Genomic DNA, 213,476 nt, shown 5'->3' on the forward strand with positions numbered 1-213,476 from the left:
TGTGAGTGTCGTGATTTTCCTTGCGACGGTTAACGCCGGTGTTTTAGGCGGAAATTTCGAACACAATACATATGATATCGCCCAGGCTATAAATAATTTAGGTGGTGGGCATGGATATTCTTCGGAAGGTGGTCAAAGCAGTTACGGAAGTGGATCTGATTATGGATCTTCAAGTGGTTCTAACGAACAAAGTCACGAAGAAGATTATTACGTAATAAATAATTAATTTGGGAGTAAAGTAAACTTTACAATTCTTTTTTTAGACCCCTCCGAAATACGAATTTAAATACGGAGTGTCCGATCCACACACCGGAGACGAAAAATCTCACCAAGAAGTTCGCGAAGGCGGAGTCGTAAAAGGATCTTATTCTTTGGTAGAACCAGACGGTTCAGTTCGTACGGTTGAGTACACAGCCGATGATCATAATGGATTTAACGCGGTGGTTACGAAAAGTGGCCAATCTTCACATCCAGAAGGAAATTATGACGTTGGTGGTGGATATGACGAATATTATAAACATTAACGACGATTTTATTTACGGGTTAATTATTATATATGTTTGTGATATAAACTTGCGAAATTCAAATATAAAATAAAAAAATAAATTATGTACATAGTTTTCTTGAATTTAAACTGTCAAATGTTGACAATTAGTTCTAGATCTGTCAAATTGACGTTTCATTTGAAGCGCCATTTATTACCCATTTTCAGCAATTCTAGAAATGTTTCTAAAAACGTTTTACAAGTTAACTACCTTACATCTGTATGTACATAGAAGTAAATCATTATGCTTAACAGATTTGCTAAATTTTAATTGAGCTTTAAAGAGTCATTATTGCAACCTGAGTTAACAAGTTTCATTCCTTCATATTAAGTATGTATGTTTGAGCACAAAACCTGCTGATAAATGATGCAATAGGAAGAGATATATGATGGAAAGTCTTCATTAGTGTGATCAACAAACCCATTTAATTGCTAGTGATGGATGGGGCTCCAGCTGTGGTAACGCAAAAGAATTTATTACTATCCCAATAAAAATACGCAATTCAGCAAACGTATGCACATTCCTTGATATCAATTTTTTGCCATTGATAGCTTATCTCGTTGAGAAAATGTTATACTTAAAAACTACTTTTTAAATCATTTCCTTTAAGTAAGATGGTTGAATTCTGCATAGGCACCAATGGTGTATGGTTATAAAATTCTGTGAAATGGTGTCTCGGTTTAGCCACTCTATTTTAGAACACACAACTGGTAAGTCAGATTTTACCATTTTTAGCACTCAAAACTTCATCAAAATTAGCTTAATCACTAACGTCCAGTATGATGGTTGGTGAATAGGAAGCTCTAGATAGCGCAAAAAGGGAACCTGAAGTATTCCATACAATTGTGGAACTACTCGGCGATATTTCCTTGGACATATTTATTTCTGATAATATTTGGAATATTTTGAATTAACTTAAAATTAAGCAAACCTTTACAAAAATTCTTGTAGAAATAGTAAAGTTCTTTAGAAATAAATTGATTCAGATGGTGTTAGTAATCTTGTCTCTGGTTAGGGCCTAATTCAGCTATTTTGCAAAGACATCATTATCTATTTTGCAACACAATCAGTGCAGCTCTATTGATTAAGGTTTTAAATTCCGAAAACATTTTCCCTTCAACCAAGTTATTGTCTTCGCCAAAAGCCAGTTTAGCTTATGTTGAAGGTAACTCTAGATCGGATCTTTTCAGTTATTATTATACTATGTGAGCTACATGCGGTCATAAATAGTGTACAGGTGTCCCAAATTCGTTGTCCGTATAAGCTATCTCCGAAACTAAAAGAGATAGAAAAAAAGTAGCTTACATGTCATGATCTCGTTTTTCGACAAACTGCTAATGCCGACAAGTCCAAACAGCTATCATCCTCTATTTTCATCCTATCGCCAAAAACGGAAAAATTTGCGAAATCGACTAACGCGAATAACCAAACCCAACCCAAAAAAAATAGGTAAACGACCTATTTATAAACTACTTTCATTTTTGATTTCATTGCTTCTTCGCAAAAAAAAACAATCCTAGGAATTATAGTAAGTTCTGAAAGCTCTAAGTTTATCACACCTTAAAACAAATAAGTTAAGAATATTTAAAAAAAAATTGTATATTTTATTTTGTTACTCTATTGAAAGTTCAGACATAATAAAATTAAAATCTAGGTTAGATTTTAAATTTTAGACTTATATAACCATATGTAAATCATTAATTAATTCATAAAAACTTCTAGTTCACATAACTTGCTAATTAAATTACTTACCTCTAATATAACCTTAAATTTATGTCTTAAATTTACATTCTTTATTCTCATTTTATTTACCTTTTTTTCCTCGTATTAGCGGAAATTAAATACAATACAAATTACACAATTCAATTTCTTTACAAAGATGAGATTTCATTCATAAAAGATAAAAGTCATCTCATTCGTATCTCATTCATAATGTTACGCAAAACTTGTAAACCCATTATTAAGTAATTAGCTTGTTAAGCGCGCTGTTGACCTTAAAAAAGATCAAGAAGAAACAAAATACATTAACTATTAAGTGTTTAATTGTTTAATCGTATTAAATATGGTGATTACTTTAATTGGGGTTTTAAACGGATACTTTAAATGTTACTGAGTGCTTGAATATTTTGAAGTGAAATATTTGCCGCGGTAAAATTAGAATAACTTATTGAAATAATTGTGGCGCAAAGAGAACCGGCACACGCACTTTCAAATATATGCAGCCGTAACCGAATTTAATAACGTTTTTATCAATTAATTCTCGCTCGACTGGCATTTAGTGAACGCCCGGTATAAATATCAACTCTGCACAACCGATTCGACAAGTAGTTCGACTGATTTAGTTTGATAAAGAACAAACAGACCTTATAAAAATTTAAACAAATTAAAAATGTTCAAAGTAAGTTTTTTTTATTTTCATTCTTATTTATTCATTATTTATTATTTTAGGTACTAGTATGTTTTTCTATCGTAGCTTACGTTTTAGCTACAGGAGACCAAGATTATTATGTAAGTTTTTTTGTTCATAAAATAATAATTTAAAAAATTTAATTATTTGTTGAAAGCGCCATCTCTTAAGGTTACGTTAAATTTACATAGTTAAGTAAATTGGGTTGCCTAAATTAACGTAAATTTCTTTTTATTTTTACAGGCACCTCCAAAATATGAATTTCAATACGGTGTACAAGACAAACACACTGGGGATAATAAACAACAACAAGAACAACGTCAAGGAGATAAAGTAACCGGTTCGTATTCTTTCCTTGAAGCCGATGGAACGCGCAGAATTGTTCATTACGAAGCTGATGATCATAATGGATTTAATGCACGCGTTGAAAGGGTTGGACACGCGCAACATCCTCAACATTACCGTACAAATGATGGACAATACTTTGGGCAAGGTCACCAATAAAACTAAAGCTAAAAAACAAATTGAAAAATGTTCTTCGTTTCGGTTGATGATTGTTTGATTTTTCTTTGCGTTGCGAATGTACATAGTTAGTAGTTAGTATAATCATCCGTTGTGCGAGATCTAATTGTTGTTGATGGTCTGTTTATGTTTCTTTTTTATGGAAAATAAATTATGTTTTTTATTGTTCGAAACTACCAATTTTAACTAAACTTAAAAAAAAATATTAAAAATCATCCTGAATTTATTTATTCATTTCTTTAACCTTATCATTACTTTCATATAAGAACTTATTTTGGTTTAAATTTTAAGTGGTATGTTATCGCGATACGTGTAAATTGTAATTAATTAAGTTTAATTAGTCCTTCCGTACGTGAGTCGATGTTTATAATGGGTTAGTCGGATTAAAAAGATTAAAATTAAACAGGTAGCACTTTAACGGGGCGTTTTCAACGAGCGCAAAACTCCGTGTTGCGCAAAATCGATAAAAATAATCCGAAACGTATTTACAACGTTCTTCGACCTAAATACCATAACAATTAGACCTGGAGCAAGTTTTAGTTTTCATATTTCTTTCCAAATAAAACATCAAAGTTGATGTTGATTTTATATTTTTTGTATTTATTTTTGTTATTGAATACTATTTAAAAGGATTCTTACGTAATTGAACATATTGGAACGGTCGCCTTCCGTCATCGTTGACATAAATTATGTCGATCCAGTTTTCTTTAAAGTTTAGACTTTTTTTTTTCTTCGTCCCATACTAGATCAATTTAACGGCCGTTATAAATCTTTGAGGAAAAATTAATAAAGCTATTCGGGATTTCTCAACTATAACTAAATGAAATCGATAACCATCTATATCGGGCAAGATTTAAGTGTTACTATTTAATTAATTTATTAAAGCTTTTTCGGTATCGTTAACACAATAGCATATTCATTTCAATTTATGAAAGGTACTTAAATTCTCCATCAAAAAATCTCTAGCAACATTCATTTATCGTTAACGTTACGTAATAGATTATTACATAAAATATATTTCACTCTATTCACAAACTCAAAGCCCATCCGAAATAATTTTTTTATGAACCTAATTTAATTAAAGGAAACCGCCTTTACAGGAGCACTACTAACGACGGTTGATGTAATTCGGAAGCCAAATTGGATGAAAAAACGGTTATAATTTTTTTATCTTTAATCTAATTTGAAATCCGTGATGTTAAGTAATAAAAAATTGTTTGTGAAGTAGTATTTTTTGTTGACCACAGACAATGGTCCTAATGAATAAAATTTTAGCAATTGCTTTAAGCAATCGCTTTTTAGGAAAAGCAATTGCTTCACAAGTAAAAGCTATGGCTAGATTATCACGTGAATAAAATTTTTAAGCAAATGCTGCCGTTCCTACACCTCTATAGCAATTGCTTATTCGAACAGGTCTCAACCTGTAAATTTAGATATGTAGTTCAACTTTTACTACTGTGTTGACGTTAATACAACACCGTGGGTTAAATAACGTTAATAAAACAACATTTTGTGCCATGGCAGATTCTAGTGGAAATGAGGAATTTAACAATGATGAAGAAATTGATAAGCGATTAATATTTGTCCACAAATTGAAGGAACATAAAATTGTTCTTAACAAATCACAGGCTCCTCAAATTAAAATCGAAAAGGAGGCCGCTTTAAACGTGTTAGTGTAACAATATAGAGAAATTTTTAATGTGTCACTTATAACAAAACAATTATCCAAAAAAATTAATATCATGAAAACCGAAATAAAAAAGAAGTTCGACATTAATAAGACAGGCAATAAAGGTACAGTATATAAACCTTGAGAAAAATTATTATTAGACATATTGACATATTATTGCCCGAATCGAAATCTTTTTCTAATTCCGCTAAAACGCCAAAATATTGCGAAGGTACACGAAAATAATACAAAAATGACGTTCTTTAAGCGGTCATAACTCATAAACCATGTACTCGATTATCAAGATCTATAGGTCATTCAATTCGCCATAGTTTCTTCTATCGAAATCACAAAATGCCCTAATGGCATTTAAATGGCTAACGCCCGGTTTCATAATGCGGGACTTAAAGCCACTTTAACTAAAGGCACTTTTAGGTTAAAGCCGGCATTAATATCGATTTTAAAGTTGACGCGTTCCATAATACACTCATACGCCGACTTTAGTAAAAGGCGCTTTATGTTTTTTATTCAAGTTGGTCACACTGAATTCTAGTAAGATTTCATTCGTTACGATTGTAAACACTGCGTTTCCCTGTCACACTGTCATTTTTGAGTATAAACATCGGTGGAATCACGGTGTGTTAACTCAATACGTATAAAAAAAGACAGATATTTAATGGGTACCACGGACGGCTAGATGGCACTGTAAGCACAAATTGCTTAAAGTCCCTAGATTTACAAAGTACCGCGGTTTGCCGCCATTTTGGCCATTTTGAATGTCAAGCGGGAACTTCAAAACTATGTCGTTCTATTGATGACATTACGCCAAAATTCCTTTCATTTTTTCTCGTGGTACTCTGAAGAGTCGAAAGTGCAGGCGTTTTGTTGCAGACAAAACGAAGTGAAAACAAAATTCAAATTTTCACCAGTCAACATGAAAATGGTACCTTTACTGTTATCATTTTCATGTTGACTGGTGGAAGTTTGAAATCAATAATTAATAACCATTAACTGAATAAAAATACTTTTAAATTTCGCGCTTTATTAAAAGTAGTAGGTACCACAGACCACTAGAGGCGTTGAAATCAATTTGACCGAAAAAATAGTGGGGAGTAATGCTTCTATATATATATATATTTATATTTATTTTTCTATGGGTGGAATGTTGAGTATTCGATATTATTTCTAATATGTCTTTAATCAAGAAAAGGGGGTTGAACTTCTCTAAGGAAGAAGAATTGATGTTAGTTGAAGAAGTTGAGAAAGAGCAGGGTGTTATTGAATGTAAGACGACTAACAAACTGTCGACTTGCGAAAAGGTGAGTGACTACATAAAATAATATTGTATAATATTGAAATATGACTTATATTGTGTGTCTCGTGTTGTTATTTGTAGGAGCAGGCATGGGCACGAATAGAGTTGAATTTTAATTCAAAGAGTACACACTGTCGCAGCATCGATCAGCTGAAAGCGAAGTACGATAATCTGAAAACAAAAGCAAAGAAAGCTGTGGCAAGAAATCGGATTAATCTCACTGTAACTGGTGGCGGTCCCGCAAGTAGCACAGATTTTGATCCGGTAGTGGAAGCTGTGTTAAGAATTGTAAATATCAAAACGGTAATTGGCTTAGGAGGGCAATTTGACAGCGATAATGTAATTCTTTGCTTTTCACTATATAACATACATAATATATTACATATAGTACAGTAAAATGATTGCAGTAATATTTTACAGATAGGAGATATTTCAGTAGAATACGTGGAAATTCCACCAACTCCAGCGACAGAAGCAAGTGAGGTTCCGGTGTCGTGTCAGACTATGGTAATGTAAATTACTGTAGGTCATGAAGTTGCTCGTAATAATAAACATGTTTTTTTTAGGAGAGTTGCGTAAGTGAATTGTGCGCTCTTAGAAATGATGTTACCGAGTCAATGAATCCTATAACTGTACAGGTATAAAATATCCATATTTTATTTACTGTTTTTACTAACATCATATTATGTTTTCTAGAGTATAGTCGATACTCCACAGGTGAAAAAGGTATATCTATATGTATCGTCGGCATAATCTGTAAAACCCGTAAGTCTACCTTTTTTATATGTGACTTACGGGTTTTGCGGAATGATTATAGAGACGTTCAAGTTGGAACCAGTACGTGCCCAGTAAATTAAAAGATCCAGTTTCTAAAAAACTAAGGTTAACCATACCAAATCCTCTAGTAGATACAAAGATAATTTATTATGAAGCTAAAACTTTATATCTAACAATAAGAGGGGAAATTGATGCACAACAGCAAAGGGCGGAAAGAGAGAAAAATAAAGAAGAAAGAGAGAAGAAAGAAGAAGAAAGGAGAAATGAAGAATTTAAAATGAGAATACGTTTATTGGAATTGGAAATAGCTCAAAAACAGAAAGATTTGACTAAATAATTAACACATGAAACTGTATACGATATATATATATATATATATATATGAAATATATATTATTTATAAAAAGTTAAAGTCTACCAAAATGTTCATTAATAAGCAACTGCCTCACACCTCGACCCCTACCCTCAACCCTTTCTATGTTATGATCGTCATCCTGTTCAATTTCGTCTTCGTCTGCGTTAAATGGATTGGTCCATTCTCCAGGAATACTCTCATTCATGTCTATGGCCATATTATGTAGTACTGCAGTCGCAACTATCACATTCATTGTTGTTTCTATCTGCAGCCTCTAATAAACTTAAAATTGGAAATCTTCTTTTCCACACTCCATATTGACGTTCAACCACATTCCGTGTTCTGATAATCGATTCATTGTACAAGTTCTCAGCTGGTGTTTGTACTTGTTGTAAAGGTGTCATAAGGTATGGTTCAATTTTATAGCCACTATCTCCAACAAGCATATATCGTCCATACATCCCATTTTGAAAGGCTTCTTTTAAACTACTGTTATTAAATATGGTTTGGTCGTGACACGAACCAGGCCACCTCGCAACAATATTCCGAATTTTTAAACGTGCGTCAGAAACTGTCTGCACATTCAGTGCAAAAAAACCTTTTCTTGAGCGATATATTTCACCGTCTTCTCTTCCTGGTGATTGTATCTTGATAAGTGTACAATCAATAGCACCAATAACTCGTGCGTGGAAATCTTGCAAATCGATAAAACTCTTCCGCAGCCCTATTCATTTCTGCATTCGTAGAATACATTTTTGCGTAGCGAGGTGATAGTGACGCTATAGCACTGGTAACTTTCTTTACTATCCTACATGCTGAGGCTTTCGATACTCCAATAAAATCCGCTACAGAAAGGAGCATATTCCTTGTTGCATAGAACCTTAGGGTTAACAATAGTCTATGCATTGCTGGTATAGAGCCCCCTCTAAAGAAAAATGCAAAGTATAAATATACCGGATATATTTTTATTATATAATATAACTTACTTGGTTGAGGTCAGCGATATTGCGTCTTCAATTAATGCCAATAACGAAACTACCGTATCTTTTGTTAGTCGAAACCTTTCAAAAAATTCAGTTTCATTATATCGATGGAAACAATCCACTCTCTTCTTGTAAACTTTACGTCTTCTAAATACAAGTACAGGTTCATCTTCCGATGATGAACTTGAACTCGTATCCATCAAATTCATTGTATTTTGAGTGAAATGAACAGATATATAATCAGCGGACAAGCACACGCAGTGACACTTATAGGTTATATTACAGCGCTTAAAGCCGCTTTTCCTCGTTAAAGTGAGAGAATCGCGACTTTAAAGTTAAAGCCGGCTTTAGGGTTAAAAATTGATTATGAAACGCGTTTTAAAGATAAAGTGACTTTAAATATTTAAAGCCGCCTTTAATTTTATTATGAAACCGGGCGTAAATGCAGTTGTTGAAATGCCCTATTCGACATATTTAATAATATTTAATCATACACATCAATTATCTCCTTAATTAATTGATCAATTTTAGTCATCAACGTCTCGATCGAAAGCATGATCCACAATGAATGCGAAGCCGGAAATGTCCGATCTCAAAATTTACTAAGTACCTACGTACGGTTATTTAAATGCCTTCACGTATCTCCCGACTGAAAGTCTAGCCCCCAATGCGAAAAATGAGTAGCGTTCAAACGGTTTTTATCTGGCAACATTACACCGTTCAAATCGCGAATTATCTTGATATGTTTCGGTAAATTAATAAAATTGAAAACGACTCACCGAATGGATGTTGTTTCCCTTGGATTTTACTTTGAAGCTCAGCTGGAAAGAAAAGATAAATTATTTATTGTGACAAAAAAAATGCATAAATACGATACCTTTTAACATCCATAAAATAGTAATCCGATGATCTCAACTATATCACTAATATCACCTAACACTTGGAATAAATATAGCACGTATTTTATCACTTCATTCAAGTAATAAGGTTTATTTTTCTAAACTGCTTTATCACCCTTAAATGCCCGCACATAAACTAAAATGCGTTATTGGCGAATCAAGTTCCAAACATCCCCTCCTTAATTTATTGTGTGAAGAAGGAATACTAGAGGTGAATATACAAAAAATGTAAAGACGACGGGACGAAGCGGTTTTAAATCGCAATAAAAAAATTACTCGTTTTCTCGAAACATTTCAAATAAAACTTAATTCATTTTATTATAATAAAACGCACTACCGAATTTTAATGCTTAACACTTCCTGCAAAAGAATCAGGTGTCCAATAAATAATTAAAACAAAGCACCCGACATTGGATTATGGATATGCCTTATTCTTTGTGTCATGAAATATAAATTTTAAAAAAATCGTATCTCAAGAACGAATTGAGATATCATAATGAAATAAAAAACAGTTTAAAGCAAATTTGATGTACCATAAATGATGTCTTATCTTTCGTTATGATTTTTTAAATCCAACTCTGTATATTTGAATGTTATAGATATGAAATATAAATTTTGAAAAGAGCATCTCTTTTTTATGCAAAAAAATCATGAGGTACGTCTCTTAAGACGGCTAAACCCGAAAGTGCTCAACTTTAAGCTTTCATTTAGTATCAAAACCATCTTCATAAATAAACTAGATGTGATTTATTAAAATTTGACAGATTTTATAGAATAAAAATTTTTTGGTTTAATCATTTTGTAAAATTAACTTTTTATTTCTTGCTCGTGCTTTCAATTAGTCGTTGGGAATTGGCGGTGAAAAATGGTTATTGTCAATATTGGTAATGGAAATCGTTAATAATTACCGACACTTAAAGCGCATATTAAAGTGATTTATAGTCGTGTTGCAATCGAGTACAAGATGTTTTCAGTTTTAAGAGTAAGAAGAATTTATTTTTTTTGTTTGTTTTCAGTGAAAGCTAAATATTTCGGGTTTAACGAGAAAATCCAATTTAAACCGTATCATTCTCTATCTCGTCTTGTTTATTTCTTTCTTAATTCCGTTTTAAAATAAAAAAGAAAACGTCCAACGAATGTAACGGATCGACTTTTTAATTCACATTGACGTGATCGTTATAATTTTTAATATGCTAATCTTTAAAACGGTTAAGATAATTATCTTTGTTTGTGTTGACAGGTCGACAAGTTAAAAAAATCCAGATTAAAATCGTTTGTAAGAAAATTGTTCTTAAATTAAAAGTTTTGAACCAACTTATTTTTCCTGACATAAACGCACGTTCTGTGAAATAAGGAGTGTCCGTTTTCAATTCAAACATTTTAAAACGTTCGTTTTTCTTAAATCGTTAAAGTGGCCGTTTTTGCACCGGTTTATTGTCGTCATTTTACATAATCCGACGGCAACGGACATTTGAGGCTCGCAGAATGACAACCGCATTAGATAAGAGAGAACCGAAAGCAAACCCAAGAAAACTGAAAGCTCCTTGATGACTGTATTAACTCGAGAAAACTGAATTATTCATTAAGTGTTTCACTTCCACAACAAATTTATTACTGTATCATAATATGTGCGATTCTTAAAGCTTAAAACTTTTATTTCTTATTTTATCTTTATTCGTTATAGAAAAAGTCAGACTCACGACTCAGGATCTTTGTTGAGTTCGTGTTTTTTGTTTTCATTTTAAATGTTTAAAGGCGTGGTTGTTACACACACAATTTTTACATGTGCGTAACGGTGCGTGAAATATTAGTCGATGGATATATTTATAAATTTACATTCTTTTTTGTTACTCAACATCTAAATTCTTCCTTTAAAAAAATAAGCATTTTACCATTATCTTGGACACCCACGGTGTAACCCAGAAAGTAACACTCTCTAAACAGGCATAGTGTAAAGTACATAAATACGTGTAAAATGGACGGTGTAATAACAATAAAGACTAATTCAATTTCGAACGGCGGAGAACGAGAGCAATTTCGAAACGCCTATTTAGTAATACGATTTTAAAACCTTCCAAGTTTTAAAAGAATTTTTTACGCTCCTTATAAGTAATTCTACACCTTCATTCTTTTTATAGAATTGAATATGAAACATATGGATAATTTTTTGTATTTTTAAATAATCGATGCTATTTGTAATATAAAATTATTTTTTAAGATGGTTCTGATACTAAAAGAAACTTTAAACTGTGCACTTTTAAACGATATATTTTGCTCATAGGTTTGTTTGAAAAACAAGCCAGAATAATTTGTTAACGGTGCACTATAACGTAACAAAACTGCTGTCAAATTTAAAAAAATCATACATAAATGGCTTATTTTTGAAGATTAAGAGATGATTCTGATACTAAAAGAAAGCTTAAAGTTTACACGTTTAAACGATATATAATACTCATAGGTTTGCTTGGTAAATTAGCCAAAATATTTTTTTTATGGTAACTACATATGTCCACTATAATCTAACAAAACCGCTGTTAACTTTAAAAAAACATAAAAAAGCTTATTTTTGAAGATTAATATATGACTTTCATATAAAATTAAAGCTTACATTTTTTTCTATAAAATGATGTCGAACAATCTTTGATTATATATAATATGGATTGAGCCAACGAGAGAGATAGCTTGCGCAAGGTGATCGAATCGAGATAGACATAGAAGCGTACTGACATATAATGGACGTGCGTTAATTTATAAGATAAAAAACTATCAATTAGAAGTAACATTTATAATGCTTACAGGTGATGTGAAACTGTATTATCGCGAACTTTGCACACGAAACAATACATTTTTAAACATAACGGTGTGACTGGCTGTGACACAACAAAACGATAAACGTCAAATGGAAGAGGTTTGACACTTTTGTGCGCATGCGCCCGTCTGTTTAGTACCGTTTTATGTCTATCTTTGTTACACTTTCACATTATCGCTTTCCATCTGCGTCTATTCACCTTGAGCCACATCTACTTTTTGTTAGTAGATATATTCAGTTAGCTCAATCCATATTATATACAGGGTGTCTCAGCGAGACCGGTCATTAGACGTTTCTGGGGTTCTGGCGAAAATAAAAATTTGAGAATTCAGACTTAAGTATTATCAATTATGATCTCTTCGACTAAAATATTTTCAGATTTCTTGCACTTCCGGTTATACCGGAAGTCGCCACCTACTTTATTTTTTTAAATAGAACACCCTGTATATTTTTACATATTTGGATTTGTCTGCTTTCCAGGTTTATAAATAACTTTACTTTTTGCAATTTGATTCATCCATTCTCGAGTTATTCGAATTTTTCTAGAAAAATCTGTTCCAGCAGACATTTGTTCAAAAAATCAGAGAACACTCGATTTTTGGGATATCAATTTAGGATTCAGAATATGCTTAAACAACACGATAGAGTATGCTTTGGTGCCGAGAACGGCTGTCTAGAACGTTTGGTCACTTTACTATGGCACGTTAACTTTTCAAAATTTGGAAGTACCATAACTTCATTTTTTTAAATGGCACCCCCTATATTTTATTACTTAGTCGTCTTCGGTGTCTCATTCTACATCTTTTATATGCCATGTGTCCCATACCTAACATTAATAGTTTGGGAGATAATTAGGGTTTTTTGAAAAATGCACACATATCATAAGAATATTTAGCCTAGTGTGCCATGAAAAACAAACCTTTTCAATGAGTTCTTGTCAAAGACACACTTGTTTACGTCACTTGATGCATGTGAGCTAATAATTATCTGTTAGGTCCCTTAATATTAGTTCTGAAAAGAGTTAAAATCGATAACAATAACGAAAGTAACATTTATACAAATCAAGAAATTCTTAATTTATTTTTTATGCATAAAAAGTGCGACAAAGTTCGTAGTATGATTACCAGATCTTCTTTGGCAGCTCGAATTGAGGTGTTGGGACTGGGCTCGAAATAAGCCAAGGTATTCACCTCTTCCGTTGCATTATCTACTACATTTTTTGGTCAGTTTAATACGTGATTAATTCGTCCAAAATGCAAAAAATTTGCTTCTATTCTTCTAAATTTACCTTTTGTCATCGGAGGTAAATGTGGATAATTTTCATTAAGCATTCTGCAAGTTCTACTAAGAACTTTGTCGCACTTTTCGTGCACAAAAAATAAATTATGGATTTCTTCATTTGTATAAACATTATTTACGTTATTAATATCCATTTTATCTGGTTTCAGACTCACAAGCATCAAACAACGTAAATCAGACTTTGACGTTTGTCAATAAGTCATTAAACATTTGTTTTCCATGGCACACTAGTTTAATATCGATATGATATGTGAGCATTTTTCAAAAAACCCTAATTATTTCTCAAACTATTAATGTTAGGCATAGGACATATGGAGTATAAAAGATGTAAAATGAGACGCCGAAGACGACTAAGTAATAAAATATGGGGGATGCCATTTAAAAAAATGAAGTTATGATAGTTCCAAATTTCGAAAAGTTAACGTGTCAGTGTAAAGTGACCAAACGATCTAGACAGCCGTTCTCGGCACCAAAACATACTCCATCATGTTGTTTAAGCATGTTCTGAATCCTAAATTGATATCTCAAAAATCGAGTGTTCTATGATTTTTTGAACAAATGTCCGCTGGAGCAGATTTTTCTAGAAAAAATCGAATAACTCAAGAACGGCCGAATCAAATTGCAAAAAGTAAAGTTATTTATAAACTTTGAAAACAGACAAATCCAAATATGTAAAAATATACAGGGTGTTCCATTTAAAAAAATAAAGTAGGTGTCAACTTCCGGTATAACCGGAAGTGCTAGAAATCTGAAAATATTTTAGACGAAGAGAACGTAATTGATAATACTTAAGTCTGAATTCTCAATTTTTTATTTTGGCCAGAACCACAGAAACGTCTAATGACCGGTCTCGCTGAGACACCCTGTATAATACTCATAGGTTGCTTGGTAAATTAGCCAAAATAATTTTTTTATGGTATATGACCACTATAATCTAACAAAACCGCTGTCAACTTTAAAAAAACATCAAAAGCTTATTTTTGAAGATTAATATACAGGGTGCCCATTATGTATGGAATATAGTATATATCTTGGTAGGTATCAACTTTATAAAAAAACATTTTATACAAATGTTGTTTAATATTTTATTTGACATAATAAGACAGCATTCAATTGTTTTTATTTCAGAAAACAAATGAGCAACGGATAACACTTGAAGTTTTTTAAATGGCAATGTACCCTTTCGTTAGGCTCATTTGATAGAGATTTTTTTTCTCTTTACGATGACGTAAAATTTTTGAAACAAATGTAATAATTGTTTATTAAGAAAATTTAACTAATAACATTTATCTAGATATCCGAGTCGTCAAGTACCTCGAATTATTGGAGATGTACACTAATTTTTCGTTTATTTGTTTTATTTTGTATGTAAATTTAATTTACAGTAATAATTCGAGGTACTTGACGATCTCGGATATCTAGATTAATGTTATTGATTAATTTTTATTAATAAACAATTTTTCTCAAAAATTTTCTGATGTAAGGATACAAAAATTTTACGCCATCGTAAAGAGAAAAATAATCTCTATCAAATGAGCCTAAAGAAAGAATACATTGCTATTTAAAAAAATTTAAGTATTATTCTTTACTCATTTGTTTTCTGAATTAAAAACAATTGACTGCAGTCTTATTATGGCAAATAAAATATTAAACAAGTTTTGTATAAAATGTTTTTCTATAAAGTTGATACCTACAAAGATATATACTATATTCCATACATAATGGGCACCCTGTATATAAAATTAAAGCTTACATTTTTTTCTATAAAATGATGTGGAACAATAAAGAATTTTAAAATTTCTAAAGATATTATATTGAATTATGTGTGTTACACTAACGGTGTTAAATTATAGAAAATTGTTTTAAAATCTTTTAAGATAAGAAACGTCGTAGAAATATTTATTAACAGGTTGTAAAATCTCTATATTTTTCTTATGACAATCAATCATCTTAAAGTGGCAACGTACAACTGTAACCACTCATTATAACAATATAAAAACGAAAAAATAGATGATAATTTTTTAAATGTATTATATAAGTTAATTGAATTGGTACAGAAAAAAAAAATATATACATATAAAAAACATTAATTATTTTTCACACCGTTTAATATTACAAACGTAATGAATATGCTAATTCGTAGAATTTATATTGTACGTATGCAAATCGAAAGTGTAAAGCAGCGCTCGAGATATCTTTAAGAAGAAAAGAAAATAAAAAAATTAAAAATAAAATAAGCGGCTGCTGCTCTTAATGTAAGTTGTAACAGGCGACCAAAGCTTACGTAATCGAACGCGATTTTACTGGTCTTTTCGAAAAGTACCCAAACGGAAAGTAGATCAGCAACATCTATTTTAAATAAAAATATTTTGTAAATACTATTTTAAACAAATTATGTACCACAGAAAGATTCTATATCTCAATTATATACATTCAGAAAAGAAAAAAAATGCACAATTTAAAAAATAAAATTTGATTTTCAAATTTAAATTGTTTTCGAGTTTAAAACGTTTCGGTTTCGGTCTATTGATTTTCGATGCCAAAGACATTATGAAACCAACGATGCGTTAAAACTACGTACAAGAACCACGATAATGACCTCCTCGACAACGGCATTGGTCAAGTGCACAAGACCATCTTCGAAGACAAGATTAGAAAAGTTGATTTTTTTTTGCCGGATTCCGAAGTTTCAACGTCGCAATATTTTTTTTTCTTAAGAACTGGAAATGCTGGACAACTTGCACTTTTGGAAATTAGAAATAAAGGCGATCCACGTAACATTGTTTTTATCGATCGTTTCCGGTACAATAAAATTTAAATTATTATCAACTTCTAAATTAATAAAAATTTATGTAGTGTAGATAATTTTAAAGTATGCCAAATAGTTTTAGATACATCTCAATCCAAAAATAATCGTGCTGTCTTGAGAGTCTCAACAAACCGCAACAATCAGAATTATAGCTTCTTATCGGTGAAAGTAAAACACCGCTAACATATAGGAGGAATACTTTTGTGAGCTATCCAAGCAGGGCAGAGCTGCCCGGATGTATATAAAAGCCTGTAACATCTGAAACATGTCAGTAGTTTTAGTTTCATAGCGCGAGAAACGTTTTATCGATAGCCCAAGAACACAAACAAAAATTTATTGGGACAAGAAAACATTAAGAACAACAAGAAATGAGGGGATTGGTAAGTTTTTAAAAAATTATTAATAATTATAAAAAATTACATTATTTCTTTTTGATTTATCAGATAGTAATTTTTTTGGCAACAATTTTATCGAAAACAAACTGTTTAGAAGACCCCGATCTTTTGAAACATTGCGGAGATGCAAAAGCTTTAGCCTTAGGATTATCACCATCATCGGGATATTATCAACAACCAATCGTTCAAACATACCAGATAACAGCACCAAAACAAGTACAAATTACAAAAACCATACCATTTTATCCATCATATCAAACAATTTCCCAACAAGATCTTCATTTACCACAAATAACCACAAAAAATGCGCAAAGTTATTCTGTAACGGACGGTTTGTCAACGTATTCCGATAAAATCGCTTTAAACAATTTGATATCAACCCCAAAAATTCAAGAACAAGATGGTTATTTAGATGGATCTGGAAAAGATGGATCTTCTTATGTTGAATATTCTGGGCCAGTTGTTAAAGATTCAACACCGATTTATGTAAAAAGTTATGGATCAAATTATGGATCTGAGTATTCCGCGTTAAATTATCATAAACCCCAATCGATTTCTTTAATCCCAACGAAAGTTGTTGATTTAAATTCAATTGGAACCGATTCTAATCTTTATGGACATGGATATCAAAATTCTAATGATGGGAAATCAAATTCCTACAACATCAATCTTAGAAAATCAAGTGGATTGGTACAAGTTGGAGGATTAGGAAGTTATGGAAATAATTACGGAGGAAATTATGGAGTTGGTTTAGAATATTCTGGAAATGGCAAATCAACATCATACAGCATCTCTAATTTGAAAATTGGAAAATCAAATGGGCTTCAATTGGGAACTGGAGGTCATAATCTTGGCAATACCGGAGGAAATTATGGCGCAAACTATGTAGGAAATTATGGCGGATATTATGGAGGAGGATTAGGTTATACAGTTGATGTTGGAAAAGATTTATCTTCCGGAATTGGTAAAGCAACATCTTACAGCGTTTCAAATTTGAAAATTGAAAAATCTAATCATTTGGGAGGAGGACCACAAAGTTATGGCAGTTATGGAAAAAGTTTTGGAAGTCATTCCGGAGGAAGCCCCATAATAAATAATATAGGAATACTTGGAGGATCTTCTGGATTAAGCACAGGAAGTCATTCTGGGGCGAATTATCTAAGAGCTAATATTGGGACTAATTCTGGTCCTACAGGAGGAAATTACCTAAAAAATCTTGCTGGAGATTATAAATCAAGCTACGGACTCGGGGATTACGCCGAAAACTCAAAATATTTATCTGGCGGAGGAAAAGCAACTTCTTACAGCGTATCTAACTTAAAAATTGAAAAAACTGGATTAAAAGGTATCGGAGGAAGTTACGGATCTGGAAATAATTATTACGAAGGTAATAACGATATTCAGCTACAAAATGGCAGTGGAAAAGGAAAAGTTTTATTAAAAAACAATGGTTACTACGTAAGTAATTTTTTTGATTCTCATAATGAAATGTTAAGCGCCGGATTTCGCACCGTTAACTTTTAACGATCAACAAATTCGGTCGCGGCATAACGAAAAAATTCCATTAAGCCCGTCATGTCAATTTATCGAAGAAGAGAGTAAAGTACGGTAGCCCGAGCGATAAAAAAGTAAAAGTTCGAAACACGTGTGAAATTAACGATTATCTTATTATTTAAGATAACCGCGTTTTAATGAACGCGGGGAAAACGGCTTTTTATAAAACCCTTAATTTACAATTACATCGTTGTATTTCGACGTTTACGATCCATTAAAATAATTTAAGATTTTTTTTGAAATTCCCGCTTTATAATTGAGTTTATTTAGTATCAAGCCTCCGTGGCGCAATTGGTTAGCGCGTTCGGCTGTTAACCGAAAGGTTGGTGGTTCGAGCCCACCCGGGGGCGTTATTTTTTTTTTTTATTTTGAGAAATTATTTTTTTTTAGGATGCCCATCCAAAATATGCATTTGAATATTCCGTTCATGACACCCACACGGGTGATATAAAGGAGCAAAAAGAACAAAGGGATGGCGATGTTGTTAAGGGACAATATTCTCTTGTTGAACCGGATGGAAATGTAAGAACCGTAACTTATCAAGCCGATTGGGAAACTGGATTTCATGCTCAAGTACACAACTCAAAGAAAAATTAATTTTTAAACTTACTTTTTTAATAACATTCTTTTTATCACTAGTCTAAGAATTTTTTACGCTACATTTTTCGGTTGGAAAAAGAATTAACTTTAAATGTGATATGTTGTATATTGTGTTGTATTAAATAAAGCTTTTTTTATTTTTTTAAAATAATAATGGAATTTTTTAATAATCTAATCCAATAAACACCCAAAAGAGTCGGTTAAAGTGAAAGTATCCCGGAGTGGTTCTATTACGAACTGCGATACGTAACTTGTACTAAATAGAAAGTGATCTAGATCGAAAGCACGAAATAATTAATATTTCCTGTTCTCAGAATCGGTTCTATTATGAATTGATCGTTGAAACTGCATTCCACATTAATAAAGTAGGAATTTTAAAAAGCCCGCTTACAATAAAAATGTGCCATCTCACGGTAACTTTAAGAACTAAAAAGTATTGTGTGAATAAAGTTGATTAAAAATTCGGATTTGGTTTTAATTTTATAAATTTTTTGGTGCATAAACATATATTTATAAGAAAAGATTATATTTAAAAATTTACAGTTTATTCCTTTTTTTAATTTAAGTAAGGCTATGTGATTGTCATTAAACTGTCAAATCTAAAAACAGGCATCTGTAACCTCAACTAATATGTAACTAACTGATATCTACGGCCTAAAACCATTAAAATAAATTAACAGTGTTATTATTCAGTTAATTCAGCTAATTAGTTAATTCCATTAATTAAAATTAATGGAATTAGTTAATTAATTATAATAATTAACTAATAAAATTAATTAGTTAATTCCATTAATTAAAATTTAACTTTAAGAACTAAAAAGTATTGTGTGAATAAAGTTGATTAAAAATTCGGATTTGGTTTTAATTTTATAAATTTTTTGGTGCATAAACATATATTTATAAGAAAAGATTATATTTAAAAATTTACAGTTTATTCCTTTTTTTAATTTAAGTAAGGTTATGTGATTGTCATTAAACTGTCAAATCTAAAAACAGGCATCTATAACCTCAACTAATATAAATATAACTAACTGATATCTACGGCCTAAAACCATTAAAATAAATTAACAGTGTTATTAACATAATAATATAATTAATAAAACATATCCCAAATCAAGGACAGTAGAATCTAAAAGGACTGCTACATCCATTGTTGTGACAACCTGCCCGCAAACTACGTCACATCATTTTCCACGCCCAGCTGTTGTTATGGTCTATGCGTTTGCTGTGTTTTTAGAGGTTATATCCTAGACTTATTCATATTATTTTTGAAGTTTTATGTTTTTAGAGGTATTAATGTCTATCATATAACCTCTAAAAACACAGACAGTTACCAGGCGTGGCAAATAGTGTGACGTAGAGTGCGGGCAACCAATCCGTAGTGGACTACAAAAATACAATGGATGTAGCAGTCCTTTTAGATTCTACTGTCCTTGATCCCAAATGGAATTTAAAATATAAATATTGTTAATTACAATTGGAGTTATTGGAGAAATCTGTCTTCCAGTTAATATGAAAAAATCGTCAATTTTTAGGCGACACCTGTGAGCTTCGCCCACAGGCAACCTTGGTTAATGACTTCAATTTTCGGCTTTTGTATTTTCCTTGTTTATAATAATACTTCATAAGTTACTTATGTAATTATTTATTGTATTCCAAAGTTATGAACTATTGTTTGTAAGAACTTGGAAATATATTGGAAGCTTTGATTATATATAATATGGATTGAGCCAACGAGAGAGATAGCTTGCGCAAGGTGATCGAACCGAGATAGACATAGAAGCGTACTGACATATAATGGGCGTGCGTTAATTTTGGCGGTAAATTTAAAACAAAATTAATAAATGAAAAAAGAAAAAAAAATAAAATAAAATAAAATTTCCTTATTATTTATAATACTTACAGGTGATGTGAAACTGTATTATCGCGAACTTTGCACACGAAACAATACATTTTTAAACATAACGGTGTGACTGGCTGTGACACAACAAAACGATACACGTCAAATGGAAGAGGTTTGACACTTTTGTGCGCATGCGCCCGTCTGTTTAGTACCGTTTTATGTCTATCTTTGTTACACTTTCACATTATCGCTTTCCATCTGCGTCTATTCACCTTGAGCCACATTTTTGTTAATAGATACAGGGTGTCCCGTTAAGCGTACGGAGCGGCTGTATCTCTAGAACGGTAAGGCCAAGAGGTTTGGGAAAAAAATCCTTATAAGCAAAGTGTACAAGAGAAATGGCTGGAAATTATTTTGAAGTTCGTAATTCGACCGCTAGGAGGCGTAACTGCCATTGAGAAACATAAAGTTCCCGCTATCTCAGAAACTTAGGCGATGAGCTATAACTTTGACAACATCATTTAATAGCTTGGATAATACCGCATCGCTTTTGTTTTGCGATATTTCTCATATCTGTCATAATAAGGGAGGGGGAGGCCAATGCGTTTTCATATGTTTACATTTTAATATCTCCTAGACCATTCAACCGATTTGAATGTTTTCGGTGTTGTTTGAAAGAGCATTTTATGCTCTTTTTAAAGATATTTTTAGTAAGACCGTCTGCTTTAAAACAAATGAGCTAGAGGACGTTATCTGCAGCGATTACATATTTTTGTGATTTTTGAAGAAAAGTTAAATGGAACGATACTATTTACTTCACAGACCCTTAGTCACCTTCAAATTTGCTAAATTTTAGTGAAAACCGCATCTCGATATCGCCACCCGTTCTCGAGTTATAGAAGAAAATGTTAAAAACTCGAGTGCCATCAATCGGATCCAGTTACCTCATCGAGAAAAACAAATCACGTTACCATGGTAACTGTAAACATGTCATTTACTAACGCAGAAGCGTATGATAGAGCGTATGATGATTTATTTTCAATGTTTCGAATACGATGCAACTGCATGGCAAAAATGTGCAACGCAATTACGACAAAGAAAGACATTTTTCTCTAGAAGTGTTTTTAAGATTGACTTAGCGATTACGGAAAACTAGCAACGTGTAGCCCATTCAGACATCTCTATGAATTCGTAAATCATATCGGTGCGCAATGTGATCCCACATAATCTGGGAACTCCGAAAACAATTGTCCACAAGAGTTCTCAAGAAAATAATATCTCCACCACGTTGTTTTACATCAGGCCTTAACAGATACCGATTATGATAACAGACTGAACTTACCATTGACTTTTAAATATGATTTGTGCAAATCCAAACCTTTTATCACAAATGCTATGGATGCATGAAGCATCTGTCCACAAGCTGATGTAAACTTGCATAATATGCATTCTTGGTTCGAGCAAAACCCACATTGCTTTCACCCCTTTATCTATTGGGTAGACTAAATGACCTGACTTTTCAAGAAAAACCAGTAACCAGGGAAAATATGACAAAACACTAAATACCAGTAAAAACGTGTCCAGGGAAGAGACTTAAGCAGCGCTTTTTTTTCGTCGAAACCAGATTAAATAAATGCATCGAGGTTTATGGAAGGCATTTCGCTCATTAGTGAGTTATTTTTGCCAAAAATTTAAGTTATTCTAAGTGTTTTGGTTTATTTTGTTTTATTATCATTGTTGATGTTTCATTGATCCGTTGGCTTTTCAATACGCCTCAAAAGTAGTTTTGAAGCAGTTCTAAGTTTGGATAAAGTGTGAAGGAAGGTTCTAGAAAATAAAATTTTTGTTCTCTCTTATTTGTTTCCTAAGGTAACTTGATCCGATTAAGATATACGAATTTTTAACATTTTCTTTTATAATTCGAGAATGGATGGATATATCGAGATGCGGTTTTCACTAATATTTAGCAAATTTTATGGTGATTAACGGTCCGTGAAGTAAATAGTACCGTTCCATTTAACTTTTTTTCAAAAATCACAAAAATATGTAACCGCTGCAGATAACGCCCTCTAGCTTATTTGTTTTAAACCAAGCGGTCTTACTGAAAATATCTTTTAAAAGAGCATGAAATGCTCTTTCAAACAAGACCAAAAATATTCAAATCGGTTGAATGGTCCAGGAGATATTAAAATGTAAACATTTGAAAACGCATTGGCCTTCCCCTTCCTTATTATGACAGATATGAAAAATGTTGCAAAACAAAAGCGATGTGGTATTATCCAAGCTACTAAATGATGTTGTCAAAGTTATAGCTCATCGTCTAACTTTTTGAGATAGCGGGAATTTTATGTTTCTCTATGGCAGTTACGCCCCCTAGCGGTCGAATTACGAACTTCAAAATAATTTCCAGCTATTTCTCTTGCCCAATTTGCTTATAAAGATTTTTTTCCCAAACCTCTAGGCCTTACCGTTGTTGAGATACAGCCGCTCCGTACGCTTAACGGGACATCCTGTATATTCAGTTAGCTCAATCCATATTATATATAATCAAAGGCATCCATTTTAAAAGAAATTTCTTTATTATACAACAAATTTAAATTAACAATCATTTTAAAAGGCTTTTTAAAGATATTTTTGATAAAATATCACCACATCGGGCATTAATTTTGTTTAAACACAATTTATCAGCCCTCGTTTCGCCTATATTAACAATAACAATCTCCTTTTTCTCTTCTAACGCTTGTAAAATAATTCTAAACCCTGAGTAAACGAATAAACTCGACCCTAAAACCAAAACTGAATCACTTTCTTTCAAAAAATTATTCACCGTTTCAACTCTTCGTTTCGGTACGTTATCGCCAAAAAATACAATATCCGGTTTTAACAAGCCGTTACAATGCGTACAAGTTGGCATAACAAATTTATTTACGGTTTCCTAAAAACAAATTAAATTATTATTTTGCTTTATTATAAATAAAAGTCATTTACATCTGAAATATCAACATCTCCATCGGGTCGAATCATATTTGATGTGTCTTCGATAAAAGGATTAATTTTTAAAATTTCTTGTTGCAAATCATGTCGAGAATAAATTTTTTCGCAATTTAAACAAAAAACGCGATAAGAAGACCCATGTAGTTCAATTAATTTTTCAGTTCCAGCTTTTGTATGCAAACCGTCGACGTTTTGTGTGACAACGCAAGAAATTTTATCGATTAATTCCAAATCGCGTACCCAAAAATGCGTTGAATTCGGTTTACAATTTGAAAACCTCGGCCATCCAACGAAATTTCTCGCCCAATATCTTTTTCGTATAGATGGAGATGTTAAAAATTGTTGGTGTTGAATCGGTTTGTGATTCGATCGAGCATATAAACCAACTTTTTCCGATCTATAATCAGGTATTCCTTAATTTTCATATTATATTTATTCATCAATTTAAAAAATGTGCCTACCCGATTCAGTTGAAATACCCGCTCCTGTTAAAACTAAGATATTCGTGGATGATTTTAAAAATTCTTTTAAAAATTCCACGTCATTTTCCCTTGTTATTTGATGATTCGGGACGAAGTTATATAAATTCCGTATCAAAACATTTAATTTCATGGTTATTTTTGGATTTATTAAGGCAAAATTACAGCAATGTAACATTTTAACTCCTAAAAATATCAAAAATTAAAAATAGAAACTTTATTTTAAAAAAAAACATTCTCTAAACATAAATTTATAATAGTTCAAAATAATCAACAGGTTTTCTTCCAAATAAATCCTCAATATCAATATTAGCCCCGAATTTTTTAAGAATATCAAACGTGGTTTTTCTTTGTGCCTTTGCGGCAAAGTGAGCAGGTGTTAAACCCAAAACACTCTTTAAATCTAAATTCACCTTTAATTTTACAATAACATATTCAACAACTTCATCAGGACACTTGTATGCCGCCAAATGTAAAATACCTAATCCGGTACTGTTAGTTGTATTAATATCAGCTTTATTTTCGATCAAATATGAAATGATCTCAAAATTTCCGCTTAAAACTGCGTCGTGAATGGGACCGTTACCACAACCATCTTTTAAATTAACATCTATTTTTGAATTTTTTATTAGTTTATCAACAATTTCAAAGTTACCGTGAAGACAAGCTATGTGTAAAGCGGAACGTCCGTTTTTCGTTATTATATTTAAATCTAAATTAAAATTCATTAAAAGTTCTAGAATTTCCAAATTTCCTTCACGTGAAACTAAATGTAACGTTGTCCAACCATCTTTATTTTGAAAATTAACATTAGCCCCATTTTCAACTAATAATCTTATTGTTTCTTTGGCTTCTGTTGTTGTTTTCGTACATGCCAACATTAAAGGCGTCCAATCAGCCCTTTTTAATGCATCCACTTCAATGTTTAAACTCAATAAATATTTTGTGACTTCGTAATGAGAATTATGAGCAGCATCATGTAATGGAGTTTTTCCAATGTAATTTCTAGGTTCAATTACGATTATTTTGAAACTCTCCAAAAGGTATCTAACAGCGTTTAAAGCCCCAATTTTACAAGCAATGTGTAATAAAGTATCCCCAGTTTTTTCGCAAGTTAATTTCGTCCAATGGAAATCCGGATAATCTTGTTTTAATGATTTTAACGTTTCAAACTCACCTTTATTAATTTCTTTTAAGATTTTTTGACGATCTTGTTTTAACCTTTGTTGAAACATTTTTTACAAACCCAACATTTTCTTTTGAGGTTAAGTTATCTAAAACAATATAAAATTTTTGTGATGAAAATAGGAGATTCATAATTCGCTTATACGTAATAATTACGATTTTATTGTCCAAAATGAGAATGTTATCAATTTGTTTGGTTAATTTTTGCAAATTTTTTTTGTTAAGTTGACAGGGTTGACAGATGGTGGTTGTTTTTGCCATCTATGAACAAAATGATCAATGAAGGTATGACTTTCAAGATTTTTTTGGAAATTGGATTAATGTGGTATATTCAAAAAAGATTGTTATAATGTAATAGATGAAGAGAGTCGAAAAGGCAAGCAAGTTAACAAGAAAAATCTGAAAATATTTAAAAACTTAATCTTTGATAATTGTGAAAAGCGCCATCTATTATACTATTGTTTTATTACAAATTTATTTGAGTAATTTCTTTTAAATAAATTTAACTTTAATAAGCTTCCATGAATCATTAAGTTTATTTCACGAAATAAATTTATCTAATCTCAATAATAATAATGATTTAGGAAATCATCTTAATCCGAACCATTGTTTATAGAGTAATCTATTCTCTATAAACAAAGTCTGAACGTGTTTATGTAGTTCTACAAATAAGTAAGAGATGTCACTATTAAATTTAAAATTTTAAAATGATTTTTATTTACACCTCATTTAATAAAAATAATAAATATAAAAATTAAGACAAACATGTCTTTAAATCATGTTATGATACGCGTTATACGGCAAAAATAAATCTTTTGTAATGTATCCAACTGGTTTTGCCAATATAATGGGATTTTTAAGATATTGCGTGGATTAATGTGGTATATTCAAAAAAGATTGTTATAATGTAATAGATGATAGAGAGTCGAAAAGGCAAGCGAGTTAACAACAAAAAAATCTGAAAATATTTAAAAACTTAATCTTTGATAATTGTGAAAAGCACCATCTATTATGCTATTGTTTTATTACAAATTTATTTGAGTAATTTCTTTTAAATAAATTTAACTTTAATAAGCTTCCATGAATCATTAAGTTTATTTCACGAAATAAATTTATCTAATCTCAATAATAATAATGATTTAGGAAATCGTCTTAATCCGAACCATTGTTTATTGTTGTTTATAGAGTATTCTATTTTCTATACAAAGTCCGAACGTATTTATGTAGTTCTACAAATAAGTAAGAGATGTCACTATTAAATTTAAAATTTTAAAATGATTTTTATTTACACCTCATTTAATAAAAATAATAAATATAAAAATTAAGACAAACATGTCTTTAAATCATGTTATGATACGCGTTATACGGCAAAAATAAATCTTTTGTAATGTATCCAACTGGTTTTGCCAATATAATGGGATTTTTAAGATATTGCGGGAATTTTAAATGTCCCATTATAGGTGGTCCTAAAAAATGAAAACGTTTTAGATGTTTTAAACGTTTTTGTTTCTATTACCTGGTGGTCTTCTATAATTAATTACGGCCCTAAAACCTTTTGGTCCAGCGACTTCGTATTCAACAATACGAATTCTTCCATCATGTTCTAAGAGGCTGTAACTTCCCCGAACTAAATCACCGTTTCTTTCCTCGAAATGATGCGTTCGTAAACCAATATTTCCTTGATCGATTGCATATTTGAAAGAATAGACTACCTAAAATGATAAAATTAGAACAAGATAAGTCTAATAATTATTATTATCCTCGATAAAATGGAAAAACAGAAACGTTTTTATAACAAGGTTAACGATTAAAAATAAATACCGTTAAAACGGTTTTATTTAACAATAGCGAAGAAATAAAGTTATTATGCTTTATAAAGATACAAAAAAAGATTGCGATATAATAATAATAATACAATAATTCTCCCATTCATTTTCATAAAGAGGATACCTTGTTATTAAAGTTGCTCAAACTCTGATATTATATTACGATAACTTTGTTTTTAGTTTTAAACCAATAATTTTAAATTTATTAAATAATAAAGTACTTACATCGTTTGGATTCTCGCAAAAATTCCGCTTAACACAAAAAATGATTATTGCTAAAACGATGAGACCCTATAAAAAAATAAATAATTTTAATCAATCTTTCTTTTTATTAAAGCGAATTACGATCGAAATTGATGCCAATCAACTTGTTGCTTTTACATTCCTTAAAAGGGAAGGCAAAAACGATAAAGAGAAAATCGAGACACTCCTAAATTTTTTTTAATTGATGAGTTCTCTATCCAAGAGTGGATCATATCGATCTGTTTCATTTGGAAAATTTAAAATTGAACCGTAATAAGACTAATAAAAACTTATTCACACTTCTTGTGTAACCTTTTTTAATGAGCTTAAAGAAATAAAAAGTGAACCTATTGTTGTGTCTTAATGAACTTTACAATCTATAAAAATAATATTTTATGTAACAAAAAGTATTATGAAAGATAATATTTATAATCAAAATTAACTCACATAAAAATAATGATTGATATTAATTAAACTTACCAATTTATTGAAGGTTTTCAAAAACATTATTGACCTTCGTTATAATAGTCGATGGTAAAATAAATCAATAGGTTACTTTTCCAAGAACTATTAATGTGTAATTAATTGATCGATGAATGTTGTCACGGATCACTTAAGATGTGGTCACGGGACATGTTTGCTATCGTTCGTTAAGAAAACAGGCGTTAGATTGTGGGTAGAATAGGAATCTGGTACATTCTCCGGGTGATTTGAGCTGGTGCGTTGAGGATGCTCTTCTTCTTCTAATACTGGGTGGGAAGGGACTCCTCTCATCGCCGATTGAGAGTGCATTACGTTGTTGTGCAATATGAATGGGACGTAAATCTTAAATAATATTAACTAGAAGTAAAAAAATTTGTTATTGTTAAAAAAATTTTTAAATAGACGAAGAAATTTGTTGTTTGAAGCACGATGAAAATAAAACGACGTGAGTGGTCGAATAGATAAGGATGGGTTTTAAGTTTTAAAAGTAAATGATCACGTGTTATACGTCTCCGAGATGATCTGACTTACTTTCATTCACCTTCAGTTTAACTGATGCTTGAAATCTAGTTTTGCAACATCACGTCACTTTTATCTTGATCCCAGATGAAAATTGGAGCATATATCACTTTCAAAATCCTTCAACTAACGATTTTATTGTTAAATTTTATTTAAATTTGTTCAAATAAAACAATAAATTTTTATTAATTCAAAAATAACTCCTAAAACTTAGGCAACCAATACAACAGTGAATATTTATTATAATCGTTTATATGCTTATTAAAGTTTTTATAAGACACATTTTTAGTGTTTACTACATTTTTTGGGGCAGTAATTCTTAAAGATTAATTAAAATTACTTGATGACCTTGCATGTAGCGAAACACGTTCTCGAAATTACCAAAGAATCTTGTATTATATCCGATTATAGGAGCGCCTTGGAGAAACGATTAAGAATGTCAATAACATCGGGTTTAAGACATCTTTCTAAGCAGTCTTTAAAAGTCATCGTATTATCAACGGTAATAATCGAAATATCTTATATAGAAGCAATAATTCAATAAAAAATACGTTGTCCGATTCAACCTTACATATGACATTGAACATAAAGACTAAAGACATATAAAGTCGTTGATCTGAATTTTAAAAACGATCTTTTAGGTATTTGCATACAAAGGTAAAAAAAATTTGTTAGAATTTGGTTTCATGGTCAAACTTTTTTTAAGACTTCTTAACTTCCTTTTTTGTCAATTTTATCAAGAAAAATTTAAAACACAATAAAAATACAGTAAAACTCTCAATATATCGGACTAATACGGTGAAGGAAATGTCCGTTATAGCCAAGTCACATTTAAATTAACATTAAATAACATTAAACAGTGTGTAGTCGTCTGCAAACAGTACTTAGTCTCCTGCAAGCAGTATTTAATCTAATACAAGTAGACAGCTTTCTGCAAGCAGGGCTAAACTCGAAACTTTTTAGTTCTACGTCTAGTGTTAGTTTTAGACCTAGAACTAGAGAGTTTATCTATAAGCATGTATAATAGAACAACTTTCTTATCAGAAAATAGTTTTAAACACCCGCACTTTATTACAAACACGAAGAAACTTTCTTGTTAATACAAATTTTACAACCTTCGTGTATTAATCAACGACATTTGCGTTTCCTTATCGGTATCAATTAAACTTACATTTCGAAGGGGACTTAAGGATTTAACTTTAATGTGTTAAATTGCAAAAATGGTTACGTCACTGTTGAATAAAGAAAAAAATCTCTGCGTGTGTAGTAGCATCATTGGCTATTATATGTAAATCTAAACTACCCAAGTAATGGTTTATTTATAGGTTATTATGAAACCGAGAAAATCAGATAAAAAGAATAATGTGAAATAAGAATAAAGAAATTTGAAACTAACATAAACAGACCTAATAAATATTGTTATTATTTAGTAAACGGATGAAATAAAGGAAGTGAAAGTAAAAGTAATAATGAAGATGTCTTTTGTTGGTGATGGTAGTTATTATTTAATTATTGATTTCAATCACAGGGAGATAGAGTGTAAATTTTTATTTTTTAGATGTCTTATTAATTTATAAAAAGTTATCAAATATTAACAATCTCTCTTCTCTAATAAGCGAGGAAAAGGATTGGAGAGGTTTAAACAAAAAATAAATTGAAAATAAGATTTGAACAAGAAATCAACTTCCTTTCAATACGAAATAGTTACTTAAAAAAAAATTGTTCAAGTTTTCGCTAGCACCTCTTTTTATTATCACTTCAAAAAAGTTAACAACTTCCACATTGTTGCGATGTAATAACATTTTTTTCTTCTGTTACGTAACCGTTTAAACGTTTGAAATGTGAAGTTTACGTTTCATGATAAAATTGTTGTTCATCAATTTGGATCGAAACTGCGACCAACAGCGCGCGGGTGAAAGTAATAACACATAATGGCATGCAATTTGGTTTGTAGAAGTGCTATCCACGTAAAGAAAAAACGAGAAGCAAAAGTGATTGACGACGAGGAATTTTGTATAAATCGAATCGACAGAATAAATTCCTAAGAGAAGCGTGCTCTTTAAATTAAATTAAATTCTAAAAAAAGAATTAGAACTTTTTTTATCTTTATTTAATAACAATGTAAAAGAGGATACAGGAGTCGTAATAAAGCTTATTAAGCCGTAAGCTTTATTAGGATTCCGGTATTTGTATTACCCTCTCATGTCATACAAATATTTCTGTTGTAGTCTTATTGGACTTCCGTGCCTGCAATGGTGGTCATGGCTCTTTGGTGCAAGTTTTAGCTGTGTCATCGAATGGATGAATTGCAATGTTTACTTGCTTTCGAGGACGCCTCCTAGAGGACGTTGTACGATGGCGCAGATAGCGAAGAAGAAGATGTTACAGCCCAAGGTCTATAGAACATAAGGTTACCCAATACCGATTCTCCTTCTCTGAGAGGCAAGGTGGGTCAGTGACGTACCTGGTTCTATGAACAACACAACACGATGCGAGGTTTAAATATTTTATAAAGACTGTACCACAGTATAGGCACGTATAGGCTATCTTTTATTCTGACTGTATCGAACCAGTGACGTCAATTTGCGGGGTAATAATCGATACTAGAGAGGCATAGGGAATGAGGTAACCTTATGTTCTATAAACCTTGGTTACAGCCATATGAAGAAAATGGGCAAGCAGAGACTACCGCTTATAGCAATGGAGGGAAAATCAGCAGAAAGCCATCCACAAGGAGAACCAACAAAAAGATGGCAAGACATTACATTAACATAAATTACATATCGCGTAGGCGGACCAACGAACATTAATACCTTGCTCGGTGAAAAGTCATTCAGATAATTTGGGAACATAAACTGCGACCCAAAAATCGAGCATCTGATACGATTAACAGCAGGGCAGTGGCATAAAACATGCTCAACCGTCTCCTCGTCCTCCGCACATAGTCGGCATTCAACATCGACGGCTAGAGCAAGTCAATCAAAATTCGAAAACACAATTCAAAATTAGCAGACCGGCAAGTCTAAGAGAAACAAGAAGAAGAAGAAAAATCGTCAGAAAAGAACACCTTTATTTTCCATTGTATGCCAGTTCTTACATGCCAGCAGCGTAGTTGACAAAATCTTACGAAGACTTAACAATAGCTTAACAATGACCAATCATCCAGATAGAGTCATTTTAAAGATTAATTTAAGATATAATTATTTTCTAAACATTCATATACAGGGTGTCTCAGCGAGACCGGTCATTAGACGTTTCTGGGGTTCTGGCGAAAATAAAAATTTGAGAATTCAGACTTAAGTATCATCAATTACGATCTCTTCGTCTAAAATATTTTCAGATTTCTTGCACTTCCGGTTATACCGGAAGCCGCCACCAACTTTATTTTTTTAAATGGAACACCCTGTATATTTTTACATATTTGGATTTGTCTGTCTTCAAGGTTTATAAATAACTTTACTTTTTGCAATTTGATTTGGCCGTTCTCGAGTTATTCGATTTTTTCTAGAAAAATCTGCTCCAGCGGACATTTGTTCAAAAAATCATAGAACACTCGATTTTTGAGATATCAATTTAGGATTCAGGACATGCTTAAACAACATGATGGAGTATGGTTTGGTGCCAAGAACGGCTGTCTAAATCGTTTGGTCACTTTACTATGACACGTTAACTTTTCGAAATTTGGAACTATTATAACTTCATTTTTTTAAATGGCACCCCCCATATTTTATTACTTAGTCGTCTTCGGCGTCTCATTTTACATCTTTTATACTCAATATGTCCTATGCCTAACATTAATAGTTTGAGAAATAATTAAGGTTTTTTGAAAAATGGTCACATATCACATCGATATTAACCTAGTGTGCCATGGAAAACAAATGTTTAATGACTTATTGACAAACGTCAAAGTCTGATTTACGTTGTTTGATGCTTGTGAGTCTGAAACCAGATAAAATGGATATTAATAACGTAAATAATGTTTATACAAATAAAGAAATCCATAATTTATTTTTTGGGCACGAAAAGTGCGACAAAGTTCTTAGTAGAACTTGCAGAATGTTTAATGAAAATTATCCGCATTTACCTCCGATGACAAAAGATAAATTTAGAAGAATAGAAGCAAATTTTTTGCATTTTGGACGAATTAATCACGTGTTAAATTGACCAAAAAATGTAGTAGATAATGCAACGGAAGAGGTGAATGCCTTGGCTTATTTCGAGCCCAGCCCCAACACCTCAATTCGAGCTGCCAAAGAAGATCTAGGAATCATACTACGAACTTTGTCGCGCTTTTTATGCATACAAAATAAATTAAGAATTTCTTGATTTGTGTAAATATTACTTTCGTTATTGTTATCGATTTTAAATCTTTTCAGTACTAATATTAAGGGACATAACAGATAATTATTTGCTCACATGCATCAAGTGTGGTAAACAAGTGAGTCTTTGACAAGAACTCATTGAGAAGGCTTGTTTTTCATGGCACACTAGGCTAAATATCCATATGATATGTGTGCATTTTTCAAAAAACCCTAATTATCTCCCAAACTATTAATGTTAGGTATGGGACATATGGGATATAAAAGATGTAGAATGAGACGCCGAAGACGACTAAGTAATAAAATATGGGGGGTGCCATTTAAAAAAAGTTATGGTACTTTCAAATTTTGAAAAGTTAACGTGCCATAGTAAAGTGACCAAACGTTCTAGACAGCCGTTCTCGGCACCAAAACATACTCCATCATGTTGTTTAAGCATATTCTGAATCCTAAATTGATATCCCAAAAATTGAGTGTTCTCTGATTTTTTGAACAAATGTCTGCTGGAGCAGATTTTTCTAGAAAAATTCGAATAACTCGAGAACGGCCGAATCAAATTGCAAAAAGTAAACTTATTTATAAACCATGAAAACAGACAAATCCAAATATGTAAACATATACAGGATGTTCCATTAAAAAAAATTAAGTAATAAATCTGAAATCTGAAAATATTTTAGTCGAAGAGATCGTAATTGATAATACTTAAGTCTGAATTCTCAAATTTTTATTTTCGCCAGAACCCCAGAAACGTCTAATGACCGGTCTCGCTGAGACACCCTGTATAAATCTATCAGAAATGATTAAGTATACAAATCAAAAGAAAGTGATTAATTTATCTTTAGAATAAAAACCTGTCACGTTCATGTTAAACATAATTACAACAGAAGCAAAGAAATAACATAACCACTCATCTTACCCATTTTAGAATTGCATACACACCTCTTCAATTAGCATATTGATACGAATTTAGCTATTCATCTTCGACTGCTTGCGGGCAGAAAGGTATTATTGCCACATCTGTATACATACGTACGTATAAGTGTAACACTTCGATTAAAGATAAATTACAAAGAAACTCTAGAAGTTTCAACTTAAAATAATGTAAGAATTTATTCTTAGATTTTTTTAAACGATTAAAATGTTTGTTTTTTTTTAAGTCGTGATTGTATTCAAGAAATTTACCGAAGCATACATGATAAACAACCGCAAACAGCAAACATGTCATTATATCACTCAGCGAGAACTCACTCTTTGTATTATTCTGATGTATGAATACAAAGAAGAATCTTAAACAAGGTCTTTTTTAAGAATAATAAATAAGAAGAAAAAAAACGATTACAATTGGATAATTATGATGGCAGAAGGAAATAATTTCCTGCTTTTTCTTAATTTTTAATTTGTTTTTAGTTACATCTCGGTGTGTAACGCACGCGATTTAGTAATCCGTGGCAACAAAGCAATAATTTAATTTTAATACGGGCGTGTCGGGGTATGAAATAACGTTTGTTTAATTTTCTTGCCTCTGCCATTATGAAAGTTCTAGCACAGCGCGGTGAGATTAAGCAAGCGTAACGAAGAGTGTATACGATTTGAAAGTATGATCAAAACCGATTTAATACTAAACGGAAGATTAGATTTGATTTTTTTATATAGATAAACTGCTTAATAATTTAAACTAAATATCTCTTAAAGTATTATTACATCTTTGCAGTAATGCTTAAGAAATATCATTTATTTCCTTAATTAAAATATATTATAGAGGTTTTATTTTAATTAAAAAAACTCATTATATTTAGAATAAGTCGTTTTATTTCTTGACTGATATCGTATATTTACAAAATATTTTAAACATGCAAGTCCATATTTATTTATATTTTTCTAACATAAGATGTTCTTATTGTGTATTGGCACTATTTACAACGACACAAGAATTGTTTCCGATTTTAATTTTTAGTACTAAAAACGTTTATATTAACAATGATATAAACTCTAGTACATACAAAAGAAATTATGATCTATTTTAAATCTTAGTTACAAAAAAAAAAAACATTTTTTTTAATAATTTTTTTGTTGATTATTTTGATAAACCCTGTCATCTTGATACCTAGAATCATCTCTATCATAAACCGAATTGGAGTCTTCTTCACTTCGCGAATAATCGATTTGAGGAATATAATATCTTAACCCGGATGAATAAACGATCCCAATTTGAGGAACAAAGTTTCTTTGATAAGTTTCTTGATTCTGTTGCGTAAAACCCTCATCGTTTCTCCTCAACCCAAAATTATCATTCTTCTTTTCCAATTCATACTCATATTCTTGTTTTTCAAAAACTTGCGGCCCCGTATAACCAGTTCCGAGTGATTTAATTTGTCGCTTCAACTCTTTCCTTCTATCGAATCTCCCTGTATATTTAATATCAACCGGAGTCCCCAATAACAAATTCGGATGCGGTTTATGCGAATAAATTTTTCGTCGATATTGGTGAGGAATTAAAGCTCGATAAGTTGCAGGGTTTGGAATATCATCGGGACGTTCAAAAACCGGAGCTGGAGCTGAATTTGCAACATCTATTCTTGAGGGGGGTGGTCTCAATGTCGTTGAACGTTGAATTGGAATTATCGGGCCTTGATTTGTTCCAAAAGAAACCATTATTGGTTTTGATGAGACGATTATAGCCAAGAAAGGGCACTGAAACAAAAAAATAAAATAAAAAGAATTAATTGAACAATTTTTAGAAATAATTTATGTTTTAATCTTATTTTATAAGGTATTACATAAGAGAAAGGCTTTCAAGTTGTTTATTCTAGTATGTAATCTATCGCGTTACCACGTGATATATGTTCTTCATTAATTTATGTAACAAACCGGAAAATAACGCACTATGAGATGATGTAGAAATGAACGTTTTTATTCTTTGTTTTTGAAATAGAAACGGTTTTTTAAAGCTTTCTAAATTAAGATAGAAGCCAAATATAAGATTATTATTATTTTATTTGGTAATTAAAAAAGTGTTCTTAATTAGTTACTGTTAATGAGTGATATTAAAAATATGAAATTGAATAGAACTTTCTCTGCTTTTGCCCACTTTTACCACCTCTAGATAATGTGGTTGATAACTTTATCTAATGGATAGTGTAAAAAATCGTCTTTTACCAAAACGGTAAAATCTAAGAGTACTACTACATCCAGGGAAGAGGTGTATAGCTCGTCGGCACGTTCGTGACGTCAGTGCTGAATGATAATTAAAACTAGAACTAATACTCGACCTAGAACTAGTAATATTCGGGTTTACTCGTGCGTCTGAAAAGGTATGTTATGTTTTACACATTTTAAACATATGTTTAACTACTCACGGAACACCTAATTGCGAGAGTGAAGGAAATATAAATGGAGACTATGGCTAGGATAAGGCCAGGCGCGCACTAGCGATTTAGTTGCGGCAACTTAAAAATCACCAAAATGAAATACACTGAGTTGGCAACTAAAAAATTACATCTTGCCCTATTTTCAAGGCGACTCAGCTGTTGCCGGGAATAATGCAACGTACACGTTTTAACCTGTACGCGCGCACTGGCGATTATTCGGTCAGTTGCTACCAGTTGCTTTCTTTCATTTCGACTTAAAATTGGTTATTCCACATAGGGTTTCATTTTAGCCAAATACTTTTGAATCAGCCTGTATATTGTATTGCCATTTTTATTTAAATTTTGTCATATTGCCAATGAACAGTTCCCTGAGGAGAGGTGAAATATTTTGCAAAATAGTCTCTAATGTGAATACCTCTAACGGTACCTCTTGTTCCAACGGGATACATGTTATCTAAATGACATTCGTACAAACTATCTTCGAAACAAACTCCATCGTGCTTCCTAATAAAATTGTGGAGAATGCAGCATGCTTTTATAATGATATCGGATAATTCAAGACTGGTATCTAATGGCCTATTCAGTATCCTCAATTTGCCAGCTAATATGCCAAACGAGCACTCCACCATTCTACGGGCTCTTGATCGCCTATAGTTAAAGACACGTTTCGTAACTGACAAATTTTTGCTAGGATATGGACGTAGAATATGTTCTGAAGTAGCAAATGCTTCATCGCCTAAAATTATAAACGGCATGACAGTTCCGGTTTCCTCATTTGGTAGCAGTGTTGGGCCTGGTATATTTAACTGTCCTTTTTCAAGTAAACTACCAAATTTTGATTTCTTAAAAATATTGGAATCACTTGCAGAACCATAGGCTCCAACTTCTATTGAAGTAAAACAGTAGTCGGAATTTGCTACTCCAAGCAACACAGTTGAAAAGAAACACTTATAGTTGAAGAATTCAGATCCACTGGAAGCAGGTTTTTTTATTTTAATATGTTTGCCGTCGATGGCTCCAATGCAGTTAGGAAAATTTGTTCGCTTGTCATCAGTATTTTTTGGTGGCATATATATAGACACTAAACATTCCCAAATAGCGATACATGTATCTCTCACAATTTCTCTTATTGTTGTTTGGCCAAGTAAATATTCAAAATGCAAAGAGGCGAAGCTGTTGCCTGTTGCCAAATATCTGTAAGAAACAATGTTATTATGGTAAACTTCATCTTGAACTGCAGTCAGTAAGATGTTAAAACTCGTATAACTCATTCTATAGTAACTGAAGAATTTCATGGGGTGGTCCTTCAATGTTTCAACAGTTTATAAAATTGACCATTAAACAGTCGCTGACTAATGAGGAGATGAACCCAAAAACGTCTGTTCTTCCTTTTTCTTCTTTTGATAATCAACGCACAGACACATGCTACATCAGTAGCGTCCATGTTGAAATTTAAGACTGCAGCAACTATCTAGTCGATAGTGCGCTGAGCGGAAATCTAATGGCAACTTTTTAATCGAGCGATTTTTAAGTTGGTCAACAATAAAGTCGCGAGTGCGCGCCTGGCCTAAAAGTGGGAGATAAGCTGAGCGACGTGTTTCGGACGACGAAGGGACTGAGGCAGGGATGTCCGCTGAGCCCAATTCTGTTTGCACTGTATACGGCGGACCTGGAGGATAGATTGGGGAAGGGGCAAATGGGAGGGTTGGTGGTGGGAGGTAGAAAGGTGCATATGTTAGCAGACGCGGATGACATCGTGGTCATGGCGAGAGAAGCGGCGGAGATGAAAGATATGATAAAGACATTGGAAAGATATTTTAGGGGGAAGGGGCTGGAAGTAAATGTGGGGAAGACAAGGATGATGAAGTTTTGTAAGGGGGGGGGGAGAAAAAGAACAGAAAACTGGAGATGGGAGGGAAAAGAGATCGAGGAGGTTAGGGAGTATACTTACTTGGGGTAGGTGTTCAGGGAGGACAACAGGGAGGGGTCGCATGTGATAGCTATGGCAAAAAAGGCGAATAAGGTGATGGGACAAGTATGGGGTTGGGGGAAGAGAGTCTTTGGAAGGAATGTGGCAGCGAGGAAGATTATGTTTGAAGGTCTGGTTAGCAGTGTGATGATGTATGGAGCAGAGGTATGGGGATGGAGAGAGCAGGCAATGCTGGAGGACGTGCAAGCTAGATACTGGAGATGGGTGCTTGGGGTGGCGAGAGAAACACCGAGGTATATAGTGAGGGAAGAGGTAAAGGTGGATAAAGTCAGAGTGGAGGGGGGCAGGAGAGCAGTGAAATATGAAGAAAGAATAGAAGGGAGGCCAAACTGCGGGATCTTGGGGGAGTGTTGGAGGGAAATTAGAGAGGGAAAGATTAAATATGGGAAAGGAGACAGAGACAACTATTATAGACGAGCGGGCTACTCGGTAACTGAGATAAATAGTAGACGAAGGGTGGGTAGGGAGATGTGGAGGGAGTTGAGAGATAGAGGGGAGGTATAACGAAAGGTACAGGGACATAATTACGGAGGGGCTACCTAGATACTTGTTATTGGAAGGAGATGAGGAAGGGAAGAAGTTGGTGGCTAGGTTCCGTTGTGGAAACGAGGAGAGAGCGGACAGATACTGGATGGCCGATGAGGAGAGGTAGTGTAGGCTATGCAGGGAGGAATGGGAAACGTTGGAACATATGTTGAATGGGTGCAGTGAGTTGAGGGAGGAGGAGATGGACTGAAGGCAGATCTTAGGAGAGGGGGGAGAGGGGAAACGATGGATGAGAATGGTTGTGGAGGTGAGGAGACAAAGGGATGGATGAGGGGAAGATTGGGCCGAGGAGCCGAGGGTATGGAAATGGTGGAAGAGGGTGGAAATAATATACTAATGACATATATTATATTAGGATGTATTAAGGGGAAAATTGTAATTATCAAAAACAATAAATGCTTATTAATTAACATATGTTTAACTATAATTATATAATATCTAAAGATAAATTCTAAATAAAAATCGTAATAAATCTTTAAATTTCATGTCAATCAATCAACTATTCAAAACTTTAACCTTGCCTCAAGCGGAAAAAACTTTTAATAAATACCTTCTTATGAATACTAATTGAAACGGTTAATTAACAGGATTTATCTTGATCTTCAACGACAACAAAGAAGACTTTAATACTATTTCTTTTACCTTAGGGGGATCCATTAAAGTATTAATCAGGGTGGGTAAAGTGGAATCTAGGTTAAAAAAATACAAAATGCGACATTGAAATATTTTATAATTCAAGGAAGAAACAACGTTCATTTTCAAGCTACTACTACAGCTGTTACCGTTGTTAGTCACCGGTTTCATAGTTAATAGAGATCACGACATTTAGTTAATCGATTGCTCGGGAATGTTTATTATCTCTCGAGCAATGACATTAGCAAAGCAATTTTTCGATTTAGATTGTTACTTTTTATTAAACTCAATATTTTTTATTATTACTTCTTATTTCTTACCCGGAGGCAAGGAATCGTAAATTATTTTGAAATGAAGAACGTTTTCAGTCGTTTTGGCCTTCAGATCGAAGCAGAATTTACGACGACAATCGCCTTTCTTATGTGAGCATTAAAAGATTTATGGGGTTAAAATGAAAACGAAATTCATTTTAAGCATTCTTTTTTTGAATAAAATGAATCAATTAAAATTATGCGTATTCTATAATTAGAATTGCACAAGAATTTTGCGTCATGACCACGAAGAACACTGTTTATGTGCATTCTTCATTTTCCATTGAGTTTAACTCTGCCAGCTCATGCATAACGCGTTTATGAGCAGTCAGCGATCTTAATAACTTTTATTAAGTAACGTGCGTTAAGAAAAGGTCATCATAATTAAAAAGTAATAATTAAAATATGATTGAAATCTGTACTACTTATTTACGTACATATTAGTACTAAACTACATTTAGTAACTTCTTATATACATATATGTATTTTGTGTCATCATAAGAAAACGTTAACAACTCCTTTTACCGCTCCACTTTTCACTTTCGTCCACAAGATTTCTGGCGCCTTAACCTTTACCAAAGTCGTTCTTAAAGATCTTTTTAAAAGTTGGTTTTTATTTGGTTAAAAAAAATGTTACGTATTCAATATGTCAAGGTTAACGATGAAAACACAAGTTTTCGGTTTCAAACATAAACAAAACTAAAAAAGAGACAACTGTAATAATAATTAATGTTTCGTAATTCGTTTTTGTGGTTGCCGTTTCTAATAAACAAGGAAGTAATTTGGAAAACTAAGAATGGAGATCGTGAATCGTAGGTTAAAGGTGAAATTCCCCATCCTTACGCTTTCATCCAGACAATAATAACGGCTTGGGACACGGTTTTCACGGTTTGTTAGGTTTCTTTAAGGCACGAGGGATCTCTTTTCTCTTACGAAAAAAGAAAGATTCGGTTTTCATTCACTTCGTTTGTGGTGTTTAAGATTCAATTTGCGTTTACAATGAATTATTTTATTGATACTTTTCTAGAAAGAAATAATTACTTTATTGACTAAATAGGAGAAGCGATAATTGCTAAATAATTACATTTTAATAATTTTTAATTGATTCCTAAGCAATTATAAAAAAATTGTTACACGTTTGTGAAATAAATAAAATTTATGAAACGAGTTTTGTGTCAAATTAAATGTCAAACGTTCTACTATAAAAATATATTAATTCAAGGGAAAATTAGAAAGAAAATATTAATGTCAGATTTTGAACATAATATGTAGTGTGTAAAAATGCGTAGAGTAAAAATGGTAACACTGCCATGGAGCACTTGGAGTTAGCTCCCAACCTTCTTGTCGCAGTCGAACTAGCTGAAAGTTCTTTAATTTGTACTCCAGCAATTTATAGCATATATCCCAGAGTCCAACCATGTCCAGAGGTATTTTGGCAATTTAACCGAACTCGACTTATAAAGCATGCCTCTATTTACCCTATGTTGGAGCTAGATCATGCATTCGTCCCTTATATTTAAGGAGATGTAATTCTCCAAAGTGCTAAACCACTCTACGCTAGTGGTACTCAACACGAATTGTACAGATACGTTGATGCGAGCACACTCAGCATAAACACATTTAAATACATTTCCTTCTACACATATACAGGGTGTCCCAATTTCGATGTCCGCATAGGCTATCTCCGAAACTAAAAGAGATAGAAAAAAAGTAGCTTACATGTCATGATCTCGTTTTTCGAGAAAATGCTAATGCCAAAAACTCCGAACAGCTATCGTCTTTTGTTTTCGCCCTATCGGCAAAAACTGAAAATTTTGCAAAAACGACAATCGCAAATATTTCACTTATTATCAAAGATGGTGTATTATAAATAAAACATTATATGGACAACTTTTTACGAAGAATTCAGTGGCGTAGGTAGAATTTTTTTCCCATCTTTTATTTTCGAGATTTTAGACGTAACTTTATTTTTTAAAATGGAAACCATAGTTGGCTATGACTTAAAATAATTTGTTATTTTCTTGTGATAACAAATATATATAGTTTGTGGGGTATATTTCTTATAGTTATTGAATAATTAACAAAAATTCATTTTGTTCCATCTAAATCTAATGTATGTATTTAAAAGTTAATGTTGCTATGGTGATAACCATACATACTATGATGGAATATAATGTATCAATTTTTTTTGTTCTTTCTAAAACTATTGTATGTATTTAAAACTTAATGTTGTTATGGTGATAACCATACCATGAGGGAAAGCATTGTTTCCAATTATTGGCAAAGTTTGTAGCAAGGACAGTAGAATCTAACAGGACTGCTACATCCATTGTATTTTTGTAGTCGACTATGGGTTGGTTGCCTGCACTCTACGTCACACTATTTGCCACGCCTGGTAGATAACTGTCTATGTTTTTAGAGGTTATATGATAGACATTAATACCTCTAAAAACATAAAACTTCAAAACTAATATGAATACGTCTAGGATATAACCTCTAAAAACACACAGCAAATGCATAGACGATAACAACAGCTGGGCGTGGAAAATGGTGTGACGTAGTTTGCGGGTAGGCTGTCACAACAATGGATGTAGCAGTCCTGTTAGATTTTATTGTCCTTGAGTTTGTAGTAGTATTTAAAAATTCACTAACAACTCTGGCATTATGTGCTTGTGCTCCGTTATATTGAAAATATATCATTTGAGACATATTTAGTGGCAAATTGTCGACTAAAGGCTCAATGTGCTGCCTTAATATATTGAGGTATTTCCCTGAGTTTAAGTTTTTATGGTAGATACTATATGCCAAAACTCTATTATCTAAAAAGGCACACCATACATTGAACCCCAATCATCTTTGAACACTCAGAGACTTCATCGGTCCAGATGACGTTTTGAACAAACAGCAGATTATTTAATTTTTCTAAATATCATCTACAAAATTCTAATCTTAGATTGACATCTCCGGCACGTAAATAATGAGTTAGCCCCGCTTTGTATGGTTTATACTTATTTTTCTTTCATATTCGGGAGCAGCGTCTTTTGGGTCAGACGTCTTGTTACAATTTCTCTTGCAGGTCATTTTGGTATGTTTTTGTATGTGGTTTGGGGAAGGACCAAATATCCATTAAATTTTCTGCTAACCGGCTGAAGGTTCGTACGTGCGGTTGTCTTCTTTCTGGATATCTTGTGAAATAAAATTCCGCGGCTAACGTCGCATTGTTATCTGATAACATATAGCATTCCATCATGTTACATTTTTCATAATTTTCGAAATTCATTGTAAAGTTTTATTCAGTTTTGTTATACTTTGACACTTAACACGCTGGTGCATAATGCCAGCACATAATGCCAGAGTTGATATCGAATTTTTAAATACAAACTTTGGCAATTATTTGATACATTATGTTCCATCATAGTATGTATGGTTATCACCATAGCAACATTAACTTTTAAATACATACATTAGATTTAGACGGAACAAAATGAATTTTTGTTAATTATTCAATAATTTTTCGTAAAAAGTAGCCCATATAATGTTTTATTTATAATACTCCATCTTTCATAATAAGTGAGATATTTGCGAATGTCGTTTTCGCAAAATTTTCAGTTTTTGCCGATAGGGCGAAAACAAAAGACGATAGCTGTTCGGAGTTTTCGGCATTAGCATTTTCTCGAAAAACGAGATCATGACATGTAAGCTACTTTTTTTCTATCTCTTTTAGTTTCGGTGATAGCCTATGCGGACGTCGAAATTGGGACACCCTGTACATTTTCCGTCTAGCTTCAATCTTCTACAGTTTGGTTTTATTGCTTCTGGTTCAAGTTGACTTATTTCTTGATTCTGGATTTAGTTTTGCATCTTTGTGGCATTTTCTACATTCTGTATTGTAACAAAGTTCTACAATCTGTCTTCATCGATGTTTTAGTTTCATTGTGCTTTCTTTCTTTCTGACTTTAGTTCGCCTCTATCTGACATGTTCTCGCCTGTTTCCTGGTTCTTTCCATCATTTCTAATTTCTACTGCTTTCTTCAATTTTTGATTTCCTAGTATCCAGCCTCCATTTTCTTTCTGAATTCGTCATAATTTTTTCTGGGTCCTTCCTTTCTTCTTCTTCTGTTTATTCCCAACAAGCGAATTCTAACTTAATGTATCCTCTAGAATTCCTTTTAGGAATAAGATAACGTCTTAATCTGATGTCATTTTCCATTTCTTAAATTTGAATAAACTAATAGAACAAGGTAAACAATCTCGTAATTAGTTTCAAGATTAATACTGAAATTGAGAAATAGACAAGAAATGAAAATGTTCTATTTCAATTTTCAATAAATGAACTAATAAATCATATCTGATAAATGTGGAATTAAAAAATTCTAAAATCTTGCGAGATCATCTGGAATGTAGATAGAGGCCTATTAATTTGTTTACGCAACCGGTTTGGAATAAATAAAAGAACCTGAAATGCGCTCGCAATTCCATATTCGACGTTGTCTTCATTAATCTGAAACATCTAATAAATGCAAATAGTTTCGGGGCATTATTACAAATTGCTTTTCTCTTCTTCTAATACTCTCTTGTTGGCTCCGGTTAACCACCGCAAAGCTATTAATTTACTGTTGCGTCTCTACAATAGGAAAAATTCGAACGTAATGCTACCTTAAAGATCGACAAAGATGGGTTTCGAAACGATTAGAAAACTCAATAGAACGAACAATAAACTTCTCTCTTTCATAAAACAACAAAATTAACTAATATTTAAATTAATGTCTGTAATGATAATTAATTTATTATATGGATTAAATAAAATTAAAAAAATATATTACTTAACTTGTTTGTAACAACAAAACCGTTACATGTACAAATTGGCGAGAAATCGTGTAATAAACGTTTACAATGTATCTGAAAAGTGAAAGATGCCCCATATTTTTTTTTCTTTCGATTTTAACGTTTTAACGTTATGATGTTAGTTTAATCGGTATTAAAGTCCGTATACAGTTTGTAAAAGTGGTTTATGGCAAACTCGTGCGAAAGAATCGGAAAAATTTAGAAAGAATTAGAACGTAGGTGGAATTACATCACGAAAAGATGTTTTGTTTAAAAATTTTGTTTAATTGAATTCAATTTATTTTAAAAGAATTAAATGAACTAATTTGAATGATTTCGAAAGAATCATTTTGATTATCTGATGAAAGTATAGAAACTAAAAAGGAAACAAAACGATTTGTTGTTGGGCATCTAAGTAACACGAATGCTCAGAGAGGTGTAACAATTGAGTAGTCCAGGAAATTAATTAACTTACATAACATTAAACGTCTGTCAATAATTACACCATTTATAAACTTTACCTTTCTTCGCAAGCGACATCTTTTTCATTCCTCCAAGTACAAAGTCATTTTTACTTGGAATCTGCTTTCACGTCAACCATGACCTCGACAATGTTTCGTTTACCGTCGCCAAAAGAAAGAAACAGGAAATAAACTCGTCCGTACAAACGAAGAAATCGGAAGAAGGAATCAAGATTTATGCGGATGTTATGGTTTAGTAGCGCACGGAGAAAGTTCTTTCATTTGATTAAAACATGCTAGAACTCAACGGTTACGTCAACGATTAATGCAATTATTTAATTTTTTTATATGGGATGAAATCTAAATTAAATCTTAATAACTAATCTTGATAATTAATAAAAATGCACATTTTTGATTGATGAGAAAAGCTTAAGAAAACGATTCGTCACACATAGCTTGGGAACAATCAAATAAACACATTGAGGACAACACCTACGTGAAAATTAGTTTCAAATAGGAGTTGTTATCCTTGTTGACGAATTATGTTTGCCAAACCTTAATAATTACGATACAAAATTTTATAACTCCAAAATGACTTTTTCTATTTCAAGAAGATACTAAGTAAGTTGGTAAGGAATGTCATCGGTTTGAAACAAAAAGAAATTACACTAATTAAAATCTTATCGATAATGATCGGTGTGAGTTAATTTTATGAATCAATTTTTCCTTTTTCTCACGTACACGAATAACGGTACATAAAACGGAAAATTGTCAAGAAACCCACTCGAACAACGCACGAACAAGTAAAGAAATAATGGAATGCGATTAGAGAATCGTTACAGTTATTTAATGGATGCATTGTTCTTGCGCAAGAGGAAAGGTCGAGAATAAGAAAATTTCTTGAATCGTTTGGCCAAGAAGGCAATCGAAGGTTCCGTGTCAGGGATAAATGTACTAAATCGGACGTGATTTATTTTTCGCCTCATTTAGAATCATTTTTCTTCTACATTTGTATTAAAATTTATTACGAAAGTACTTTCTTCATGTTTTCATTTTCAAACCGCAATTCGATCTTGAAGTCAAACCGTTCTCCGCCTTCAATTAACGTTTTTCCAATGAAGGTGAAATTGACTGACAGCAATCGGAGTTTAATTACCGCTCTTTTTTCTCTTTTCTTCAGGAAATCTACTAAGTAATATAGGAAATCGTGCGGTAACTCGTTTAACCAATAACTTAAATAACATCATCGGTTTTATACTACAGTAAAACTTCGATATAACGGAAAATTTTAAAATTGCACAAACTGTTTGAAGGAATATTTTTAATGCACACAAATTCGAACAGCTATCCACAACGTTGTTATTGGTCTAGAACTAGAAACTTTTGCTTTAGCCGTCTTAAGAAACGAAAATTAGATGAAATCGTGGTTTTACATCTTGTTGGTGGAGCTCGGATTTAAAAAAAAAAGTTTTTGTATAAATTCTAGCAAACTTTATTCTTAACAATGTTGCTGTTTTACTGTGTATAAAATGAAAAGAAATTAATAACAATTTTTTATTTAATCTATTTTTATACGATTGTGTAAAATAAACAATTAATTTATTTGCAAATCACGTATTTGTCGTTACATAAAAACCTTTTCACACAAATAAACATACAACGACCGTCAACTAAACGTAAAAGCTTCAATGTGAATACATACCATCATACAAGAGAGTGAACATCGTTGTCAAGGTAAAAATAGAAATCTGCACGATGGAACACGTGCAAAATGTTTAATCGGTTGTTTTCTTTTGTAATGATTCGACAATTAATTTATATATATATATATATATATATATATATATATTAATATATATTAATTAATATAACGACAAATTTGAAAAAGATTTTTATATCAAAATAAAGCATAAAAAAAATTTAAACTTACCAAAATCAAACTGATAATAACTATTCTACACATTTTTCAAAAAAATTAATCCTTTAATATTCAAAACAACGGAGATAAACAAAAGTGAAATCAAAAAACAAAATTAATCCCAAAGCACACTATATCAAAAATAACAAAAACACTTTCAATCACGATTATTCTTTTAATTGTCATTCAAAAATTGTCTTTTTTTTTTGAACGATTCCGATATTTTTCTTGAAACTTTAAAGATAGATGTCGCGCGTTCGCGTATATATAAATATTTTAATTTGAAAATTTGACGATTTAATTGTTTGTGGAAGCTGTATTCATCGGTGTTCTTGTAGTGGTGTGCGCATCGCGACTGGCGATTGCCAAATAACCTATCTTCTCGACGGTGGCTAACTCTTCATTATTTTGCAACCAACGAGCAGATAGCACGGCAGCCAACGCTCGTCGTCGTCGGCGGCGATCACAAGAACTATAAGTGGAACGATTGTTATTATCGTTACAATTGTTATTGCGGTTGTTAACGACTAAATAATGCGAACTAAAAAATAAATTAAAAAAAAAATAAGTGGATTTATTATCTTTGTTTTTTTTTTCTTAATTTTTATGATTGATTTATTATGATTTATAAAGTTAAAAAGGATTTTTTTGGTGTTTTTATTTTAAACTTCGCCCAGTTAGTGACAAAACTGGTTTATCAATGGTGATTTTTTTTTAAATGTCACAAACCCAAAACAAGATCTGGACACTGGATGACCTAGAAAGGATTTTCGTTCTTTTAGACCACATGTTCCTGAAAATTATAATTAATCTTTGTTTTGGGTAATTTTAATTTTCATATATTATTTCGAAATCAAATTTAAAATTTCTAAAGTTTATCGATTTCATTGATATTAAACAAAAACTTCGGTTTTGAAAGTTTAGACTCGATACATTTCGTGGAATTAGGGAAACACATAGTTAATTAAGTACATGTATAGTATTTTGATTATAACAAGAGAATGCGAAAGTGAAACTGCTCGATTCAAAATCTCTTTCAAATTCTCCTAAAACACCAAGATATACGAAAGGAAGATACACGAAAATAACACAAAAATTACACTTTTTTTTAGGTGGTCATAACTGGTAAACGCTGTACAGGGTGGTTCAAATTCGATGTCCGAATAGGCTAACTCGGAAACTATAAGAGTTAGAAAAAAAGTAGCTTACATGTCATGATCTCGTTTTTCGAGAAACTGCTAATGCCGAAAACCTTATAGCGCTACCGTCTTTTGTTTTTCCCCTAGAGACCAAAATTGAAAATATCGTAAAACCAATAAGTGCAATTATCTTGGTTATTATTATAGGTGGAGTATTATAACTACGACATTATATGGACACTTTTTTACAGAGAATTTCATGACGTAGTCAAAAAAAATTTTTCGGTTTTAGATTTTGAGATATCATGAGAATTTTCGTTTTTTTAAATGGAAACAACCACTGATTATTCGCTTATTAAATTAGTTATTTTTTTCTGATTACAAAAATATAGGGTTCGATAGGTCTATTTCTTATTATTTTAGAATAAAGCTAAAAATAAACTTTTTTATAAAATTTCCATCTAGTGTCGGCGAGGAAATTAAATTTACAGTTTCCTGTAAGTTGCGGGGCGGTAGGTAAAATCTAAAAAGTTAACAATTAAATACGAAGATAACTTCTGGTATTTAAAAACAAATAATTTTTTAATATGTAACATTCTAACATGTCAAACTTTTCAAAATTTACGTAATTGATCTTAAAAACAGGATTTTTAAAGTGACACTTCAGAAAATTTTTGAATACAAACAAATGTTGCTATGTTTATTTGAATTAAAAAAAAAACATGAGCGCCATCTATCGATAATTTATTAAGTAATTTAAAAATAATATTAAATCGTAATAAAAAATGTGAAATAATGCAATCTATTCCAATTTTTGTGTAAAACATATATAAATTAAACAGTTCAACAAATATATTTGTTTCAAATATCAGAAATATGTTTTTTTAATTTTTAGTTATAGAACCGTAATTTACAGGAAACTGTAAATTTAATTTCTTCGATGACACTAAAAGAAAAGTTTATTTTTAGTTTTATTCTAAAACAATAAGAAATAGACCTGTCAAACCCTATATTTTTGTAATCAGAAAAAAATAACGAATTTATTAAGCGAATAATCAGTGGTTGTTTCCATTTAAAAAAACGAAAATTGTGATAATATCTCAAAATCTAAAACCGACAAAATTTTTTTGACTACGTCATCAAATTCTCTGTAAAAAAGTGTCCATATAATGTCTTAGTTATAATACTCCACCTATAATAATAACCAAGATAATTACATTTCCGGGTTTTACGATATTTTCAATTTTGGCCTCTAGCGGAAAAACAAAAGACGATAGCGCTATGAGGTTTTCGGCATTAGCAGTTTCTCGAAAAACGAGATCATGACATGTCAGCTACTTTTCTTCTAACTCTTATAGTTTTCGAGTTAGCCTATTCGGACATCGAATTTGAACCATCCTGTACAGGTGTCCCAATTTCGATGTCCGCATAGGCTATCTCCGAAACTAAAAGAGATAGAAAAAAAGTAGCTTACATATCATGATCTCGTTTTTCGAGAAAATGTTAATGCCGAAAACTCCGAACAGCTATCGTCTTTTGTTTTCGCCCTATCGGCAAAAACTGAAAATTTTGCGAAAACGACATTCGCAAATATCTCACTTATTATCAAAGGTGGAGTATTATAAATAAAACATTATATGGGCTACTTTTTACGAAGAATTCAGTGGCGTAGGTAGAATTTTTTTCCCATCTTTTATTTTCGAGATTTTAGACGTAACTTTATTTTTTTAAATGGAAACCATAGTTGGCTATGACTTAAAATAATTTGTTATTTTCTTCTGATAACAAATATATATAGTTTGTGGGGTATATTTCTTATAGTTATTGAATAATTAACAAAAATTCATTTTGTTCCATCTAAATCTAATGTATGTATTTAAAAGTTAATGTTGCTATGGTGATAACCATACATACTATGATGGAACATAATGTATCAAATAATTGCCAAAGTTTGTATTTAAAAATTCGATATCAACTCTGGCATTATGTGCTGGCATTATGCACCAGCGTGTTAAGTGTCAAAGTATTACAAAACTGAATAAAACTTTATAATGAATTTCGAAAATTATGAAAAATGTAACATGATGGAATGCTATATGTTATCAGATAAGAATGCGACGTTAGCCGCGGAATTTTATTTCACAAGATATCCAGAAAGAAGACAACCGCACGTAAGAACCTTCAGCCGGTTAGCAGAAAATTTTATGGATATTTGGTCCTTCCCCAAACCACATACAAAAACATACCAAAATGACCTGCAAGAGAAATTGCAACAAGACGTCTCACCCAAAAGCCGCTGCTCCCGAATATGAAAGAAAAATAAGTATAAACCATACAAAGCGGGGCTAACTCATTATTTACGTGCCGGAGATGTCAATCTAAGATTAAAATGTTGTAGATGATATTTAGAAAAATTAAATAATCTGCTGTTTGTTCAAAACGTCATCTGGACCGATGAAGTCTCTGAGTGTTCAAAGAAGATTGGGGTTCAATGTATGGTGTGCCCTTTTAGATAATAGAGTTTTGGCATATAGTATCTACCATAAAAACTTAAACTCAGGGAAATACCTCAATATATTAAGGCAGCACATTGAGCCTTTAGTCGACAATTTGCCACTAAATATGTCTCAAATGATATATTTTCAATATAACGGAGCACAAGCACATAATGCCAGAGTTGTTAGTGAATTTTTAAATACTACTACAAACTCAAGGACAATAAAATCTAACAGGACTGCTACATCCATTGTTGTGACAGCCTACCCGCAAACTACGTCACACCATTTTCCACGCCCAGCTGTTGTTATGGTCTATGCGTTTGCTGTGTGTTTTTAGAGGTTATATCCTAGACGTATTCATATTAGTTTTGAAGTTTTATGTTTTTAGAGGTATTAATGTCTATCATATAACCTCTAAAAACATAGACAGTTATCTACCAGGCGTGGCAAATAGTGTGACGTAGAGTGCAGGCAACCAACCCATAGTCGACTACAAAAATACAATGGATGTAGCAGTCCTGTTAGATTCTACTGTCCTTGCTACAAACTTTGCCAATAATTGGAAACAATGCTTTCCCTCATGGTATGGTTATCACCATAACAACATTAAGTTTTAAATACATACAATAGTTTTAGAAAAAACAAAAAAAATTGATACATTATATTCCATCATAGTTTGTATGGTTATCACCATAGCAACGTTAACTTTTAAATACATACATTAGATTTAGATGGAACAAAATGAATTTTTGTTAATTATTCAATAACTATAAGAAATATACCCCACAAACTATGTATATTTGTTATCACAAGAAAATAACAAATTATTTTAAGTCATAGCCAACTATGGTTTCCATTTAAAAAAATAAAGTTACGTCTAAAATCTCGAAAATAAAAGATGGGAAAAAAATTCTACCTACGCCACTGAATTCTTCGTAAAAAGTTGCCCATATAATGTTTTATTTATAATACTCCATCTTTGATAATAAGTGAGATATTCGCGATTGTCGTTTTCGCAAAATTTTCAGGTTTTGCCGATAGGGCGAAAACAAAAGACGATAGCTGTTCGGAGTTTTCGGCATTAGCATTTTCTCGAAAAACGAGATCATGACAAGTAAGCTACTTTTTATCTATCTCTTTTAGTTTCGGAGATAGCCTATGCGGACATCGAAATTGGGACACCCTGTACTCGATTATCACGATCTATTCGTCATAGTTTCTCCTATGCCCAATCTCAATTCTTTCCCGTTAACCTCGTATAGCCCTTAAAATGACACCATGACCCATGACAAGAAAAAATTAATTTGGTTAATCTAAGAACGGCATATCAGAAAAAAAATTTTAAAATAAAAGTTATAGCAAACTTTATTCTTAACAATATTGGTCTTTTACACTTTTACTCTCAGATGCATAAATTTCGAGAAAAATTCGAAAAGGTGAAAATTTGCTGAAATCGTCGTTTTACATATTGTTTTTGGTACAGCATGGGATCCGTAACGTTTTAGAAAAAAAGCTTTAGTATAAAAGTTGTAGCTAACCGTATTCTTAACAATATTGCTCTTTTACACTTTTGCTCTCAGATGCATAAATATGGAGAAAACCAGGATTTTGTACCGCAACTCCGTAAATGTATCGTAGATAGAATTTCGCAATAATGCAATGTTTTATTTGAAAATCCTTGATTATATCTTCTTCAAACGAATAAAAAGTTATAAACAATATATAACTTTGTGAATCATCTTCATAAAAATAGATGCCATCTTTGTTCTTGTGTTATACAGGATGTTTTAAATGTAAAAATGACATTGAATAAGTCATGGTCAATTGAAAGTTAAATTATTATTATGTTTTTTTTTTTATAATTTATAATAATGATAAATAAGGAAATCTTAAATAACCGGAACAAAATAATTTTTTAATCTTGTTTAATTTAATAAAATATATTGAAATTTTCCTGGTAATAATAAGACATTTTTTAAACATCTCAAGACAATTATTAATTGCACATTCAAAGCGAGTTAATTAACCTTCGCGTGGTGTAAAGAACAATACATAGGAAATTATTAATTAACTTCCGTTCTTGTTTTCCAATTTAAACATTAAAATTAATATATTTATGAATAATAAATATAAAGTTTTATTGACACGGTAATAAGAGTTTTACAAGATGAAATTATTTGCAATTTGATTTCATACCATAGAGTTTAACTCGTCTTCGATATTGAAATGTCAAGTTTATGAAATTTTACCCGATTTAATCTGTTGGCATTTGAATGGTAATCGTGACGCCTTCAGGACTCGAATTAGAAATTAGAAGAAGCATCTTTGGGGCGCGGACAATTTTTTTAATCATCTAATTTCGATTACTTGCCCGACACGATTCATAAATTAAATATGAAACACAAAAATAATCGAACGAATACCTTACAAAAACTGTTACATGACTCTTGTATAAATGAGGATACGTTGAATTATTTATTATAGAAAGTTTATTTTCGGCAACGCGGCGAAAATTGCATCAAGTTCCAAGAACTGTATTCAAGTACAATTTATTATTTACAGTGTCACTGACAAGATGATATTCGAACAATTTCATTCGTATCGATTCGTTACGAACAATTTCACTCCAATTACGCAATTTTTTTTTTTTCGAGTCATTCAATTGATGCGGATTAATTTCAATCACAACAATTTCGAGTTGAGTATATTTCCAGAGAGATAGTCAACGCTATTTAGACCTATCTAATAATTGAAAAGTAATGAGCAATTAATTCAAAACCATTTGGGGACCTCATGATGTGTAATACCATCTTATCAATTTTACTTTCACTACATCCTGTTCCGCAAGGTAATAACGATTATGGTATATGGTGATTCTTTAGGTATCATTGTTATTTATTATGAATGAAACGTAATCAATATTTGGAATAATTAAAGAATAAATTGTTCTCTAATTATAGTCGATTTAGTTTAAATTAAAAATTAATTAATAGCACGAGCGTTCACACGTGCATAAACAACGAGCCGAAGACGGTGTCATTCCGAGGGCTGTATAAACTTAGCGGGAGAGAATTGAAATCGAGCATTTTGTGATTTCGATAGAAGACACTATGACGAATCGAGTGACGTATAGATTTTGATCATCGGGTACATCGTTTACGAGTTATCACCACTTAAAGAAGGTCAATTTTGTGTTATTTTCGTGTATCTTCGCATTATTTTGACGTTTTAGCGAAATTCGAAAGAGTTTTCAAATCGGGCATTTCCACTTTCGTATTGGCCAAAGATTAAGCTTTCGAATGAGACATTGTTTATCGAAATCGGTTCACTGGTTCTCATGTTATAATTAAAATACTATACATGTAAAATTCTGTTTAATTGGGGGCTAACTTCACATAGGTGTCATTATGAATAATTGAAGGGGTCGGGAGAAAAAAGTGCCAAGCATCATGTTTGTTGTTTTGAGATATAGCAAGTTGAAAGTTTGGCTAAATCCATAAATAACATTTTAGTGCAGACAACAAACCAAAGTTTTTTAATACAAAGGTCATGTATCTATATACCGTTAAAAGTGAAGATGTAGGTAAAAAAAACGCTATTATAAGATAAAAATGGTTGTATAGAAAAATATGCACTGAATAATGTTGCTTGGCATTTTTTCCCCAAAAATAAAAGACATTAGGTTTGTTTGTACTTTTATTAAAACACACACTGTCATCGACAAAAAATACTCTTAACCAAAAAGGTACTTTTCAAATAGGTCTATATTACCACAACATCTTCCTTTTGGTCGTCTACTTCAGCGGAAGACTGTAGGCCATTGTAATATCCATGGTAGATGGGAGGAATGTATTGCATCAAGGATTTGACATCATCTAATTTTTTTTTATTGATTTTGTTGGGCGCATTTCTTTTTAAATGTAGTGCTACTCCTTCCACGTTTCTTTAGGTTCAACACTAAAAACTCTTCGTTCATCAAGTGTTTGAGTTTCATTTGAAAAGGTTCTTCGCTGTCAAATTTAAAGCAAATAGCTTTGGAAAATCGTGGAGGAGTAACACCATCTGTACAAAACTTGCTTTTTGTGTTAAAGTAGGTCTCTTGCACCCTAGACAAATCGAGGAAATCCTCACTCATCATGCATGTTACAATGAAGTTCAGTGTTTTGTTCCACACTTTGCTACTATCTCTCTCCATTGCCCAGGACTGTACACATTTTGGCAGTGCTTGGTATGATACTTTTCTATTTTTGAAAAAAAGTCACGGTCTGATGGAAGATAAGTATGACCAGTTATCAGGAAGTAATGTTCTATTGTTTCAAAACGTTTACTAGCTACAAGGTGTGACCAAAGCGACATTATGTTCCAATTTTTATTTTGTCCTCCGCAGTTGTCGGTAAATATTACCAACTTCTTTGCGTGGACATTTGCTACTAATAAGTACTTTACAATACAGCTTCCTATTTCATCACTACCCTTTTTTCCAACTGATTCATCCCACATGAACATAAAACCTTGTCCAGAAGTGCAGTTATGGATACCTACGTTATAGGTCTACAGTTTCCTGCAGTAAAATGCAGGTCCACATGACAGTTTTGGTGTAGGGAGGGTTCGTTGCTAAATAATTGGGATCGCTGTCACTATCATCAAATTCTTCATACAAGTCTTCTAGGTTTTCATAATAATCTTTAAGATTTCTAACACATTTCCTCTTTCCCTCCATTTCTCATGGGGAGCTTGACACTGTCTTCCCCAAAACTTTGCAAACAACCAGTTGAGGTAATAAAATGCAATGCAAATACAGAGCAATCTAACGGCAATCATTGAAATCTAAACAGTGCTGCTTGTAATTTGTTCAATTTACTCATAGACAGCACTGCTAAATTCGGTTAGGCCAAAATGATGCTTGGCACTTTTTTCTCCTGACCCCTACAATTATGTTGTAATCTCAACAAGTTTAGTGAAAATAACTTTTTATTTAGTGCGTGGGTATAAATTAAACAATTTGAGATTAGGATTTAATACGAGAAAATACATGGTTAACATTGCTTGTGTTGTCAGTTGTAATTGTCATTTGATTAAATACACAGTTTGTTGCTATCGTCACACGGGCTATTTAGATTATTTTTATTTTGTAACCATGTCTTTTTTAATAACTATTTTAATTTAACTAAACTACTATTAAATAAGCTACTATACTTATTTATCATTTATATTTACAACATAAAGATTGCAAAGAGCTTTCAGTCATTTGACAGATCAATTGATACACAATCCATTAACACAAAGTCTATTAATACACATTTGGTAGAAACAATTCTATCTAACGCCATTTAATTGTCGTTCTGCATCGATAGCCTAAGAAACAAGGTTTTCATCCGAAAATATGTTGTAATCTCAACAAGTTTAGTGAAAATAACTTTTTATTTTGTGCGTGGGTATAAATTAAACAATTTGAGGTTAGGATTTAATACGAGAAAATACATGGTTAACATTGCTTGTGTTGTCAGTTGTAATTGTCATTTGGTTAAATACACAGTTTGTTGCTATCGTCACACGGGCTATTTAGATTATTTTTATTTTGTAACCATGTCTCTTTTAATAACTATTTTAATTTAACTAAACTACTATTAAATAAGCTACTATACTTATTTATCATTTATATTTACAACATAAAGATTGCAAAGAGCTTTCAGTCATTTGACAGATCAATTGATACACAATCCATTAACACCATTGAGGTCTTATATATAATCTAGAGTGCGTATGCTGTGGCCCCCACCACGCCTAAAATGAAGCCAGAAAGGTCGCCATGTTAGATGTACCAACTTAGCGGGAGATTCGAAATTCTTATATATACTTATGCAAGAATTTACATTATTATAAACTGGAAGACAGAAAATGATAACCAAAACAAAACATTAATTTTTTATTGATAAATAATTATTATAGTAGAAACCACGAGAGCTGGCAGTGACAGATCGCTTAAAAATGGTATGGATCAAGATATGGACGTACGACTTAGATTATTTCATCACATACATTTAAATGTAGGTTATGTTAGTAATGGAGGTTATATGTCAAACAATGTCAAAGATATTATTTAATGATTTTCCTTTCAAAGAAAACATTTTCGGCTTGTGAAAACACTAACAGATTCATGACAACGCTCACAAGACGTTTCAATTTGAGGTTATAATTATAGAGTTACATCCCTTATAAGAACAGACGTACTTTTTCGACGTGGCCATTTGAATTGTACAGCAGACATATTAATCTAATGCTATCTCTTTCTAACACACATTACTCTCTAGCGACTTGTGAACTACGTATGGCATTTGTAAGTCGGAAAATGATGATTTACTGCCAGCTCTCGTGGCGTCTACTATAATTATATAATATTTTAAAAGAACTTAATAATTTTTAGCCATAACCCTTATACTTAACATAAACTAAGAAGAAAATATTTAAAGCAATTCCGATTGATCACGTTAACCTTTGCTTATAAATAATTGAGAGTTTATTTAAAAAAAACTGAACAGTCCTTAATAATAAACTTTACTTGAACTTCAATTGAAGACCTCGGTGCAAGAAGGGAGTAGCTCCATTTAACAAGAGAAGGAGTTGTCCCCTTCTTATACCGAGGTCTTCAATTGTTATTCCAAGTCAAGTAACCAGAAACATTTTATGGACTGTTGTAAATAATCGTCCAACCTACCAAATTATAAAAAACATATGTGAAACGAAAAGAATTTGAAAACTTTCATCAAAAATCAAATTTTAATAAAAATAATAATATGTTTATGAGAATTGTGAGGTTATAATTGTAGGTACAATAGAGACTTGAAACTATAGCTAAGTTCAGGTCGGTACATCCAACATGTCTGACTTTCTGATTACCCCCACCACCACCACATACGCTCTCTAGATTATATATAAGACCTCAATGATTAACACAAAGTCTATTAATACACATTTGGTAGAAACAATTCTATCTAACGCCATTTAATTGTCGTTCTGCATCGATAGCCTAAGAAACAAGGTTTTCATCCGAAAATATGTTGTAATTTCAACAAGTTTAGTGAAAATAACTTTTTATTTTGTGCGTGGGTATAAATTAAACAATTTGAGGTTAGGATTTAATACGAGAAAATACATGGTTAACATTGCTTGTGTTGTCAGTTGTAATTGTCATTTGGTTAAATGCACAGTTTGTTGCTATCGTCACACGGGTTATTTATTTATTTTTATTTTGTAACCATGTCTTTTTTAATAACTATTTTAATTTAAGCAAACTATTATTAAATAAGCTACTATACTTATGTATTTATCATTAATATTTACAATTTAAAGATATTTTAGTCGTTTGACAGATCAATTGATACACAATCTATTAACATAAAGTCTATTAACACACATTTGGTAGAAACAATTCTATCTAACGCTATTTAATTGTCGTTCTGCATCGATAGCCTAAGAAACAAGGTTTTCATCCGTAAATATGTTGTAATCTCAATAAGTTTAGTGAAAATAACTTTTTATTTTGTGCGTGGGTATAAATTAAACAATTTCAGGTTAGAATTTAATACGAAAATGCAATTTTAACATTGCTTTTAACTTCCAAAAAGAAACGTCAAATCGCAACTTTAAAGTGATTTTTCGGTAAGTACTACATTTTTCCGCACTTTTTTTTATCATTAACACATCTTTTGAGTCATTTCCTACCGATTAAAAAAGAAATCATCGATTTTTAAGAGGGACAGCTAATCTTAATATATTCCCAATATTTTGAATCAAATTATCTTGTGACAAAATTGTCATAATTGTTAAAATCTAAAAATAATCTCGAAACTATTCCAAAAGAATCAATAAAATGGCATCACGCCCTATAAAATACATCTCGCAATCATCGATTTCTTTTGCATCCGCTTTATCGGACAAAGTAAAAAGCACGTTTTCCATACATTTACATTTAAAAGCATATAGAAGATTATTTTACCTTGTTGCTGAACCAGTTTGGTACATCAGTATCCTTTTGTTTAATTATCTGGCCATTATTGCTATAATTTTCGCCTCATTAAATGGAAAGTGTATTCATGACGAAGATTATAGAAAATACAATATTAATCGTAAGAAGTATTTTTTATGTATTAAAATATAAGTTTAAAACAATTTTTATTGTAGTTGTTATGTATATTTTGGATTTAGTTTATTTGTTGGATATGATATTGGTGATTGGTTGTAAACTTTTACCAAGTTTTGACTTAATTGATGTCGATGTTGTTCTTCGTCCTTATTACATAATCAGTTTGGAATTAATTTCTATAATACCTGTTGAATTTTGTATACCAACAAGTTCAACATTGGGAGCAAGGGTGTTTTGCCTTGTAAAATTAGTGAAAGTTTTAAGGTTTGCAAGAATTTTACATTTCTTTGTAACCCATCGAAATTTAATTGGCAGTAATCTTTTTACGCGGATTATCGCTTTGATAGCAATGGAAATGGTTGTTATAATGCTAATGTACACGGTTTATTGTAATATAAATTGTGCAACCGGATTTTGCGAAGACAATAATTGTAATTCTCCAAGAATTATTGTTTTAATGAGCTCCGTTGTGATGTCGTCTGGTCTTTCAAATTTCGCTTACCATTTCAGTTGGAGTTTAATAAGCATTTTTGGCATGTTAATAAGTTATTATTTGATTTTTATTTTAACATTAAGCGAGATTGCTTTTGAATTTTTTCAAAAACACATTCAAGGCGTTTCTTTCGCAAACACTTACAATAACGTTATTGTTAAACAAAAAAAATGGAAATCTCCGAGACATTTGCAACAAGCGACTCGAGTGTACTTTAGAAATGTTTGGAAGGATCGTCGGGGTTATCCCGAAACGAATTTTGCGGATGAAAATTTACCTTATTCGTTTAAAAGTGAGATGATGATTGATGTTTCTTGGCTCGCATTTCAACATTCGCATCTTTTCAATAAACAACCTTTGCCGTTTTTAAGGGAAATTTCGAAATATATTAAACAAGAATTTAAATTACCCGGTGAAATGATTTATAAACGAGGTCAATGGAAAGATAAAATGATTTACATCGTTTCAGGAACTCTTCAATTATTATCGGAGGAAGATGGAGAATCGCCGATTTTATCATTAACCAGTGGTTCTTGTTTTGGAGATTCTTGCATGATTCGAATGTATCCATCAAGAAATAATGTTCGTTGTAAAGGATTCGTTGAACTTTATACATTAAAAACGTGTGATCTTATTCGGTTGTATAAAAAATTTTCTGAAGATCTTTCAGTTTGTAAAATTGATATCAAATGGAGATACAAGCAGGCAATGAATTTACACGGAATGGTTTTGGAAAGTAAACGGAGAATGCATGGAACTCCGCGACATTTAGACATTTACAATTTGTTGTGGACGAAGAATACTTTACACAAACACATGTCAAAAACTAGAGAATCAATGCGAAGACATCGCTTCCAAAATATTTATTTAATAAACGAAACGAATCCGCGCGATTTTAAACAGATGCATTTCACCGCTTACTTTTTGGACACCCTGGCGATTACTGAAAGATTAGAAATTGAAACCGATACGGTTTTTTTGAAACATTCGTGTCCTTGTATTTTGCAACCGGATTCTGTCATCGTTTATTTTTGGGAGTTTTTTGTTATCGTCGTTACCCTTTTTGTGGCATTTTTAATACCTCAGAAAGCTTTTATAAGAAACGTCGATGTTAGCTGGTTACCGCTCATTATGTTTATATGCACTTTTATTTTTTGTTTTGATATTTATGTGCAGTTTTCTATTGGAATTATTTCGAAGGATGGCACAAAAGGTAAAACAATTAAACAGTTTCATAATACTACTCAATTACATTAACAATTAAACATTTTAATAATACTCAGAACAATAATACATCTCAGCACGTATTACAAAATTAGTTACCCGTGTGAAGTTACCCATAAATTCCATCCATAAAAAAAACTTTTTTGTTTGTGTATCGATTTTAATGATTAATAGCTCATTAGGAAGATCTCGTAGAGTAGAGCCTAACACAGTTTTGGCGGCGCAGATTTTGGGCGGGAACACCTTAAATTCCGCGAAAACAGTGAATTATAAACTGACCGGCAAAGAAAACCGGCCACTATAAATTTGCCGCAACTTCAAAGCTGGCTTTCTCGCGAAACGCGCATTCGATTTTGATGATTCTTTTTTTGATGGAAAAATTGATTCTTCTGTAATAATCCTGCGATAGAAATTTTCGTTCAGATTTGAATTTGGGCATATACGGGGTGAGAAAAATGAGAAAAACTTTTATTCTCGAAATTTGTAACTCCCTGTGTGGTGCAGCTGCTACAGCAGAGGGTATTACCTGGAATCAAACAGTAGCCCAATCCTTTCTGAGCATTTTCTTTTTTTATTCACTCTATTATCTCTGTTACTAACGAAGATGCAGTATTTTAAAGCGATCGCCTGTGAAAACAAGATCAGTGACAATAGTAGCTGATGACCGTTTTATTGTTCTAAGCAATCGTAGAACGACAGCTGTAGAGCCTCGGCATCATCTTCAAATGGTGCGTGTTGTTGATGTCAGTGAGAGAACCATTCGCTGAAAACTTGCTAGAACTGGTCTGGCTACAAGAAGGCTGCCAAAGGGCCGAGGCTGCTTCCTAGATATCGACATGCGCGCTTACATGTGAATTGGGAGATGGAGCAATGGAGGAATGAGTCCGTCCTTTTTACGGATGAGTAGTGGTTTTGTCTACTATCACCCGATAGTCAGGAGCGAATATGAAGATGTTGAAATGAAAGATTTGTGGACTATGTCTGGTTCTGTAATGGTGTGGCCGGGAATTTCCAAAGAAGCCTATACAGATTTTTAATCATTGTTAAAAGTGGCGCCTTAAATCACTGACCTTGAAAACTAAAACTGGGCACCCGAAACAGTTTTGCAGAAGCACTTACATTTCTTAGAATTACAGAATTGCAGACGTCCTTCATTATTGTAAACATCTGTTCTCAGTTCTAATATGCGGTAAAAACAAAGACAAATAAACAAGAAAACAAATTTAATTTAATGTAATAATTAATAATAACACGAAAGTTAAAAGCGTGTGTGCCCCCCACGAGCCAAAATAACGTCATGTAATCGACGCGGCATCGAACTGATTAAGTTCGTAATTGATTCCTGAGGCATTGCGGTAAACTCTTCGTCAAGAGCAATTCGTAACTCCTGAAGGTTGTCCGGTAGGACAGGACGACGACGAATGCGTCTCTGAAGTTGGTCCCAAAGATGTTCGATAGGGTTAAGGTCCGGACTGCACGCTGGCCACTCTATCCGTTCAATACCCACCTCATCAAGATATTCGCTAACCACACGTGCTACGTGCGGTCGCGCATTGTCATGCATTAGCATGAATCCGTCACCAATAAAATGGGAATAGCGCACGACAGCTTCTTGCAGTATATCTTGGATATAACGGTGGGCATTTAGCGTGCCATTTTCAACACAGATGAGCGTCGAAATACCGAACCTCCATGGAAAGGTACTCTTTCCGAAATTGTGCAGGTCGCAAACCTTTCATTACGACGTCTCTACACTGGTTCTCGACCATCAGGTGACCGGAGACAAAATCGGGACTCGTCAGTGAAGAGCACCTTACCCCATTGTTCCATTTCCCAATTCGTATGTAGGCGCCCATATTGAAGACGTTCTCGCCGATGTCTCTGGAGCAGCCGCTGTCTTTTGGCAGGTCTTCTTGCAGTTAGATCACTTTCAGCAAGTCTTCGACGAATGGTTCTTACGTCAACCCCACGCACCATTAGAAGACGATGCCGAGTTTCTACAGCAATCGTTCTACGATTCTTCAAAGTGTTTAGCACAATAAATCGATCATCAACTGCTGTTGTTACTCGTCTTCTAGGCATCCTGAACTGTTGTTCGGGGTATACCCAACGTATGGGTAACGTACCGCTGACTTTTGCCATCTTCAATTAAACTAATAATACGCGCAACATCAGTTATTGACAACGGCATCTTTGACAACTGTCAATTTACTATTCGAAACAACTGACATACGCTACCTAGCGCGCCACCTTAGATTTTGTATGCTTGTTTGTCCTGTTTTCACAGGCGTTCGCTTTAAAACACTGCATCTTCGTTAGTAACAGAGATAATAGAGTGAATAAAAAAACAAAATGTTCAGAAAAGATTGGGTTACCGTTTGATTCCAGTTAACACCCTCTACTGTGGTATCTGCACCCCACAGGGTATTACAAATTTCGAGAAAAAATGCTTTTCTCATTCTTGCACCCCGTATATGCTCAAATTAATATCCGAATAAAAATTTCTTTCGTAGGATTATTACAGAAGAATCAACCTTTCGATCAAAAAAGGAATCATCAAAATCGAATGAGTGGTTCGCGAGAAACCCAGCTTTGAAATTATGGCAAAATTTTAGTGGCCGGTTTTTTTGCCGGTCAGTTTATAAAAAAAATCTCTAAATTTAGAGTCCCAAAAATTGAAAAGTAATTAACATAATATCAGGTATGATTATCAAATCAGAATGCGTATACTGTCTTCTACACAAAAGTGAATTTTGGTCGTCGCTAAATCATATCGGTAATTAGAAAAGTGCAACAAAGCACGAACCTGTTTCCAGACGTACGTGACGCTAGGCGGTTCTTTGAAAAGCAAAATCATCTCCATAAGTATAACTGTTTTGTTAATTGTCCGATTTTAATATGTGATACCTTTTTGGAAAGGGCTCGTCCTGTAGATCATGTCATAGTAATGGCGGCGCGAAATTCTAACAATAATTGGGTGATTAAACGATTAAAACCGTTATAAATAATTATATTCTTAGTCCTTTAAACATTGTTAGTAACTGTCCCACTTTTAAAATAAGTAAAAACACAGTATATTAATAAAATACTATAATTCATTATTATTAACGACAAGTCAACTGTATATTATATAATTTTTCTGTAAAGATAATAAGTATCTAAAACAATTATTTACAAAATGAGATCAATTAAACAAAATTGTATAAGTAATCAACTACTAAAATCTAATTTAATTGTAGTTACATTTAGTTGCTACATTAAATTGTATATAAAAATTGATGGCACGTTTTTATTGTACCGTATAGGGCCGTTACCCTCAATCAAATAGAAAGATAGTCATTCAAAAAATCAATAAAGTATGTAAAAATAGAAGGATTGGTAACATTTTCAGATCCTAAAAATGTTTCATTTTTGCAATAATTAATATTAAAATTCAAAATCCCCTGTATAACAGCTTTGGTGACGTTTGCGAGGTTTTCACTTACGATCAAGAAGATCAGACAAAACGTGAATCGTTCGGATCTCTTCTTCTAGCGCATAAGATTCTCGTGGCATCTCGGTCATGCACCTTTTATTGATTTTTATTTCAACCAACCGCGTGCGAAACGACGGTGACGTATCCAAAGTTTTTTCAAATTTTCATTATTTTTTTTTTTTTGAAAAACTAAGGCCCAGTTTGAAAAATAAAAAGTTAAAAGAAGTCTTCAATTTTGCTAAACTATCGAATAAGCCAATAGAAAAAAGAATGTGTAACATGGTATCATGGGCCATCTAAGAGCATTGCTTGCATTTGAATTCATTATGAACCTCTTCAGCGAAATAGAGACATTTTTCCTTTAATGAGTCGGAGTTTTTTTTAATAAAGTTTCAATAATGATGTTTCTGTATGAATCTGCATTTAAGGATTTAAATGGTTTATTTGATAACATACAGTCAATCAAATGACAGACAAGAACTCCACAATTGTATCAATCTGCTTGTAAAGGATAATCTAGTTTTGGAAATTTGTTTTAAACGTTCCTGGCTGTTGTTAAAGGTCGTATTTTCATACTGTGAATTGTATGGTAATGGATCGCATTTCGCTCAACTCTCCTCTGGCACTTTGTTTAACTTTTCGTTTATTACACATCTCGTAGTAAGTTATATTTATTAGTTATTAGTTAGTTACAGACAATTAACAAAAACGTTATATTTATGGATATGATTGTTTATAACCTTTTTAATCGTTTAAATACCGTTATTGTTAGAATTTTGCGCCGCCATTACTATGATATGATCTACAGAGATCCAAATCCACGAGATCTTTCTAATGAGCTATTAATCATTAAAATCGATACACAAACAAAAAAGTTTTTTTTATGGATGGAATTTATGGGTAACTTCACACTGGTAAATTAGTTTTTGATTTAAAATTGATATTATTTTAAATAATTAATTATTTATTTTTAATTTTAGGAACATTTAAGATTATAGCAAAAGAAAAAATGAATACATGGGGATTTTGGGCAGACTTAATGTCATGTTTCCCCATGGAAGTATTAAAATGTATCGTATACGAAGACAAAAACGATACTCGAGCGACCGTTCTATACATAAACCGTTTAATAAAACTATGGCGTATCGAAAAATGCTTATTAAACCTCGAAAAAAGATTTAACACCAACATATTTATCATACAATTTTTCCGTTACCTTTGGACATTAATTTACGCAATTTATTTCTCATATTGTTACTTACACATGGCGGTTAACGTCGAAGAGATCGAAGACATCCCCAAATACGAGATATTATTTACAGCCGTTCAGATTATAACCTTAACGGGGATTAACGCCGGACGTCAATATGATTCGATAATCTTTTTTTATTTGAACATAATTTCGTTGATTATAACGATATTGATGCAAGCACATTTTATAGCAGCTTGTACTTTGAGTAATTTAAAACATATTCAAATTCAGTATTACGTGAGAACGATTTATGAGATTTTCAAATCAAAACCGAAATACATTAAGAGGATGCGAAATTATTTTAATACCCAATGGGAAGATAACCGATGCGAAAATATATTAAAAAGCGTTAATTTAATTTATGAGTTACCGAAACATTTACGAGACGATATGTTTTTATACGTTTCAAAAGATAGAGTCGGAAATTTAAAATTATTCCAATATTTACCAAAATCGATTGTTCACGAAATGTGTTCGAGCGTTTTAAAATATAACATTTACTCCCCGAATCAATTTTTAATCAAATCGGGGGATATTTCGAGGATGGTTATTTTAGTTTATGGCGGAATAACTGAAATTGTCGATTCTTTTGGAGTTCTTCACGAATTAGATTCTCGACCTTACGCTGTTAATTTCGTTGAGGCCGCTTTAAGGGCACCATCGGCGGGGACGATAATTACGTCGACTAACGTAAAGGTGTTTTATTTTTATATCGATGAATACGAGGATGTTTTAAAGAAACATTACGATTTATGGAAAGATTATGAGGTGGCGATTAAGAAATGTGCCGATTTAAGAGGAAAGTGTCGCGAGATTTGCGACGAAGAGAGAGATATTAACGTTATTTTTAAAGAAAAAGTGAATGAGGGAAAATCTTGGCATAAATTTCCTCATAATATAGTTAAAGATTCTTATTTGGAATACGACTTTTTTATCCCCTACGATAAATTATACCCGTTTCACGGGTTAAGATATTTTTTGTTACGAACGACTTTTTTACCCGAAGGGAAATTTTTGTTTTATTGGGAATGTTTTCGGTGTTTATTTGCGTTTATTGCTTGTATAATATTTTTTTCAACTCCATTCATTACGCGGTATGGAAATTTAACGATTTTTTTGGATTTAACGTGTTTGGCCGATATTTATGTTAGATTGCACGTTTGTTATTACAACGAATATGGTGTTTTAATTTATCACCCGGTTAAGACATCGAAATATTATTTAACTCACAGTTTTGTTATTGATTGCTTAGGTTCTTTGCCGTTTGGATATTTTTCAACGTTCGACGCATTCGGGTATTTCACGTTAAATTTTCCGAGGTTGTTTCAATTGTATCGCTACATCGGGTTTATGAAGTATTTGAGGAAAGATCCGACGAAATCATCGTATAAATTGATTGGATTTCTTTATATCCCTTTATGCTTGGTTATAATAAATTTATTGGGCGCTTTTATGGTTACGGTTACTTGTGTGAGAGAAATTGGTACGCAAATGTGTTTAGAATCGATAATGATCGCATGCCCGAATAGAAAATGGTTTAACGACGTGTTTATTTATGTCTCTGGTATTTACGTTACAGCAACATCTTTTATGAATTTCGGAATGGGCGTTTTCGATTTGCGAAAACGCTTTCATTATTATTGTATTGCAATTATTTGCGTGGTGGGGTTGTTTTATAAAGTTATTACAGTTTCAAAACTTCTACCGTTATATTCGTTTCGCCAACAACGCCTTCTTAAGTACCAAGAAGAAATGAAATCGCTAAAATTCTTTTTAAAAACAATCAACACGCATTTTATCCTCAAAAAGGCGATTTTCGATTTGTACAAATTAAAATGGGATTTTAATCGGAACCGCGATATTCATAAATTAACCGAAATCATAATCGGAACATTACGCACCGATTTAATTTACACATATTATGGTGATACTCTCTATCAAAATTGCATTTTTGATTACACAAAGAAGCGATCTTTTTACCGCAACTTTCTAAATTTGGCCAAATACGAGTGTTACCCACAAGATGGTTATATCTTAACAATAAACGATGTTTCCGACTCAATTTATGTTTTATACACGGGATCCGTTGATGTTATAGCGGCCGATGGCTCAATTATGGCTCATTTAAAGCCGGGGGGTTTTTTCGGAAATCTAAATCAAATTAATTTCGAACGAATTAAAGTTAGCGTTATTGCGATAAAACCAACAGAAATTATGTGCGTACGCACAGAACAATTTTATAACCTTTTAAATCAATACCAAAAAATAAAATCGCAATTTGACGAGTTACGCTTAAAATACATTTGTTACATCCCATCGAATAAACAAGACGTTTTAAACATAGTTTCAACAACGAACGTTAAGGCGAAATGGAAAAAATTAAAATCGAATAAATTTATTGATAAAATAATAACTTGGAGGTTATTATCGTTGTTTTATTGTTGTTATTTCGCGATTATTTTGGATTTGTATCAATTCGGCGCTTTAGATTATACAATTCCCATATTAACGCTTCAATATATTTCTGATTTAATTTATATCACGCGGGTTATAACGATAGGCATGTTAATTTATTTGAAAGATTTTATTATTGGAAGTTTAAAGGGGAAATTAAAAGAGAAATTAATCGAATTGAAAAATAAAATTTTCCAAAAAAAGAATACAAGCGTGATAATTTCAATGATTAGTTTAATTCCAATTGATTTATTAATTTTGTATACGATGAACAAAGAATCGCTTTTAATGCACATTCTTTTTAGTACGTTTCGATTAAACCGTTTACTTAGATTATTAAATTTGCGCGATTTTTTCCGCAAAATCAAAGCGACGGTAAACACGAATGTAAGTTTAGTGAGAATTTGTTATATCATGTCTTGGTTATCTTTGGTGTGGATGCTTTTAACATCAACTATTTCGTTAGCATCTTGTGCTGTACCATTTAGTATTTTACCTCCACTTCCGGTTTGCTCTTATCTACTTAAAATATCATCCTGGGAGCGTTTTGAGTTATACATAAAATATTTTAGTTTAGTTTCAGATATCTTAACTTTCACAGGACAACATAATTACACCCCACAACACGCAGCGCTTTTGGCTGTGTTTATTATTGCGAAATTAATTAGTTTGTTTTTGTTGGCGATTTGTTGTTCGCAAATTTTTTGTATTGTTAAAGATTGTAGTCAAAGGAGAATTTCTTATCGAAATTTTGGTAAACGTATACAAACGTTTTTGCGTCTCGAAAATGTTTCTATCGCGCTCGTTGATCGCACGATGAGATATATTGAGTTGCTTTGGATGAGAAGTAAAGGATGTAATTATCCGGAATTGTTAAAATCGGCCCCTTTATATCTTCAAGATGCGATTTTAAACGATGCTTATCATAAATTAATCGGATTACATCCGATTTTTATTCATTGCCATAGAGATTTTATTCGACAAGTTATTCAAAAAACAAAGACTAATATTTATTTCAACGATGATTACATCCAATTTAAAGGATCAATTTCGACGAGTATGTACTTTATTTATAAAGGAAATGTAAAGGTTTTTGAAGAAACCCCAACGCACGATGTTAAGATAAAAACTTTGAACGCCGGGGAATCTTTTGGAATCGTCGAGGGGCTTTATGGAAAAAAGAAGCATTCGTATACTTTTCAAGCGGATGGAACCGTTATTGTTGTTAGCTTGGAATTTGAAAAGTGGGGATTTCTTTTGGATTTTTTTCCTGCTAGTAAAGTTCGATTGTATAGTATGGCTATGGATTATATTCCGAATGAAAAAGTGTAATTTAACAATAAAATAGTAATTTGAAAATCAAGAAATTTAAGAATTAGAATCGTTATGTTATATTAAGAAATGTTTTCTTTTAAATCAATACCAACAAATTAAATAAATTAAATTAATTTTTTAGTTTATTTTTGTTACTAATTTGTTGTATGATAATTTGAACATTGTTGTGACCATGTTAGATTTATAGAAAATTTTCCGCTCTATACAGTGGTATATAACAATAAAAGATCGGATTGTTGGTATTATTGGAGCAGCTGTGGGGTAAAAACACTGAGCAAGGGGTTGGGATAGGCTGGCATGACTTCAAGAATGAGGCCAGAATATTGTTCAAGACGGGCAGAAGGGAAAAGGGGGTGGTAAATTATGTCATGGAAGTGTCAGGGAGAGTGAGAAGGGAGATTACAAGGTTTGGGAGGGTATTGACGATTTCATAGACGTGAAGAGGTGCTACAGATGCCAGGGTTTCGGACATCTTCAACGTTTCTGCAAATCGGAAATGGTATGTGGGCATTGTGCGGAAAAGGGCCACGAGTTTAAGAACTGTGGGAATAGGGAGAGAGAGGCGGTATGTGCAAACTGCAAAGCCAGGGGGAAGGAGGACAGACACGAAACGAGGGATAGAAACTGTGGGGAATACCAGATAGCGGCGGAGTTGGTAAAGAGAAGTATTAATTATGACGACATGAAGAAAGGGCAGCAAGGGATTTTATCAAAAAACTAGACGGGGGAGGGGAGAAGCCGGAGAAGAGCGAGGGGTTGAAAATGGTATTCTGGAATGTAGCGGGGATTACGAATAAGGGAGGGCAGTTCTGGGAATATCTGAAGAGATTTGAGGTGATTTGTATGGTGGAGACCTGGGTTGATGAAGGAGGGTGGGCAAAGATGGAGGGAAAGTTGCCAGAAGGGTATAGATGGGATTACGTGTTTGCAGAGAGGAGAAGTAAGAGGGGAAGAGCGTGCGGGGGTATTATAACAGGAATAGCGAGAAGAATTACGGAGGAGAGTAAGACGGAGGGGAGATGGAGGCAGAAGGGAATGGTAAAAAGGCAGATCAGCTGGGGGAGAGAGACGGTGCAGATAGTTACGGTGTATAGCAAGTCAATGAAAGAGACGAGAAAGCAATGGAATGAGATGGCGGGGAGATTTTAATGCTAGAGTGGGCGAGAAGGGGGGAAGGGTGGAGATATGGGGAGAGGAGGGACAACGGCGGTCGAAGGATACTGTGCGGAATGGAGAAGGAACAGAAATGCTGAGATGAGTGGAGGAGAACGGATGGGAGATACTGAATGGAAATAAAGAGGAAGGAGAAGAAGGGGAGTATACGTACATCGGGGCGAGGGGGACATCTGTGATTGATTATGTACTGGTGGATCAGGAAATGTGGTAGAGGGTGGAAAGGTTTAAAGTGGGAAAAGCGGTAGAGTCGGATCACCAACCGTTGGAGGTGGAGGTAAAGGGGGTGGACGGCAGAAGACGAGCGGAACTGGGGAGCAAGTTCATCAGGACAGACTGGTCGGAAGAAGGGGTAGCATTCTACAGGGGAAACCTCGATACGTGGCAACAGAAGATACAATAGATCAATGGTTGGGAAGAACTTATTCAGGTAGTGCGGGAGGCAACACTGAAAAGGGAGTGTGTACGTAGGGGCGGCAGAGTAGGGAGGAACGACTGGTATGATGGCGAGTGTAGGAAGGCGAAGAGGGAGGCGAGAAGGAGGTTGAGGCAGTGGAGACGGGGTAAGATAGGGGTGGATAGATATAGGGAGGCCAGGAGAGGATACAGAGAGTTATGCAGTAGAAAGAAAACAGAACTGAGGGAGAAGGAGGCGGCAGAGATTAGAAGAATAACAAGGGAAGGGGAGGTCTGGAGGTATCTGAAAAAGAGAAAGAATGGTAGGGAGAGGATAACTAGCGAAATACACATGACAGTTTGGAAGAGTTACTTTATGGGATTATTGGGAGGGGTTGAAACGAGGCTAACGGGTTTGGGAGGCTATGACGGAGATGGGGGAGAGGAGATAGCAGAAGAGGAGATGGAAGCAGTGCTTAGGGGATTGAAGAAGGGAAAGGCGCCAGGGGAAGATGGGATCCAGAACGAGGCATGGTTGGAAGCATCAAGGGTGGTGAGAGTGAAGTTGTTGGAGGGGATGAATAGCGTATGGAGAGGGGGTGGGTTTCCGGAGGGATGGAAAGAGGGGGTAATTTACCCAGTATATAAAAAGGGTAATAAGGGAAGGGTAGAGAGCTACAGAGGAATTAACCTACTAGACTCGGCATACAAGGTATACACGAAGATACTGCTGAGAAGACTGGAGGAGGGGATGGAGTTGGGGGGAATTTTGCCGGATGGGCAAAATTCCTTTCGGAAGGGAAGGGGAGCAATCGACAACGTGTACGTGTTGAAGCATCTGGCAGATAGAGAGCTGGATAAGAAGGGAGGGAAATTGTACGCCCTATTTATAGATTTGAAGGCGGCTTTTGATAAGGTGGATAGGGGAAAGTTGTGGGAGGAGATGGGGAGGACGGGGATCACGGAACACCTAATTGCGAGAGTGAAGGAAATATACATGGAGACTATGGCTAGGATAAAAGTGGGAGATATGCTGAGCGACGGGTTCTGGACGACGAAGGGACTGAGACAGGGATGTCCGCTGAGCCCAAGTCTGTTTGCACTGTATACGGCGGACCTGGAGGATAGATTGGGGAAGGGGCAAATGGGAGGGTTGGTGGTGGGAGGTAGAAAGGTGCATATGTTAGCATACGCGGATGACATCGTGGTCATGGCGAGAGAAGCGGCGGAGATGAAAGATATGATAAAGACATTGGAAAGATATTTTAGGGGGAAGGGGCTGGAAGTGAATGTGGGGAAGACAAGGATGATGAAGTTTTGTAAGGGTGGCAGAAAAAGAATAGAAAACTGGAGATGGGAGGGAAAAGAAATCGAGGAGGTTAGGGAGTATGTGTTCAGGGAGGACAACAGGGAAGGGTCGCATGTGATAGCTATGGCAAAAAAGGCGAATAAGATGATGGGACAAGTATGGGGTTGGGGGAAGAGAGTTTTTGGAAGGAATGTGGCAGCGAGGAAGATTATGTTTGAAGGCCTGGTTAGCAGTGTGATGATGTATGGGGCAGAGGTATAGGGATGGAGAGAGCAGGCAATGCTGGAGGACGTGCAAGCTAGATACTGGAGATGGGTGCTTGGGGTGACGAGAGAAACACCGGGGTATATAGTGAGGGAAGAGGTAAAGGTGGATAAGGTCAGAGTGGATGCGGGCAGGAAAGCAGTGAAATATGAAGAAAGAATAGAAGGGAGGCCAAACTGCGGGATCTTGGGGGAGTGTTGGAGGGAAATTAGAGAGGGAAAGATCAGATATGGGAAAGGAGACAGAGACAACTATTATAGACGAGCGGGCTACTCGGTAACTGAGATAAATAGTAGACGAAGGGTGGGTAGGGAGATGTGGAGGGAGTTGAGAGATAGGGACCGAGATGTGCAGAGACAGGAAAGAAGGACACAAATAAAAGAGGGGAGGTATAACGAAAGGTACAGGGACATAATAACGGAGGGGCTGCCTAGATACTTGTTATTGGAAGGAGATGAGGAAGGGAAGAAGTTGGTGGCTAGGTTCCGTTGTGGAAACGAGGAGAGAGCTAACAGATACTGGATGGCCGATGAGGAGATATGGTGTAGGCTATGCAGGGAGGAATGGGAAACGTTGGAACATATGTTGAATGGGTGCAGTGAGTTGAGGGAGGAGGAGTTGGACCGAGGGCAGATCTTAGGAGAGGGGGGAGATGGGAAACGATGGATGAGAATGGTTGTGGGGGTAAGGAGACAAAGGGAAGGATGAGGGGATGATTGGGCCGAGGAGCCGAGGGTATGGAAATGGCGGAAGAGGGTAGAGAGTGAAAATAATATACTAATAATATATATATTAGAATGTATTAAGGGGATAAAACTTGTAAATACTAAAAACAATAAAATGCTTATTATTATTAAGATCGGATTGTTGCACAAGCATTTTTCTCCCAAAAAACTGTACAAACCACGTATAATTACCGTATGTAAATGTTTACAGTGTCATAACTTTCTTATATGATATGAACAAATCTCCGTGACCGCATTGAATCTATGGGAAATTTTCCGCTGTATGCTATGGTATATAACTTTAGTATATCACATGGTTGCACAAGCATATATCCCCCAAAAATTGCAAAAATCGCGTATAATTTATATCACTTAACATCATGGTTTGCCGATTAATATTAAAAAGATGAAAAAATTATTTTGAAACTAAAATAGTAATTTGAAAATAAAAAAAATATGTTAGAATGAGGATCGTTACGGTTGTGTTATGAAATGTTTTGAAAGAAAGTGAGAAGAGGAGAGGAGATTCTATGACCTGAGGACTCGAGGTTCACATGCCATTTACTTCGAAAGTTCATTCCTTATAAATACTTACCTGATGCCTATAAATACTTAGGACTTGGTTGATTTATTTAGTAAATGTTACAAATCTTCCATAAAAAACGTTTTTAATTTAAAGCATTTATGAATTAATTAACTTTCAAAATGACAATAGATTTTAATACCGTAACAAACGATTATATAATTTTGTTCCATTGAAAATTTGACATTCAATCAACCATTATTCATTCAAAAAAAAAATAATTTATGACTTTAACCATAATACCTGGAGAATTTATTATTGTAATTAATATAAATGAGGAATTAAGCAAAGATAATTATTTAACGGCTCTTTCAATAAACAATAAAAATGTAATATTATGATACAGTTTTCTCGGGCTCCGTCGTATAATGTTACAGGACGGTTATATAACCGACACGGTGTTAACTCTTGGTATTTGTAATTTATCAAGAACATTACCTTCAATCGATGACAGATTGGAACACATTAAATCTTGAGCTTAACGTATTAATTTTATGTAAAAAATGCAATGACAAAGGTGGAAAAACATTTATGATTTAATTTTTCTGATTTATACTTTCTTAACTTACGCAGTTTATAACTGAAAAATTACTAGAAATTAAATTACTACTTCGTTCTTGACATTTCTCCTCTTTTAATAATCAATAATGTTCAAAGTAACCGTGAAGATCCGGGATTGCAGTCGAATAAACTCCACCATCGTAATCCGAGAAATACGCCTTATCATATCCGCCTAAAAGATTAATAAAAAAAATTATTATAATAAAAGAAGTTATTTGATTTAAAAAGTTTTCTTTTTTAACCGAAAAGGTTAAATTAAAAAAAAATCTTGAATTTGTTGAACCAGTTTAAAAAAAAATCTTAAACCATTTAAAAAGCAACTAACCTTTTAGAAATTATTTGTTCCTGATTATTTGGAACACCACTTTAAAATAATGTGCAGTAGCTGACATTTTAGAACGGAAAAAAAATTTTATTTTGGTTATAGTCATTTTTCATTTTAAAAGCGAATCAAAGTTCAAATTAAAAAAAAAAAAACAAGTTGTAGTTTGTAGAACAAAGGTGTGAGTCTTTAAAAGGATAAAAGTGAAATTGTTCGGGTTACATGTTAAATAAATTCTTGCATCAAACGATTGTAATCTATTCGTGTCAAAGAGTGAAGAAAATACCCGTGCTACTTGTTAATTTGTGAGATGAATTTCAATTTAAAAAGGAAAGGAAATGAAATTTTGAATAAAATGAAATATTTTTTACATAATGTCTTAAATAAAAACGAAAGAAATTTTTTGTTAATAAATTCATTAAACCAAGTATCTATTAGTTCCGTTTATTATTATTATTATTAAATTACTAACCGTAATACAATGAAATTACAGGAACTCATTACTTTGTACTTTCATCAATTTTGTGGGAAATACACTTTCATTAATTACATTAAACTTTATATTTTCCCATACATTCTTTTTGCAGCGATAAACTTAACAGATAAATTTATAAAAGTATTATTTATTCTTATTCAAATCTAAAGTAATTAATACAGAAAAACATATCATTGAATTTCTCATACGGTGAATTTCACTTAAGATGCAATATACAAGAATATATTTTTATAGAAACCACCTACTTACTTTGCCCCACATAAAATGCAACATGTCAATATCATTTGATGTTATAGTAAAACCTCGACATATTATAGCTTAACAAAAATATACAACAATCTAGCGCTGAATAGCAACTAAAACTAGAACCAACACTAGCAGTAGACCTAGAACTAGAAACATTCTGGTTTAGCCAGTGTTGTTAAATACCCGGGTATTTATTTTCAAGGGTAAATTTCCTGGATATATACCTGGGGGTATTTACTCAAGATGGGTATTTAGAGGTATTTATAAAATTTAATTTAAATTGAGTTGATGGCAATTTGGCAAGCACTTCAAGAATGCAGAGTCGATTATCGATATACCAAACTTATTTATAACATCTACAAGAATACTACAATGACGGTAAAATTGCATAAAAGTACTGAAGAGAGTAAAAGTAGTAAAATACTGATTGTGAGTAAAACAAGGCGAGACACTGTTAAACCCAAATTGTTCCTCACAGTCCTCAGAGTGCATTTAAACAACTGGATTGTACCCAAAAAGACATAAACATTGATTGCAAATGTTTAAGTAATTTGCGCTACGGGGACGATATAGTTTTTATATCAAATAGCCTTGGAGAGATCAAACTAATTTTGAACGACTTAAGGAGATGTGTGCAAGAGTCGGGTTAAATATCAATGAGGAGAAATCAAAATTTATGATAAATCTTGTTTCCAACTCTAACATCAACAAATAATGAGATTGAGAGGGTTGACAGTTATGAATATCTTGGCTATGAGGTTCGTTTATCGAGAGATAATCAAACAAGCGAACTAAACAGAAGGATCACACTCGTATGGACAGCCTACAGGAAACTTAGAGACATCTTCAAGAGAAAAGGCTTTCAATCAATGCGTGTTTCCGGTTATGACATAAGGCTCCGAAACTTTAACATTAACGGTAGCCACTGCCAGGAGGGTCCAAGGTAGCGCAAAGATAAATGGAGAGGTCGATCCTGGGTCTAACTCTGAGGGACTACATACGAAATGAATACCTATGAAGAAGAAGTGGCGTAAATGATGTGGTCAACATTATGACAAAGCTTAAGTGAAACTGGTCATGTCGAGCGAATGAAGAATGAGCAGTGGACAAAAAGGTTGCTTGAGTGGAGACCGCGAGTGATCAAAAGAATGACCAACAATTGGATTCAGACAGCACAGAATGCAATCGAATGGAATAGAATAGGGGAGGTCTATGTCCAACATTGGACGCAGAGGGTGTTTGATGACAATAATCATAATAACTTGATCTAATCTAAATTACGACAGATTTGTCTAATAATAATACGTCTTTGATTGTTGACAATTCCTCGTCTTCAACGTCCTCATCATCTTCCTCTTCATTTTTTTTTGAATCTGATATATTTTTACTGGTATACAGTGGGTATTCTTATATATATACTTTATACCCACTGTTTGGGTATTTACTCTGGGCCGGGGTAAATACCCATTTTAGAAATACCTACCTGCCGGGTATTTACCCAGCGCCCATCACTGGGTTTAGCCGTGTTAACAGGCGGACGACTCTTAACACAGTGACAGTGTTAGTGTAAAACTAGAACTAACACTAGACCTACAACTAGAAAGTATCGGCTTTAGCGTCTGATGACGCACGGCTAAAGTAATACTATAAAGTTGACTTATTAAGCTCGGAACTTGAAGGTACGAGTCCATGTGCCGAGTGTTCCTCGCCTGCCAAAAATAACTTTCCAGACTTTGATGTAAATATAGCTATAGTTTTTAAATAAATAAACGCTTTTCTATATGAACTCAGTGAAAATAACTTTTTTTTGCTGCATAATGTAATTTATACCATTTTCTTCCAATGTCCCAATAGTTACACAACAGTTTTACATTTAGTCTAAAACCATAAAATCAATAGAATACGAAAAACAAGAAGAACTCAAATTTAACTTTCACCAAAGCTATTAAATTTTATTTAGCAATAGAAGCCAATAAAACTTAATATGTGGAAGTTCATAACAAATCCATACATGGACGTCAGAGGCTAAAAATTTTTAATTATTACTTATCGGAAAAAGATAAAGCAAATTTTCTTGGAATTTATGCGAAACTATGTAAGACATCATTGCAAAATTGATCATTTGCATCTTTTCTTGATGAACACTCAGTTATCGTAAACCTGAGTTACATCTCAAAACTTGTTTGGCCGAAATAAGCTACTGCTGAAAAAATCAGTCCTCTTCACAAAGGTTTTGTATAAAATAAAATTCTTTAGTATGTAAATATGCGAATGCTTTATTTTCTGAAACAATTTGGATTTTCCTGAACTAAAGAAATTTTAGTTTGAAATCCTAAGAATTCTTCTTAGATCGTACAATTTTTGACAATGATGTTTTTACCAACTAAAAATAGAGACACCATAATATTTCTGTAACGCATCAACGTTTTTACACTGTTGGAAATAATTCACGAGCACACCCTGTATAACCTGAACGCGTGTGTCTAGCGCAATAAAATTTGGTATGGAAGTAGTACTAAAGTAGTGTAACTTACTCTCACATGGAGAGCGGCACAACTCTGCTGGGAGGAGAAACATCAATAGCGAGAGTATCCCCCGTGAGCTTCGCGTACCATCGCTACACGACGTGGCATGGAGTCTATAAGTCGCTGTATTGTAGCGAGAGGGATGGCCAACCATGCCACCTCAACTCGTCTCCATAGCTCCTCAACGTTAGCCGGAGGAAGCCGGATAACGTAGAAGTCTTCGACCAGTCATGTCCCAAACATGTTCGATCGGATTCAGATACGGAAACCGAGCTAGCCATGGAAGCATTCGTATACGGTGCTCTTCCACAAAGGTCTGTACAACACGCCCGATGTGCTGTCGTAGATTGTCGTGCATGTATAGCAGACCTGGGAGCCGCCGAACGTAGGGAAGCACAACGGACCGTAGCACCTCATCTACGTATCGTTGACCCGTCATGGTCTGTTATACAGGCAGCAGACGTGTACGTCCACCATATGTAATCGCATCCCATACCATAATGTTCGGTTGTCGGTGGATAGGGTGTTCTTGCACACACTGCTCGAATAGACGATCACCACGGCTCCGATGAACTAAAATTCGCGCATCACCGGTGCTCAATTCGAATCTTGATTCGTCGGAAAACAAAATGTCCCTCTACTCGGCAACCTACTAATGCCTAGTATCGACCCACACGTGACGTATGCTGCGGTGCTCGGGTGTTACTGGAATCCGCTGTATCGCACGACGCGCGCGCAGTTACTATCAGATCACTATCTACCAAACACCGCAGTACAGTTCGCGTAGTGAGTGCGCCTTCCCCTGCCGGTGGCCAAACAGCTCAAAGTTACCTTGAGGAGGACACACACGACGCTAAAGCGCTGAGCACAAGAGTGCGATCCTCGTGTGTTGGGAACGCGGCTGAAGGTACCTATGTCCTACCTCAGACCATTCTCGCCATGCCCGTTGCACTGCCGATAACGACCGCTCGAGAGGACGCGCAATTTCACAGAACGATACACCCTCAATGTGCATACCCACAAACATTCCTCGCTCAAACTCGCTTAAGTAACGCGATCGCCTATCCATTGCGCACAGAGTACGATAACAACGTGGTCCATCACACCACACTAAAAACGACTGGTATTTTCCATCCACTTCGGTCTCCATAGCGACGGAATGTTCCACTTGGAAAGACGGCTCAGTCAACAATGCCGCGACGGAACAACTCGAAACTCCCTGAATAAACTCGTCTACAGTAAACCTTCGTGCCCCGCAAATATTATGGATTTATCTTCACGCGTTCAGATTATATAGGGTGTGCTCGTGAATTATTTCCAACAGTGTATTTTCTTAGAACCTAGCTGCAGATGTCAGTTACTACTTTTTGGACATAAACGAAAGTATTTTCTGCATTGCTTGTTCTCAATCGTCTCTGTACTTGCTCTTTTAAAATAACATCAACCATAACAGTAAGGTAACAGTAAAGTAACAGTACACTATTGGAAGGAGGATGAGGAGAGGGGTGCAGACTATATGGGGAGAGCTGAAAATCTATAGATCATCTGCTGGTGGAGTATAATGAGTTGAGGGAGTAGATGATGAACTGGAGGCAGGTGCTGGAGAGAAGGCTGATAGGAAGAGATTGAGAAACTAATTAAAACCTTAGTTCCACCCGAGTTCTTCTGCTATATTTATACATCTGAGAGCAAAAGTGAAAGACAGCAATATTGTTAAAAATAAAATTTTGTGCTAAAAGTTTTTCTGTAATATGTCCAAATCCCGTGTTTTACCATTAACAACTAATAAATTCATTTAATTATCGCAATGTATTCCTATACCACAACCTAATTATTTTTTTTTTAAGTATATCACGTTTGCTTTCTTGATTTTGAAAACTAACGAGCCTGTTACGTACACATGTAAACGACGTCCCGAAGGTAGATTCGACCAGATTTACAAATGTCAGAAATAATTGGACCCGGTACGATATCTTTGCAAAATTAAAATTAAAGAACACAGTAAGCGAAACCCAATTTGGCTCAGTTTGGTCAGTTCCTCTGACTGTAAATGGATTTCAATGGTAGACAGTTTAAAAGAAAAGGTAGAAACGACTCGACATTACGAAATAATTCTTAACCCATTTATGTAGGTATAAAAAAAAACGTATTGGAATCAATAAGTCTAGGAATAAGAATTGAAATTGAGAAAGATTTGTTTTGTAGAAACGAAAATTTAAATAAAAATAATAAAAATTGGAATGTGAAACGTTATGTAACAATCATCCTTTTCAAAATCCGTGTGTATAATACGCATAATAAGCGGTTTTTGCGTTAAGCCTCAATTAAAATACACTCATGGCAATAAATAAACTATCCCGGATTTGAGAAACCATAAAATCGAAAGTGTTAAAACATTAATTTTATATTTTTTTATTAGCCTTACGCACAAATATTTATTAAATTTCGAAGTTTATATTAATGTTTTAAATCAATTTATTTTGTTATTTATGTTTAGATTAATTTCTGGAAAATTATTTTTTTAGATTACTTACTTATTGATGGAAACACCGCATGAACTTTTACTTCTTTTGGAAAAACGTGCTCAATTGCGATAGGTGCCACCTTTCGAACAATAGCAGGAACTACTTCTTGAACATGAATCGGTTCCTGGTGATGATGATGAACAGTTGGTCCACTTTTCGAAACAACAGCGTTAAAACCATTTACAGGATCCGCTGTATAATCGACGGTTCGAACAGAACCATCTGGTTCTAAAAGAGAATATTGTCCTTTAACAACTCCACCTTCTCTAGTTTCCTGTTGACTTTTAACATCGCCTGTGTGGGGATCTGCTACTCCGTATTTAAAAGCATATCTTGGATGAGACTTAGAATTTAAAAAAAATAATTTAATTAATTAAAAAGATTAATTATTAAATTACTTACGTGGTAATCTATATCGTGGTGATTTGATATTTCGTTTTCTGCATAACCCGGATAGGCGAAACCACACGATATTATCGTTGTAAATATAAGCTAAAATTAAGATATTGTGAAGATAATTTCAATAAAATTACATGATGATTTAAGTACCTCTAGAAACATGGTTAAATTTTAGTTATAATGAAAGCTGAAAATGTGGTGAATTACTAAGGCGAAAGAACTGGCTCGTTTGGTTTTTATACGAAAGTTTCGTATGACAATGTGCCATTGTTTGATGAACTCCCAAAGAAATTTCGAAATTTTTCACCCACAATTCTTCGTCAAGGACGTAAAAACAAAACTCTTTAAAAAATGACATCAAAAAGAGTAATTAAAAAAAATTAATTCAATCACAAACGATGAGGAAACTTTATAACATTTAGTGAAGAAGTATCATGAACTGAGAAAGGCGATTACAAAGCAGATACCGAGTAATGTGTTTATTAGTACAAACATGAACTCGACTAGAATGCAAAATCTTTCGGCTGATTCAAACATACTTTTAGGATATGCATTACCAAGATTAGGAGTCTCTCTTAAAAATCGATGATTTTTTTTTAATCGATAGGAAATGAGTCAAAAGAGGCGTAAATGATAAAAAAAGTGCGGAAAAGTGTAGTACTTACCGAAAAATCACTTTAAAGTTGCGATTTGACGTTTCTTTTTGGAAGTTCAAAGCAATGTTAAAATTGCATTTTCGTATTAAATCCTAACCTGAAATTGTTTAATTTATACTCACGCACAAAATAAAAAGTTATTTTCACTAAACTTGTTGAGATTACAACATATTTTCGGATGAAAACCTTGTTTCTTAGGCTATCGATGCAGAACGACAATTAAATGTCGTTAGATAGAATTGTTTCTACCAAATGTGTATTAATAGACTTTGTGTTAATACATTGTGTATCAATTGATCTGTCAAATGACTGAAAGCTGAAATATCTTTATGTTGTAAATATAAATGATAAATAAGTATAGTAGGTTATTTAATAGTAGTTTAGTTAAATTAAAATAGTTATTAAAAAAGACATGCTTACAAAATAAAAATAAATAAATAATCCGTGTGACGATAGCAACAAACTGTGTATTTAACCCTACCAAATGACAATTACAACTGACAACACAAGCAATGTTAACCATGTATTTTCTCGTATTAAATCCTAACCTCAAATTGTTTAATTTATTTACCCACGCACAAAATAAAAAGTTATTTTCACTAAACTTGTTGAGATTGCAACATAATTATTCATAATGATACCTACGTGAAGTTAGCCCCCAATTAAACAGAATTTTACATGTATAGTATTTTAATTATAACATGAGAACCAGTGAACCGATTTCGATAAACAATGTCTCATTCGAAAGCTTAATCCTTGGCCAATACGAAAGTGGAAATGCCCGATTGACGATAGCAACAAACCTTCCAACAACAAACTTTTATCCGCAATTTCCTATCTATTTTATTAGCTGATATCTTTCGTATTATTAGATATAGCAGAACACTAAATGCACCATATGAAAGCTTGAGTCTTTCTTTATGAAATCGTCGGTCCTCGTTTGCCGATATGTTAATATTAAAATCAATAAAAGATGAAGAACACCGCTCTGTACGTAAAATAGCTTAATATTACCAAACTTCAAGCCCTTGTGCAATTGTTATCAAACCGAATTTTAAAAAACAGAAAAGAACAGTTTGAAGTTTAAAGAACAGTTTGACGGATTTTAATGTTTTATATCTCAATCGAAAGTTTGTGTCTGGCTGAATGCTGTTGTCGAAATGCCCGATTCGAAATATTTAAGGATTTTGATTAAAACACAACAAACGAATTAATTAAACACATCAATTATCTTCGTAACTAATTGACCAATTTTAGTCATCAAAATCTCGGTCGAAAGTATGATCTGCAATGAATGCGAAGGTGGAAATGCCCGATTTCAAAATTTAGTAATTATGTGCGTACGAGAGATTTCGAGTCGGGCATTTCCACTTTCGTATTGGCCAAAGATTAAGCTTTCGAATGAGATTTTGATTATCGAAATCGGTTGACTGGTTTTCTTGTTATAATCAAAATACTATACATGTAAAATCCTATCTAATTGGGAGCTAGAAAAATTTGGAGCTAACTTCGCATAGGTCATAATGATTAAGTGCCTGTTGTTACATAGACTGTGTGTCTATTAACTATGTACAAGAGCGTCGCCAGATAGGAGCAAAGATAGATTCGAAAAAAGAAATTGAATAGAATATAAGATACAAATAGATTCTAAAAATCTATTTGTATCTATATATAGAGTAGATAAGTAGCTATCGCTGCTTGGTTATAGAGTTGTTTCCTGGTGATATAAGAAAGTTATTGATCCCAACAATGTTTAAAAGTAGCTAAAACGTGTGAATTTGGTAATTTTTTGACCAAAAACGTCCTTGTGTAAGTCTATAACTTCATGATATACTTCTATAGTTTTCCTCATATCAAATAAGAAAGTTGTTTAGAGGTAGAGCAATTAAACGTTTCTGTATATAGAGATGTATATTAAAAGTGATTTAACCATGATGCTAATAGATATTGACCGACAAAAACCCGGATTAAGATATTTGAAGAAGCGTTCTTTCTGATTGTGAACACAGTTTTTTAAAATTCGGTTTGATAACAATTGCACAAGAGCTTGAAGTTTGGTAATATTAAGCTATTTTACGTACAGAGCGGTGTTCTTCATCTTTTATTGATTTTAATATTAACATATCGGCAAACGAGGACCGACGATTTCATAAAGAAAGACTCAAGCTTTCATATGGTGCATTTAGTGTTCTGCTATATCTAATAATACGAAAGATATCAGCTAATAAAATAGATAGGAAATTGCGGATAAAAGTTTGTTGTTGGAAGGTTTGTTGCTATCGTCAATCGGGCATTTCCACTTTCGTATTGGCCAAGGATTAACCTTTCGAATGAGACATTGTTTATCGAAATCGGTTCACTGGTTCTCATGTTATAATTAAAATACTATACATGTAAAATTCTGTTTAATTGGGGGCTAACTTCACATAGGTATCATTATGAATAATTATGTTGCAATCTCAACAAGTTTAGTGAAAATAACTTTTTATTTAGTGCGTGGGTATAAATTAAACAATTTGAGGTTAGGATTTAATACGAGAAAATACATGGTTAACATTGCTTGTGTTGTCAGTTGTAATTGTCATTTGGTTAAATACACAGTTTGTTGCTATCGTCACACGGATTATTTATTTATTTTTATTTTGTAACCATGTCTTTTTTAATAACTATTTTAATTTAACTAAACTACTATTAAATAAGCTACTATACTTATTTATCATTTATATTTACAACATAAAGATTACAAAGAGCTTTCAGTCATTTGACAGATCAATTGATACACAATCCATTAACACAAAGTCTATTAACACACATTTGGTAGAAACAATTCTATCTAACGCCATTTAATTGTCGTTCTGCATCGATAGCCTAAGAAACAAGGTTTTCATCCGAAAATATGTTGTAATCTCAACAAGTTTAGTGAAAATAACTTTTTATTTTGTGCGTGGGTATAAATTAAACAATTTCAGGTTAGAATTTAATACGAAAATGCAATTTTAACATTGCTTTTAACTTCCAAAAAGAAACGTCAAATCGCAACTTTAAAGTGATTTTTCGGTAAGTACTACACTTTTCCGCACTTTTTTTTTATCATTTACGCCTCTTTTGACTCATTTCCTATCGATTAAAAAAAAATCATCGATTTTTAAGAGAGACTCCTAATCTTGATATATGCCCGCTATTCGTCTACACATCATTTTAATAATAAACTTTGCCTTGTTATATTAATTCTGTTATAGAATGCGTATGTCATTAGTAGAAATTTAATTTTGACAGCTGTCGAGATATCTAAAAAAACTCAATCTAAATCGTAAAAATAAGTTCGATTAAAAACTTATAAATCAAAAAAAAATGTTAAAAACACCAACGGTAAGTTTTTCTTCAATAAATATATTTAGAAGATAGACCAAAAAAATTCTTCTAAATTTGTTTAAATTTTTAGACCTCTTTAGGTAAACATGTATGCACAGTAACATTTATCCCAGATGACCTACTAATGTTCAAACGTTCAACCAACATCATGGTAAGATTTAAAAGATTTTTAACCCGCTCAAGAATGGCCTCGCAAACACACCCAAGAGGAAAATCGATTTTAGACAGCTATTATTGTTACGTTTTGGAGCACAGAAAACAATTATTACACATTTGCGTCATACATCCTTTCAGTAACTTTTAGTAATCAACATAAAAACGTTACAATTCTTTTATTAAATTATATATTTTCTAGTTTAATTTGGCAAGGAATTATGACAGTCGTATTTTACGCCCAATTCTTAATAATCCCATTAGAAGTATCCTTATTCGAATATCATTATCAACAAAGTGAAACGCAGAAACGTATGGATTTTACGATTCGGTTCGTTTTGGATATGACTTGTCTTATGGATGTTATTTTACGGTTTCGTGTTGGTTATATTGATCAAAATAAACAAGAAGTTGTTTTAGTACCAAAAAGAATTGCTTTGTGAGTTTCAATCAAGAAAGAATCTGTTGAATCTAAGAGGACTAAATACATCCCGGGAATAGGTGTACAGGGGCTGTTATTATAGGCTATCTCAGAAACTATAAGAGATACGAAAAAAGTAGGTGCCATGTCCCGGTCTCTTTTTTCGAGACTAACCCAATCCCGCAAACACCAAACCTCTATCTTCTTTTGTTTTTTAGTTATAGCCAAAAAGTCAAATTTTCGTGATTTCAAAAAATGCTCATATTTCGTTTATTTTTGAAATTAGAGGAATGAGGTTGATATGTTCTTAAGACACTTTTTTAAGTAGAATATACTGCCGTTGAAAAATTTTAAAAATATTTGATTATTTTTGAGATACAACACAAAGTTGTATTTTTTTAAATACAAACTATAGTAAATTATGGTGTTACTGAAAAGAGCATATTTTTAGCTTTCCAATGATGTATTGCACGCATGGTGTATTTGGGGAAAATAAGCGTTATTTTTTCCCTGTTGGGTGAAATCATGGATTTGGCGAAGAGCTGGGTGTCAACAAATATCAACATTCGTTGTCAAATTGTTAGTTATTTGGCATACTGGATTCACAAAAAAGTGAACTCGATTGCTTTAATGGCACTTATAAATGCAAACTATAAGTTTATTGTCGTACACGTGATAGCTTAATAGTGGCTTGGCAGTATTTTGGAAAATTATTAGAAAATATAAACTTAAACGCCTCAATTGCTGTAAGAGACTAGATATTGCTGGCAGAAGACTAAGTACTACTAATGAAAGACTAGATGTTGCAAATGAAGCAGATTCTTCTTACAGAAGACTGCACACTACTACCAGAAGACGAAATACTGTTGGTAGAAGACTAGATATTGCTGCAAAAGATTAGATATTGCTGGCAAAAGACTAAGTATTGCTAGTGAAAAACTAGATATTGCAAATGAAGCACATCCTTCTTACAGAAGACTACACACTACTACTAAAAATCAAATACTTTTAGCAGAAGACTTAATTTTACTGTCAGAACACCAAAATATGTTGTCAGAAGTTACTATTACTAATGGTACAAATCCCGTTTAAATTTCTGTCCAATACTTGTTAAAATTGCATCCTTCGCTTCCCGATTTCTATGTTCATTAGATGTGATATTCCAAAGAATTGAATTTTCTTCATACACTTCAATTAATTCAAATATTTCTTCTTGGGACTATTTTCTTTTAGGTGTTATCTTTAAACGTGTTATATTGAGAAAACTCGCAGGAAAATTCGAACCTTGTTTGGTTTTTGACAGTTACTCTCACGATAGATAAATTGTGCGTGTCCACTTGAGTACAAATCTCAACGTGTTTACTCTCCGAAAGTTTGTGGGGACTCTCTGATAGTTACTCTCAGATGCGTGTCCACCAGAAAATATACTCTCGATAGCTTCTCTGGAGAGCATTTCTCGCAAGTGGACACTTAGCTTAATGGTACAAGACCAACTTTCTGTCATATTCGTGCAATTAGGTAGTAATTACTGTCCGAACCCGCCTACTATAATCAAAATTTTGAACTTTAGCGCTTACTATTTTGGAATTGAAAATTAACGCTTATTTTCCGCAAATGCACCATACATGCGATACATCATTGGAAAGCTAAAAATATGCTCTTTTCATTAACATCATAATCAAGTATAGTTTGTATTTAAAAAAATACAACTTTGTGTTGTATCTCAAAAATTATCAAATATTTTTAAAATTTTTCAACGGCAGTATATTCTACTTAAAAAAGTGTCTTAAGAACGTATCAACCTCATTTCTCTAATTTCAAAAATAAACGAAATATGAGCATCTTTTGAAATCACGAAAATTTGACTTTTTGGCTATAATTTAAAAAGAAAAGAAGATAGAGGTTGGTGTTTGCGGGATTGGGTTAGTCTCGAAAAAAGAAACCGGGACATGGCACCTACTTTTTTCGTATCTCTTATAGTTTCTGAGATAGCCTATAATAACACCCAAATTTGCCCACAGGGTGTCCCAATTTCGATGTCCGCATAGGCTATCTCCGAAACTAAAAGAGATAGAAAAAAAGTAGCTTATTTGTCATGATCTCGTTTTTCGAGAAAATGCTAATGCCGAAAACTCCGAACAGCTATCGTCTTTTGTTTTCGCCTTATCGGCAAAAACTGAAAATTTTGCGAAAACGACAATCGCGAATATCTCACTTATTATCAAAGATGGAGTATTATAAATAAAACATTATATGGGTAACTTTTTAAGAAGAATTCAGTGGCGTAGGTAGAATTTTTTTCCCATCTTTTATTTTCGAGATTTTAGACGTAACTTTTTTTTTTTAAATGGAAACCATAGTTGGCTATGACTTAAAATAATTTGTTATTTTCTTCTGATAACAAATATATATAGTTTGTGGGGTATATTTCTTATAGTTATTGAATAATTAACAAAAATTCATTTTGTTCCATCTAAATCTAATGTATGTATTTAAAAGTTAACGTTGCTATGGTGATAACTATACATACTATGATGGAATATAATGTATCAATTTTTTTTGTTCTTTCTAAAACTATTGTATGTATTTAAAACTTAATGTTGTTATGGTGATAACCATACCATGAGGGAAAACATTGTTTCCAATTATTGGCAAAGTTTGTAGCAAGGACAGTAGAATCTAACAGGACTGCTACATCCATTGTATTTTTGTAGTCGACTATGGGTTGGTTGCCTGCACTCTACGTCACACTATTTGCCACGCCTGGTAGATAACTGTCTATGTTTTTAGAGGTTATATGATAGACATTAATACCTCTAAAAACATAAAACTTCAAAACTAATATGAATACGTCTAGGATATAACCTCTAAAAACACACAGCAAACGCATAGACCATAACAACAGCTGGGCGTGGAAAATGGTGTGACGTAGTTTGCGGGTAGGCTGTCACAACAATGGATGTAGCAGTCCTGTTAGATTTTATTGTCCTTGAGTTTGTAGTAGTATTTAAAAATTCACTAACAACTCTGGCATTATGTGCTGGTGCTCCGTTATATTGAAAATATATCATTTGAGACATATTTAGTGGCAAATTGTCGACTAAAGGCTCAATGTGCTGCCTTAATATATTGAGGTATTTCCCTGAGTTTAAGTTTTTATGGTAGATACTATATGCCAAAACTCTATTATCTAAAAGGGCACACCATACAATGAACCCCAATCTTCTTTGAACACTCAGAGACTTCATCGGTCCAGATGACGTTTTGAACAAACAGCAGATTATTTAATTTTTCTAAATATCATCTACACAATTTTAATCTTAGATTGACATCTCCGGCACGTAAATAATGAGTTAGCCCCGCTTTGTATGGTTTATACTTATTTTTCTTTCATATTCGGGAGCAGCGGCTTTTGGGTGAGACGTCTTGTTGCAATTTCTCTTGCAGGTCATTTTGGTATGTTTTTGTATGTAGTTTGGGGAAGGACCAAATATCCATTAAATTTTCTGCTAACCGGCTGAAGGTTCTTACGTGTGGTTGTCTTCTTTCTGGATATCTTGTGAAATAAAATTCCGCGGCTAACGTCGCATTCTTATCTGATAACATCATGTTACATTTTTCATAATTTTCGAAATTCATTGTAAAGTTTTATTCAGTTTTGTTATACTTTGACACTTAACACGCTGGTGCATAATGCCAGCACATAATGCCAGAGTTGATATCGAATTTTTAAATACAAACTTTGGCAATTATTTGATACATTATGTTCCATCATAGTATGTATGGTTATCACCATAGCAATAGGGCGAAAACAAAAGACGATAGCTGTTCGGAGTTTTCGGCATTAGCATTTTCTCGAAAAACGAGATCATGACATGTAAGCTACTTTTTTTCTATCTCTTTTAGTTTCGGAGATAGCCTATGCGGACATCGAAATTTGCCCACCCTGTACAGTTGACTGAGTCATTTTCTATAGATTCTCAACATCTCTCTTCTGTAGATTCAGTCCTTTTAGATTCCACCGTCCTTTTGTTTAAATTATAAAATATTAATTTGTTTAAATTTTTTTAATTTTAGAAAATACGCTTGTGGATTATTTATTTTTGATTTAATCTCATCATTTACCTTCGTACCACATTTAATATCAATTCATGATAAATTACGTCAACGCATAAAATATCTTGGATTATTTAAATTATTTCGCGTCTTTACATTTGCAACTTATTGTAAATACATTGGCCAATTTTTCAAAGTATCCTTTATGACACACGGCCTCTTCATGTTAATCAGCGTCTATTTACTTTTCGTGCACGTTGTAACCTGTTTAAACATCTACGTGAATACGATCAACGAAAACAAAGAACACGAACTTTACTATTGGCGTTTAGAGGAAGTGTACGATGATTATATCACGAATTACGGAAGAAGTGTTTATGCGACGTTGAAAATGATTAATTATTTAGATTATGGTTTTCATGATTTGAACAATTTTAATCGGACTTATATGATTATCGTTTGGATTATTTGTAAAATTGTTTATGTTTGGTTGATTTCTTACATTATGAAGTTTGTGATTAATCGAAAAACTTCAAGTGTTATGTACATGCAGTTATTAAGGGAATTAAAAGAGTATATGAGACATAAACAACTTCCCGCTCGATTACAAAACCGTTTGATGTCTTATTACGAATTTCATTTCCAAAAATGTTATTTCCGCGAAAGTGATATTCTACCGTCGATGACCAAATCTTTACGCGATGAAATTAATCGTCATAAATGTATGAAACTCGTTGAGAATGTGGTACTCTTTCGCGGAATGCCTTCCGGGTTATTAATCGAGATCGCATCATGTTTGCGTCCCCAAGTTTATATGATAAATGATGTTATATTTAAATACGGTTCTAAAGGAGATTGTATGTATATTATTGCAACTGGTTGCGTTGCTGTTTATGGTCAAAAGGGTAACGAAGTTTGTCATTTAAAAGATGGACAATTTTTTGGTGAAGTTGGATTAATGGCGCGGGGAATTAGATATGCATCGATTGTTGCCGTTGAAGTGACGGAATTGTATGAATTATATCATAAAGATTTTAGAACAGCTTTAGAACCTTATCCGGCAATTTACGATCAAATGGTTAATATGGCTGAAGAAAGGAAAGAAGCGATGAAGATTATACAAATGAAAAATCTTATTAAAAAAGTTTAAAAAAATTAATTTCTCTTTATTGTATGAAGATTTTTTATTATTGATCTGATACGCAGAGGAAAAAAATGTGGCATTGTTCCTCGGAAACGTTTCGTTCTTTTAAGTCGAGGTCCAACCTCCAAAGAGGATGTTACGCAAGAACATAAACAATAGTCCAAACAATAGTAAGATAATTTTCCGACAAATGAGCAAGGTTTAGTTTCGAAAACACCCATTAACTTCTATAACACCTTTTTTTCTCAAAAATAAAACTCAAAAAGTAAAGTTTTAACTCGTTTTAATTAAAAAAAAATGCAATATATATTTCTTAAAAATCATTTATCATCATCATTTCCTCATAAACATTTTTCTTCCCCCTTCACCTTTCTCAAAATTTTTCTTCTTATTAATAATGATGGGCGCTAGGTCGAGTAACCAGGCGAGGAATTCCACTTCCATAAGGACTCAATCCCGGTCCATAAGGATAAGCTGGAGCGGCATAAGAAACGGGGGCATGACCCAAAACATTACTCGAAGTGGGTGCTGCACCCGGAGGAGCATGAACGTTAGGACCAACTTTTTTTACAACCGCATTAAATCCGTTTGCATCATCCGCTGCGTATTCAACAACTCGCAATGAACCATCTGGTTCCACTAAAGAGTACATTCCACGAACTGCGTCACCATCACGAATTTCTTGCTGAACTTTTGTATCTCCGGTTACCCCATCAGATACACCATAATTATAAGCATATTTTGGATGGGCCTAAAAGTTAAATAAAAAAATTAGAAACAAACTTTATCGTAAAAATCATTTAATAATTACATAATAATCAACTTCTTCAGCTGGTCGTGTTAAAACTTTTCTTGGGTAATTTGGTAATGAATAAGAAATTGGAGAAACTGGGCTCGGACCTACTTGCCCAATTGCCGATGAAATCGGAGCGTACGTTCTTGAAGGTGCGGGAAAAGTAAGTTTTCCAAATCCTAGAGGATCGTGTTGTCCAAAAGCGTAATTGAAAGGGGACACTTCAGCTTTGGAGTAGGTAATTAAAAATGTGACAAGAAGGAACATCTTAAATTAAAAAAAAATAATTTTATCAAAACTAAATTATTTAAGAAAGCTTTATTTGAAGTGATTTAATTAAAAAAATGTTGGATATAAATAACACGTAAGAACTCTCGTGATATACCATAAAGTTTGAACGGCATTTACGTCTTTTATGGATAAAGGCCAAGTGCCATCCGATTGCACAGTTCCAATTCATTCACAACGCAGAAACGCTTCTTTTATTTATTACCAAACTAATTAGAATATATCGTAATAAGAATAACACATTTTTCTTTTTCAAAGTTAAATAATTAAAAAAAATTAATTTAATAATAAAAATTTACACTTACATTAAACAATCCCATTGTTAATAGTATGTAACCACTATCGATACTGATCCCATCCGTGTCATTATCTCTAGTATTTATACTGGACCAGACCGGCAAAAGATCAATTCACCGGGACTGGGCATCAAGGTCCCATCCTCTCGTAGCTTGTATGTTAGATATTTTTTTTAACGTTCCGTATTCCTACTTAGTACTTACCATTCTTGAGATCGGCGCTGAGAGTTTGCTAATAGTTATATTGAGAGAAGTTACGCTCGTGGGACCGTTTTAATCCGCGAGATAAACGTTTCTAATTTGAATTTTGACCAAGACAATTTCACACTTAACTGAGCGGAAACAACACATTTTGTCGGGGTTTTTATAATCGCCGTAATAAAGGAAAAAAATACAACATTTATAAAATTTTTCGTTAACATCGAAATAAATTAGATTTTTGTAATAATCAGAAAATTTTAACCTAATTTGATGTATCACACTCTATATCTATCATAAAATTCACTTTTAAAAATAAATGTCATGTATAATTAGTGTTTTGTTTTCGGCCATCTTGATTTTATAAAAATCATTATATCTTAGGTGTCATTATTCTTAGATATGTCGAGTTTGGGCTCATTTCAATTGTTTTTTAATTATCTATGTTAATATTTACGGATCAACTGTTTTGGGCCATCTTGGATTTTATAAAATTTTAGTTAAAATTTAGTTATTTTCTCGCTTAAAGATTGGTACTAATCAGTGAAAACGTTGGGATTCACCGTGTTGACATAAAAGAATCAGTCACGTATACTAGAGTCGCGTTAAAGTTGTTATCACAAATTGTTCGTTGAAGTTGATAAATCATCGCGTGATGCATAATTATAAATATATATAAATATATAGTTAATATAATTAAATTAATTAAATAATACAACAATGCCCATATTAAAAAAGTAGACCAATATGAGTCGTTTCAATTCATATTTCACAAAAATTTAATGTGTTTGTGATTTAACTAGTTGTCATTTTGGCGCCAAAGATGTGAGACAACAAAATAAAAGAATACCATAATTTACACTTGCCAAGTAAGTAAATCATTTAGTTATTCTTATCTGTATGTTAACATAGGAGATAAAAGCGCTAAATCAGGTCACGTTCTCTTAAAACTTTTTTAAGACGTTCACAGGAACAATAATACAAATATTATGATGGGTATTGTTATAGATACTTCATATCATAATTATTGTTCTTATAGTAAGAATAAATAATCAGTGATCAAAATAGATTCATGGAAAAATGAATAATCTATTGTTTTAAAACTTTTACTATTTCCGATGAACAAGGACGTACGAATTAATAGGAAACAAAAAAATAAAAACTAAATTCTCATAATGTGACCTTTAGCCTGAAAAAGAATCGAGGAAATTAAAATTGTTCTGCGTTAAATGTTACTGTAACGTACACACAGATACAATCACGTATCAAATTAGTACGCAGTATCTTTACTTTACAACACTTACGTAAGCATTTAGTAATGGTAATAATAATAATAAATACAAGATGTGGGGAAGAGGTGAACTTTTAGAACGATCCCGTTTCAAAGAAAATAAATGGCCTTTTTAATTGTTATTAATTGTAATTAGTGAAAAATTTAAAAACTTTTCTTTTACCTAATAGGTTATCGTTGTATAACGAGATATATATATATATATATATATATAATATTTTGAAACATACATATACAGCTGTCCCGTTAAGCGTACGAAGCGGCTGTATCTCTAGAACGGTAAGGCTTAGAGGTTTGGGAAAAAATCCTTATAAGCAAAGTGACCAAGAGAAATAGCTGGAAATTATTTTGAAGTTCGTAATTCGTCCGCTAGGGGGCGTAACTGCCATTGAGAAACATAAAGTTCCCGCTATCTCAGAAACTTAGACGATGAGCTATAACTTTGACAACATCATTTAATAGCTTGGATAACACCGCATCACTTTTGTTTAGCGATATTTCTCATATCTGTCATAATAAGGGAGGGGGAGGCCAATGCGTTTTCATATGTTTACATTTTAATATCTCCTAGACCATTCAACCGATTTGAATGTTTTCGGTGTTGTTTGAAAGAGCATTTTATACTCTTTTTAAAGATATTTTCAGTAAGGCCGTCTGCCTTAAAACAAATGAGCTAGAGGACGTTATTTGCAGCGATTACATATTTTTGTGATTTTTGAAGAAAAGTTAAATGGAACGATACTATTTACTTCACAGACCCTTAGTCACCTTAAAATTTGCAAAATTTTAGTGAAAACCGCATCTCGATATCGCCACCCATTCTCGAGTTATAGAAGAAAATCCAGTTACCTCATCGAGAAAAACAAATCACATAACCATGGTAACTGTAAACATGTCATTTACTAACGCAGCAGCGTATGATAGAGCATATGATGATTTATTTTCAATGTTTCGAATACGATGCAACTGCATGGTAAAAATGTGCAATGCAATTATGACAAAGAAAGGCATTTTTCTCTAAACGTGTTTTTAAGATTGACTTAGCGATTACGGAAAACTGGCAACGTGTAGCCCATTCAGACATCTCTATGAATTCGTAAATCACATTGGTGCGCAATGTGATCCCACATAATCTGGGAACTCCGAAAACAATTGTCCACAAGAGTTTTCAAGAGAATAATATCTCCACCACGTTGTTTTACATCATGCCTTAACAGATACCAATTATGATAATAGACTGAACTATTACCATTGACTTTTAAATATGATTTGGGCAAATCCAAACCTTTTATCACAAATGCTATGGATGCATGAAGCACCTGTCCACAAGCTGATATAAACTTGCATAATATGCATTCTTGGTTCGAGCAAAACCCACATTGCTTTCACCCCTTTATCTATTGGGTAGACTAAACGACCTGACTTTTCAAGAAAAACCAATAACCAGGGAAAATATGACAAAACACTAAATACTAGTAAAAACGTGTCCAGGGCCGAGACTTAAGCAGCGCTTTTTTTTCGTCCAAACTAGATTAAATAAATGCATCGAGGTTTATGGAAGGCATTTCGCTCATTAGTGAGTTATTTTTGCCAAAAATTTAAGTTATACTAAGTGTTTTGGTTTATCTTGTTTTATTATCATTGTTGATGTTTCATTGATCCGTTGGCTTTTCAACACGCCTCAAAAGTAGTTTTGAAGCAGTTCTAAATTTGGATAAAGTGTGAAGGAAGGTTCTAGATAATAAAATTTTTGTTCTCTCTTATTTGTTTCCTAAGGTAACTTGATCCGATTAAGATATACGAATTTCTAACATTTTCTTTCATAATTCGAGAATGGATGGAGATATCGAGATGCGGTTTTCACTAATATTTAGCAAATTTTATGGTGATTAACGGTCTGTGAAGTAAATAGTACCGTTCCATTTAACTTTTATTCAAAAATCACAAAAATATGTAACCGCTGCAGATAACGCCCTCTAGCTTATTTGTTTTAAACCAAGCGGTCTTACTGAAAATATCTTTTAAAAGAGCATGAAATGCTCTTTCAAACAAGACCAAAAATATTCAAATCGGTTGAATGGTCCAGGAGATATTAAAATGTAAACATTTGAAAACGCATTGGCCTCCCCCTCCCTTATTATGACAGATATGAGAAATATCGCAAAACAAAAGCGATGCGGTATTATCCAAGCTACTAAATGATGTTGTCAACATTATAGCTCATCGTCTAAGTTTCTGAGATAGCAGGAATTTTATGTTTCTCTATGGCAGTTACGCCCCCTAGCGGTCGAATTACGAACTTCAAACTAATTTCCAGCTATTTCTCTTGCCCACTTTGCTTATAAGGATTTTTTTCCCAAACCTCTAGGCCTTACCGTTGTTGAGATACAGCCGCTCCGTACGCTTAACAGGACACCTGTATATCCTAACACCATATTAATATAATTCGATAATGCAACCAACATAACGCTGGTGTAATTTCAGTTGCCTAAATTTTAAATATGTTATTATAAATTATATTTTTTGTAATTCGCTACGGTAATGGAAGCTATAACAGTACTCAAACGGGTGCTGTAATGAGACTCCTTACAGCATCCGATGCTGTAATGAGATTTTAGTAACATTTTATGGAACCAGTTCAAGTTGGTGACATTGGGTCATTAATTTTTCTAGTTGTCAATGTGACAATTTTTGTCTATGGATGTTTAAACACGTTCTTAGCATCGAATACAAGGTCCACAATGATGAGGACATTGACTCTGAGCAATTTCTCTTATTTTGGAAGGTGTACATCAAACATTTTTTTCAGGTGAATATATTTTGTGTTTTGACAGTTTCTAATTGTCAATTCAAAGTTTCTATTTTCAAGTGTTCCGGTGGTACCACCTGCTACATACCTATTTCCCTACATTGCCAAAATTGACTTTATTTTTGTTAAAAAAAAAGTATAAAAACGCGAATTACAAAATCCGAATGGCTTCGCCACTCGTTTTTCAAATTGAATTCGTGCATTTCAAGCGTGTCTTGTTTTTTAATATACTATAATCACATTATAATGGCTTGTTTAATAAAAAAAAACGAGATATTATATACAAAGAAATTTGTTTTTTATTTTGGAAATATAAATAACATCACTGCAACTATTACAGTAATAATTACAATAAGAAATATGTACAAATCGTTTTAATAACAATTGTTTATCTCACACACACTCAATGTTTTTTAATATTTAATACACTCGCTTTAATTGGTATCAGTTCATTTTTTTTAACCACATCTAAATGCGTCAACGCTTTGAAAATATTCAAATTAATAAAAAAATCTTCCTTATAAAAAGTGAAATATCACGTTTCGTTCCAATCGCTTCGTAAATAATAAATGTTGTTATAACTTGTGATAAAAGTTGATCAATTAAAATGAAACCTAAACTGAAATGGACTTCCTTGAAACGAATGGAAATTGTGGAAATTATTGAAATTTGGCATCCCGCTTTTTCCCGATTCAGGATCTAATGGATCTTCGCCGTTATCAAACTGTCTTCGTTTCTCTTCGTCTGTTAAAACTTCTTTAGCGGCTGCAATATCAATGAATTTTTTTTCTGCAACCTTTTTCATTTTTTCATCATTTTGATAATTATCCGGATGCCATTTTTGTGCTTGTTTTCGATAAGCTTTTACAATTTCTTTTTTCGATGCGGTTCTTTTCACTTCCAAAATTTTATAGTAATCCCTTCTTTCAGCTTGTTGTTGTAATTTTTGTGCTTTCTGTTGACCTTCTTTAGCCCGCTCGTAATTTTGATCGACTTCTAAGGCCGATTTAAAATCTTTAATAGCATCATCATACAATTCCGATTGCAAATAAGCATCGGCACGATCACAATAAACTCCAGCATCTAAATTTGTATTTAAAGCATCCGTACAATGTTTAATTGCCTCGTTTATTTGTTCATCTTTCGAATAACAAGCGCAAAGCAACCGATTCCCTTCATAAATAATCATCGAAATATCGCGTTCATTTTTCAATACCTTCAAAGCTGACGCAATACATTCACCATAATTTTTTTCCTCCAAATATTGTTCAGCCTCCGTTAAAAATTTTTCAATTTTTTTTAATTTCTTGTACAACGGAAAACAATCTTTATGTTCAGGATCTAATTTTAAACATTCCCGAATATATTTTAAAGCGTCCGTAGCGTGACCAAGTTGATATAACAAATTTGAAAGTTTAAAATATCCATCTACATTATCGGATTGAAGTTTCGAAGCTGTTTTTATATCACTAACAGCGGCTAAAATATCGTTATTTTCCATTAAAATTTCCGATCTTAATTCGTAAAGGTGTGAAGCCCATGGACTTATTTCAATTACTTCGGTTAATAGTTGAATGGCACTGTTGTAATCGTTATTACCGTAATAGTAATCTGCTAAGCGTTTCTTTTCGGTTGCTGGTTCGATTTTTTGAATTAATTCGTTAGCCTCAGGGTTGTAGGGATCTGCTTGTAACTAAAAGAATATACAGGGTGATTTATAACATACGGAGGAGACTAAATGGGTAGGTACTTGAGGTCAAACTGAAGAGATTTTCTTAATAATGTTTTGTTAAAATCTTAATAGTTACATAGATACGCATGTTAATTTTTTAAATAAGTTACCGTCAACTTTTGGGAACCGCTGATATTCACTAAAGAACAATTAAAATACTTGTCAACGCCATCCTCATTTTTGAAGGAGCTGTCAAAGTAGACAATTTAATTGTTTAGTTTTAATACGTAATTTATGAAAAGAAATAATAGATGTTAATTTATGAAACAGATAATAATAATGTTTTAAATGCAAAATTACAAAATCTCTAAAACAAGAAAATAACATAATAATAATAATAATAATAATCTCGTTATAACATATGTTCAAAGTGCTGTCCTTGCATTTCGACGCACAACTGCGCACGACGAATCCAATTTAACGATAATCGTGGAAATCGTGGACGTATGTCCTCTATAGCGGCAGTGATGCGATGTCGTAGTTCGTCGATTGTATTAACCTCGGTGGCATATACTCTATCCTTCATGAATCCCCTTAAAAAAAAGTCCAATGGGTTAAGATCGGGACTACGTGGTGGCCATGGAATAGGTCCACCTCGACCAATCCATTTTTGCCGAAAAGCATTATCGAGGAAATCTCGTACATTACGACTAAAATGTGCAGGACAACCGTCGTGCATAAACCACATCTCACGTCGCATAAGTAGCGGAATATCTTCCAGGAGTACTGGTAGATTTTCTTGTAAAAACTGTAAATAAGAAGTTCCATTAAGAGTTCCTGGTAATTCGAAAGGTCCTATTAACGTATTGTTCACAATTCCCGCCCATAGATTCACTCTGAATCGTTGTTGAAAAGAGCCTTGACGAATAACGTGTGGATTTTCGTCCGACCACACATGGGAATTGTGAACATTTAGAACACCATTTCTGGTAAAACAGCATTCATCCGTTACCAGTATACTGTCCGCAAAATCTGCTTCTCTGTTGGTACGATTTAGTAGCCACTCGCAAAATTGCAACCGCAAAGGATAGTCAGCGGAAGTCAGTCCTTGCACTTTTTGAAAATGATAGGGGTGTAAACCGTTACTTTTCAACGTACGCCAAACAAAATTCTGGGATACCTCGAGTTGGTGAGAAATTTGACGAGTACTCGTGCTTCGATCCGCTTCCACAATTTCTAGAATTTCTTCTTCCACATTCACTCCATGTCAGTTTAGTCTACCGCCACCAAGACCTTTCTTAGGTTGCAAATTTCCTGTCTCTTTTCCCCGTTGGATTAACCGAAGAAAAGTGTTTTCAGAAGGGATCTGTCGATTTGGATATCGTTCTAAATACAGACGTCTTGCGTGTGCAGCGTTTTCTCCAGTAGCTCCATAAATAATAAGCATATCTACGTATTCTTCGTTACTGTACATTACCATTGTATTTTTTGATTAGTAAAAATTCTAATTTTGACGTTAAATGACATTGATTATTAAAATTAAATGACATGTCCGTTGCTAGGTAACCAAGTCAACTGGATTGACAGCAATAAAAACATGGTATCAGCGGTTCTCAAAAAACAAACACCAGTTTTTGAGTGATTTAACAAATTTTTAAATAGCCGTAACTGCCATATTACAAAGATTTTATTATTGGTGCAATCAGGCATTGCTTAAGTAACCCCGAAATATAATAGAATTTAAACGTAGTGTAATACCGTATATCGTAAGAAATGCTGGGCAATTAATTCAACTTTAATGCTCTATATCTTTGTGATTATTACGTTGTAGTCAAAACATTATTAAGAAAATATCTTCAGTTTGGCCCCTAGTACTTGCTCTTTTAATCTGCTCCGTATGTTATAAATCACCCTGTATATGTTAGAATTATATTTTGTAGATATAACGGGAATTTCATATAATTCGCAATATATGAATGCAGTAACCATAGTTACGAAATTACTATGGTCCCACATAAAATGCAACATAGCTTAATAGTAACGCAACTTAATAGTTATGTTAGTTTTAGTGACAGTGATAGTGCAAAACTAGAACTAACACTAGACCTATAACTAGAAACATTCGAACTTAGTCGCACGTCTTGTAAGATGGCTAAACCCGAATGATTTTAGTTCTAGCTCTTGTGTTAGTTCTGGTATCGAAAATATGCAACATAGTGATATTTTACGCTAACTAGCGCTTCCTACCACTTACCAGCCGTCTTAAAAGAGGTACGGCTAAACGAAATGTTTCTAATTGTAGGTGTAGTGTTAGTTTTAGTGCTAACGTTAGTCTAGTTTTATTTGTTATTCAGCAATAGATTATTGTATATTTTTATTGAGCTATAACAGACACTGCCTTCCCTGTATTAATCCGTTATATTGAGGTTTTACTGTAATGTCATATTATATGGACAGATTGCATTCTATGTGGGACAAAGTAAGTAAGTAATCTTAAGTGTAATTCACTAAAAAATGTAAAAATTATTTAAATTTCTGAAGATTCTGATGTTGGTCAAAAGATGGCGCTCACAATTTAAGTCATTTCAAAAATTAACCGAAATTGTTTAACAAATTATTAAATTTAAGTACAAATTTTTAGTACGTATATTAAGAATTATGATTTACAGCTTTTAACAAGTTTTCTTTCTAAAAATCAATTAATTCTTTTTGGCTAAAGCGCCATCTCTGAAACATGTCCAAAACTTTAAACAGTTAACATAACCTAATAAAATGTATTATTTATATTAAATGAATAAAATTAAGATTTAAAAACTTACTGTGTTATAAAAGTCTAATTGTGCTAAATCGTAATTGGCTAATTTTAAATGCACGTTTCCTCTACTAATACGTGCAGCTGTAAAATCGGGTTTTAACTCGATAACTTTATCTAAATCACTAAGAGCGTTCTTTGCTTTTCCTAAGGCGAGGTAGACAGTTCCACGTTTAAAATATGTAAGGTAATTTCTTGGGTCACCTTCAACGGCGGCGTGATAATGTGATAGAGCATCTGATAGTTGCCCTTTTGCTAAAAATTGTTTTCCTAGTTCCAAATGATTGTTGATCTCTGCTTGAGACGCAGCTTCGCTAACTACAAAATTTTACATTTGCAATTCAATTATGATTTAAATTGAGGTTATGATCAACGTCGAGGTTATGTTTATACAAAATCTTACCGTCTAAAAGAAATTCCAGGATTAAAAGTGCTAAGTATGGTGTTAATTTGGTCCATATTTCACGTTGCATTTTACTACTATTTGGTTGATTAGACATCTTCTCGGTTTAAACTTTTGTGGTGTTTATTCCAACATTTTTTAGATTAGATAGAAAATATACTACTGTCAGCAAAGACTGATTTTCGTGGGTTAATGTCATTGGTCCAGCACAGTCGGTTACGTTTTTACGCATGCGTTTTGTAACATTTATTTCAAAATTTTTTTATAACCCGCCAATTTAATAATATAATAAAAATAATTACTTCTAATTTAATATTTTTTTGACAGTAAAAATTTTTAAATTTGACACAATAACCTCACTTTATTATTTTATAATTAAAAAATTAAATTTTTGTGTAAATAATGTTTGAATGTTTATAATTATATTAAATTAATCAAAATTACTTTTATAATAATTATCTTAATCTTTTTATTAGTTACTTTGACGTTTAAGTTATCAACATAACCTCAATTTATCCAAGAATAAATCGCAAGTTTTTGGATTTTACCCAAAATATGTCGAATTTAATCTAAAAATACTTGTAAAAAATAGATTTTATTTATAACCATTGAAATAAAACTGGATTTTATTAGGTTGGATCATTTATTTATAATTTTATTCTTACAAATAATAGGAATATAATCTAATAGTGTTTTCGGCTGGTTGCACTTGAGTACAAAAAAGAGCATTTTAAGTGTAGAAAGGTGAATCCAGCTGGAAACTCTATAAATAATATTGATAATAATCAATAATCACAGCAAATCTATAGAAAATAAAACAAGATAAACTATCAATTATAAAAAGAAAATCTTTTCGCAAAAAAACAATAAATTATGAAAAAAAAAACTATTATGTAATTAATTTATCTTTATGAGTATAATTAAACCGTTGCAACTCCCTTTTAAAATACTCCACGGTTTTTCGGAGACCCACATTTAAAGAAACTTTTGGTTCCCATCCTAAAACAGTCTTGGCCCTTGTTATATCGGGTCGTCTTCTTTGCGGGTCATCCTCAACTTCTGCTAAATGAACTATTTTACTTTTACCACCGACTAGATCCTTTATTATCGTTGCAAATTCTAAAAATAAATAATTTACAAATAAGATCAAAAAATATATCTTTTTACCATTTATAGTATGTTCAACAGGATTTCCTATATTTACAGGTTGTGAATAATTTGAGTGCATAAGAGCTACCAATCCATCGACTAAATCGGAAATGTATTGAAATGAACGAGTTTGTTCCCCAGGGCCATAAATCTACGAGAAAAGTATTGATACAAGTTTTGAAAATGACAAATTTTTAAAATTACTGTTATAACATCTTCTTTGAGTGCTTGTAAGATAAAATTTGAAACAACTCGACCATCATTCATATGCATTCTAGGCCCAAATGTATTAAAAATTCTTGCTACCCGCACTTCCATTTTTTCTTGTTTTGAATATGCGTAAGTTAACGTTTCCGCAACGCGCTTACCTTCATCATAACACGCTCTGGGACCTATAACAAACGATTTATACAATTAAAATACAAAAAATAATTTAATTTAATTTTCAAAGCTAGCACAAAAGCTTATCTATAGTTTTTTATGTAAAAATATTTCTAATATTTTTCTCAAGTTCATTATCAGTTCTTATCAATTTGACGTAAGTATTTTTTGCTTAAGTAACTTTAACTTAATAACAGGTGGGACTTAACCTTGACAAATTATAACACTAAAAAAATTGTATGTAACAATTAACTATTATTAAACAATAATTTTTTAATTATTCAATTTCAAAATTATTAATTGAATGTGTTATGTAACATTACCTATTGGATTAACATGTCCCCAATAAGTTTCAGGTTGTGGATGAATATCGGGATCCCCATACACCTCAGAAGTACTCGCTATTAATACTTTGGCATTTACTCTACGTGCTAGACCTATTTAGAAACGTAACATTAAAAATTATTTTAAATTAAATTAATTAAATCTAACCTAGTATATTAATAGTTCCTAAAGTATTTGTTTTAATGGTTTTAACAGGGTTGTGCATATAATGAGGGGGGCTAGCAGGACTAGCCAAATGATAAATTTCATCCACCTCTATAAATAAAGGATTCACAATGTCATGATGTATTAACTCAAAATTTTCATGTCCGATCCAATGTTCTACATTTCTTTTTCGTCCGGTAAAGAAATTATCTACTACGATTACTTCGTGCCCATCATACATTAATTTATCCACTAAATGTGAACCAACAAACCCAGCTCCACCAGTTATCTAAAATTTCATTAAACAAATTAATTCAATAATTAATTCATCCAAAATTTCTTACCAAAATTCTTTTCCTCGCAATATAATTCAAAGATTTTACTTGGGGATACTTTTTCGGTACCCTCGACTCAAATCGATCAAGCCTAGCCTCAAGTTCTTGTATACGATCGTTAGCTTTATCCAGCGCTTTCGTAAGCAATTCATTCTGCTCGATAATTCCAGACTGTCGCTTGTGACCGCGATATTGCGGCTCGTCCGGTGAAAGTAAAAAGTAACTAACAAATAATATAAAACCTAAAATGAGAAAAAAAAACATTTTATCCTTCTAAAACTGTTTTTTTAACTTACATAACGCTGAGCACAATAAAAGTGCGGCTCTATGTTTTAATTTTCGCACCGCCGAATGTAACATTTTTAAACCACATCGTCATCTAGAGGTCGTAAAATCATTTTATCGCTTTAAATAAACAATACTTAAACGTACATAACCAAAATCATATTGTTTTGACGTTTCTATGATTAATCATGAAGTTAGTTATTTTTTAATCAATACTTTTACGATATGTATTATTTCTGGAAGACGTGTTTGGCGGTGGTGGGGGTACAAGCAACTTAGAAGTTAGATAATCTTTAAATATTTAAAGACAATAATAATATATAATAATAATATGCTACCAGAAAAGTAAATTTTGATATATTAATAAGATATGAATTAATATTAATTGGGTTTTAAGTTGTTACTTTAATATGGCTCCCTTTTTAATTTATATTTTGTGAAGAGGTGGGGATAATATATATCGTTATCAGATTAGAATTTTTTTAAACGTTAGTTAGGGTGATATTGTATTTAAATATTTCTTGGTATTAATCTATATTAAATAAAATAAATTCTATAATAAAATAATTCGACCTTGCAAAATTATTTCTACACGTGATAAACGTCAAAAGTGACAAATTGGTGACTAACTTCAATTCTGTTTCATTATTTGCGATGTTTATTAAAAGGGTTATTGTACAATTTGCGATTACGATCATTGTTTGAGGTCGTTTTTAAAGCCAGAAAACTTGTTTTGAACCAGCTTTAAACGATCTCGAAGCATATTTTAGGCGTCTACCGCAACGTCACTCTCGAAAACTCAGGTTATTACTTTTATTAATTTTTGTTACTAATTGACAGCAAGCTTATTATTATTATTAGTCATAAATAATTAAATTTAATTTTAATAATAAAAAAACCACAGTTTATCAATCGAGTAAATCGTTTATTAAAAAAATCGTCCTGGAAAAGATAATTTTATTAAATATTTTAGGTTATGTCAAACTGGGTCTTTAATTTTTCGCAAAAATAAACCTTGTAACACAAAATAAATAATATTTTCCAATTCTTTTTAGGTTGTAGTCATAAATTTACATCTGTTTTCATTAAAAAGTTATGTGATTTAATAATTAGGATAAAATGTTAAAAAGTCAGAGCCCCATATTCGTGTTATTCATTGTTTATTTATCGAGCAGAGTGGTGTTTGGAGACATAATCGTTTATGATATCGTAAGTTTTAAAAAAATAATTTCTTAAATTTGTGTATTATTTAAAATTATTTTAGGCCGAACATGTTGCTTATAACGTTCTTAAAGATATGCCATCAACATTTGGAGAATCAATACCTTTCGATGGTAAAATTGATCCTTTTTTATTAAACTTGTCATAATTTTATTGTTTTAAGGTCTGGAAGCGATGTTAACGATAGCAAATCCGGTGGATGCTTGTGAAGCAATTGAGCCACCCCCAACAATACACAATTTTCGTGGAAAATGGGTCGCTTTAATAGCTCGCCACAATTGTACATACGAACGAAAAGTACGAATGGCCCAAAACGCGAAATTTCATGGCGTAATTGTACATAACATAGATTCGGATAATTTGATAGCAATGACGGCCACCAATACAACGGGTATTTATATTCCCTCGGTTTTTATTGGGGCTTACGACGCTAATTATTTAAAAGAATTAAGTAGTAGACGCGAATTTTATATTATTATTACACCAGATGCTCCTTTTAATATCAATACACATTTGTTGTTGCCATTTGCGATTGTTGTTGGAATACTTTTTATCGTAATGGTTATATTTATGGTAAGTTTTGTTGTTTGTGATGTTTCTTTTATTATTTTCTATTCCACTTAGGTGGTAAAATGTATAAAAGATCGTCGAAGAGCACGTCGACATAGATTACCAGCTTCCGCTTTAAATAAAATGGTATTACACAAATTCATTAAAGGTGATCCATATGAGACTTGTGCGATTTGTTTGGATGATTTTATTGAAGGGGAAAAGCTTCGAGTTCTACCCTGCGCTCATGGTAATAAACATTCTATGTTTTTTCATTTTGACAGTCTATTTTATGATACTATCTCCTATATCGCTGACTCCCTATCTAAGCAATGAGTGGCGAGCGTTTCCATCAAAAGCAGACGGAATGATATATGTTTTGTCTTTGTCGTGCCCCCATGTCGCGAAGGCGCTTGCGCGAATCGTAAATTTTAAAGAGTTTGAAGTGTTTCGCGCGTATTTTATGCAGCTTTGAAATGCAATTATTGTAGATAGTTGACTTTAATTATAAATTATCGTAGATGCATCAAATAAATTAGAATATATGTACTTTTGTGTGAAATTGACGTTGAATATTGCTTTAAATATCAACTTTATGTAGGTTGTTCATTAAACATTATATTCTTTACTTTTAACAAATTTTCTTCACTTTCTTAACAAATAATAATTACATTTTAAATTGCTTAGTCCTAAAATATGTTAATAATTATGTTATTATAAACATGAAACCTATAATATACATAACTAAATATTTAGATTTTAGGTTATGTTTATGTCAAACATTTATTTGGTGTTTTACAAGGTCTATAGAACATAAGGTTACCCAATACCCAAGGTTTATAGAACATAAGGTTACCTCATTCCCTATGCCTCTGTAGTATCGATTATTACCCCGCAAATTGACGTCACTGGTTCGATACAGTCAGAATAAAAGATAGATACGTGCCAACGTGCCTATACTGTGGTACAGTCTATATAAAATATTTAAACCTCGCATCGTGTTGTCCTTGTTTATAGATATATCTATAAACAAGGGCGTTGTGTTGTTGGGCAAGGTCTATAGAACATAAGGTTACCCAATACCGATTCTCCTCCTCTGAGAGGCAAGGTGGGTCAGTGACGTAGCTGGTTCTATGAACAACACGATGCGAGGTTTAAATATTTTATATAGACTGTACCACAGTATAGGCACATGTATAGGCTATCTTTTATTCTGACTGTATCGAACCAGTGACGTCAATTTGCGGGGTAATAATCGATACTACAGAGGCATAGGGAATGAGGTAACCTTATGTTCTATAAACCTTGGGTGTTTTATAAACATCAAGGTCATCAGCTGCTATTAATTTTTAATTCACCGTCCAATAAGATAAAAGCGTACTCACCACGTGTTCACGCATGTCTCTTGTGTAGACGGGGGCACGACAGAGACAGATATATATATATCTGCACTCTAGTGTTTACACCCTTTTGCTGCCTTAGTCAGCGATATAGGAGATAGTATACAGGTGTCTCAGCGAGACCGGTCATTAGACGTTTCTGGGATTCTGGCCAAACAAAAAATTTGAGAATGCAGACTTAAGTATTATCAATTACGTTCTCTTCATCTAAAATATTTTCAGATTTCTAGCACTTCCGGTTATACCGGAAATCGCCACCTACTTTATTTTTTTAAATGGAACAGCCTGTATATTTTTACATATTTAGATTTGTCTGTTTTGAAGGTTTATAAATAACTTTCCTTTTTGCAATTTGAACCAGCAATTCTCGAGTTATTCGAATTTTTCTAGAAAAATTTGCTCCAGCGGACATTTGTTCAAAAAGTCATAGAACACTCAATTTTTGAGATATCAATTTAGGATTCAGAACATGTTTAAACAACATGATGGAGTATGTTTTGGTGCCGAGAACGGCTGTCTAGATCGTTTGGTCACTTTACTATGATACGTTAACTTTTCGAAATTTGGAAGCACCATAACTTCATTTTTTTTAAATGGCACCCCCCATATTTTATTACTTAGTCGTCTTCGGCGACTCATTTTACATCTTTTATATTCCATAAGTCCTATGCCTAACATTAATAGTTTGAGAAATAATTAGGGTTTTTTGAAAAATGCTCACATATCATATGGATATTATTAACCTAATGTGCCATGGAAAACAAATGTTTAATGACTTATTGATAAACGTCAAAGTCTAATTTAGGTTGTTTGATGCTTGTGAGTCTAAAACCAGTTAAAATGGATATTAATAACGTAAATAATGTTTATACAAATGAAGAAATCCATAATTTATTTTTTGTGCACGAAAAGTGCGACAAAGTTCTTAGTAGAACTTGCAGAATGTTTAATGAAAATTATCCACATTTATCTCCGATGACAAAAGGTAAATTTAGAGGAATAGAAGCAAATTTTTGCATTTTGGACGAATTAATCACGTGTTAAACTGACCAAAAAATGTAGTAGATAATGCAACGGAAGAGGTGAATACCTTGGCTTATTTCGAGCCCAGTCCCAACACCTCAATTCGAGCTGCCAAAGAAGATCTGGGAATCATACTACGAACTTTGTCGTGCTTTTCATGCAAAAAAAATGAATTAAGAATTTCTTGATTTGTGTAAAATTACTTTCGTTATTGTTATCGATTTTAACTCGTTTCAGTACTAATATTAAGGGACATAACAGATAATTATTAGCTCACATGCATCAAGTGACGTAAAGAAGTGAGTCTTTGATAAGAACTCATTGAGAAGGCTTGTTTTTCATGGCACACTAGGCTAAATATCCATATGATATGTGTGCATTTTTCAAAAAACCCTAATTATCTCCCAAACTATTAATATTAGGTATGGGCCATATGGGATATAAAAGATGTAGAATGAGACACCGAAGACGACTAAAAAATAAAATATGGGGGGTGCCATTTAAAAAAATGAAGTTATGGTACTTCCAAATTTTGAAAAGTTAACGTGTCATAGTAAAGTGATCAAACGTTCTAGACCGCAGTTCTTGGCACCAAAACATACTCCATCATGTTGCTTAAGCATGTTCTCAATCCTAAATTGATATCCCAAAAATTGAGTGTTTTCTGATTTTTTGAACAAATGTCTGCTGGAGCAGATTTTTCTAGAAAAATTCGAATAACTCGAGAACGACCGAATCAAATTGCAAAAAGTAAAGTTATTTATAAACCTTGAAAACAGACAAATCCAAATATGTAAAAATATACAGGGTGTTCCATTTAAAAAAATAAAGTTGGTGGCGACTTCCGGTGTAACCGGAAGTGCTAGAAATATGAAAATATTTTAGATGAAGAGAACGTAATTGATAATACTTAAGTCTGCATTCTCCAATTTTTTGTTTGGCCAGAACCCCAGAAACGTCTAATGACCGGTCTCTCTGAGACACCCTGTATATATGATTTTAACACTATGCCGTCCGGCGACACCACAGTGGTGTCGCTCGAAGAATATTGCTCAACGGCCGGCGTCACCACATTGGTGTCGCCCGCTTACGTATGGATCTACAATCCGTGCAAAAAGTCAAGGCCCCTCAATTTAGAGATCGATATCTTCGCAACCGATCGATGAAAAAAATTGCGACAAAGTTTGTTGTAATCACTGAACATTTCTACGTAACATATGTTAATTTGAAAATTTTCGGATCCGCGATTTTCTTTTTATCGGGAGTTAAATGAAAAAAGTACCCGATTTTAGAGTGTGCCGGCAAACTTTGTCAACTTTGCGATTTTTTTTCTCGAAAACTATTTGACGAAAAAATTTCTAATTTAAACTGGTTGTAAACCGATGTGTTCTTAATGTGGGGCATATTTTATTTTTTCGATATTCCATATACTTTCGCGGAAAATCGCGGTTTAGTAGGATGCAGTTATTTCGAAAACGACCTCGCGGATTTCAAGGCGGTTTTTACCAAAATATGTCAAATAATGTCGGTTGTCGGATTCCGTTATTAGTTTTTTGTAATTCGCGACGGTAATGAAAGCTACAACAGTACTCAAACGGGTGCTGTAATGAGACTCCTTACAGCATCCGATGCTGTAATGAGATTTTAGTAACATTTTATGGAACCAGTTCATGTTGGTGACATTGGGTCATTAATTTTTCTAGTTGTCAATGTGACAATGTTTGTCCATGGATCTTTAAATACGTTCTTAGCATCGAATACAAGGTCCACAATGATGAGGACATTGAACTCTGAGCAATTTCTCTTATTTTGGGAGGTGTACATGAAACATGTTTGTCAGGTGAATACATTTTGTGTTTTGACAGTTTCTAATTGTCAATTCAAATTTCTTTTTTCAAGTGTTACGGTGTTACCAACTGCTACATACCTATTTTCCTACTTTGTCAAAATTTATTTTATTTTTGAGAAAAAAAAGGATAGAAACGCGAATTACAAAAAATAGCATAAAAAACACGTTTCATAAGACTTAAAGCACTCATTCATTAAAAAACTCGTGGCTTCGCCACTCGTTTTTCAACTTGAATTCGTGCATTTCAAACGTGTCTTACGAAACTTGTTTTTTAATATACTATTTCAAAATTAAAGCTCCTTAATTTTTTTAAGAGCGATTTATAGCTTATTTCTGTTTCTCTTTAATTTGTAATTCCATTAAATCGCTCTTAAAAAATTAGGGAGCCCCAATTTTGAAAAACTGATAACGGAATCTGACAACTGACATTATTTTACATATTTTGGTAAAAACCGCCTTGAAATCCGCGAGGTCGTTTTCGAAATAACCGCATCCTACTAAACCGCGATTTTCCGCGAAACTATATGGAATATCAAAAAAATAAAATATGCCCCACATTAAGAACACATCGGTTTACCACGAGTTCAAATTTCAAATTTTTTCGTCAAATAGTTTTCGAGAAAAAAAATCGCATATTTGACAAAGTTGCCGGCACACTCAACTTTGTCGCAATTTTTTTCATCGATCGGTTGCGAAGATATCGATCTCTAAAGTGAGGGGCCTTGACTTTTTGCACGGATAAGTAGTCTGAATTTTCTGCCGGCGCCAAGCGAAGAAATTTTTGCGAAACTTGCGGACGTCAAAGTGTTAAAAGTTATTTTCAACAAATATTTGTTTTAAAACTAAATTTTCTTAATTGAAATATATTTTAGCCTATCATTCAAAATGCATTGATCCATGGCTAACAAATAATCGTAGAGTGTGTCCCATTTGTAAACGAAAAGTGTTCGCACAAAACGAAGAACCATGTTCTTCAGATAGTGACACTGATGATGATACAACTCCGTTAATAAATGCGTCAACGAATCAAAATCAATCGACGACTGGTGGTGGAACGTTTACGGTTACAAATGAAATGGAACGAGCCCGATTATTATTACGAGCACGAATTTTGCAACAGATGGCTGAAGAGCAAAACTTTTTTATGTTTCCTAATTCAACGATTATAAATGGTGACAGTAGTTCAGATTCTTCTGATGCAGTTTCACACGCGTCTAGAACCGATGACGTTTACGTTGATACAAGGTCCCAAAATACCTCAAATGGTAATAATTCAGATCATGATGTAGTTATTTAAGTGAGTTTTAATAAGTAAAAGAATAGGGAAAAGTCTCGTTATATTTTTCTTTTTGTTAATTTTTTTTATGGTGCTAAAAAAATACCAAATAAAGGTTTTATTAAAAAAATAACTTTAAGCAAGAATTAAAAAAAAATAATAATAAAGAAATCTCGTTTTTGTGTTTCTTTTCGTTAGGTTTTAGCAGTTAAAAAAGTATATGGAGAAAATCGAAGATTTTTCTTTCTATTCTAATCCGATTTGATGATTTTATTTTGTAATTATAGTGATAGTTAAGGTAAAAAGGAAACGATTATTGTTGATGACGTTTTTATTTGTGATTTAACTTTTAAGATAGCGCGCTTTAGGAACTATATTGATTAATTAATCGAACAAAAAATGTGTAGTATTTTTACAGTTGACTATATAAATGTAAATAAGTAAATAAAAATGGTTTATGCCAATTCATAATTTAACCTAAATTTAATTAAGAGGAGAAATACATTTAGAACCTGAAAAATACTCAAAAACATTTTTTTTCATAGTATTTCCATTAATTCTTTGGCAATATAGTTATGAACCGAAACACAAGCTTAGAAGGAAAGGAAAATTGACAGATGGTCTAGTAAGAAAATGATGTCATAGTATGGCTGGCTATTCCTGAATCAAGTTTCGTTCCGTAGATGACACCTTTGTGATCTGGCACCATGGAAGAGAACGTCTCCAGAAGTTCCTAAACCACTTGGGGCCGATTGTACAATATACCGATAAATCTACCTGATAACTATCTGGCCGATAAATTTATCGGGAGGATAAAGATATTCGCTGTTGTACAAACGGTTTTTGTCGGTAGGATTGCTATCGACGAAATAAGGGTCGGTTGGTAGTAGTTTTTCCTCATATCCAGTGATTTGTGCCGTAGGTTGGTAACGCTAACGTCTTTCTTTGAAGTTTGAATTATGATTTTGACAATAATAACAATTGTTTAAAAATTTTTCACGACAGACAACTGACATAACTGAATACCTCACCGAATATAAGTTATCCTGCCGATAATCTCACCGACAAAAATATCTGTACATTATAATACAGTACGAACTAACTTATCGGCCAGATATCACTGTCGGGAAGTTCATCGGTTTATTGTACAACCGGTCCTTAAACTCGCAAATCCCATGATCAAATTTACCATGGAAACGAGAGATGTTAAACAGTAACCTTTCCTGGATGTTTTGGTTACTACGAAGACAGAACTTAGCCATACGTCTCTTAAAACGCCTAAACTCATTTGTTTCTAGTTCTAGCACTAGACCTAGAAACGTTTGGGTCACGATATCCCAATAAATACTCTACCAATCTTCCTAAAATTTGTTACAAATCTAAACAGTAATCTTGTTTTCTATTTGAACCTAAAACATAAATTATTAAAAAAAAATTGCTCTTTTTTTTTGAATAATTCATCAAAATTTTCTTAACAATTAGGAACATTTTTTTAAAAACATTGTATTATTTTCAATTATTAATTTTCTGCACATTTTTAGGTCCACATAGAAGATATGAATGTTAGGAACAACTTAAATGTATTTCCAAGTAATTATAACCATTGTAACGAATCCTAGAATGTCCAAAGCGAAGCAACTCGCAACCTTCCCTAAGACGATTACTATTTGCCGACCACTTTGAAAAGTTTGGAAATAGTGAGTACATATTTTTATAGTATAAAGTATGAGTTTATTATTAAACTGAGTTTTGTAGTAAGAGATGGCGCCATACGCCATATAGAAACTTAAAATTAATAAGTAACCGTTCAGATAAAAGATGGCACCATACTTTTCAATAAATTAAAAAATTCCTTTTTATTATCACCTAATTAAGTAAATGATTTAAAAACGTTCTAATATGATTAAATCAATTAACACGGCCGTTTTTAATTGTTTCGGTGTTAATAAAACAGCGTGTTAAGCGGGTTTAATGAAAAGATCCCCTCGGTGGCAATAAGTTTTAATAATGGGTTGCGTCAACACGATCAACCAACCCCTTCTTTGGGAAGTTCGCGTATAATCTCGTTACTAGTACGACGGTTTTGGGGGAGTCCTCGCAAAAGCAGATTCATCGAGTCAACAGGATAATCGCATTTAAAATGTTTACGAATTATTTATTGTCTTGTAAAGTTTGCGGATGCTTAATGATTCTAGAAAATTGATCGAAATAAGTTTTTAATGTTATTGTAAATGATAATAAGGTTCTTTCATGGTTTAAAATCGTTTTTGAGAGAATTTCCAAGAAACGTGTATCATTAAAAGAAAAAAAATTCGGCGCCATTGTGTCTGGTGAAAAAACTGTGGCAGATTGAGATCGGTTCGCCCCCACGCGCGCCCCTTTTGTCCGAACGACGTTGCGTTTCTGGACAAAACAATCCGGTCTCCTTCGAATATCCACCTGTGTGAACCACGGACGAAGAAGAAAAACGACGGTCCGTTTAAAACAATTTATCACCGAGAATGAAATATGGAATGGATGGGATTCATTTCTTTACCTGCGCGAAAAAGAGCAGAAACCGCGACGGCACGGCAGTTCTCGGATCCACAAATGGATCGAGAGGCCCTGTATAACAACAACAACAAGTGGAAATACGCGGCACCTGTCCGTTTGAAGAAAAGAGTAGGAAGGACGTTGTCGGAATTGGTATCATTCGAAGCACTCGGAGGAAGAATTAAAATGGAATCAGCCGGCACAAGCGGTCAATAAAAACGCGGGGGCTCCCCGACAATGGCGGCCTGCTTTTAATGGACCTCGGCCATTGTGGCGGCCCGATACCGACAAATGAGAATCGATATTGAAATTCTTACAATTCGGCCCGCCAAAGGCGAACCGTGTCATTAATTAACAGATTAATGTGAGATTGCGTCTCTCAATAGAAGAGATGAAGAAAAAGTAGTAGGAGAATCTTGTGTATCACTCTTTCTATCTCTTTTTCAATGATTTGAAATGACGATTGTAAATAAAATCATTGTATTATTAACGCTTATGGATAGCTAGTCACACATGCCTATAGCATCAAGTGTAAAGAAAGTGTGTTAAGATTCGCAGTCTACGTGGATTTATATTTATATCAAGGACGGTGAATCTAAGAGGATTGCTACCTACTTCAAATTCGATGTACTAATAGGCTAACTCGGAAACTATAAGAGTTAGAAAAAAGTAGTTTACATGTCATGATCTCGTTTTTCGAGAAACTGCTAATGCCGAAAACCTCAAAGCGCTATCGTCTTTTGTTTTTCCTCTAGAGGCCAAAATTGAAAATGTCGTAAAACAAACAAGTGTAATTATCTTGGTACTTTTTTCTAACTCTTATAGTTTCCGAGATAGCCTATTGAACCACCCTGTACAGCTCGAAGGCCCGTTCGTGACGTCACACATAAACACTGACACTAGACCTAGAACTAGAAACATTCGGGTTGGCTTGGGAAAATTTATCCGAAATATAAGCCCAGCTGTTAGATAATGCGTCCCTGTCAGCGTAACCACCAAAGTCTAAATTGAGGGTTGGTAGATAAAAACAATATTATCATAAAAGTGAGAACTGAAATAGCTATGGACAGAAAGAAACAAGGTGAGATGAACACTGAAACACTTACAGATAAGTGAATCACAGAAGACATTCTAGTTACTTTTCATTAGAGTGTTATTAATCAAAGCCGTGGAAAATTTGCGATGGAATGTGATCCCGGACTGTTTATCTAACCTCCTAGATGTTCTAGAACTCATTAAGTATTCACTAGAATAGCGGTTATGTACAGAAATCATAACTTGACACACGTTACGCTCATTATATCAGAAGACATTAAGATAGTACTAGTGAGATACTAAAACAATTTGAACAAGATTCAGAAAATAGCTTTCTTTTTCATAACATCTTCGACAAGAAAAAATTATTACTATGATTATAAAGCACAATGCAGCAAAAATTTATTATAAAACTTGTTATTTCTAGTCTTATTTCTAATTGATGATCTCGAAACTCCAAAATAACTGTATTTGTCAGAAATGTGAAAAAATTAAACCACGTGTAAACGATTTACTCGAAGGGAGAGCAAATAATCAGTTGTCTCAAGTGCTATTCCAGGACAAACTCCGTTGATTACCAAATAGACCCACGTAAGTACTTACTATAACCGAAACGGTGATTGCGTTTTTGTCCCTTCTCCCTTTTGTGAATAGATCATCAGGACACGTGTCGTCGAATCCGCAAAACCAGGACTTGGTGTAATTCTCAAGAGATGATTATTTTTAAGTTTGTAAGGAATCGAAAGTTATTTGAAAAATTATTTTTTATAAACGACGATCGTTGAAAAAATTATTTAAAATTATTCGAAACTCGGCGCCACCACAAAAGAGGTCCGGAAAGGGACTCAAAAGCGGGAGAGAATAGGCAATAGGCGTCGCAGGTGAATTATGAAAACGAAAAATAAAAAGATATACAAGAAAAAAGAAGAGAAATGTAGGGAGAAGATATGACGGCCGTTTTTATGTTCTTTGTTATAATATTTTCGAAATATATCACCGTGGAGGTTTTTCTGATCTTAGATAACGGCGCCCGAACCGACCAACAACGCATGGATATGGGTCTTTTTGGGGCGGAGAAACTTTTTATTCTTATATACCACTTAACATGTACACGATTTTAACGCCCCAAACAGAAACTCTTTTTGTTATTTAAATTTTATTTTTATATTTTACCTAAAATAATTTAGTTCCAATTCCATTTCAACCAGAAATTTTTTCGAAGCTTCCCCACCGACCCCACAAAATAAATCAATTTAACATCATTACCATTTTATTACGCAAGTCGTTCCTCTTATTTATATTCATTCCCCGTTGAGTGAAAAAAAATTCGAGTCCCCCGCGTTAATAATAACTCTTTAAACGAAGAACGATCTATCACCGACACGCGACACACGAAATAGAAAAGGGGGGGTGCCCGAAATCGTCGACGCGTCGTTCGCAAATCCGCAAATCCCAAAGCTAACAAACACGTCCGGCCCGGAATAATTTAATTAAACCAGGGTCTCTGGTTTTTAATTTTGACCCCGTAAACAGGGGTTGATTATCGGGACGGCTGCGGATTACCAGCCGGGATTACCGTCGTCGGAACGTCGCCTGAGTCACTCTTTACTACCACTATACTACAAAATTAAGAGGACCTTCGTTCCTGATCGATGGACGCGTTTTATCAGATTTCCGGGCGATTAAATTCAATGTAATTGGCTCACAATGGACGTGTGACAGAATAGGATTCTACGTTTTGATCTTTGGTTAGATAAGAGATGCGTATCACATCACCAGGTATATATATATATGGTTCGTTTTCTACCTACTTTAGGGGCGTGACTTTGAAGTGTCCTAATCTGTGTTTGTTATTTCGACTATTTCTTTGTTATTAACCGCCACTGATATTAATCGAATCTAAACAAAATATTTCATAACAACTTATAATGCCATAAAAGATTTTAAACATAAGAAACGGATATAAAAGAACTAGATGTCGATTTTGCCAAAATGAAACATCACGTACAGAAAATGTTATCTAAAACCTTTGTCAAGAAGTCACCATATGAGACTGATCCTTTAATTGATATTCGCAGAGCAATTGGTAATCTCGTTGAGAGCAGACGAATTTCGCCATATTGATAGTATAATGGATAGTAAACTAAGTGATGTTGTTATTTAGAACCACAGGATGTTATTTAAGGATTAATCGATTATTTTGGCACAAGCAAAAATGATAGGAAGCTTAACTTGAAACTTTTTGAATTCGTTACTCATGATGGGACTTTCTGAAAGATGTTTTTCTCGAAACAGAATTCTGCACAACGTTTGCTAATACGATTGTCCTAAATCTATGTAGGCATCTTTAAATGGTAAAGAAAGCATAGCTTCATATGCCCAAGAGATACGAGATTTTATTATTATACAGGTGTCCCGTTAAGCGTACGGAGCGGCTGTATCTCTAGAACGGTAAGGCCTAGAGGTTTGGGAAAAAAATCCTTATAAGCAAAGTGACCAAGAGAAATAGCTGGAAATTATTTTGAAGTTCGACCGCTAGGGGGCGTAACTGCCATTGAGAAACATAAAGTTCCCACTATCTCAGAAACTTAGACGATGAGCTATAACTTTGACAACATCATTTAATAGCTTGGATAATACCGCATCGCTTTTGTTTTGCGATATTTCTCATATCTGTCATAATAAGGGAGGGGGAGGCCAATGCGTTTTCATATGTTTACATTTTAATATCTCCTAGACCATTCAACCGATTTGAATATTTTCGGTGTTGTTTGAAAGAGCATTTTATGCTCTTTTCAAAGATATTTTCAGTAAGACCGTCTGCTTTAAAACAAATGAGCTAGAGGACGTTATCTGCAGCGATTACATATTTTAGTGATTTTTGAAGAAAAGTTAAATGGAACGATACTATTTACTTCACAGACCCTTAGTCACCTTAAAATTTGCTAAATTTAAGTGAAAACCGCATCTCGATATCGCCACCCGTTCTGGAGTTATAGAAGAAAATGTTAAAAACTCGAGTGCCATCAATCGGATCCAGTTACCTCATTGAGAAAAACAAATCACATAACCATGGTAACTGTAAACATGCCATTTACTAACGCAGAAGCGTATGATAGAGCGTATGATGATTTATTTTCATGTTTCGAATACGATGCAACTGCATGGCAAAAATGTGCAATGTAATTACGACAAAGAAAGACATTTTTCTCTAGAAGTGTTTTTAAGATTGACTTAGCGATTACGGAAAACTGGCAACGTGTAGCCCATTCAGACATCTCTATGAATTCGTAAATCACATTGGTGCGCAATGTGATCCCACCTAATCTGGGAACTCCGAAAACAATTGTCCACAAGAGTTCTCAAGAGAATAATATCTCCACCACGTTGTTTTACATCAGGCCTTAACAGATACCGATTATGATAACAGACTGAACTATTACCATTGACTTTTAAATATGATTTGGGCAAATCCAAACCTTTTATCACAAATGCTATGGATGCATGAAGCATCTGTCCACAAGCTGATGTAAACTTGCATAATCTGCATTCTTGGTTCGAGCAAAACCCACATTGCTTTCACCCCTTTATCTATTGGGTAGACTAAACGACCTGACTTTTCAAGAAAAACCAATAACCAGGGAAAATATGACAAAACACTAAATACCAGTAGAAACGTGTCCAGAGCCGAGACATAAGCAGCGCTTTTTTTTCGTCGAGACTAGATTAAATAAATGCATCGAGGTTTATGGAAGGCATTTCGCACATTAGTGAGTTATTTTTGCCAAAAATTTAAGTTATTCTAAGTGTTTTGGTTTATTTTGTTTTATTATCATTGTTGACGTTTCATTGATTCGTTGGCTTTTCAACACCCCTCAAAAGTAGTTTTGAAGCAGTTCTAAGCTTGGATAAAGTGTGAAGGAAGGTTCTAGATAATAAAATTTTTGTTCTCTCTTATTTGTTTCCTAAGGTAACTTGATCCGATTAAGATATACGAATTTTTAACATTTTCTTTTATAATTCGAGAATGGATGGAGATATCGAGATGCGGTTTTCACTAATATTTAGCAAATTTTATGGTGATTAACGGTCTGTGAAGTAAATAGTACCGTTCAATTTAACTTTTTTTCAAAAATCACAAAAATATGTAACCGCTGCAGATAACGCTCTCTAGCTTATTTGTTTTAAACCAAGCGGTCTTACTGAAAACATCTTTTAAAAGAGCATGAAATGCTCTTTCAAACAAGACCAAAAATATTCAAATCGGTTGAATGGTCTAGGAGATATTAAAATGTAAACATTTGAAAACGCATTGGCCTCCCCCTCCCTTATTATGACAGATATGAGAAATATCGCAAAACAAAAGCGATGCGGTATTATCCAAGCTACTAAATGATGTTGTGAACGTTATAGCTCATCGTCTAACTTTCTGAGATAGCGGGAATTTTATGTTTCTCAATGGAAGTTACGCCCCCTAGCGGTCGAATTACGAACTTCAAACTAATTTGCAGCTATTTCTCTTGCTCACTTTGCTTATAAGGATTTTTTTCCCAAACCTCTAAGCCTTACCATTGTTGAGATACAGCCGCTCCGTACGCTTAACGGGACATCCTGTATATACCGGAAATTTCATATAACTCGCAATATATGAATGGGTAGATTTGCAAAAGAAAAGTTTTGCTTGGAAAAGGTGACGTCCTTATGACAACTCTGAGTTTCCGTCTTATGTAACGCACGGCTAAACCCGAATGGTTTATATCAGCAACCAAATCTATGTTCACCTGTAAACATTTGCGAGACTAGTTCTGCACTCAATAATAGTTCAGCGGAACCAGACGTAAATTGAGATTCAAAAATAATTGCTACAACAAATATACTGACTGAAGCTACTCTAAAACACCGTCCAGAGTCCGTCCTACTTTAGTGAACTACTCAAGCACTTACATACCACCGGATTACGTTAATAAAGATAACAAATAAAAGACAGATATAATGAAAATCCGGCTCAAAGGGCTAAAATTGCAGTTATGCAACCAAACATACATGGTATTTATATTTTTGTAAATTTTTGATAAAGCTACTTTGACAAATTGTATATAAAGTGTGTTTTGTTTAAAATGTGAGTATTATGATGGTACCGGAAATGTAGTTAATAATATGGCAGATCACCCCCGCAGACAAACCCCCTTTTGGGCAGATGTTTCCAAAGCGGACATTGTTGTTACACAGCAGGATACTATTGTTATATCCCGGAGGAGTGCGCCTTTTTGCGCCACCACCGAGCGACCTCTGTCTTTTGCTCCTTCAACTAAGAAAAAGAATTAAGAAACGAAACGAAAAAAAAACAAATCGATTACGATCTTGTAGCTATAAAAAAAGAATCAATTTAGAAGAAAAAGTCGATTAATTTTTAATTAGGAAGGTCGAGTTGGTTGATTTTTTTAAAGAAAAAACAACTAGAAGCAGAAGAAGTTTAATAAAAGTTTGAAGAAGCTCGTAGTTCGTCGATAAATCGTAGACGGCGCGGATGGAATTCGCTTCATGCCGCCGCCATGTTGTTTCTCGCGTGTCCCGTCGCACTAAATAATAGCGGGCGGCCTGGAGAGGATCCGGGGCTTCCCGTGCGCTCCGGCGACGCCCGATTTTTACCGACCACGCGGGATCCCATTCAGACCCGATAAATAAACCAATCGTAATTTAAATTTAAATAAATATTTTTGACAGACCTAAGGATATTCGCTTGTTCTCATATATTTACGGCCACGCTTTATAACCAACCTTATGCAAAACCCCTATCTTTAGTTTATTTATTTATTTACTTTTAAAATTCACCACCCGTATTTTCATTTTTTATCATCTTTTCTCTCTTTTGATCCTTCTCTATCCAATAATTATAATTAAATAATTATTTAAAATTAGTGTTAAATTAGAATCAAATTACGTCAACGCCAACTGTAATTTCGAACAATACCAACTTCCCAGGTGGTAAATTCGATTCAAATTAAATTACATTCATCCTACAAAAGAATGATACATATAATAAGCAAGAAATTATCTTTATCGAAAGGATCTTTTAAAGAATAAGAAACATTCAAACAACTTTTTGTTTTGTTAGTTATTTTAGTTTGGTAATTAAAACAAGCTCCACACATCATGGTGGCCGCGTTAAGACAAAAGAGAACGGCCAATGAGGACGTGCCATCGAGGATAGCCCCAGGCTTGCCAATCAGGCGCGGTCACTTCACACCTGTTTCATCGCGTCAGGATTGCCAACAGAAAGTATACTATGAGAAGGAAAAAAGGATGGATATATAATGAGTTATGTGGCGTGTAATCGCCTTCCATTACTTGAGAATATTCAGAAATTGTAGTGCTACCATCAACAGGAATTATGAGGATTACACACGATATGAACTCGAAGCGAAATTTTTATTTTTTAAATTTTGTTTATAAAAAAAAGTTTTCGATTAAAAAATTAGAAACGAATATTTGGTCTGGTGGTGGTTGTTGGGTGCGAGTAACATTGTTGCCACGTCGGGTCTGTTGAGTCTTTTGTTCGGGCCGGAGGCCGGCTTAATTGGATTATAAATTATATCGGCCGCCCTTTTTCTCTTTTCTTGTTGGTGCGCTGGTACGCTCGTCGCGTTCTCTTTTCCGTTGTGGCTGACCCTTTTCTCCTCTCTCCGCCGTCTCGGAAGATCGGCCGCAATTTATGGCAGTCGTATTTATTTATTGGATTAATACATGTAACATATTGCCAACACACGAGGCACATAAATAATCCGCGAGAGGACGTCGGTGCTGTATTAATTTTCCCGTGTCCCGCGCGCTCCCTTCTTTTCTTCTTCTCCACCTCTTGAGCTTTCAAAAAAATACCCTGATCAACTGGTGATCTCGTTTTTATAGATATCCTTCCTATTTAAGTCTTATCAAAATCTAACATCATTAGTATCTTTAATCCATCAGTTGTCGCGATACTGGTTTAGGGGATTTTAGGATTTAACCTATATCATTTAGTGCGAAAAGTATATTAGCTGTGTTTGACGATATTGTTTATAGTGGTGTGTTTTATTTCGTCTAAACAAGTTAATGAAGATACATTAGAATACAAGGTTGGCTAGCTTTTCATATTATAACTAGACGCCAATATAATTTAGAGGTTGTATGCGTAACCATGGCAACCGTAGCCATCGAATTTTGACACTTGGAAAAATCAAATCAAAACAATTGGTTGCCATGGTTACGTATGGCTACAGCGATTTTTCCATGTACTGTTTTTAATGGTTTTAATGAATTTATCCATTACGTTTGGGAAATATTGTATGTAGATAAGCATATTTAATGGGAAACTTGAGGTTGGTTTGGCAGCACTCAGTAATTTAAAATTTGGTACATGTATGCATGCTTCATTTCATGTCTAAACTCATACAAACCTCTAAGAACTTTACTCCGAAGCAGCCATTGAACTTCAATATGGAAAATTAGAGTTTTATGAATACTACGCATTTCTTGACACAGTGATGAGAATAGCCTTGATTTCGTGTAGTGAGATTGGACGTAATTGACCACTTCCAAAACGTCTTTCATGCCATTGAGAAGATGCAACAATTTGTCACATTCGAAGCGATCAGAATTCATAATAACAATGGGACAGAAATTTGCCACCGTCTGTACTTACACCACAGTTCTCTCACACCTTGTTCCTGTTTCGGTAAATCAATGGCATGAAAAATATCTGTACCTGTGTTCGTTTAGATACATATAGAAGATGAATTAATTAATTTGAATGAAAAAAATACCTCCTGTTATTGATTTCTTTTATCATTTACCGCAACTTCTTCTCAGCTACACTGACGCAGAGAAATGGACAAATTATAACCAACCCGGTGACTAACTCTGAGGTTATGTCAGTGTTGTTTATTGCCATAAAATTCACTTAAAAACCCGGGACAGATGAAATGTGTCAATCTACCACACAAGACAAAAAACATTTAATACACATTTACACATTACAAAGCCGAATCCACAAGTGTATACTCAGCGAAAAAAATTTTATTGCAAAAAATTCATTATTTCGATTTTTCATAAAGAAATATAATTTGGATTACAAATTGTTACAACTAGTGGTTACAACAGCTTTTTCGCAGTATCTAGTCCACCATTATATCTTTTTTTCCGGGTATCTCCTCAGACCATTTCGAACCATAGGTTGAGAAACGCCGAATTAGACATTTTCAGAAACGTCAAAATTTCTTCAAAGTATCTCTATTTTGTTCAATTTAATAAGTTGTGTTTAGTTAAAAATTGCATTAAGCTGCTTTAATGATAAAAAAAAAACACTTTAATATTTTTCAAATATTTCCCTACACCTATTTCTTCTCTCCTGTTTTGTTCACAGCTGCATTGTGATGTTTTGTTATTTGAAAAATGAGTGGTAGAGGCTAGTGGGAGCGTTATTAATATATCGATGAGGCCAATAGATTGTCTGTCAGAAAGAGGCCAGTCACGCTAATGGAAAATTGCTATTACCCCGGGACAAAGAATGACGTCATTATTCGGATTAGTACCTCACTTTTCTTCTCTTCATGTCATCTAATTTCTCAACCACAAAAATGTCCTCCTTTTTCACCTCGTAAAAATTCCGATTTTTTTTTCTTCCTCATTAATTAATTTAGTTACATGCATAATAACCTCTTGAGACGGACTGAAGAAGATGATCGGTCGTCATCGTTATAGGTCGTCATCATCATTGTCTTGAAAATTGAATAGCCGAGCGCAGTAACACATCGATAATGATAAATTGGAAAAGATATTGGTTCACCAACAACACAAAGGCCGATTGAAGAAGGAGAGAAGTTCAAAACCAAAACGAATAACAACGGACGGGTTTAAAAGGCGCGCCCACGTTTTGTAGGAGAAGAACAACCTGATGCGACCACGATTTGGTACCGATTTTGAAACCTGAGGTTCCGTTGTAATTGTGCGATTTAAAACTTATTTTCATTTATCAATCACGAAGCATCACAAATCACAGGATCGTAATAAATCAAACAAAAATCTTTCGTTAACAATTAACATATTTAAAATATTTTTTTTATATCTCAACTTAAGTACTGACCTGCGCACAAACTTTTATCTTAGAACATAATACCACGTTACGACCGATATACACCATCATAATAGAGCGTATTGTTCCAACATAACAGCCATTTTAAACCATCGGATCATTAGAATTATTGATGAACGAAGGGACGGCCGATGATTGATTGATGATCACCGACGGTGACGTCACCAATACATTCCCCCAATAGATCCTCATCTCTTCAAAATCGGTCCTTCAAATGACCAAAGAAATAAGAAATAAACATACAAAGACAAAATGAACCAAACAAAATCATGAACAAATGGAACTAAAAACAACCGAGAAGGTTCAATTGTTTTCTTCTTTTCGATCGTTGAACAAGAATCGATACATTGAGTAAGTTCGAAGACAATACTCGATTAATCCCAACGAATCTCTTCGCTCATTAATCATAACAAAAACTTTTTTTTGTTGAAAAATTATTTTAATTTGGCGTTCAAGTTTTATTTAACCATTAAGTTTTAACTTAAGCTTTCTGCAAAGTTTCTAGAAGTTCCATTTCTGGATGGTTACCGGAAAAAGGGAGCGATCCTTCGCGTGTCCTTTGATAGTTGACGGTGACGACGGCGACAATATCGATTGCCACGCCTCCTGCTGCGATCTGTCGCCATGGAGACCGCGACACTGTTGTGGGGGACCGCACTCCGCCACTATGGTGACGAGGAAATAATGTATACCTAGTAGATGTTGTAGTACAATATCAACATTACATTTTAACACTACAAAATACATTAATAAGTATTTGTGTGAGTATAATTTTTTTGTATATTTTTTATTGAACTAGAACTAACACTAGACCTAGAACTAGAAAGTTTCGGGTTTAGCCGTGCGTCTTCAGACGACAAACACAAAAATGATCTTAGCTATGAAATCCTCGACGACAAAAATATTGTTACCTTAGGAAAGTATCTGGATATGAGGAAAGGATCAAGACGGCAGTAAAAGTGAAGAAGATTTTGCAGACGACAACTGTCATGACAGTTCTTCACATGCTGGAAATACTATAAACATTTTCCTCATTCCAGTTTTTTACAAAATATTTAAGCAGTTCTGTCTTGAATGCTAAGTCTGCGTTCATCGTATAGCATACTACTGCGGACCTGGTTTGTGGTAAATATTTCTGTAACCTTATCCAAGTTGAGTTGGGATTGTATAATACTAAACTTTGTTGCTGTTCTTTTCATATTGAATTCTCTAATTTGTATTCTTCATTAATGGTCTCATCTGATTATGTGGAAATTATAAAACATAGAACACTTCCACACTGCAATTTTTTGCATTTTTGATAAATATTTCTTGATTGCTTCATCTGCATACTTGTATGGCTCAGCAAAGAAAGTGACATCTGCAATGTATTTCCAATGTACTGCCATCTTGATTGGAATTGTAGAATACAGAACATTTATACAGTCAAGCTTTATGCAGAACAATGTTGGCGATCTATTTACATTGAACAGTTCTGCAGTGTTAACCAAGAAGGCTATTATTATTATTATTATTATTATTGCTGCCGGGCTGAGGAGGGCGGCCCCTCTCGTTACCGCGACCTATAAGATCTATTGTAACTTTAGCCCTCCAAAGGTTTAGGGCAAATGTAGGTCCTTAATGAACCTTAGTATTGTCCTGAGGTCTTGAACCTTTATGTCGGTAGGTAACAGGGGAGTTTTACCGAAGACGTTGTGGCTTAGACGTCCTCTGGCGACGCAATTGCACAGTATGTGTTCAGCAGTTTCTGACTCGTCGTTGCATAGTCGACAAGTTTGATCCTCAACTTGTCCAATGTGGAAGAGGTGGTATTTTAGGGGCACATGGCCGGTTAGGTAGCCTGAGAGCGTTCTTAGATCCCCTTTGCTGAGGCATAAAACCTCTTTGGTTTTGTTTTGCGACGGAGTTATCATACTCTTCGCTTATCTGTGACCTGGAAGTTCTTTCCAGCGTAAGGCTATCTTTGAAGCCTTCCAGTTGTTGATTATTTGTTTTAGGTGGCTTTTTTGTAGTCCACATCCAGGTTGGGGTCCAATAAAGGGCGTGTTTGCTGCCTCTTTGGCCAGCTTGTCGGCCTTCTCATTGCCCTCAATGTTGCTGTGACCTGGAACCCACCATAGGGTAACATCATTGCCCCTAGCGAGTTCTCTCAGGTTGTTGGTGCACTCTCTGATCAGTGCGGAGCCACACGTGTAGGCCTGAATTGCCTTTAAGGCGGCCCGACTGTCTGTGAAAATGTTTATGGATGCACCTTTTTGTCCCTTCTGTAGGTTCAAAGCGGTGCAGAAGTTTATAGCAAGAACTTCTGCTTGGAAAATTGTTAAGTCCGAGCTGAGGGGCAATTTGATGTGGCTATTTGGTCCACTGATGCCCATGCCTACTCCAGATCTTACTGTCTTTGAAGCATCGGTGTACCAGGCTAGGGCTCCTCTTTTTAGTTGAGGCCCAATCATCCCTGCTACTAAATATGACCTTATACGGTTGGTTGAAATTGTATTCCGTCGGTATAAGGTCCGTTTTAATTTCAATCAGGTGATTTAGACATGGGTCTTTGAGGATCTCGAGGTGTCCTCTGAGATTACCCTGCATCAACTTGAGTGAAGAAACTGTTTTCAGTGATAAGGCACTTAAGGCTGCCTCCCTTTGTATATATATGTGGAGCGGTGTGAGACCGAGTAGGGCTTCCAAAGCAGCCGTCGGACAGGATCTCATTGCACCCGTTATGTTAAGACATGCTAACCGCTGGATTTGTGCCAGCTGTTGTTGAGCTGTCTTATGTTTTGTTTTTGGCCACCAAACCAATGAGGCGTAGGCGACCATGGGTCTGATTATTGCTACGTAGGCCCAATGAGCCATTCGTGGTTTGAGACCTCAGTTCCTTCCTAGGAGCCTGCGGCAGATCAACCACCAAGAATCAACCAAGAAGGCTAACGTAATTATGTTGGGTTTCTTAATTCGCAGTAAACATTTACCAGCTTTAATCAGAACACTATAAGTTCATACTGGATATTCTTGTCTTCACCAAAAAGCTTTTATAATTTCAGCCTATTTCCCATATGTAGCGATGTACAGTAACACTCCAGTGTTGCTTCATGGTACATATACAGTGTGTTAATTAATTATTATCGTACCCGACGTCATCATTTTAAGTATGCAACCAATATCACAGTATTTTTATTGCAATACGCGATTTGCGTATGATGCGTATTGTACTGTGATACGTAGACCACGTTTCATGTATTTAGGAGGAAAACCTTTTCGTCTCGTACTGCTGTTGTAATATTTCTGAAGATATAGTTCATAAACCTGCCAACACATTATGTCGTTTTAAATAGAGGAAAACGTTTGTTAATTTTGTAAAGACAAAGAAACACCGTAAATCGCAATGTTCACCCCTGCTAATATTACCGGCAACCCACACACACACACACATACAAAACTCATCGAGGTATCTCGTATACATGTCCGGGGTTGGCCCGAAACCGACGACAATCGAGCCGTGACCTCCGACCTCGGGCCCATAATGACCCGTTGACGGCCGCCGAACCGAAAGCCTCCGCCCCATCTCTCACGTCGTAATTCGTAATTTACGGTGTGCAGATCGGGCGCGTCCTCTACAAATAAGTCATTAGAGACGATCATTTTGGTTCCTTTCAATCTTTCTTTTTCGTTTTGTTTTCTCTTTCTTTTAAGAGAGGGTTCGACTAATTGCACCTTCGTTTCGGCATTTCTGGAATGCGCCCGAGGGAAGTTTTTTGGTTTATGATCGACGACGGTGTGGGAATCGATCCTTGGGTTCAGGTTCTATTGGTGACGATTTTATTTATGTGATATGTTTTCTTTTTTCAGGTTACATCATCGCTGGTAATTTATTAACAACACCTCACGCCCATGAAGATATTCTTATTTCAACCATTTATGATCACGTGTGTATTTAGCCAAGTTTGAGTTATAAAGTTTTGCTAGGAAGTTTGTCTTGTGGTAGGGTTCGAAGGGAGGGTATATACAAAGCAGCGTGGAGTGGCGTTGATCGGGCGCCGTCAGAGTCAGAAAGGCAAGAGTAATGCGTATAAAACCCTTCATTAGGGCCCCACGTACAGCAGCACTTCACCGGCAGACGGCACGTGCCGTTCCTGCGGAAGACAGCGAGTCCACGTTGTCGTCCGCCCATCTCGTTTCCTCTCTGATGATGATGATGATGATACGCCCTCGCAATCAATGGACTAAAGCTTTAATTATTATCTCTAAACCATACAAGTTTGTAACAAAAATTAGACCTTATTTTAAGCGCCTTAAAAAAAATGAAACTCTTTTATGTGAACTGAAAGTGAAGAATATTCTTAAAGCATTGAGAATGTATCTTCACGAACTGTGAATTTATCATCGCCAGGTGCAATAATAATCCTCCATGAGTTCAAGTCCGCCCCTGCTCCCCCGGTAATAAATAGTGTACATTTTCGGTCGGAAATTAGGTCCTCCATCTTTATTGCCTGCCAACGGAACGGATAAAAAACCGATATGAGTCGAGGACGCATTGTCCCGAGCGGGATCCCCGCTGCGTTTTCGTCGCGGGGCCCCCCGTTTTTTTTCGGGGGGGCTCTCGGCCCTTGGTCCGAACCTGTCTCTTGAACGAATATTTACTGATTTATTGTTTCATTTGTGGCGGAGGAAACGGGAGAAAATAACCATAACAATTATATTGGGCCACAATCTTAGGAAACTTATTGATATGCGAAGAAAAAAAAATTCTCTTGAAATCACGCCACCATCGCCATTTTTGTACCATGCTCGAGAATATAGTGGGCCTATTACGCGGTTCATTAAGCGAAGCTCTCCCGGCGCTGCCACGAAAGACCATATGTTACAAGAAGCTCATATCGGGGGCTACTCTTTTCCCTCCTTGGTGAAGAGAGATTCAAAAAGAGAGAAGAGACGGAGGAGGATGAGAACCGGGGGAAGGACGATTTATCGGCCAATTTCTCCGGCTCCGAGTCGGACACGCAATCACCGCCACCACAACACGCGGCGCTACAAGTGGGACAGCCCCAAAGCGAAAACGAAGACAAGAAGAGAGCAAAAAAGTTTAAGGATTGATCCATACTAGAATTGCACGCAAAGAAAATTGTCTAAAACATTTAATACGATAAATTCTTGAAACACACCACCCTCAACCGTAATTAGTGAAATATGTTAATATCGAACCACATTCCATGAATTGTTACCGAAGTTTTTCCGTGATCCTTCCTCGTGCGAGCGTTATTTATTGGCCGAGATGGTCCTCGGAGGTGCTTTACGATGGTTCTTGGATGATTTATGGTGGCCAGACGAACGAATTTGGACAGCTAAACGGTTCGGGATGTAAATTTACGTCGTAATAGGACGAGTCTATCCCATGGCAATAAGGTTGAGAACTATAAGAATGCGTCTGTAACTATTATTTATCTTTTTTTCATGTTATGTTAACAATCAAAGAAAATTTATTTATTCTTACAATTAAATAATCTTACGCTTAACATTGAAGTTAGAATCCAATTATTATTAGTATTCAATATAAAAAATTGATTTTCCAAAACGATCCATCACGAACTGTTTTAAAAGGTTCTGGAGAAAAATAACAAACAGCAATTATCTGGAAGGTATATAATTACTATAATCTAATAAGTATCCCGGTTATTAGCCGGGCTTCCACACGCCCACAGTCCCGCAGGGCTGCCGACGCTGAGGTCTCGGATAAATTGAAACGCCACGGGCGCCATAAATAATCTGCGGAATTTAAAACTACACATTTCATGCCTGATTATAATGGGCGGCCGGTGAGACGAGGGCCCCTGAAGCTCGTCGAGCCGCCCCCGACGTCTAATTAAGCATTTACGGTGTGATTTTGGACCAACCCATTACCACACTTACAAGGAATGAATTCTCAAATATAGAAAAATTTTGAAATTTGATATAAACATAAAGGGTATCGAATTACTTACTTTAAAGAGATGAAACAATCCTTTATACAGGGTGATTCTCAACCTATACGCATAAAGTTGGGGATTTATTCATCATGACAAGTAATGACTAATAGGCGATACGAATCTATCGCTAAAGATAAAATGTATTTGGATAAGAATGGTTTATCCACTGTTCAGAAACCTACAAAAATCTTGGCTTCAACTGGACGAAAACAAGTTGGATCCTTGACTAGTGCTAACCGTGGTCAATATGTATCTGTTTGATAAAGCACCTCCCGAATCCTTGGGTATGTATCAAGAGTAATTTTTATAAGCATGCACATTCAATGCTTTCCAGAGAAAGAAGTTCTTCTGCTATGTCATAACACTGTGTCGATAACATGACAAGCTGTGTCATAACATCATTCTTGTGTGTTTTCCTGCAAATTGTATACACAGGAAGCAACCGCTTGATGTCAACTATTTTGGACCTCTTAAAACTATAATAAAGCTTGCGCCACCTGGTTCAAAGATTCAATTTATTTTCTTGAACTGTACCAAATACTGTAAGATTTACTTTTTCCAATTTTCTCGCATATTAGTTGTAACAAAAGCATCGGTCACATTTCTCCCTGATCCTAAACCCTTTATTATATCCAAGACAACACGCTACCCATGACTGCATTCTTGTCTCACATGTATGTTTAGTAATTATATACCAGGAGTGTAATAATAATAATAATAATAATTCACTTTATTGCCCAACAAAGATCAATTACAGGACATAAGAAATAACACATGCCATAAAACAAATATAATTCACATAAACACTCTTACACTATTATTGATTGTTAGTTAGTTTACACATCCTCTGCACCGGGGAGTTGGCTAAAACATTGGATCTGCAATTCCTCAAATAAAACTGATTTGTACTACGTGTTGCACGCGTAGGCACCGCGAAAATGATCCGCGACAACAACCAACCACAATCCAATTCACCTTGCACTAACTTCTGCAAAAACTTGATGCACTGGTCATCTCTTCTTACGTCTAGTGCAGAAAAATTGTGATGCCGCAGCAGGGATGCGTAATCCATTCCACGATCCGGGTATGATCCGTCCAGGCGTAGAGACAAATATTTGAGAAATCTCCTCTGAATTCTCTCCAATATAAGTCTATGACACACATAATGTGGCGACCAAATTACAGAGCCATATTCCAATTTGGACAATACAAAGGTCGAAAATAGGGTCTTGTACACACCGATATCAGAAAAAGCACGCGAGGTGCGCAAAACGAAACCAAGCATCCTCGCTGCAGAAGATGCAATATTTTCGATGTGAGGTACAAAAGACAATTTGCGGTCAAAAGTTTCTCCCAGATCCTTGATTGTAGATAATTTCTCAAAAAGAACACCTTCTATATAATAAGAAGATGGAAGAGGAGACAGCTTGCGTGTAAAACTAACTGCACCGCACTTATTGGCATTAATCTTTAGCTGATAACGGTTACACCATTCCACCAAGACGTCCAAATCCGACTGAAGACTGACAACATCACGGTCCGCAAAAATAGGTCGGAATAGTTTCAGATCATCCGCATAAGCTAGTACGCTTGATGAAAATTTGTCTAGAAGGTCATTCAAGAAGATAACAAATAGTAGATTTGAGCCCTGAGGAACACCAGACCTAGCCGTAAACTCCATAGACGCATAACCGTTGTAGTACACATAATTTATACGACCCGATAGGTAAGAGGCAAATAGTTTCATAAACTTAGGAGATAAGCCAAAAGCACTAAGTTTATACAAGAGGACGTCATGATGAATTATGTCGAATGCTTTAGAAAAATCAGTGTATACCACATCTACCTGACCGCCCCTATCCAAAGATTCACAAATTACCTCAGTAACCACCGCGAGGTTGGTAATGGTCGAACGACGCTTGATAAACCCATGCTGATATGGTGACACAAATGACTGAACCTGTGGATAAATCATCTTGTAAATAATCCGTTCAAATACCTTAGCGAAATTGGACAATAACGATATTGGTCGATAATCAGTAATGCAAAAGCATTAACTATTTTTTCAGGATCAGTGTAGGTGGACTTATCACGCATCATTTTTCCAGGAAGTCGAGAGGTCGTTGTTTTCTGTCTTATATAATTCCAAAAGTTACGGGGATCAGAACTAAGCGATTGTTCAGCACTAATAGTAAAGGAAGTATACGTATCAGAGATTTTCTGTTTAGTCAAACATCTTAGTCTTTTATATTCCGCTGAATAGAAAGCACTATTGCTTCTCCTCCACTTCCTCCTATAATACTCTTTCAACTTTAATAGCCGCTTAATTTCTGGGGTGTACCAAATAGGGTATGAGGATCCCCGACTCAATCTCTTAGGAACAAATACATCCAAAATCTCATACAACTTCTTATAAAAAGCTCGCAAAACATCATCCGCATTAACCTCCACATTTAGAAAAGACCAATCCGTGTAAAGTAGTTTATCATACATGCCAGGAAAGTTGGCTCTTCGTAAATTATATCGACCACCCAAAGACGGAAAGTTCGGCAAACCATCATTTGCCGTCAGTAAATTCATTGTAATATCTAAGGCAGGATGGTACTGATCCTCGTAGACGAAGGGACAATCATCATGAACAAGATCAAACTGATTTGTCAGAACCAAATCCAATAGACGATTGTCACAGTTCAGTACATGATTGAGTTGGCGAAGGTCCAGAAAATCACAAAAGTTACGAAATAACTCCGTTTTTCCACATTTGGTTGACATACCAGGCGCCTTAATATATTCAGGCAAATTAAAATCACCAAGGATAAGGACAGGATAATTCAAAACTTTATGTTCTAGGGCGTAATGTTAGAAGAAATATAGTAGCGTCCTGCAATAATTTCAACTCACCCTGTATATTAATTCTTTTATCTGGATAAGTGTAATTATTATTAACCAAGAACCGATTTATTGTCAATTCACTTTTTTGACACTCAATCAAGATAAACACGTAAAAATATTTATATTATTGCCATCTTTTCGGGGGAGTTGTTTGGAATCCTTTTCTCTCTTTCTCGATCACGAAACCACAAGAGCATTGTGTGGAGAGAGAACGTAATTCCCAATCCCCCTGATCGGATCGCCGAATCGTCTTCGGTTCTTCTCTTATCTTTTTGAACATCGTCCACGGTCAAAGTTTCATTCCTGCAGCGTCATTTGACATCTGTTTATTTGGAGATACAAAACCACATAGCTCTCCCGGTATCAAAAAAACTTCAAAATAAGATTAAAGTTTTAATATTGTATGAAATTTAAATATAAAATATGATGGAAATGGATTGTGGATAGAAAAAAAGTGGGGATAATGATAAAAATGATGGTCGTGCGGTCGTTCTTCTTATGCTGTAGTTGAAGGCTGCATGCACGGCGTGATTTAAATCAAACACGGGCCGACACGGCGTAAAGGGACAGAAATTGAAATGCGCCACGGCCGACCGACCGTGGAAGTCGTGTATACGGTTTTCCGCCACAGCTACACTACGGAGGAGAGAAGGCAACCTCATGAATAATTTGTCCACGGGAACCGTCTCTCCGACAAATGACAGACTAATTCGATGCGTTCCAACTTTGTTATTAATCGAAATAGAACCGTTTTAAAACAAAAAAATTATTTAAATTCATATTAATAATTTTGATATTGATTTGTGCAAATCCCATCTTACTAGAAAATCCCTAAATTCTTTAAAATGTGAAGTTATCATGTTTAAAATAGTAGATTTCGATCTTGAAACACGGGCTACGCCGTAAACACGTGTAAACGTGAATAAGGCGAAGATGAGAAAGAAAGAAGGGAAAGAAGAAAGATTGAGGCGCGTAGGAACCGCATTCTTGGGACGTCCTTTTTTATATCCCGCGGGTTCGGTGGAGAGATGTCGTCCCCCGAGGGCTAAGAAAGAAGTAGAAGAAGAAGAACCGTGGTTTCCTTGGTCGCCGCGCGCTGCTCGTTCGTGCCGTATTAATTCGATTGTATTTTATTATGACGTCGTCCGATAAATTTGGACGCGGGTCACCCGAAAAATTCCGTGGCTCCGGTGAATAGACGGCGCCAGGGAGGCCCCGGACCGGCGCCAAAACTCCCGATGGGGCTGTCAACTCATGAAAACGAGAAAAAGAAAAAAGAAGTAAAACGAAAATCCGGTTTTTCTAATTGCGCCAGCCTCACACTACACACACACACATGTTACAATAAGAAGAAAAAGGAGGCCCGTAAAAACGGAACTGGATGCGACGAAATTTTGAGAACGAAAAACGACCGATTACTTTTGACTCTAATTGTCCACAAATTGAATTTAAGATGAAATAAATTATTCTAGTTTATATCGAACAGATATGAACTGAAAAAGATGTCAAGAAAAAATAACACTAATAATATTTTTTGTTCTTCTTGAACGTTATATTACAACAATTAGTTTTACTAGTTTAGCCGTCTTAAGAAAAATATATAACAATCTAACGATAAATAACAACTAAAACTAACACCAGCATTAGAACAAACAGTAGACCTAGAACTAGAAACATTTGGGTTTAGCCTCACGTCTCTTAAGAGGACTATACCCGAATGTTTCTGATTTAGGTCTAGTATTAGTTACCCGTGCGACGATAGCAACAAACTTTTACCCGTAATTTCCTATCTACTTTCTTAATTGATATCTTCCTTTTAATTACGGATAGCGAAAAACTAAATGCACCACTTGAAAGCTTGAATCTTTCTCTATCTAAAACCGGGTTTTCGTCTGCCGATAAGTTGATATTAAGATCAACAAAAAATGAAGAACTCATATAAGAAAGTTATCGACCCCAACAGGGTTTAAGAATGGCTAAAACGTGTGAATTTTGCAGTTTTTGACCAAAAATGTACGTGTACAAGCGCGTGATCGCCGCGTGTTATACATCACTAGAAAGAGCAGGAAATTTCCGATAAGATAGATATGGATCTAGAGTTTTCTCCTGCTCATATAAGAAAGTTGTTTAGAGGAAGAGTATTTAAGCGTTTCTGCGTGTAGGGATGGACATTAAGGGTGATTTAAGCATGACGCCGATAGATATTGACCGACGAAAACCCGGATTAAGATAGCTGAAGGAGCGCCCTTTCTGACTGTGATAACAGTTTTGTAAAATTCGGTTTCGTAACAATTGCACAAGGCCTTGAAGTTTGGTAATTTTGAGCTATTTTAAGTACAGGGTGTCCCAATTTCGATGTCCGCATAGGCTATCTCCGAAACTAAAAGAGATAGAAAAAAAGTAGCTTACTTCTCATGATCTCGTTTTTCGAGAAAATGCTAATGCCGAAAACTCCGAACAGCTATCGTCTTTTGTTTTCGCCCTATCGGCAAAAACTGAAAATTTTGCGAAAACGACAATCGCGAATATCTCACTTATTATCAAAGATGGAGTATTATAAATAAAACATTATATGGGTAACTTTTTAAAAAGAATTCAGTGGCGTAGGTAGAATTTTTTTCCCATCTTTTATTTTCGAGATTTTAGACGTAACTTTATTTTTTAAAATAGAAACCATAGTTGGCTATGACTTAAAATAATTTGTTATTTTCTTCTGATAACAAATATATATAGTTTGTGGGGTATATTTCTTATAGTTATTGAATAATTAACAAAAATTCATTTTGTTCCATCTAAATCTAATGTATGTATTTAAAAGTTAACGTTGCTATGGTGATAACCATACATACTATGATGGAATATAATGTATCCATTTTTTTTGTTCTTTCTAAAACTATTGTATGTATTTAAAACTTAATGTTGTTATGGTGATAACCATACCATGAGGGAAAGCATTGTTTCCAATTATTGGCAAAATTTGTAGCAAGGACAGTAGAATCTAACAGGACTGCTACATCCATTGTATTTTTGTAGTCGACTTCGAGTTGGTTGCCTGCACTCTACGTCACACTATTTGCCACGCCTGGTAGATAACTGTCTATGTTTTTAGAGGTTATATGATAGACATTAATACCTCTAAAAACATAAAACTTCAAGACTAATATGAATACGTCTAGGATATAACCTCTAAAAACACACAGCAAACGCATAGACCATAACAACAGCTGGGCGTGGAACAATGGATGTAGCAGTCCTGTTAGATTTTATTGTCCTTGAGTTTGTAGTAGTATTTAAAAATTCATTAACAACTCTGGCATTATGTGCTGGTGCTCCGTTATATTGAAAATATATCATTTGAGACATATTTAGTGGCAAATTGTCGACCAAAGGCTCAATGTGCTGACTTAATATATTGAGGTATTTCCCTGAGTTTAAGTTTTTATGGTAGATACTATATGCCAAAACTCTATTATCTAAAAGGGCACACCATACATTGAACCCCAATCTTCTTTGAACACTTAGAGACTTCATCGGTCCAGATGACATTTTGAACAAACAGCAGATTATTTAATTTTTCTAAATATCATCTACACAATTTTAATCTTAGATTGACATCTCCGGCACGTAAATAATGAGTTAGCCCCGCTTTGTATGGTTTATACTTATTTTTCTTTCATATTCGGGAGCAGCGGCTTTTGGGTGAGACGTCTTGTTGCAATTTCTCTTGCAGGTCATTTTGGTATGTTTTTGTATGTGGTTTGGGGAAGGACCAAATATCCATTAAATTTTCTGCTAACCGGCTGAAGGTTCTTACGTGCGGTTGTCTTCTTTCTGGATATCTTGTGAAATAAAATTCCGCGGCTAACGTCGCATTCTTATCTGATAACATATAGCATTCCATCATGTTACATTTTTCATAATTTTCGAAATTCATTGTAAAGTTTTATTCAGTTTTGTTATACTTTGACACTTAACATGCTGGTGCATCGTACCAGCACATAATGCCAGAGTTGTTATCGAATTTTTAAATACAAACTTTGGCAATTATTTGATACATTATGTTCCATCATAGTATGTATGGTTATCACCATAGCAACATTAACTTTTAAATACATACATTAGTTTTAGACAGAACAAAATGAATTTTTGTTAATTATTCAATAACCATAGAAATATACCCCACAAACTATATATATTTGTTATCAGAAGAAAATAACAAATTATTTTAAGTCATAGCCAACTATGGTTTCTATTTAAAAAAATAAAGTTACGTCTAAAATCTCGAAAATAAATGATGGGAAAAAAATTCTACCTACGCCACTGAATTCTTCGTAAAAAGTTGCCCATATAATGTTTTATTTATAATACTCCATCTATGATAATAAGTGAGATATTCGCGATTGTCGTTTTTGCAAAATTTTCAGTTTTTGCCGATAGGGCGAAAACAAAAGACGATAGCTGTTCGGAGTTTTCGGCATTAGCATTTTCTCGAAAAACGAGATCATGACATGTAAGCTACTTTTTTTCTATCTCTTTTAGTTTCGGAGATAGCCTATGCGGACATCGAAATTGGGACACCCTGTACAGCGCGGTGTTCTTCATTTTTTATTGATCTTAATATCAACTTATCGGCAGACGAAAACCCGATTTTAGATAGAGAAAGATTCAAGCTTTCAAATGGTGCATTTAGTTTTTCGCTATCCCTAATTATAAGGAAGATATCAGCTAAGAAAGTAAATAGGAAATTACGGGTAAAAGTTTGTTGCTGGGAGGTTTGTTGCTATCGTTGCACGGATGTATTAGTTCTAGTACTAGTGTTACCTTTAGTTTTAGTTGTTATTCAGCGCTAGATTGTTGTATATTGTCAAATTTCCAAATAACTTTCTCTGGTGATCAAAAACCCAAGAGTAGCAAGAATAAATGTATAAACCAAAATATAATATCTCCATAGATGCTAAGAAGATATTTAGTAAGAAAGATTGTTTTTGGTTTTGCAAAGTAATTTCCATGAATAAATTCTGAAAGTGAATCAATTTAGGTCATATTTAGGGACCGGATGTCTACTTCGTTATAGAGTACCTACAAAAACCCGTCAGAATCTCAAACTAAACGGGACACAAAGCAGAAACGGCGTTGTAATACCGAAATTGAGCAGAACGAGCACGTGTCCGCCGCTTCATCTCGATCGTTTATTTTCTTACGTGCCCGGGGAATTTCGGTCTCTCCATTTAGTTTACGTTTTATACATCAAACGCCTCTTTCTACGGCGCACTGTTGAGTTTCAAACCGTACTGTACCTTTCCCAAAAGGTTTTATAAGGCGAATTAAATTTGAAAGTGTAAAGTTTTGCGAAAAAATCTTTTTAAGTTAATTAAGTCGGTGATTTTCTGGAATGTTTGGTCTAGACCAGGTGTGGTCGAAACCACGTGGCCTGTGCGCAGATTGCTATCTTTTCGGTTTGATCCAATCTAAAAACTGTTGGGTAACAAAAGGGATCCTTAGAAAACGATACCTCGGTGATGTCAAAAAGATGTCAAAAGAACTAAAAACCATTAATTATTATATTCTTTTTGCCATTTAAAACTTTTTTTTTAATATTTCTTTTTTGTACATTATCGGGAAAAAATATTGTTGACGGAAAATGGTTTTTCTAATATGGGTTGTGGAAAATTAAGTCGGTTCCCTTCACTTCTCTTTGATCTCGAAACACACTTAGTGCCCGCTGCGAAACGTAGAGAGGGCGCTTATTGCTGGGAAAGACGCGTGTACGGGATAATGTGTCCCGGGAAAGTAAGTGGAAGGGAATAAATAATATCGTTCTCTTGTATTTATAAAGGAAAGATTTTATGTGCCCACTGTATCGGCCGCCCCCACAGATTTTTCCATCCGGTAGTAGATACACCCCTCCACTTTATTACCCCGATGCCGACGTAACTTGCAAGATACAAAAAAAAATGGTATGCTATTGACAGCAGGAAATGAAAATCAAACTTAAGTAGAAAGATTTTTTTCCAACCTCTTAAAAAAAATAAAATAAAAAGTAAAACTAAAATAAAATCATTTAAAAGGTAGAGTTATGAGGATCCCACGAACATACCGCAATAACTCAACTGGTTATCTTTCATTTCCATCGGTATCAGATAATATTTCGACGGCATGAATGACAAACCGGCCGAGTACACTTTTTCTCGTTTCAATTCTTCTGAATGGTCAAACTACATTCATTCAACTTTAAATTTTCATTATAACAGTTTTGTCGGAAGTAATTAACAATTCCAACTAAAGACAACAACTAAACGGTTTAGCGAACATGTAAATTCTTGTTCACCATCGAATGATTAATTAACTGGTCGCTGCCTGAAACGTACTATGTAATTAATCGAAAAGCTACCTACGCGTGACGATAGTGATCACTGTAGTGTATATGTAGTGAAAGTGCAGTTTAAAGTTCCTTTTCTTCAAGAAAAAAATCTTGTGCGAATTCGTCGAGTCGATGTTTACACGCGAAAACCGACGGGTTTCAAATGATTTATATTTATAGGTACCTTCCGAGCTGGGATGAATGATGGACGTGCCGTTTTAGAACTCTTAACTCTTTTCTTTTTGGTTCCTTCTTCTTTCTCTCGGTGGGTTTTAACAACAACAACGACGGTGAAGCTATAAACCATTCTAATTGTTTATTGGATGCAATTTGTAATGGACATGCGATGAAAACATTAACGTCTATAATAAATTCTTTGATATCCAATGACATCACTACTACTACTAGCGTTTTATTATTACCTTTGTTGAATATATTTTGAAAAATCCCACTAAATGTGTTCATTCGAATTAAGAAAATAGTGATCTATCAAATAATATAATAATCTATATGTTGTATGTATGAAATTTTGAGATATATTGCAATTTATCGAGAATTTTCTGATGAGTTTACAGGATATTGTGCTATATTGAACTGTCATTGAACGCATATACAGGGTGATTTATAACATACAGAGCAGACTAAAAGGGTAGGTACTAGGAGCCAAATTGAAGATATTTTTCTAATAAAATTTTGACCACAACTTAATAATCACAAAGATATAGAACGTTAAAGTTGAAGTACACCTCCCAAAATAAGAGAAATTGCTCAGAGTTCATTGTCCTTATCATTGTGGACCTTGTATCATAGAAAAATTTATATATATTATGTAAACTGACCTGCAAAAAAAACCGGCCACTATAAATTAGCCACAACTTCAAAGCTGGCTTTCTCGCGAACCACGGATTCGATTTTGATGATTCTTTTTTTAATGGAAAGGTTGATTCTTTTGTAATAATCCTGCGATAGAATTTTCATTCAGATTTTAATTTGAACATATACGGGGTGAGAAAAATGAGAAAAACTTTTTTTCTCGAATTTTATAACACCCTGTGGGGTGCAGCTGCTGCAGTAGAGGGTATTACCTGGAATCAAAGAGTAGCCCAATCTTTTCTGAACATTATCTTTTTTTATTCACTCTATTATCTCTGTTACTAACGAAGATACAGTATTTTAAAGCGATCGCCAGTGTAAACAAGATGAGTGACAATAGCAGCTGATGACCGCTTTATTGTTCTAAGCAATCGTAGAACGACAGCTATAGAAGCTCGGCGTCGTCTTTAAATGGTGCACGTTGTTGATGTCAGTGAGAGAACCATTTATTGAAAACTTGCTAGAAGTAGTCTGGCTGCAAGAAGGCTGCCAAAGGACCAGGCTGCTTCCAAGATATCGACGAGCCCGTCTTCAATCTGCGCGCTTACATGTCAATTGGGAAACCGAGCAATGGAGGAAAGTCCTTTTTACGGATGAGTAGTGGTTTTGTCTACTATCAATAATAAAATGGGAGTAGGACACGACAGCTTCTTGCAGAATATCTTGCATATAACGGTGGGCATTTAGCGTGCCATTTTCAACAAAGATGAGCGCTGTATGCGCTTCCGTCGAAACACGCGCCCATACCATGACCGAACCTCCATGGAAAGGTACTCTTTCCGAAATTGTGCAGGTCGCAAAGCTTTCATTACGACATCTCCACACTCATTCTCGACCTTCATTGATGACCTCAGGTGAACGTCATCAGTGAAGAGCACTTTACCCCATTGTTCCATTCCCCAATTCGTATGTACGCACCCAAATTAGAGTGCCCCAGAGTAGGCGCTGTGTTTTGGCAGGTCTTCTTGCAGTCAGGTCACTTTCAGCAAGTCTTCGACGAATGGTTCTTTCACTTACATCAACCCCACGCACCATTTGAAGACGATGCCGAGTTTCTACAACTGTCGTTCTACGATTTCTCAGAGTGTTTAGATCTTCTACCGGAACCTTGCCGCCTAGTAAAATTTCCTGTTTCCACATATCGGTTCCAGGTATCCTCAACTGTTGTTCGTGGTATACCCAACGTATGGGCAACGTACCGCTGACTTTTGCCATCCTCAATTAAAATAACAATACGGGCAACATCAGTTACTGACAATGGCATCTTTAACAACTGTCAATTTACTATTCGAAACAACTCTCATACGCTACCTAGCGCTCCACCTTAGATTTGTTATGCTTGTTTGTTTTGTTTTCACAGGCGTTCGCTCTAAAACACTGCATCTTCGTTAGTAATAGAGATAATAAAGTGAATAAAAAAACAAACTGTTCAGAAAAGATTGGGCTACCGTTTGATTCGAGTTAACACCGTCTGCTGTAGTATCTGCACCTCACAGGGTATTACAAATTTCGAGAAAAAAAAAAATTATTCTCATTCTTGCACCCCGTATATGCTCAATTTAATGTCCGAATAAAAATCGAGAATCAACCTTTCGATCAAAAAAAGAATCATCAAAATCGAATAAGTGGTTCGCGAGTAACCCAGCTTTGAAATTGTGGCTAAATTTTAGTGGCCGGTTTTTTTTGCCGGTCAGTGTATATAGAAGGTCATCTCCCCACTATTTTTTGGTACAAACGCTCCCAAGGGGATTGTGAGGGAACTAATTAGGTTAAAGCGCGAAATTTAAATATAGGTTTATACCGGTTTATACCATTACTTTATTTTGAAGAGGTCAAGTGCATTTTCCAAATAAATAGGAAAAAACAAGTTTTTCCAAGATAATATTCATAATTTTTAACGTATATTGCTCTCATTGGCAAAAAGCGCCAATTTATCTATTGGATAAACTTATCAAGAGGTGGTAAAAGTGGCCCTAACTTATTTAAATACTTAACAAAAGGATATAAAACACTAAACCAAAAGAACGTAAGGAAGAAAATTTGCTTATACAACGGGGTTATCACCAATTATTACACTAAACGACAAAACAAAAATGTGACGTTTGCTTTCACCTCTGAGTTTGACGTTATACATAAATTTTTCTATGGTTACAAGCGCTTTGTTTGTGTAGATAATGCAGATTGCTGCAAATTCAGTTTACAACGTCATCCAGTGGATTGTGAGGGTACTAAATCTCGGTCTACATTTTTATAGTAGTAAGATTGCACACCATGCCTTGTATTCGATGCTAAGAACGCGTTTAACATCTATAGACAAACATTGTAACATTGACAACTAGAAAAATTAATGACCCAATGTCACCAACTTGAACTGGTTCCATAAAATGTTACTAAAATCTCATTACAGCATCGGATGCTGTAAGGAGTCTCATTACAGCACCCGTTTGAGTACTGTTATAGCTTTCATTACCATCGCGAATTACAAAATAGTATATTAAAAAACAAGTTTCGTAAGACACGCTTGAAATGCACGAATTCAAGTTGAAAAACGAGTGGCAAAGCCACGAGTTTTTTAATGAATGAGTGCTAACAGTTGGAATTTAATTCAAGAAAGTGGTATTCTCTTAGTATATTTCCATTAGTGAATGAAAATAGATCATTTCATTGGCACATTGTAGACAAATTGTAGGCGAAGAGGTAATTTACAAAAGCAGTGATTTCTTTAATAGAGATTTACCTTCTCCATTTAATAGATTCCAACATTTAAAGTTAAAATCTTCACAACAAACAAGTCATAAAATGGAAGATTGTTCCGCTCAAAGCGTACTGAAGAGACAAAGATTAAAGTCAAAAGAGACAAAGTTTCATGCAGTGTTAAGCTTTCATCTAACTTCATCCACTTGTTGTAAGATACCATTGATCTCATACTCGAATGTAACGACTTCCTTTACTAAATAGGAGAATTGAAGCCGAAACAGAAATAGTTACCTATTTTGCAAAATTGTTAATTTAAAATTGCATTTTTAGCAAAACATTACTCAACGAAAAGCAATCTCTTTTAACTTTTGTGTTTCAACATTACAACCTTGGTCTCAAGTTATCTTGGATGGCAAAAAGACGGCAGATGAGCTAGTACGAGTTATTACAATATTTAAGGGATTAGAACACACAATTGATGACCAAAAATACCTACGTACATGGTAGAACGAGGAAAGACTGCGTCTGCTATGAAGCAATTCTCCAAGAACTCTGTTGCAGCCAATCTATTCCTAACTTTAATATATAATAATATTAAAACAAGACTGTGGCAACATCAAGGTTGTAATGGGAGTCTTTAGAGAGTATTGCCTCAACACGCATATTAACTCATTTGGTTTATCTTGATGTTATCTGACTATACACGAATGTCGTAGATAATCGACGATAGAATTGGTTGCTATTTTTTGTAATTCGCGTTTTTATACTTTTATTTAACAAAAATAAAGTAAATTTTGGCAATGTAGGGAAATAGGTATGTAGCAGTTGGTAACACCGGAACACTTGAAAATAGAAACTTTGAATTGACAATTAGAAACTGTCAAAACACAAAATATATTCACCTGAAAAAAATGTTTGATGTACACCTCCCAAAATAAGAGAAATTGCTCAGAGTCAATGTCCTCATCATTGTGGACCTTGTATTCGATGCTAAGAACGTGTTTAAACATCCATAGACAAAAATTGTCACATTGACAACTAGAAAAATTAATGACCCAATGTCACCAACTTGAACTGGTTCCATAAAATGTTACTAAAATCTCATTACAGCATCGGATGCTGTAAGGAGTCTCATTACAGCACCCGTTTGAGTACTGTTATAGCTTCCATTACCGTAGCGAATTACAAAAAATTATTTAAAACATTAACATGCGATATCTATGTAACTATTAAGTTTTTAACAAAACATTATTAAGAAAATCTCTTCAGTTTTACCTCCAGTACCTACTCTTTTAGTCTGTTCCGTATGTTATAAACCACCCTGTATAAATAATGAACTGTTGATTGTAAGAAAAGCCTTCAAAATCATTTAAAAGTAAACCAGACAAATTTAAAAATATGAAAAAAGTAACCAATGCAATGATTATTATAGTTTGATGTAAATTTAATAAATTCTTTTCTTTAGGTTGCTTCAAGCAAAAGAAGACAAAGAAATCGTTTTAGTTTCTTCACACTCATCCAAATCTAGAGCAGTTCAAACACGAACAGCTTTAAAATTTTATTATCACACCTTGAAAAGCTTTCCAAAAAAGAGATTCCATTCTTGGTTGTCGTTGGAACGTCGTTCTCGCGACTGTTAACCGTTTTTTCGTTGAAGGATTTTCTTTCGCTGTCCTGCTTTGGTTTATGAAATATTAAAGCCGCCGCTCGAATCGCGAGCCCATTAAGGGCGCGTTTAACACCGTTCACGACGCATGTTCGGGCGGGCGAATTCAATTTTATCGCGGCCGTTAATTCCGCGCGCGTCAACGAGACGCGGCGCCCGGAAAGCAACCAACGAAAAAAAGGAGTACGCTTTTACGGTTTACGACGTTACTCGCGGGGTCTCTATCCCCTTAAACGGACCCGATCGCCGCCTTTTCCGTCAATTATCATACGTTACGTCGTAGTCGGTGAGAAAAGACCGCGCCCCAGACTTCTTGACGAAGCCTTTTTGCTTTGACGAAGGCGAACGAATTATTTTTATCGGCCGCCCCGTACGTGTAAACCCGTGTCTTGGACCGTGCTTACAACCTGGACGGTTTTTTCTGCTACTTCTCGCCGAGCTTCTGGAACCGCTAATAACCTACAAGAGGTTGTTGATATTGCCGTATTGGTGACCATGAGAAAATGTTCGGTTCCAGCAAATATATTTTAATAAAAAAACTTGTAACTAAAATAATTCGAATGACGCGTGTCGTTCTTGATTAGTGGCGCCGAAGTCACGTAGGGGGTGAATAGGGGGTAATGATTCGGAAGGAAAATCGGGTGACGCCTATAAACGCATTCACAATCGCACGGTTCTTGACTTCTCCCGCACCACCCAATAATTCATGTGGGTAAAGCGACAAACGATTAACCCCAAGGGGCTGTTTATATAACTCTCTGCAATAAGGGGACATCATCCTCATCTCTTCGAGGGTGAATCACAAAAAAATATTTCGATTTAACTTGGTGTTATTGTTTTTACAAATAATTTTTGGGGTGGGGATGATTGGAACGAAAAGGATGTTTGAAAGTGAAGAAGAAGGATGAAGAAGGTTGAAGATTATGAAGAAGAAGAGGGGAAGAAGAGGATTGATGGGGCGCGATGTGTCCGAGATGTGGCATAAATTATTGGGCAGGCCGAAGAGACGCCGTTGGGAGAGGTCAGGTCAGGGCAGGAATGCAACTCATTACCATTAGCATTTCATTAAACAATCCAATCATTTATAATGCTGTCACTCGCGCGCTCTGCCTTCGAATGGGCCGGACTCCATTGTCCGATCGACCAGAACAAATCCCATAATCGAACCCCTCTCGCTTCTATTTCTTAAGAGACCTCTGCAATAATAATAAAAGGAACCTTCGATCCTCAATATCTAGATTTACCCGTGCGACAATAGCAACAAACTTTTACCCGTAATTTCCTATCTACTTTCTTAGCTGATATCTTCCTTATAATTAGGGATAGCGAAAAACTAAATGCACCACTTGAAAGCTTGAATCTTTCTCTATCTAAAAAATTCTTTTCGTCGATAAGTTGATATTAAGATCAATAAAAAATGAAGAACACCGCGCTGTACTTAAAATAGCTCAAAATTATCAAACTTCAAGGCCTTGTGCAATTGTTACGAAACCGAATTTTAAAAAACTGTTATCACAGTCAGAAAGGGCGCTCCTTCAGCTATCTCAATCCGGGTTTTCGTCGGTCAATATCTATCGGCGTCATGCTTAAATCACCCTTAATGTCCATCCCTACACGCAGAAACGCTTAAATACTCTTCCTCTAAACAACCTTCTTATTTGATAGGGAGAAAACTATAGAAACATATCTATCTTATTGAAAATTTTCTGCTCTTTCTAGTGGTGTATAACACGCGGCTATCACGCGCTTGCACACGTACATTTTTTGCTAAAAACTGCTAAATTCACACGTTTTAGCCATTCTTAAACCTTGTTCGGGTCGATAACTTTCTTATATGAGCAGGAAAAAACTCTAGAACCATGTCTATCTTATTGAAATTTTTCTGCTCTTTCTAATGGTGTCATTTAATAACAATTATACACTTTAATTTAACAACAATTATTAATTAAAGTTATACGGGATGGTCAGAAATGTGCGTCAAATTTCCGTATCTCAAAGAGTTTATTTTTTTAAATGGCAACTCTACTTTTTTCCCTCACCACCGTATTATATGCTGAAAAATCAGGAGACTTTGTGATTACATCCCATACTAGTAGAGTTACTAGTAAACATACTAGTAGACTTTAAATTTAGTTACTTTACTGTAGACATTAAAATGCGCACACCCAATATCCGCAAAAGATTTGAGGAAACCTTAACTGGAAAGACATGTTTAAATTTTTGAAAACTGTGTTATTCCTTCCATCCCGCTAATTTTGACCCAACTCAATTCCAACGGCAGTTATTCCAACAAGATGGCGCGCCACCACACCTCAAGAAGCTACTAAATCAGTTTTTGACAAACAGGGAATTGTTAAAAATTATTGGTTACCATAGTTACTCATGGCTACTGCTATTTTTATCATTTATATAAATTTGAAATAATTAAAGTTTAAACTAATTTTTCTCGAAAACTTTCTTATGTAACCAATATTAATATTGAATGTACTATACTCTGTTTTTAAACCAGGAGGAGTATTTTAAATTTGTCACCAGATTGACCTTGCACGTGATTGGTTGAATGCGAGGAAGGTTCACACATAGGCAATTTTGAATTTTGAATAATTATTAATTTAAATTTACCGCCAAAATATCTAGTGATATTTTTTGGTGATTTTTTCCAGTGTAAATCTGACTTTCGCGTTTACTCCTCCTGGTTTAAAAACAGAGTATAGTTCTAGTGCAAGTGTTAGTTCTAGTTTTAATTGTTATTCAGCGCTAAGTTGTATATTTTTAAGTTTCGGGTTTAGCCCTGTGTCTTCAGACGCTGAATGTTAGGTAAGGTTAGTTTTGTTTACAAACATTAATTATACCATGAAGTTTTCTTTGGCAATTGGTAATGGCAATTATAGCGTGAAGTTTTCTTTTGTAATGTCAATTATAGCGTGAAGGAATGTGAGGTAAGGTTAGTTTTGTTTACAAACATTAATTATACCATGAAGTTTTCTTTGGCAATTAGTAATGGCAATTATAGCGTGAAGTTTTCTTTTGTAATGTCAATTATAGCGTGAAGGAATGTGAGGTAAGGTTAGTTTTGTTTACAAACATTAATTATACCATGAAGTTTTCTTTGGCAATTAGTAATGGCAATTATAGCGTGAAGTTTTCTTTTGTAATGTCAATTATAGCGTGAAGGAATGTGAGGTAAGGTTAGTTTTGTTTACAAACATTAATTATACCATGAAGTTTTCTTTGGCAATTAGTAATGGCAATTATAGCGTGAAGTTTTCTTTTGTAATGTCAATTATAGCGTGAAGGAATGTGAGGTAAGGTTAGTTTTGTTTACAAACATTAATTATACCATGAAGTTTTCTTTGACAATTAGTAATGGCAATTATAGCGTGAAGTTTTCTTTTGTAATGTCAATTATAGCGTGAAGGAATGTGAGGTAAGGTTAGTTTTGTTTACAAACATTAATTATACCATGAAGTTTTCTTTGACAATTAGTAATGGCAATTATAGCGTGAAGTTTTCTTTTGTAATGTCAATTATAGCGTGAAGGAATGTTACGTAAGGTTAGTTTTGTTTACAAACATTAATTATACCATGAAGTATTCTTTGGCAATTAGTAATGGCAATTATAGCGTGAAGTTTTCTTTTGTAATGTCAATTATAGCGTGAAGGAATGTGAGGTAAGGTTAGTTTTGTTTACAAACATTAATTATACCATGAAGTTTTCTTTGGCAATTAGTAATGGCAATTATAGCGTGAAGTTTTCTTTTGTAATGTCAATTATAGCGTGAAGGAATGTGAGGTAAGGTTAGTTTTGTTTACAAACATTAATTATACCATGAAGTTTTCTTTGGCAATTAGTAATGGCAATTATAGCGTGAAGTTTTCTTTTGTAATGTCAATTATAGCGTGAAGGAATGTGAGGTAAGGTTAGTTTTGTTTACAAACATTAATTATACCATGAAGTTTTCTTTGGCAATTAGTAATGGCAATTATAGCGTGAAGTTTTCTTTTGTAATGTCAATTATAGCGTGAAGGAATGTGAGGTAAGGTTAGTTTTGTTTACAAACATTAATTATACCATGAAGTTTTCTTTGGCAATTAGTAATGGCAATTATAGCGTGAAGTTTTCTTTTGTAATGTCAATTATAGCGTGAAGGAATGTGAGGTAAGGTTAGTTTTGTTTACAAACATTAATTATACCATGAAGTTTTCTTTGGCAATTAGTAATGGCAATTATAGCGTGAAGTTTTCTTTTGTAATGTCAATTATAGCGTGAAGGAATGTGAGGTAAGGTTAGTTTTGTTTACAAACATTAATTATACCATGAAGTTTTCTTTGGCAATTCGTAATGGCAATTATAGCGTGAAGTTTTCTTTTGTAATGTCAATTATAGCGTGAAGGAATGTGAGGTAAGGTTAGTTTTGTTTACAAACATTAATTATACCATGAAGTATTCTTTGGCAATTAGTAATGACGTTTAGTGTTGACGATAACAAACGAAAATGAATACAAAATAAGTAAATAAATAAATAATAATAATTATTAATTTAAATTTACCGCCAAAATATCTAGTGATATTTTCTGGTGATTTTTCCTAGTGTAAATCTGACTTTCGCGTTTACTCCTCCTGGTTTAAAAACAGAGTATAGATTCAGAAAAAAATCTTCTTTAGTTATGGTAATGCAACTATTTGACCTTATTGACAAGTGGTCTCTATAAAAGCCGCTAACCGTTAAAGGGTTAAAAATGAGGGAACAATTTTGAAATCTATACCAAAAAATTGCACAAAAGTTAAATCTTTAGACCGATTTCAGGGATTTTTCCATAAATCGTTTATAATGATTTTCACTCAGGTCGTCGTGACAGACTCTGTCACAAATGGGAGTTAACTAGAAACAGAAAAATCCACAACGTTAGTAGTTTTTGGCACAAACCGTGTTTGTTCTCATATAAGCTCATATAAGAAAGTTGTTTAGAGGAAGAGTACTTAAGCGTTTCTGCGTGTAGGGATGGAAATTAAGGGTGATTTAAGCATGACGCCGATAGATATTGACCGACGAAAACCCGGATTAAGATAGCTGAAGGAGCGCCCTTTCTGACTGTGATAACAGTTTTTTAAAATTCGGTTTCGTAACAATTGCACAAGGCCTTGAAGTTTGGTAATTTTGAGCTATTTTAAGTACAGCGCGGTGTTCTTCATTTTTTATTGATCTTAATATCAACTTATCGGCAGACGAAAACCCGATTTTAGATAGAGAAAGATTCAAGCTTTTAAGTGGTGCATTTAGTTTTTCGCTATCCCTAATTATAAGCAAGATATCAGCTAAGAAAGTAAATAGGAAATTACGGGTAAAAGTTTGTTGCTGGGAGGTTTGTTGCTATCGTCGCACGGGTTCTAGATTTCAAATTAAAGTCAGATCGAAAAATGCGCACTAAAGTATAAATACAAACACGTAGATATTTACGTCCAAGTACGATAATAATAATTTATCGTGTCACTGACAAATAAAAACGTTGTAGTAAATTCCGTTTGGGTCGTTTTTCAATTCGGGAAAAATGGTCGGATCGTCGAAGAGATTATCGTCCAATCGGCGTCGCATCAGCTGGACAATGGCATTATAAAGAGGGCCCACTATGCGGGCCTAACCTTCGCCAATCTGATTGTTTTCCTACTATACGAACGCAGTACGAAGAGCCTCGCGCCGCCAAAACCGATCTTATCGCACCTTATTTATTTGTTGTTCTACCCTCCGCGTGCAAAAGAAAATCTCAACTCTTGCATCTTGGCTCCATATCGTCATGACTGGAGTAAACACATTTATGTAACACAACGACTACGTCACACGAATTAATTTTCTTCATACAGTAAAACATCGATATAACTTTTTGATTTAATGCTAGTGTTAGTTCTAGTTTTAGTTCAATGAAAAATATGCAACACTCTAACGCTAAATAACAACTAAAACTAGAACTAGGAAAAGTAGACCTAGGACAAGAAACATTGGGGTTTAGCCATCCGTTTCTTAAGACGATTAAACCCAAATGTTTTTTTGAATTAAAATTTCTCTTAATATACTGTTTGATGTTGTTTTATTTTAATTGTCCTAATCGATTTCGACCACTTGGTCGTCCTCAGAAGACGTCTACATAACGTACAATTAAATTAAAATTAAATAGAATACAATAATACAAATAAACTTACGTCAGAAACGGTACACATAAATTAAAAAATTCTCCAACATGAATATTTTTTAGGTATTATCTGTATTTTCACGTGTTATAACTTATAACACAGCGCGGTTGGAGGGTTGGAGTTATAGCGAGGTTATGTTAAAGTTGATAAACAGAACTTTGAGAGGTTGACCTTGATAATAATACAATATTAATTCAATGTAAAAAATCACATTTCACACAAACGAACTCAACTATCATCGATTTTAGTTTTTGAATTTCTCGTTTGTAAGATAGGGGTGTATATTGAGGTGTTATTTGATCGTTTAAGATCGTTTTGTTTGGGTGTTTATGTATGAACTTATTTATTTCATATAATTCCATAATCTCCATAAAATTTCCCTTATCTAGTCGGTGTAAAATTTTACTATTTTTGTCTTCGTCGAAATCATGGTTTTGGAACATTAGGTGTCTTCCAAAATTTGAGTTCTCTTTTGTTTTGTGTTCTCGAATCCGTTGACTAAGATCTCTTCCTGTCTCTTCTATATAGATTGCTCCGCAAGTGTTACAATCTAACTGATATATACCGCTTTTCTGCAAATGATTTGTGTGGTCTTTGTTAATTATTAGAATATTTCTTAGAGTATTTTTTGTTTTAAAAGATAAACATATATCGTATTGTTTAAATACGTTTTTAATTTTGTGGGAAATTTTTCCAGGAAATGATATTGATCTATATGTTGTATCGTTTACTTTTTGTCATTGGTTAGAGTAGTGATATTAGATAAATTGGTTTTGTGTTGTATTTTGTTTATTAGTTTGTGTATTCTATGTCGCGGAAAATCATTTTTCATTGCGATCTGCTGTATGATTAGAAGTAGAAGAACTTCTCCCAATAATAATATCCCTATATATAGCTAGCTACAGCTTTAGCTATATACCCACTCTATGGAGGAAAGTAAAGGTGGTCTTCATACCCAAAGGTGGTAGGCGTTCAAACGCGGACCCCAAGGCGTACAGACCAATTAGCCTAACTTCATTTCTCCTCAAAGGGATGGAAAAGGTAATCGATCAATACCTAAGGAACGGAGTGCTTCTCACAAATCCACTCCACCCTAGCCAACATGCCTACCAGAAAGCAAAATCAACAATTACCGCTCTCCATGCTTTGACTAGCACCTTAGAGGAGGCAATTGCAACCAAAGAGATAACCCTTTGTGCTTTCATAGATATAGAGGGTGCGTTTGATAACACCTCATATGAATCCATAGAGAAGGCTTTAAACGCAAAAGACATACATCCGTCGACAATCAAGTGGTGTATAGCCATGTTGAAAAGTCGGCAGATCACAGCCAGTCTGGGAGGCGAGTCGCTGACTATAAAGGCGCTAAGAGGATGTCCCCAAGGGGGAGTGCTATCACCTCTATTATGGTGCCTGGTAGTTGATGACTTGATGAACATCCTAACTAAAAACGGATTTAAGATACAAGGGTATGCTGATGACCTGGTAATCACAATCGGAGGTAAATATGATTCAATCATAACTCAGCTAATGCAGAAAGCCCTACTACTCACCAGTACTTGGTGCAGAAGCAATGGGCTCAGCATCAATCCCAATAAAATCGAAATAGTTCCTTTTACTCGGAGAAGGAAGCTACAAATAAAAGCACCCTCCATTGAAAGCAGAACTATTAACCTCAAAACAGAAACTAAATACCTAGGGGTAATACTTGATAGTAAACTAAACTGGAACTCACACTTAGACAAGGTGAGGAAAAAGGCCATCATGGCAAACCAGATCTGCCGCAGGCTCCTAGGAAGGAACTGGGGTCTCAAACCACGAATGGCTCATTGGGCCTACGTAGCAATAATCAGACCCATGGTCGCCTACGCCTCATTGGTTTGGTGGCCAAAAACAAAACATAAGACAGCTCAACAACAGCTGGCACAAATCCAGCGGTTAGCATGTCTTAACATAACGGGTGCAATGAGATCCTGTCCGACGGCTGCTTTGGAAGCCCTACTTGGTCTCACACCGCTCCACATATATATACAAAAGGAGGCAGCCTTAAGTGCCTTATCACTGAAAACAGTTTCTTCACTCAAGTTGATGCAGGGTAATCTCAGAGGACACCTCGAGATCCTCAAAGACCCATGTCTAAATCACCTGATTGAAATTAAAACGGACCTTATACCGACGGAATACAATTTCAACCAACCGTATAAGGTCATATTTAGTAGCAGGGATGATTGGGCGAAAGGAGGGCCTCAACTAAAAAGAGGAGCCCTAGCCTGGTACACCGATGCTTCAAAGACAGTAAGATCTGGAGTAGGCATGGGCATCAGTGGACCAAACAGCCACATCAAATTGCCCCTCAGCTCGGACTTAACAATTTTCCAAGCAGAAGTTCTTGCTATAAACTTCTGCACCGCTTTGAACCTACAGAAGGGACAAAAAGGTGCATCCATAAACATTTTCACAGACAGTCGGGCCGCCTTAAAGGCAATTCAGGCCTACACGTGTGGCTCCGCACTGATCAGAGAGTGCACCAACAACCTGAAAGAACTCGCCAGGGGCAATGATGTTACCTTATGGTGGGTTCCAGGTCACAGCAACATTGAGGGCAATGAGAAGGCCGACAAGCTGGCCAAAGAGGCAGCAAACACGCCCTTCATTGGACCCCAACCTGGATGTGGACTACAAAAAAGCCACCTAAAACAAATAATCAATAACTGGGAGGCTTCAAAGATAGCCTTACGCTGGAAAGAACTTCCAGGTCACAGACAAGCGAAGAGTATGATAACTCCGTCGCAAAACAAAACCAAAGAGGTTTTATGCCTCAGCAAAGGGGATCTAAGAACGCTCTCAGGCTACCTAACCGGCCATGTGCCCCTAAAATACCACCTCTTCCACATTGGACAAGCTGAGGATCAAACTTGTCGACTATGCAACGACGAGTCAGAAACTGCTGAACATATACTGTGCAATTGCGTCGCCAGAGGACGTCTAAGGCACAACGTCTTCGGTAAAACTACCCTGTTACCTACCGACATAAAGGTTCAAGACCTTAGGACAATACTAAGGTTCATTAAGGACCTACATTTGCCCTAAACCATTGGAGGGCTAAAGTTACAATAGATCTTATAGGTCGCGGTAACGAGAGGGGCCGCCCTCCTCAGCCCGGCAGCAATAATAATAATAATAATAATGATTAGAAGTTCTTTTTCTGTTTCTGCTGCTTTTAGGCTTGAGTTTAATGCTCTCCAAATGTACGCTCTCCAAATTTATACAGCTATTTTCTTCTATTTCTATGGTGAAGTTAAGATTTTTATGTAATTTGTTGATGTAATTATGTAGGTCATTTATATGTTTTTCGTCTTCTATTATTACCAAAATGTCATCAACATATCTTCGCCATAGTTTTATGTATTTTCGGAAAGGATTGCGGTCGCTCATTATTTTTTCAGTTTCGATCTTATTTAGAAAAATGTCACTCAGAATTCCACTCAAAGGAGAACCCATTGGTAATCCATCTTCAAAACTATAAATGATATTGAATTGACAGAAATTCTGTTTAACACATTGTTTAAACAATAATTGTGTATTTTTAATATCTTCATAATCATTTAATGAGTCTTGAATGATTTCTTTAATTATTTCAGTGGTCTCCAAAACAGGTACATTTGTATACAGGTTAGAGATGTCAAATGAAATTATTTTGTAGTTGTCTTCCATTTTTATGTCCTTAAGTAGCGAAATTAGTTGGTTTCTATTATTTATTGTATATTCTGGTTTGAATTTAATGTCATTTTTAAGGAAATTAACCAACCTTTTAGACAAATTGTATGTGCTGGAATTAACGCTGCTGATTATAGGTCGAATCGGTTGGCCTTCTTTATGCAATTTCAATAAACTGTATAGTTTAGGGGTTTGAGGGTTCATTGGAAGGTTATATTTATAATTACCTATGATTTTTTTAATTGTGTTTTCACATGTTTTTACTAGTTGTTTAGTTTCTTTGTGGAATGCCTTTGTAGGATCTTTCTTAAGTTCTTTAAATTTATTGTCCTGAAGAAATTTTTCTGTTTTATCTATATATTCTTCTTTTCGCATCATTATCATCCCGGCATTTTTATCACCCGGGGTCACAATCAGATTATTGGTTTTTATCTTCTGTCTTATGTCCTTGATTATCTTCATTGTCCTCTTCTCCTCTCTTTCTTCGTTCTTACCGCTATGTCTTCTATTTCTTTCTTCTTTTATAAGTATATGTTGAATGTCTTTCTTTATTTTATTACCTTCTTTGTGTCCTATCACTGCTGCCTGGATTTCTATTGCGGTGTATGGTAGTGTCGTTGTCGTTTTTGGAGCAAATTTCATTCCCTTGTCCAATATTTTTTGTTCTTCTAAGTTAAAATTAACATCAGTTAAATTAGTAAATCCAGGGTAAAAGCTATGTATGGTATTCATTCTCTCTTCTTTTTTTGTTCTTCTTAGTTTTTGTTCTTTCAGTTTCCTTAGTTTTTTGATTTTCTTCATCTTTATCTGTTTCAACAAAATATTATCATGTATCTTTGCTTCTTTTATCATGCATTCTATCTCAATGTAGTGTAAATTATTGTTTAATGTTTGGTAGATATTATATAACTTTATGTTAAGTAAGTTAATCTTTCTGTAATGATCGTTGATACTCTTCTTAATGTATTTTGTCTTTAACTGTTTTATTTCATCTTCTCGAATGTATCCAGGGTATTTTTTGTTTACAAAAGGTGGAAAAATCTCTTCTTTCAAACAAATTTTAAGTCAATTTTTAGTCTATATGTTGTACGTTTGTAGAGTAGGACGTTTTTTGTTGTAGGTCTAGTTAGTTCCAGTTATAGTTCAATGAAAAACTTACTCTATTATGATATTGACATAATAACGATTCAAAATGTCCAAAGCAGATACTTAGAAATGATGTGTTCAATCGCTAACAGATATTGATTATTAACTATGTAACAATTTAATATGAATTTGATAGTTTAAAAAATGAGTAATATTTCCTTGTGGAACATATTGAGTAGGATTGAAATGGTGGGGGTTGAAGGGCGGAGAAGAAAGGGCGTCGTGGCGCTCACGTCATCAGCAGACTCGGCTTCTTTCAATCGCGTAATTACTGTCCCGACCTGCAACTGAAGCGGATGAGATGGTCCCTTTATAATTTCACTTTTCGAAAGAGAAAGAAAGAAGAGGGGTAAATCTTAATAACCTCATTTCGATATTTTTATTACAATAATTTTTTGTAATTTCGTTTTAGATAACTGATAACCAATTGACTTATCGTATATCCCATGAACGAAAACCCCATATATATGCCATCTTCGCAGCGATATATCGTCAGGAGATTCCCACTCCGATTGCTAGTACCCATCCGGTCCAGTCCACTGCTGCTGCTGCAATAGTGGGCAGCCGTGGTTGAGATGGCAGATTTGTGTCTCCAGACTCTCTGGCTTTCTTTCTTTCTATCCGACCATATCCGTGGTTCTCTTTTCGTGGTTGCGCGCAGCACCGGGGACGAGATCATATTTTACTGCGTTTTCATATTCGCCGGACGACGCAATCTGCCCCGACGATCAAGACGTCGCCGAGTTCGAGAAGCCCAAAGAAGAACAACTCAAAGACGAGAGGATCTCTCGAAGGAAAACTTGAACCTTCGAAGCATGAAAGAGACTACTCGATCGTGGCCGGACCTCAACGGATTGCAGATAAAACCGTGAATAACTCCGGCAATAGGTGGTTTATGTTCGTAACCGTCTCCTGAACTGCGCGTACACGTGTTTTGTCACTTTCCATATCTTTAGATGAAACCGTGGGATTTCCATATAATTCTTCAAATTACACTCGAATATTAATTTTAACGAAATTTTTAAATTTATTTGTAATTCTTTGAAGACGTCTTTTAAATCTATAGGTATTTTCGAGTCTATTGTAGTTGGTAAAGGATGAGAACAACGACGTTCAGAGAGAACAAAACGGAGGTCGGGTTCTTCTCTTGCAAACGACAGACTGTAAATGATATATTGTCCGAGGACGGTGAATTTTTGGTGACTCGTCACGGTTTGTTAGCTGGGTGGTCGGTACCCCGCCCTACACTGATTGACACCTGACATTTTCCGAGGCGCCCCAATCCAACAAAATGAATCAAAAGAACACATTTTTAACCATTTTTACTAAAAGGATTCCTTTTCTCTTAAATTTCTTTATAACATATTCGATATTTTTATCTCTTAAAGTAAAGTGTAAAAAAAAGCATTAAATATGTTCGTGAAGTGGAGGCAACTAGAATAGTGAGTAAAAAAATGCAGTATCGAATACTAAACAGATTTGAAACTTTTTTTATAGGTGGTGAGAATAAGCTTTTTGCTTCAGTTCCTGGAAGCTCGTTCCAGGAAAATGTATGTTAAGAGGAATTGTTTATAGTCATACATAAAGCTCGTCTTGCAACTGATCATGAGGGCAGAACTAGAATACTGAAAGAGACTAATTACAAATACAAAAATATAACTGTTTGTTCTTTTGGGAATCTTGCCAAAGAAAAGAAAAAAAAGATTTTTTGGAAAAACGAATTTTAAGTGGTGAAATGAACTCCAAGTGCAAGATATCAAGACCATCTTACCAAAATTGTTATTCTATGTCCTCTGTATTTCAAACGAACTGAAGAAATAGCTCAATATTTGACAAATTCTTTTTATTGGAGCACTTAATTTGGAAAATCTGTTATACTAGAACTTAATTCCTTGTAGAGGGACATCAATATTGTCCATGTCAAATCTCGAAATAAGCAATGAAGAATTAATGAAATGTACTAATTCAAAACAACCACAATTTGGATGAAAAGTAGTAAGAACCACACGAGGCAGTATTTGTGTGTTCAGAAAATGGGTCTAGCTAGTTTAAAACTACTACTAAATATACTTAAGAGCTTCGGAAGAAAAGATTTTTTGGGGCGCGTATTATCAAACAACATCAATCGTATTATGAATAAAATCGTATCTGACTAGTAAATTATCTTAAGATAGATCTTCATAAATTGTCAATACATGTTTTTGTACATCTGGATGAAGTGGTAGAAGATGCTTCCTTGGATGGATAAGGGGTCTAAAAGGAAAGAGGGGGAAATCGTTGGGTTGGTTTTCGTTGAGAAGAAGACTCGAAATATCTCGTCCCCCAATAAATATTCAAATTTGACCCGCAATAAATTTGGACACGGAGTTATGTGCCGTTTAAAAAAGACAACATATTAATTCGACAAATATATTTTTAATGTCTTTTGTTGGTTGGTCGCGCGCGGGTGGACCACGGTCCGGCAAAGTTTACTTTACGACTGAACGAACGCACGGTCCCCCAGTTTTATTACCATCTCTTCTTCTCAGCTATTGTAACCCCAAAGACTACTCACCTTTTGTTCTCCTCTTTGAGTTCTAAGATTTTTTTAGTGTCTTGTTATTGTATCATGAAAATTGGAGAATAATAAAAAAAGTTTCGTTTTTTTTTGATTTTTTTTTAATTTTGCATATTCTCGTTGGGTCAAGATATTAATTTTACGCATTCCCATCTTCTTCTGGGGACCGAGAGGAAAAGAGGCGACGACCCGAGAAGAGTAGAGGATCTCAGAGCCCCGACTTAACACAGTTCAAAATATTTCTCACGTATTATTATTAATGAACCGAACCGGGCAACAACTCCGGTTCATTTTTAATCATAAAAACCAACAGCCATAACTTATTTATCATGATAATTTGTGGTCGCCGAGCGTAGACGACACGTTCCTCGTTTGTAACTAACGCTGAAGACGACCTTTTTTCGCCCTTCTATCCTTCTCTCATCTTCATCTTTCCTTTTTTTAACACAACCAACGTTTTCTCCAATTCAACGTTTAACAACCTGTTTAAGATTTAAAAACAATTTAACAACGTAATTTCAATTGCATTGCTTGAGGGTTAAACGTACTTCTTGTCTGCGCATACAGGTGCGTCCGTTTCAAAATGTTATTTACGAAAAGAGAAATTAAATTCAATACTGCCAGAAGCGAATAAAGGTTTGGTATAAAGTACCAAGTGTAACTTTAGTGTAGGTGGGGTACTCACTCGAACATATGCCGCTTTACTTATTACACTCGCAAAATTAGAATATCTCTTTAATCTCTTAACGATTTTCCCTACGTAAACCTTGTGCGATCGTTACGCACGACTTCCTTTCGTTACCGTTTCAAGATAATGACTATGAATGAATAAAAAATATATGTAGGTGGATGGTGATTTCTTTTCTGTATTTGAACAATATCTTGAAATTTATCAAAAATCATGTGATGCAAAATAGAATCACTTTTCAAAGCAATCTTTTCCTTTAGAAATATTCATACTATAATATTAAGTTGATTTCAAGACAATTTTATCATTGCACATAATGCCAGATATCATTTCGGACGAGGAAAATTACCCGTGTATTTCAAACATATACAGTAGAGCCCCGATTATCCGCGGAATTGGGTGGCAAGGGATAATAAAAATCGCGGATAACCCGAAAAAGACTAAAAATAAGGTGGAAACACAAAACATAATCCACCATAAAGACTATTTTACTTAAACCTCTCTTCTACATGTAAATCACTAAAGACTAAAGTAAAGACTAGTAATAAACAAAAAATAATATGTACAGGGTGGTTCAAATTCGATGTCCGAATAGGCTAACTCGGAAACTATAAGAGTTAGAAAAAAAGTAGCTTACATGTCATGATCTCGTTTTTCGAGAAACTGCTAATGCCGAAAACCTCATAGCGCTATCGTCTTTTGTTTTTCCCCTAGAGGCCAAAATTGAAAATATCGTAAAACCAATAAGTGCAATTATCTTGGTTATTATTATAGGTGGAGTATTATAACTACGACATTATATGGACACTTTTTTACAAAGAATTTCATGACATAGTCAAAAAAAATTTTTCGGTTTTAGATTTTGAGATATCATGGGAATTTTCGTTTTTTTAAATGGAAACAACCACTGATTATTCGCTTATTAAATTCTTTATTTTTTTCTGATTACAAAAATATAGGGTTCGACAGGTCTATTTCTTATTGTTTTAGAATAAAGCTAAAAATAAACTTTTTTTATAGAATTTCCATCTAGTGTCGTCGAGGAAATTAAATTTACAGTTTCCTGTAAGTTACGGGGCGGTAGGTAAAATCTAAAAAGTTAACAATTAAATACGAAGATAACTTCTGGTATTTAAAAACAAATAATTTTTTAATATGTAACATTCTAACATGTCAAACTTTTCAAAATTTTCATAATTGATCTTAAAAACAAGATTTTTAAAGTGACACTTCAGAAAATTTTTGAATACAAACAAATGTTGCTGTTTATTTGAATTAAAAAAAAAAACATGAGCGCCATCTATCGATAATTTATTAAGTCATTTAAAAATAATATTAAATCGTAATAAAGAATGTGAAATAATGTCAATCTATTCCAACTTTTGTGTAAAACATATATAAATTAAACAGTTCAACAAATATATTTGTTTCAAATATCAGAAATATGTTTTTTTAATTTTTAGTTATAGAACCGTAATTTACAGGAAACTGTAAATTTAATTTCTTCGACGACACTAAAAGAAAAGTTTATTTTTAGTTTTATTCTAAAACAATAAGAAATAGATCTGTCAAACCCTATATTTTTGTAATCAGAAAAAAATAACGAATTTATTAAGCGAATAATCAGTGGTTGTTTCCATTTAAAAAAACGAAAATTGTGATAATATCTCAAAATCTAAAACCGACAAAATTTTTTGGACTACGTCATCAAATTCTCTGTAAAAAAGTGTCCATATAATGTCTTAGTTATAATACTCCACCTATAATAATAACCAAGATAATTACATTTGCGGGTTTCACGATATTTTGAATTTTGGTCTCTAGCGGAAAAACAAAAGACGATAGCGCTATGAGGTTTTCGGCATTAGCAGTTTCTCGAAAAACGAGATCATGACATGTCAGCTACTTTTCTTCTAACTCTTATAGTTTTCGAATTAGCCTATTCGGACATCGAATTTGAACTACCCTGTACATATGTATTGTATCACTGTACTGTAAACAAAACTGTACTGTAGACAAAAACTGGCAGTTACATCTTTTTAAAAGAATCGGTCACTAGAAGCACCTTTTCTTTATTCTGGATTGTACGTTCCTTAGCATAAGTTTTTCTGCCAGATGTGCGTCGTCTTGCTCCTCTAAATATTGAAGCAATCCGTCTACATGCTGCAAAGCAGTTTCATGTGTCATCCGCGCAAGCACCTCGCCTTCTTCACTTTCAATTTCTTCGTTTTCTTCGTTCACTCCCATTGCTTTGTTTGTTATTTCTACGTCAGATAGTCGTTCAAACCCTGGCTCATTCTTGTCACATTCATTTCTATGTTTTCTTGATTTACATTCTCACCTCCCGGAACGGATGTCACTAAGTTAATAAGTGCAGCGATAGGCATATCTTCATTATGTTCTTCACCAATGTTTTGGTTGACATTTACTTCAATATTTGGAAAGAGTTTTCTCCACGATTTGACGAGGGTTGACGGTTTAATACAATCCCATGCAAACGCAATATCGTAAATGCTATCCAAAATTGTATACATCTTCCAAAGCTGCTTAAAATCGTAACCTTCTTCAATTTTTGTTTTTACCAACTTTGTTCTGTATATCCTCTTCACAGTTGCAATGACTCCCTGGTCTATAGGCTGTATGAGCGCAGAAACATTTGGGGGCAAAAACTTTGCAAAAATTTGTTCATCAGAAGATTTAAGAACACTTGCGGCAGGGTGTGAAGGCGCGTTGTCAATTAATAAAACGGCCTTTCTTGGTAAATTCTTTGAATCAAGGTTCCATCAAGGAACCATTCTTGAAAAATCTGCTGGTTCATCCAACCTTTTTTTTTGATTGAAATAATCGACTGGTAAATTGTCTGCTCTTGTCCCCTTAAAAGACCTTGGTTTCTTAGATTTACCGATTACAAGAAGTTTCAGTTTGTGGGTACCTGCAGCATTGCTGCATGGCAAGATTGTGATTCTTTTCTTGCTACTTTTGTGTCCTGCCGCTTTATGTTCACTTTCAAATGCTAAAGTGTGAGTGGGAAGACACTTCCAAAAAAGCCCTGATTCATCAGCATTATAAATTTGTTCTGGTGACAAATCTTCTGACATTACAAACTTTTCAAAATCACGTTGAAACTCGTCAGCTGCTTGTTGATCACCGCTCAGCTTTTCCCCATGAAGACCTATCTCCCTAATTCCATAACGTTTCTTAAAACGATGTAACCAACCGGACGATGCATCAAAATTTCCTTCCAGTTCTAACAAATCAAAGAAGACTTTTGCTTTAGCTGCAATGTTAGGACCGGATACAGGAGTGCCTTCACTTCGCTCTTGAGCTAGCCACTCCGCTAATGCCGCGTCTACGTGGATTTCTTCATTGTTTTTCGTTTTTTCATTCCAGAAACACTGTTTGAAACTGTTGCAAAAGCCAATAACTTTTCTTTTTGCTTTAAAACATCTCGCACTGTTGTTTCCCCAATCCTGTATTGTAAACACATCTGCTTTCTTGATGCGCCATTTTCTATTTTAGAAATCATTTCTATTTTTTTGTGGAATCGTTAACACAACCTTCTTTGGTTTTTCAGCCATTATTTATTTCAGGAACAAACTAATAATCTGCTAATAACCACCGACAAAGAAACACGACTGTAGACACGAGCACATTTCGATATATAACGAAAATCAAATTAAATTTAAAAGAAAAGAATATTTCACGGCACTCGCGGATAATCGGGGCTCTACTGTATTTGTAGTCTGAAATTTGACCAGTGTTATTCTTCTTGGATTCTGTATCGTGTGCAGTGTAATTTTAAGCAACTTTTGGCTATCTGGATACTGCCTAATATTCTAAAATCTTAATATTGTAATTTTAAATATCTTCTTGAAGTGTGACAAACGTAATCTTGATTTCCTTTTTAATTCTGACAATTAAAATCTATGGTGACATAATGAGTTAAACGAATATGCAATGTCAAAAAAGATTAAATATAATTATTAATTTTAGAACCATGAGACTTATTTATATTTTAGAGTTTAATTTTTTGTAATAATTTTGGAATGAAAATAAAAAACAAATTTATAGCATCAGTCGACTTTCGTATTTATTTATTTAATTCATCTCAATAAAACTTTATTATTTATCATCATTTAGCGTCATCATCATCATATAAACTTTCTGAATAGAATAATCATTTAATCATCATATAATCGAATGTACAGAGATCCCTGATTAAAATACACTATATTTACACTTGATCACCTTTTCTTCGTCTTCTTCACCTTAATCGCTTCGTTTTTTCCTTAAAAACAGAAAACTACAAAAAATCTTTACATATAATTATTTTACAAAACTCGAATCATCTTTTTACACGCGGAATTAATTTTTCTTTATTATTTACATAGACACAATAATTTCGGTCACTGTCAGTAAGCAGTCGCAGCCCCCGTATGATGCACGTGATGACCAAACGGATGATGACCCAAACTGTGGTGGTGTCCCAAAGGATCGGGAGCTGTTGGCGCTGGTGGCATAGGTTGACACGCAACGTACCAATCGGTTAAAGGTCCAGAGGATGATGTTGAAGACGCTGCTGAAGAGACTTGAGGATGCGTCGTCGCTACTTGAGGACTTGCGGCAACCGTAATACTACCCGCCGAAGAACTGGAATCTTCTTCATCGCTATCATAATGCGTCGGCGAACGACCCGAACAGCCGTGTACTTTCATGTGTTTCCTGAGGGAGGATGGGTGCGTGTACGACTTATCGCAGCCGGCAACGCGGCAGTTGTAAGGTTTGTCCGAGGTGTGGACGTGCGAGTGCTTCTTCCTGTCAGACGAATTGGCAAAACGACGATCACAACCCTCGTATTCGCATTTAAATGGTTTCTCTCCTAGAAATTAAAAAAAAATCAATCAAAAAATGTCTGATATTTAATTGTACACATGTAAAACGGTGTGATAAACTTGATTTTAAACGCGGATTTCTTGTTATCCTCATCGATAACAGGGAAAGAAGGATCACACGGGACAGGTAAAAAGGGCACAAAACAAAGAAGGCAGAAGAAAAAGTTGAAAAACTGTAGTAAATCGTCGTTTTATTGTGGCCCTTTTGTAAGGAGGAGTTCGGTCGGATGAAATGTGATAAACGACTTTTTTTCTGAGTGCCGCCGCGGCTGATGGCCGTCAGTTTCTTCTCTTTTAGCGGCGGCGGTAGAACGACAACACGGTCAACGCGTTCGTTCTGCCGTTTTCAAAACGTCGACTACGTCTTCTTGTCAAAAGAGTCTTGGAGAACGATCATTTTTAGTGTGTGGCGTGTTTTAGGTCCGAAGGTGGGGCCTAAAATTTCTCGGTAATGATTATCCTTGTGGGAAAGAAACGACACAAATTTCCATAAATCCCAAATCATAAAATCCCTAACTATAAATTATTTTTTTATCGATTTTTCTTTTGTGTGTCAATTTAATTTTTCTTTAAGGTCTAATTTATAACAGAAATTCGTCACATTTATTAAATTCCAATTCTAAAATTTGATTCTCGTTTACTGTTAAAAGAACCCCTCGCCGTCTTCACATAGAAGCCTATTTATTTACGTTCCACACAGTGACAATTGCATAAAAGTGTCATGGTTAGTCTGGAAGGAGAACTGCAACAAAGCCGGCACAGTTTGCTTCGCCCGATTGTCCCCGCCACAAAACCCTCCGTTTCTTTCTTATAACAACACTTTGATATATGACCAAAAAGAATGAAATTCAAAATCGATATAAACATATACCGGTAATTTAACCCGAATAAACCCGAATTTTTCTAGATCTATGTCTAGTGTTAGTTCTAGTTTTAGTTCAATAAGCTAGCACTACCTACCACTGTGACTAGAACTAACATTAGACCTAGAAGAAGAAACATTGAGACATGTTGCATTTTGTGTGGGACAAAGTAAGTACAGGGTGTCCCGTTAAGCGTACGGAGCGGCTGTATCTCTAAAACGGTAAGGCCAAGAGGTTTGGGAAAAAAATCCTTATAAGCAAAGTGACCAAGAGAAATAGCTGGAAATTATTTTGAAGTTCGTAATTCGACCGCTAGGGGGCGTAACTACCATTGAGAAACATAAAGTTACCGCTATCTCAGAAACTTAGACGATGAGCTATAACTTTGACAACATCATTTAATAGCTTGGATAATACCGCATCGCTTTTGTTTTGTGATATTTCTCATATCTGTCATAATAAGGGAGGGGGAGGCCAATGCGTTTTCATATGTTTATATTTTAATATCTCCTAGACCATTCAAACGATTTGAATGATTTCGGTGTTGTTTGAAAGAGCATTTTATGCTCTTTTTAAAGATATTTTCAGTAAGACCGTCTGCTTTAAAACAAATGAGCTAGAGGACGTTATCTGCAGCGATTAGATATTTTTGTGATTTTTGAAGAAAAGTTAAATGGAACGATACTATTTACTTCACAGACCCTTAGTCACCTTAAAATTTGCTAAATTTTAGTGAAAACCGCATCTCGATATCGCCACCCGTTCTCGAGTTATAGAAGAAAATGTTAGAAACTCGAGTGCCATCAATCGGATTCATTTACCTCATCGAGAAAAGCAAATCACATTACCATGGTAACTGTAAACATGTCATTTACTAACGCAGAAGCGTATGATAGAGCGTATGATGATTTATTTTCAATGTTTCGGATACGATGCAACTGCATGGCAAAAATGTGCAATGCAATTATGACAAAGAAAGACATTTTTTTCTAGAAGTGTTTTTAAGATTGACTTAGCGATTACGGAAAACTGGCAACGTGTAGCCCATTCAGACATCTCTATGAATTCGTAAATCATATTGGTGCGCAATGTGATCCCACATAATCTGGGAACTCCGAAAACAATTGTCCACAAGAGTTCTCAAGAGAATAATATCTCCACCACGTTGTTTTACATCAGGCCTTAACAGATACCGATTATGATAACAGACTGAACTATTACCATTGACTTTTAAATATGATTTGGGCAAATCCAAACCTTTTATCACAAATGCTATGGATGCATGAAGCATCTGTCCACAAGCTGATGTAAACTTGCATAATATGCATTCCTGGTTCGAGAAAAACCCACATTGCTTTCACCCCTTTATCTATTGGGTAGACTAAACGACCTGACTTTTCAAGAAAAACCAATAACCAGGGAAAATATGACAAAACACTAAATACCAGTAGAAACGTATCTAGGGCCGAGACTTAAGCAGCGCTTTTTTTTCGTCGAAACTAGATTAAATAAATGCATCGAGGTTTATGAAAGGCATTTAGCACATTGGTGAGTTATTTTTGCCAAAAATTTAAGTTATCTAAGTGTTTTGGTTTATTTTGTTTTATTATCATTGTTGATGTCTCATTGATCCGTTGGCTTTTCAACACGCCTCAAAAGTAGTTTTGAAGCAGTTCTAAGCTTGGATAAAGTGTTCTAGAAGGTTCTAGATAATAAAATTATTGTTCTCTCTTATTTGTTTCTTAAGGTAACTTGATCCGATTAAGATATACGAATTTTTAACATTTTCTTTTATAATTCGAGAATGGATGGAGATATCGAGATGCGGTTTTCACTAATATTTAGCAAATTTTATGGTGATTAACGATCTGTGAAGTAAATAGTACCGTTCCATTTAACTTTTTTTCTAAAATCACAAAAATATGTAACCGCTGCAGATAACACCCTCTAGCTTATTTGTTTTAAACCAAGCGGTCTTTCTGAAAATATCTTTTAAAAGAGCATGAAATGCTCTTTCAAACAAGACCAAAAATATTCAAATCGGTTGAATGGTCCAGGAGATATTAAAATGTAAACATTTGAAAACGCATTGGCCTCCCCTTCCCTTATTATGACAGATATGAAAAATATTGCAAAACAAAAGCGATGCGGTATTATGCAAGCTAGGATTTTTTTCCCAAACCTCTAGGCCTTACCGTTATTGAGATACAGCCGCTCCGTACGCTTAACGGGACACCCTGTATATTGCATTTTAAGTGAAATTCACTGTATAACAAAGAAATTGGTTCAATAAACATTTTAATTCTAATCAAAAATGGTTCCCGTGAGAATCAAGAAAAGATTTAAAAAAATCTCGTTACTTTTTCATCTGTAGTGCGTGCGCGTTTGGTTCAAAACAAACAAAAAAAAAGCTCATAGCTCATCCTTTTCGGTTCCGTCGGTATATAAACGGAACGATATCCGTTGTCGTGCGAGGAGGAGGTCAAAGGTCGCACGGGTTTCGAACCGTCCCCGTCTCTCCGTCCTCCCGCAATCTCGAAGAGGAGCTCGATCGGAATGCAGCAAACCAAAAGACGAAGAAGACGACACGAGACTGTATACGTAGAATCGTCGTGATCTTTTCGATGAGTTCGGGTTGTTGGTGGTTTTATAGTTTGTGGTTGTTGTAATACGTTAGAGGCAACTTCTTGCCAACGTAAAAAAAAGAAAATGTTTTGGGAGGAAGGGTAGAAGGAAGAGTTAATTAAAAACGATCCCAGCGTTAGACGGCTCTTGTATTCGGATTCCTCATCTAAGACGGCCGAATATCAAATTACAGGTTGAAAGGTTTTTTTTTCTCGACTGCTGTTTGTATGTTGAAGGTGGCAAGCCAAATTAATAGAAATTTTTTTAACATTATTCATAATCATCTTGTTTTAGGGATAAGTTTATAAGTTACATATCAATCCTAGACTTCTTAATTCCACTAAAGTGTTACAACCCAAATGGTCTGTTACATTGCTTTGCCTTGTCAAAATGAACTGAGTTATTATATGTATCCACATCGTTGCGTTCAGTCTATTTTATACCAAGGACTGCTACATCCCGGGGGAAGAGGTGCACAGCTCGAAGGACCGTTCGTGACGTCAGAGCTGGATAACTATAAAGTTTCGCTTATATCCGAAATTCGTTCTAACGAGGTCCGTTATATTAAGCTTTTACTGTACTATGTAAATTATTTCTATGGATTCTTCCTGGTCATTCGTTTTTGTATCATTATAAATATCTGCTTTAGCAAAGAATTGTGGCAGTTTGGGTTGTGTGGAAGTGAAGTGCAAAAGATCCCATTTTTTATCACGCGGGAGCAATTTCTCCAAACGGAACTCGAGTTCCCCCTGGCTGACGATAAAGCACACTCCGGCACATTGTAATAATGACAAATGGCCGTTCGGACGTGAACATAATGGAAGCGGCATCGGAATAATGAGCGCATTGTCGAGGTCCGGGCACACGTTCGATATTATTTGCGAAAGAGGACGAGAGAATTGGACGATCAAGAAAAAGGTCCCAAAACCTTCTTTTTCACCTAATCACCTACATGATTGATAGTATTCATTCCAATCAATTTTTTGAATACTCAAGAATATCTCCTATTTTTTTTGTTATTATTTTTGCGAAACGATACAAGTCAAAGTGTAATCTAACATAAGTTGAAAATGAAATCTTTTTAAAGAAGTCTTGATTTACGGTCGTTTGACTTGAAGGGATAATCTGAACGGTTTTTTTGTGTTGGTTCCTTTTTTTATCCTCTGTCGATCGGATCGTCGTCGTCGTCGTCTTAGAAAATCGCACCGAAACGGGAGCCGATTTACACACAAAGCCGGCTGCCTGCCTGACTTAATAAAGATATATAGGACGCTTAATTCGGACGTAAATAAATATAAATTAAACGCTATTTCTTATTTACTTAACCGGGGAGACCTCGATCCCTTTTTTGCTTTTCACGTCGTCGTTGACCCGGAGAGATTAAGCTTCTCAGGATATTCTCGATCCTTTTCCCCAGTGCATACTCGTTAACATCTCTTAACCAATTTGCATCCGCTAAGAACGTTTTGACTGCGGATCGACGATTCTTTTTCTTCTAATCGAACTTTGTTATTGTTGATAAAAATAGAATAAAATGAAAGTTAAGAGAATCTATTTAGTGAAAAATTTATGGTCGTATGTAATTGATATAGGCCTATAAAAAGCAACGGTAACGAATAAACTGCCATATAAATCTGGCTTAACAGCGAAGAGCGCGGCGAGAAAGAATAACCGTGCTCTATTTTACGGCTTAATAGATCGTCCGCGCTGGAAGTAATAGCATTATTGTTGAGTTATAATGGTTTTTTGATGTACTCCGAAACAACACGATCCACGACTTAAATTCGTTTCTACCGCTGTAATAATAATAACTCATTTTTTAATTATTATTCTAAGAATTCTTATTTTTCAAACATGTTATTTAAGGCGAATTTCTTTTTATAAATGGCTAAGGTTAAATAGCGTTCTCACATAGCGGACACAATGAATGTTTAGTCTCACTTGGCCTGCTTCCTGGTGGCACGGTGCGCCCCCTAAACAATTCAACACGGATACAAAAGGCACCCCCAAAAACCCTCGACTGCTGTACCAACCCTACTAGAAAATCTGTTACTGTATAGGTGCAATATTAAGCGGACAGTTGGGGTCGTCCCGGTCTCCGCCTCTTTTTCCTCTTTCTGAGGGTGCAAAAAAGAACCGTTGAGATTGAAGACGACTGTGTAATAATAATGTAATAATAATGATGATGGTTTAATTTAAAATTAGAAATAGGAATAATTAAATTATTGTATTTCATACGGTTTTAGAAAAAACTGTATTTTTCCGCTATTACATTTTCCAATTCCAGAATTTCCTCAAAAATGGCAATTTGCTGAGAGGGAGTATACGCGTTTTTGCAATTCTCAACAAATTTGTCAAATATATCCCGAATTGGAGCCAGTTTATCAAATTTTCTGCGTTCATCACGGGTTTCACAATCATCAAATCGCAAGTTTTTCAACAAAAATGAAAATCGGTTGATGGACATAACCATTCGAAATATTTCAGGTCCGCCTGTTCCCTGGGTACTAAATAATTCCCTGATATTTAAACGGTTTGCTCTTAGTACTCCTGCCAAGTAGATCAACCCGAATAGAGCTTTCAATTCTATATAATTAGTGTGATTGGCATCTCTTTCACGGGAATAATTATGCGACACAGTATCTATGTGTTTATTTGTGTACATAACAATCTTGTTTAGCATATCGACATTAAAAAAATAGCTCCAAATATCACTTGCCTGATTTAAATTCGCTGTAGAACTTTTCGGACCAGGTAAATGCATTTTTAACCCTTCCTTTTTTTCCCATTTTTTCCATGCCATTTTTTAAAGTAAAAAAATGATTATTTTCTTCCGATGAATCTTCTGAAGAAGCGAAGCAATCTTCATCATCACAAATATCTTGTTCAGTGTCCGAATTATCGCTTCTCTCCTTCAAATCGTCTTCTTCATTTTCATCTTCTTCATCTTCATATTCTGAAACGTTGTTGTCCAATAATAGGTTTTCATCCTCTTCCTCCTCATTATTGAACAATAAGCTTTTGTTCCTTTCTTCGTTATAACTCATGTTTTCGAAATAACCGATTTTGAAATAGAAACCAAACTCAACACTTGACATTAACGATACATTGACAGATAAAATGTCGGTAAGAAAGAAATTCATCAAAATATTTATGATCAGGGCAAGTTCGAAATAACACTAATAGATGGCGCTTAAAATCCGGACTGACAGTCCGGTGCGTGTAGCGAAAGATAGTTATTGCATATATCTCCAAATGAAAATGATGAACAACTTGAATATTCAAACTCTGCAAGACCTAACATTACGTTATCTTCATTCTAAACTTTAAATTTGAATCAGAATCTTTTGCTAAACATTGGTGGATCAAGTTTTTCGGCGTTTCAAGCCAGTTTTAGAAGGATTAGGTCGCTTTATCACATGTCTAAAACATAGAACGTAGGAAATGTTACAGATGTGCGTTTCTGCTGGTTAATTAGAAATATAAGTATAACTGAGATGCCGAAGTATTTTCTATTCTAAATAAATTATGCTGGGAATGGGAGGTGTAACAGGAAGTTAATAATTGCATCTATTACACAGTATAATGGTAATTAGAGATGAAGTTGATTTTTGCAACATGTTTACTCATTTATCCATGAGCGTTCTTCAGTCCTGAAGTCTCTATATTAAAATTGATCAGAGTCTTGTCAAGACTCAAACAAGATTCATTCCCATATTTGTAAAAAGAAGCATCTAAAATGAAAAATGCTTTCGGTAGTTAACTGACTTAAAGCGCCGGCATCTAACGAATCTTGATTAAAGAGCGCAATTTGCTCGGCTTTAATAGTTCCTTCATTGTAAATGTTAATTAATTGATATTTTATGGATTCTTCAAAGGGAAGTTCTTAAGTGTTCCTTCACTGAAAAATGTTAGGTAGCTTAATTTCATTTTATGTACAACATTATGTAAATAATCAAAATCAGTCATCATTTCTGGGGTTCTGGCCAAACAAAAAATTTGAGAATGCAGACTTAAGTATTATCAATTACGTTCTCTTCATCTAAAATATTTTCAGATTTCTAGCACTTCCGGTTATACCGGAAGTCGCCACCTACTTTATTTTTTTAAATGGAACATCCTGTATATTTTTATATATTTGGATTTGTCTATTTTGAAGGTTTATAAATAACTTTACTTTTTGCAATTTGATTCGGCCGTTCTCGAGTTATTCGATTTTTTCTAGAAAAATCTGCTCCAGCGGACATTTGTTAAAAAAATCATAAAACACTCAATTTTTGAGATATCAATTTAGGATTCAGAACATGCTTAAAGAACATGATGGAGTATGTTTTGGTGCCGAGAACGGCTGTCTAGATCGTTTGGTCACTTTACTAGGACACGTTAACTTTTCGAAATTTGGAAGCACCATAACTTCATTTTTTTAAATGGCACCCCCCATATTTTATTACTTAGTCGTCTTCGGCGTCTCATTTTACATCTTTTATATTTTATATGTCCTATGCCTAACATCAATAGTTTGAGAAATAATTAGAGTTTTTTGAAAAATGTTCACATATCATATCGGTATTAACCTAGTGTGCCATGGAAAACAAATGTTTAATGACTTATTGATAAACGTCAAAGTCTGATTTACGTTGTTTGATGCTTGTGAGTCTAAAACCAGTTAAAATGGATATTAATAACGTAAATAATGTTTATACAAATGAAGAAATCCATAATTTATTTTTTGTGCACGAAAAGTGCGACAAAGTTCTTAGTAGAACTTGCAGAATGTTTAATGAAAATTATCCACATTTATCTCCGATGATAAAAGGTAAATTTAGAAGAATAGAAGCAAATCTTTTGCATTTTGGGCGAATTAATCACGTGTTAAACTGACCAAAAAATGTAGTAGATAATGCAACGGAAGAGGTGAATACCTTGACTTATTTCGAGCCCAGTCCCAACACCTCAATTCGAGCTTCCAAAGAAGATCTGGGAATCACACTACGAACTTTGTCGCGCTTTTCATGCATAAAAAAAAATTAAGAATTTCTTGATTTGTGTAAATATTACTTTCGTTATTGTTATCGATTTTAACTTGTTTTAGTACTAATATTAAGGGACATAACAGGTACTTATTAGCTCACATGCATCAAGTGACGTAAACAAGTGAGTCTTTGACAAGAACTCATTGAGAATTGTTTTTCATGGCACACTAGGCTAAATATCCATATATGTGTGCATTTTTCAAAAAACCCTAATTATCTCCCAAACTATTAATATTAGGTACGGGACATATCGGATATAAAAGATGTAGAATGAGACACCGAAGACGACTAAGAAATAAAATATGGGGGGTGCCATTTAAAAAAATGAAGTTATGGTACTTCCAAATTTTGAAAAGTTAACGTGCCATAGTAAAGTGACTAAACGTTCTATACAGCAGTTCTCGGCACCAAAACATACTCCATCATGTTGCTTAAGCATGTTCTCAATCCTAAATTGATATCCCAAAAATCGAGTGTTCTCTGATTTTTTGAACAAATGTCTGCTGGAGCAGATTTTTCTGGAAAAAATCGAATAACTCGAGAACGGCCGAATCAAATTGCAAAAAGTAAAGTTATTTATAAACCTTGAAAACAGACAAATCCAAATATGTAAAAATATACAGGGTGTTCTATTTAAAAAAATAAAGTTGGTGAGGTCTCGCTGAGACACCCTGTATATTTTTTTAAATTTACAATAAGATTCTTATTCGAAGTACGAGCTGAAGTAACATGTTTTGAGATTAATGCCAAAATAATGGCACATAAGGAGCCGTTTATTGATCTTTTCTCCTGTTACAAACCCTTTTGGAAATTCACTTTTATTTTTATTTATAGTTAAGATTATGGCAACTTTTTTAATACATTCCTAAAAAAATATTGGTTAATCAATTTTTTTATGATATCGCCAAAGTGAATACATCTCAAGAAAAATCAAAAAATGACTTTATACTGCGTGCCATTACTTTTGGCGATAGTTTGGTAATGGTAGAACAATGTTTCATGAAGTAATGTGAGTATGCCTAACTTCCACAAAGTGTATTCCGCTTTATTATCGTTCTTGGGCCATATGTACTATCTAGAAAGATTTTTCAATCTACTCCCAATCTAAATCTACATCTTGCTCTAATCAATTATTTAGCCATTCTTCAACACTATCCTCAATAGCTGGCTCTTTCTGGATCTTTTCAGCGATCGGATTTAAAAATGCAAGGAGAAATTCTAAGTATTTGTGGAGTATTTTTGGGAAATATTTGGGAATCGACTAGATTATTATTCCTATTCCATTTGATTTAATTGAGTATGAAGGATTTGATAGATCGGATCAGACCAGAACATTGAAAATGTGTCTCCAAGTTATCACATATCTGCAAATCGTCAGTGTCAGTATTTCTTATGATATCGAGCACAAAAAAAAAGTTATAAATGTGTAAAAAAACATGAATTTGATTTTAAATTCCGTCAAACTTTTTTATATGCATTCTTAGGAAACACAGTTTTCTATAGAAGTAAACAAGTTTTAATATGATCGTAAAACCTCGAACTTAACTTAAGTAGTCTCAAAATCCTCAACCGCATCGCATTCGTCGTCTTTCTCTCTCAACGTTATTAATATCTTAATTACCCAGAACAAACCGCGGTCCGCTTAATTGCTTTTCCAATTACCGGGTTGAGTTACGAGCCAAAGTTACTTTACATTGCGTGAGGTCCTTTAAATTCAAGTAAAATATTAAATTCAAACCAAAAAAAAATTAGAAATTGTCGTCTACATGATTCACAGTGATGTTTAAAGATCGATTCTTCTCCTTCTTTTTTAGAAGTTTACGTAGGGGGCGTATTATGTGGCGGTAGTTTGCCGGTATCAATTACACGTTGTACCCGCTCGTTCTACCATCTCTTACAATCTCTTCATCAGCGCCGTGATGCGTTACTGGTAGCGTTCGTATTGGATTTCAGCGCCCCGAAGAAGGAATTTTACCTGATGCATACCGTTCTTCTTGTCGAAATTACATATAAATAAATAATTTTTTTAAACATTCATTCACAAAAATTTCAAAAAAAGCTCTTTGTTATACTTATTATTATCTTGGGTTAACTCGTTTCTAAATCTTTGAAAAACCCTCTTGAATATAGAAAAAATAAACTCAACATGACAGGAAAAAAGAAAAAGAAACCGCTATGAAGTGTTGGTAACGAAAAGGAAACAATCGGGTAGGCGAAGACCGTGTAAAAAGGACTTTTAAGACCAGGATAATCCGGCCAGGTAAATATTTGGCCAACGTGGAGTGCCGCACTCCTCGTACTATAGTAGTAGAAAAGGAGAAGGAGGAGGAGGCGAAGAAGTGAAGAGCTTCGCATTTAGGCTATACATTCGATGCCACGGTCCGTAATCTGAATAATACCCGATCATTATGTGCGGAAATAAAGTGGCCCCATTCAACGTACCGCTGCCGTTCACCAGGAGGGTTCATTTCTTTGCGGTTTCTCCAAAGAGCATCCTTGACTCTGCCCGAGCGTGAACGAAGCACAGCTACCGAAAGAATATCTTTTCAAATGTAAATAAATATAAAGTAAAGAAATTGCAAAAATTAAAATAAATCGAGAATTAAACTTTTTTAATCAATTCGACACCTGGTGTTATCGGTTATTGAATTAATAAACTATTCAAAGACTAAACGATCTTCTTCCCCAGCAAGGGGTGACGCCCACCGTCATCGTCGTCCCAAGATGTTAATCTTGAGGCTATTACGTCTCGAAATAACCGATCTATTGGTCATCGTCATACTTTCTAATTGGCTCACCCACAAAAAAAGAAAACGGTTCAACACCGCTAAAACAATTAACCGGAACAATAGAAACCGTTCTTGTTGCAGATTCAAGATTTATATCGTGATTTTAAAAAAAATTGTGCTAAGAAGAAATTGTAAGCTTATATAAAAGAAAAGTTAAGAACAGGGTGATAAACGAGCGTTGGAAATGGGAGATGAAGAAGAAGAAAAAATAAGCAGCTGGAGAGTAAGAATTCAAAAACTAATTAATGAGGAGCAAAATGGTCTCGGTATAAATTCAACGTAATGCATCAACTCGACCGCGCAGCCTCGGTAATTGTTCCCGTTCTTCCGTAGAGTGGATACGGGGCCCCCCTTGAATTTATTATTATTATTTATTCGCCCCCTCTTCGCTATAACGTTCCAAGACCATCTCCTTCGGATCCCGCGCATAAACCACAACCCGACGACAGGAGGGGAGAAGAAACGCAGGGAAAGAAAGCTTGAAGAGAAAGAGAGAGAAATCTCCAAACGAGAAACGAGCATAAGAATCGAAAAAGAGGAAAAGAGAAAAGTATCGTGTGAAGAACAGAAAGAGACGGAGTGTAGAGGTAATAAATAACGCGCATATTTCGCAGAAAATACGAACAAATCGTTAATTGTCCACCGTGCGGCGATTTATTGGACTCGGTCGTCCAAGATTTATTCGTCGTGACAACGGCGCCGTGACGAAATGAACAAAACAAAGCGGGCGCAAGATGACGACGACTGAACTGGAAACGAGGAAAAACGAAAAAGAAATGGAAAAACTAAATAAATTCATTTCCAGATTTCCGCTCATTTGTGAAGTACGAAAACTCGGTAGTGCGTGTGACGTGTATTTATGACATCGGTACTAGACAATGGATACTGAAAAAAAAATAATACGAATCGGTTTTCATTCAACTAAAATAATGATTTAATTATTAATACATGTTTACAAAGAACATATTTTACTGAAAATGTTTACCGTTGAAATCTTAAGTATAAGTTGTCATTTTTGACGTTTCAAAAAAAATGTTGACAATATCCGCACTTTCGAAGACGAGAACGACGACAAGAGAAAAGGGAGCAGTTAAAACTCTCAAAATTAAATAGACGGTTCTCTCTTCTCTCGGTATTATTTACAAAGTAACCCGATACGCGAAGAACTGCGGTTACACGCCCGTCCTACGCCTACTATATCCATTCATGTCTTCACAATAGACCTTTTTTAAACCCAGAGAATAAAAAAACTTTATCCTAATCCAGATCCGCTTAACAGTATCTTTAGACATTTATTGTTCTTCTCGGTCAATGACAAATCTCTCAATCTACCGCAAAAATTCAAAAATGTTGGAATGTTTTAATTTGTTATTAACCATATTTTGGGGATTTCAGAATTTAAACTTTTATTATATTTCAGAAATCATATTTTGTAGGCAAAAAATGGCAAATAAACATTTATTGAGCATCGTTAAAATTCTTGTCTCTCAGATTTCGTATCAGAATTTTTGAGTTTTATAATGAGCGGAGAAAGATCTTTAAAGGACTTTTCAATTTGAATTATACAATTGCTCCATACTTCTGACGCACAATTTAACAAAGCTGTATGACACACGTTACACTAAAACGATTTATGTCTTGGATGGAAATGATTGAGTCGTTGAAATGCTTAGTTTAGTTGAAAAGACACATTTTTTCAAAACCCACCTTTGTAACAAGCATGTAGCACAGAAAAGAGCTGTCTCCTTCACTTTTTATCTTAATGTTTTCGTAGGTTTGTAATCGTCTTTTACCCATCCACGTAATTCTTAACATTTCCATCTTCATCCGGATAATGTAATTGTACATAACGCATCAAAAATTTTAATCAGCGAATAGGAGTTCTCTTTTTGCAAAGTATAAGTTTATTTAAGTTAAACTGTTACTCTCTAATTAAATTATAAACAATTAATAAGCTTTTATAAATGTGAAGCCTCGGTCCCAAGTGACCTTGGCTCAAAATTGAATTTCAGTACTTTGGAATACGAATAATTATCACGATATTAAGATAGTTGTATTTAATATCATTAGGGATATTAATGTCAGTAGGGTACAAGATTGATAATAAAAGTGTTTTTGTATATCTGGAGTCTCGGCCGTAAGCGACCTCGGCTCATAAAACGATTTCAACGTCTTAGTATACAAATAGCTATCACAATGTAAAGATGATTGGATTTAATATTATTAGGGACAGATATATGTAGAGTTCATTATAGAGGTCTTTTTGTAAATGTTGAGCCTGACTGCTATGCACTTGGACTGTCCAACATAGCTTAATAGTACAGTCATTGGGTAGTTTTGCTTGGAAAAATCTGACGTTTTTATGATAACACTGAGTTTTCGGCAGAAAACGTCTTGAGAGACGCACGGCTAAACCCGAATGTTTCTGGTTCTAGATCTAGTGTTAATTTTACTATTCGTTCAACAAAAATATACTACAATCTAACACTTAATAACAATTAAACGTAGAACTAACACTAGACTTAGAACTAGAAACATTCGGGTTTAGCCGCAGGTCTCTCAAGACGTTTTCTAGTTCTAGGTCTAGTGTTAGTTCTAGTTTTAGTTCAATAAAAATATGCAACATAGTGATATCTTATGTTAACTAGCGCTACCTATCACTGTCACTAGAACTAACATTAGGCTTAGAACTAGAAACATTCAGACATGTCGCATTTTATGTGGCATAAAGTAAGTAGGTAAGTCCTGGTCGAGTTGGGTTGACACTTATCATAATAAATGTGTTTCACAATAACGTTATTATTATCACAATGTTAAGATAATAATATTTAATATTATTAGGAATGGGTATGAGTGTCATAATAAAGCTGATTTTGTAGATCTCGATCAAAATTGAATTTCGATGTCTTAGTATACAGGGTGTCTCAGCGAGACCGGTCATTAGACGTTTCTGTGGTTCTGGCCAAAATAAAAAATTGAGAATTCAGACTTAAGTATTATCAATTACGTTCTCTTCGTCTAAAATATTTTCAGATTTCTAGCACTTCCGGTTATACCGGAAGTCGCCACCTACTTTATTTTTTTAAATGGAACACCCTGTATATTTTTACATATTTGGATTTGTCTGTTTTGAAGGTTTATAAATAACTTTACTTTTTACAATTTGATTCGGCCGTTCTCGAGTTATTCGATCTTTTCTAGAAAAATCTGCTCCAGAGGACATTTATTCAAAAAATCATAGAACACTCGATTTTTGAGATATCAATTTAGGATTCAGAACATGCTTAAACAACATGATGGAGTATGTTTTGGTGCCAAGAACGGCTGTCTAGATCGTTTGGTCACTTTACTATGACACGTTAACTTTTCGAAATTTGGAACTATCATAACTTCATTTTTTTAAATGGCACCCCCCATATTTTATTACTTAGTCGTCTTCGGCGTCTCATTTTACATCTATTATATTCCATATGTCCTATGCCTAACATTAATAGTTTGAGAAATAATTAGGGTTTTTTGAAAAATGCTCACATATCATATGGATATTAACCTAGTGTGCCATGGAAAACAAATGTTTAATGACTTATTGATAAATGTCAAAGTCTAATTTAGGTTGTTTGATGCTTGTGAGTCTAAAATCAGTTAAAATGGATATTAATAACGTAAATAATGTTTATACAAATGAAGAAATCCATAATTTATTTTTTGTGCACAAAAATTGCGACAAAGTTCTTAGTAGAACTTGCAGAATGTTTAATGAAAATTATCTACATTTATCTCCGGTGACAAAAGGTAAATTTAGAGGAATAGAAGCAAATTTTTTGCATTTTGGACGAATTAATCATGTGTTAAACTGACCAACATATGTAGTAGATAGTGCAACGGAAGAGGTGAATACTTTGACTTATTTCGAGCCCAGTCCCAACACCTCAATTCGAGCTGCCAAAGAAAATCTGGGAATCATACTACGAACTTTGTCGCGCTTTTCATGCAAAAAAAATAAATTAAGAATTTCTTGATTTGTGTAAATATTACTTTCGTTATTGTTATCGATTTTAACTAGTTTCAGTACTAATATTAAGGGACCTAACAAATAATTATTAGCTCACATGCATCAAGTGACGTAAACAAGTGAATCTTTGACAAGAACTCATTAAGAAAGCTTGTTTTTCATGGCACACTAGGCTAAATATCCTATGATATGTGTACATTTTTCAAAAAACCCTAATTATCTCCCAAACTATTAATATTAGGTATGGGCCATATGGGATATAAAAGATGTAGAATGAGACACCGAAGACGACTAAAAAATAAAATATGGAGGGTGCCATTTAAAAAAATGAAGTTATGGTACTTCCAAATTTTGAAAAGTTAACGTGCCATAGTAAAGTGATCAAACGTTTTAGACCGCAGTTCTCGGCACCAAAACATACTCCATCATGTTGCTTAAGCATGTTCTTAATCGTAAATTGATATCCCAAAAATTGAGTGTTTTCTGATTTTTTGAACAAATGTCTGCTGGAGCAGATTTTTCTAGAAAAATTCGAATAATTCGAGAACAACCGAATCAAATTGCAAAAAGTAAAGTTATTTATAAACCTTGAAAACAGACAAATCCAAATATGTAAAAATATACAGGGTGTTCCATTTAAAAAAATAAAGTTGGTGGCGACTTCCGGTATAACCGGAAGTGCAAGAAATCTGAAAATATTTTAGACGAAGAGATCGTTATTGGTAATACTTAAGTCTGAATTCTCAAATTTTTATTTTCGCTAGAACCCCAGAAACGTTTAATGACCGGTCTCGCTGAGACACCCTGTATAAATAATTATCACGATATTAAACGTATTCTCTAACGTATAAAGAAAGACCGAAGTATTGCCTTATACCTACAAAGATACCTACAAAGATCTCTATAAAGAAAGAAAAAATAGCAACATTATTAACACATTAAGTATTAATAATTTATTCCCATCTGTATTCAATCAATTAACAAAATGAGTTAGCAATTATTTTAAAAACAATATTGTTTGAACTTCTTTTATTATTTTAAGGTCGAGTTACACCGTAGAAAAACAAGAAGCGAAACGAGAAGCGAAAGAAAGGTTTCCTTTTCCGTTGTTGGATCGAAGAGGATTCAATTCGATGCGTTTTAATTGAATGAGTCGAACGCGGGCGTCGCGGGGGCGCTATTGTCGCGACTCCTCGTCCTACTCGATTGGTTACAGTGTAACGGCGCCTCGTCGCTTTAATCCAATGACGTAACATCCGTCTCAGGGATCTCCGGACGCCATTTTGGACGGTGAACGGCTGTAGGAGACATGTGAGGGTTCGCTCGTTCGATCGATGCCACTACTACCCCCCAAAAAGGGGCCCTAACATAAAGAGAAACAGAGAGAGAGATAGAAAGGTGGAGAATAGGCACAGGGCCGTAATTTCGATATAACTGTAAAATATTTTTTTGGCAACAATAAGAACTTCTTTTAAATCAAACGAATTTAATCAACAAATTATTTTTTTTAATTAATTAAAATGTTGTTTAGATTTATTGTGTTTAACTCTTAAAATAATAAATTATTATGTATTCCTTTTTTTTGTGTTAATTTATTGTAATATCTATAAAGATTTTACGTTTAATACGGCTCTGTAAAGGGTATCGAGTTCACTCCCCGGGGAAAGCGGCGACGTCGCACAGGAAACGAAAGCGTCGCGACGCCCCCGTTTTGTCGCCACACTCTCTCCCCTTTCCCCCTTAATTGCGAAAATCGTGTTTGCACCCTCGTCCACGCTTTGTTCCAAAACTCCCGAAATCATCCCCCCCTCATCGTTTACCCTCTTCGCTCCATCCCCAAACCAAAACACAAACGTTTATGTTTATTAAACAGTGGAGTATTTGTTCCTCATTAAAACTAATTTAATAAGTCTAAACATTTTTTTTTAATTTTTGAGTATTTTATGTTTTGTGTTCTTAGAATTTTCGAAGGTTAATAGATGATAATTCTAGGAAGAGTTAAAATAGTTTCAAACTAAAACCGTGTCTAAAAAGGGTTTTTAGAAATTGACAACCAAGGTTGTTTAAAACTATTTAAAATAATCCAAAAACTTTTTAAGGAAGAAAAAGAACCATTTTGAAAGTGGTTTATTTAAATAAAACTTTGTGGCAGATGTTAAATTTTAACTCGTTCGAGTTACCCCGTAAAAAAGAAAGAAGAGATTCAAAAAAAATCCACCCATTCATCAGGGGTTGGACCCAAATCGGCGTTACCAGCGCGTTAAGCGTTGATTCGCTAGAGATGTGTTTAGGGATCGTCGTATTATTACCATGGGATAATAGCCCATCTGGTTACTGTCTGTGAAAAAAAATCCTCCCGGGAGCTTTATTTATCCCCTTCATCCCTTATGAATAATACCTGTGCATGTGATACAAAAAGGTATCATCATCAATTATTAGATCAGTTAATGTATCATAATGTTAGATTTAAAATTTTGCCAAAATTCGCAGAAAAATTAAGAGTTCTTGTCAGAAAAATTATTAAGCAGACTTATCAGCAGACATACTACAATTTTATAAATAAGTCGTTAAAATTATGGAACGTTGCGTAACCTTGACTGACATGCAGCTAAGTAATTCTTTACACTTTATTGAACGATTTTGTGCTACTTACAATTCAACAAATAAATTCATTTGATGATTTTAGAAAAATTAATTCTACACAAATGTCAACCCAAGTTGGTCAAGTTGGATGTCCGTTCATAATTTGCCAACAACCTTATTGTCAAATTCATGAAATGTATTTGCTAGAAAATTTGATCTTATTGAGGTTGCTAAGTTTTGTATCAGGTCATCATAAGGTAAAGGTCCAGACACAGCATACAGGTCAATACAACAACCCGGCAAGCTTAGAACTTGGATTGTCAACTTTTCTTACAACTTTAATCCTATCATTAATGAGTACAAGGTATTACTCATTCTAATTATTTCAATTTATAGATTACAAACACGTAATAGCAATTCCAATAGCCATTATTTATTTATAACGATAGTCTCTAAGGATGCATACAAAATTTTGTTATTAATTGCATTAATATTCGTATCTACAACAAATAGATAGAACCAGTACACAGATTCCAGTATGTCGATTGCTGGATAACAAACGATCTTGACCACGAGGTTGAAGTGCGAGCTCGTATAGAATTTCACCTTGTCACTGGTCAATTCCACATTCAGTCTTGTTATACGGAGTGGAAGTATGGACTGTTGGAATTAATGGAATGAGGTGAATAGAAGCTTTTCAAATGTGGGTTTTCCCAAGAATGCTGAAGATCTCTTGGACGGAGCACGTCACCAATGATGAGATGCTCAGAAAGATGGGAATTGACAGGGAACTCTTAATATGGTAAAAACACGGAAAATAAGTTATCCCATAATGAAAGGGCTCGTGGTTGAAGAATATAAGGGGTTGGACAGGCATGGACCGATTCATTATTAGCAACAGCACAAAACAGAGAATAATTTTTTTGTTACGTTACTCGACGTAATAATAATGTACACAAAAATAAGTTAACTCTTTAACAATGCAGATTACAGTGTGTTTTGGTCTCGTTCGAGTCGTGCTACATGGTCTACCATAAAATAGTCACTTGGATCATTTACTATTTTACCTTCAATTAAGGCCTTTCTTTTAGTATCCAACTCACGCTGTTTGATATACGTCGATGACTGAAAAATCCTTGTTCGCAATATGTGCGCTTGATGCGTTTTGCAAGTCGACCTTTACCCGGCTAGCAAAATTTGTAATGATCATCGTTTAATTTTAGATTTGCTTATTATGTTCACTAAATAGTATATCTTTTTGATAGACACGTTGATGTATGTAAGCTGATCAATGCTTGTTCTTGCCTGCTTCAGTATGATTTTTTATTTTATGCATTGACACCATGGGCAATTGCGTGTAGAAATTTGCACAACTCAAGTTAACCCATCATAACATCATCAATGCTGATTTTTGTGTTATTCTGTGCTTAAATTTCGAGAAAGTAAAGATACAAGTACGCCATCTATTAGTAAAATCACTTTCTACTTTCGGTGAAATTGTACTTCAATATAAATACTGTAATATTAGCATGTAGGACTAATGTCCTCCTAATTGTGACGTCACGAGCATGTCGACAGACTTCTTCATGTCGGTAATGTTGTATTCATGGTCAATTCTTTGCTTGAGAACTAAGGCTTTGATGAGTCTATTACTTCAAGTAGCACTGCGTCATAGGAGTCTGCAGCAACTGCTCAGATAAAGGTAACTTGAAACCAAAGAAACTTTATAATCCATGTATATCTACGCTGGTTATGTGCCGTAATTTAACATGCCAGTGCAGCAAAAAGCAAAATTCTTTACTATTTAAAGTAAAGTTAAAATATTCAGCTTATTTTGAATTTTTAAGTTGTCATTTTGACATCTTTCTCTCATTACAAATTATAACTTGTCATTTTGACATTTATGTCATTTGAACTTTCCATAAATTTGTTAATTAAATTATGTATAAAATGCAATTTTCTTGTGCAGTAACAAAGAAAGATTTAGAAAATAAAAAAGGAAACAAGAAACCTTGTTAGTAATATAATTTATAGCTTTTTCTTTAGGGTAAAAAAATCAACAACTTTTTAGTGTTGGAGATTATTTCTTAAAAGTGCTACTGAAGTGCCCTGAAGGTAACCACGCCTTCGAGAACCGCCCAAACCTGTAATTAATTTCAACTTCTGAACCGAACAAGAAGAAGAAATCCAAACCGATCCCCGAACCGTGCTGCTGTTAATTGGGCAATTTTTGTTGTCGTTGAAAAATGCCCTTCCCCCGAACAGTACAAGAGGTGGCCTTAAGAAAATAACAAAAAAAAAACGAACATTTTTTATTATGGCAGGTAGAAAAATGAGTTCTTTATGCAAATAAAACGAGATTTTTTTTTAATTTTCAACTTAATCCATAAAAATGAATGAATTGAAAAATTTCATTTAACAATAAACATTTTTGATGATTTTTAACGACCTCTAAGACCAAGATGATTTAAACGACTCGTTTATACAGCAGTAAATAAACATTTAACGATTTGGGGATTCAGCTATGTTTATCGACTGCAAATTTCAATACGAAAATGAAGTAGACGTAAAAATCAATTGGTATTTGCAGGAAGCAAAAAGCTACCTGGTTTTTACGGTTTTTACCCAGATTCCCTGGAAGGACAGAAAACTATCCTAAAGAATTATTGTTGTTTATACCTGGAAAATAACAGTTCTTCATTTAAAACTACCCGGTAGACTCAACTTATTCTTCTTCTGACACCAAAAACCAAGATTTATTAACCCAGTTTCCAGAAAGAACTTAAATGGTTAAAAATTAGAAGCTATTATAAAAAACATTTTCATAGAGAATTTATGTATTTTTTGAAGTATTCATGAAGTATTTTTCAAGAGATCTTCCGGCGGGCAAAAATGTATGTATGAGGGGTTGGGTGTGGTGTGGAAAATCGAGTACAATTTGAAAGAGCACATATGCGAACGAGCTGAATGTCAAAATAGTCGTTACGGTATTGTTAGGGGGATGAAATGGGTCGATTGTCGTCATTGAACGGTTCGAGTGTCGCCAATGAATTTGAAAGTTAAATGTGGCAATTTTTTTGTAGTCCCTTTCCATTGGTACAAGATTATAATAAAAAAATTATGCCTTTATGTATCAACTCAAATATGTAAACACCCGGATGATTTGAAAAAACATTCATACTTTTTTTTTAGAAACTTTTCTAAGAAACAATATTGTTCTATTTTTATAGTAGCCCACTTTTGTCTTATCTTTAAAGTTTAGAAAGTTTTTATGGTCCTATTCTTCTTAAGATAAGGTAAAACCTAAGTTATTGAATACAACGGAAGCTTGCTTTTATTCATTTTCAATGAAATATATTTTGTATTCAATAAAATAAATTTAAACACATTTATGTTATTCAAAATACAAAAAAAAAGTTGTATAGTCAACATAGATTGAAATGTATGTGCTAAATGATGTATGACTTGGTTTATGGAAACAAAGATATTTTTAGAATCAAGTTTTTTTACATTAAAATAGATTTTAGTAAAATTGAAACTTACCTGTATGTGTTCTTTTATGGATTTTCAAATTTTCACTTCTAGCAAAAACTTTTCCGCAACCAGGAAATGGACAAGGAAACGGCTTCTCACCAGTATGTACCCTAATATGATTAACCAATTTATATTTGGCCTTAAACGGTCGGCCGTCGCGCGAGCAATTCTGCCAAAAACACGCGTGTATCGTACACTCTGGTCCCCCAACATGATCCACGGTTAAATGCGTCACAATCTCGTGCATACTGTTGAAGTGTTTTCCACAGATTTTTCGCGATGATTGTTCTGGATCTACCCAAAGACACTGCATTTCCTGTTTAATTGGTTGTCTCATGTACCGAAAAAAAGCGCCGTGAACGTTTCCGGGATGATGTGCCATACCCATGTGATTTAGATATTGTTGATGGTGTGGTTGTGGATACGTATGATGGGGATCTGTTCGGCCGTAAAGCATTTGATGGTGTGGTGGAAGATGATGTTGATGGGTCATATCGCTATGGTGGTGAAATAAAACGGTATCGCTTGGGGCGGTTTGTGCCGGCGGAAAATCATGGTGATCCCTTCGAAGAAGAAAATCCCTTGCTGCGTAACCTGGATGAGCGCTAAGATGACCCATATGAGTGTAATTCGTTTGGAAATGATGATTTTGTGCCGCTTCCGGTGGCGTCATTGCTGCCGGTTGATGCGTTGGGGGTGGCGGAATTGGGCCGCCCGGATTCGGGCCCGGACTCATCTTCAATCCGTACGTCGACAGATGATGATGGGGGCTTTCTACGAAAGCATTGATCATCTTCGACGAAACGACTAAATAGAAAAAAAACACCACCCGCACCTCTCTCAATGTACTTATTCTTTCTTATTATCAACACTTTGTCTTATTTTTAGTTTAGTTTTTGTCCTATTTTTAGTGTGCGATAACACTACTACAACAACTCTGGATACAACAAATATTTGACCTGTTCCGGGCGCGTTCACAGCTTGACTGAGCGGGCACAGTAGGCCATGCTTTCGGTTCCGGCAGGAGGGAGACGTTTTCGAAGGGAGCCGATTGGACGTTGTGAGAACCCCCGGGATTGGATGACAGGAGGAGGGCAGGATTTCCATGGGCATCCTGTTGGCTCCCACCGGCCAATGCTCGCAGGGGGCTGTGCCTACTTGTTGAGTTGGTCCGATGTCTATGTGTGTGTATCTTGTAAAGCATGTTGAGGAGAGTGACTACTGCTGAGATCCTGCTGCTGGTGGTTATGACGACGAAGCTTTCGACGCTTGACTCACGGGAGTCCTGCTGCCAAGAGTTTGCTATCTCCTGCTGATTTTGATGATTAGAATTTTGATGGTCACCGACAAAAACAATTCTGAAAATAATATAATAATTTTATTGTTTATTCTTCTCTATATACGAGAAAAAATCTTTCTCATATGTAAAAATTAAAAATATTAAAGTTTTTGGGTTTTCTAAATAAGATAACTTCTGCTTTTATTCAAGTTGACTTAATAAATAATCTTTGTTAAAAATAATTTGAAACGTACCCAAACACAGTTTTCGTAACTTTTTTATGGTTACCTAACTTTTAATTCTTTCTACGTTTGATTTTCGTCCAAACAAGACGAGTTTGGACTCATTTGCAATAAAATTCTTAAAGTCAATAACACACATGACAGTGTCTCAGCTAAACTTAGGATGGATAAGCTCTGCTATTAAAACCATATCAACCAAAAATTGGTGAACAGATTGCAGCACATTGCTTAATTGGGGTTAGCAATTTCAGCTAACCCCAATTAAACTAAAAGCGTAGAATTTATGATAGCACGATTTAGCCGAAGTCGCTTGCGGCTGAGGCTGTACAGGGTGTCCAAATTTCGATGGGTTTGCAGGGTATCTCAGTTATTATGAAAGATAGAAAGTTGCGGCTTTCGCGAACCTGAGCTACTTTTTTGTGAAACTTACAATGGCGCAAACCAAATTTTCATAGCCCTTTTCGTTTTTGATATACAGGGAGTGTTTGAAATTTACGATTTTCAGACACCTCCTGTATTTCGGCTATCTGGAAACTTAGTAAAAAAGTAAAAACTGGTTCTAATAGATTTTTTCACGTGGAATCCAATGGTGCATGTAGAATTTTTCTAGTCATCACGGTTTTTGAGTTATAAACACCACTCAAATATTGAACACTCAACTTCTAAAATACTTAATTCTTTATAACTCAAAAACCGTGATGACTAGAAAAATTCTACGAGCACCATTGGATTCTACGTGAAAAAATCTATTAGAACCCGTTTCTATATTTCCGGATAACCGAGATACAAGAGGTGTCTGAAAATCGTAAATTTTGAAACACTGCCTGTATATAAAAAACGAAGAGGGCTATGAAAATTTGGTTTGCGCCATTGTAAGTTTCACAAAAAAGTAGCTCAGGTTCGCGAAAGCCGCAACTTTCTGTCTTTCATAATAACTGAGATACCCTGCAAACCCATCGAAATTTGGACACCCTGTACAGTTAATACTATATCAACCCAAATCGGCCACAAGCGACCACGGTTAAATTTAAGGCGGAAAATCTTTGTCTTAGCACAATAAAGTCATGTTCGAGTTCAGTCATAGATTTTCCACCATAAGTTTGGCCAAGGCTCTGCAATTATTATCATATAAAGCTAAAAGTGGTTAACACATTCTACTTCTGAAATTAATGCTATATTAACCCATAATTGGTTAACATATTGTAGCGCCTCGGCTAAGCTTGTGACGGAGATTCGATGATTTAGTACGATTAAGCTGAGGTTGCTTGCGGTCAAAGTTGTACAATTAATACCATATAAACCCAAATTTGTCAATATTTTGCCCCATCTCGGCCGCAAGTGACCTCAGCTACAAGAAAACTGGTTAACACATTACAGCGCCTTGGTCGTAGGCGACCTCGATGAAACCAATTTGTCAAACAACGAAATTCATCACATTTTCGTATTTTTCTCGATATCTATGAACCTGAGAGCAAAAGTGCAAGAGAGCAATACTGTTAAAAATAAAATTTGCTACGACTTTTGTTCCAAAAGTTTTTTGTAACATGCTCCAATTCCCTAGTGTTGTCATTAACAACTTATAAAACAATGTAGTTTATCAAATTTTCATATTTTTCTCGATATCAACAACAATTTCTGACTATATTTAAATCTACCAATTGATTACGACACTTACCGAATTTTTACCATTAATTCTACCGACAATTGGCCGACATAGGTTGGTAACGCTGGTTGCGGCCCAGGATCCACAATTAATACCATATCAACCCAATACTGGTCAACATGTTGTGCCATCTCGGCCGCAAACGACCTCGGCTTAACTGAAGGCAGAAAATTTATGACATCGCACGATTACACAAGGATCTTTTTTAAAATTACTCTAACAACACATATTTGAACACTTTTACACTCTTCATCGCATTTTTTAAATAATAAAATTAGATATATTGCCGAGATACAGGAGGTGTCTGAAAATCGTAAATTTCAAAAACTCCCTGTATATCAAAAACGAAAAGGGCTATGAAAATTTGGTTTGCGCCATTGTAAGTTTCACAAAAAAGTAGCTCAGGTTCGCGAAAGCCGCAACTTTCTATCTTTCATAATAACTGAGATACCCTGCAAACCCATCGAAATTTGGACACCCTGTACTTCTGAAATTAATACTATATTAACCCATAATTGGTTAACATATTGTAGCGCCTCGGCTAAGCTTGTGACGGAGATTCGATGATTTAGTACGATTAAGCTGAGGTTGCTTGCGGTCAAAGTTGTACAATTAATACCATATAAACCCAAATTGGTCAATATTTTGCCCCATCTCGGCCGCAAGTGACCTCAGCTACGAGAAAACTGGTTAACACATTGCAGCGCCTTGGTCGTAGGCGACCTCGATGAAACCAATTTGTCAAACAACGAAATTCATCACATTTTCGTATTTTTCTCGATATCTATGAACCTGAGAGCAAAAGTGCAAGAGAGTAATACTGTTAAAAATAAAATTTGCTACGACTTTTGTTCTAAAAGTTTTTTGTAACATGCTCCAATTCCCGAGTGTTGTCATTAACAACTTATAAAACAATGTAGTTTATCAAATTTTCATATTTTTCTCGATATCAACAGCAATTTCTGACTTTATATTTAAATCTACCAATTGATTACGACACTTACCGAATTTTTACCATTAATTCTACCGACATTTGGCCGACATAGGTTGGTAACGCTGGTTGCGGCCCAAGATCCACAATTAATACCATATCAACCCAATACTGGTCAACATGTTGTGCCATCTTGGCCGCAAACGACCTCGGCTTAACTGAAGGCAGAAAATTTATGACATCGCACGATTACACAAGGATCTTTTTTAAAATTACTCTAACAGCACGTATTTGAACACTTTTACACTCTTCATCGCATTTTTTAAATAATAAAATTAGATATATTGCCGAGATACAGGAGGTGTCTGAAAATCGTAAATTTCAAAAACTCCCTGTATATCAAAAACGAAAAGGGCTATGAAAATTTGGTTTGCGCCATTGTAAGTTTCACAAAAAAGTAGCTCAGGTTCGCGAAAGCCGCAACTTTCTATCTTTCATAATAACTGAGATACCCTGCAAACCCATCGAAATTTGGACACCCTGTACTTCTGAAATTAATACTATATTAACCCATAATTGGTTAACATATTGTAGCGCCTCGGCTAAGCTTGTGACGGAGATTCGATGATTTAGTACGATTAAGCTGAGGTTGCTTGCGGTCAAAGTTGTACAATTAATACAATATAAACCCAATACTGGTCAACATGTTGTGCCATCTCGGCCGCAAACGACCTCGGCTTAACTGAAGGCAGAAAATTTATGACATCGCACGATTACACAAGGATCTTTTTTAAAATTACTCTAACAACACATATTTGAACACTTTTACACTCTTCATCGCATTTTTTAAATAATAAAATTAGATATATTGCCGAGATACAGGAGGTGTCTGAAAATCGTAAATTTCAAAAACTCCCTGTATATCAAAAACGAAAAGGGCTATGAAAATTTGGTTTGCGCCATTGTAAGTTTCACAAAAAAGTAGCTCAGGTTCGCGAAAGCCGCAACTTTCTATCTTTCATAATAAGTGAGATACCCTGCAAACCCATCGAAATTTGGACACCCTGTACTTCTGAAATTAATACTATATTAACCCATAATTGGTTAACATGTTGTAGCGCCTCGGCTAAGCTTGTGACGGAGATTCGATGATTTAGTACGATTAAGCTGAGGTTGCTTGCGGTCAAAGTTGTACAATTAATACAATATAAACCCAAATTAGTCAATATTTTGCCCCATCTCGGCCGCGAGTGACCTCAGCTACAAGAAAACTGGTTAACACATTGCAGCGCCTTGGTCGTAGGCGACCTCGATGAAACTAATTTGTCAAACAACGAAATTCATCACATTTTCGTATTTTTCTCGATATCTATGCATCTGAGAGCAAAAGTGCAAGAGAGCAATAAATAAATAAAATTTGCTACGACTTTTGTTCTAAAAGTTTTTTGTAACATGCTCTAATTCCCGAGTGTTGTCATTAACAACTTATAAAACAATGTAGTTTATCAAATTTTCATATTTTTCTCGATATCAACAACAATTTCTGACTTTATATTTAAATCTACCAATTGATTACGACACTTACCGAATTTTTACCATTAATTCTACCGACATTTGGCCGACATAGGTTGGTAACACTGGTTGCGGCCCAAGGTCCACAATTAATGTTGTGCCATCTCGGCCGCAAACGACCTTGGCTTAACTTTTTTAAAATTCCTCTAACAGCACATATTTGAACATTTTTACACTCTTCTTCGCATTTTTTAAATAATAAAATTAGATATATTGGTCTTTTTAGTGGCGAATATCTTGAATGAACTGTCAAATATAAGATATACAAGCACATCAATTAGCCAACAACGTCGAACTCTCGTTGAGAAAAGTAATAAGTACCGGGTTGAGTTCGCTTCGTTCTCGAAGAGTTGTAAAATCTACAAGAGAGGCAGTAAACGCAGCACGTCGTCGATTTTCTCCAATAATCCAATTCGGTTCAAACACGAAATGAACTTATTTTCAAGCTGTATAAGTAGGTACCAGTCACACGCCGTTTTCCAATTAACATTTTTATTCGTATTTCGTTTAGTACCCGATTTCTTGAATCAAATTTGTTTTAAAATTGAGACAAAAAAAAAGAATTAAATTGGAAAAATAAACGAAAAAAATCATTAAAATTAAACAAATGATCTCCATTTCGGATGTACCATTTTTTAGTTGTTCTTTTTAAAGAATAAGGGGGAAAACAAAACCAGAGAAGATCGGTTTTTGGGGGTCAGAGTCAGCGGGGGTGAGGCTTTTTTTTCTCATTCTTTCCGATGGTGGAGTATCTTGCCGCTGAGGAAAACACAATCGTATAATTTAATAAAACCGAAACACTCAGTCTATATATCCGGAGCTGACAGTTGGTCTGGACTAAGATTAATACCGGCAATTTCTGGATACCATTACGGCTAATGTACGCCATTGTATTCTTTAGCTCTCTCAGGCTATCTTTTACCATGCGTAAACAAATCCAAAAAAAAATAAACAAAACAAAAATAAAAAAAGTAACAGAAAACGAATCAATAAACCACAATACAAAGAGACAAATACGAATAACAATAAGCAGCTTAACTTTTATCGAACCGTAAAGATCTAAATCCGAAGATTTCGTTAGGACCCTCAACCACTCGACCAAAACGATTACTCACTATTATTATTTAACACAGAAACGTGAAATGTTGAAATGGGTGTTTGTTAAAGGAACAAGTGTCCAATTATGTACATTGGGTTTTAGAAGTCCACGTGTTATTGATGCACTTACACCCCAAATTAGGTCCTCTTGTAGCCGTCGTTATCGTAACCATCTCAGAAAGGGAATTGGTTTTTGCGGTTATCACAGCGTTTCAATAGATTTCATCTACAGTGTGTGTATTTAGGGTATTTTTTATGATTAAGTCATTTATTTTTATTTTATCAAAGTACTTTGATAAAAATTATTTTTGAAAAACGTTTGACAGCTAAACAGTTAAAAATGTTGTTAACTAAAGATTTTGTTTAGTCAAATCGACATTTCAAATTTCATGTTGATCCGACAAGTACTTTTGGAGATATTCAGCCCGTTCCATACTTAATGAACACCTGGTATGATAAATTGCTGGAAATTGGAGCAACTGGGATGAAGTTAGGTTGGGTTGAGTTAGGTTGGAATGGGTTGGCTTTAAGTATAGACGTTGGCAGGAAAGGTGGGAGAGATATCGAGGATGGGCAAAGCACTTTATCAAGGATATTAAGAAATGGCAGAAACAGGGACCTAACAGCAATATTATGCAACCCAGGCAATCTTAGGCGATGGAATATTCGGACAATACCTGAAAAAAATTAAGAAAAAAAGAACAAGTGAGTGATATTTGAATGCGCACGATTCCAGTTGCTAAGAAGGAGTGCAGAAATAAAGATAGGAAAAAGAATTAAAATATACATAAAGTATTGATAGAGACGAGAAATGCGGGTGAGGAAGTGATGGACTATCTAACTAAGATAATGAAAGATAAGGAAAGTGGAGGAAAAACGAAAAGAAGGGGAGGAAAGAAACTTTATCCAATAAGAGTAGAAGAAGAGGTTACTCGACACGACTGATAGAGAGCGAAAGTATGAGTGTCATGAAAAGAAGAACAACAATGAGGGGGCATCCACTCCTTTGCTAAGGTATGCAATATAAATAAAGAGAGTTAAAAAATTAATAGATTCCTCTGTCCACACGAACACCGAACCTCGAGAGAAAAAGAAAGAACAAGTAGGCGGACCATGATGGCTGGAAAGAAGAAGAGGAACAAGTTAATTCTGAAAATTAATCGATTCCTATGTCCACATGTATGCTGGAGAAAACGAGAAAACAAGTCGGCTGAGGTGAAGTCAATGTTGGGGGAAGACAAGGGTGAAGGAGTTGTGAAGACGTGAAAGATGAACACAGGAAGAAGATGAAAATACTCAGTATCTGCAAACGCAAACTGTCCGTTGCGATGCGCGAGCGATTCCGGATAGTCAAGATCAGGTATATGCGAAGAAATGAGGGGGAGTTTTTAGTGCGGTAGGCCTCAACAACAGCACCTGGGCCAGGGGAGTCCCACACCCACGGTCGGATCATTTCCAGGCGCCATATCCGATGGGGGCTCAGTCCATAAAGATTTTCTCCTCCTCAGCGCCAAACAAAAAAGGGTTTGGGTTGGGTTGGGTTGGGTTCTGATGGCAAGAAGAAGAATGTCAACAAGAATAACAAAAGAAGAACGACACAACATGGAGGAGGAAATAATGGAGAAATGGAGCAGCCGATGGGCCGAGAACACCGGAAAGGCAGAATGGACAAAGAGAATGGTTCCCAATGTTAAATCATGGGCCACTCGGCAATGGGGGGAAGTAAATTATTATATATGCCAATTTCTGAGTGGTCACGGCTGCTTTAAGGCCTACCTCCACAAGCACAATAGAAGGGAGGAAGAAACGTGCGACTATTGCGAAAACGAAGTAGACGACGTGGAGCACACGTTCTTTGTGTGCCGAAAATGGAAAGAAAGACGAGAGATATCCTGGGAAAAACTGAACATTAGACTAACGCCAGAAAATAGCACAAAAGTCATGCTAGAGTGTGAAGAAAAGTGGAAGACCGTGGAAGAATTTGTAAAGGAGGTCATTATGAGGAAGGAAAGGGATGAGAGAGAAACGGAGAACAACTGAGCGATTGAGAAGCCCAAAACCAGGCAGTGTGGCTAAAGACGGCGGATGATGGAGAAGAAAAGAAAAAGGGGGGGCTGCCAATGGAGCTCCCCCCTGTCCTGGTACGTAATAACAATAATAAAACCGACAAAAAGTAATGGAGATGTTTTGTTTTGCTCCTTGCTGTTTCCCTGAAATCGAGTCCTGGACCAGACAGTGCGGCTGAATGATGGGGGAAGAGAAGGCGGTGGATGATGGAGAAGGAAAAAAAAAGGGGGGGCTGCCAAATGGAGCTCCCCCCGTCCTGGTACGTATTACAAAAATAAAACTGACAAAAAGTAATGGAGATGTTTTGTTTGCTTCTTGCTGTTTTTGTGGAATCGAGTCCTAGACCAGACAGTGCGGCCGAATGAGGAGGCAGGAGAAGAGGGCCACGTCCGGCGAAGACGAGGAAAGGGGTTTTTTTTAGTGGGTCGGAAAAAAAGAGTTGGGTTGGGTTGGGTGATTCACCTTTATAACTACTGATATTGTTGGCAGGATGCAGTGTTGCACCTTTATATCGTTCCATGTACACGACTTATCTCATTTAATTCTCTCTTTGTAATTATTATAAACAGTAACGAAGTGATATATCCCATAGAATTGTATTTTGGATACTTGGACCAACCCATGGACAGTATCACGACAGTATCTTTCTTTTATCATGTTTATGTGTTTTGTTGTATGCATTTTTGCTGCTGTGAAGATTAGGTAACGAAATGAGGGTGAACATCGTCTCTCCATCTCAGCTATAAGGTATAGTTTAATAGTTTACAGCTTTTGGTATATCCCCCTTTATTTTGGACACCCACTAGAATGCAGATCATTTTAAAATTATCAATCGGCTTCGTTATGCTTTAGTAGGTTGTTACAGTTGAAGTCGAACCAGTAAATTCTATTCTTTTAACGCAAATATCAAAATCTCAAATTTTATTCCCAAAATGTTAAAATGGCAAGTTAATCTAAAAAAGATTTGAAGTAATCTAGTTACTCATAAAACAAAAATCATCAGAAGCACAAGCATCATAGAAATCGATGTCATCAAATAATAATTATCTGATTGTTACAGATAAATATTTGTTATAATAAATACAAAGTAAAAGTATAATTTTGAAATTAATAACTTAAGTTGTCATCCTGATTTGTGACATAAGGGATTCGAAGATAAATTTCCAAGGAAGAAAGCGGCCTTTTTAAAGGTCTTTTAAGAGCTGGCAAAACATCAATTTTCGGCGATGTCCCATGCGATCCGACCGTTTGATAAATCACGACGGGACTCTCATTTTTTGTGATATTCTACATAGTAAAAGAAGAAGAAAACGGCCGCTCTTCCTCTTCGGTTGGTCGTCAAAATACTGACCGCGGTTTTTCTCGTTAAAATTTACGACCCGATCTTGAAAATTGTCTCGCTGTCTCTATTCTTTTTATTAACATTTCGAAACAACCTTTTTTTCACTTTTTAGAATACTACCCTATAAACAGGGATTTCTTGGGAGATCTTTTGTGAGATATCTCGTAAGATTTCTCAAGAGATCTTCAGATAAAAATCTTTAATTTTTAGATGGAGATCTTTAACTGTTTCGGCGTTATTGTCTTTCTTTTTGGGGAGTTCATATTTTTTCGTAAATTGAATAGGTAAATGTTTTTACTGTTTGTCGTAAAATTATCGAGTTTATTGCTTCGAATCAAACATTTTTGTTGGAAAAAATTATCTTCCGAAAATCGAATACAATTAAAACTGGTCGTCGACTCAGTCCGGTTTCGGGTTAGTACGTTTACAAACTTAACGCTTACTCATTGCCTTTTAATTTCACTTTGGCGTTTGCCGACAAATACAACTTGAATTCTCTCCACCTACATCTACACCCGAATTACTAAAGTAAAATAAAATAAAATAAAAAAGAACGTTACAGCTATCCAATTTGTAACGGAAATTTAATCCCTTATTATTTAAATATCAAAGCACGCAAAAAGAATAAATCGGAAATGTATAGAGTCAAAAGGGCAAATCGTACCAAGTGCAGTAATTACAAAGCCCTTCAACGACAATAACTCAACGGGAAGAATCAGATATAGGTATGTACTACGAAGTCGTACAATGGTCTGGTGTGGTGGAATTTTAAGAACACAATAAAAGCGTCGTCACCCTTCATACAACATAGAACCGTGCAAAAGCTTAAAAGTTCGCCGTTTCCCCCTTGACTTTTATTAATAATCACAATAATTACGCGAACGGAACAATGGTGGACGTGCCGCTTCCGGTTCTCGATTGAGCGAGAATCAAAAGGGCAGCATAAGAAATGGGGCGCTATTGCGCACACAAACAACCCCACAACCGAAAGACATTACATATTCGTGAGAAATTGCAAACGAAAAGTTCGTTTAATGATTTTGATTTTTCCGTTAAGTTTTAAGTTTAACGTCTTTTTTATTATACGGAAAAAATTAATTCAATTTATTGAACTAAAACTAGAACTAACACTAGATCTAGAACCAGAAACATTCGGGTTTAGCCGCGTTAAGAGTTAGTTCTAGTTTTAATTGTGATTCAGTGCTAGGTTATTGTATATTTTTATTGAACTAACACTAGACTTAGAACTAGAGACATTCGGGTTTAGCCTCACGTCTCTTAAGACGGCTAGTATTAGTCTCAGCGAGACCGGTCATTAGACGTTTCTGGGGTTCTGGCGAATATAAAAATTTGACCGGCGAGACGATAGCAACAAACCGCCCAGCAACAAACTTTTTCCTTTATATTTCCACCTACTTCTAGGGCCCATATCTTTGTTATTTAGAAAGATAGCGGAAAACTAAGCACACGGTTGGAAAGCTTGGTCGTTTCTCTATCTTAAACCGACTTTTCGTCCGCCGATATGATAATAAGAGCAAGAAAAAATAAGAAACGTCGCGCTGTATTCAATTTACCTTAAAATTACCAAACTTCACGGCCTTGTGCAGCCGTTAACAGATGGAAACTCAATAAATGGCTTATATATTTGGAAAGAGCTGACCTTGGGCTATCTTATTCCGAGTTTTCGTCCGCCAATATCTATCAGCGTCTGTAAAAAAAAAACGCTCCTGAAAAAAAGTCTACAGTTGGCAACAAACTTTACCTTTGTATTTCCATCTACTTTTCGGACGGATATCTTTGTTACTTATAACGCTAGCGAAAAACTAAGCACACGGTTGGAAAGCTTGGTCTTTTCTCTATCCTAAACCGAGTTTTCGTCCGCCGATATGTTGATAATAAGAGCAAGAAAAAATAAGAAACGTCGCGCTGTATTCAATTTACCTTAAAATTACCAAACTTCACGGCCTTGTGCAGCCGTTAACAGATGGAAACTCAATAAATGGCTTATATATTTGGAAAGAGCTGACCTTGGACTATCTTATTCCGAGTTTTCGTCCGCCAATATCTATCAGCGTCTGTAAGAAAAACCCACCTGAAAAAGCCCCGACCGATAAAAACACGCAAATATTTCTTGCACTAATAACTTTCCTATTTGACAGGGAGAAAACTTTACAACAATATTCAGCTTATGGGAAGTTTCCTGCACTTTCCAACGATGTGTGACACACCGTGATCACACGTTTGCACAATCCTTTTTTCTGACTATGAACTACCTAAACCACGAATTTTTGCCGCGGCTAAACCACGCTTAGGTCAATAACTAACTCTCTTGTATGACGGGGAGAAAACTCTAGAACTATATTCATCTTATGAGAAATTTTCTGCTCTTTCCAACGGTGTCCGACGCACTTCGCTTACGCGTTTGCATACGCGTTTTTTAAATTGATGAACTCAGTTAAAATGCAAGGTTGGTAACGTTACCAGATTCAAAACCATCAAAACACAATTCAACAATTCGAGTCTAAAATCACTCAAATTCTTCCAGATTCTGATAAAATAGGTGTAACATGAAATAATCTTTCCTTTTTGAACAGTTTAACATGTTTCTAAACGTAAAACTAAAACTAGAACTAACACTAGCACTATCACTAGAACTAACACTAGACCTAGAACTAGAAACTTTCGGGTTCGCTTCCAACTTGTTTTCTGAAGAAGGTTGCAACATGGCACCCGAAACGTCAAAAATTTTTTCAAAAAACGCACGGCTCAACCCGAAAGTTTCTAGTTCTAGGTCTAGTGTTAGTTGTAGTGATAGTGCTAGTGTTAGTTTTAGTTTTATTAACACCGGCCGTGAAACCCTTCGTACTTATATGTTTTTAAACGGTTTTAAATAAATTAAGAGTGAATGAAAAATTATCTGTCAACATGAAATGAAGTTAGGATTCTCTCTCAGGTAAAACTTTGTTCCAATTTTTCCTTCATCATATAAGAAAGTTAGGTTAAGAAGTGATTGCGTTCTGCTACCTGTAGGTTGCCTTTCAGGTGCGTTTCTTTTACAGACGCTGGCAGATATTGACGGCGTCTGTAAATGAAAATTCGAAATAAGACAGGCCAAGGTTAGCTCTTTTCGAATATGTAAACCATTTGTTGAATTTCCTTCTAATAAGGGCTGCAAATTTGTCGCTATTTTTCTAGATAACGAAAATATTGGACCGAAAAGTAGACGGAAATACAAGGGGAAAGTTTGTTGCTGGGCTGAAAAACGATTGTGCAAACGTGTGATTGAGATGTGTTATATACCGTTGAAAAGAGCAGAAAATTTCCCATAAGATGAATATAGTTCTAGAGTTTTCTCCACGTCATATAAGAGAGTTATTCACCCAAGCGTGGTTTAGCCGCGGCAAAAATTCGTGGCAGCGCGACTTTCCTAATTTTTTTCGCGCTCTCATTATCAACATATCGGCGGACGAAAACTCGGTTTAGGATAGAGAAAAGACCAAGCTTTCCAACCGTGTGCTTAGTTTTTCGCTAGCGTTATAAGTAACAAAGATATCCGTCCGAAAAGTAGATGGAAATACAAAGGTAAAGTTTGTTGCCAACTGTAGACTTTTTTCAGGAGCGTTTTTTTTACAGACGCTGACAGATATTGACGGACGAAAACTCGGAATAAGATAGTCGAAGGTCAGCGCTTTCCGAATATGTAAACCATTTATTAAATTTTCGTGTGGTAACGGCTGCACAAGGCCGTGAAGTTTGGTAATTTTAAGGTAAATTGAATGCAGCGCGACGTTTCTTATTTTTTCTTGCTCTTATTATCAACATATCGGCGGACGAAAACTCGGTTTAAGATAGAGAAAAGACCAAGCTTTCCAACCGTGTGCTTAGTTTTTCGCTATCTTTCTAAATAACAAAGATATGGGCCCTAGAAGTAGGTGGAAATATAAAGGAAAAAGTTTGTTGCTGGGCGGTTTGTTGCTATCGTCTCGCCGGTAAAAATTTGAGAATTCAGACTTAAGTATTATCAATTACGATCTCTTCGTCTAAAATATTTTCAGATTTCTTGCACTTCCGGTTATACCGGAAGTCGCCACCAACTTTATTTTTTTAAATGGAACACCCTGTATATTTTTGCATATTTGGATTTGTCTGTTTTCAAGGTTTATAAATAACTTTACTTTTTGCAATTTGATTCGGTCGTTCTCGAGTTATTCGAATTTTTCTAAAAAAATCTGCTCCAGCAGACATTTGTTCAAAAAATCAGAAAACACTCAATTTTTGGGATATCAATTTAGGATTGAGAACATGCTTAAGCAACATGATGGAGTATGTTTTAGTGCCGAGAACTGCGGTCTAGAACGTTTGATCACTTTACTATGGCACGTTAACTTTTCAAAATTTGGAAGTACCATAACTTCATTTTTTTAAATGTCACCTCCCATATTTTATTTTTTAGTCGTCTTCGGTGTCTCATTCTACATCTTTTATATCCCATATGACTCATACCTAATATTAATAGTTTGGGAGATAATTAGGGTTTTTTGAAAAATGTACACATATCATATGGATATTTAGCCTAGTGTGCCATGGAAAACAAGCCTTCTCAATGAGTTCTTGTCAAAGACTCACTTGTTTACGTCACTTGATGCATGTGAGCTAATAATTATCTGTTAGGTTCCTTAATATTAGTACTGAAACTAGTTAAAATCGATAACAATAACGAAAGTAATATTTACACAAATCAAGAAATTCTTAATTTATTTTTTTTGCATGAAAAGCGCGACAAAGTTCGTAGTATGATTCCCAGATCTTCTTTGGCAGCTCGAATTGAGGTGTTGGGACTGGGCTCGAAATAAGCCAAGGTATTCACCTCTTCCGTTGCATTATCTACTACATTTTTTGGTCAGTGTAACACGTGATTAATTCATCCAAAATGCAAAAAAATTGCTTCTATTCTTCTAAATTTACCTTTTGTCATCGGAGATAAATGTGGATAATTTTCATTAAACATTCTGCAAGTTCTACTAAGAACTTTGTCGCACTTTTCGTGCACAAAAAATAAATTATGGATTTCTTCATTTGTATAAACATTATTTACGTTATTAATATCCATTTTAACTGGTTTTAGACTCACAAGCATCAAACAACCTAAATTAGACTTTGACGTTTATCAATAAGTCATTAAACATTTGTTTTCCATGGCACACTAGGTTAATATCCATAATAATAATAATAATAAGTTTATTGTGTTATATGCCAGGGCTTACACTCGTCATATATAATTCAATACAATAAGTAAATTCACAATCAACAATCAAATCTCAATTACAGTCCTGTCTTTCAGATATTCCTCAACTGAGTAGAACACATTCCTCAACAAAGACGCTCTTATGACATTTTTAAATTTATTTTTTTGCAAAGATCTAATGCCCATGGGCAATTTATTAAATAAGATTTGTGCAATATATATGTGACTTTTTTGCGTTCTACTCAGTCGACAAAAATCAACGTAAATGTTTTCACGGTTTCTGGTCCCATAACTATGCACGTCGGCATGCGTGCTGTATTTGTCTTTATTATCGTAACAGTACAGAAGACACTCAAGTATAAACAAAGATGGTAGTGTCAAAATATCAAGTTGTCTGAAAGCGTGTCGGCAGTCATCTGTATAGTTAAGTTTAGCAATGATCCTCACCGCCTTGCGCTGCAAGCCAAATATATGGTTACTAGCTGGACTACCACCCCAAGCAATGATACAATAATTCAATATTGAGTGTATGAGCGCGAAATAAGAGGTTCTGGCCACCTCAGCCGACACAGAATTCACCAATCTACGTAGTAGAAATATGTTTCGGGCAATTTTCTTACCAATCTCTACCGTATGACCCTCAAAATTCAAGTCGGGAGGACTCACTGTTATTCCCAGTAATTTAGTAGAGGATAGCTCATTTAAATTTATATAATTTTGTCTAAGACTGAACAATGATTGGACCGTTTTGTCTTTATTTAAACACAATTCATTGGCAATACACCATTCGTTTGCCGCTGTCAGCAGTCGATCCGTGGAGGATATCACTTCCTCAAACTCAATACCCGTTACCAGCAGCGTCGCGTCATCCGCATACAACAAACAGTTCACATTATCACCCAAATACCTAGGAAAATCGTTAAAGAAAAGAATAAACAGGAGGGGTCCCAATATTGATCCCTGAGGGACGCCTCTCGTGATACGAAGTCGCTCAGACGTTCCATTTTCACACTTAACCTGTTGGGATCTGCCCGACAGATATGATCTGATTAAGTCAACACTGTCCTGATCAAATCGGAAAAAATATCGCAGTTTATGCAATAGCATACTGTGGGATACACTGTCAAAAGCGCGTGACAGATCCAAAAACAATGCAGCGCAGAATTTCCGTTTTTCATATGCATCATAACAGGTGTTCATAAATTTAATAATTCCATCCTTTGTGCTCCGACCAGGTCGAAATCCAAATTGGTTTTCAAAAAGCATATTATTTGATTCTACATGTGCTATTATTTGCTTGTAAATTACGCGTTCAAATACTTTAGACAGCGCCGGTAGTATACTAATAGGTCGGTAATTCGAGCAGTCATTTTTATCGCCGCGTTTGAAAATAGGCACAACAGACGCAACCTTTAACACATCAGGGAATACACAAGAAGACAACGAGCTGTTTACCAATCTGGTTAAAGGCTTCACAAATAGGCTAATATTATTCTTTATAACTTTGGTTGGAACACCGTATATGTCTCTAGTCCCACTAGACTTCAAACCCTGAAGGATACCCCTAACCTCACACTCCGACACTTGTGTAAAGGAAAAAATGGGGACATCGATAAAGCTAGCAGGGCATATGCTTGAAGAAGGGTTAGCCAATGGACCAAGCTGAGACACAATGTTATTGGCCTCGTTAACAAAGAAATCATTAAGAATATCCGGGTCAAGATTCACTGAATTTTGTTTATTGGCGTTTGGCCTGTTATTGTTTATAACCGCCCAAGAAGCTCTAGATTTATTATTCGACCCATTAATAAAATTATTCGTGGCTTTACGCTTTGCCTCAGCTATTTTGTTACGGTATAACAATCTGGCTTTGTCTCTAGAATCTCTTAGACTTTCCGTCTTGAAACGGTTATAAAGATTAGAAGCCAAGTCACAGATATCTCTCAGCTGGCGCAGTGTGTTATCAAACCATTTGATTCCTCCATCACGGACTCTAACCTGCCTTCCAACCTCAGGATAAGCTGTATAAAATGTTGATAAGAACCGTTCAAAAAAGTAACTGAATTTTGCATTAACATCAAATTCACTATCAGAAAAAATCTCCCAGGAGTATTTCTGAAAGAGTTCAAAAAATCTTATGTTGCCCTCAACACTAATTGGCCTACCAATCCCAGTAGTGTACCTCACAGGAAATGTTGACAAAATTTCAGCCGAAATAAATTGGCCATGGTGATCTGAAATATTATTCATGATAACCCCGGACCTGAAAACGTCCCGCTCTAATTTAACAAAAACATTGTCAATACAATTATTTCCCCGTGTAGGCTGTGAGATTGTGGGAGAGAACCCAAAGGTGGAAAATATATTACAAAGTTCAGTAGCGTTAGTATCACGGGTTCCAAATTTAACGTTAAAATCACCTAAGACTATGATATTTCTGCAGTCGGCCAAACTAACCAGAACACGCTCAATAATATTCTTAAAGTTTATATATATGATATGATATGCGAGCATTTTTCAAAAAACCCTAATTATTTCTCAAACTATTAATGTTAGGCATAGGACATATGGAATATAAAAGATGTAAAATGAGACGCCGAAGACGACTAAGTAATAAAATATGGGGGGTGCCATTTAAAAAAATGAAGTTATGGTGCTTCCAAATTTCGAAAAGTTAACGTATCATAGTAAAGTGACCAAACGATCTAGACAGCCGTTCTCGGCACCAAAACATACTCCATCATGTTGTTTAAGCATGTTCTGAATCCTAAATTGATATCTCAAAAATTGAGTGTTCTATGATTTTTTTAACAAATGTCCGCTGGAGCAAATTTTTCTAGAAAAATTCGAATAACTCGAGAACGACCGAATCAAATTGCAAAAAGTAAAGTTATTTATAAACCTTCAAAACAGACAAATCCAAATATGTAAAAATATACAGGGTGTTCCATTTAAAAAAATAAAGTAGGTGGTGACTTCCGGTATAACCGGAAGTGCTAGAAATCTGAACATATTTTAGATGAACAGAACGTAATTGATAATACTTAAGTCTGCATTCTCAAATTTTTTGTTTGGCTAGAACCCCAGAAACGTCTAATGACCGGTCTCGCTGAGACACCCTGTATAATATAATCAAACCGCGTAAAGAATTAATTGAAGAAAGTTGTTAATCATAATAATTTTAATCTCGCTAGACATTAACAAAAAAAGCTTATGATAAAGTGAATCAAAACTCGCAACATAAAATTTACATTTTTTGATTAACTCGAATCATTCATTCAGCGATTATCGCGATTTAAAACGTCTGCAGACGATTTTTTAGATGGATAATGATCGCCACAACTTTTCCACACTACCTTCACGTGCAACAAATCATTTTAAGTTAAGAATTATTTGAAATGTGATGGAATTAATACGTTTTTATACTTCCCTTTTTTTTGCTAGAGATTCTTGATTCCTTATTAAAAATAAAAAAGAATGTTGAAAAGAATTTTCTTAACGTGCTAACGATAGCGTGTTAAACGATTATAAATTAAGAAAAAATTAATTGCCAACGTCTCACCAAACTTGCAACAATTTGTTTAGATCAGGTAGATTTGGTTTAGTTGAAACATTCCCGACGAAAATGTTTTCTTATCGATAATTTTTCTAAATGACAAATCGAAAAGATTCCTTTCCAAATAGAAATAGAACGAACGAAATAAATCATCTTTCCATCGTCCGCAGTCCCTTCAGGTATATGTTGAATCTGGTCCATCCCATACATATGTATGTCTTGATGTTTTTACGTAACGGGGCCCCACGTGCGCCCCCGTAGAGACGCCCCCGTGTTGTGCCCCGATCGTAAACTGGAAGTTCAACTCTTCGGGACGATGATTTGTTGCCTCTCTAACCCTTACGCCAAACGATATACGATGTTTGATTTACAACCCTCCCATCTCACTATGTTATTTCTAAAACTAATATTTTATTTATTATACAATTTTATTTCATCTACATCCAAAACATTTTTTGTATTTGTATGTGTGGTTGCATGAAAGAATTCTTACTTTATTATCCATAATAGTATTAATTGGTTGAAAACCCTTTTCACTCACTTAATTCTGTTGTATGTGGGGGAGACGATAATTGGGCACTCAATTTCAACATCCGCAAACGTTGTTGCTCCGTTTGTTTGCGACCCGAAGAAGCGGGAGGGGTCCCCTAGAGCGAGTGATTTCCTTTCGAGAGACACTTCCACCCGGCTTAATTCCATTTATTCGGGGGCGTTTCTTTCGTCCGCATCACACACAAACAACTTCGTTACTCTTAATCAATTTGTTCCTCCTCTATACACTGAAATTGGATTCCTTCTTATTCTTTTTACGATTTTATATTAAGACGATACAAAAAAAATATATATAATAAAATTTATATCCCCCTATAATTTTATATAATCAGGTTAATAAAATCGTTAGCGACGTTTTAGAAACGTTATAAATCGTTTTGTAACGAAACGATTTGAGTAGTATAAAATGAGTAGCCATTTAAATTTATTTCTTTACGAGGTGGTCTGTTTATGTGTTTAGAGTTAATTTTTATTAACACTAAAAGTTCGGGTTAGGTTAGGATGAGAAGCTTTTAATGAGGTTGGTTTTTCTCAAAACTTTATTCCCTTTAACCATTCTTGTCTTAAAGGTGTTTTAGATACACCCTGTATTAATTATCATATCTTTTTAGTGTTGTATAAAGATATCCTGAGAATACACTTTTAAACAACCTCTTCTAATTTATGATATACAAGTCGTAAACTAGGTGACATTTGTTTACACACCTTGTGTTTCCATTCTCATACATTATTTATAAAGACATATTTTAAATCAAACGATATTATATGTACGCCCTATATTATACAGGTGTCCCGCAACGACAAGAAAAGTCTAATAAACATAGGTCCGAAAATGGACCAATTTCGAGATATTCAAAGTTTTAGTTTCATAAGCTGACCTATTGTAAACATCATTAATTCTAACGATTTAGATGCGGTTATTATATGATTACCATGGCTACAATAGTTAAGATAAAGTTTAATAAATAATAAGATAATATTAAGTTAATTAATACAGTTCATTAATAATTTAACAAAACAAGTAACAAAGATTGTCGAAGAAAATCGTTCAACCAGTATAAAAACAACGAATATTTAACAAATTGGAAAAGATTCATGTCATAATAAATGTTCAATATGCGCACCATTTACTTCTAAACACAAACGGATACGTTTTCTAAATGAACTTCTAATGCGTTCAAAGATACCAGGAATTTGTTTTACTGTGTCAAATGCGTTACTAATTTTATTCTTCAAATCCTGCACATTTTGAACGTCTTCACAATAAACAATTTGTTTTAAATGTCCCCAAAACCAAAAATCTAACGGATTTAAATCTGGTGAACGAGGTGGCCCTCCTCGGCCAATCCACTTATTGCCAAATCTGTTATTTAAGTATGCTCGAGTAGCGCGTGCATAATCGTGCATAAAGTAGCAATCTTCTAGAATTTGTTGAGGTAATTCATCAAATGCCTCTGTAAGGTCATTTTGTAAAAAATGTATGTAGGCATCTGCTGTCAATCTCTTTGGAACAAAAAATGGACCTAATAACTGATCACCTATAACTCCAGCCCATACATTAACACTGAATCGCCACTGATGATGAGTTTCTAGTATTGCATGGGGATTTTCAAACGTGCGCATTATGAATATTAAAAATTCCGCTTTGAGTAAATGTTGCTTCATCCGTAAATACAATGTTTATGGGAAAGTCGACGTTTGCTACCTCTTCCTGTATGGCCCACCTACAAAAAATCTCTCTTTTTTCGCCATCATTTTCTGTTAGAGCTTGAACGGTGTTGTAATGATAAGGATAAAGCAACTGCTCCCTTAAAATGCGGTGAACGGTTGTTTTGTTAATGTTTTCTTGTGCAGAAATTCTTCTAATCCTGGTTGAAGCATTTTCATCGACTCTTCTCAAAACTGCTTCTTCTAATTCCACCGGCCTTGTGTAATGTCTTTCCGTGGAATGGCTGTGGGTTACGCTTCCCGTTTCTTTTAATCTGAGAAATAGTCTGCTAAAGGTGTGACTATTAGGCAATCGTCTGCTAACGACGCATTTCCATCAGCTAGTCCGCAACAATACACCATATCCGCCATCTCTTCCTTGGAGTAATTAATAGGAGCCATACTTAATAGTTTTATTAAATTAAATAGTAAAATAATAATTTTGTGAAGTATTATTATTTTTTTTTGATTAGACCAAGGACAGTAGAATCTACATAGAAGCTACATCCATTGTTGTGACAACCTGCCCGCAAACTACGTCATACCATTTGCCACGCCCAGCTCTATCCGTTTGCTGTGGTTTTAGAGGTTATATCGTAGACGTATTCATATTATTTTTGAAGTTTTATTTTTTTAGACGTATTAATGTCTATCATGTAACCTCTAAATCTCTAAAAACACACAGCAAACGCACAGTACTGAATGACAGTTAACAGGGCGTGGCAAATAGTGTGACGTAGAGTGCGGGCAACCAACCCGTAGTGGGCTACAAAAATACAATGCATGTAGCAGTCCTGTTAGATTCTACTGTCCTTGGATTAGACAACTTATCGTAATCATAGTAACGACTTAATTATTATAAAAACAAATTTAAATTCATGATGTTAACAATATCAACTTATGAAACTAAATCTTTGAATATCTCGAAAATGGTCCATTTTCGGACCTATGTTTATTAGGCTTTTTTTGTTTATTTTTGATCATAGAATACGCTGATGCAGTTTTGTACAATCGTTGCGGGACACCCTGTATATAGGGCGTACACAAAAACTTACACTATTAGTATATCAATATCTCTTTGTATATTAAAATCTTAATTGAATGCAAATTTATGAAATTTAACAAAAGATGGATTTGTTATTTATGTATTGTTGTTTAAGTATTCCTGAAGGAAATCATTAGGCTTTCAAGACTTTTGGAAGTTAAGAAATAATACTTAACGTACCTTTCATTTCTTTAAATGAAATTGATTATTTCTGGTTGTTTTTCAAGAATTCGTAATAAATTTATCAAATTTATATATCATCAACATTTAATCTCTTCTCGTTTAAATGGTGATAGTAATAAAACCCGGTGTTAATTTGAAACCACCTTCAAGGTAAACATATGATTATGTGAACCTTGAGGTTAGGTTACGGAACGAAAATGATCGTTGAGAGTAAAAACGGTTAAATAATAAGCTTGTAATCCGGTGTTACGACGCAGAAAATCCACCGGGCGTTTATTTATGCAGTTATAGGAAGGACCAGGTCCCAAGTTACGGGGTTATAAGATTTTATCGTACAATCTTCTTACGCTTGGTTATTTTCATTTCTTCAAAGGGTTTATTAATACAAACTCTATAATTTGTTTGTACTTATCTAAGAAAAACTTAAAAAGACAAAAACTACTAAAGTCATAAATAAATAAGTTCCGCTAACCGGAATAAGTTATAAACAGAAGGAAAGAACGATGCCTTTTTTTGTATTCTTGAAAGAAGTTATTGCCCGGTGTCTAACAATAAGGAGGTCGGACGGAAGAGATGGGCTTTCACAATTATGTCCCTCGAAATAAAGCTCGAAAAAGAGACACTTGTGCCTTTTATAAAAGGAGTCGACATTGTTCGGTCTCGGTAAAATATCTTCCTCAGCCTCCAAAAATTTTAAAACGGAACGCAACAATGAAAGCGATCTATTGTGACAACTTTGGTAATTAGCGTAACGCGCGTTTAACAAACAATTTTTTTAAACGATTTCCATTCAAAATCGGTTTTTATGTTTTCTGGCACCCTTCTGGGAAACTATCTCTATATAATTTTTTTTACTTCTATAAGTTTGAAGAAATATAATCGTATAAACTAATTATAGTAAAACCTCGATATAATGAACATCGGATATAACGAACATCTCTTAAGATGGCTAAACCCGTTTCTAGGTCCGTTCTAGGTCTAATGTTAGTTCTAGTTTTAGTTGTTATTCAATGTTAGATTGTTGTATATTTTTCGTTGAAGTAAAACTAGAACTAACACTAGACCTAGAACTAAAACGTTTCGGGTTTAGCCATGCGTCTCTTAAGACAGCTAAACCAGAATGTTTCTAGTTCCAGGTCTAGTGTTAGTTCTAGTTTTAAATGTTATTTAGTGTTAGACTGTTGTATATTTATATTGAGCCAAAGGTAGAACTAACATTGGACCTAGTTTTACACCAGCACTGTTACTAGAACTAGCACTATACCTAGAACTAGAATCATTCAGGTTTTGCCTTCTTGAGAGACTTGCGGCTAAATCCAAATGTTTTGCACTAGCACTGTTACTAGAACTAGCACTACACCTAGAAATGTTTCTAGTTCTAGATCTAGTGCTAGTTCTAATGCTAGTGTTAGTTCTAGTTTTGGTTAATCGAGATTTTACTGTAATTGAAGTGTGTGATATATTGATGTATGATGAATATTATCGAAAATAAGAATAAAAAGCTAAGTATTATTATACATGTTAGATTTCGGATTGGGAAGATTTTTTTTAAATTAATCATTAAAAATTAAATTCTTCTCGGTCTATAAATTAATTCGATTTCTTTCATTCTTTTTCTGGACCTTCTGCGGGGATAATTCGCGGTCCGTTCAAGGGGGCAGACAGATGTTGTGTCACTCTGTTGTAAGAGTTCGAAGCCCCCCGCGGACACGGGAAGGGTAGTTTCTATTGTTAAAACGTGGACAAAGCCCCTTCTTTTTTTATTATTTTTTTTTCTTTCATTGGATTGTTATTAATATAATTATTAGGATGCGAACTGCGCGTTCTAATTTACCCCATCCGATGAGTAAAACGAATTTTAATTTTTTTCATAAATACATTAATAATGATTATTGTTAAAGTTATCAATTCTTAATAAATTCTAATTTTGGTTTAGTAATTTTTTTCTCTGAATCTTCTCACCTTTTGGAATGGTGGTGACCACGCCCCAGCAGGTCCTCCTGTTGGGGCTCCTCGACCAATCGGCGAGAAAGGTGTGCTCGCCCTCGGTTTACCTACGCTCCTTTTGTTCTTATTTCCGCCGCGAAGTCGGCTGGGAGCTCTCAATCGAGAAAGCGGCACCATGGGTTCGTTTCGTTCCATGGGCGGTGTTCGTTTATTAGCTTTTTAACCCCGTTGAAATTCCTGCTGACGGTGCCGGAACACGAGACTGCGTCCTACAAATGAGTTTCTTCGCAAACGTCGTAAATTTTCAACAACAGTCCGAACGTAATACCCCAAGTTTACTGCTTTTGGTTAAATGGTAATTCCGGTATGCTATACCATGGTAATTAAATTATTGGTTTTACGAGCGAAAGCGAATTAGATATTACCCATAGTAGAATTGATTAAAAGTTTATAGGTCAGGTATCTCACAAAGTAAAAAAAAATTGTTAACAATGAAGTTAATAATGAACGTTTGCTTAACTAGTAAATCACATAAGTGAAATTCCAAATCAGGACTTATGCAGTAGAAGATTTTTAATTATGCCATATAAATAAATGTTGCTCCGCGTATTTGATCCCGAAATTGTGACCCAATACAAACGGCGTATAAGCAATGTATAGATGAAGCTCCTCTATGCTGCTAATTGTCCTAAGAATTGCAAAGGGACCATAAACGAAGTCATGCCAAGGATGACGTATATGGATTTCAAAGGAATTGTTTTGGTTTTCTATATGACCAGCATTCATTTTTCTGTAGGACTCAAGCTCGAAAGTTAATTTGACGTCATACTCATAATTGAACTTGAAGGCAGCTTCTAGAAGTTCGTGTTAACTTTTAGCCATACCTCTACTCTCCTGCCTTAATTATTATTATTTTCGCAATTAAGAAAGATAGTGGTAACGAACAAGTTGGGGTACATTAGATAATCCCGATGAAAGAAGATTCTTAACCACTTACAACACTTTACAAGACCCAATTATGCATCGTGTCAGTTACTTGTGCTGAAAAATGATTATATTCAATGTTGATACAAATCTGGACATGTTAAAAAATGTTTGGCTTTTACTAAGTATTCTAGGGCCCTGAAATGCTAGGAAAATGCGTGGTATGACAGAAATGGTGCAGTTATGTCACATCTACACAAAACCGGTCAACATAAGGTTATTTTGTATATTTTTGTTTTTATGACACATCATGTATAATTTCGCTTGAAACAATTACATAACTATAGCATATATGTCAGAGTTGTACCTATAATAGACAGTTTTTAAGGTTGGTATTTTGATTTATGGCTGATAAATGATTTTTCATTACACGTCTACATACTAAATTTTAATATATTTAGCTTGATCATAAAATTTTATTTGCTTTTTTTCAATTGTAAGTACAGGCTGGTCTATTTAACGTGAGACAAGCGATTATCTTGAAAACGGTTCATTTCATTCTGTATCATCACCATCATTAGTCATACAACGCTATTGCAGAGCCTTGATTTTCTCAAGTTTCAATATCCATTCCTTCCTGACCCTCGCTTGGGTTGTCCATTGTCTTGTACCCATCTTCTTGGCGTCCTCTGTCACACCATCTCTCTACTTCTAGACCTATGGGTTCTACCATAAATATCTTTTTTGCGTCGCCACTTCTTGCCACATGACCTGTCCCTCTCAATCTGCCCACCATTATTGAGACGGGTACAATGCGAGCGCAAGAATCCCTGGAAGGCTTTGAGAGAGACCGGTGTGAGTACACGTGGAAATTATGTAATACCGCAACATCTTGATCGCCCCAATGATTTAAATTATTATTATATAAATTCAACCTTGCCTGCATTTTCTCCTGATATGGCATTGTTAAACTATTACAAAAACAATAAGATAGGTGATGCACATTTTTCATTTCAACCTGTAAATGATCTGGAAGTGCTTCAGACAATAAACGCAATTAACACAAATGCAGTCGGAATAGATACCTTGAATATTAGGCTTATTAAACTTGCTTGTCCCCATATTGTAACGTATGTTAGACACATCATTAATGCTTGTTTGTCTGAGGGAAAATTTCCTAAAGCTTGGAAGATTGCGTTGGTCAAACCTCTGCCAAAAATTAGTAATCCTTCTGCATTCTCTCATCTTCGACCAATAAGTATACTTCCGGTGCTGTCGAAGGTGGCGGAAAAGATTATTGTTGCTCAATTGCGGACGTATATTTATGACAATGATCTTCTCCCGGACACTCAGTCTGGCTTTAGGAATGGTTATGGTTGTGCCACTGCACTGTTAACAATAATTGATGATATCGTTACAGAGTTGGATAAGGGGAAGGCCACTCTCTTATGTTTGTTAGATTTTTCAAAGGCATTTGATACCATAAACCATGCAATGCTGCAATCTATTTTAAATTTTATAGGGTTGGATGACATGGCGGTTAAGTTGCTGCATAGCTATATATCTGACCGTACACAGCATGTTATTTTGAACGACAATGTTTCTGATTCGCTCAAAATAGGATCAGGTGTACCCCAAGGTTCCGTCCTGGGCCCGCTTCTGTTTACCATCTATATTAGAAGTTTTTCGGAGTCCTTGCATTATTGTAAATCACATTTCTACGCGGACGACACGCAATTGTATTATTCTTTTTCGCCGAGTGATGTGGCAGCAGCCTGTGATCATGTTAATAGCGATATCCGGGCTATTGTTGACGTCTCTCGGCGGCATAGTCTAATGATAAATTCATCAAAAACGGAATTGATCCTGTTTGCAGCTAAAAATAAACGTGACTCAATATTATCCCACCTGAATGTTTCCGTAAACAATATCAAAATATCTTGTACTAACTCGGTAAAGAGTCTAGGTATGATTATTGACGAAAACCTTAAATTTAATGATTACATTAACAAATGTACGCAAAGAGCATATATTAATTTAAGACTAATATACAATAGCCGGCGTCTTTTAAACAAAAGGATGAAAATGATGTTATGTGAGTCACTTGTACTGTCACATTTCAATTATTGTGATGTTGTATATTCTCCATTTTTGTCATTGGTTGCAACCAGGAAAATTCAGAAAGTACAAAATTCGTGCTTAAGATTAATTTTTGGTATTCGCCGTAGAGAAGGTGTCGGTCATAAGCTATTGGATGTGGGATGGTTAAACATGAAACATCGAAGGGTATTACATTCTGCATGTTTGTACTTTAGAATCATTAGATTAGAGAAACCACCCTACTTATACAACAAAATTATGACCCGATCCGACGTACACACTTTGAACATTAGGTTTAAGGGAACTTTAACGCCTCCTACTCACGTACATGAATTTTTTTAAAAATGTTTTTCGTACCAAATCACAAAAGTTTGGAATAATCTTCCTATTACACTTAAACAATGTTTAAAAGTTTACAGCTTTAAATTACAGCATCGCAACCTCTTACTTGGTGGCCGGGTCGAACATGTGTGAGCGTCTGTTGCTTGTGGCTCTATTGGTTGTAGCCTGATTACATCGTTATGTTACTATAGAACTGTTAACCTCACTTCGCACTTAACTTTTGATTTCAGTTATTATTGTTAATATTATTTTTACTATTATTTTCTTTTTTTTCTCAATTTTGTTGTTTTAGCTTTATAATTATAATTATTCTAGTGTTACAGTACAATTTAATTTCAACATTTTTTGTTTTTTTTTACTCTACTCTGGTTAAGTTGAAAAGCAGTCTTCGACTGAACTTCGCCTATTCAAGGTACTTATAATTGTAAATCCTGTATTGTTGTCTGAATAAAGTCATTTATTATTATTATTATTATTATTATAGTTGTCGCGATATCACTGTTTTTAGCTGGTTCATAGGCATTATGTAGTTCAAGGTTGTACCTATATTTTTCCATAATCCTTGTTCACATCGCATATTCGACGCAGTACCTTTCTTTCGAATGTAGCTAGCATAGATTCATCTTTTTTGTTAGGTAGGTACTTGGACAGGCCGAAATAGCATATTGTCATATTGTTTTCTCTGGCTGATGTTCCTATGTACTGAAATTTCGTGGACTTCTATTATCCGTGATTGTCATAAATTTTGTCTTTGCCTCATTGATAACGAGGACTATATCTTAATTAATGTATAGTAACTTGATAACTCAAAAAAAATAAATAGATAAATAATAATATCCTCAAAGATTTTATGATAATCGGTCATACAAATAAATTTCTTATTGGTTTAAACAAAAAGTTTGAAAGAAGTTTACATGCTACATAAATGAAAACGTAATTTAAACCAGTATTTATAACCTCTTAGGATTCGAATTCGAAAATATGAATAAGAAATAACGACCGAACTGTTTATGGTAAGTTGTAAACAACCAGTTCTTATATAGCACCCCGGCAATAATTTAATAAACATTAATGCGGTCGAAGTAACGCGAGCTTATTAGCAAAAAATTATCATTTAAATTAGACGTTAAGACTTTCGTTTTCTTACCAATTATGAAAACGCGTTCGAATA

General features: G+C 34.5%; 17 protein-coding genes, 1 long non-coding RNA gene and 1 other non-coding gene across 21 annotated transcripts in view; 9 read left to right on the forward strand and 10 right to left on the reverse strand.

The window, feature by feature from the left end:
• LOC111415710 (uncharacterized) overlaps positions 1-603 on the forward strand; it is a 5,621-nt gene extending 5,018 nt beyond the window's left edge. The window contains exons 5-6 of the mRNA XM_023047529.2: positions 1-211; positions 264-603. The exon at positions 1-211 is cut by the window's left edge and continues 8 nt beyond it. Of these exons, the coding sequence (XP_022903297.2) occupies positions 1-211; positions 264-524 (472 nt within the window). The 3' untranslated portion in view covers positions 525-603. The remainder of the gene's footprint in view (positions 212-263) is intronic.
• A 2,261-nt stretch (positions 604-2,864) lies between these two features.
• LOC111415716 (adult-specific cuticular protein ACP-20-like) lies at positions 2,865-3,713 on the forward strand. The gene is made up of 3 exons (XM_023047535.2): positions 2,865-2,943; positions 2,994-3,053; positions 3,196-3,713. The coding sequence occupies exons 1-3, from the start codon at positions 2,935-2,937 to the stop codon at positions 3,454-3,456; spliced, it is 330 nt and encodes a 109-aa protein (XP_022903303.1). The 5' UTR covers positions 2,865-2,934; the 3' UTR covers positions 3,457-3,713.
• A 2,065-nt stretch (positions 3,714-5,778) lies between these two features.
• Positions 5,779-7,580, forward strand: LOC111415709 (nuclear apoptosis-inducing factor 1-like). Of its 2 annotated transcripts, none has more exons than XM_071197067.1 (6): positions 5,779-6,462; positions 6,540-6,797; positions 6,879-6,965; positions 7,025-7,096; positions 7,155-7,184; positions 7,276-7,580. In XM_071197067.1, exons 1-6 carry the CDS (start codon positions 6,334-6,336, stop codon positions 7,570-7,572), a joined length of 873 nt encoding a protein of 290 aa, XP_071053168.1. In that variant the 5' UTR covers positions 5,779-6,333; the 3' UTR covers positions 7,573-7,580. The 2 variants fall into 2 exon arrangements, with proteins under 2 accessions (XP_071053168.1, XP_071053169.1); XM_071197068.1 differs by having other exon boundaries at positions 6,540-6,761.
• Positions 7,581-16,599: 9,019 nt separating this feature from the next.
• On the forward strand, positions 16,600-19,003 carry LOC111415699 (pro-resilin-like). The gene is made up of 3 exons (XM_071196918.1): positions 16,600-16,769; positions 16,833-18,242; positions 18,729-19,003. Exons 1-3 carry the CDS (start codon positions 16,758-16,760, stop codon positions 18,933-18,935), a joined length of 1,629 nt encoding a protein of 542 aa, XP_071053019.1. The 5' UTR covers positions 16,600-16,757; the 3' UTR covers positions 18,936-19,003.
• TRNAN-GUU (transfer RNA asparagine (anticodon GUU)) lies at positions 18,615-18,688 on the forward strand. The gene has a single exon. It is a non-coding gene; the product is annotated as a tRNA-Asn (tRNA).
• A 4,334-nt stretch (positions 19,004-23,337) lies between the features above and the next one.
• LOC111415697 (NAD-dependent protein deacylase Sirt4-like) lies at positions 23,338-25,713 on the reverse strand. Of its 2 annotated transcripts, none has more exons than XM_071196541.1 (5): positions 25,585-25,713; positions 25,432-25,528; positions 24,237-24,440; positions 23,770-24,188; positions 23,338-23,716 (listed from the first exon to the last, which is right to left on the reverse strand). In XM_071196541.1, exons 2-5 carry the CDS (start codon positions 25,487-25,489, stop codon positions 23,387-23,389), a joined length of 1,011 nt encoding a protein of 336 aa, XP_071052642.1. In that variant the 5' UTR covers positions 25,490-25,528; positions 25,585-25,713; the 3' UTR covers positions 23,338-23,386. The 2 variants fall into 2 exon arrangements, with proteins under 2 accessions (XP_071052642.1, XP_022903283.2); XM_023047515.2 differs by having other exon boundaries at positions 25,596-25,712.
• A 986-nt stretch (positions 25,714-26,699) lies between these two features.
• LOC111415698 (cuticle protein 7-like) lies at positions 26,700-28,666 on the reverse strand. The gene is made up of 4 exons (XM_023047516.2): positions 27,989-28,666; positions 27,491-27,556; positions 26,956-27,151; positions 26,700-26,905 (listed from the first exon to the last, which is right to left on the reverse strand). Exons 1-4 carry the CDS (start codon positions 28,013-28,015, stop codon positions 26,778-26,780), a joined length of 417 nt encoding a protein of 138 aa, XP_022903284.1. The 5' UTR covers positions 28,016-28,666; the 3' UTR covers positions 26,700-26,777.
• A 5,949-nt stretch (positions 28,667-34,615) lies between these two features.
• On the reverse strand, positions 34,616-47,280 carry LOC139429950 (uncharacterized). The gene is made up of 2 exons (XM_071196416.1): positions 46,893-47,280; positions 34,616-35,520 (listed from the first exon to the last, which is right to left on the reverse strand). The coding sequence occupies exons 1-2, from the start codon at positions 46,923-46,925 to the stop codon at positions 34,885-34,887; spliced, it is 669 nt and encodes a 222-aa protein (XP_071052517.1). The 5' UTR covers positions 46,926-47,280; the 3' UTR covers positions 34,616-34,884.
• LOC139429949 (uncharacterized) lies at positions 35,527-46,780 on the reverse strand. The gene is made up of 2 exons (XM_071196415.1): positions 36,186-46,780; positions 35,527-36,132 (listed from the first exon to the last, which is right to left on the reverse strand). Exon 1 carries the CDS (start codon positions 37,490-37,492, stop codon positions 36,533-36,535), a length of 960 nt encoding a protein of 319 aa, XP_071052516.1. The 5' UTR covers positions 37,493-46,780; the 3' UTR covers positions 35,527-36,132; positions 36,186-36,532.
• An 11,850-nt stretch (positions 47,281-59,130) lies between the features above and the next one.
• LOC111413925 (uncharacterized) lies at positions 59,131-68,967 on the forward strand. The gene is made up of 2 exons (XM_071197058.1): positions 59,131-60,366; positions 64,833-68,967. Exons 1-2 carry the CDS (start codon positions 59,133-59,135, stop codon positions 68,888-68,890), a joined length of 5,292 nt encoding a protein of 1,763 aa, XP_071053159.1. The 5' UTR covers positions 59,131-59,132; the 3' UTR covers positions 68,891-68,967.
• Positions 68,968-73,910: 4,943 nt separating this feature from the next.
• Positions 73,911-80,655, reverse strand: LOC111413933 (cuticle protein 7-like). Its single transcript, XM_023045077.2, has 4 exons — positions 80,568-80,655; positions 80,421-80,510; positions 80,028-80,361; positions 73,911-74,076 (listed from the first exon to the last, which is right to left on the reverse strand). Exons 1-4 carry the CDS (start codon positions 80,577-80,579, stop codon positions 73,985-73,987), a joined length of 528 nt encoding a protein of 175 aa, XP_022900845.2. The 5' UTR covers positions 80,580-80,655; the 3' UTR covers positions 73,911-73,984.
• Positions 80,656-84,349: 3,694 nt separating this feature from the next.
• LOC111413943 (potassium/sodium hyperpolarization-activated cyclic nucleotide-gated channel 1-like) lies at positions 84,350-90,489 on the forward strand. The gene is made up of 4 exons (XM_071196751.1): positions 84,350-84,442; positions 84,516-84,748; positions 84,801-85,037; positions 89,097-90,489. The coding sequence occupies exons 1-4, from the start codon at positions 84,425-84,427 to the stop codon at positions 90,223-90,225; spliced, it is 1,617 nt and encodes a 538-aa protein (XP_071052852.1). The 5' UTR covers positions 84,350-84,424; the 3' UTR covers positions 90,226-90,489.
• On the reverse strand, positions 90,486-91,888 carry LOC111413932 (larval cuticle protein A3A-like). The gene is made up of 3 exons (XM_023045076.2): positions 91,606-91,888; positions 91,031-91,279; positions 90,486-90,970 (listed from the first exon to the last, which is right to left on the reverse strand). Exons 1-3 carry the CDS (start codon positions 91,618-91,620, stop codon positions 90,611-90,613), a joined length of 624 nt encoding a protein of 207 aa, XP_022900844.2. The 5' UTR covers positions 91,621-91,888; the 3' UTR covers positions 90,486-90,610.
• A 4,282-nt stretch (positions 91,889-96,170) lies between these two features.
• LOC111413926 (dnaJ homolog subfamily C member P58IPK) lies at positions 96,171-100,975 on the reverse strand. The gene is made up of 3 exons (XM_023045071.2): positions 100,782-100,975; positions 100,386-100,696; positions 96,171-97,587 (listed from the first exon to the last, which is right to left on the reverse strand). Exons 1-3 carry the CDS (start codon positions 100,876-100,878, stop codon positions 96,493-96,495), a joined length of 1,503 nt encoding a protein of 500 aa, XP_022900839.2. The 5' UTR covers positions 100,879-100,975; the 3' UTR covers positions 96,171-96,492.
• A 614-nt stretch (positions 100,976-101,589) lies between these two features.
• Positions 101,590-103,630, reverse strand: LOC111413929 (UDP-glucuronic acid decarboxylase 1). The gene is made up of 7 exons (XM_023045073.2): positions 103,432-103,630; positions 103,145-103,377; positions 102,804-103,089; positions 102,635-102,748; positions 102,135-102,322; positions 101,949-102,081; positions 101,590-101,900 (listed from the first exon to the last, which is right to left on the reverse strand). The coding sequence occupies exons 1-7, from the start codon at positions 103,493-103,495 to the stop codon at positions 101,671-101,673; spliced, it is 1,248 nt and encodes a 415-aa protein (XP_022900841.1). The 5' UTR covers positions 103,496-103,630; the 3' UTR covers positions 101,590-101,670.
• A 503-nt stretch (positions 103,631-104,133) lies between these two features.
• Positions 104,134-110,939, forward strand: LOC111413930 (godzilla E3 ubiquitin protein ligase). The gene is made up of 6 exons (XM_023045074.2): positions 104,134-104,223; positions 104,476-104,629; positions 104,685-104,754; positions 104,805-105,214; positions 105,266-105,440; positions 110,335-110,939. Exons 2-6 carry the CDS (start codon positions 104,540-104,542, stop codon positions 110,757-110,759), a joined length of 1,170 nt encoding a protein of 389 aa, XP_022900842.1. The 5' UTR covers positions 104,134-104,223; positions 104,476-104,539; the 3' UTR covers positions 110,760-110,939.
• Positions 110,940-112,202: 1,263 nt separating this feature from the next.
• LOC139430059 (uncharacterized) lies at positions 112,203-179,973 on the forward strand. The gene is made up of 2 exons (XR_011640629.1): positions 112,203-112,435; positions 179,436-179,973. It is a non-coding gene; the product is annotated as an uncharacterized lncRNA (long non-coding RNA).
• Positions 157,901-161,757, reverse strand: LOC111413944 (jerky protein homolog-like). The gene is made up of 5 exons (XM_023045091.2): positions 161,732-161,757; positions 160,972-161,689; positions 160,521-160,815; positions 160,245-160,443; positions 157,901-157,973 (listed from the first exon to the last, which is right to left on the reverse strand). The coding sequence occupies exons 1-5, from the start codon at positions 161,755-161,757 to the stop codon at positions 157,901-157,903; spliced, it is 1,311 nt and encodes a 436-aa protein (XP_022900859.2).
• Positions 162,244-185,499, reverse strand: LOC111413927 (zinc finger protein ZIC 4-like). The gene is made up of 2 exons (XM_023045072.2): positions 184,520-185,499; positions 162,244-163,058 (listed from the first exon to the last, which is right to left on the reverse strand). Exons 1-2 carry the CDS (start codon positions 185,301-185,303, stop codon positions 162,592-162,594), a joined length of 1,251 nt encoding a protein of 416 aa, XP_022900840.1. The 5' UTR covers positions 185,304-185,499; the 3' UTR covers positions 162,244-162,591.
• Between the last annotated feature and the right edge of the window lie 27,977 nt (positions 185,500-213,476).

Source organism: Onthophagus taurus, chromosome 6 (assembly GCF_036711975.1).
Source record: "Onthophagus taurus isolate NC chromosome 6, IU_Otau_3.0, whole genome shotgun sequence".
NCBI classification, from domain to species: domain Eukaryota; kingdom Metazoa; phylum Arthropoda; class Insecta; order Coleoptera; family Scarabaeidae; genus Onthophagus; species Onthophagus taurus.

Coding starts and splice junctions, on each gene's coding strand:
- LOC111415716 (XM_023047535.2), top strand. Junction 3,054..3,195: donor CAGGAGACCAAGATTATTAT/GTAAGTTTTTTT, acceptor TTATTTTTACAG/GCACCTCCAAAATATGAATT.
- LOC111415709 (XM_071197067.1), top strand. CDS start 6,334: ATGTCTTTAATCAAGAAAAGGGGGTTGAACTTCTCTAAGGAAGAAGAA. Junction 6,463..6,539: donor AACTGTCGACTTGCGAAAAG/GTGAGTGACTAC, acceptor TGTTATTTGTAG/GAGCAGGCATGGGCACGAAT. Junction 7,185..7,275: donor ATACTCCACAGGTGAAAAAG/GTATATCTATAT, acceptor GAATGATTATAG/AGACGTTCAAGTTGGAACCA.
- LOC111415699 (XM_071196918.1), top strand. Junction 18,243..18,728: donor TAAAAAACAATGGTTACTAC/GTAAGTAATTTT, acceptor ATTTTTTTTTAG/GATGCCCATCCAAAATATGC.
- LOC111415697 (XM_071196541.1), bottom strand. CDS start 25,489: ATGTTTCAACAAAGGTTAAAACAAGATCGTCAAAAAATCTTAAAAGAA. Junction 24,189..24,236: donor GGGTATTTCAACTGAATCGG/GTAGGCACATTT, acceptor ATGAAAATTAAG/GAATACCTGATTATAGATCG. Junction 23,717..23,769: donor GAGATGTTGATATTTCAGAT/GTAAATGACTTT, acceptor ATTTGTTTTTAG/GAAACCGTAAATAAATTTGT.
- LOC111415698 (XM_023047516.2), bottom strand. CDS start 28,015: ATGTTTTTGAAAACCTTCAATAAATTG. Junction 27,152..27,490: donor TTTGCGAGAATCCAAACGAT/GTAAGTACTTTA, acceptor TTATCATTTTAG/GTAGTCTATTCTTTCAAATA. Junction 26,906..26,955: donor TAATTATAGAAGACCACCAG/GTAATAGAAACA, acceptor TTCATTTTTTAG/GACCACCTATAATGGGACAT.
- LOC139429949 (XM_071196415.1), bottom strand. CDS start 37,492: ATGAAATTCTTCAGTTACTATAGAATGAGTTATACGAGTTTTAACATC.
- LOC139429950 (XM_071196416.1), bottom strand. CDS start 46,925: ATGTGTAGAATAGTTATTATCAGTTTGATTTTG. Junction 35,521..46,892: donor TTATTATCAGTTTGATTTTG/GTAAGTTTAAAT, acceptor TTTTTGTTTCAG/TGCCCTTTCTTGGCTATAAT.
- LOC111413925 (XM_071197058.1), top strand. CDS start 59,133: ATGTCGTCTGGTCTTTCAAATTTCGCTTACCATTTCAGTTGGAGTTTA. Junction 60,367..64,832: donor TTCGAAGGATGGCACAAAAG/GTAAAACAATTA, acceptor TTTTAATTTTAG/GAACATTTAAGATTATAGCA.
- LOC111413933 (XM_023045077.2), bottom strand. Junction 80,362..80,420: donor ACCACGATATAGATTACCAC/GTAAGTAATTTA, acceptor TTAAATTCTAAG/TCTCATCCAAGATATGCTTT. Junction 74,077..80,027: donor TGCGGTGTTTCCATCAATAA/GTAAGTAATCTA, acceptor TTAATCTTTTAG/GCGGATATGATAAGGCGTAT.
- LOC111413943 (XM_071196751.1), top strand. Junction 84,749..84,800: donor CATCCTTTCAGTAACTTTTA/GTAATCAACATA, acceptor TATATTTTCTAG/TTTAATTTGGCAAGGAATTA. Junction 85,038..89,096: donor GTACCAAAAAGAATTGCTTT/GTGAGTTTCAAT, acceptor TTTTAATTTTAG/AAAATACGCTTGTGGATTAT.
- LOC111413932 (XM_023045076.2), bottom strand. Junction 90,971..91,030: donor CTGAAGAAGTTGATTATTAT/GTAATTATTAAA, acceptor TTTAACTTTTAG/GCCCATCCAAAATATGCTTA.
- LOC111413926 (XM_023045071.2), bottom strand. CDS start 100,878: ATGTCTAATCAACCAAATAGTAGTAAAATGCAACGTGAAATATGGACC. Junction 100,697..100,781: donor CCTGGAATTTCTTTTAGACG/GTAAGATTTTGT, acceptor AAAATTTTGTAG/TTAGCGAAGCTGCGTCTCAA. Junction 97,588..100,385: donor AATTAGACTTTTATAACACA/GTAAGTTTTTAA, acceptor ATATTCTTTTAG/TTACAAGCAGATCCCTACAA.
- LOC111413929 (XM_023045073.2), bottom strand. CDS start 103,495: ATGTTACATTCGGCGGTGCGAAAATTAAAACATAGAGCCGCACTTTTA. Junction 103,378..103,431: donor TTTATTGTGCTCAGCGTTAT/GTAAGTTAAAAA, acceptor TTCTCATTTTAG/GTTTTATATTATTTGTTAGT. Junction 101,901..101,948: donor TGTTGAACATACTATAAATG/GTAAAAAGATAT, acceptor ATTTATTTTTAG/AATTTGCAACGATAATAAAG.
- LOC111413930 (XM_023045074.2), top strand. CDS start 104,540: ATGTTAAAAAGTCAGAGCCCCATATTCGTGTTATTCATTGTTTATTTA. Junction 104,630..104,684: donor ACATAATCGTTTATGATATC/GTAAGTTTTAAA, acceptor AAATTATTTTAG/GCCGAACATGTTGCTTATAA. Junction 104,755..104,804: donor AGAATCAATACCTTTCGATG/GTAAAATTGATC, acceptor TATTGTTTTAAG/GTCTGGAAGCGATGTTAACG.
- LOC111413944 (XM_023045091.2), bottom strand. CDS start 161,757: ATGGCTGAAAAACCAAAGAAGGTTGT. Junction 160,816..160,971: donor CAGCAGATTTTTCAAGAATG/GTTCCTTGATGG, acceptor GCGCTCATACAG/CCTATAGACCAGGGAGTCAT. Junction 160,444..160,520: donor AGTGACATCCGTTCCGGGAG/GTGAGAATGTAA, acceptor TATCTGACGTAG/AAATAACAAACAAAGCAATG.
- LOC111413927 (XM_023045072.2), bottom strand. CDS start 185,303: ATGATCAATGCTTTCGTAGAAAGCCCCCATCATCATCTGTCGACGTAC. Junction 163,059..184,519: donor CCATAAAAGAACACATACAG/GTAAGTTTCAAT, acceptor TTTAATTTCTAG/GAGAGAAACCATTTAAATGC.